Genomic DNA, 281,403 nt, shown 5'->3' on the forward strand with positions numbered 1-281,403 from the left:
GACCAAGACAGAAAAGATCTAATAAAGAATTCAAATGCCATAATCACATAATCCAATAAGCTACAGTTACACCAAAACACCTTTTAGCAAACATCTGTAAATGGGACAGGAAAGGCTCCAAAATGCTCGGCATGGATGTCTCCTTTCACTTCTTCCTGTTAACGCATCACCTCCTGTCAGTGAGGCAGATGTGAAAGGTTCATTCTTGGTTTCAAATTCCCACACAGGAAAATAGGAAAAGGGAGAAGAGCATCTCAACAAAATCAGCCAGCACAGATCCACCAGTCACTGAGAGCTGAGCAGTACAGAATGTGTGCTGGACTGACTTGCCATGGTGAAAGATGGTTAAGATATCTGTGTGGGAAAGATGAGAAAGGGTAGAGGTTGAGACAGACAAAGAGAAAAAACCCTCATCCTCTCCAGATTGCTGCCAAGGTAAGTCCCTTTCTCTATACTCCAACAATATTCCACTCCTTGTTTTTATTTTATTCTGGATATGTTCCTTCCTCTCTTCCAGTCCCACATGGTATTTTCTTCCTTGTAATCTCTGAATCTCTCCCTCTTGTATTATCTAGGACTCCATCAGTCATTCAACCCAAGTACCTGCTTCCCTAAGTGCATCTCTTCCATCACCTCCCTGCCACGTCTGCCAAACGGGAATGACTCACTTTGCCATTGTAGAGCAGTGGCAGCTGCTCTGATTATTGTGACTCTGATGCTGTCATACAGCAATCACATGTCACAGAAAGAACCTTTCCATTCCACACTGGCATCAATTGGGGACTTCGTCCCTCCTCTGATATGCTGGGTAGGACTATCTCCTTCTCTTTCCATGCTCAGACATGTGGACAGGAGCAGACTCAGGGGACCATTCTGATCTCATCTGAATAAGCAGATCCAGACTTACAAACCTTCCTTCAACAGAAAGGCCATCCATGGCCTAACTGGAGTCATCAGGAAGAACAAGTTTTGCTGACGAATGCATCCCTTAGGTATTTGCTTTTATACCAGCTCCCGAGTACAGTCGGTGAGCAGAGAGCAGTAAATCTCTCTGAAACACAGCAGGGGATGGCAGCACCAGAAAGGGTCATTTCCTCTTGCAGAGACTAGAGCAGGCAAGAGCTGTTCAGTGGGTACAAAGGCAAAGGAAAAGGGGCCCCCGGCTCCTCTGATATGCTTGTATGTACTTGCAGATGCTTCTGCAGAATCCTAATATTGTCCAGTGAATCTGTATTTAAGTAGTAGAACTAACATTTGCAAATACATCAACCTTGTACTGGAAGAATTCCACTCTTAGGACTTCCCTTCCCGTGCAGCCTCCTGTCATTAGCCTCTCTTCTACTGCACAAGCCATGTGCTAATCCCTGTTTTTCTGAGTACAATATTCCTATAAGATACCTTACAAAGTGCATTGCTGAAATCTAGCTAGATGATGTCTGCTGATAAATCAAGACATTTAAGCTTTCTTATTAAAGAAATAAATTAAATCAATTTTAGACATGAGAACAGTATAGAACTGGTGAACTCAAATGTTGCTGCAGTCTTAGAACACAATATGTATGCTCATGCCAGCAGCAGTTCTGGTATGATGCGTCTGTTTTCACAGCAAGTATAAAGTGTAGGCTCCTACACAAAATTCTGGCAAGGCATGAGGAGGAATGCTGGAGTTCAATGAAAAATCACTTTTTCTTTTCTATAAGTAATCATTATGGAGAGGAGCACAACTCAATGCAGCCATTACAATTCTAAGAGTGGGAATTAACTTACTGGAAAAGGTAGGGCAGTAACCCAGACACGACTCCCATCTGGAACTAGGCCAAAAAGGGTCATCAGCTCTTTTAAACTCCTTGCTTTATGTTATATGAAATCACTTTTTGTTGATGCAAAACATGACAGTACTTGCTAGGGTATTCAAGAAAAATCCATTACCTTGATATGGCACATATACATCTCTGCAACAGAGCAGAATGCGTGAGCATGCTCACACCAATCGTACAGTGAATTTCAGAAAGAGGGTTACAGCAGAAATGGGAGGGAAGTGCTGAATTGTTGTATATGATCTTTTACATTGTGAGTTATCAGTTGATTTATGTAGCAAGTCCCACAGAGTTAGTTCATGATAAATTCATGAGGCATGTGCTTTTGATCGCGCCGTGCTCTTCTCATGTCTTGCCATTTTCCGCTCCCTCTTTATCCACCTTCTGGAGACATTATTCTACCTCCTGTAGTAAACTGGTGCTATAGACAATAAGGACTTGTCTGCACTGGTTGCCTCTGCTGAAATGCCACATTCTGGAGAGGAAGAGCTACTTTAAGAAGTCAGAAATCCAGGAGATGTAAGTGCAAGCAGGTTGCTTGGAGGGGCTAACATATCCGAGCATGTATTTCCATATGAGGAAAAGAAAGCTGATAGGGACCAGTTTTCAATCAGCTGGCTTTAGTAAAGGTGCTCTGTACTGTACATGCACAAAAGTACTCCCAGCTTCACAAGGCACATAGTGGACTTTCCCTGCTAAACTGGGAGAGATTAACTCTTTCTTGAAAGAGAGAAGCAGTCTATAGATTCAAAAGGTGTATCAGCTCATGTTTAAGCCTCAGATGTCATAAATTCTTCAGTCTACACTCATTCTCAGTTCATAATTACTCTGCATAAGTATGGCTACACCTAAGGAGTCCCAGAGGCATTGCAGCCATGGAGCCTTGCACAGGTGAGCCACCAGATACCAACCAGACTTTTGGAAAGGTTGTGCAGCCCATACTAGTACTGTACTGCTTTGAATAGGCATCTTTTGGATCAGCATTAAAGATGAACTGGAGCACACTGCGGCATTCCCCCATTCTCAGCCTTAGATCTGCTCCCACTGAAGCCAGCAGTAATCCTGGTGAGCACTGCTTGTGAGCCCATGGATGTAGGGAAGATAACTCTATTCAAGCCCCATACTGTTTTATAGTTTGCAATTGCTCAGTATCCAGAAATAGTGTTCCGTAGCTGGTTTTAGGGCACAAACACATCCTTGGGTTATTTTACTAGGACAACTGCACGGTAGGAATAGTCAGGATGGCATTACTACAGTGGCATGACAGTAACAGTTGCATGACAAAGTGATGCAACCTAGAGAGCAGCCCAAACCAACATACCTACAAATCACAATCTGCTTCATCATCTCAGCAAATAGAGACCTGTGGGAAGATTGCTGCTTTTCAACACAAACAGAACTTGATGGGAAGAACAGAGTCATGGGAAGATCTCCGGCATCTGAACCAACTGCTGTGGTCTGAAGAACTGTCATGAAAGCACGTTTCAGAGTCAAAAGGCTGTGTCCACTATGGGGTAAGGAGCACTGGCTTGGAGCAAGCAACCACACTGGATCATGCATGCTTTAGTGAGAGCATACTCAGATCTGATATGTCACAGAAAGATCTATGTCTCATTTTCCGCATCTGTAAGACCAAGCAGCTGAGACACGTAGTCAGGCAAGGAACTGTATGAGCTAAGGATTGTGTGTTAAGCTTGCACATTCTTGCTGGAAGGGATATGTCAACCAGGAGGTATTTCCTGACATCAAATACCCAGTACACCTCCATTTGGTGAGTTCAGGTACTCAGGTCTGATTTAGTGTGTATTGTATAAGATTCCCTATCCTTTTAAATATCTTCAGTAACATGGCATTTTGGAAGACACAATAATTAGCACAATTGTCAATTCAGACCCTAATAATGTACAATGCGCTCATTAACCCAATTAACCCCACACTGCACAATAACCATCACAAACAACACAACTGATGTGGTGAAGGGGAATGGATGCTTGACAGCCCTGCCACATCCCAGCATGATGACATGACACTGGCAAGGGATGAAGGCAACTCCCAGAGGCAGGACCCCCACCCAGCTCAGAGATGGGGCACGCTGCCACCTGAGCTGGTGCATCAGCCGTGTGCTCAGCTCCCTTTATCCCTGTCTCAGGAAAATAGAGGAGTTTCTCCTCCCACAAGGTTTTTCCTGGTACATTTAATTAAGCACTATGTATCAACACCCACATATCCACACCCCACTTCTCGACCCCCCCCCTCCCCTTGCTGAAAGAGTCTCAGGTGGGATTCACTTGCCTGCTTTTGCTGCTGCTTAATTCAGGCAGGCTGGTAAATAATTCAGCAAGCACTCAGCCAACAAACAAACAGGCAGGCAGCACAAATGGCCAGACAGGGAGAAAGAAGAATAAGAGAGAGAAAGAAAAACCAAATGGGAGAGTGACAGCTTTTGCTGGAGCTCCTTTTCTACAGGCAGTACTTCAAGCTGTGCCTACTTCTTTCCCTGTGGTTACACTCTTATCCCATAAAGAAGAAGGGAAGTTTGTCCAACTGACATTGCCATGACCTACTGACAGCTCACGGGTTGGGGCCCCACTGAATGGCCATATAACCTTTTGATTGAAGTTCAGGAAAAGCTTCAGTACCTTGCTTATGATCTTCAGTTTTGAAACCCTTCAAGATGGAGACCAGCAGCTCTTGGGCTACAGCTGGGCATGGGAGTCTGCATCATTGACTCAAGTCTTTTTAGGCCTCTGTTTTCCCAGCTGTAGAAGAAAAGATGAAAATCCTTCCCTATTGGCATCCCAGCAGGCCCAACAAACAGAAGCAATGCTAGGGGCCTGAGAGTCCTTCAGATGAAATGCCAAGGCTTGGCAAAACCTTTAGAATCCTGACTGCATCAGTGAATATAGAAAAAGATGGTATCATCAAGCACCAAAAATATTAATTCCAGCCATCCATAAAAACTGATAACCATAAAAAATACATCCCAATCACAGCAAAGGTTTGGGATGATACAAGGTAAACACTCCACTATGCTATCTATAAAAACAGAGTAAACCAAAACATTTGGAGTAGAATTTTCTGTGATGCTTAACCTTACAATAATAATAAAGCTTTAACAAACAATATTTTGAAAATGTTTCCTACACACATAATAAATTAGCATAAGACAGCCTTATTAACACAGCTAGTTTGTTTGAGCTAGCTATGTGAGCATCCTAAGAGAAAATCATTTAATGAAGTGAATAAGGAAACGTCTATGCACCACAAGTTTAGTAAAACAGAATCCAAATCAGCAAGCACTATCAGGAGCCACAGTGATAACAAGACAAGATAACAAGATCTCAAACTGCTGGGACCCCTCTAGGCCAGGACTAGTGAGGGACACAATGAAAACCAGCATTTAGGGGTAGCTTGCACACAATGTGCTCATTACATAAATGCTCTTAATCTTGCTGACTCCTTGCTATAAGGTATTTAACAAGTTTGCATATGAAGATTGCTGTGAAGTGGTAGTGGAAAGACATGAATTTCAAAGGAGGTGACAAAGCATTGTACAACCATCTCTTAGATTATCAATTATCCTTGGAGCCACATAATTACATGATAGTTGCCAAATTTCAGTATGCAGAAATACCCTTTGCAAGAGCGTAAGACAAGCAGGACCAACATGCTTCATGTGAACATACTCTGAATCTCATGGAAAAGGCTAAAAAAGAGCAATGGAAGGATAACTTGAGTAGATGTACACAGAAAATAACTACAGCAGAATGAAGATTTTTCAGGCTGTGGAATAACAAAGCATTTCCTCTGCCAAAATATAGAATGAGGTAACAAGCAAGAGCCACAGCTCAATGACTGGCTGCAGACCCTGTGCAATTTAGGGTGAGAGCCCAGAAAGACACCCCAGAGAGAAACAGATCCCTTCTGCTGGTGGGTCAGTCAGATGCTCCTGGGAAGAAGGCTGTCCAAATAGTGGCTGAGCCACCATTACACTGTGGTGACTGTTAAGCCAGGTATGGCAGCAGCATGGCAATGTGTACAGGCCAACTCCTTGGCAGCTCTTAAGTTACCTATTAGCCACAGAGAAAATGGGTTAAAAGAGAAGTAGGGCTTCCACTTGGGGTAAGCAGTGAAGTCACGTGAAACCCTTCTTATTGCAGTTCTATGCAGGGTTGGGCAAACCCCTTCTGGTTTTGGCTCGAGGTGGCACCTATTGCCCAAACCTTGCTCTGAGATTTTGTTTCAAATACACACAGGTCCTCTAAGCATAATTATGGCCAAGATCAGCCTGGTTGCAAGTCAAAGGTTCAGATGATATCCACCCCAAATCATAAATCCCACCCCATCACCTAGACCTGAGCCCATTCTGCTCAAACCTCAGCTTGCATTTGGGGGAAACTCGACTCCAGTTCACTGAAAGGCTCGCAAATCCAGCCCGTGTTCTAGGTTTGTAACAAACCCTCTGAAACAGGCAAAATGGCCTTGGCTTTAGGGTTCATCTGGACACTGTTGCCAGAGTCATGGTGTCATCTAGTGGTGACAGCTTGTACGGGCACACACATGGTACCCACTTCCACTTCATAAACATCCCCACACAATTGCAGGTTCGGTAAATGTCTTCCCAAGTACATTACCTTTTTCAAAGGCAGAACAGCTCCACCATTTCAGTAAAAGCCATTCACACCTCGAGGAGAGCCTTTTGCAAAGGCTCCCAAATAAAGTGAAGGACAAACTTAATCCGCTATCACTTCTACACAACTAGAAGACAATCTCCTGGGGAAAGAGCAAGCCACAGTAACTTTGAGGGATAGCAGTCAGCAGCAAACTCAGCTGTGAACGTTTTAAATATGACAGTAATTTTCAGTATAGAAGATGGATCTCTTGACATGTTCCTTTTACCTATGCTGCAATAATGCTCAAAAATCATAGTAATAGATACAAGTGGAAAAAGGGCTCAAATTTCTTTGAGAGCTCTCTTGCACCGGCACACATGCCCAGGCCTCAAGAAAGGGCAGCTGATTTATGGATTCCCAGTTTATATCATACTGGGGGAAAACTCAAGAACAGTGCAGCTCCCAAAGTCACAGAACATCTTTTGCAAGAGATCAAGGCCTTTAGGTCTCACTTCAAGCATATCTAAAGGGATTTGACCCACCATATATTCTGTGTGACAGTTCTGGCATCATGAATTCCTTCTCCTTGGTGAAGCTAAGAACTAATGTATCTGCTCTTAAACCTAGTCTTGTTTTAATTCAATGAAATTAAGCTTATGAGTTTTACCTTTCAGCTAAGACAAAGCAGGGACACTACTAACATGATTGGTTTTCCAGGCTCAGCTGATGAGCAGAAAGAGTCACCATCAGCCCTGTTCCCATAACCTCAGGCACTGCACTGAGTCACTTGTCCCACAAACTGATTAGAGCTGCATCTCAAAGGAAAGAAAACTCTTCTCAAATTGGAAGAAGGATCACAGTGTCAGGAGAGAGGAAAGAAAAAATTGCCAATTTCAGCACTGTCCTGGAAATGAAGTGGGTTTTCAGGTTCCTGAGGTCTATCATCATGGATCCAGCTCAAATGTTTCCTTGGAAGGTTTGTCTAGAGCTTAATCCTTCCCTCTCATCTAGTCTGTCTGCAAGCTAATGAGCTTGAAATTACTCTATATTTATGTGTCCCTCTGAGCTCTGATCTGTGACAACGACAGCTACAGCTGGACTTGCATCTTTCTTTATTGTCTAGAGTTGCAGCCTAAAGGCCAGGCTTGATGCTAAAAACAGTGAAATTCAAATCCCAGTTTACATGTGGGGTAAGAGGGAGAAAGCACTTTTCAGAACCCTGGCTTCTTTTGGGATCTTTCCTGAGACACTGAATTTTAAGCCTGGTAACACACAGAGCAGGGCTGTCTTCATGGCAGAGGATTCCACACACAAGGATTCCACCTTGGTCACAGACAGCACAGGGAAGACTTTTAACTATGACTTGCCTGGAGTCAAATTGACCAAGGAATTATCCAAAATCAAGAAACTCTTTATAGCTGCATCAAAGTGTTTTCTTTTCTTGCATCTGTTTTCTTCCCCCATCCTATCACCTGAGTTCCACTTATTCTATGAAGCTTAAAGACTTCATTGTGCCATCTACCCACTAGGCCTGCCACGAAAGTGAAGCCCAAGGCAAGTTACTCAAAGGTAAGAGAGAATGCTCAGCTACTGTTATGTGGGGCAGGCTTTAATTTTTACAAAGTACACAATCTTAAAAATAGCAGATAACTTACATCAGAACCTGCATATAGAGTACCTTTCACCCCAAACAAGCTTTCCAAAAATATTCATGCACAGCAACACAAATGTAGCCACCTCTGGAGCCGATTACAGCTGCTGTTCATCCAATACAGTGTGATAACAACAAGGAGAGCTACCACAATAAACCTCTGGGTTTTTGGTAAATGCATCATGGATTTCTGCACGCTTGCTATATCAGAGGACACTCATATATTTAAAGGCTTCACCTGACACAACAATGCAGAGCCAGCAAAATGCATTTCCTTTTTGTCCCTTGGAAGGTCAAAAAGCTCCCCAGCACAATATGCTGGAATACAAACGGCCAGGCTCTTGAGCAATTTCAGATCTGATATTCAGGTAGTCGTTAGCTCTAGCACTCAGTGCGTGCCGTGACAGATGTCACAAGTAAAGGTCACGGCAAGGTTTTCCCTGCCAGATTTGCCCGCTTTACAGGAACGGCAGATTTGTGTCTGCTCAGTTGCTCTGTCCTGTGTCCCAGGCACGGTGGCTTGTTTTGGAGTGCCCTCTGCCGCCCAGCCCACAGACCTGCGAGCCTGCAGGGAACGAGGCCGGGACCCTGAGCTGGATCTCGGTTAAGGACGGCCCCCAGTCAGCGCCTTTCAGCTTCAGGAGCAGGTCAGAGCCCCTCGCTAGAGCCGAGCCCCGAGTTCAGCATCTTGAACTGACTGCCTGAGCTTTAAAGGTTTGCAAAGCCTCACCACCCACCAGAACTGCAGAGACAAGTGATTCTCAAGTCTGTTTTCTGGGCCAACTCTACCTCAGCTCACCTCCCACACCTCAGAAACTCTTACCCAGCTCTTCTCATCTGGGATCTGAGGCAGAAAAAGCAGCATATGCCCCTTGCAGTGGCACTGCTGGGATTCTTCCTTTGCAGCCATGGGAGGCAGCTTTACTCTTCCACCCAGCCCACCTTGGGTAACTCCTGTCTCCAAAGTAAAATAAGAAAGCTGACACGTCCAAGATGTGGAGCCAGGAATCCCTTTGGGGGTCAGCAGGCCACCGAAAACTGCACAGAAATAGTTCCTATCTAGGTGGTAAGAGATTGGAGATTCTAGAAGGTTCTATTAACCTGCAACCTATAATACCAGGCAAAATTCTTTAGTCACTCCATCATCCAGACACCTCAAAAAATTCTGACCCTACCCTTACCCCTTTCTGTTCAAGCTGGTGGCAGCTAAGCCTGACACCAAGACTGAAGTTTCTGACTCCCAGTGCCAGAACATAATGTGATTTTTTTACTTACCTAGGTTAATATAGTTCTTTCAATAAAGTTCTTCTAAGCACAACACCGTTGAGTATCTTTATTAGATCACCCACTCATGTCCAATCAGCTACTACACAGGCTCACCACAATCCTGCACAAGAAGTAACTTTGCAGTATGTACAGGATTGTCTGTGCAGTGAGGTCAGGCACTGCAAAGCTGTTTGGTCTACGCTCCAAAGTCCTGTGAAGTTCTCAGCAGGAGAATGGTTTGCAGGAGTGCATGCCAGGATGCACACATACAGCCTTCACATGTGAGCTAACAGCAAGCATCTTAAAAAATTTGAGATGTGGCAGTCAAAATGTAGCTTGCACTGGGGAAGACAACTACATGAGAGTAATACATGATTTTATCTCTTTTATTTTTGTTATCCAGAGTTATAGCCTTCTGTGAAATACTGCTCCTATAGCTCTACAAGGATAGAATTCCATGACTCTTCCCTTCTTACATCTGGATAGAAGTTACCAACCCACATGTTCACTCCTAATCAATACATGCAGCTAGAATTGTCTCTTAGACTTGCTACAATTCAGACATTTTCTCCTCCCTGACAGCAAAGCACAATTTATTTTGTCAGGAATGTCACTGCAAAGCTGGGACTACTTGCCTAAGAACAGACTAAGACACAATCCTAGCTCTGCCTGTTGAAGGGTTTTTAATTCCAAAAGGTGTATGTAGCAGTCTTTGTGTGAGCACTTACAATAACAACTTACAATTCCCTTCCCATTTTGGCTGCCGTGCTTTCCTTGGGAAGAGATACCTGAATGCAGTCAGGTAGGTAGCCTCTCCCTTCAGTGAACTGCCAGCCTTTGTTGTTTGCCTGTGTGATTACTTACCTGTGTCACTGTGTCATCCTCTTGTTCTGCTCTCCCTCAGCAGAGCCACCTGGAACATTCATAAAACTTAACACAAGCCTGGTCACAGTTTCTCACTGCCACAGTAAGCACTAAGGCTCCCCAAGGCTGTGCTGCCCCTGGAGAGGACTGTGTTAGAGCAACGTGATTCACAGCAACATATCACTGCTATTAGGCCATTGACATTGTACCAGAAATAAACACAAAGGTGTCACCTATAACTACAAAGCTTTAGACACAGGGCTGCTGCAGTGGCAAGGGCCCAGCTGAAACCCACTCCTTCTGTGGAGGCTGTGCTAGTTAGTAAACCAGCTGGTGCCAGGGCTGCACCTTACCAGGGTTCATCTGCTCCTGCCAGCTAAGTAGCTTATCTAATAATTACACCATGTCACCTTAGAAATCTTGTTTCTTCAGGAGTGTAACCCCTGTGGCCTCCCAAATGCAGAATCCTTACAGAAACAGATGAGGCACCAAACAAACCAGCCCACAAGCTGTAGGTAACTGTGTGAGGCAGAGGTCCTTTGCACGTCAATAAAAAAGCTCTATCAGAGAGCCTTTATCTAGAAAGGATCCCTTGTGCATGCTGTCTTTTGAGCAGATTTTAGTCCTTGTTATATGGAACAAGCAAAACTGACAGGTCTTAACACCAAATAGCACAGGTGCAATATTTTTCAGTAAGTCAAAGAATGAGGTGTGCTTAAAGCTGTATGTACATTCAGGACAAAATCTTGTTTACTACCCTTTTTTTTTTTTTTTTTTTTTTTTTTAATAGCATTCATGTGTAAGCAAAGGGAAAGGATGGACATATTTATGATACAAAGGAAAAAAAAAAGAGAAGTCTCATCCAAACCATTCCGTTGGCCACAATCCCTTCCCCCCTCTTCAGCATTTTTCCAAAGAGAAGTCTAGCTCCTCTTCCCTTGTTGACTCATTCCCTTGGCTTCTCCACCGAGCTGCCATTCCCTGGCCACATCAGCCCCGATGTTCTGCAGCATGTGCTGGGTACCTGCAGGGGGTACCGCGACCCTGCGTACCAGCCAGCACATCACACAGGCCCGTTGTGCTAACGGAGGTGGATTGCTGAGCTTCAGTCTCTAACACACATAATGAGATTAGCATTTGAATAGTGCTGATCAAGTTACCAGCAGCTCTGAACCCTGGGTCCATCAAATGCAAATGAAGCACTATAAATTTTGCACCTTTCTTAAATGCTCTTTATATCCATGGCCAATGCAGAAAGAGCTGCAGTGGGTATTGGCCCAGGAGGTCTGTCTCTCATCATTGACTGGGCATTTCTGAGAGTGGATAAACATAGGAGTATCTTTTCTTAGATTTTAATTTTTTTTTTAAATGAGCAGTTTTTCCCATTATTTTTTTATGTGTCTTTTCTCCCAAGGCTGCACAGGCACCACAATATATTTTAACATAAAGTTCTGAGACAAAATCCTTCACAATACCTTCATGTAGGTCTTAATTCTATCTGTTTTAATTACCTGAGTAACTTCTGAAAGGCCTGCCAGCCTCCTTGTGTCAAAGACATATCCTTCCCTGGTGGGAGGATGAAGGTGAGAGAAGTCTGTGGTGTCTCCAGCTGCACTGATGCAGTATCTCGGAAGCACCTGCAGTATTGTGGGGCATCTCAGTATTCTTGCCTCCTCAATCTCTCTGCAAGAAGACAGAGTACACAACACATTTAGGAGGAATCTTCAGGGTACTGCCTTGCATGATTAAATGTAAACAGCCTGATCTCCTCCGTATCTCAGTGGACACTCAATTACAGGGGAGTTTTGTCCTACATCTGTGCTGCAGGAAGGAACCCTGAGGGGAGGGGAAGGGAAGAAGGCACAGCCAACTTGAGAATATAAAATCTACGGATGTCAGGCGAGCTCTGGCACACACCAGAGCTCACCTGACACTGCAGTGAGAACAGAAGTTACAAAAGCATAATTTCTACTAACATGGAGATTTAACACACAACATTCTGCAAGATACGTAGCAGTACAAAATTATGCATCCATGATATCTCAAACGCAGCCATTTGAGTTTTTAGGAGCATACTGCAAGAAAGATTGTTCTTACAGTAGCTACACGCAATCGACTTCAGTTGCTTTAATTTCTCTGAACAAACTTGAGAGAAGAAACTAAGACCACATCAGCTCTCCAGACAGCCTGACTTGAAGCAAGCACTGTGAAGAGCACTCAAACTCATTCACTTCCCAATACAAAACCCTGGACGGCCTTAATTGCATTCCAGCAAATTCTGGGCATCCTATGCTAGAATACACACAAATTACTGCGTGGTTTGAGATTTGCAGCTAGGAGTGACTTTCTGATTACCAGAGCTTCATTTATTATTTCTAATATTATTATTCACCAGATAATTCCTCACTTCTAGCCCTAGATATTTTTAACATGGTACATTTATTTTGAGGTGCAGGAAAGTACATGTACACAAGCATTAACTTGAATTAACAAAATATTAGAACTCCTCACCACCTTCCCTGAGAAGACGGGGAGCTTCACATCTCTTCACTCCACCTGCTCCTCGTTAAAGGAAAGGTGTGAGGAAGTTTACCATATTTGTAGTGTCAATCAGCTCCTTTCCTATGGAGTCTAAATAGGTTCAACTAGCCACAGGCATAGAGCACTAAAATTACTCTATGTCCCAGTTGGTTATACAATAAATCTGAATTAAATCAATAATTAAAGCAGTTCTTGCATGCTACTTCTCCCAGATGAGCCTCCAAATCTTTTTAGAAAGCCAGTGGCACCTCTCCATAATGAGAAAAAGGGCTCAGAATCCACTTCACTGAGACATCCACTGAACAGGCAAGAGACTTTTAACACCCATGGCAAAAGCAGGTGTAAATTCTGAATGTTACCCACACTGAAAAAAGAACAGGCTTTCCACTGCACCATGAAGGCAGAACCAAAACACGCTGCCCTGGCTGCCCCCTCTCAGGCTCCCTGAGCTGTGAGCTCAGTGCAGCTCCCTCCTCTGCAGGGACCTTCTCAGTCACCCTGGCTTCGGAGGTCCCCCTGAGCAGCTCCTGCTGCCTGGGCTCCAGGGACACACCAGGAGACTTAGCTGACTCAGAGGTGCTCAGAAATGCACACTGCCAAGGGGCACAGTCATATCATCGGCCTACCATCCCCTCAGACAGACACCACCCTGACCTGCCGCAGGCTTCTGAGGAAGCCCCCGGCCTGGTCAGCTACAGCCCCAAACCATGCCCCTCGGGGTCACAGCTGCCTCGCAGAAGGCACGGCCCTCGGGTGGAGGCAGCTGGGCGCACCTCACACCACAGAACCGCACCTCACGGCTGCGCCCACCCCATGAAAGAGCCCCCTCCTCAGGGCCGGGCCGAGCTCACGGCAAGGCCCTGCCCCAGGGCTGGGTCTCCCTCACGACACCTCCGCTCCTCAGCGCTGAGCCCTCCTCGAGGCACTGCCCCGTGTTCCACTCATTTGTTGTGCTTCGGGATGGTGTGTCCTCTTCAGCGCTCAGGGCTGGCTCTCCCTCACGACGCCTCCACCCTTTGTCCTGTGACACCCGCGTCCCCTCGCCCCTCAGGGCCGCGTGTCCCTCAGGGTGAGGCCGAGCTCCGCCCCTCACGCCAGGGCGCGCGCTCGCCGCGGCGCGGGGGAACCGCCAGGGGGCGCCCCGGGGCCCTGCCCAGGCCTGCCCCCCCCCCCCCCCCCCCCTTCCGTCCCTGAGGGCACGACCCGGACACTCGGGAATAGCTCCCAAAAAGGGAAAAATCCCCCTAAAAAGGGGAAAAAAATCCCCTAAAGACGGGACAGCCCATGTGTTGAACAGCCCATGTTGAAGGACAAGCATGTAAAAGGGGAAAAAAAAACCCCAAAAGGCCTATGTTCCAGCCCAGGACAGAGGTCCTTAGTCAGCAACACTGGGGAGCTTTACCTTGGTCCTAAATTCCAGTTCTTGCCCTAAACATTTATTTTACGAATAAAAAATGTCACTTGAGATGGACAAGCATCTGAAGAAGAAATTAGATTTCTCTATTAGAAAGGGCATAATAAAATGAACAGTACACAAATGTACAGTGATGTATATACACTAAAAACAGAGCAGGGCAAAACATTTGCAACAGACACGAAGTCTAAGGTCTTTTATTACATTTTATAGATTAAATATATCTTCAGTAGAGTCTCTTTTTAAAACACCCAAAAGGAAAAAATACATTCTTCATGTACATATGAAATACCATGTAGCAGGGACCATGTACAGTGCAAAATATGAACACAGCTACACAGACATCACCACCTTGGATGATTATCAAGCTTTTTCTACAGTAAAATTGGAACAAGTTAACATTTCGGTTTCCAAAGAAAGATCCATACCCTTCCCTTCCATGGCATTTTGTGTGATTGTACAGGAAAGGGTTTAATTTACTTTTTAAAGATATTATAAAATCCTTGCATTGCATGAAAAATTGTTGAACTCCTCAAGCTTTACCACTTTCACACATTTATAATCATAACACATTTTTTTATTGTGATTGCAACCCAACTCCAAGAATCCAGGGAAAAACAGTGATATATATAACCTGGTATAGAGGAAGGAATGAATCAGAACAATGTCCAGGAAACATGTACCCAACATGTACACACACATACACAGAGGGTAGAAGGTAGCAAGGTGTGACAGCGCATCTCCTGTTTGTCACAAGTTTGGAGTGAGGGCATGGGGTTGCACATTTCACTTCGGCAGTAGATCTCTAGCATCTAGTAGGGGATGTCATTCTGGTAGTACTGGATCATGTCATATGTTCTACTCCTAGAGAAGAAAATCGAAACCAGAGGTAAGTAAAAGTTTAAAAAAACACTGCACTCATTGTCAAGAAACATTCATCAAGATCCCACAGAGACAAAACAATGGGTGAAGGAAATCAGCTGCTAATTAAAGCTAGCCCTCCATTCTTTGAAGGCATTGTGAAGGTCCAGTTACTGTTATGGACAGCACAAAACATCCTGCTCTTGTTTAAACTAGTTTTAAAAAGTATTTCCACACTTCTCAGTGTGGCAACAGCATCAGCAGCTTGGATCCTATGTTTGGATAAGCCACAAGCATATCACGTGGCATTTGCAGTTTGTTTTAGGAGAAGGAAATGCATAATGGATGAATCAAGATCAGCAGGGCTGCATGGAGACAGGATTATGTGGAAATAAAAGTCATCTTAATTAAGGAGAATGCTAATAATGAAAATAAAAGTGCAGGGGAAATAACAGCATTAACAGCAGCATGTCTGATGAGTGACTGAACAAACAAATCTTAGCTTGTTACAGATAACTCAATTATATATGGGCAGAACCTTTTCAGGTCACAGATTAACCATGCCATAGGTAGAAAAACTCAAGCTTGTCAGAACTAAGCTGGTTCTGGACATTCACACAGCAGTGTCACTGCCTTCAATCCCCCATTATTAATCCCAGATTCTGAGAAGGTGTACTAGCAAGCACTGAACACCCATTCTAGTGGGGCTGTATCTGAGCCAGTGAGTGGTAATGGTCTCAAGCTGACCCCAAGCACAGAAGGTTGTACTAGACTCTCCAACATATCCACAAAGTCTGTATTATCTAGCATAATAAAACATAACGATTATATTCATTCTTTAGGCTAACCAGCCTTGCTATTTGACCATCTTGGACATACATCTTCCTTCCCGGCACAAAATGGAGGAGATGCAGCACATTCAGAAACAAAGCTGCTATCCTGCACTATCAGAGTATCAACGACTTAAAAATTTTTGGGAACTGACTGATAAAACTCTACTTTTCAGCTCTGCTCAAAGCCTGATGACCTCCCTTTAGCCACAGGGAGAAGACATGCATAGAAGCCAAACCTGTTGCTGAGGAAACAATTCTGGATGATCTTGATGATGAAAGTCGCAGCCTCCCTTTCAGTCATGTTGGGGCTGAACCTGTGTCTATATGCAGAAAATCACAATCAAATAAGAGAAAATTAGTGAGGTTTCTTTTGAACGTGATACAAATATGTCTTTGCACAAGCTCAGCCAGGTATGATTTCACTTGCTGCAAGTACCTACTTCTTGTGAAACCACTTGGTATAAATGACATAACATTTTAATAAAAAACATTTTCCAGTTCACACTTATTGCTAACTTACTTCAACAGCTTGATTGTCTGTCCTCGGAAACAGGGCAGCCCTGTATCCAACATCAGGGTAACCAGTGAGACCACAGCATCCATGTAAGGCCTAGAGAAAAACAGGACAAAAACATTGTAACACTCAAACTCCTGCAGCCTTAGCAGGTAAAGCAGACAAAATGAGGAGTTCAATGAGCTGGATCCCACCTTTTTCTTTAATTAAATCAACACAGATAATCCTCTTACATTTGCTGGTGAAGCTACACCATTGCTTGCATTGGTTAATGCATTAATTAAATGTCACCCCTTTATGCTGGACTGTCATCTGACTCAGAATGCTGCAAGATCAAGTCTCAAGAAGGATTGTGCAAGGTAATGCTTTAGCAAACAACACTTCTTTGGCATCAGAAAGGTGAAGCAGTGCACCAAAACAGTATAGAAGGCTGAAACCAGCAATACCACAGGAACGTATTATCTTTTAATCTTAATTACTCTGTGTAATTCTTTGCTACATCAGCCCAGCTTCCCTTTTCCTTCCTGTCCTCTTGCTCAGTACATTTATTATCTACCAGGCTATTACTCTGCTACTTGAGTGACACATCTGCTTTGCCACAAGAACTTTGTCCAGACTATTTCCCCCCTCAAGGAAACAAAATGATCTTGACAACAAGACAGTAGTTTCTTATTGTATTAACAGTGCACTAAATTGTGTGAGGAAATGTGTGAAATGTCATATTTATAACTTGAATATATAAAATTTAACATAAAGTCAGAAAAAATAGCACAAAGTAAAGCTGTAAAATAGCAGGATTATTACAGTGTTTCAAAGTTTGCAAGATATACCAGGACTATCAACAGGCTCAGACTCCCAACAAATCAACATTTCTTATTATTTATCCTCTCCTCTGGCTTTGGGCATGCAAGAATTCTCACTGTGAGCAGCTAAGAACAACTTACCTGACTGCCAGATAGCCTCTGACACACATCTCCATAAACCATTTGAATGGTGTTGCCTCCATTTTCCCTCCCATTATCATCACCATTTCATCAGTCAGTTTAATGTCAGGCTCCCAGCCCAGGTTTCCACCAGGTGAGCTTTCAAACATGAATCCAAAATCTGTGCACAAAAGGTAAAATGCTTCATAAACTTTGTTGGTTAATTATGTGCTGTTAAAGCTGACAGAAGCAAGAGAGGTAGATTTCATGTATTAATTATAACCATTTTAACTTCAACTGGAAAAAAGCTTTAGTGAAGTGTAAGAATAGTGACAAAAGCATCATCACCATGACATAAGAATAGATGTAATAATGGTGATATCAAATAAACTGCTGAAATATTTGTGCAGTTCCAGAAAAGAAAAGCTAAAGCAGAGATTACAGCCTCACACAATTATATAAATTTACTTGTCAAGTTCAATTCACACCCTTGCAGTGATGAAAAGAATGCAAAGACATATTTCTATAATTACACACATACACACATGTATCCATGCATGAGTACATAAACATGTGTCATCCATACATATATGTGCATGTACTTCCTGAACCTGACAGGACTTTGCAGAGTTAATTTACACAGAAGCAGCCAACACACAACACTTAAAGGGCACAAAAACCTTCCATGTGTGTTTATGAACAGTGAAATCAGTATACAGATGGATCTCAAAGGGGAAATGGCTTATTGTCTGTTATCAGCAATACTTAAGAGCACAAAGCAAAGGCAATAACTGACATTCAGAGGTGCATATGACTGACCAATATGAATGATGTGTCCCTGTTTGTCCAGCATGATGTTGCCATTGTGCCTGTCTTTAATCTGGAGCAGGAACAGCAGCAGACTATAGGCAGCCATACTGCGGATGAAATTATAGCGAGCCTGTACAAACAACAAGTTAAAACAAATCAGAACAACTTACAGAATTTATTAACTCTCCATCAGGAGATGAGACAGATGAACAAAGCTTTTTTCTTTTTTCCATTCATGATTAGTTTGAAGCGATGTCCAATGACATTCTCCATGCATCTATAGCTGCAATTACTTTAGCTAACTCACTAATAGCTTAAAATGGATTATCAGCATCAGGAACTAGATACAGCATTATAGTAGTCATTATGCAATTATTTGTCATTATTTCTTATAGGTAGAATATTTTTCAGCTGATATTTTGCTGTGTTTGCCCACTGATATTTTACCTTCTGGAATGCAAGGGTAGACTCGTCTCCGTATTGCCTTGTAAAATAATCATACATCCCAAAGTCTGTCTGCCTGCCCAGCTGGTCACGGGATGTGCAGTCAGGAATGCACTCAATAACACCACACTGGAGGGGAAGAAGAGGAACAGATTTGTAAAGCATGTTCCCAAATATATTTTGTTCATGGCTCTTGGCCATCATACAGGTTCTCTGGGTAATGTGGGGAAGCCTATAGATCACCAAATACAGAATTTCTCGTTTATTCATTAAAAAAGTATATCCTCTCTTTTAGGATTTCCATGCAACTAAGATAAGCTCTGTGACTTTCCACTGCTTTGTACAATATAGTCCCAGAAATAAAAAACCAAACATTTGCAAGCAGTAAAATTTCAGAGCCAAAAGCTTTAGAAAAGCAGGAAGCAGGAGAGGAAAGAGACATCTTCTATTGCTGGTAAACCAACTATTTGGCATAAGTGATGTGGGCAGTACTTCCTTGTAGCATGTGACTTTTATGTGTGCTGGAAGAAAGTATTTTTGAATTAGGAATTATTTTCTACAGCACTACAGTTAATTGCCCACTTACCCCCGGAGCTGTGGCCACCACTCTATATGGAAACACAAAAAGATCCAGGCCTACCAGCTGAAATATGTTCTTGAAGAGATCAATGATTTGTAAAGCTAACATGTCCTGTCAGACAAGAAAAAAATTGCACAAACATTACAAGGGTTACAGATCATAAACTGCAACATAAACTTGCTCTGAAGAACTCAGAAGTGCACATTAAGTTAAGCAGGTGTGCAGATGTCAAAAAGGGAACTGATAAATGCTGTGTGAGTGGGCAGCAAGCAATACCGATGATTTAACTGCTGACCTAAGAATGAACTGCCTATCAACCTTTCATAAAAGGACTACTAAAAACTCCAGGGATAATAACCAGCATTCCCTCTTAATCAATCAAACTTAAATGTACACTATCCCACCTCAGGAACAACCATGATATTACCAATAGATCAATTGAAAAAGAAAGTCTGTAAAAAAATTTTTAAGGCTTGGTAAACCTGTCTTGACAGAATGGCCTTTACTTCCAAACCAGAATTTCTCTAGGGGTGCAACACAGTTCTCCCTCTCAGTCCATAACTAGCAGAGATTACCAAAGTTCCAAAGAAAAATATTTTTATACTAAAATGATTTTCTTCTTATGTATTATCACGTACAAATCTGTCTCTTCTAAGTGCAAAGCCCAACAGCTTTGTACCTGTCTGCAGTCATCGCCCACTTTAAAGATCGCTGCCTGCCAGCAGATTTTCTCACTATCCTCATCCTCTTCTGCACTTTCATCGATGGAGTCAGAGCGACAACGCAGACCTGCAACAAGAGAACCAACCAAAACCCAGACATGGGCTTTAATTAGTAACTTTCTATCATGACAAGCCCTCTGCACTCAAACCCACAGCATTTTACTGCAGGTGCAGCACAGATATTTCTGCCTTACAAGGTAATTATCATAAGACAGTTCCCTTTGTCTACTGGAATTAGAATATCTCAAATCAGTGATGGTGATTTACCTGATAAATGCCTGCACTGCATTGAGCTAGTCAGCTGGAGACTCCCACGAAATGTCTTGTGAGAGAAAAACTGCCAAAACCTGGATTTTGCTACTATCTAAAAACCCAGAAAAGGCCAGTGATTTATATTTTAGTCTAAAGCAACTGGTATAATTTCTTCAAGAGCCCTATGTGGCATTCTACTTGGGACTTTAAAAAAGATTTAAGTTTTCAGAATTTTCTTCTCTCTTCCTTTGATCCAGTTTACATTCTCAGCTGAACTATGGCAGATAAAGTTCAACATGGAAATAATTTTTCTGCAATGGTACAGGTAACTAAAAGTGGGCAGTTTTAATGGAATTGCTGACTATTAATTGAGTAGTATCAATGATTAAATTGAAGTTACTAACCTTCTTTTTCAAGCTCACTGACTCCACATCGTTTCACTTTAAATTTGGCCAGATAAGGTGCTTTTGCTGCACTAAATTACAATAGAAACAAAGAGGATGATAAGTGTAATTAGCCAAACAAAAATTATAGAAAAATACTTGAATATCATTAATTAACAAGCATATATATATATAAAACAAGAGCATGGTACCTCTGCATGGGAGTTCCTGACTTGTAGTCAATATCCAGAACAATTGCTTCAGGATTACTGGGCAAGTAACAGCCTGCAAAACAAAGCAGACAGCTGAGAACAAATCCACTGGCCAGTGAGACAATGCAAGCTGGACAATAACTGATGTCAATGTCTACAACATCAGTACATAGTTTTGAATTAATGCTAGAGAGAAACTGGAGATTGCAGTCTGTGAGCCACGAAGGATGTGGCATGCTTTGCATTAATGAGAGATTCCCAGAAACTAATAAAATACAATTTTGAGCTAATACTGCAGAACCTGTACCACAGAAAGGTACAGAGAAGATATCTCTTTAGAACAGTCCCGAATTAGATGTGGCAGCAGCCCCAGTGCACTGGGCAGTGCCCTCAGCCACCAACACATGGTAGAAGGTTTGAGACCTGTTGGAGGTCAGGAAAACCATTCATCAAACTCCATTTTGAAGAGAAGATTCAGGTTGGGAAAACACATATTCAAGATTTGAACAGACTCTCAGATATTTCAAGGGGATGCCTGATGGGAGAAAGGGGAGAATTAAAGGAACTGGACATGCTTCATTCCTGAGATAACAAAACTTCTCAAAAACACCACATCTGCTTAAAAACTAAGGTGGTAGAAAGCAAAAGAGTTTATTTATCTTTCCTCTTCAGACATACAATGCTATTTTATCCATGATATCCATTATCTAACTTGCTTTTGGATAAGTTTTAATGCACCATATAGAAATTATTGGATGGGCAAAAATATTTGAATTTTTTTCAAGAGAGAAACAACCAAACAAGAACAGCCACCAGCACCGAAACTGAAATCTCGACAAGCTGCCACTTCTAGGGATTCCAAGATTTGCTTGCAGAAAATAAATAATCATGTTGAATGCAAAAGCCCACAATTTTATGTGACTAAATCACATCTTACCAGGCTGCACTTTCACCTCAGACAGAGCACTCAAACAAGCTTTTTTTCTTTCATCTCCTTTAGGGAATGGCCTAGAAAGATGAATTATCTTTTAATTATCTGCATATTATATATTACTCTACACACTAGCCTCAAATTTGTTTCAAACTGATACAAACAGAGCACAGTTTCTGAAGTACAATACTTACTTGATAATGGCTGAGACATTGGTTATTTTATTAAAGAAATCAAACTCCCGTTGGTAGAACTCCTTGGCTGGGCCAGACAATGAGCCAGTTATCTCCTCCACTAACTGCTCCAGAAGTTCTCCAATGTCAGCTGCATGTGAAAAAAAAGGAAGCATCTGTGTCAGAAGCTTATTTCAGAAAGTAAAATGATATGGGTGATGGAAATAAGAGCCTTTGGACAGTATTCAGAAAAAGGTACTGAGGGAACCAGCACCCTGTCTCTCTTGAAAGACTCAGATCAGGCACTGATGCAGAATGGGCCCTACCTCTATAAATAAAAGAGAATTTCCCAGCTAAAAGGATTCTTCCTGCCAAGCAAGAAGCAGGAACAAGATTTAGTCTGGACTGGGAAAAGGAAAGGAGTCAAGTCAGATTATAAAGTACTCACGATCTTTTTGATGTCCTTCTTCATCCAGGTAGATATTAGTTTTCATGTTCCAGATGAATTGGTGAGCCAAGAGCTGAGATTTGGCAGCTGCCCACAGGATGTATTCCCTAACGTAACCCATCTGCAACCATACGCACACCAATAAGGATCAAAGTTCATTACAACTCTCAGACTCGATATTATTGCTTCTAACAGCTATTCTTCAAACCCAGAAAGTGTTAAATGGATGGACAGAAGACCTCTGCATTCTCAAAAAGACCTGACAGTGTATTTTAAAAGGTAGTGAAGTGAAAACTGTTTTCAGCTTTGTTACTGACCTATTCTGTTATTCTCATCAGCCTTTCCCTACCTCTAGGCCATTTTCCATCTGATCTTTTTGGATTTCAAATATCTTTGAGCTCAGAGCATCTTCTAGTATGTGTACAAAGCACAGTGTAACAGGGACACTGATCTTCCCTAGCATCACTACGTGTTCCTGTAATACCAGAAATCTACACAGTGTCATAGGGACTGTACAGTTAGGTGGCAAGAACTGCATCTGCTGGCACAGTTTCACTGAAATTCTGGAAACTAAGAAGACACTTAAAAAGTTGAAGTGTCCAAGAAAATCATATTCCTGCCAGCAGCCATACTCCCCTTCCTCTACCTGCAACTACTTTTGTAGTCTATAGGTGTTCCCAGAAGTGTTTGACTGATATTAACAGACAGGTGTCTGATGTTCGTGCTCTGCACTGCAGAGTTCTCAAATAACTACAGTCACCCACACTATGGGATGGGAATATGTTCACCTGAAAATAAAGCACTGACCAGAGTTCACTGCCTCACTGGCAGTTCAAATGATCTCACATTAATGAACTCTGAACTTGGTCGTCAAGCTTTGCTTCAGCTTCTGCAAGATAAGGCTGAGATTTGATTTCATATATGTGATGGAGCACAAGACACTCCTGGGTGTCTTCTCTGCCTAACTCCACAGCAAAATTATTAAGGGTAATGATTTAATTTCATTATTGGTTGTCTCATGCAGACCTCCAAAAGCTTTATTCAAACAGAATCCTCACCTGGGGCTTCCCATAACAAAATCTCTTTCCTGACAGATGAGCTACATAGCCTTTCTCAAGTTTATCTGTTCATAAAAGAGGCATATTCAAATCCAGCCAGCTTCTAGAGACAGTAAGTTTTCTACAATTATTATCCTAGACGTAGGATAATAATAAGCAGCATTAGATGATACTTAATTTTGCTTTTATTTACTGCTTTCAATCTAAAAGCTGCATTAAAAATCTGTTTTCTTCACATGCAGCTGATTCATAATCTCACCTTGTCATACCGCAGTGCCTGAACAATCTGTGGAATGTAGAATAAAATGGCATCCTGAAAGAGAAGGGATGGCAGGGTTTTACTGTTCTGTTTTAGTAGTCAGAAGGGAAGATACATACACAGAGGAAAGCTCTTTTCAGTTAGATGATAAACAAAATCCCACTCCCTCTTTATTTTAAACTATGCATGCAACTCTCTCAAATCAAAGTATTCTGTTTAGTTACTCCCTTCAAAAATATAATTAATAATCACGTACTTCACAGTCCCAATAGAAATCTGGGAAGAGCTAAAAAACAGCTTAGAAGAAACAACTTTGTCATTGAGAGAAGAGGCAAAAGAGACAATTTGAGAAGGGCAGTCTGAAGAATTCAGCTTAGTGTATTTGCAAGCTGCAAATAACGTCAGCCAGTTTTACACGGGACATCCCACTCCGCACACGTTCTGCAGCGTGCTGTGCCTGTTTAGTACATGTCTCTCCATGGCATTCAAATGAAACTTGTAGCCACAATGACCAGGGCTGTAACTTCCCCTGGAGTGCTAAGGCTTTCTTGGAGCTCTTCTTACCGGAGGGAAAGATCTCAGGACTTTAACTCCGTACTGGGCTGTCAGAGGGTGAGGTGGATACATGCTGGAGAAGTAGGACAGGCCAGTTGGTGGATCTGTGGGTGCCCAGCACAGAACATGGCTGAGCTCAGGTGCATCAGCATCAATTGTGTGCCAGGTAACCAGGTACTGAAAAAGCAGGTCAGACACATTAGGGGTTTGTAGCACTCGCTGATGTATAGGTACTACACATCAGACAGTAATGCTGTCATCTAGCTCCCTTCCAGCAAGGCAAGTGAAATATGGAACTTTTTTTTTTACAAAACTATGGCTGTTTTATCTACTGCATTTTTTCCATGGAAACCTAGCTGTTGGAATCACCTCACCGCCCAAAACACCAAATGAAGTTACTAAAAGCAAAATCCAGAAGTTCTTGCACGGGGAGAAAGAAGAAAGGATGAGTCATTTTGAAAGGGTCAAAAAAGGTTCAATTTTCCTGTCATCTATTTTACAGGTGATGTACAGAAAGCAGCTCTGACAAGACGGTCCCTCACAGGACTAAAGTGCCTCTCTGCAGATGATCCCTCCTCACTCCCAGGCCTTGGCCTCTGGCTACACAGAAAAGGTTATGCTTGAAATAACTTCAGCAGCAGCATTCATCATGGCTTGGTCCCATGATCTTTTCACTTATTATGCCAAAGGAACAGAAATGCTGGCTGTACTGCAAGTGATGAATTTTGAGCCATTTTGTGTACAGTGAGAATACCCAGAAGCAAAATGTACCATTAGCTAACTGGCTACCTCCTCTTACTGCTGTGATTCTCCCCTCAGCACCCTATTGCTATTCTGTCATTCTCTCCTACCAGAGATATGGGTAGCACTAGAACATACCCTGTGGTAAGTCAAGACTGTATTTTCCAATATATCTGAATGAAATGTGCCTCCTGGGGCCCTGTAACAGTAAAAATATTCACAGGTACCTTTATAGCCTCAGGAACATCACTAACAGCTCCTGGGTCCAACCGGACCAGACGGGTCACTTCTGTTCCAATAGCTTCAGTGTTCTTAAACCTAAGTATAACCAGAAACACAATAACATTATTAGAAAATTTTGATGGTTTCTTCTACTTCTGTGAAGATGAGGATAGCAGAAGGCAGAAAACTATATGCTCGATAAACAAATAGTCCAACTACAAAATAAGGCACATCAAATATGCTGTGGAAAGAGAGTTCTGAAATCCAGTCCTCATCCAGCTGTATTTCAGCCCACTTCCACTAGGTGGATTCTTGGCTGAAGTATTCTGTCTGGGATTCTACAGCAACCAGTGTACAGGACCCTACTTGGCAAAAACTATCACTGTTGTAAGGGGGAAAGAATTTCCTTTCCCTTCCAGAGCCAACTATGCTAATTCTCCTGTTACACTGAAGTGCAAGCCAGTATCTAGCTAAAACACTGCATTCCAAGATACTTCTAGCACTGCTTGAATGTTATGCTTGCTAATGGCCTGAATGCTATTAAAAAACAAACCTGATTTCTTCTGAATCAAACACTGTCTAAGTGCTGGCAAAGAGCAGATGGTAGGAAAGGCTTCATTAGTGACTGAGACAAATGAGTCTATTAAGTAATGTAGTTCTTTTCAAAGGTCTCAAACAGTTGTGACAGTATGTGAGAAGCTGCAACCAGCAGCAAGTGCTATCAGTACTTACTGTAAATACTCACTCAACTTCTAAGGCAGCAGTAATTGCATCAGTTGTTTCTTTTGATGTATCTCACCTGGTAGGCAGCTGCACAGCAAGATGAGGAGAAATGCTCCAAGCCAGATTCACATTATCCTTCCACTGCTTCTCACTAAGACTGATGTATTTAGACCTCCAGTTTGCTACACTACTCTCTCCAGTTTGATCCAACTCTAGCTCAGGGGAAGACAGTGGATTGTACCATGTGATCAAGCGTTCAATCTCAGTAGCCTGAGGGAAAAAGGAAAGAAAAGGGTTTTCTGGAAGAAGCAAAACACTCCCAATCACATATCAGTTTATATATCCTGCAACAATAAGAGGGTCTTAGAAATTCATGCAGTTTGCCCATCCTGATGACTCACCAGCAATGACAGCAGTAACGTCCTGCGCTTCATGTAGTACTTGTGCAGCTGTGTCCCCCTGTTTGTCTTCTTGGACATTCCTGGAGAAAAGGATTAAAAAGATTTCAGTGGATTTTGTTCAGTAGGTTAAACTGTACTTTCAGACTGTCCACACCTGGAAACATGAACACAGAACTGAATAACCCCAGGACACCTGTAACTTAGAGTGGCAGCAGGGAGTCTGCTCTGCAGCCACTCATTATGCAGGTGTTCTTTGAATCTATGGAGTACAACAGGCTACAGAGGTATCACTGTAGCCAGCAGCGCATTCACTTCAGGAACACGACAGCCTACTAAAAAGAAAGAGTATGTAGCTTTAGATTTGTACAAAAACACAGTCCATGATCTAATGTCACTCTGCTGTCCCCAAAAAGCACGAGGGGCATGTATCCACAAAGCAAAAATTTCATTACAGGATTTCAGTATGTCTTGACCTCTTCCAGTCTTATTTCTCCTGCATAACAGAATTGAACATCCTATCAGAAAACTCAGGTGATTTCAGGTTACACTCAAAAAAATACCTGATTTTTTAGATATGGTTGACATGCCACTGGACAAAGGATAAGTATTTATCCATCCTTGTGTAGCCTGCTGCCGAGATCCAACATTGATATCCAGGTTGCTCCTGGTGTCTTGATTATCTAAGAACAGAGCACAGATCTGGTGTGGAATCCAATCAAAGAAACCAGACATTTTTAAAACAGTACTTAAAGGAACTCACCAGGTGGCACAAGTTGGCTGGCAGTCAGATACTTCTTGTCTGAGAACATTGCTGTCCAAAACTTGATCAATATGCTGATATCCTCACGGAGCCTCTTTTCCCCTTGTGTAGGGAACTTTGAAGGACAACTTGAAGAAATCACACAAATAATTTGATGTTGAATGCATTAGGCGGAAAAAAACTCTCAGCAGTCAAAAACCCTCACCAACCTAATCAAGTAGTATTTCTTATTCTGACTGAAATCTACAAGGATGAGACCACACATCACTACATTTTATCCTCATGGATTTATTATATCTGACTGAAGAGCACAAACTTCCAATTTTAACTGAAAATTAAGGCAGCAGTCTGTCAGCATCCTGGATTCATTTGAAAGTTAATATTAGGACTGACTGACCTCCTCACATTCAGACATTGCTATCAATTAAATTTTCTTTTGTGCCTGTGTCAAATGTTGGAAGAATCAGATTCTGTGTGGCTGTATTTTAAAACAATGAAACTGTATTTCAGCCACACAAACTCTAACAGCAGTTCTTTAACCAGTATAAATCTAGATATAATTTTGAGCACTGAATAAACTTCAAAATAAGGAAAAAAGGGAAAATAACAGAAACATTCCTGCTTTTTAAATCACACATAAAATCTGAAACTAATATCTAAGCTATCTGTGAGATAATTTATGAACCATACCAAAGCACAAGACAAGTTTCTGTTAAAGTGTTTAAAAAAGGAAAGGAAGAAAAAATCACTAGAAGAGAAAGACAGCTGCTGCTTTGAAGTATCACTGAAGGTTCAGGAAAAACACAAACACATTTTCAGTGAGTTGTTTCAAATAAAAGAGTACCTGAAATAATCAAAGGCAGTTGAATAAATCTTTTCTCTCAAAACGTTTCGGATAGTTGCATTTGGAACCACATCAGCATGCAGCAAAGACAAACCCAGGGTCAGCAACCTAATGAGCAAAATAGAGAATGGAAATATTGGCTCTTCCAAAATGGTGACCAATGTACCACCAAGTAAACCACAACTACAACTGTAACTGTAGCCTCACAAGTGTCTGTTTCAGAGCTCTTGGCAACCTGTTCACATTATCATCAATGTGTTTTAAAGCTGTAACTGCTGAATCACAGAAAGTGAGAGCCTTCAAGTCACAGAAAGTGAAAATAACTGATGAAGCAAAGACTAGATTCATTACTAGATCCATGATGTAGGCAATTCCCTATATGAAATCATCCCATGAAATTTCCTGAAACACCAAAAAATTACTTTCAAGCTGAAGCGATCAACTTCTGCTTTGAAAACAGAGCTTAGACTGCATCACTGCAGGCTTTTAAAGCAATCCTCAGCACTTGAAGCCAAGGACAAGTTAAACACATAATGTTTAGTTGCTTTCTCCATCTCTCTATAATCTTATTTCTTCTCCCTATAATCTTATTTCTTCTTTCTGTTTATTCTTCTTCTTTCCAAAAGGAAAAACCCAAAAGCACTCACTTAAATCGGGGCCCAATGGCTGCCACGTGCCGGTTCAAGCTGCCTTTTGCTCCCCCGATGTTCAGGGACAGGGACCGCTGCAGCAGGCTGGAGAAGATCTCGATTTGGTCAGAACTGCAGTATTTGGCTATTTCAAACCTCTGCACCAAAAACTGAGAAGAAGAGACAGATATACTATGTCTCCTTTGACCTTTTTGAATTTCAAACCCCATCCCCAGACTTCTCTGTTTTGAACACCCTTCTCCCCCTCAATGATTATGCTCATCTAAACAGAATGTCTCTCCTGGCTGTTAGCAAGACTCCAGTCCTTTCCCAAATCACAGCAACAGGAAATACAGACTGCCCACAGGTGGGACATTCAGAAGAAAAACACACCTCTATCCAGATGTAATGTGGGGTCACCTCTGGTGGACAAGGCCTTGGCTGGCTCTCCTCTGAGGCTGCTAATGGATCTGCTTCTTTCTGCTCTGCAGAAAACAGCCCAACTTTCTGCTCCACTGTCATTTGCCAGGCTCCTGCCATTTCCCGCATGAACTGCAGAAAGGAAGGTGACAGTGCTTCCTGTTTCAAGAGCATCCTCTTATGTGGAAAGCACAATCTTTCCCCACAGCACACACAAGAACCTGCTGCATCAATTAAACTTCACTGCAGTGCTGATGGAGAGGCAGAGACAAGTCTATACATCCAATCTAAAATAAAATGTTTCTTTCATAGAAGGAAGAGAGGACTCCCCCAGAATCTCAGCTAGTAACAGAAAGACTAAAGGCAGCAGCAACCAGGCACTGTATTTGTTGAGGAGACTGAACTGTTAGATCAGCCCATGCTGTCCATCCTCCTGCTCTACTAAAGGTTGTGAGCCCAGCAGACACAAGTACATGCCAGGTTCCTGTGACCTGCAGGACATGGTTTGGCCCCTGAGCACACTGAACACACTCTGGTTGACCAAGCACAACATAAAGATGGCACATCATTCAGTTTTGCTGATCCTGCTCTCAGAAGGAGTAAGGGGGCTAAACAACCGAGGGTGCTTCTCTGTTCTCTTCAACCAGATACAAAGACATTTCCCCAAATGTCCAATCGAAAAAAAATGAAACTGATGCTTAAGAAGTTAACCACTGAAACATGCACATAAACTCAACTAAGTAAATTCAGATGGATGATTATCTCCAGCAAGTGAAATTTACTTGGTGCTCTCTAAGCAAAGCAATTACCAGCTTTCTCAGCTGTGTGGACTGTCACTACACCATGCTGAGTTACTTTATTAGTATTACAATGATCCCCATCTCACAAAACACAACTGGTTTAGCCTGTTACAGGATTAGGACATTTGCAAGCCCATGTTTTTATGTAATGGTGCAATACCAGACACCAGAGGCTGATTAATGAACAGGGACACTGGTTTCTCTTTGTTTTAAAACACCATTCTATAGTTTGTGATTAACAGCTCAGGCATCAGGCATCCCATCAGCAAAGTAAAATCTACAGCTGGAATTCTAACAGGTTTCTTTTGCTGTAACATCCATGCTGTTGAGAAAGGTCTGTTTCCCACCATTTACCTCATGGGGGTGCTCTGACTTCCAGTAATACTGGAACAGAGTATTCCTAGCAGGCTAAAGTGATTAACAGTGCATTTAAACATCCTTGACACAGATTCAAAATATCTGTGAATCTCTCAAAATCTTCTCTCTTCCCTCTCGAAGAGACAGAGAATGAGTAGTTATATCGCTTCCTACCGGCACTTCTATTCCATTCTTGGCAGCAAGCAGCCACTCCCAGCAAGCAATTGCTGTTTCCATGCCATGTTCATTGAACATTCGAAGGGGTCCCCAACACAGATGATGAAGGAGCTGGGGATCACAGTCTGAAAACAAACATTCATTCAGATTTCTCCAACAAAACAACTACTTTCCATATCAGCATGAAACTGGTGTGCATCATAGGTAATAATCAGTTCCGAATATAAATAGCTTCTGGTTTAATGAAGGAGGCTTTTCCCCAATATAAGCTTAATTGAAAAAATTCAAACACAGTTTTGCTGCAAGTTGATGCAAACTGGGATGGTATATGGATAGTTTTTGTAGTTTATTATTCTTGGCATTCACTGTCAGAAAGCAGAACTCCATTTGGTTTTCATTACCTTTGCTGCTTATTAGCAGTGCAGTCAACTTAAACATGGCCTGGGTGTAGAATTCAGTATTGCTTGACTCAAGAGCAGCATTCAGCTCTTTGACCATCATTTTATTCAGGTCAGATGTTCGTCCTGTGGCATTTGAGAACTGAATCATTCCAGAAACCTGTAAAATTTAGGGGGGTTTTCAACAGAGAACAGTATTTTTAGGAATCCAGTTAAGTATTGGTCATGTGCTGATTAGGGAGCTCCACAAACACAGGCATCTTTTGTTATTACTTTACCAAATCTTAGCTTCATCTGCAATCTAATCTTTAGCTTTATCTAACCTTTAGCTTTATCAGCAAGACCAACAGTGAAATGATCTGTTTAATAACTTAGGAAAATTATACTCTTTATCCTGAAGGAATTTAGAGGCTATGTTTCATTTAACATAGACCCATACACCAGTAAAGGTTGGAAGGACATCATCCCCTGAGAAGTGATACCAGAGCTTCTGGACACCCCACATTCATGAGAAATCCTGTACTTACCTCCCCTGCATAACGGTTGCGCAAGTTAAGAGAAGCCATGAAATTGGAGTAGTCCTTCTTCACACAAGTTGGTCTTTCAGTTAGCTGGGTTGCCTATGGCCAGACCACAACAAGGTGTTTATACTGTTCAAATCAGATCAAACATGTATCAACATATCAAACCATTTGTCTCTTTATCTTTGTATTCCTTCACATATGTTTTAAATTTCCTTATGCTCGTAATCAGAATAGTATCTGAGAGTAGGACTGTTATGTACAACGGTACCAGGACTGATCAAAAGCAAATAAGGAGTATGTGTATTTTTTCCATGGACACAGGATCACAGAATATCCTGAGCTGGGAGGGACCAACAGGGATCATTGAGGCCCTGCACAGGACAAACCCAGCAGTCACACCACACCATTGGGATCGCTATCCAAACACTTCAAGAACTCTGTCAGTCTTGGTGCTGTGACCATTTCCCTGGGGAGCCATGCCCAACCACCCTCGGAATGAAGAATCTTTTCCTAACACCCAGCCTTAAACCTCCCCTGACACAGCTTCATGACATTGCCTCGGGTCCTGTCACTGGTCAGCAGAGAGGAGATCAGCGCCTGCCCCTCTGCTGCCCCTTGTGAGGAAGTTTTAGGCAGCAATGAGGTCTCTCTTTAGCCCTCTCATTTGTCAAGGTCTCTCTGCAGGTGCACAAAGGAACAAACAATACTCACGCCCAGAGTGGTGTTCTGCCTGTTGTAGCCTGCAAAGTGCAAAACACTTTCTGTAGCCATGGCCAGTCCAGTGTGCTGGGACAACCCTGATACCCAGTTCTGATGTTTGTTTAGGTACTCCTGGAAAAAAACCAAACTCCATAATGACTTTTGATTATCTTCAAAACAAGGCAGCTCATAAGCAAGTGCTGTATCACTGCAAACTACAGGAAACTTAATTATACACGATTGTGACAAAAGACTGTTTCTACTCATCCCTTCCAGGCATTGTTCCCCTGGCAATAAGATTTTCTGAATGTCCTCCTAAACACAGAAAGAGTAAGACTCTTTCTGTATTCAAAATTAATAAAGTTGTCAAAATAAATGCTTGAAGGCTGCAATCTTCTCTTAAAAGAATCACTTCTGACAAAAAAACCCTTATGAGATGAAGTGTTTTGGACTACAAGGAAGAAGAGAATGTAATTGTCCTTTCACACACAGAATCCCTTGAGGCTCCTTTCTTTAGGGGAGGAAATATAAACTTCAGGTAGATTTGCAGTGTTCAAGATCTACAAAAATCAAATTTTCACATCAGCAGGCCCATTACCTGTAGATGAGATTTTGTAACAGAGGGAGCCCATTTCATTGCCTCTTGCAGAATCATCCCACAGCGTGCAGCAAAGTCCTTGACTATACTCTAGAATAAAAAGCATCAACACAATCAGTAAAATACAGGACATTTAACATGAGGCACTGGTTCTAATGGTGTAATAAATAACATAGGGAGCAAGACAGTTGCAACAACATGACAAAGTTAAAATTTCTGTAACAGATAAATATGCCCTTGATTAGAAAAGAACTGTCACACTTTAGGTCAAGTAAAATAGTAAAATTAAGAAAAACATAAATATTGAGTGTCATATCCTATTAGAAAAATCTTACCTAGGGAAGTACTTTTAAAAAATGACCATTCAGAGTAGCTCACTAATTTATCTCAAGCTACAAAATGAGGTATTATTTCATTCTTTGATAACTCAAGGAGAGCCACCCACCTCTCTGGCTTCATGTGTGTCAGGGACCGTTATTCTGTAGGGAGCATCAGGAATGTCATAGTATGGTTGGTCCTTGTGAATGTCCTAAACAGAAACAATTATCAACTCTCAGTAAGAAAAACATCATCATCACTTGACATTAACACTACAGGTAGCAAACAAGAAGCCTGATTACCAAACCTTTTCTGCTAACATTTGCTCTCAATTTAAATAGCTCTAAAAGCAACAGTTGCAGTTTGATTTCTGGAATAAATAATTTGAAAAATCCAAAGCACTCTTCTCAACATTTAGTATAAAAATAAAATTCTATAAAGCATTTCCATCTTCAAAAATTCTAGCATGTAACAGAGTCAGGAAATATGGACACACATACACAGACTGGAGAGAATACCATCTGCAAACCTTAATTCATAGAAGACCAAACTAACCACAAACCAGAAAAACACCACTGAATCTTTATTTCGAATGATACATTTCAACAACTATAAACCACATCTGACAATAACTTTTAAGCACTAGTTTTACTACTTATTTAATAGGATTGTGAAGATATTTCTTACTTCACAGAATTTAAAATTAAGATTTTATCAATCTTAGTAAAAGGAAAGCCAAATTACAAACTCAATTAAATATCAAATAAATGCAGAACAAATAATAAAAAAAAAAGTTCTAGGAAAGAAGAGCACTTACTGCACTAAGGGACAGAGACAATGTCTGCAGAATATCTAGCATAGTCTTCAGCACGGTTCCACTCCACAGCAAATGAGGAAATCTACAGCAAGACAGAATTAAGAAACACAGTAAACATGGAGAGCTGAGGAAGGCCATTATTTTATCAAGGGAGCTGCTCAAAGAGCCAGCTTTATACATCCCTAGGTATGCTCATGCTCAACAGAAGCCACAAAGACTGCCATGATTCACAACAGCCTGGCTTTATCCAGAGCTAAAAGCTGAGGAGAGCTATTGCACAGCAGTTGAGATTGCATTTCTATCATGGGCACTTTGCTTTGCTCCACCCATGTATCCCCACCATGGGAATACTAAACAGACACACATTTTAACCAGGGGTTTCAGAGCTCAGGCTAGAGATACCATTGAATGTAATTTTTCAAGGAGACGTTTCAGCATTAGTAGCAGCCAAGAAATCCACTTGAGCAGTGCCACCAAGTGCCTAAGCAACCACTAAACAGGCACTGTGAAAAGAGAAACATGGCATCTACACTCACTTGTCTACCAGTCCAGATAAGTATTTGTCTGCAACTCTCCTGATCCTCTTGTGAATGTGGTTGAAATTCACCAGCAAGAACTGTGCATGTCTCTCCAGCTCCTCTTCATTCTCCTTAGTTTTAGGCTAAAAACATGCCAAAGAGAAGTATGAAGCTCTTAAAGGAACAGACAAACTCACTTTCATAAACTGAAATGAGAACATTCATACAAATTCAAAATTCTAGTATCCAGGTAACCTACTTTATCAGCCATCATTGTCAGGAAAGCTTCAAACACCTTATCAGCAACAGCTATCACACACTGCATCATGCCTAAGGAGTGGAGAGAAGTGACAGATTTCATTGTCAAAATTACATTTGTTTTATAAACCAGACTTAACAGTTAAAAAAGTGTTTATGTTTACTCAGCCAATATTGAACTTGTTTCAAAACAAAACCAGTGCTCTTGGCAAGAATAAAGCAGCAGCAATCTGGTGAACATGATTCACTTTGTTATATAGCTGCTTAATTTGTTTCTGCTTTGCAGGCCTGGAGGTAATTTCCTTATACCACAAGTTGAGAGGAAATCTAGACAGGTAAATCTTACCAGACTTGTCTTTCTGAATTGCTTTATCTTCAAAATAGCAAAACATGACTTGGAAGCGATCTTGGTCAGTTGAACGCAGCACCCTAGGGAAGGAGAGTTTTTTACATTGGCATGGTTGGGGTTTTATTTTATTTTTTGTTTCAGGTTTTGTTTATTTCAGATTGTTCTTGTTTGTTTCAGGATTTACTAATTGTTTTGTTTTAGGGTTTTTTTTTTGCTGTTTCATCAGTGAAAAAACTAAATATAGATAAACATATACCTCATATACTCTAGGCGGTAAACAGAAAGGAGATAGGTAGACATAGCAAAGTCCAACTTATTGATCAACGCTGACACTTCTGGAGGAGGATCCAAGAGATTGATTATGGTACTCCGTAATTCATTTAATTCAGCCTAGAGATGAATACATGAAGTTATCTCAAGTGGGAATCCTGTATTATTTTGTTTCCTCAAACATGCATTCAGCTATTTGTTAACATTTCAACCTTCCCAAACAATATGTCAGGATGCTTCTGCCTGCAGACTCAGAACAACCTCCCCTGACCCATCAAATCACAATGCTTCAAATACAGAACAGAATTAAATCTGGAATCAAGCTTCTGGCAGAAATAACTGCTAATTCCCATGCAGTTATACCAATGAAGAAATACAAGTCCTACACTAAATGCATGCAAGTTCAACCAACATCAGCACTGTCCAGCTCCTGAAACTTCATGGACTTGTGCCAGTCTTTGGTGTCACAGAACTATGTATCCAGGTACAATAAAGATTTCTGTCTTATTTGGGAGACAAAGAGATTTCATAAGCCAAAAAGCCCTTAGGCAAAATCTGTCCTGCATAATCTATCCTACAAATGCTAGGGTGAGACAAGAATACCAGTATCCAGCCAGAGCACACTTAACCTTTCTTTGAAAGCCTGAATGTACTGTTTTCTTTCAAACTTGGTTGATTTTTCTTTCTTTAATCAGTGCAAGTTTTGTCAGGTACAAAATGGATGCAAAAGCACTAAGAGGCTTCCATCTCCTCAAAGACTTGGTTTCTATACCTAATCAAGGTGGTGTAGCAACCCCACTAAACACTTGTATTAACACTGCATAAAACTGACCCCAAGTTACTTATGCAGTCTGATGTCAGAAGAATAGTGTAAAATAGCTGCTTTTCACTAATAGGAGGCAGGTTGAAGAGGTTGTGCTATTTCAATATATCACAGGGACCATGTCATTTAACAATGGCAGACACTATAGAAGGAGGTAATAGAAGAAATTAATTCCTACAGAAGTCACGGTGTCATTCTTCATGGCAGAATTGTACTGCAGAACAGATCGGAGGGGCTCTTTGCTGGGAAATGTAAGTAATGGAGACTTGGTGGCAATTTCACACACACCTTCATACCATTCTTCTGGCCAAAGACCTGGAACAGAAGTAGGAAGGTGGAATGAGGGATTAAAAAAAAAATCAAATTTCACAAATTTACTTGCATTACCAAGCTTTGCACTACCTCTAGGGCAGATTTTTCATGCTCTTAAGCACAGATACTAACACACATGATCCATGTTCCAAACTTAGCAAGTATGTTTAGGTGAAGTTTCTACTTAATTATCATTGTACCCCATGAGTCATATCTTCCATTTCAGGAATCTGGCTATCAAAACTCATAATTAAGGCTATTAACTTAGTTAATAAAACTAAGTACAAGTTGTACCGTGCTGAATCTGATAACAAAACTGCAAAGATTTAAAGAAATCCCACCAGAGAACTGTCATGTAAGCTGTTTGCTTTGAAGTGTCTTTATGCCTGTAATTTTTCTCCCAGCTGCTGTGAATGGTTTGCACAGAGTTGCATTTAGATTCATCAAAAGTCTAAATGTGAGCAGCAATGCTGTTCTCTTAGATGCAGAGTACCTGATCCTTCCACAGCAAATCCCATCAGCACCGAATACAACCAGAAATCACGGAACAGCTTCTGTAACCTGGGCTTGGCTTCCTTGATGGGAGGCAAGCGCCTAGTGAGCTATCAAAGAAATAAAAATTAACATTAGAAAATGGTGGGAATTAGAATAACTTAATTCCACACTAAGGAATCAATTTGTGTACTTTCTTTACTATGATTTACAAAGGTAATATTCTTTGTCACCTATGAAAACTAGTATTGTACTGCTATTGTTATATTGAAGGAATTAGGTTATATTTGGAGAGCTGAAAGGCTAACTTTGAGATGTCTGAAGTAAGAATTTCCTTTGTTTTACACAGGAATAACACCATGCTGATACAGTAACCTCTGAGGAGAATACATAATATTGGTATACTATACACTGCAGGGAGGAAGAGACCACACAATCCTTTAAACTGTGCTGAAGACAATGCCATGCAGCTTTGCTTCAGTGTAAAGGAACTCCAAACTAAATAAATATTAGTAAAAAACACTTCTGGTTGCTATTGTTTATCAGCTTTGTGGAAATACATTGAGGCACCAGTTGGGGATCTTTCATTGTTTGCACCCACGCACAGAATGACATCAGTTCTGAAGAATTTACTATCTAAACAAGCAAGTAAAAAAGCATTATCTTCAACACATTTATTAAAATTCTCTGATACTTTTTGCACAAATAGCTGCTACCACCAAAGGAACAGTATATCCTCTCAGCCAATATGATATACAATTTTAGATAAATTTATAAAACAAAGATCACATGTGTTATCCTAAAAAGAGTTAAAGCACAGGCAGTGTATAAAAAGCAGAAGAAACTGTCCATTAAACTGCAAGCTTTATTCAATATGACTGTTTATTACTACCGCAAACTGTATTAACAAAATGTTACATTCTAATCTAGCTTGAAGAAGTTTTCTCTAACCACAATAATTCTCTCTAGGTATGAGAGCCAGCAGTATTTCAGTGAAACCTTACATAAAGCCAACTTCAGATGCATTTGTAAGTCATGAGGGAGATTAGTCATTTAAAAAGGAAAAGCATGAAAAAATCTCTCTATTATAATAAAATCAGTCTGTGTTTTAGCTCTTGAACAACACTATGGTAAAAAAGCTGTTTGTGCAACAGAAATCTTTGCACCAATACAACATCAACTGAAGAAACCCCATCACAACCACAGAGGCCTCAAACACATTTTCACTAAGATGCTCCCCCGTCCCCCACCTCAGCAGAAAACAGCAGCTACATGGATTTTCCTGTCATTAACAGTCAAGTTTATGTGCGTGCTTGACTTTGAGACTTTACATACCCACCGATTTTTGCTCAAAGACCTTCCTCAAAAGGGAACAAGTACCTGCAAAGCTATAAAAGTAGTTCAACAAACAAGAGAGAATTCAGCAGAGATTACTAGGCAAGGGAGGGATTTTGGCTGACGAAGTAAGTTTAGCAGTGTTTGGTTTACAGAATGTTTACTTTGGGAGATACACAAAAAACCAGCGTCAAAGTTCAGATTTAAACACAGCAGTTCCCTTTACTTGAGCTTTTCAACACATCCTTCCCGTACAGTGGCTTAAAGGTAAGCTTCATTTACCTCTCCTGTTATTTTGGGTTGATCTCACCAAAGACATAGGTATTGCAGAGAAGGGGGATGTTTTGCCTGTGTAAGTGCAGCTGAGCAATAACTGAACTTTGATGAAGATGAGAATGTAAAGTTGGGAATACAGACAGCAAATTCTGCTGTGCCAAGAGCAGAAAATGTTTATCAATGGATACTGGACAGAGTATCTCAGCCCTAAGGGCCTGACTTCTGGGGGCGGGGAAAAACTAATGAATTTATGGAGAAACAATAAGAAAAAGACTGACTCGAGATGTTCAGTCACAGTGTAAAACAATTTCATAAGCATCTTATTAGTATCCTTCATTTTTGCAAAACAATGTATTATTTTATATGGGAGGATCACCTTAAATGGTTTTAGGGTTTAAAGCAAATTAGTCTGGGGGATAGTTTCAAAAATTTATCTGTCAGCTCAGTTATTTCAATCCTGTTACAACATGTTTGAAAATATTTTCCTTCAAGGTTTTATTCACTGATATACAGGTCAGTGAACAGGTACAGGTATGTAAACCTTTATACTTTACAGAATAGCTCTCTTTCCTAATCTAAAAAGCATTTTAATCAACATCATACTAAGACTTTTGTTTTAACTGTATTCAATATTTTGTCCTGTATTATATTGTAAATAACTGTCTTTTTCCTCAAGAGAGGGTATCAATTGAAATTAACTTTATAAATGTGTGAAATAACTTTATAGTTAAGTTTGAGCAAAAGCCAAGGCCTGGCATTCAGACATCCATTCAGTTTCAACTCACAGATCTATTGAACATTTTGATCTCTGACTGTCACAGGAGGGAATGACACTTTTTTGTATCTTTTTAAGATCACTTTAATTACTGCACCCAATATTATGGTGAAAAGTCTCTCAGACCTGCTTCTTGGTAGAGGGTTTTAGAGCTGAGTAAGTTTGACAGATTCTCTTCAAATATATACTGAAGAAAATTCTTGAGTTTAAAAATAATTTTAAAATGCAACAATCCCAATACTCAGTAGATTAAGAGATTGATTAAATTTCCCTTAGAAAAATGAAGGTTCTACTTAAATGCATTCTCAAACAAAAGAGGTGAGGTTACGAATCTAGAACTGGGATCAGCTTAGAGAAACAAAGTTCTGAAGGGAGCTCACAGAGACTTCACATCACAAAGAAAACAGAGAGCACTACGAGTTCTGCAGTGCTACATAAAAGTGAAACAAAACATAACTAAGCCAAAATCAGAATCGAGCCAATGCATTACAAAAGTGGCAGATGAGGACAGAGAGCTGCAGAAAGGGTGCACAGACATTGAGTAACACACCCGAGTAAGGCTGTGAGCAGGCCAAGACAGACATTCATGTCCAACACTTCCCCCACTGCAGTCCCACTAATGGTACTTGGTGCAAATACACGTCTTTCTGCATGTCTAGATCGCCTTTAGTCACCAGATTGCTGCCTTGCTTTTCCAAAACACTCCCACAAAACTTCCATTTGTGTTGCAGCTACGGGATGTTTGTTTTTCAAAATTTTCTGTACATCTCAGCCTTCTGGTACACTCCTGCAGGGGACTGGATCAGGAGTCCCCCTTAACAAGCTCCAATCTTCAAGCTTAACTTCACACTGTATTTTCAACACACACTAGTTGCACAGTTAGTGCATGGTTTAAATGTAAAAGTTTAAAATAAAGAGTCCCACTTACTCTGGGTAATGAGTTTGTAACTGCTGAAATATGCCAGTAATGACTATGTGTATGGGAGGAGGCCAACCAACTCTTTGGCAGGCTGGAGGCATTGTGTAAGCAAAACCAATTACCAGTAAAACAGACTTATCCATCTAATTGACATATGTTCCACCAAAAACAGTGCTGTTGAAAAAGGTAACTATAGATCTGCTGCTGCAACAGAAATCAGCATGGACCTTAAATTTAGGGAATAGGTAACTAAAATTCAACTAGCCTTAACTCTCTCAACTGTGTTATGTTGTCTTCCAGGCTTTCACCTGTCAGAATGAAGCTCCTATTTCAATTGCTTGCCCTTGCTCTCATGATAACCTCCACATTTTGTGGAGTCAAGGATGTCACTGAGCATTTTGAAAGCCTTAAAGGTGCACAGCCACATGAAAACGGGACTTATATGCCAAACCTACCACTCGAGTTCCATAGAGAAAACACCATCACTAATGACTTGATTCCTGAAGAGGAGGAGGAAGAGGACTATCTAGACCTCGACCAGATACTGGGTGAAGATGATTACAGTGATATTATTGATGCTGCCCCACAAATGGTTTCTGAAGTTCAGCAAGGAAATATTCTTGAACTATTCCATGGCAAAACCAGAATCCAGCGCCTCAATATCCTCAATGCAAACTTTGGCTTTAACCTTTACCGCAGTGTGGCAGACAAGGCCAGCTCCTCAGACAATATTATCATGGCTCCTGTTGGTATTTCCACTGCAATGGCTATGATCTCCCTGGGTCTGAAGGATCAAACCCAGCAGGAAGTGTTATCTGTTCTTGGCTTTCAAGACTTCATTAATGCCAGCAGCAAATACGAGCTCATGACTGTTCACAACCTCTTCCGCAAACTCACCCATCGGCTCTTCAGGCGCAACTTTGGCTACACACTGAGGTCTGTCAATGACCTTTATATTCATAAAGACTTTTCTATTCTCAATGACTTCAAAAACAATATGAAAACATACTACTTTGCTGATGCCCAACCAGCTGATTTCTCAGATCCCAGCTTCATAGCCAAAACCAATGAACGCATCTTGAAGTTGACCAAGGGATTAATAAAGGAAGCTCTTGTGAATATAAACCCTACAACACTGATGATGATTCTTAATTGTCTTTACTTTAAAGGTAAGACTCTGTTATTTCAATCTTGGTGATGGATTTTCTCAGTTTGCAATGCACTGCCATATGTCATGAGAAATCCCAGACAGAACTTAAGTCTAACATACACTACAAAAAACCTACTGACCCCCTCTTTAGGAATCTGTATTATTAGCCCATTTTTTGCCGCTTTCTGTAGCACAACAATGCTCTGAAGTTAGTGGGTATTGTATACATAGAGCAACTGCTTACTACTTCCAAAACCTCAATGACTCACAGTGAAACAGAGAAACAACATGTGAATGCAGAATAGCCTCAGAAAGCAAAAGCTTTGTAGAAGTATCAGATGGGGAGGTATAGATGTATATGCAAGTCATCAGTCACATTCAGTCCTGGTGTCACCAAAATGGTACAGGTTGACTTCAGTTAAAGCACTTAACATCTCTGAAGTACTCAGGACTCACACAAACGACTACAAAGAATTTCAGCTTGAAGGAGGCAATTTTTTAATATGATCAGAGCATGATCCTTATAAACAAGTCCATACATGGGACCTAAGAGAATAACCAAAACACTGTTCTTCTACAACTAAAACCAAACACATTCACTACATGGAATATTTTAGTTATTTCAGCATGAATGGTCTGCTGAAACGGGCTTCTTCATGTATTAGTAAAGGCTGAACAGCAAAGAGGCTTGCAATAAAGACTCTACAATATATTCTTATTATAAACCCTTATTTTCAACATCTTTACATTTAAACTAAGAGCCTGTGGTGAGACTTTCAAGATGTGTTATCTGCCTCAGGTTGAAAGTTTGTTAGTTTTTCAACAAACTTTTAAAACTATATTAAATGAGCAAGAGGTGAGAGGTGCCTATGGAAGAACTGAGGATAAAAGGAAATCTGTTACTGACTGTTTAAGATGAAAATCAGATGAAGGTGACTTAAAACACAGATAAGGAAAGACAGATTAGCCCAAAAGGGTAACAATGTTTAGTACAACACACTCCTTTCCGTAATTCATAAACGAGTTTCTTTTTCCGCAGTTATGTCCCTGCTTCCAGGAAACAAAGGCCTCTCTTACACCTGCCATCCCAGCAACTTATAGAAGCAACATTCCTATAAATGTATCTTTTCCCACTTACTTACAGGGAATTACTTCCTTGAATAATGCCATTTATCCCTAAAAGAATCTGAAGCAATCATTAGCATAAAATCCAGATAATCTCCTGTTCTCAGGTACCATCCAACAGGCACTTACTTGTATCCTTGACTATACATCCCTGATGATCATGTACTAAATGCAAGGCTTTACTGCCTGTTAAACCATCCAAAGAAAAGGACTATACAAAGTGAAACAGATACTTTTTTTTTCATGATTTGGTGAAATTTAAATACCCTTGCTTTTCATGCTGCAATTATTCAATACCTATGCTATCTCACAATAACAAAACCACCATAAAAACAGACAGCTGTGGTATTGGAACTCTTGAGTCATCAAGACCAAAAAGGCTTTAGGTTTTCTCTTTTGCCCATGAAGTCCTGTTAGTCCAAATTGCTTTCTGTGCCATCTGCTGAAGACTGGAATTTCTAACCCTCAAAACAAAGATCAATTCTCTACTGCTCTCATTCTTTTGTCTTAGAGTGACAGTCTCCTGGGAATTCTCCTTTGAGTGGAACTAAACTTTTTAAAAGCAAGTTCTGCTCCTATGTTTCTTAGTTTCCCCACTACTCCTTCTAACATGCCAAATTTTGTCGACATCTTTCCATTTGCACTGTTTATACCACTGCAGAAAAGCTCCACTAAGCCCTCAGAACCAAGAAACCTATAAGCATTTTCAGATATACAGAGATGCTCAGTACAAGTGAGACTGAGTAGTGGGATACTTGACAAACACTGTGAGGTTTCAAGCTCCTTTTATATTAAAGACCATCAAGAAACTATTGGAAACTATTTATGTTGGTAAGAAGCACATTATTTCTTGTTTAGATGTCCAGCCCACCCTCCATTCTGCAGAACTCTGAGTAATCATTTATGAGCTTCCTATCAAGTAGGAGCTGATTATTTTAGCCATCTCAGTTTTGGTAACTGACAAATGTTTACAGGTCCAAAATGTCCTGATTTTTTCTGAGATTCCAGTCACAAATGCAAAAGAGGAGTCACTCAATGGAGACATCTGCCACCACAGATGGATGCAAAAGACACCTTGGGGGAAGATTCAAAACAGAAAGTCACAAAAGTCATCAAGTGCCACCTGGTTTCAGGTGGCCACACAGCTCCTGCTGGGGATCAGTATTCGACCCCAAGACAAACACATTTGCAAAACTGAATCCAATAAAAATGTTCCCCAGCTCCTCTCTTCCACTAGGAAGAGCTGATTATGCCTCCCATCCCCCAGTGGATGGCAGAGCTGCTGAAGCTCCCCTGGCCCACAGCAGCCCCATGTCATTGGCCAGCTGAGGTCCTATATCTGTCAATTCTGCTCCCTGAAAAACAGCCAGATACTGGGTTTTCCTTGGAAGTGAGATTATTTGTTTGAGAACAGCATAATCCATTTTATACCCCATACCTTTCAGACTATTAACCACAGTCTGATCGCTTCTCAAACTGATCTCCATCGGCCTGACATGTGCAGGAACTATTAGAATGAAAGTTGGACTTAAAGCTTTTCTTTCCTTATTCACAGTCAATTTGGCAAAGTCACACCAAGGAACCAATAAAGGTTATACTCTAGGCACTCCACAGTCAGTCACATTCCTCACATACTTGCTTGCCAACAATGACCTGAATTCCTGAGTTTTTACAGGAAATACTGGCAATGCTATTTCTACTATAATCTTCTACCTTTGTCTGCCCCTTAAGAAATGATCTTTATTCCAGAGCCACAGTTCTATAAAAAGACCAGTAGAACACTGCATTTAAAAATCTTTCTTTCAAACAGTTAATAAATATTTCTGGTATCCAGATTATCTACACATAGAAAGCTTTAAACCCTGATGGAAAAACTTCCCGGGCTGCAAAATGTGTTGGACTGCATTATTTGGCCATAAACCTGTAAGATTTCAGCACAGCTACAGGAACCTGTTATCACATCAAACTGGATCATAGAATTAAGCAGTCAACACCCCAACTCTTCAGGTTAAGGTGGAAAATGAACCATTCTGAATGGACTAAGGTAACATAATGCCTTCAGCATAGCATCTTTCACAACCTTATGCAAAATGAATCCAGCCCTTGCTTAGCTTGATACACCACTAAAGTTCTCCAAAGAGGTGCTTTCAAAACTGGATTCAAGCATCACATCTCTCAGAAAATACAGCTGGGTCAGGTGTTCTGCTAGAGGCAAACCCTAAAAAATATTTTACATCTGTTTAAATTTCTTGGCTCCCCATAGAGAAGAACAATACACACACCAACCACATTCTTATTTCTGGTTTGTATTCACCTGCTTTTGTAATTCAGAACACTCAAATCAGACAAATGTTAAGTTATAAAGCCAGGAATTTTGAAGTAACTTTAAAACTCATCTTCTAATTCAGGCTTCACTGAAATCAACAATCTCCTGCAGTAACTCCCAGTCCACTTGACTTAAAGCTTAGTGTAAACCTATTCTGGGAACATTTCATTAAACAGCCACCTTGGGGTTTTATCTGTCTTCTGCATTGTATGAACAGGAACTTGGGAGAATAAGTTTCCAGTGGAAATGACCATGAAGCGAAGTTTCCGGCTGAACGAGAAGCAGACGGTGAAGGTGCCGATGATGCAGACCAAGGGCACCTTCCTGGCAGCTGCTGACCCTGAGCTGGACTGCAGCATCATCCAGCTCCCCTTCGTGGGCAACATCAGCATGCTCGTGGTGCTCCCACACAAACTGGCCAGCATGAAAGCCCTCGAAAAGCAGCTCACACCTCAAGTGGTAGAAAAGTGGCAGAAAAGCATGACAAACAGGTACCTGCTGAAAAGCACTTCTTGGTAAAATCTCAATGTATTTTCTCACTGAGACTGATGAAGGTAAGTAAAGCATGCAGAGGATAGTATCTTTTGATAAAAAAATACAAAACCTAAACAAAACCTCCAAAAAATGGATTTATTGAATTAGAAATCAGGACCGGTGATCTCTCAAAATTTAAATACCATCAAGGATGATCGAGGTAGAAAATTGTAATGAAGTTTCAAAATTCTTTCTATTGGGTAATTAACGATGTCAATTTAAAGAAAACATTCTTACTGATGAAGTTTACAATAAGAAGGAAAAACAGGACTGTGAAAATAACAGATTATTCTGCACCAATAATCTTGGTCACATCAGCCTATCAGCTCAGCACTGAGCATTTCAACAGAGCTGTGTGTAAAGGAACACATTCCATAGTCAACAAAGGACATCACAATTATGGGAGAGGAAAAATAAAGCCTCCCTTGAGGAAGATGACAGGTTAGGTGTATCTGTCTTCAGACTTGATAAAAAGAGAAAATTTGATGTGATATCCAGGAATTCAGCCTACTTCTGTTGTACACAATATGTGACAAATCTCCAGTTTAGTACTTCAGAAATTCTGACACATCGACACTTATTACAAGCATGCACTGAACTGCTCAGTCACATACCTTATACACATAAATAATGCAAATCACTATAAATGAAATATCAAATTGACAAATTAAGTTTTCACAGGGGAATTAATTTTTAAAGCAATTTTAAAAGTCATGATGCTCAAGTTTTGAAAAAAGTACAGTCCTGTATCTGTGTCCTGCTTGCTGAAGACAGCAAAAAAATCCAATCCACAACAGGTCTGTAAAGCAAAGGAGTTGTACACATACATATCTGCTCAATGATTTTTCCTTTTTGTGTTTATTCTTATTAGAACAAGAGAAGTGGTTCTGCCTAAATTTAAGCTGGAGAAGACTTACAACTTGATTGATTATCTGAGATCCATGGGAATAGAAGAACTGTTCAATGGAAAAGGCAACTACTCTGGTATATCAGATGAAAAGATCACCATTGACAGGGTATTTACTCCTCATTTCACCTTCTCTCTGATTAAACTCTATCACCCAGTATCATGGCAGCTCAGTAATAATATTGCACAGTAAGCTAAAACAATATTTTTTCCTCATTTTTCTGGAGGACGTTAAGAGGGAGGGGTTGTGGGTTTGCCCTTGTCTATTCACATGACAAAGCAGACGTTTAATCAGATGTCAAAGGCACTAAGAGTGCTGTGGTCAGTCAGGAACAGGCTTCTCCACAGAACAAACCCCAAAGGTTTTTGGTGCTGCGCAGGATGAGCAGCAAGGGTGTGGGACATGGAGCAGGGAAGGCTGTGAGCGCATCATTCGTGTACTTAGGAGTGCCTCACTGTCTCCCATTTGTTTTCCTGTTTTGTTTGACTGAACAGTTCAATCACCAAGGCACAATCACAGTGAATGAGGAGGGCACAGAGGCTGCAGCAATAACCACCGTGGGGTTCATGCCTCTCTCCACTCAGATCCGCTTTGTCGTCGACCGCCCCTTTTTGTTCCTGATCTATGAGCACCGCACCAGCTGCCTTCTGTTCATGGGCAGAGTTGCCAACCCAGCCACATCTTAAAAGCAGAGAAGACCTTCCAACACTCTGTTACACGTGGGCTGTATAATTACATGTTAAAATACCAGTATCATAAAGGAAAATTTATTGTTGTACTAGTCAATACAGAAGTCACTGGTATAAAAACAAAACGTATTATCTACAGGTAGTTTCTCCTGAATGGACTCACAGCAGAAGGTAATTTGACTGCAATTTAAAATGGTTAGTGACATGTATTGATGTAAGTGTATTACTAGCAAAAAAAAAAAAAAAAAAAAAAAAAAAAAATCACAAAGTAACTTACACTTTGTGTTTTGCAACAGTGTATAAAATGTAATCAATAAAGTATTTAGACTATCTGGAATCCTGAAATTTAGCTCTAAATTTGCGCTAGGATGTCTGTTTATGATAAATAGGACTAGGGAAATCCTGAATACCTGACCAGCCGTAGACACCTAAGTCTCTCCTGGGCATTTTACATAATCTAACTTGAAAAAGATCAAGTGTCTCCATTCTTTCTTTTGCTTGCATCATTTAATGTTCAGTGAATATACACAATGTGTATTAAACATTCAGACTGATGCACACAATGAGCCTCATGGACCAGTGTATCAAGCAAGAGGCAACAGAAGTGTCTTGGAGGAATGAAATACTAAGGGAGCCACTACTTTTCCCTGATCTAATGTGTATTGCTTCAATACTTCCTCTCATTGGTACAAGAGGTATCAGAGCTAGGCCAGCTTGGTAAATGACAAATATCCTCAGAATACCCTTCAGAGGGAAATCAGTCAGCAAAATGCTCTTTTCACTGGCTCAGTATCAACTAATCCTCTCTAGAAAAAAGGCCATTTATAGCAATCACTCTATTAATATTCCAGTGCACTCTCCATACTTGATTTAATGGACAAAACCTTTCAAGTCACTGCAAACTTTCTGAATTGTTCTGGTAACAACACAAATTCTGTTCAAATGTGTCACATTTGAAAAGGAGGAAATTTACCCACACTCTGTAGAATATCACTGGCTACCTGGTAGAAGGAACAGACCTGCACCATACATTCAAATTATTAAAGCCAAGGAACATACTCACCTCTGCATACCTTACTTTACATCATACCTTCTTAAAAAAATGTGCCTCATAATCCAGTGAGAGTAATTTTATTACTTTTTACAGTAATCAGTATCAAATACTGTATCAATCTATTTATATATATTATAAATTTGTCTTATGTTAGCAAAACCACACAAATAACCTTTAAACCAACCCATTAATTTAAGAATTAAGAACTTTCTTAAAATAGTGTTTTTCCGATAATAAATTTAACTTGTTGATTTAATTTTGCTTTTATATACTGCTGTTTGTAATTTGGCATCTGCTCCAATTGTATGCTCCATACTCAAACCTTTTCAACCTGTAAACCAGTGAGACACTGGTATTACATGATGATGAATGATGAAGAGCTGATACTGAATAGAAACTCAGATGTTCCCCCTTATTCTGTCCTTTAAGTCCATAAAGTGATAGATAGTTTTCAGTACTGGAAGTGCACAACAGAAATCATTAACACATTTTATTGTTTTATCCGTATTCAAAAACAAAAGCATATACAAGAAAGAAAAGCATATGCAAAAGCTTAAATATTCATGCCCTAGGTTTAATTAGTTTATCAATGATTGAATGAGCTGGAGCATCTGCAGTATGGGATTTTGGGGACTTAAGTAAAGATAATTATTCAAGGCAAAGAGGTCAAACAGAAAAGCAAATCAGCTACTGCTCGAAACTCATGATCTTCATACATTGTGCAAGAAAGTCAAATATTTGCTTCAACAACCATAATGTAACCATTAACTCTTGCTTCAGATTCTGGCACTATCTGACTGCATTTAAAGGTCACACTGGTTAAGAAAAATGCAGTTATCCCCAGCTATTCAGAACAAATGTATCATCAATACAAATTTGAAACAGAAAAGTACTTCCGTAACTTTTACATTAAGTCTCTAATAAGCATTAATCTTATCTCAATATGCAAGGAATAGTCCTGCTTTCACTGAAATCAGCATCACTGACAGCTGAAAAATGCCACCCACTAGAACATCTCAATGCAGGACTAGCTGGCTCATGCCAAAACTGAGCAACTATTGAATAACAGTGATCCAAGACATTTATAAACACCTTTCTTTAAAGTTAGAAATGGGTCTTTGTGATCACTGCTGAATTTGGGGAGGGCTGATGTACAAAACCAGTGGAAGAGACATGGGAAGAAAAGGAACAGCCCTCAGATCTTTAGTGTTAATTTAAACTCTTCTCTTTGACACACTTCAGTGGTTTGAGGGGGCAGAGCATGAAATGAATGGGTTTTTTTCCTGCCTGTTAATGTATGTGCAGTAGGAACAAGTTACAAGCAGACATCCCTACTGGAAGCATGGGATACGTTTTTCACTTTTGTCCCACCAGCTGTGCAGGAAAAGCTCTACAGAATAATTCAACTTCAGGAGGGAAACAAGCAGCATGATGCCTTTTGTCCTTCAGGAAGTTTGTCTATGGATTTTTTTAGATGTGACTTTTTTTTCCTAAAAGCTACAGCAGTTAGGCAAATAGTCCCTATTGACCTGGTAACACATCTTGGACATATCAAATTTTCCATTGCAGATCCAGATCTACAATTTTTTCCTGAATTAGCACTTGTACTTTGTTAAAAGAAATGTTTTTTCCCCAGAAAAAGATTACATCCAAGAGTGAACTCAGATATGCTTCAGAATAAATGAGTCTGGCAGGGACATCGGTGTCCTTGCATGTTTCCTAAAATGCTTTCAGCCTGAAAGTCAATTCTCATTTCAGAAGACATGGGACACTTACCCCCTTCTTTATCAGTGATTTTTTTTTTTCCTTTTAAGAATTCACTTTGCTGCCAAACTAAGATTTATTTTTCACTCTGTTTCTATTAACTTTTGTTTTTCACTTCTCCTCAGGCCACAGATATGCGCTGTTTATTACACTGCATGCCAAACACTATTCAAAGTCATATTCCCTACAGTGTTATTTAGCTCCAACAATCTCCTGAATTCATGGCTTGAAACAATCTAATCCTGAATCACAAAAGATTCTTTATTTTCAAGAGATTTTTCCTTATTAAACAAATGTTTCCCACCCTTAGAGCAAGGTGTATTATTTTACATTATGTAGTAGTACTACATTTCTCTTGGATGGTAACCTCTGCACTATCAGTCAATCAAACTATTTTGCTTGAAATAGCACCAGTATTTGATAAATATGAGAAGAATTATTGTTTACAACACATCATCCACTGGTTACTCACCACAGCAATGACAGGAATAAGCACACCGAGGTTCCCTGCACTACTGGAGGCCTGGAGAAGAAAAAGGAAATGCTCAGAACATCTACAAAAGCATTTCGAAAGTATTTGCTATAGGACAGATTTCAAGCATCAAACGTTACAAGTACAACTCTGTATCTTGCAAAGAGACATGCACAAGGTGGCCAAGAGAGCACCCATGAAATCTACAGGACTGAACACACCCCGGAATCGTTTAACAAAGCTTTTCAGGTTTTCCTCATGGACTACAGATGGGATTTTTTCCCCTGTCAGCACACAATCTGTAGATATTAAATAACTCTTAGAAAAATTATCATATTAAATGGGTGGTCACAGATAAGTATGAAATGTTTACCAGAACTTTCATTTTACTATCAAAATGAAGCCAAAAATAACAAGCCTGTAAAAAGATAGCATTTTCAAGAATTTATTTAAGCAGGAGGAGCAGCCTTTTCCATTGAAATAGAAGAAGCTAAGGAAAATACGTATTTCCTTTGACTTTTTTGGACTTTTTAAATTGCAGCTATATATGTGTGTTTGCTCTTGGCCAAGCAGAGTATTTAAGAACTGAAAACATTCACTGAGCACAGCACATCATTTCTCACCTTTTCTGATCAGGCAAACAGCAATGGCACAGACACCACTTTAAAGTCTTTCCCAACCTCTCATATCCCTCCAACTGGATTTGGGAAAGAGGGAATGCTCCAGCTCCCTCCTTGCAAGAGAGAGACTGCTGCCCCCACACAGATGAGGCAGGGAAGATGTGCTAATCGGTTACAGCTTTGCTTGAAGTGGAATTAAACCAAAAGGAAGCAATTGAAAAAAGCAAAAACAAAGAAGGAAAGAAGAGGGCAACAGAGAAACAAAGCCGAATAGTCTTCAGATGAAACAGTAATGGCGAAACCCAACTAAAACAAACTTCAGTTATCTTTCCTGGAGAGTCAAGATAAAGCAAAACAAAAGCTGGGTCTTAAAATATTTTTGAAGGGAATAAAATAATAGCACAGAAGACACTCTGAGGGGTGGGGACAATTGGAAAAAGTCACCATGGGTTTTTTGTTAACTTCAGGACAATTCACTGCATGTGATTCACTGCTTCAGAGTCAGCAGAGATGCAAACTAACTGCAATAGCCAGAACCCAGCAGAACTACAGAGTTTCTGTAGAAAACCCACTTTTCTAGTAGCATTTTTTTGTTAAAAGAAAATGAAATATCAGCCTTTTCATGATAATATATGGCACTGATGGTGAAGAATATGGAATGACTTCCATTCCTGGGCATATTCAGGGGACATCCCCTATCTATCTATCTATCTATCTATCTATCTATCTATCTATCTATCTATCTATCTATCTATCTATCTATCCCTAACTATCAGCAATACCAAAAGAAAAATAAGACTTTTTTCTTCTCCTCACAGAAAACACTCTTGAATGGTTGAAAATAGAACAAAAAAAATCAGAATAAAAAACCAGAATAAATCACTGAACCTTTTAATGGTTATCAAGCAAATTTTAATGTGCTGAGAAGAAGAGGAACAGGCAAACTAACAAAGAAAAACTTGCTTTTATTTGGGGAGTGCAGCATATATAGTGTTTTACCCTCTTTATCTCTTCTTGAAAATGAAGTAACTCCATCTTCAGAATACCTTTCATAACTAATGCTCTGCATTGAAGAGAATGTTTTAGTGAGAACTGCTCTCAGGATCTTCACACTAAAGAAACACTGCCTCCTAGCTCAATCCATCTGAAATCTGTCATTTCTCCATCTGCAGAACTGCACAGCTTTCAGTCAGCACGGCAGTTTATCTCCCATACTGATTTCCAGAGCATCCCGCATTTCCCTTTGCAGCTCTGCCTCTGATACTCCAGCTCAGGCAGTCTCAGCTGAACTGCAGCTATTCCATTCTATCTGGACACTCCACATGAATCAGTCAGACATCCTAGACCTGCACTCACACTCCACAATCAGAACACACTCTCAGGCTTAGCACAGTGGGAGTTTTCCCTGTGTGTTCAGCAGTGCCACCCACATAAAGCACAGCTGTACACCATTAAAAACCAGTGCATATCTGACCTTCAGTGCTGGTCCTTTTTCACTTGCTCTCTCACTAGCTCTCTTTCCTTCCAGCCCAAGCTGAACAAACAGCTCCAGCAAGTTCATCAGCAGCTCATCCACAAGGTGCTCTACCTGGATGTTGGCAGCAATGTTGGCCAGGGCATTAATAACTGCCAAGGAGCAGTGCCTGTGGGCAAAGAACAGTTATGAACAAGCAATTCCTTGGGTTTTATATTTTCAGTGTTTTCTTCATAATGCTGATAGTAACTCTTGTAACAAGGCTACTAACATATTTTCACCCAGATTCTTCCTTGCTGTTTTTATGAGCAGCACATCATTTTACTGATAATTGAAGCCATTGGTATTGAAGGGAAAAACTATTTTTAAGTTGTGCCTTTGGAGAATGTTCCATTTATGATGCAGTCATGGCCACAAGGAAAGTACTTCCATCTAGCAGACCAAAAGCAGCCAAGGGCAGTGTTTCTGTTTTGGGAAAGCTCTTGGAGCAGAAGAATCAGAACCCACATCAGTTGTTGAAGCTGAGATTGCATTGTTAAAACACTTAAAACATGTTCCTGTCAGTACAGGAATAGGCCTCTCAGCTATTCCCATTCTGCACTGAAAGGTATCCAGCCTACCCCAACTACCCACAGAGTCAGTGACAATCTTTATTTCTACTGGGACAACAATGCATAACTTACAAAGAATTAAACAGTTAATGGCTGGCATTTGATCCAAGTACCAGGAGCACATTAAAAACAAAACAAACCACACTCTCAGTTTTTCTGGGCTAAGAGATTCAGTAATTAATTACTGCAATTTACTAATTAATTACTGTAATTACAGATAACACAAGTCATCAACTAATTATCTTTCACAAATACTGACTCCTTACAGAGGTAAAAGTTATCAGTGCTACCTGTAGTGAAAATAATTTTCAGGAATCTCTGCATTTTGAAGTGCTATTATTTTTAAATTAACATATTTCTTTTCAACATCGAAGAACAGTACAATTTACAACCTTGTAATAAAATTTGATGGGGGAAAAAGTGAAAAACCCCCAAAGCAGCACAAAAGATACTTGACATAGTTTTCACATGTTTAAGGGACACAGTTAAGTGTTACCTGTATCCATGGTCCTTGTAGTCCTTTGTGGCAGAGTAAACACATGAGCTTGCTTTAACACTGATTTGCTGAAACAGATTCCACACCTCACCATAAATGTATTGCTGCAAAAAACCAAAACCAAATTCCTAAGTAAAGCTTATTGAATACAATCTGTCTAAAGGAGAGCCCTGTAAAATACTGTAAGTATTACCAAGTTTTTCAGATGGGTGTGTAGCCACAGTCTGAGCAATGGTTTCAGCTTCCACGAAACAAACAGTGCAAGTGCTTTTGTGAATTTTGTGAATGTTTTTAATTGATCAAATATTTAAAAATTTATTATGTTCTTTAATTCTGCCTTCCCAATGGAAACAATTTTTTCAGACTTTTGAGTTCTGGCAATTAATTGCTTGTTCAGAGGCACAAATAACATTTGGAAAAAGTTAGTTAATCTTTGTATGACTGAAGACAATCTTCTGTATTTTTAAATGTATGAATCTACAAGACTTTGAAAGTTAATTACTGACACAAAAAGAAAATACTCTCCACTTATTTGTGATAGGCCAAGTTTAAAAACTTAGTAACTTTTGAAAATATTGAGTTTTGTAGGGTTTATAGTATTTTCTTTAAGAGACTCATATTTTCTATGGGGTTTTATCCTCTTGACAGGGACAGCACTTTACAATTATCACAGCTTTTGTTTTCTGATATCACAAAGATTGTACAAATGTCTACCTGTAGTGAAGAGAAGCCTTAAAAGCCTTCTGCAAATGCACTTTCTAAAGTGTATTTCCATTTAACTAAAGGAAAGGGATCATGAACTGGCATTCTCTTGGCCAATTCTTTTCTTACATTTCCAGTGATGACCAAACAGCCAAGCTGATCAATGATGAGTACATCAAGATGAGAAGGTGGCTGGCAAAACTTCTGCTGTAAGATCTGCAGGATGGGTTCCATAACTTTTGGGGTGTCCCTCAGTGCCACTGCAATGTGCCCTAGAGCACGAATTGTATGGTCAGGAATCAAATGAGCTTCCCTGTAAGAAAAACAAACAAAACCCACAAGGTGATAAATGTAACTGTCCAACAGTTACCAAAACCTTAGTTACATTTCACGTAAGTAACAAATCCTATCCTAACATCACTAACAGCTTTAATACTATTAATACTACTATTTAATACTTTAATATAAGAGGATATACTTGCACAAATTGATTTTCAAAATAAAAAATAACCTCTCCCAGACTAATTATTGAAGAAATCTACAATAACCCATGAACAAACTGTTCTAAAAACAACAGTGAAAAGAGGCAAAAATGATGGGTAAAATACTAAGTCAGACCAGCTACTACCATACCTCCACCATGAGACTTCTTGGTTGGTGAGTCTCTTAAAAACAGAGCAAAATGGCACAAGTGACAAGATGTGTCTAGCAAAAAAAAGGACAGCTAAAGCTTAAAGAGAAAGCATCACTCAGCTGAGGACTCAAAACTGGCTAATATTCACCAAAGAACTTCTGATTCAATCAGCTAAAACTGAATCCATACCTCTCAGTATGGAAAGGGGGTCAGCTCTGCAAAGACTTGGCATGGGAAGATCTTGACCCCATGCACAAGCCCATTAATCTCAGAGACATTTAATTCTAAAATAGTGCTGCCAGTACTTGTATCTTAGAATAAGTCTCAGATTCACTGAGTGAAGGAAATTTGGTTTTATGATTGACTGACAACTTACTTATCATTCTCCTGAGAGATGTACAGACGGTTGGATAAACTGGCAAGAAAGGCCTCAACAATCACCGAATCGATAGTCAAACCAGCTTTCAAGCATCTGGAGTAACAATGGACAGAAAAAACACAATGCATCAATAAAACATATCACTTTTAACTACTGTAAATGCATGCCATTTATATATAAGGGAAGCAGGTTTATACTGGAGAGTAAGAACTGATTGCCAAGGAATGCTGCACATTAATTTCAAAAAATGAGCCGAGTTTCTACTTCTGCTTCCTCCAGAAACAACAGTGATGAGAATATGCAATAAGGTAAATCCAGAATCCACTGGTTTGAAACTTTAATTCCTTGTCTCTAGTCACCAACTATGTCGTCCTCTAGCTCTCTGTAGCTGTCTAAAGGGAAGGATAATCAGTGCCCACACACGTGTGACAATCCTTCTGTTACAGGAGACTCATTCATGTGATAACCTAAGCTGAAAACAAAAAAAACCAAACTACTGAATACCTACAAAAACACCTACCTACTGAAAATGGTGACTAGCAGATGTGGGAAGCAAAACAGTAAGACCGAATTATCATTTTACAGTTAGGATATAAACAGAACCAAGAGATGCCTGAAGGAAAATGAAGTCATGACCAAACAAGGCACAAAGACTTCACTGGCAGCACAGAGCAGAACCTTCTAAATGGGCACAGTACTTTTCTGCAAGGGAAATAGCATGTATTCAGCATGGTGCCAGGGAAATAGCACATGTCCAGCATGGTGCCAGCCCCCCTCTTACCTGCAGATGTTGTCTATGGCAATGTCACGCAGCTGCTCATACATGGATGGCTGACCTTTCTTGCCAGGCATTACATTTAGAGTGGATTCGGAATGCTCATTGGTAACACTAATCTTGATGTCATTCCCACCTACTAAGAACACAGGAGTACAGAAATCAACACCACTTGATGAGCTATATAAGCCATTACAGTATTTGACTATTCCTATATTATTATTCCTAAATATAGCCAGTTACTTACTACTTTACGGTTTTGCTCTAGCCTTACAATTCTGCTTTTGCACCAGCGATTCAAATTTTTCTTCTGGAAATCATACCTCGGTATTAAAATTTAAAAACAACAACAAAATCCTGCCAAATGCCAAGACAGTCACACGGCTGGAGCAGAGGATGTGTATGGGGAGTGTGAAGAACGTGACCTAGTTCACTCTGGAGAAGCAGTAGCTTTGGACAGACCCAGTGGCTGCCTCCCAAACTGCAAAGTAGGCTACAGGGCAGACAGAAGCAGCCTTTGTAGGAGAATTAGACACAACAGCCTCAAAGGGAGGTTCCAACTGGGTATGTGATTTCTTTTCCCTCACTATGAGGATAATTATGCACTGGCTCTGGCTGCAGAGTTCCACTCAAGACAGAAGCGCTCAGTGTCAGCAGAAGAGGCACAGCAGTTCTACTGCTTACCCCTAGATATGCTTCTACCAGAATTTCATTTGCTTCCCTTCTCCCCACCTCCGAAAAAAAATTGCACAATTCCATTTCCACCCATTTCCACCTACAGCTGCATCACCACTAAATACCAAAACGTATGAAAAAGCCACACAAGTTGAAAATCAATCACTCAGGAGCACAGGCTTATTTCCTTTACCTGTGTGATACTGGCTGTGATATTTGTAAAGCTTCACAAGCACTGGGGAAGGTATCACAAGAAAGTCTCTCAATGATGGATTGACAGAATGAACTACAACAGGGAACCTCTCACACAAACGACCCAAACCCTAAAAAGGAAAAAAAAACAAACAAAAAAACCAAGACAAAACCAACAAAACATAGTTTTAGAATAAAACAGCACTGTTTTTATTTCAGCTGCAAGCTTGCAACTTCAGCTCAATACAAACAAACAGAAAACAAAATAAATCCTACATAGTTTTGAGATTCAATTTTTAGCAGAAGATTTAGACATTTTAAGCCTCTAACAGGTTTAGGTTATTCTAGGGTGTGTCATATACCACTCAAGCCTTGCTGCTCTCTTCCTGGGTGTTTTCACAGGAGTTACATGACATTAACTGCACTCACCAAAAATAAAGTTACTGTACAAGCTCCGACATCTAGAGAAATCTGATAACTTACAACTTATGTGGAAGAAAACACCACATTTGTAAGACTAGGTAAGTGCCCAATAAGCAAACAAAAATTAGAATAACCAAGGCTTATTCTAAAACCTCAGTGACCTGCCAGTCCCAATATTTTAACTATCTGTGTAATGGACTAAGAAGCTAAATAGTTCAGAAATTAAATACTGGTTAAAAAACCCTCATGAATATTACTGTTCAAGAAGTAGTCAAGTTAAGAAAGTTCTAAAAGCACTTCCTAGTTTTCACACCTGACCTCTAAAATCCAAATGTAGAACACAATGATGGAAAATAATAAAAATAGCAGATAAACTATTCTAGCAATCTGTAAAACCCCCCACACTCTCACTCACTGATACAGTGAGTAATTACAGTAACTAATGACAAATGCTGTAATGACAGACCTGCAAACAGCAAATTAGCAGTGGCAAATGAGCAATTATGACTTTGCTTGAGGTTTTTGACTGCAGTTTCTCTGATAACTTGATGCACAGGTTCTCTGCACCTTAAATCAAAAAATCCAACACAAAAGGTTATTTTCGATTTGTTATTAGGCCACACACAACCCAATGCTTACTGGAATTTCTAAAATAATGGAGAGAATTTATAAGCTTAAAGCTTCTAGTATAAGATTCAGTGCTTCTTCTGCAAAAATAGTTTTAGAAACTTAGCACCTGCACCAAACAGCTCTAACACTGCGTCTGAAAGAATGACAATACTTAAAGCTGATTTTGAGCATACTTCATACTGAACAGAAATCAAATATTGCAATGTCCAAAATGAAAATATCCTTCACATATTCAGCAGATGTAAAATCTATACAACAAGAAAGAAAACAGAGAAAAAGTAAGAAAGTTTCCCAAAATAAATAGCTGCATGCAATTCAGCATCTATAACATCCCCTGGAGATAATTAATAGAAGTTTCTGTTTCCATTTCTATAAAGAGATGTCTAACTACTCAGTCAACTAATCTGACAACCTTTTGATGGTAGTTTTACTCTCGTATTCTAAAAGAAGTATTCTACTGAAATTTAGTATTTCTCTGAGCATCATCTACTCTGTACATATTTCTTACTTAGAACACAACACATAGACACTGTAGAGACCAAAGAACATTTTTTTTTACCTTGCTCATCTTTCACAGCCCACACCATGAGATCCACACAGGCAGCATTGGCCTGACAACGCAGTTTTAAAGGGCTCAGTTCATTGTGCAGTCGATCCACATCGTGGAGGATTTTCTGAAGTTCTGACTGGCTGCTGTTGAATTGCTCCAGCACAAAATCATGGATTTCCTTCACAAATGAGTTGGGAAGGTCTAAAGAAAAAAAAGGAGACAACATTATACTGGAAGGATTGAAGTCAGTGTATCAGGATAACAGCACATATATAAAAGCCATTGCTACATTATAAATTATATTATTTAATCAGGTTTATATCCTGTCTAAAAGACAAATATCATAACAAAGTCCACCAGTGAACAGACAATTCAAATGCTATCTATTAATCCTTTTAAAGCTGGTCCAAATATTTTTTTCTACTTCCACAGCACCTTTTTAATATGGAAACATTTCAAAATACAAATTTAATACCATAAGTAGAGTTCCCAGGAAACTCAAATCCAATGTTCAAGCACTCAATACAAAGCAGATGATGCTTGAGATCCTAAACATAATGAAAGATAAATAAAAAAAAAATACTATACCTTTCATATAGTATAGTGTGTCTCTCAGCATTTTAAACTGAGCAAGATAAAGAGGGTCACTGAAGGTTTTGTAATAGAGATCTGTACTAGAACCCATCTGAAAGAGAAAATCTTTCATTAGATTCAAAAGGAAGATCTTAGATTCAAAAGGAAGTATCTTATATTATACACATAAATATATCTCAGTCCACCTCCACAATGTAAACAAGTATATAAAACAGGTACAAGAAGTACTTTCACAGCTTTTCCCCCTCTGCTGCTAATGAAAGAAAAAGTACAGCCATTCAATGCATTAAACAAGATTCAGTCACTGATTGGAAGAGCACATCTATTTCTCTAATAATGGGGCTAAAAACAAAAAAGAAAAATAAAGGCAGGGCTCAAAGCTCTGATTTTACTGAGATGGAAAAAAGAGAGGCTGAAGTTGTCTCCACTCAGGCCTACATTTTGAACATGGCAGTGCTCAATGGGAGGCTGAGAGCAAAGCAGAGTCATTTCTGCACACATTTCAGCACACACCCCTTTCAGCACAGCTTTATGCCCTGAGGAAATGAGGCAAACTCCATAAAATGTGGTGGAGGCTGTGACAGAACTGCACCCAGGGGAGAGGAGAACAAGAAACAAGTTCTTATTCTGAAATGAGGACTCACAGACCTAAAGAACCAAGTTCGCCACCTCTGAAAGTGCATGAGCTGAAACACTGACAAACTCATAGAAAGGCACCTAAGACAGCAGCAGTGATTTCCAAGCCACAAACTGACAACAACCAACACATTTCATATATGTGAAGAAAAGACAATGTTACTGCAATATGCAAGAAAGACCTCAGTCTACAGTAAACCAGTTTGGGGCAATCAATGCTGTAATTTATTAGGACAACATAGCTAATGTAGGAAAATAACTATTTCCTCCTATGTTAGTGAAAAACATCAACCCCCATCACCATTTTCACACAGTCTAAGGCTGGATTTAAATCACTGAAAGAGCTGTTCAAAAAGGAAATTAGTATCATTTTGCAAAGAGAAAGCATACCTTATATCGGTAAAATACTGATTTTGTAAGTAATAAGGCAAAAAATGAAATATTAAAGTCATTAAAGAAGGAAGGTAAAACCATACCTCTGCAACTTCTGCTATAACTCCATCTAAGGTCTTCAGAAGAGAATCCTCAACAATCTGCTTTACCTATGGAGGAAAACAACCCAAACTGAAACAGGATGTTTCCTGTCAGTGACTCTAGATAGGAGGAGAATATCATTTAGTAATTCTGCTAATGCACAGAAAACTCAAGTCACTTCACTACAAAGTCTCAGATGAAATTAAGGCTGCAACAAGAACTTTTGAGCCTCTCTGCTGCTCCAGAATAGCTGATACCAGAAGCAGACAGGGCCTGCAGCTTCTGTCACTCATGCAAATTGCCAGCAAACAAATCCTTTAGGAAGTCTCACTCTCTCAGCAAACCCCAATCTTCTATTTCAGCAGCTAGCAGTATGCAGGTTACACCAGAACTAGTGGTCTGCAAGACTCAAGCAGGAAGCAGTTGACATAAACTTACTGAATTTTCCAAATTCTGCATGGTTTATATGAGAGTTTTTCAGGATCACTACTGAAGTGTGACATTAAATGATATAAAAACAAAATCACACAAAGCTTGAGAGACAAAGTTGGTTTACTTCCAATTCTAAATGTTTAAACTTAAACTGTGTCTATTTCTAGCAAATATCTTGAACACAGTGACACTGCAGTCTTCATAAGGAGCCATCTCGTACCATGTTCAACAGCTGTCGGAGCATTTCCAGTGGGATGTTAAACTCTTTATTGTTAATACCATTGAAGAGAGGAGAAACTGAAAAGCTGGAGCTGATTGTGGAGAAGTAATAATCAGGATCCAGTGCACTGCCATCAGGAAGATATGAACCTGATCAGAAAAAAATGGAAATACAAGTTTGAGAGAAAGGATATTAACTTTCTTTAATGGAAACATTTAGCCAGTACAAAAGAGTTCTTTCTAACACAGTCTTTAACCTGCCAGAGGTTTCAGCTCATCTACTGGTAAATTAAGACAGAAAGCTATGATAGAATTATCATTAGAAATTCAGTATCACAACAGAGAATTCATTACAATAACTTGTGTCCAAGCCAGAGATACTTCTGACAAGCCTTTCCAGATGAATGATGTGTATTTACCTGAAAACATCTGTAAATGTCCTTTAGATGAGAAGCACAGAGATGCAAAGAACGGGTTAAGTCAAAACAATCTTGCAAGGTTTTCCCCTGTATTAGATTAAAATGAACACATGGCACAGTGTCCATCGTAGAAGAGGCACCAATTCACCACAGCAATTTGAAGAGAATCAAATTATTTTTCAGATTCAAGTACTCTATTAAGCAAACAACTTGCTCAGCAAACTGCTCTTGGCTCTGTTTCCTTTTGAGAAATTACATCTCATGCCTTACTGAAGTGCACAGCTGGCTCTGCTAGAGTAATGTTCTCATGATTAACAGGCTTTCAAGCAAGACTATTTATTGACAACAACAAAAAAAGTCCTCAGTTCTTTTTTTTTCAAAACCAAGGTCACTATTCATCTTCTTTAGAAGGCATGGCTATATCAACAGAAGTAATACAAGGATTGACTGTAGCTGAAATATTTGATAGAAGTTAGTACTGAAAATAAAATCCTGACTGGAATAATCGTAACTCTACCAGAGAGACAACTAAAATAATTTAAAAAAAATATACAAAGATGTCCACTATTCACCTATAAATTTAAGATTATTTCTGTTCTACTACAGTAGTATCTCTCTAACCTGCAGCCTTTGGGTTTTGTCTATTTTTTTAAATTCAAACCACGAAGACCACAACATTGAAGAAAAATACATTGGTTCAACACAATAGACAGATAAACAGGTCTGTTCCTATTTGGCAATTTCAGAACTACCCTCCAATCCCATTATATGACTGAGGAAAAGATGCCTCTAGAAATAGCAATGTAAAGGAAAAAGAAAAGCAATGTGGAAGAAATTAATTTAAGCCAGGGCTTGAGAGAGAAGAATGACCCAGAAACAGAGAAAGCCCAAACTGTTAAAAACCTGAAAGGGCCAGACAAAACCAGAGACACCAAAACAGCTCAGATGCAGAGCTAGTCCTCCACATGATTCATGAAGAAGAGTTTATTTTTAAGCCCTGCGTCAACTTGGAACTCACAGATGGAGCTCTACTGCAACTCACTATTAAGAGTTTGAGTGTTAATTCCTGAAACTTTCTCAGGTTTTGGCCTTCTATGATACAGTAACTAATGCACATTACTGAACACTCCACTGCACTGTCTCCTTTAGTATTTCTTGCTTCAGCAAATTACTGGGTCTTCCACAATGACTCACATCACACTCACTCCAAATGGAGCAGTTGTTTTGGATTTATATAATGTGCCACAAGTCGCAAAATTCCAGACCCCAGTTCAACAATGTTGTTGTCTACTGAAGCACAATATTAACTCTTGTTTCTCAAAGTTACTCAGCCTAATCTCCTGAAATCCTTTTGGCCTAGTTGAATTAAGCTCCTCAGTACTAGGCACTGCCTATCAGGAAGAGAATCAAGAAACAAGTGAAAAATAACAGAGCCTAGAAATTACTGGTGTTAATAATTACTTCCTACTGTCCTTAAACCAGAGTTTTTTAAAAAATCCTAGCCAGCATGTGCTAAGAATTCCTATAATAATTCTAAAAGGGAGGGAAAGGGATCAAAAGTTTTTTTGTTTAAAATTTTCTATAAATAGCAACAAAACCCCAAATCACAGACTGCTCCTTAAGGTAATCTACCTTCAAAGTAATGAATTGCAGCAGGTCCTCCAGGAGAGCTGGGAGGGGGAAGCCCACGTTCAGGACTAACCTGAAACATTGCACAGAAGCCGTATTTTAGAAAATATTTATAAAACGTTTAAAAACCTGTCAAGGAGTAGATTGCACACTTTAAAATGAAACACAGCTTCAAGCAAAACTAACAGGAACTACATATTGTTTGGTCTAACAGCACTGTTCAGCCAAAAATGGGAAGTTAAAATATGCCAGTTCAGTGCTTTTGACTAAAGCGAAGAGATCAGAATGATAACTCCTCCACAGTATGAAACTATGCCAGTAACAATCTGTAGTTTCAAACCACCATCTGAATCCAGTCTTCCCCTAAGACAATGAACATCCACAGCCTCTGGTGAAACCAGGAAGAGCTCCTGTATCCTCTTGTGAAAACTTCACCCATTAAGTGCCAGCATCCTGATTTTACGGCTATACATTACAATGCCTTTTCATGACAATAACACAAGGAATGGGATTTGCCAAATGCTCCATGTAAAGACTTATTAGTACAGTTGCTACTTTAACTGTCACTGCTTGTTCTGTGATTCAGAAACTACAAAACTATTTTGAAACTCAGTTGTGGAACCACAATAAAGATATTTGTATTTGGTCAAACAATGTGTTAAGAGACTCTCTGTATATTCAGGCTTAAGTCTTAACTCCACTGAGATCAAGAAATCATCTCAGTGCTGACTCCGACACAGAGCAGGGCATACAAACCTGTGTGATGCTGGATACACTGCTAGTCTTTCTCTTCAGCGTTCCTTCCTGGCAAACAGTGAGCAGAGAACTGGGAAGAATTGATCTGAAATCATTAAAGGATCGCCTGCGAATTCCTTCGAGCTCTTCTGGAACTCTCAGGGAATGTGGGGGAATTTTAGGAAAAAGCTTTGAAAGGAGAGCCTCCTCTGAATTGCTGTAGCGACCAAAGGCCCGAGAAATTCCAATCAGGCAGGGCACTGCATACTTGCATAAATATTCTGGAAAAGAAAAATACATGTAACAGCACATTAACAGTAACTTAGAACTTCCTCTTCATGGTTTTGCTACCACTTCACGATTAAAGTATTACAAATTACTACAATTCTGCTTCCGTATTTTCTAGTCAGCGACAAACAGAATAGAGAAGTGTTACAGGAAGCTGGAAGACAAAATTCACTTTTCAGGATTGATCCTGATAACCAGCAAACAAAAGAGAATTTCAGAGGAGAGGAGTTACAAATACAGTAACAATTTTATCACTACCTTTATCGTGCATTTGTGGTGTCTGGCACATTCCCAACAGGAACTGCATTACTTGTAGGACTGCATCCAAAATCTAAAGTCATCAAGACAGACAAAAACATCTTTTGGTAAAGAGATATCATTATCTCACACCAGATCATTATAACAAATGAAACTTGTAAATATTAATGTAAGCACCTCTGTGAAATTTCTTAATACTGTGTGACTAAAAGATTACATTGCCCTCCATAAGGTTACAGAGCTTCTCTTGTAAAGTCTGCAGTGAGCTGCAAGTACTACCCGATAAAACAGCAGCACTCCCAACCTCACCATCAAAACTGGAATTTTAAAACTGGGCTCAGCAACTGACACCCAAAAGTAACTGCAGACCTATGAATATCCTCTAAGTACTTGACTATCAAGACAAGCAATTAATGCATCAGCACACACACTAAAGCAATCAGCCCCTTGCTGACAGGGAGCAGCTGTGCTCTTCTCCAGACATTTGTCAGGATTGCAGAATTGGAGAACTGGGTAAGACAACAGCACAAACTTAAACTCCACCTGCTCTCGGAGAGATGCATCCCTGTAAGCCACGTCAGACAACAGTGTCACTAAGCAGAAGCTGAAGTTTTCTGCCACTGGAAGCAAACCTGCAAAGTAATGGAGAGAAAACCAAGCACGTAAACCCTGCTAGAGAAAACCAACATGCAGAGAGCAAACTGTAATAAAGCAAGAAGACACAAGTGACTCCCATGTCATAAAGTTCTGAGAAAACTGTAGACAAAAATAGTATTACATACAAAATTTAGAAATACTCTAACCATCATAATTTCAGCACAAATGTTTAAAGAAAAATCAGAATTAAAAACCTTCCCAGGCTTTCATCTAATTAGAAATAAACCTTAATTATATAATACTGTATAAAAGTATTCATTCATTAAGGGAGCAAAAAATGAAGCGGTTGAAACAGCAACTAAGCATCAAAGCTAAAAGTAGAGCATACAAATCTCATGTTCCACTCTCCCACCCTAGCTACTACACAATCTTCTCCAGTTTAGTAACAAAACATATTGAACACAGAACTATTTGGAAAGTGCAATTCATCTAAAAGCAGCCAGGCAGGAAAACAGGGATCTATTCAACTTCCTTTGGCTTCTAAAGAAAATCAATATTAAAGGCTGTCAAGCCAGGAGCTAAGTAAGAACACAGCAGGACTTCTCCCCTCCCCTTGAACCGTGTCCCAAACAACCTTTGCTATTTCTATTTCCTGGCTGGCATTCCATGACAAAGATCAAAAAACCCAAATATCACCTTTGCCTTTCCGTGCATTGCTTTCTTCTATCCACTGGACTTTGGGAAGGCCCTTCAGGAGCCGCAGAAGGTAAGGAACCAAAGTATCCTTGTGCTAAAGAAGAAAATATTTTATTTAAAATGGAGGAGAAAAGCTGAACCATATAATCTTAAGATATTTTAGAGATATGGTAAAATTACTTTAGCTCACACAGAACTTGCTTCTAATGATTACTCCACAGGCTTCTTGACTATTGCAAAACTGATTTCAAAACAAGCAAATGAAAGTAACCCAATTCAGTGCCTTAAATCCAAGCCTTTCACTTGAGGCAACAGATCATTCTCTGTAAAAGCTGAAGAAAAAAGTTCCAGAACAGTAGCTAACCCCAAACACTTTATTAATTGACAGCAAGCTCCCAAAATAATTTTAAGACAGCTAGAAATTCAGAGCGCCAGTGCCAATTCAGTACACGTGATGCATCCCATGGCCTTACGCAAGTCACTTAACACATCTATGTAACACTTCAGCTCCCTCACCTGCAAATCAAAGCACAGCACAGCTGCCTTATAAAAAAACCCCAAACAAACACAAAGAAAGAAAAAAAGAACAAGGTCAATAATACCCATGCAAGCTCTGCATGCAATATGAAAGAATTCAAGGTGAGGTCTAATAGCATAGGACCTGGGACTCTGTCCATGCTTCCTTTCCTCTACACAGAACAATACCAGACCCAGCAGTCAAAGGGAAGAGAACCAGCTTGTGCTGGCCCTGCTGGCAGACACAGAAGGGATGCTTGTGTACAATGCAGCCTGTGTGCCCTGCCTGTCTGTTTATCCTGGCATGAAAGGGCCCATTGCAAACCTGGCCTTCAGGAGTGCACTGGAGCATCCCTGTCAGTCAGGAGCATGGGGGGAAGAACATGCAGTGACAAATCTAGTTTGAGTAAATCCTCCTGAATACTCTTTCCTTTCTCTGCTTAAGCCATCATGACCAGAAAACACAGCAGCAATTTGGCTGTGGCAGTGCCATGGCTACTGCCTATCGCACTTACCAGTATTCCCCTGCCCTCTTGACTGCATCCATCCCTTATCTCTGGCCTTTTAAATTACTTTTATGAAGAACAAATACCAACTTCTCATTCATTGAACAACAAAACTTGAATTAATCCAAGATCTTTGAAGGTAAATAGGTAGCCTAAGTGAGAAAAATACCTGAAGGTCAGATTCAATAAGGAAGATTCCTAAAGCAATAACAGCATCCCTACGACGTTCATCCAACTGGAAAATCCCGTGGAAATCCACTGGGCACATACAGAGCAGCTTTTGTACCTGAAAAACAGCAGAAGGAAAAAGATTGAAAAACAAATTGGAGCTTGTCTGACACACACGGTAGTCTCTCCATCTTCTGGAATACATCTGGCCACATTACCCTCCTTCCATCATCAATCTTAGTGAGAACATTCAAGGGCAAGGAAGAGTGATGACAGAAACCAGAAAAAGACAGAAAAATCTCAAGTGGATGTCAAACATTTTTTCTACGACATGGGTCAATTTAAAGGTTTTCTTCAACACTTGATCAAAGTGCTGAAGTATGATAAAGCCTTTGTTCCACTATTTCACTGTTAAATGTGCAGGAAATTTGCAGCAGTCACTTTCATTATATTACTCAATTCCTGTAAACAAAAAAAAATAGGTGGATGTAGCTTCAGTTACAGCTGCACCAATGCCTTCTACATATACAGCACTAAACAATTAACTGTTACCAACTGCTCAAATCCTTTCAACACAACAGATTAAGTTTTCAGAACAATGACTATCTCACTACTTACCTATTACTTCTCTCCATACTTAATAAATACATGTTTAAAGAATACATCAAACCTCCCAAATACTTTGTCCTTCTATGGAATGGTTAATAAATGGGAAAATGCAACAAGCATGTTGCCTTTTTATAAATTTCCTTTATGTTAGCAAATACTATCTAAAAACAGCCCTCATAATAAATAACTGTTTGACTTACCAATGTTTGAATGTCAAGACACTTCCTGTTTAGGTAACTCTGAACATCCCACCTTGAAATTTCTAAAGCAAGACACAACCTCCCTAGAGGATTAGAAGAATTGACTGGATGCTCAGTGCAATTCAAGATTCTGGTCCTTCAGCTGCCAGACCTCCTAATTACAAGACCTGTAGTATAACACAGATAATCCTCTTGCTCAACATAAAATGCAGTAGACGAAATATGAACTTTGGAAAATGACTGCTGATATGTGTGTTCCACGTCAGGTTACATTTGCAATAATATGAGTGAGCAAGTTTAGCTAGATACAAACTGTTACTATCATTGAACTGCTGTATTCTGTCAAACTGCAAAAAAAAAAAAAGAAAATCCCTGGTTATTTATGAACCAACAAGCAGGGCATAAAAAAATTATGCACCGTTGGCTGTCACACCAACGGTGCATTTCGAGAATAAGAAATAAGAAAAGAAGGCTGCAACAGCTGGCCCAGAACAAGCCCGATAGTTTTCATCAGCAGAGAGAGGTGATTTTTTCAGCTATTTAGTCACGATTATTGCCCGATGCAATTGGGACGCGCTGTCACTTGGTGGCCAGTCCGGGCGCAGCAGTCTGTGCATCCCTGCTGCGGGCAGCAGCACACGCACCTGCCCGGGAGCGGGACAGCCCCTCGGGGCACTGCCCAGACACGGATCCCGGCCTTCTCCCTTCAGCACGGCTTTATCTCACCACATTTCACCGGCAATGATTGCGTCGCCTGGATTTAACCAGATACGTGGAAGAAAGCAACCAGCCCTAATTAGGTTGAGACTAATTACTCCCACACGACCATGTTCTACAGACTTGGGGGACATGCAGCAAGATCCAGTTCCTCGCCCCGAGGGTGCGCTGCTGACCAGAATTTTTGGGTCAAGCTGGCCCACACGAGCATCCCTGAGGCCCAGCTGCCCCGAACGCAGGGACGGGCGAAGCCGGGGTGACAGAACCCCTCCAGAGCCCACAGACAGCCCCGCCCAGGCAGAGCCGCGTCCTCCGGGGCATCTCCCGGTCCGCGGGCACGCTCGCTGCCCCTAACCCGCTTCCCACGCGTGGCACTGCCCAGGGCTCGGCCGGACACCCCGACACGGCACAAACAGCGCACAGAAGGGGCCACGAGCGGCGCTGACCGGGCTGCTGGCGAGTCCCGTGCACACAGGGGCCACCCCTGCCGCGGCACGGCCCCCCTGCCACACGCGGCTTCCACGCGTGACAACCCCGCAGTCTGCACACACGCAGCGCCCCTCACGCAGCCTCACGCGTGTCGGCCGCCCCCCACAAACGCCCTCACCTTCTCCAGGGGCGCCGGGTTCTGCACCGCTAGCGACCGCGCCAGCGACAGCACCGTGTTGAAGTAAAAGCCGCGCGCGGTGGCCGCGCTGCTCCCGCGGCCCGCAGAGCCCGCGGAGGGAGCCGCGGCGGTCCCGGCCGTGGCGGCCGCCGTCCCGGCCGCCGCCGCCGTGGCCGCCGTGGCCGCAGCCGCCGCTGCCGCCGCCACCGCCGCGGCCGCCATGTTGCGGGGGAACGGCGCCGGGCAGCCCGTCCCGCCCCCGCCCGCGAGATCAACGCCTCCCGCGGGAGCACGGCGCACCAATCGCGCCGCAAAGATGGCAGCGCCCAGTGAGGCTTCACTTCCGCCCGGTGACGCGCCTTCGCTGCGCAGCCGTCCCTTCACATCTTCCCCCCCTGCCGCAGTGGTCCCGCCCGGCAGCCGCCTATCCACCAGCGGCGCTGCGGTGCGCCCACCCCGCCTCGCGGGGGGGAAGGCGGCCGGTGGCTGCTCACGGCGCTTCCGCCCGGCGCTCGGTGCCGTGGGTGGAAGCAGCGGAGCGGCCGCGGCCCGAGGCGGGGGCTAGGGCGGTTGTGTGAGGGGGGAGGCCTCCTCGGGGACATTCTCGCGGTCGGCGGTGCCATGTCGGCGCTTCCGAGGAGCTACAACCCGTTCGCGGAGGACGAGGAGGAGGATGTGGCGCCGGCGGCTCCCGGCGGGGCGGGCGGCACGGACCGGCAGCGGTACCTGCAGCAGGAGGTGCTGCGCCGCTCCGCCGCCACCGCCGACAGCACCACCCGCTCCCTGTCGCTTCTCTACGAGTCCGAGCGCATCGGCGTGGCCGCCTCCGAGGTGGGTCAGGGCCGGGAGCGGAGCCTTCGCCCCTGGGCCGCTGGGGAGGAGCGGCCGCAGGCCCCGAGCGCTCCCCCTTCGCTCACACCTCCGAGAGGGAAGTCTTGTGCTCCTTGTTCCCCCGGACAGTCTCCTGAAAAGTCCCTCTTTACTCGATGTTTTCCAGTCAGTCTGTCTCTGTGTTTTCTGGGTGGTGGCGTTTGGGTTTTAAGGGAAAAATCCCAGTTATAGCCTATGTGTCTGAATAGTACTGAGGCTGAGACTCGGCCGTGTTTTCAGCCGATTTCAACAGTTCTTACTAATTTTTAGCTGACTAAAAAGTTTTTAGCAGTGGTTAGATGAAGGGCCTTCCCTGTTAGTTGTTTGTGATGTGCTTCGGTTCACCCTGATTAATCATTTCCTTCATTCCTTAGGCTCTGTTTCAGCACTTAGTACTCGGGCTCATAAAGGTCTTGTCCATTGTGTCACCAGCTATACTGGGATGCTCCTTGGGTGATGTAGCCTAAATTAACCCCAGGCCATCCCCAAGCTGCAGCCAGTCCTTATGCTCAGAAGGTTCTTAGAGGGACTTCTGTGAACTTCCAGACTTGTGATTTGTTTGTCCAGGAAATCACAAGTGATGAATCAAGAATTCAGGCTTGATGCAGAGCCTGTGGTAAAACTTGAAGGCTGTGTGTTTGTGCTTTATTGAGAGGGGGAAAAACATATTTCCCAGAGTTTAACAAGAACATGAACATAAGTTCTTCGTTTTGCACTGGTGGTAGCTGTAGGCAACTTTCCTGCCAGCATTAATCTTTGGATTACTCTGGAACAGTGGTTGTGCTGCTGAATTAGAAAATAATGTACTTCTATATATAAAAATTCCTAAATCCTGCACTTCTAAAATTAACTAAAATATTCCTGAAGTCTGAAGAAATTCTGTTTGTGTTTATTTCTTTTGGTTATTCTACTTGTAAATTATCAAAAACCTCCCGGTAAGGTGGAAATAGATTCCCTTCCCAATGAAGGTGCCACTCATAACTAGAAATTGTCCTGCTTGCTCATTCGCCTGCCATAAACCTGTGCATTTCCACCACATCAGCCATCTGGTGGTCAGCCATAGAGGCAAATGTCAGCTTGACAAAAGGCTAGTACAGGAAACTCCTGGATGTTTATTGTGGTAGGTGCCAGGAACCCAACAAGTCTCAGGGATGAGGATTTTGCAGCTTGTTAATGCAGTGGCTGACAAGCAACTACTGATTGAAATGCCCTGGAGGAAGGGGAGCAAGGGAAAAAGCTGTTTGCCCTCAGAAATAATCTGCACAGGTGAAGGAGTGCTGTTAATTTTTCTTTAGAGTGTCACCTTTAGTGTTAATTATTTGATGGCTCAGTTTATCCTGGCTTTATGATCTGCTTTTCTCTGTCAATGCCTGTTAGGAGCTCATCCGTCAGGGAGAGGCTCTGAAGCGCACAGAGCAGATGGTGGATAAAATGGACCAGGACTTGAAAACGAGTCAAAGGCACATAAACAGCATCAAGAGTGTTTGGGGGGGCTTGGTAAACTACTTCAAAGCCAAACCTCCAGAGAGCAAGCCAGAGCAGAATGGAGCCTCTGAATATTATGCTAACAGCAGGTAAGTAACATTAACTTTTTATTTAGGACTTGTTTCCCACAGCATCTCTGAAATGTCACCAGAAAATGAGAAAGTAAAACATCTGTTGGTTCTCTCAAACTCTTGTAAACTCCTGAGATGGTCTAGCTACCTTTTTTCTTAAATGCTGAATTTTAATTAATTAAATTAATTAATTTCATTAAAACAATGCTTTCTTTAATTTTTTTTTTCTTTTTTTAAACTAGGTTAAAAGAAGCAATGATGTCTAGTAAAGAACAAGAGTCAAAATACCAGGAAAGCCATCCAAATTTAAGGAAGCTAGATGATTCAGGTTTGTTAACTTTATTTTACACTGAATGCCTGTCATCCATGTGGGGCAAACTTCCAGAGTGATGAAGGCAGAGACCCTTCAGCCTGCCCAACCGCTGACTTGCCTTGCTGCCTGACATTTGCAGATTGGTATCCCAGATGCTTCATGTTTGAATTCGAAGGAATTGTTTCCATTAAACTCTCATATCCATAGGGAAGATGTTATACCAACTAAAGACTGAAAGCACCCAGTGCTCCTATTTGTATAGAGAATGCACAGTGTGTAGACAGGGTTTCCCTAAGTTTGCCAAAATGTTACATGTTCAGAGGTTCTCCTTTTAACCATTGTTTGTCATAGTTTTTAGATACTGTCCTTGTTATTTCAAACATGGATTCTAGCCCTCCATACTGATGGAATTTCTTGATTCTCAGAAGGTGGTGTATGGAGTTTGGCCTCATTCCTCCTTCTCTCAATCTGATAACTTCTGTGAGGGCTTTTTCGTACTACATGCCTGTTTCTTTATAAAGTGAGCCTCGGTTATTTAACACAGTAAGAGTGGGAAAGCAGCAGGACATCGATGGTGTTGTAGGAGAGTTGTATGAGGCTTTTGGGGGCTTGGATCCCATCGCACTCCGTGTAGTGCCGAGCTCCGTCCAGCAGAGGGCAGAGCGGCTCCGGCGGCCCCAGCTGCGGCCGCTCGCTGCGGGTCCCGGTGACCGTCCCAGCTTTTTGTCCCCCTGGATGTGCGCTGCAGGCTCCGTTTGCTTTTCTCTCCCAACTCACTAATAGAACTGCAATTAACAGCCCAAAAGAGAATAATTGTAGCTTAAGTGTTCATCTTGAGAGCTGGTCTTGGACTACTGATACTCTGGTTACATGATTACCTGGCAGCTGTGTTCAAGCTAATTTTTAATAGCCTTGCTGAAACTTCAGAACCTCTTCTCACAAGCTTTTTCATTATATAATATTCTTTACTCTATACTCTTAACAGACAATGATTTCAACAAAGCAGATTTAGTTTCTTCAGTGCAAAGAGATGCCTATCCAAAGAACCAACAACTGCGAGCTTACCATCAGAAAATTGATACCAACTTAGGTGAGTGAGAAACTGAAGCTGTGTGATGTTATACAGTTGTGAAATTTTGATTCCTAAACCAGATAAAATTATTATGTGATATATTTATATATGTGACACTTTTTTTAGTTAACATGCAAAATTTAATAATTTTAAAAATAGTTCACTGGAATTTTCATTTCAAAACTATCTACGTGGTACATCAGTTTAGACCCAAATAATTTAAAGCAGTGCACAGCTTTTGAAATACATGTTTTGCAAAATAATTTAATTTGTGGAATTTCTGCATTTCTTTTATTACTTCTCAAAACCGTTCAGTTGAGTTTGCCTTCCTTTGTTCTGTCGCATACAGACAAAGTTCCTGTTTGCGTACATGTGTCACTGTGTAGCTGACCTAGAAAGAAGAGATTGGGAAAAAATCAGAAAGGAATAAATCAAAGATAAATAGTCAGTCATAAGAGCTAGTGGAAGCCCATTTGTTCTGTTCAAAAGGTGTGGAAAACTTACTAACCTCAAGAAGCATTTATACCAATCAATCATGCAATGAAATTGTCACCTTTTGGTCAATTAGAAAATCTAGAAATGGGAGTTTCTCATCCATGATAAATATCTGCTTACATCTTCAGCTCACTGGTATCATTTGTACAAAAAGCAAAACAACTGAGGTAGTAAGCACGCTGTATGCTGAGCAGAGAAAACATGTACCAAATTTTCTATGAGGTACATTTTTTAAAAAAAAGGTAAAAACTACATTACAGGGTATGTAATTTGATAAAGATCCAATTTGGTGTTAAGCATTTGCTTAACAGCAAATGTAAAATGTAAAAAAGGAGGAAGTGACCATTTCTGGTAGTAACAGTACAACAATGAAAATTCCAGTGCTTCCTCTATTTCAGAGGAATGCTCAGACTTGAGGAATTTTACCTAACATTTTCTAACCCAGGGTTTTGGAGAAGGAATCCTGAGTGTCCATTTAGATAATATGTGTTACAGCACTTTGATTCCTTATGATCCCTCTCTACCCTGACAGATGAGATGTCTTCTGGGCTGAGTCGCCTGAAAAGCCTCGCTCTTGGCCTGCAGACTGAAATAGAAGAGCAGGATGATATGTTGGATCGGCTCACAAAGAAAGTAGAGACTCTGGATGTCAACATTAAAAACACTGATAGGAAAGTCCGACAACTATAAAGGATTTTTAGAATTTCTTTTGCCTGGTATTGGTTCATCCTGAATGCCTCATCTCAACCAATCTCTTAAAAAATATCTTGGGCAGTATCTGTTTCTCTTTTTTTTTCTGCTGTGTTACTGGTTTTGTTGTCATTAAAATTATGTAGTCTTAAGTCAGCACAATACTTTACATTTCCTCTTGGTCTACATGGGAAAAGTGCATGTGGAGTAAAATCTCTCAGCATCGGGTCAGGATGCCCCACTCAGTTGTGTAACTGCGTCATGTGCATGGAGGAATTTGCACTCCACAAAGCTGCAGTGTCCTTGGCCTGGGAGCTCTGATGAGAAAAGGAACTGCATTTTTGCCTCTGTTTTGGGGAGGGGGCAGGGGGAATATAATGTGATGCTTTGTTCAGAACAAATGTTGCTAATTCTGTTTACCTACAGATACGTTAAATTCAGAAAAAAATGCTGATTTCCGGCTGTAAACATATTTTTAAGTGACTGTTCTCCAGCATTTCTGGGGCTTAAGGAATGAGCTGTTCTGTGGAAGTTGTAAAATATCAAGGGTGTCTTGTATTAATGTAATATCCTGTGTTGTGTTCCCTTTCCTAAGATGACTTTGCCCAAATGGTGCATCCACAAATTGTGGTTTTTATGTTTAGGTAGCTAAATACACTTGCCTTTACAGTCTTGTCAGTAAAGATCTCTAAGGGTATCTCATGGTCTGAAAGAAATGTTCCTTGACAGTGACCCAAAAAGTTTGGGTAACAAAATCAGGACTTAAATGTATGTGCTCTTAAAGATTCTTTTTGCAGAAATGGTCACCATCTGTTTTTAATTTTCTGCTTTTTCTCAGCTTATTCTTTTAGGTGGTTATTTGAAAAAACAGCTTCCATTTTAGAAATGGAGAGTAGGTCTGATAGTGCACAAGCAGATTACAGAAGATTGTTCTTTAGCATTTATTTCAGATGTGATTACAGATGGAGTGCTTTGCTAAGTAATGTGACTGTTAAGAAACTCCACTATGGTTCACATGCATCTGCATTGGCTTAGCAGGTATAAAAAATTCCTGCAAATAAAGAAAAGCCCAAAACCATTTCTGAGTCTTCCAGATAGAATTTGGGCCTTTCACTTTGTTTTGTTCTTTTGTAAGGATGACTGTAGAACAAAATAATCACAATTCTGCTCCAGCCTGAAACAAGACATTCAGAACTTGCTGTCTGTCTTGAAAACAAGCAAGGTCCTCCTGTTTGAAGAGGCAAAGGGACCTGTGTCAGTATTGGAGCATCACAAGTGACAGTGTGTGGCTAGGAAGAGATTGTTACTTATTTTGAACTAATGCCACATTGCCTTATGAATTAAAGGTGTTCTGAGCTATCAAGCTTGTCCCCTTCACGGATGTCACATTCACACCACTCTTGTTCCTTTTTCAAGGGATTTGTTACCTTGAGCTCACTTGCCACAAGGTGCATCCAAATTGTTAAGGAGATAAGAGAAACTGAGCCTTTCTTATTTTACTGTGTCTCCAGAAAGTTCACTTGTAGAAAAATAAATCACTAAAAAAGCTACACTTATTGGACATAGTATTATGGAAAAAATACTATTTCTGGGATACTGGCAGGGTTGAGTTGTGAATTAGATTTAAGGTCAGCCTCTTTTTCCTTTATTACTGGTGGCATTGATTTCAGTCCCCCCCAAAAAAATCTCTTTTGGAGGGAAATAAAACGTCAAGAGCAATTGAGTACCTTTAATTGCTTTTTAATTTTCAGTTTATCTCATTTATGCACATTAAGAATTATAAATAACCTATTAATATATAATTATACTATTTGGGTTTATACCATGATTACTTATTTCACTCTGTTAGAATATTTATTAATTATATTATTTGATATCTCAAGACAGTTGATACATTTATTTAGTAAATTATAGAGTTTATGTGAAGGAAGATCAAAATTTTGATTATATCTTTAGTTTCTTACTTGTTTTAATAACACTCCTTTTAGTGTGAAATCTGCCTGCAACTGTCACAACTCAGTGTTTACTAAAGTAAGACTGATAACAAGGATGGACTCTGAGACTTTCTTGACTAAGTTATGGCAAATGGAGGAAAAATGTCACTGGAGGATCTGGTTGTGTTATGTGAAGTAAGAAATCTGGAGCTTGAATCCAAGCAAAAATCTTTGATTTAAGGGTGAAGTGTGCTGTCATTCTGATGCCATTCCATTTTTAGTCTAAATTATTTCAAAAATTAACTCAAGTTTTTGAGCAAATGTTTAGTTGTATTGGCCTTATGAAATATTCAATGCATCCTGGATGTCTTTGATGCCTTTAAAAACACAGGGAGGGAAGGGGAATAAAAAATAAATCCCTATTTCTGCTTTGTGAATAAAAAATAAATTTCTATTTGTGCTTTGAGAATGCCCTAATCCAAGCAGAGTAAAAACCCAGGATCTCAGCCATGTGGAATCTATACAGATGTCTAACTCCTCATGTCTTCTAACAATCCCATTCACTGCCTCAGTAATGTATGTCTGCCTTTGCTTAGGTTTTCTTGCTCTATTTATTATTTTTGTTTGGTTTTAATGGCCTTGTTTTAAAGGATCATTTACCACACTGGGTTTCTTTTGCAGGGGGGAAAAGATGGTGCATGGATATAAAAGAATTTCTGCTACAAACTGAATTGCTTGTCTCTGCTTTCATATTGATTTTTGCTGATAACAAACTTAAGTCTAACTGACATGAGGAGACACCACTATTTTATAATAGTGATGATGTTTTTTATCTCTTGGGCTAACTTTCTATCCTAGAGGAAAAGGAAATTTAAAGGAAAATAACCACATGATTTTTGCTTTTCCAGGAAATGCCATTTTGAATGTATAATGAAGGATTTAACTTCAGTAGCTTTTCTTACTGTTTCCTGAGATGGAGTTTTATTTCTTCTTGGATACTGTTGAAAAACTTTAACTGTGTAGTGTCCAGGACTTTCAGAAGAAGTTTAATTTGCACTCGTGCTAATTTTTGATAAAATAAATGTTGTTGCCTGTATATTCATGTTGGCATATAAGCTGGTGTTCTTGCAGCAAAATAGCTCTGGTTAATTTTATTGGCTTGGGTAGAAGTTTAATAATGTCAGAAGAAGGTGGCAAAAAAAAAAACATATTAAGTGTTCTCTATAAAAGGCAATTTGCCAGTTTCTCAAGAAGTTGGCTAATCAATTTTGAAAAGATCTTAAACACTGGGAAGTAGCATATACCCTTCATAACACAGACATAAAATTCTAAAAGCAACAAGGAAAAAGAATGGGAATTACCAGTATCTGATGACTAGATTCCTAGGTGTATTTGATTTTTAATTTTCCTGAGCATTGAATTAAATCTTGTAACAAATTATATGTAGCTGAATTTTAGTCTGTACTACACATATTTCTTTGCTGTGCTGAGCTATATTGGCCCTACTGAAATCGTTGGGACACGATGATGTCAGGGGTTCTTTTAATGTGTGAAATTCACCTGAAATATTTTGCTGCCTAGTGTTTTTGTGATGTCATTTGTTAAGTGTTGAAACAGAAAATACCTTCTGCCTTCTGAACAAACATTTTTGTAGGCATTTGTAACATCACATGGAGGATATGTGTTAATTTTTACTTTGAAATACTTAGGACTTAATTTCAAATCACAGGTAGTGATTATTTCTATCTGACTTTTTTAAACAGAACTTTAATTCTGTGCCACCGAGGTATAACATTTTTTGTATAAGTCAAATTGCGTTCTTTCATTTAAATGCTAAACTGGACTGTAGTTCAGCAGTTTAAGAGATTGAATGGAATGAGTGTTGAATGGTAAGACAGTCAATAAAAGGTGCTTATTGTTAATGAAGAGTTGTTGCACTTATTTCCCAAAATTTTTTTATTACAACTTCATTGATACTTTTCCCCCATAATATCTGTTAAAATGCAGAACCTACTCTATCATGTTTGTTTCAGCATGGACATGCAGCTGGTGGATTTTTTTTTCTTAGAATAAAAGAGAGTATGACATTTCTGTGTTTTTCTTGAGTAGATTCTCTTAGATGCTGAGAGAGGAATGTAAACCATTACTACATGTAAACCATTGTTTTTGCAAAAGAATTTATTTGTGATGATAAAATAATTCCAGATGTTGCTTAAAAAGTAACTTTGCCACAGTGTTTGGTATTACCAGGAATATAAATAACTGGATGTGTGCATGAACAGGGGGCAGGTGAAATAGGAGTATGGCAAAAAAAGATACAAACCTTTTTGACCCTCACCACACCACCTTTTTGAAAACCTTCTTGTGGTATTTGTGTGGTCACAAATTTGGTGATGGTAGAAAACTTGTGAATGTCTTGACCTTCAGGTAGGTTCTTGTATGTGAAGGGAGGAACTTGGCTTCTGATTTTTTTTTTTAATAGAGATTAATTTTGTTTAATTCTATAAAGAGAGATTAAGAAGTGCGATTTATTACAAAAGCTCTGACAAAGGAAAATTTAAGAGAGAGACTGACAGATTTTTAAAAAATTCAGATAACTTTGATTTGCTGCCTTTTTACTGAGAGTTCTTCAACAAATGGGAATTGAGAGCACTTCCATCTCTGCACTTAATTGTTGCACACAGAAAAATCAAAATAGTACAAAGAGCAGAGTAGGAGATGATAGAGAATGGAGCAGCACAGTGGATTCTTGATCTCTGCTAGGAATATTAATAGTTTGCTTGCTCTGCTGGCATGAGAATCAGTTTCAGAGTCTTAAGGGTATTTTTCACATAGCTGTTTGTTTATGGCTGGTCAGGCATTTCAACCCTTAGTGTTTTCTCAAGAACTTTCCTTTTTTTGTGCACACCTCCTCTTAATGCTCACTTGTATTAATCTGAAGAATATCCTCCCATACCAGTACTATTTTCAGAAGTCCATATGAGTTGTAGTCCTGCTTATCTATCCAATCTTTCATCGCTGCCTTTGGAAAGTTATTTTTCTTAGCCATACCCCTCAGCAATTTCCCATGCCATCCAAGCAATACATTCATTACTGAAACTTGTGTGATTTAATAATTTCCTGGCACAATAATTCCAAAACATGTGGGAGGAAAAACGGAGAAAGATTTTTCCATCTCCAGGTATTTATTTTACTGCATGAATCCTTGCTCCTGACCCTTTTGAATGGCTTTCTGTTAAGCTGGATTTCAACTGCTTGTCGAGCACTTGTCTGAGAAAGACCTTCATCCTTGCAGCCGAAGGAGGGAGGGAAGTTCATTCAGAGGAATCTGATGTACCCAACTGCTGTAGCACTTCCAGCTTTGGATTTATGCAGCTCTTTTTCACAGTCTCCATAAGCTCAACAAGCATCTTTTTTTTTCAATCACTCGCTTTGCTAATCAGTGTCTGAAATGCAAGCTTGAGGCCTTACTCTCCACTCACACCAGCTGTGCTGGGTTTACAGCAGCAGCCTGCCAGGAGCCCAAGGGCTTCACCTGTGCCCAAGTGAGGCAGGATGAAGAGCACAACCAAAAGCAGCTCTTCTGTGAGACACAGCCCCACGTCACTCTTTTCCATGTGTTACTGGACAGCAGCAGCTCCTGGCAATGACAGCAGTGGGGTCCGGGTGCATTAAATAGCAAGACACTGGAGCCTTAAATAAGGAATGTACTTATTTAGGAAATGGGTGTGTATTTATGTTGAGCACCACATTAAAGCCATTAAACTTCCTTATATCTTTGCAGCTGGGCACATGCAGATGTACTGCTGAGTCAGCCTGGCTGTGTTAATAACCCCAGTAGATCTACAGGGAATGTCTCTGCTTCCCCACGTGTCTCAAGTGTCAGGGTATGAAGCTGATTCCTGTGAGAACAACTTTCGTTTGTTATTTGAGAGAATCATTAATTCCAATATACTCTTCCCTGGAGTAGTGATAAATAAAGGTATTAGATAACATTTCAAGATACATTTGTTAAGCCTCTACCACCTTTTTTTTGTACCTGTCCAAAACTATAAAATGAACAGTCAAGAGAAGGAAGCGAGCTACTGATGAGTCTCAGATGCTGTGTTGTCCAATTGCTCAGTCATCTGTAGGCCATGCAGTACAACATAATGTAGTTTTATTTTAACTCTCATCAACTGCTCTGCTGTTTTAGTACCTCTGTAGTACGGAATGACTGGAAAATTGCCAAGTAAGGGGAAATCTGTGTGTGAACAGCCGGGAGGGATAATATGTAAATCTGCTGGAAAGAGGCAAATAAAGGCAGCATTGAGATATAATGAAAAATAGACAATATTGAGCCTCACCAAGAATAGCAACATAAACAGCAGCTACTGTACTGTGAACTTTGCTGTAAATAACTGCATTTCACAAAAAACAGATGGATTATGAAGTCTGTGAGCAGACTTACAGAAAGCAGCTTGGTCTTCAGGAACACATCCACGTTGATGTTTGGCATGTTGTCCTGGCCCAAAGGGACAAAAGGTGGATTCTTCCTGCTGTTGTGTTAACAGAGTCCAGGGGGGAGCTGCAAAATTGGATTACATGCAAGCCAAGTAGAGCTGAAAATAATTCTGCATGTCATATGTAACTATGAATGGAGATGACAGAGGAAGTGGTATCTGAGATCAGCAGTGTAATAGATGTAACCCAGCAGCTGAGGAGGTAACGCACCAGTCAATGCATCAGGAAATCCTGCCTAACCCCCTAACCACAGACCATGCCCACAGCTTACCATGACCTTGGCATCACCAGCAAATTCAACCACATCATTTTTTGACATGAGTGGGTGTACTGGGAAAGGAAAGACCATTCCAAAATGTTTATATCACAAATGGAGTGGATTCAGGCTCTGTTTTAATCCCATGGCCTAGCTTTGACTACCCTTGTTTTGGAATAATTGATCAAAAAGCTCAAGAGTGCCCTGTATTCTACCATTTATTCTGCTATTTTGCTGCTTTCATGAAGGAGTATGGCCAGCCACAGCCCAGATATAGCAAATCAAACTCCCGTCTGCAGACACAAACTTGGCAATATGCATTAACTGAACATAGTTCTTGCATCAGGCAACACATCATGTGCTTTCTCAGTGACATTCTGAGCTAGAAGAGAAATATGCACACATTTTAAAGGTCTTTGGGGCCCATCAAAATGCTTATTTCTTAACATTAAACTTGTTTCTTTTAATTCTTTTGTTTACCTCTTCCAGCATGACCAAAGAAACAAAAAAGAGCTGCTTATTATTAACATGTTTCAGTCTTCATAAAATGAGTAGAAACACACAGATGACTCACTTTTGGTGTGGCATAGCTTGAGCCTTACTCCATCCAGAATTTAAGCACTGGACTCCAGTTGAGTTGGAGGAAATGACTTGTGGAGAGCTGAAAGAGGGAAAATTCTCACATGGGGGATAGAAATCATCCCTTTGCTTCCTGGATGCAGTATGGCTTGGTGCAGAAAGAAGGAGGAAACTAAAAGCTACTCCATAACAAACTTCATATATTCTTTTTGATATTAGTACTTTATTAGACCACATTTTTTCCATGATAAGGACCAAAAAAGCATGCAAAGAAACATGACAACAAAATGCTAAATAAATGGTTTGTTTAGCTAGCTCTTTGTATGCTTCCCCTTTCATTTTTTGTGTTTGCTCAAGATACATTACATATCTGGAACAGCACAGTTTGCCAAAAGGGTGATGTAACATTTTATGTTTCAGGGCATCCCTCGGGCCTTTAGAAAAGCAGAAAGTACCAAATACTCTTTAAATCCAGAAAGATCTTTCTAAAAAGATTAATTATACCCTAAAAAGACAGCATTGTAAATTCCCTCTGGTGCTTGTTAAGGCCTCTGCACAGGTTTTCTCCCTTTTTTCAACATCCCTCACACAAGTAGCATCAGTTACACTGAAAGCTCTGGCATAAAGGGGCACGGCTGTCCTCATCTTGTGTCATCTAAATTCATTCTAGTGACAAGGTTGCAAAGTGCTTATGTATTGCCTCTGCCCAGTAGGCACTGAGCACTAGTAGGAATTTTTTTCTTTAGCTAGACATTTCATTATGAGGACTTTCAGCTTGTAAGCCTGTGCTTGCCTACATTTTTTTCCAGCTCAGCCATCTTGCTTGTTGTCAATCATCTAAAAGGTAGTAAATGGATGACTGTCAAATCTCTCTGGGAAACATCTTTGTGTTGTGTTTGTACCTTGAATATCCTAGTTAAGACTGAAGTTCCAGAAAAGCCAGTCTGTTACATTCAGGTTGTATATGTCATTAAGAAGCAAGAAATGCAGAGAATGTCCAGTAAAACCTGTTCCACAAACAATTCCAGAAAGAGAAAGCCAGGAGTGAAAAAGAAAATGAGAGTGACTTTTATCTTCCACGTCCTGAAGTCCTACAAGCTGATAGAAAAAAAACTCAGGGCCTTTGTGTTACATAAAACAGCATTACATGGTCTAACAAAAACCTGGTTTTGAAAGGGAGAACACAGTTCATAAAATAATGGTGGTTTTGGGAGAGGATTTCTGAACCTATATTTAAAGCTAATGCAGACAAAGGTACAGATTCATATAAAAGCAGGAATTTGGGCATAAGGAAAGGGAACAAAAATATTTCATGAACAATAAAACTAATTCAAGAAGGTACTGACCTTGGTCAAAGATTTTTATTTTTTTCATTATTTGCACTGACTGCTTCACAGATTTGCCAATAAAAGCTGAACTCCCACTTCAGCCATTCCTTCTAAATAAAAGTCTCTCCATTCTGGCTGCCTGTTTTGATGAAACTTGCTGGAATCCAGTATCTTTGAGCTTATTCCTCTCCATCACATATGGTTGAATTTGGCCAATGGTCTCAAAACTGACTGTCGTGGGGAAAAGGAAACAGGCAAACATAGTGAAAGCACACTCATAAAGTCTTGCTTCCTTCTGAGGATGGGGGAATTCATAGATGGTGAATTTAGAGAGTACTTCTTTACAGGAGTAGGAGAAGGGGAAACATATTGTAAATACCCTTTAGAACAAAAAAAGTCTGTTTACCATCCCTATGGTTTACCACTATACCCTAAAATGTAACTCAGTTTCTGCTTTTCTTGGCTTCATTCTCTTTCCTGGATAATATAATAATGTTAAGAAAATGAACACTGAGGTTTTCCCTCTCAAGGGTCTATTTCAAAGGAAAGAGCTAAAAGGCCCTAACAGTCAATATATTCAGCATTTGTCAAATCACCCTATTAATCTGCAATTGGACAACACTGGCCTTGCTGTAGGACACTCATGATAACCAGCAGACCCCTCCAGGTCCCCTCCAGCCCCTTCTCATTCCCTGTTCATGCACACTGACTAGTTCTGCTCCTAAATGGTAATTGAGAATCAGATCCTTTAGGCTAAAATTTTACTTGGTCTATATATACATAGCTTGGTTTCTGTCATTTTTTTTTTTTTTGCAAGAGATGCACACTGGATTTATATGGGCTACCTCATCTCTTGCTATTGCTGGAATTTTCAAAGAACATTTTCACTCGCTATCTGCTTGATGAATGAGCTGCCAGAGAAAACACTCTGGAGAAATTCACCTTCTAAAAAGGTTGCTGTAGGATGCAGCCCCGATGCACCTGTCAGGATTTTGAAGACAGATGTTGACTCCCCTGCCCTTTATCTGGCTTTGTGTCACTGACCACTACCCCGCTATTTTTACAAGGCTGGGCTGGAGGAGTTGAAATTTCAGCTCAGAAACTGCCATGCAAGGAATTCAGCACCTGTGTTACAAAGCCTGAAGAACACCAGTGTCCAGGGAGGAGCAAACGACTCTATGAATGCTCAGAGAGCATTGATGCTTGCGTTCTGCTCATGGACAGAAATGGCTCCTTCAAATGGAAATGTTCCTGGGAGGCAAGACAAGCATATTATTTGCACATTGCAGGTAAATTGTCTATCACCATGGCTGTAGCATCGGGCTCTGGAGCCTCCACACAAGGCATTCTCTGTGGGGAACCTAAAGACCTGCACTGCTACTGCCTCTAGACACTCCTGTTCATTTTGACATTAAATGCTATCAGAATCTGCTGATGGAGATGACGGAGAGATGGAGATGATAATCTCCAGATAATTCCAGGAGGGAATACAGGAGTTCACATACTGAACTAAATTCATAAAGTGACCTTTGTCAAGAACCTGTCAAGAGTAAAATCCACCATAACAGGACTGTCTTGAAATGCTATGTATGACACCATTCTCCTGTCAAAGAGTTAATTACACATTTAACAATTACATATTAAATAAATCTGTAACATAATTCTTATATTTCAAATAACTTCCTCAAAAACAGTACAATTTTTACCAGCCTGCTCTCAGGAGCTTGCGCAATGACTTACAAAAACCACAGAAGAAACTCATCCAGAGCCTCAGAGTGCTTTATATGACCCAGAGTTATGCATTCAGCAAGAACAGATGGAAAAGAATAATTGAATTCCAGGCAAAAAGAACATTATTTAAATGGAGCTTTGCAGTAAAATGGACTGCAGGATATGTACAAGAAGTCAGTTCTGGATGGGAGACAGTGATAGAAGACAGTTCTTGTCTCAGCAGCAAGGAGTTTGTTGGAAGGAGAGAGAGACAGAGCAAAGGAAAGGGGCAGACTCCACCGTTTCCAGGAGACAAGCTGGAAAGAAGTCCAAGGAGCGAGGGTGTGGTTTGAAAAACAAGGAGTACAATTTTAAACTGGATCCTGAAGCAAACAGGGCAGTCAGTGAGGGCCTTGAGATGCATGAAATGCAAATTTTCTCCACAAGAGACCGAATCAGAACTTTGGGAGTTGTTGTGACACTCTGTTATTGCGGCACCAAAACATCTTTTTGCTGTGACTGCTGATCCATCATTCCTAAGGTTTGCATTTATCTGTTAGGCAAAACATTGATGCTCTGACAGCGCCAGGCAGCATTCAGCTGAGAACAGATGTGGATCAACATCCTGCATTCAGTGCTTTGCCACATGCAGCAGCTCTCCAGCAGTTTGCAGTGATCACGCACAAGGATGTGCAATTCCAACCCACAGACTCCTTGTTTCTTGGAGCTGCACTTTGAGGAGCACTCCAAGTGTTTGGGTGCTGTCACTCAAGCAGGTCTCCTGCGGTGGATGCTTTCTCATACAGGCCAGATGATGTGCCAGTGACTTTTTTACCTACTTGTATCAAAAGAGGGAAGTGGCCAAACAGTTGGAAATTGAACACTTGTATAGTTAACCAGTAATTTGAACGGATGTTGTTGAGCAAGAATCTGAGAGAAACATTTAAGAGAAATGCACATTGCTTTATCAATGAGACTTCCTTGCTGATTCTGTGGGAAGAAGACTGTGAACATATATACAACATTTTTCCATGTAAATAACAGCCCCTCCAAGACAAAAATGTAGGTCTTCTCAAACATTGAAAAAAGACCATCAGGCTGCCATCCATAGGATGAGCCAGAAACCCAAATATTTGGATGAGAGCAACTTCTGGAAAAAATAGAGAAACATTTACCAGGAGCTTTACCATTTACATTGTTAAGGGATTGCTAGGGATTACACCCTTCTCAGCTGCTGAGTGCTGTGGCTCTGCTTTGTGTAAAGGAGCAGGGGAGCAGCAGTCAGCTAATCTCAGGGGCACTAACACAGCAAACCATTAGAGACCTTTTACATTCCCTTTTAACAGACTATAGACTGTAGGAAAAATACCTTAAATAAGGCCAGTAGTGCCTTTTCATTGAGAGACCCCAACAAAATAAATATAGAAAACAAGGTTAAAAGACTCAGTTAAAACATCAGTGCATACAGCTGACAGTATAGTGGTCAGTTTCCTTAGCTGTGGAAGCTCAGGAGGCTGCAGAGTGGAGAAAAGATGGCAAAATACTTTTCCTATTTTTTTCATTTGTGCCAAAATGTCCAAAACTCTCAGCTCACTCTTCAGAGCTGATCACACTTGCAAAGAATTCAACCCTTGGGATCAGCAAAGCCAAGTCTTATAAAGGACAGATATTTAAACGTAGAGCAGTGCAAAGAAGGTACAAATGAGAAAGACATCAGCAGACAGAAGTGTGGCAAAGCTCTTTTATAAAAAGTGAGAAACTTTTTTTACTATAGAAATTATGAGATGTTGTAATTAGGATTTGGCCAGCTGGGAGTGGGCAAGAAGGACTATATTATTAAAATTGGAGTGAAGAAATGTAACAGATCTTTAATTTTAATTATACTTTAAAAGAACCTCGGTTTCCTTAGCCAGTGATCTTTCTAGTTCATGGCAGCAGCTTAGTGCCAGACTAGTAAAGTTGCGCACAATGCACAGTGACTTTTATGCATTTGTAATTTCTAATAATAAAAATATCTCAGAGACAAATCTGTTGCTTCTTTGTCAGAATTTTCTTTAAAATATCAATGATATAAAAATATATAACTATGTACACTACTTAGGAGGTACTACTTAATTTGTACAGTAAGTGATGAAAGTATGTAGCTTTTTTTTTTAAGAAATAGCTATAAATTAGCAAAAATAGGAGCTCAAGATGTAATTAATTAGCATCCATAAAGTGAATGCGAGGGAGGGAGGTTAACAGAAAACAATCTTACTGAGCCAAAATGGGCTGGTGACAGATATGTCCTGATGTCCCACTGGTAGTCTGTCTCTGCAGTACTGCTGACTTGCCCTCATTTAGAAACTCATAACCCACCAAATTAAACTGCAACTAATAAACCTACAGAGCAGATGCTACTCAAACCTCTTTGGACCACATAAAAAAAGTTGTCTCCACTTTACCTCCAGTTTTCCTTCTTTCTTTTGAGAGACCAGACTTTGGTACATAACCCCACTCCTGAGTCTCTGAGGAGAGCTACAGATCCCAGATTCCTGCAGCGATGGGGCTTTAGCAGCATCTCCTTCCTAGCTAGCAGTGTTTACTCAGTCCCACTGTAGACCATTCTTCATCAAGGGATCCCCAAGGCTGCAGCCCGTGACTGTGTGTGCCAGTAGAAACCCAGGTGTCTCAGCAAGCCATGCTTATGATTCCCGCAGAAACTTAACCCAGTTTTGGTAATTCCCAACTTCATGTGTTAAATATTAATGAGGTTAAGTGAAAATAATGAGGTTTTAAACTGTAATGTATATGAAATTGTTTTAATCTGCCTTCTGGTTTTGAGGCTTCAGGGGTCTCTTGTTCAGCTTTGTATTAGAGACTCTCCTATAATCTTGTGTTTCCCAGAGCTGAGCTCTCTGGGAAAATTTGAACACAATGCTCTGGATAAAACTGCTGGAGCTAGCACCACTGCAGCCATTTCCACCTCAAAGGATTACTGTAATTTAGGAGAAGTATAATAGCACTAACATTAACTTCATCTCCCTCATCTAATGTTAATGGGCTGACTAGGCGTGAGAGTAAAAAAAACAAAACATTGATGCATCTCTTGCATGTTGGACCCTTCACTTCTTGGTTCCAACTCACAACGTCAACTCTTGGGGAAGGAGCCCTATTTCTATTTAAAAATTGAACAGGGCAGAACAGTTTGTTTTCATAGTTGGTAACTAGCCATAAACCCCCTCACCTACCTTCGGGCATGACTGGAGGGAGCACAGCCCACACGGTGCTAGGGGTAAGTTGATGGGTGGTGGGCCAAGAGCAACCGTCTGACGCAGCCAGACCCCAGGGCCTTTCGGGGTTCTGGGGCTGCCAAGGAGGAGAAGGAGGAGAAGGGTCGCACTTTGGCACAGCCAGCCACCACAGCAGGTGCCAGGCAGGCGGCTCCCGGCTTCCAGTGCCCACCAGGCAGCGGTGTTCCCTGCCTTACTCCTCACCTCCGGCGGGAGTCCCGGGGCGCTGAATGGAGCATTGCCCCAGCACCACCGCGCGGCTGTGGGGCAGGGAGAAGCCCTGAGGGTCGGTGTGAGGGTGGGCAGGGGACAGTGCTGCGAGCCGGTGTGAGGGTGGGCCGGGAGGAGCCCCGGGGCCCGGAGTGAGGGTGGGCCGGGGGCAGCGCCGGAGGGAACCGGGGAGGGGGCCGGCTCACGTGAGCGTGTGTGGCAGCAGCGGAAGGATACCTGCACTCCGACCACCCCTCCCGCCCCTCTCCGCTGGCCGTAGCCGCGGAGGGGACCACCTGCTCCTCAGAGCCCCGTCCCCAGCCCGTACCCTCAGCAGGAGTGAAGGATAGAGGGGCAGAGAAAGGCGGGAGGGTGAGGGCGGGCGAGAGGCGGCGGCGATGGGCGGAGGAAGAAGTACTGCAGGGAGGGACTATTTGAGGAGACCCTGGCAGGCTGGCGAGGTGCGGAGTGATCCCGGAGAGTGAGCGGCCCCGCGCTGAGGCCGAGGAGGGCGGCGGGCGCGCCGGGCGCCATCCCAGCGAGGGCTCCGCGCCTGCGCCGCTCCTGCCGCCGTGAGGGGAGCACCGGCGGCCGCCCCGCTTCACCGCCCGCCCCTGCCCCGCGCCCCTGCCCCGGGGAGCTCACTCCCAGCCATGGCCCAGATACTGCCCATTCGCTTCCAGGAGCACTTCCAGGTGAGCGCAGGGAGTCAGCGGAGAAGGCGCGGGGTCGGGGTCCCCCTCTTTGCCTCACCCTGTCTCTAAGAGAGTGGGGGCCGAGGCCTAGGCGGGCCGGGGGAGCGCTGAGGGCGGGGAGAGGGGGCCAGGCCGCGGGGGGACCTGCTCCGTCCCCTCCTTCCTTTTCCCCGGAGCGCGGCCGCCGTCCCGCTGGGCGCCGCGGGAAGGCGCGCGGGACCGAGCCCGCGCCCGGTGCGGACTCCGGGCTGCCGCTTCTGTTCATCCATCCGTCTGTCCATCCTTCCGTCTGTCCATCCTTCCATCCCTGGAGCTGTGTCCCCGCGGCGTGCGGAGCGGCCGCGATTTGTGCAGAGTCACTCGTCGCCTGAGGGACCTCCCGCTCCGGGGAGGGGGCGGCGCCGCGCCGGAGCCGCGCTGCTCGCCCCGGGCACCGCGGGCGCTCCCCCGCCTCAGTTCGGGCGGACGCCGCAGTTTTGCGGGCAGATTGTGGTTTTTCCTTTTTGCCTAAACGACCATCAGCCTCTGGATCGCGAAGGTTCCTGGAAACCTCTTTTTGTGCAGCTGTGAGGAAACTGGTGAGATGAGGTGCAAGAAACCATTTGGACTTGGAAGCTGCACGGCCACTGTCCCTTCTTCCAAACATAACAATATAAAAAAATCCTCCCCCAAAATGACATGGATCTGTTCTTAATATCCTATGAAAACTATAATGCCAGCATTGGAAAAGATCCATGGCTAATGGATGCAGCACAGACGAACCGGCTTATATGTTTCCTTGTGACCTGGTGGTGAGGGAGGGTTGTAAATGGAGTGAGAGAATAGCATTCTCTGAACGTGCAGTTTGAGGCAGGAATTAAAGGAATTTGCTAAATGAATGAGAGAACAGGAAGTGGACTTGGCAAGTCATCCTTCTGTCGCTGTACCGCCCCTTTCTGTCAAATCAGGCATCCATTTCAAAATACGAACTGGGTATCATCCACCAGTGTACTAAATGCCACTCTGGGCATTTCAGCTTGGGAAATGGTTACGGCCACTTCCAGCTCCCTTTGGGAAGTATTTTTTTGCTTAATTGAAAGAACTGTCCCCGTGACCCTAGAAGGAACTCTAGTCTGAAAAAAACAGTAATTAGAGTGAATTCCAGAAATATCTAATCTCTCTGTCCTAGGGAGGAGACACACCTGTGTCCTTTTGAGTTTCCATGCATTCTGATTCTGAGTTTAACATGGTGAAGAATTCTACGGTCACTCCACCTCCTCCCTGCCAGTGTCCACTATAGCAGTGATTCTGGTAATCTCAAATAGCTTTATGAGAGCTGCGGAACTCAAGAGCTGTCTTGAGTAAGAAACTTGGGATCAAAGTGATTTTGATGTCAGACTCTTCTTAGAGAGCCTGTAGTTCTTACCATTTAAAACTAGCAAGCATAACCAATCCTGCTGATTGTGTTTGATCTATACAGTAGTGATGTGAGGACATCACACTTAATATGCAAGAGGTGTCCTGTGCTGCTTTGCATATTAAATGACTGTTTCTGTGATTACCAGTGTTGAGCGTCGTGCAACACTGCCAATATCAGCATTGTGCTACCTCAGGTTTGGGTGGGGGGCTGCCCACCCGCTTTTCAAGGGATTTGTACTGAAGTCATACTCTATTTTTTGCTCTTAAGCAATTTGATCGTATTGAAAAGGATAAGCCTGTGCTTGAGTTACTTTTGCTCGGCATGAAAGCTGCATGGAGGAGCAGGGAAAAAACTGGGATGTCTGTTGCTAACATGTAGGAATAGACTTCAGCATTCACTCTTTCCTACTTCTCCCCCAGGTTGAGTGCAGAAGCCCTAAAGCAGTACTCTGCTAAAGAGATCAAGATCAGTAGTAACTGGGAGTAGGCATGCAGTAGCCTCCTCATGCTGCTTCTGCGGTTGTCCCTACATGGTGGGATAAATGGGGAGCAGAAAACAGAAGGAATGTAGGAACTCATAGTGTTTGCTCTGGCTGGATGTCTGCAGTACAGTTATATCAGCTCTAACTTACTGTATGTTGTAAATTAGAATCAAGAGTCATGAATTAATGTTGCATGGTGCCTGTTGTTGACTGGTAAAGAATTTCTGAAAGCATTAGGCCTTCTCTTTACAATACTATACTGCCACACATATTTTGCCTTATCAGATTAATCTCTCTCTCCCACTCACATTCCTTCCAAGTAATTGTCTTGACTGGTTAAATTATCATATTTAAAATTAATACGGTAAATCTACTATGCTGTTTTATGATAAAGCAAATAAAGTTACAATTCCATGTAATTGTGTGTTTCAGTGATCCTAAGTTTAATCTTTCTGTGCCTTAATTCAATCTGTATGCTGTTTCTACCTGTAGCCTTTTTAATTAATACAGCTTTAAGTGATTAGAATATCAGTTAGTGCTATAATTAATTCTAAGTTCAGCCTGTTGCTGATGAAACATTATTTCCCTTAAGTTCAGTGTCTTCCTGAGGTAGGTGTATGTACTTCAGTAAAAGAAGAGCTGAACCGTGCTGTAAGTGCTCTCCAGAGAAGCTAAACATAAGTTGCAGCGCTAAATACTGAACTCTTCTCTCCCACTCTCTGTTGCTGGAAGTGGATAAATGGTAGTGTGAAGTGAAACAGTGATCTTGGTCCGTGTAGAATTGGAGGAGTGCTAGGGATCCAGCAGACTTGTTTGTTTACATTCTTTGTGCAGCTCATTTTGTCTTACGTTGATCATTCTTCTGACTTTAGTAGCTCCAAGCCTGTGCAGGAGGAGTGACTGCCAGTCGCAGGGCACGATCACTTGTTAAATTTGAAGTTGTTACAGCTTGGGTGTTAAAGTCCTGTGTGAGCTGAAGGACAGAGAATAGTTGCAGTGCAAAAAAGTTATCCAGGTCTTGATGTGGTAGAAGGAACTTAAAATCTGTTTAGCTCCATTTAATGCAATTGAACAGTTATTTTTAGATATGAACTCTGTCACAATGAGTCTTCATAAAGAACTTTCATCTTGCGAATTTTTTCCCCAGAAGATATTAGAGTTTATGTTCCACAGCAAGGGAGGGGAATAAGACAAGGACTTAGTTTTTATCTGTCTGGTGACTGCCCAGCTGCAGCAGTGCAAACTATGCCAAGTCCTGCTGCAGTGAATTACTCGTGCATACTACTTAAGCTAATGTGATTTAATTAGGTTCTTAACTCCAGCGTTTCTATTGGTGCAGTGAATTATAAATTATTTACCAGATTGAACTCTTCCAAAGGAATTGTAGTTTACAATGGAAGTGCAGTAGAAGACCAGTATACTGGTAGATAGACTGGAAGCAATACTACTGGAATCCAGTGTACAAAGTGTTCCTGATCTAAAATTAAACTTCTCCTTCACTTAGTCATTGCTTTAGTCTTAAAAGCATCTCTTTGTGCCTCTGAGCTTTTTGCAGTTCTCACTAGCAAAAATCTTTGCTTGTCTATGAGGAAAACTGCTGCTTAAGTAAGATCTCAGGTTCCAAGATTGGATCCATCATCCCTTCGATGCACAGACACACAGTTCTGCTTTCTGTTCAGTAACTGATACAGGCTCTTGAGCACAGCCAACTACTGTGGGAAAACTTGTGTGTATGGCATGCTCTCAGTACATAAGTGTGGCACTGACAAGCTGAAGATCCTGGTTTTAAGCATAAAGGATGAAGATTGACTTTCATTATTTTTAGACAAAACCACTTACTGTTTGGATAGTCTGACTTGTCTTGTTAAGAATTACTATCTGTTGTGTAATAGGCATGACTGAGCTGGATGGCTTTCATAAGTTTGCTTTGGCTGGACATGTGGACTTAAGTAGTACTCAGGATATTTGCAAGTTGTAAGTGAATTTATTTAGATTGGTATTCAAAAGGTAGGGCTAAATATTATGGCTTGATTCAGCTATTCAGTGATGAAAAGCCCAGATATGCTCATTGGATTCAGAAGTGCCCTGCATATGTTAGTGATAACTCATTCAGTAGATAATCCAATCCTCATCACAGACATACAGAAATAGATTTTTGTCTAAGGAGTAGCTGACCCTTGAGATGAAAGCCTAATTGCCACTGCAGCTCAGACCAGTGTTTTTGCATGTTTTGGGTCTTACATACTTCCTTGGTGTCCCTCAGCTGTTAAAATGGGAACTGTAGCAGAAGGTGAAGTGAGGGTGAGCAGTTGAGCAGGAATTACATGCACATCCTTACTGAGCATGATTAGAGCTTTATGTAGCCACATGAGAAAGAGTTAAGGGAAACTATTTTTGCGTTCTTGGTTTGTATAATGTTTAAAAAGATAAGTGCTTACAGAGCTTTTAGCAGGCAGATTTATTTGGGTACGTACAGCCTCTGACTAAGCCTTACTCTTTTCTAATGGCCTTAGAAACAATAGTTGATCACCTCTAACAAGTATTTATACTAGAATTATGTGGAATAAAGCTGAAATTGGATATTTACTAAACTCTGGACAGATACTAAATTCAGAGTTCTGACTCCAGCATTTTAGTGATGGTAGGTCCCAATTACTGGTGTGTCAGTATTAGACAGAAAGGCTTAGTTATTTCACATTAGAGAAACAGACTTTTTGACAGACTCTAGTTTGAAGGCTAGAGTATCAGTATCTGAGTTGGTCTGTGCTGGCTCAGTCTATATCACTGCACTCCACAGTAAGAGAAATACATTAGAAAGCTCAGTGTTTAGTAGAGCTCTTGTGTAAAAGACACATCTTGACTTTATTTCTTAGAAAATGGAACAATGCTGGTAAAGAAGGGGGAAAGACTAAACAGTAGATCAATAATGGTCTTCTTGAATGTCTTTGTGACTTAATTCATGTTGAGAAACAAATAATGCATCTTGGTTTAATCTTTACCATTTCAGTAGGTTCTCAATATCTGTAAAATGCTTAAACGTCTTGTGGTATCTAATCCACTCTGTAGTAGTACTAGATATCTGTGAAGCAAAAATCTTTGTTTATCTGGTTCATTCAGCCCAATAGTGAAAATGGTTCTACACTGTGTGTGTAGCTAATGGGTGTTAGGGCAGGAGAGGCTTTAGGCTGTTACTTGTAGAACAGAATGTTGTTACCCTTTCTCCTACAGCAGGGCTTGCTGTAACCGACATGGGGGTGCTTGGTAGGGCTTAACTGGATTACTCAGAAGTAGAGTGTGGGTGAAATCATGGAAATGATGGTAAATGGAATAATGGAAATCGTAGTAAATCATACCTCTGTAATGACTAATGCTGAATCTTTCTTTCCAGAAGAAAACAACCTTAGTTTGAGAGAGCGTACTGCTTGCCTAAGAAGCATAATAAAAAAAGAAAATTCACTAATAGCTGAGAGGCCTGTTCACTCCTTTATAAAAATAAACTGAAAAATCACTAGTTAATATATAATAACCTCAGTAATGACCTGTAGCATCTTCACCTGAGGCCTTTTAAGATACATAGCTAAGTGTTTGCTACCTCCTGTAATAAAGTTCTGCTAATTTTCTGCTTGAGGAAGGAGATGAAGGTGCTTTAGAACAACACTGTTCAGATCATTGTGGAAGATTTGTCCCATCCGGGGTAAAAGTGATGGCTGATGTCCTTTATTTGATGGTAGAGGGATTCTGCTCATATTCTTCTGTATAGTCAGTAAGGAATATGCCTATTACAGTGCCTCACTTATCTCAGGAGGATACCTACCGCTCTACCTAAGAACAGTCTTCAGTGTTTTCAGACTGCTGAACTGTGAACTGTGAACATTGACTGAGGCTTGCAGTATTCACATGACCATCCTTTAGGGAGTACTGGCATTTAGCCTTTAAAAGATGTGACGGGTTTCCCTAATAATAACAATGGCAGTAATACAAGGAGAATTTAGCATTACCTTTTCTGAAGCCTTTGCTAGATTTTATGATAGTTTAAAGCAGGAAATTTTAAAACCCAGAGCATGATGCCAAATCATACTTGTCTTTGTGACGATACCCTAAAATGTTTTCTTGCACAGGGACGAGGCTTTGAAGTGAATATTGGTGGGCTTAAAGCTGAACTTCAAGGAAATGCCTCAAGGTTTTCACTTTGCAAAATGAGTGGCCAGGGGCTGTGTCTTGAAGAGTAGGTCAAACTGAAGCACACTAATTGAAAAGAGACCTTGAAAAAAGCTGTGTTTCTGCTTCAATACTCTGGAAATACATCTGAATTTGGATTGATTAAATCAATTTAGGAACTTAGCTGTGCTGCAGTTAAATCTCTTGACTACTCCTGTGGCAATCAGTCTCTTATCATGGACTGTACTCTGTTGGCAGATGGACTCGGAACATACTCAACATCAAAGTGCTTAAGTGTCAACTGCGTAAACATGTAATTTGTGACAATATGTGGACATTATCTGGTGTAGAGCAATCGAGCAAGAACAGTGGAATTAAGAGCCTGTTGTTTATTTCTCTGTTATTCAAAGTCACAGAAGTTGATGGATGATAAACTTGCATGTTTATTGGGTGCTAAAACATTGTGTATTACATATGAAAGGTATACAAGTTGTCTTGATAAGAAAACTTCTTTCCTTACTGACACAAAAGCCTGTAATAGCCACCTACCTCATAGATTTTTTTTGAAAACTCTGGGTGCAAGCATGACCTTGTGCCTAAACTTTGATTCTCTTTTGGAATGAATGACACCTGCTGAAGCTTACTGTTGTGTATTAAGTATTTACCCCTAAAGTGAGGTGTTAGCTGAATGACTCTCAGTTCTGCTGAGAAACATTTGTGGGAATGAGTAAGTGACCTTTTACACGTTCGTAGATTTGGTTTATATTACGTTACTGAAACTTGAGTCTGTTGAGATTAGCAGTTACTGGGCTGAATAGCTCTTCATTAGTCAGCTCAACAGAAAACAAACAATTCCTGAGGCATTCTTGGGCACAGTCCCGACACACCACACTTAAAGGTATCTCTGTTACATATCCAGTTTACGATTTAGTGAGCAGCATTACAGAAGCTGTAGCAAGCCATGATCAGCCTGCTCAAACACACTAAAACAGTGTTTGTGATCACGGGACTTACTGCCCAAGGGATTCAGTCTATTGTATGAAGCTCCTGGTGCTGTGTAGCAAAGGAGCGTAATGACTGAGTGATGCTGGTGGTAGATTCTATCCTTTCTCCTTGAGGGCAGTAATTTTTCACTTGCAGTGCACTGAAAAGCAGTATAGGTTAATCCTTTGAGAAGCTTCAGTGAAGCTAATATAGTTCCTTTGCTTGAAAACATTGCTTTGGGCCATAAAGCAGGTGCTCAGGTTTATCACAGTTACATAAAATGCAGTTTACAGATGTACCAAACCAAGGTGTGCTGCATAGGTAAATCTGGTTTACTGTGGACCAATGAAACAGTGATGTTTGTTCACTGCTACCTCCTCCTGTTAACTGAAATTGAGAGTGAATGGAAACGAAGTTAACACAAAAGGATGAAAATGAGATATACCTGTCTTGTAGGGGAGTCTATTTGGCAGCTCAAAATTACTCCAGGTTACATATAGAGTACTTCATTTTTGCTGTTGTGTGGTTGAACACAAATTACATTTTTAGAGCTGGGTATGTGGCTGGAAGAGGCCTGCATTACAATCCCTGCCTTTGTTGTTGAGTCTAATGGCATGACATCTTGGGCAAGGAGAGATGAAATGACTGCTTAACACATCTTTCTTATCTTTCACTGGTAAGCATTAGGTATTCTGTGAAGTAAGATGAAAAAGTTCACTTGTAGGCCAATTGAGACCTGCTGTGTAGACTTCCTTTTACACTTGCCAGGAGTGGGTTGCATAAGGGTAATTGATTCTTTCTGTATTGCCCACTGATGTTGAACATTGTAGTTCTGCCACTTAGGTTTTGAACACTGAATTTACCAGCCTTGCTAAAACTGGGATAGTGATGCTACTGCTGGTATAGTCTTACCAGGTTACTAGAACCAGGTTTAGCAATAAACACATAAGTTAAAATTCCTTTTAATTTGCATCAATAGTATGACTTCAGAATGTCTTTAGGACCTGGATATCAACAACTGTGTAGTTCATTGCCTGTGGAATGAAAAGACTCAGAAGATAAATCATAGTTCAGTAATGTACACTCTAATCAGAGAAGCTTGTCAGTCTTGCATTTCCTTCTGGAGGAGGTTTTAGACATAGAGGCTTGACTTAGACCTTCAGCACAGGAAGGATAATAAAGCACTCTCTTTTTTTGTCTTTCTAGCTCCAAAATTTGGGTATTAATCCAGCAAACATTGGATTCAGCACCCTAACGATGGAATCTGACAAGTTCATCTGCATAAGGGAGAAAGTCGGAGAGCAGGCACAAGTAGTGATAATTGACATGGGTGATCCAACAACACCCATCAGACGTCCAATTTCTGCAGAAAGTGCCATCATGAATCCAGCCTCTAAAGTAATAGCACTAAAAGGTGAGTAACCCTTTATGATTGCAGTATGAAAACTACTGTTAAGCTTTATTACTACTTATTAATGCTTTTAAACTTTATGTAAACTTTCTAAGAAGAATGTATATGAGGATAAGAAAATTCTTGCCTGAACTTGCATGCTGTATTTTTGGCAGTAGATCTTTCAGTAATCTTTGGATGATTTGCCTCCAAGTGGGTGTGAGATGCTTGGACCTGGCACTGCAGCCTCCTATCCTCACTGAGGACCAGGTCAGCATCTGGTGTACTTTCCCTTTAAACAGGTATTGTAAACATAATGGGCACTTGTATAGATGAGTAGTGGTGTAAAGCCATATTTTCTGCCGGGTCCTGGCCCTTTCTTGTAGCTCTGAAGGTTTGACTAGATAGTGACAAAAATGTCGTAAGGGTGGCCAGTAAGTGTAAAAGTCTAAACATAACAAACAAGTTTAACAAGCATGAGGTCTTGAAGCTAGAAGACCTCTGCTTACTGCTACCTTTGGTGTTACTACCTTTAAGCAGCATTCTTGAGCTCAAAGAAGTAATTTTTAATTCATGTCTGGCTCTTTTCTCAAATGACCAACATCTGGTATTTAATCTCAATAACTGTTACTGACTATGTACTTTTCTTCCTGCATCTTATCTAAACAGATGGTGAGTGAACTTTGTCCTGACATTGTATGTTTGGTAGTACAGAATGGTCCAATCTCATAAAAAGTACTGAACTTTAAGGTAGCCATTTGACAGTTCACTTCATGGCCAGGTGGGGGAGTCTTAATCCTCAACTGGTATTACAGTGATCATGTTCTCCATTGGCTCGTTTCTAACCATTTGGCTGTTTTGACTATTGACTGTACCAAGTGAAGGAGGAGAGTGTGCTTTTAATGTTCGTGTGTATATGTGATTGAAGTACAGTTGATAGACAAAATGAAGTTGCAAAATTTTTATGAGAGACCTCTGCTAGCATGTCCTGTGTGCTATTCATTTCTGCCTGAGTGTGTTTTTTATTGTGAAAAATTATGGTGAAATTACTTGGGGGTCCAAGAAACTGTCCTCAGAGCTGGTGCAAAACCTTTAACTTCTTTTCTTTGATCTCAGGCTTATACTGACATCAGGTGAGAACTAAAGTAAATGTTTGACTTCAGCTGAATCTGTGATTCAGCTGAGATAGTTAAGCATCTTGCAAAGGACTGCCTTACCCTGGGTATGGGTAAAGGTAATAATGAAAAAAAGTCAGATCTGTTAAGAGCTTACTGTACTTTATCTTGAACCCCTTTAAACAAGCTGTATTGGCAAGGAAAGTGCCTTCTCTCACTAGCAGAGCTTTGTCCACCTCTTAAAAGGAATCTATGTAACCTGGTTTTAAAACTAATATACTAACTGAACGAATTATCATCAGCTTCAAAGAATATAGCTTTATTCTTTCTAGTTAAGACTAGCTCAAAAGGAGTATTGTTCTGTCTATTCAGAGTGAATAAATCTGTCCTCTGAATCAACAAGGTTGAGTTAATGATGTTGACATGCAAAATTGTGTTGTCAAGTGTTGCAAACTTAATGATCTCTTCTATAAATAATCTAGTGATCAGAGGGTTAATAGAGCTACCTAACCAATATCCATGATGACCTGAAAACATGCTTTAAGACAGTCTGTCACTCCAGACTTTTTCCTGCTGATTGAGTGAGGCTTCAATAGTCAAAATGGTTATGTATTGTGATTCAGTGTGCCATGATGGGGAGTTGCTCGTAATCCCAGGATTATAGAGCAATAAATGTAGAAACCCACCCTCAGAAAAAGAAATGAAATGGTTCCTGATTTTAATTGCTATACAGTATGCACAATTTCATTTCTGGATTGCATGTGGCATTCTCCTGGTGTACTGAGATTTATACATTGTCCTTGTGTTCTTGGTCTTCTTGCACTGCTCTGTACTGGGAGTACTCAGCAGTGGGTGTAACTGGAGAATGCAGCATTTGAGGGTGCTTCCATTCTTTGTGGAATGGAGAAACGTCATGCACCAGTCAACTGAAATGTAAATTCTTGTGCTTTCGATGTTCAAAAGTTGAATCTGCTTACTTGGTTACGCCTGTATAGTCTAAATAGACTCACCAGTTAGGTAGTTTGATCAGAAAAGCCTTAAATCTTTTTGTCTCAAATCTTGGCCTTATAAAGTGTTCAAGTAGACATAAGACTCAGATGCACACTTGCCCTCAGCAGATCCTGCTTTCTCAATCCAAATAACAGATTTTTTTTTGTATTTTAATTACGGTTCAGGGTTGTGAAGTTTGAATATATGTTGTCACACTTAGGGAGTTGTGAAGTGGTAGCTTCTGCAGCTCCCAACATCCAGGGCTAAACTGCCCAGTGAAGCTTGTAGAAGCCATTTCCAACTGTGACACAGCAGTTAAATTTAGTCTAGAAAGAAGACAAGCATGAGCTTTTAGCTGTTTGTCAGTTTCTTCTATGTTCTTAAAACTAGGAAACACATCCTGCTTCCTCTTCAGGAAGACTGTCCTTAAGAGCAGTTTCTGTATGCACATACTGGGATTGTTGTTTAGATGGTGACCAGAGCCCTTCCAGAGCTACTTATCTCCTGGCTGCATGTGAAGCTGCACACTATGGGAGTTTAAAATCCATCTCTTGATAGCACCAGGCCATTGCTGGACAAATTGTTGTCCAATATAGTAAATATGCTGTTTCCAGCTATCACTTTACAGGCCTGGGCTTACTGCATCTGTCTGGTGCAGTAAGTGCATGTGCAGAGCAAAGTATTCATTAGCAGGCTGCTTTTGGTCTAAGGAAAGCCATCAAGCTCTCCTAGGATGTAGTTGATCAGGTTGATAGTTCTCTATGCAGTTAAACCAGGCAGCAAATGCTGCATGCAATAGCTCTTAAGTCTTGCATTGTCTCTTGGCACTGCATTAAACTAACATGATCAATTTATGTATAAATTATGCTAAAACAGAGCAGTTCAAGATACTTATTAATTTGGGATTAGTAACTCTTGAATACTGTTTCTTGGTGGCCAGCAGCCTTTATCCGTGAACATCTCCCAGTTTGGCAGTCACAAGTGTTACTAACAGGAAACACTTCTGAAATGGGGATAGAAATAATGGCATTACAAGCCGGTACTCCAGCAGTCTGAGTGGGTGTCTTGTGAACAGAAAAGAAAATTCCTGGAGCTGAGTTGTCTCATCTGCAGTAAAATAAGACATCACTTTGACTTTATGAAAGGAATTGATTCCTTTATTCTTTATAGTTTGGTTCAATTAGCATTGGTTTTAAGGCTACTTAGCAGGGTAGGGCTTCTGGTTGTTTAAAAGGACTACTAAATCAAGCCTAAACCTGCAAGTATTGTTTCCTAAACCATGAAGAAGTAATCTTAACTGGAACTAAAAGCTCCAAACCTTCCTACAGTCTTTCTGAACTTTTGACTGTCCTCTTCAATAGGCACTTGTTGTACAAAGCCCTCCTAGTTCAGTGTGCAATTCATCCAGCAGGAAAACAAAATGGGAGCTGTGATCTTTGGCTGTCTCAAGCTGTTTCAAGTCTCCTGCTGTTTGACTCGGTCCAGGTCAGCAGCTACTAAATTGACATAAGCTGGAGCCATTCTTTCTATTAGTTATACTGAATGACATCTACTAGACATCTGCAACTTGGCGTACCAGTACTGCCAACTAAACAAGAGTTTACACAAGCTCTGTAGCTTAGACTGTCTTTTTACAACAGCTTATAGTTAAAGTGTCTGTGCTTGTCAGTTGTTGGAATGTCTGTGTGAGTGTCTATAAGGAGATTTTTTTGTTTTTGGGTTGGTACAAGTGTTGGGGGTGGAGAGGGGATTCTGTTAAGAGTCAAGTGTCAAAGGAGACTGAGATGTGACAGGACAATAACCCTGTCTGTAACACCACTGGAACAGAGGGTTAAACTGGGTGATGTAAATGGGCAAACCATAGGATGGCCATTATGGTGATTGATCTGTGATGTTTCTTGGATTTTGTCATAATAGCCGGGAAAACACTTCAGATCTTTAACATTGAGATGAAAAGTAAAATGAAAGCCCACACAATGGCAGAGGAAGTGATCTTCTGGAAATGGATATCTGTGAATACAGTTGCCTTGGTGACAGAGACAGCAGTGTACCACTGGAGCATGGAGGGAGAATCACAACCCCAAAAGATGTTTGATAGACATGCTAGTCTTGCAGGCTGCCAAATCATCAATTACAGAACAGATGAACACCAAAAATGGCTGCTGCTGATAGGAATTTCAGCACAGGTAGGTTCCCTGGCAGCAACATATTATGAAGATAATTGGGGAAGCCCTGGCCCCACTTCACTTAATAGCTGCTGTAGTTTAACTTTGGTTTCTATAAACAGAAAATTGAAATCTATCTTTTATGTAGGAATAGCCTGACTTTTAGTTCAGTTTAGGTGTTGGAGGAGGGGATGAGAGGCATTTGCTGCTTTTTAGTTCACTGTCCCAGGGGTCTTGCTACAAACATTTGAAATCTTATCTCTAAAAGCTGACCTTTCTTTTTTCTAGCAAAATCGCGTGGTTGGTGCAATGCAGCTGTATTCAGTTGACAGAAAAGTCTCCCAGCCTATAGAAGGCCATGCCGCAGCTTTTGCAGAATTCAAAATAGAGGGAAATGCCAAACCTTCTACCCTCTTCTGTTTTGCTGTGAGGAGTCCTGCAGGAGGCAAGGTAAAGTCTGCAGCTATGTTCCTGTAGTGCCATAGGAAGGTTGTTTGCATCAAACTGAATGTGGAATTCAGTAGCATTGAATATGCTACAACTGCTGAGCAGTCTGTGCAGGGCTAAGGTAACACCACAGTAAATGCCTTGGCCTTTCTAGTCTTTCCCTGCAAAACCGATGAATTGACAAGTGTGACTCAAAATGTCTTGAACAGGCTGTCTTGAATAGGAATAGTCGACTTTCATAGAAAGCATGGTTGTTTTGGTTTTTTATTCTTCTCCCAGGTTTTAATTTATCAAGTTCTAGAAAACTTAATATTCTGAATATGTGGAGCACAGCTCCCCAGACTGTGTTGGCCAAATGTGGCAGATGACTTCAGCAGCACATCTGAGGAAAGGAACTTCTTTCATGTGGCTGTACTTGCAGGCAATCTTGTGACATGAACTTTTTTCTTCCTAGCTGCACATAATCGAAGTAGGTCAGCCAGCTACTGGAAATCAGCCATTTGTTAAGAAAGCTGTTGATGTGTTTTTCCCACCTGAGGCACAAACAGACTTTCCTGTGGCAATGCAGGTAAATGTTTGACCCCCAAAAAAATGAGCTTTATAGCCTGGCAAGGAGCTGACATCTGTTGTCAAGACTGCTTTCTATAGTGCTTTGCTGTCATTCTTCCTTGTTCTGGGAGGGGTGGTTAATAGGTTAATAGGGGTGTTAAGGGGTAGGAGGTAGCATGGACATTAAAACAGTAATTTAAATGTATAGACTGTTCCTGTATTTTAAAAAATAATAAACAAAAAGGCCCAACAAAACTTCTACAAAAAAAGAACCCAAACCAATGGAACAGACCCCCAAAAAAAAAGCCCTTGAGAATGTCTTCAGGGAGAGTGTATCCATCACTTTGGCTATTCAACTTCCTGCTAATGTTCCAAGTTCTAGATAAGAATATTAGCATACCTCCTGTAGTAGCTGCACAGAAAAGGCACTTTGGGGCATTAGTGGGAGGTTCTTTAGGGAAGAGCAGAGCTGGTTGCTATCACAAACCAAATTTCACTTAGCATGTTTCTAGGACTGGAAATTGTGTCATAAAATCAGACTATCTTGGAACGTAAGACTGCTGACAAATCGAATAGATCAGCTTCGTATATAGACCAAGAGATGCCCATAACTAAGGTGCATGCATGGCAGGATTCATGTGGCTCTATACTTCAGCTTAAGGCTTAATTAACAAAACATCCAAAGACTGTTCCAAGGGGAGAGTACTTTTATATCTTAAGACTGTTTTGGCTTGACAGATAAACTGGAGTACTCAGTAGATGAGCTTGGTTTAGATTCTGCTGGTGCTTTAGGTAGGCTTTGTTGGAAGACAATGGGATAGTTTCATTAGTATTTCTGAACAGAAACTTGTACTGACATACCTAGTCTAGAATGCTAATTATGCCCAAACTTTTTTCCTCGGCTTATTAGGATGAGGAGTACGTTCTTTGCTGCAGATGAATTTTGATTTCCCTTCAACCTCTCTATTCACTAGAACTACGCCTGCAAATGGCCAGCAAAGCTGATCATTGCTTTTGAGTCTGAGAGGAAGAAGCCCGAAGCTATATTTGTTCTTAGTGTCAGTACAAAGGCATGTCACTGCAGTACTTTTCCTGTGACTAGGCTAAAGGCAGCTGTCTGAAGTGTTACAATCTTATTAGTTTTGACTAATAAAAACCTGTCTTTTGGCAGATTGGAATTAAGCATGGTGTTATTTATCTGATCACGAAATATGGATATATCCACATGTATGATTTGGAGTCTGGAGTGTGCATCTACATGAACCGTATCAGTGCTGATACTATCTTTGTCACAGCTCCTCATGAACCTACCTCAGGCATTATCGGTGTGAATAAAAAAGGACAGGTAACACAGCCACCATTCCGTTTCTGAGCCTTCTAAAGTTCAAATAGAATGTAACAAACCTGATGAGGGACTCGATGCAACAAATGCTATGGAAGGGAGCAAGTGACTATTTGATTAATCATTTTTTATCTCTCCTAGTACAGAGAGAAGAATTTGGTTTTTTAGTAATCTGCTCCTTCACTGATAAGCTGCATAGCCATTTTGTTGTTGTATTTCATAGTAGTTGTGGAAAGGCCAGTACTCCTCAATATGCCTCTTGTCCTTTCCAGGTGCTTTCTGTATGTGTTGAGGAAGACAACATAGTGAACTATGCTACAAATGTTCTCCAGAATCCTGACTTGGGACTGCGAATGGCTATACGTAGTAATCTCGCTGGGGCAGAGGAGTTATTTGCCAGAAAATTTAACACACTGTTTGCTCAAGGAAACTATGCAGATGCTGCTAAAGTAGCTGCATCTGCACCAAAGGTAAGTAACTCCAAAGGTAAAGCTTAGAAGTCATGGAAATTTGCCTAAGCTTATTGGATTTCTTAGCTCACTTGTATCTCAGAGCTTCACATTCAAAACATAAATGCAGTGTTAGTTCTCTGCAGTCTGGTAGTGGTTCTGACTAATACATTCCCCTGTATCCTGTAAAGGAGCATCTGCTATCCATTTCTAACCAGACTGGACTTTCTGTGGCCACTGACTTCTTGCTGGAAAGTCACTGTTTTGATGGTCTCTATCATGAAGGTTTAACCATAGATGCTTCAGTTTATCCTTAAAACCCACTTTTTTTACTAGTGCTATTCAGTCTTCACTAATTAAACACTGCTTCTCTCTCTATCTTGTGCCTGTTCAGGGAATTCTACGTACCAGTGATACAATTAGGAAGTTCCAGAGTGTACCGGCTCAGCCTGGGCAGGCCTCTCCCCTGCTCCAATACTTTGGAATATTGCTTGACCAGGGACAGCTGAACAAATTTGAATCTCTGGAGCTCTGTCGCCCCGTCCTGCAGCAGGGCCGGAAACAGCTTCTGGAGAAGTGGCTGAAGGAAGACAAGGTAGGCTCAACCATGACAGTAGCCTCCTTCTGTTGCCTTGTAGCAATTGAGTGTGAACAATGTTGATGCTACATCTCTGAATTCTTCTGCTTGACAAAATACTACTTCTGACTTCAGCTGGAGTGCTCTGAGGAGCTGGGAGACTTGGTGAAGACGGCTGACCCAACCCTTGCACTCAGTGTCTACCTTCGAGCTAATGTGCCAAACAAAGTGATTCAGTGCTTTGCTGAAACTGGTCAATTCCAGAAAATAGTGCTGTATGCTAAGAAGGTAAATAATTTACCACAAACTACAGGCTCTGCCTTATGTGTAATGTGTCCATTGTGCAAATCATAGTGTATTGCTACAGTCTAAAAAGTCTGCAAAAAATAAGCTTCAAAACATCCAGAATTTTATGAAGTATTAATTTAACGTACTGGCTTAAGCTTATTCTATGGAATAAAGATATGATTCTTCCTAAATTTCTTAGACTTTGTTTTGTAATGCATAAAGAAAGAAAAATTGCCTAATGTCCACTTTTAAGTTTAGGACTTGATAAATAGGGCTTTAGCACTGTTGAAAAAAATTATTCCAAGCAGTTTCTTAAATAGCCAGAAAATTGCCCTGGCACAAGTTCAGTTACTAAGTAAGTGAATACTGAATTTCTGTGTCAACAGACAAGAAATGCTTTTGTCTGAGAATTCCTGGAAGATGGGGGATGGGCACTATGAGCTCCTAACAGTTTATAGTCCCTGTGCTAAAGAACCTGAAGGCTTAACAGAAGTATGAAGCTTCCTAAATACACATGACTGTTTCTGAAATATCTAGGTTGGCTATACCCCAGACTGGATCTTCCTACTGAGAAGTGTGATGAGAGTCAGTCCAGAACAAGGCCTGCAGTTCTCTCAGATGCTGGTACAGGACGAGGAGCCACTGGCTAACATTAACCAGGTGAGGCCTACAACAAGAGTACTGGTCTCTTGCTACACAGAGGGAATAGTGCAGTACCATTCTGGGGACTGGTCAGCCTGGTTCACATCTCTTGTCATCTTGAATTACTAAATAGTCTAGTCAGGTTTGGTTATCATCGAGTCTTTAGAGGCAAGTGCATTCTCAAGTTCTTGTCAAAGCTTTCTGGTTTATTGATAGTAAACCTGCCACAATCTCAGTCTAAGCAATAGTGTTATTATCCTGCTGTTAGCTTTAATGGAGCATGCATCTCCCCACGCAGAGAATTTACAGGAAGATTAACAAATTATCCTAACTTCAGTTCTGGCTGCCATTGGCCACTTCTTGTTAAATGGATGGAGAAATAAAGGGAACATTTTGTATCATTAAGTAACTGAAGCTACTTGGAAAAAGTCTTGGCTTTTCTTCTAGCAACTATCCCAACAAGAGAGAAGGGATGACTTTGCATGCTGTGTTAGAACTAAGAGTGGATAGTAAAGTCTGGCATAATAGCTCAGAGTAATGCACTTCTTCCATTCTAGAGAAGAAGGAAATCTGTGAAACTTGTCTCTCTATTACCATGATAGTAATACTATGAAAACAAGGCAATGCAGCATGCTAGGTGCTGTGATAGCCTGGTGTCTAGGTTTGAGACAAGTTAAGATCTTGGCATAAAGCAGACAATAGGGGATACAGTATCATAACATCACCCCAGGACACCTATGTAGCCAGGTTTTTTGTATACACAGAAAAATGTACATGTGTGTACATAGACCTCTCTTCTCTAACTTAACTGATCTCAACAGATTGTGGATGTGTTCATGGAGCACAGTCTTCTGCAGCAGTGCACATCCTTTTTGTTGGATGCCCTGAAAAACAACCGCCCTGCAGAAGGCCACCTTCAGACCCGTCTCCTGGAAATGAATTTGATTCATGCCCCGCAGGTATGACCCACTTCCTCCAAAAAGGGAGAGACAATACTGGATTTGCACAAAATAGGATGTCTGATACAGTTATCTATAAGTTGTTTAGTAACGTGAAAATCTTCTAAGTAAGTCACTGCTGTGACTTCTCAACAACTTGTAGGCTAAGCTGCTGTGATTCTCTTGACAGTCTGAATATGAAATGTAACCTCCTAGGTTGCAGATGCCATTCTCGGAAACCAAATGTTTACACACTATGATCGTGCTCACGTTGCCCAGCTGTGTGAAAAGGCAGGCTTGCTCCAGCGAGCTTTGGAACACTACACAGATCTCTATGATATTAAACGAGCAGTTGTTCATACTCACCTCTTGAATCCTGAGGTAAGTGTTGTCCAGAGTAAGAAAGTGATGTGAACAGTCTTTAGCACTTCGGCAGCTGCCATAAGATGGGTTGTAGGTACTGAAGTAGCTGTGATTCAAGAACATTTGTCCAGTTAACAATTAAGTTGTGTCAGTGGCTTAAATCTGACCTCAGTTTCCCAAGTGGGTGTTTCAAATATTATTTCCAAGCTGCACTTTTGTAATTGTAAATACAGTGAGTGTTTCTTATTATGTCTTTGGTCTTAGTTCATGGAAGACTTCTCTCTAGTAGCTGGGGTAGAAACTGTCTAGTTGGCACATCTTGGAAATCAGCCAAATCCTGTGTGAGTTACTGAGTAAAATTTCTGTCTCTTTGCAGTGGCTTGTGAACTTCTTTGGCTCTCTCTCCGTTGAAGACTCCGTGGAGTGTTTGCGTGCCATGCTGTCAGCCAACATTAGACAAAACCTACAGCTGTGTGTGCAAGTTGCTTCTAAATACCATGAACAGCTTGGCACCCAGTCTCTTGTGGAGCTTTTTGAATCTTTCAAAAGCTATGAAGGTACAGTATTAGAGGGAAGCAGCTTACTTGGAAGCACTGACTGATTGAAGCTAACAGTAAGGATTGTAGCTTTTATGGGAGAGGTACTGGTCACATGGCTGGATCTTAGGATACAGTTATGAAAGTGAGCTCATCACAGTGAGTTCTAGGGGTAGTTTTGTTCTAGATAGTTTCTTAACTCTCTTGAGTAAAGATCAGAAAGAAAGATGAAACCTGAAAGAAGTTTCTGATTCTCCCTGCAGTTGACTGAAAGCTACTCTCTCAGCAAGGCTGAACTAAGTCACAAGCTGAAGCCCATGCAGCCTTCACTTGCTTCACTTCTAACAATGTTAAACACATGTGACTCTTTCCAGGACTGTTCTATTTCTTGGGTTCCATTGTAAACTTTAGCCAGGATCCAGATGTTCACTTCAAGTACATCCAGGCAGCTTGCAAGACTGGTCAGATAAAGGAAGTGGAAAGGATCTGCCGTGAAAGTAACTGCTATAACCCAGAACGAGTGAAGAACTTTCTGAAGGTAAATACTTTGCCCAGGGGATTGAAGGGTCCTTCTGTATGTTTTGCTTAGCAGCAGAACTACAGCTTTCTAATGGAGGGAAACACCAAAAAGGTTTAGTTGGCAAGGCTATGAATAATTTGTTGCTTTTTCCTCTTTCACACAAAATACAGGAGGCAAAGCTCACAGATCAGCTTCCTCTGATCATTGTCTGCGATCGGTTTGACTTTGTTCATGACCTGGTGCTCTATTTATATCGCAATAATCTGCAGAAGTATATCGAGATCTACGTACAGAAGGTAAGGACTTGCTCTTTACTTCATTATAAGGAGCTTAACAGACTGCAGTATAATCTGCTGTCTCTTTTTGCTTACTCTCCCAGTGCAGAGGCACTTCATTAAGCCTTTTGTCTGTCTCAAAAACATTATTCCTGGAATGTGTATACAAATGTTAGTTACTCAAAGTTCTCTGCTCTGAAGCATAATTGAAACGGTGAACTAGAACTTCCCCATGTGGAAGGCTGGGGGTGCATTATTAGTAATGCTAATAACTAATTTTAATGATGGTGGTGATTCTAGGTGAATCCTAGCCGTATACCAGCAGTGGTTGGAGGGCTTCTTGATGTAGATTGTTCTGAAGATATCATCAAGAACTTGATCATGGTGGTGAGAGGGCAGTTCTCCACAGATGAGCTAGTGGCTGAAGTGGAAAAAAGAAATCGGTAATGAAAATGCATCTGTAGGCACCAGTGTTGGGCTTCCTTGACCCTGCTATACACAGATTGAATTGCATGCAGTTTTGTTAAATGACAAAGTACTAATGTTGTTATGTTTCTTTATAGAAAAGCAGTTCAAATTTGCTAGTCAGTCTTTCCATTGTTTGTGTCGTGTAGGAATGCCTGACAGCACTGTATGATGTATAACATGGCTTTTGAACTCTCTCATACAGCCAGCCATGGGATGTGCCTTTGGAGTAAATTTGGATCAAACTGTCTTGACAGTCTAGCTGCAGGCACACAGCAGCTTCTGTTATTAGTGTCTAATAGTGCCTGTAAAATGAACAAATGGCTTTAAGCATGAACTGCCAGCTAATACAACAGGAGTTGAGAGATTGTAAAACTAGGGGTATCGGCAGCCTTCCCTGATTGATGTTAAACTGCACATCTCATTAAAAAATAACTGGCTGGTCTGTGTTTGCTTTTAAGTTTGACCAGAAGACTTGCTTGAAGGGAAGGCCAGGTACTGAGTGGTAGCTGTCAAGCATGCCTCAGTCTGACTTAAAACCAGAAATGTTTGTTTCTTCAAAGGCTTAAGTTGCTGTTGCCATGGCTTGAATCAAGGATTCATGAAGGCTGTGAAGAACCTGCGACACATAATGCTTTGGCCAAAATCTACATTGACAGTAATAATAATCCAGAACGCTTCCTTCGTGAGAATCCTTACTATGACAGCCGTGTAGTTGGCAAATATTGTGAAAAGAGGGACCCTCATCTGGCCTGCGTTGCTTATGAGAGGGGACAGTGTGATCTGGAACTCATAAAGGTTAGCAAAACTACGTTTATAAACATGCTTAAAAGAACTACTTGCTGCCTGAAGTGGGAGACTGTCTGGCTATTAGTGTAACACTTGAAGAATCCTGTCTTGCAGTCTCACTCAGAAGTTGAGGCAGGTGGGATTCTTCTATGTGGAGACAGTAATTTTTATGCTGATGAGAAGAACTTATACTATATGTCCAAGCTGGAATTGTATAAGTGGAACTTTGAATGGATCCATGTCTTTCATCCACTGATTCTGCTTGAAATTAATTTGTTTATTAGGCCCAGGTAATGAATATGCCTACCATTAAAGCTTTGTTAATTTGATTTTTTTTGAACCTTGAAGGCTTAACAGGTTGAACAGGCTGGCATCTAGCCCTACAGTGAAAAAAAAGTTTCCCTGAGAAACTAAAACAGGGCTTGTAATTTTCCTTTTTTTTCCTTTTTTTTTTTTTGACCCATAGACTTGCTCTAGTACTTAACCAGAAATGAGGAAAATAAATGTTTACAGTCTAACTACAAGGACTTACTTCAATAGCATTCCTTTCCTTTCTTTAAGCTTGTTCTTAGAACATCCCTCAGAATTTCAAGGGCAAGTGAAATTCTCAGGGTTCTCTTAACACTTTCTAGTCTCAATATGAACACCAGAGCTTAATGTCAGATTAAGCCAGTAGTGCTTGTGGCTGCTGAGAAAAGCATTCTTCTCCTACTTGCACTTCCATACTGGTATATGCAGAGAATATCAGCTGTGAGCATTAGAATGGTTGTACAATCCAGGCTTGCTGCTGAAAGTGGATAACTTTCCAGCCTGAAGGGGTTAATTTTTAAGTAATAGTTCCACTGTAGCTGTTAAAAAAGGGCTGGCTGCATTTGTCTCCTTTATTTCAGGATATGAAGGTGGCTTTGAATTGTTGTTTGCTAGGAGACTGCTAGGATAAACTTTACCATTCTGGTTAACCATTAAAGGCTGTCTGTACCAGTTTCTTTCTGGAACTGATGTTCTGAGGTTTTTCTGGTTATGGAGAAATGTTCTTCCTGTAAGAATTATTCTTGAGACTTATTATTGTTGTCTCCTAGAAGAAGGATCAACTCCTGCAACTGATAAATGTAAAGCATAAAACAAAATTGTACTAGTACTGATTTCCTTACAGCACAGTAATTGAGATTCCACGGGTTTATTTGGATACCAGCAACGTGAGCTGTTGCTATTAAGATGACTTAGGCCTTCAGATTTCTATTCTTCTAGCTGGAAGTTGAAGCTAGTAGTATGAATAGGATCATGACTTGTAACTCTTCCATGGTGCACTTCTATAAGGAATTTCACATTTATACTGTACCCTTAACACCTTAACAAGAGAATCCAAGCCACTTGCTATTCTGAACACTTGTAAACACATGTAAAGCTAATGACACCAAATACATAACCTACTTCTACTTTTAAACACCTGCGCTATTCCTCAGTTCGCTACTTAGCACTGCCCAGGCAAGTGGCTCCCCTTTCTAGATTTAAAACTCAAGTTCTTCAGGCTTCTGCAGGTCTTCACTTCAACCAGAAGCAAATAGTTACTGTGAAGCCACAGTCAGAGTGTTTGTGTGTTGGGCAAAATCAAGAGAAGCTGTAGAAATTCTGCTGCAGACCTTCTCCATGAGCCTTCCAGATCAGAGGTTGGGTAAGAACTTGTCTGTGGCATTTAGCATTGGTCAGAAATTAGTTCTAGTCAGTCTTCTAGACGGTCTGGTTCATAGCTAGCTAAACCTGTCTTGCGGTACTGACCCTTAATAATAATTCCTATAATTGTAACTTCTCCTTCAGGTGTGCAATGAGAACTCCCTGTTTAAGAGCGAGGCTCGTTATCTGGTGCGCAGGAAGGACCCTGAGCTCTGGGCAAATGTACTGGAAGAAAACAACCCATTCAGGCGGCAGCTTATTGACCAGGTACAGGAAACGGGTTAAACTTCTAGTGTGTGGAGACCTCAGGATGTCTCAGAAACATTATGGAGCATTAAAGTAGCATTCTTCCCCCACAAGGCCCCTTAAAACCCCATCTCACCATATAGAAGTTTGTAAGAGTTAGAGTGGCAGGTATTAATTCTGACCTTCATGGTAACCACTAAGCTACCAGTAAGATGCTTTTTCTGTCCTGGAGAATGACCTTCCTCTAGTGAATTTGTTTCCCATACAGATGTAAATGGGGCTTTACTTCTCTGTAAAGTACAGGTAGTAGCTGTTTCTTGCTGTCTTTATCAAAATACTCTCAAAATTCTGAAGCTTTAATTTATAGTTCACTGGACAGATAACTTAACAAATGGACAAATATTTCATTTAGGAAAAACACTTAATAGTTTTTTGCCTTTGAATCTAGGTTGTCCAAACAGCTTTATCAGAGACACAGGATCCAGAGGAAGTTTCTGTAACTGTGAAAGCTTTCATGACTGCTGATCTGCCAAATGAACTGATTGAGTTATTGGAAAAAATTGTCTTGGATAATTCTGTATTCAGTGAACACAGGTAAGAGGAGAGCTTTGCCCTCAAGTTTTGCCTATTCAGTGCCTTTGTTTAGGTTGTGAATGGTCCAGGTTATCATGGGCCTCTTGGTTGCAAGACCTAAGCACTCTTCAGTGTTTACTATAAGGCGAAAAGCTAGAATTTCGAGTGCTTTGTGCTTGAAGAACAGAGCTAGTTCACACTGTGCAATTTGCAGTGATGTGTTGAGAACAGGGAACACTAATATTGCTAAGCAATTTCTTTTTGAAGGTAAATGTCAGTGGTTCTCAATCTGGGGATGAAATATTGTTTCTAGTGACAGTAAGTGGGTTTATTTTTTCACATGTACAATCCATGTCACTTAAGCAGGTGTTGCTGTGCACTGCTTATAGCCTATGCCTTCTGTTAACCAAAGGAATCTCCAGAACCTGCTGATCCTGACTGCCATTAAGGCTGACCGCACGCGAGTGATGGAATACATCAATCGGCTGGATAACTATGATGCCCCAGATATTGCAAACATTGCCATCAGTAATGAGCTATATGAGGAAGCCTTTGCTATATTCAGAAAATTCGATGTCAATACTTCAGCAATTCAGGTGAGGTGTGGTTCCTGTATGATGCTGTAGAATGCTTCCCTGGACAGAAATGGCTGTTGTAAGAGCAGTTAGCTTAATATTGCTTACACAGAGCAGTGTATACACTTGAAGAAAGGCTTCTGTTAGAATGGACAGTGTTACAAAACAGTTTTTAACTTGGAACTTCAATTTCAAACAGGTGCTGATTGAGCACATTGGCAATTTAGACCGTGCTTATGAATTTGCAGAGAGATGTAATGAACCAGCAGTGTGGAGCCAGCTGGCCAGAGCACAGCTCCAGAAGGACTTGGTGAAGGAAGCCATTGACTCCTATATAAAGGCAGATGATCCATCTGCCTACATGGAAGTTGTTCAGGCAGCTAATAGAAATGGTAAGGCAAAGCATCTTCAAATTGCTTGGATGTGAGCTAGGTTATTGCATTTATATTTAGCAGCAGAGGCTATTGAGACTTAGGAATTCTGTTTCAGAGGAAGTTGGAAGTCGGTACATGGAACGGATCAGTCAACGTTAAGTGAGATTCCTGTCAATAAGGTTGTCTGTCTTGCTACACCAGACATATACCTGTCTGTGGAGATAATTTGGACTGTTACCTATAATGTCACTAAGTATAATGTATTTATTTAGTTGTATATGGCACAATTGCTTGCCAATTGGATTGAAGATGAGTAGCAAGAAGTCCAGTCACCTGAAGGTGACTTTGTGTTGTCCATAGCTGAAGTTACGGAATTGGCTTACTATCGTGGTAGAGGAGAGCCTTGAGCCTGCTAGTGCAAACTGTCCCTAAGGTGGCCAAGGTAAACAATGCAAAATGACTGAACACAGGACCTTAGATATCTCTGCTCTCTTCCAGATAATTGGGAGGACCTAGTCAAGTTCTTACAGATGGCCAGGAAGAAGGCGAGAGAGTCTTATGTAGAGACAGAACTTATTTTTGCTTTGGCAAAAACAAATCGTCTGTCAGAACTGGAGGAGTTTATTAGTGGCCCTAATAATGCCCATATACAGCAGGTATGTCTTGATCCAGTTTCCAAGTGTGACTTGCTGCTTAGCTGACCCCTCATTCTTGCTGCTGCCCTTGTTTACCTTGGACTCCTCATTCAGGTCGGTGATCGCTGTTACGAAGAGGGGATGTATGAAGCAGCAAAACTTCTCTACAACAACGTATCCAACTTTGCTCGCCTGGCATCTACCTTGGTGCACCTTGGGGAGTATCAGGCAGCTGTGGACAGTGGCCGCAAAGCCAATAGCACAAGGACTTGGAAGGAGGTAACTTAAACTTGTGGGTAGTAGATTTTAATTCTAGAGCAAGTATTATGGAAACACCTATTTGGAACCGTTAGTAAATCTCCAATTTGGTGATTTGTCCTGTTAAAAGCTTTGTCCTGTTAACTATTTGCTTGTTGACACTTTACCATTCCTAATACAGTCCTAATACATTTGCTGTCATGACAGGTCTGCTTTGCCTGTGTGGATGGAAAAGAATTCCGCTTGGCACAGATCTGTGGCTTACACATTGTTATCCATGCCGATGAACTTGAGGAGCTGATCAGTTACTATCAGGTAACTGTTAATATGCTAGAAGACTTACACAGCATACTTGTATCTGCTAATAAAGTGCTCAGAGAAGAAAAAAAAAGATACACTGGAGGCTATTATCTAAATTAATTTCAATTAATTTGTCCTCCATCTTTATCTATATATTTATTATACTATTATTATATTGCTTATTTTATATATATATATAATATTATTTATTTATAGTTCTCCATATTTCTTAGTGGCAACATGCATTTTTTTGTAGTCAATGGAGAGGTAATAGTTTTCCATTGTGCCTTCTTTTATAATTCTCTAACCTCATTGGAATCAAAAATCTAAGCACTTTCAATGGAGAGGAAATCAAAGCATGTTGTGTTTAAGTAAATACACATTTTAGCAAGCTTAATTAATCCTTATTTTCCTAACATCCAGGATCGTGGCTACTTTGAAGAACTGATTGCCCTTTTGGAAGCTGCTTTGGGCCTAGAGCGTGCGCATATGGGGATGTTTACTGAACTTGCCATCTTATACTCCAAATTCAAGCCTCAAAAAATGAGGGAACATCTGGAGCTTTTCTGGTCTAGAGTTAATATTCCAAAGGTATGCAGTAAGGTAGCTGCAAGTGAAGGTGGGAAGCTGCCAGTGAATAAAACCTGGTGCATTTTTTTGTTTGTTTTATTAGGTGCTCAGAGCTGCAGAACAGGCTCATCTCTGGGCAGAACTTGTATTCCTCTATGACAAGTACGAGGAGTATGACAATGCAATAATTACTATGATGAATCATCCCACTGATGCCTGGAAAGAAGGCCAGTTTAAAGATATAATTGCCAAGGTAAGTAACTTGGTAACTGAAGAAAAGTGCTGAAAGCTTCTTTCAGGAAAAAAAAAATGTACAACAGAATTGCCATTTAGAAAACAGTTTGCTTAAGCTACTACTCAGTTTTTCTGCTGTACTTCCAATCAGTTTAACACAGTTTCTTTTCTGCTGTGCAGCACATTCTGTTGAGTGGCTGCAGCTAACAGAGAATGTTTTCAGAGACTGCACAGGATCATAGGTCACAAGCAAGAGGCCTAACCTCCTTAATACTTTTGAGCTGACTGCTGTTTTAGTCTGTGGCTGTAACTGTTCTTGGAAGACTTCTGCATATGTTACCAGCTGTTTCAGTGTGAGAAATGGTGTGGGAAGTCCCATGAGAACAGCAGAGAATAGTGAATCGAGAAATAGTTTAAACAAGATTTAAGACTGAGTACACTCTTACTGCTCTGGGGGCTTCAAGGAAACAATTTAAAGACCTTTTAAGGCTGCAGTCTTCACTGGCTTCAGAAGTCAGCAAATGGTCATATTAACTGTAGTGGGCTGCCTGTGCCAGGACCTCTTCAGTGGATAGATTAGAATTGGTTTGTAATGCCCCTGGTAGCCTGTGATTTCACTGTCTGGAAGAAGTTGGTACAAGAAGCAGTCATAGGATTGAATAAGAATTCTGCATAAGTGTAGAACTTCTGACCTCTAGAAGGAAGCTTAAGCTGTTGTTTAGTAAGAGTCACATAAACTTTGTGGTGAGTTAAGTGGTCCAAACTAAGCACCTTAGGCTTACCTTCTGTTTGAAGTACTAACTAGTGTCTGATCATGCAGGTGGCCAATGTGGAGCTGTACTACAAAGCCTTGCAATTCTACTTAGACTACAAACCTCTGCTGATCAATGATCTCCTACTTGTATTATCTCCACGACTGGATCACACCAGGACAGTCAATTTTTTCTCAAAGGTGAGCTTGGGAGAGCATAGGTCAACACAAAGTCCTCTTGCTGAAGTTAAGATACTCCAGGCTCTGGCTGGAAAACAAGAGTTGGCATCTGCTGAGTAGCTTTGCCTGGAGTATAAAGGACTGAGAAGCAGCCCAGTCCTGGCTTGATATGGGAAATGCAGGAAGAGTTACGTAACTGGCCTTGGAGACTTTTACTTTACTCCTGGCAATACAAGACACCTTGTCTGAAGGGTTTTAACAATGAGCACAAGCTCTTGTAATAACAAATGGGAACCTGTTTCAGGAGAAGGCAGTGTCAGGATTGCTGTATTTAATCTTGTATTGGAAACATCTTCTTTCCAGGTTAATCAGCTACTTCTAGTAAAGCCTTATCTGCGTTCAGTCCAGAACCACAACAACAAAGGAGTTAATGAAGCTCTAAACAACCTTTTAACAGAAGAGGAAGATTTCCAGGTGAGCCCCAAAAAACAGATTGCTAAGCCTGAGGGATGGTCCTCTGACAAAAATACACAGTAGTGTCCTTGAGTAGAAGATAACACTTCTCCAAAGCAAGAGAGAAGGCGTGCGGTCAGGCCCTTAGCGGTCAGGAGTCTTGAGACATCAATGATTTGCAGAAAAGTGGGTGCCACAGATGTTTTTCTCAGAGCAGACCTCAAAAAGGTCAGTATCAGGTGTGTACTCAGTGGGCAACACTTCTGTAAATAAATTCGCTTTTGGCCCCAATGGCTGCTATTTGAAGACAAGCTTTGTCTCTTAATGTAACTAGCTCTTCTCTCTGGACCCACTATGACCAAGTTAATGTCTTTCTTTGTTAGAAAATATCCTTTGGAGAGGTGCTTGAAACACTTAGGTAAATAAGTTGTAACCATAGCAGCTGGCAGAACTGAAACACTTGTGCACTATGATTAGATGCTTCTCTACTCTAGTTCTCACCTACTGCCATCTGGAAGCACGTGTAACAACTCTCTCTGAAACAGGGTTTGAGAGCTTCCATTGATGCCTATGACAACTTTGATAACATAACGTTGGCTCAGCGTCTGGAAAAGCATGAACTAATTGAATTTAGGCGTATTGCAGCATACTTGTACAAGGGTAACAACCGCTGGAAACAGAGTGTGGAGCTGTGCAAGAAAGACCGTCTATATAAGGTGAGTTAGTGACACTGCATAAATCTGGATACTGAATGTTTGTTAGTTTCAAATCTGGAGTTTTAGTTAGTAGTTCTTGACTTGAAGGAAAGACTTTTAAAGCAGAAGTGGTTGCAGTTTCAAATGCATGTCTTAAATCTAGTTTCATAATGTTGTCCTGTATCTGAGGATCTGTCTGTCAATCAGTGGCATCTGTATAATTACCTGGATCAGTATGGAACATTCTCTGTAGAACTCAAGTCACAGGCTCTTGTAAGGGTACAGATGGAATGTGATTACACTGGTATGCTCTTCAAGCCTGTAGTGAATTCTTACAAGACAATTTGTGAAATAGTCTGTAGGAAAACTGTTGGATGGATGTTATTAAAGTATCTGGCTTGCCTCAGAGTTGTGTGTGTGGTATCTTGCCTTCTACAGAGCATGCCTGGTGTTGTTAAAGACTAACTTCATGGTATGCCAAATACCTGGCTTATCTAGCTAGTAATAACTGGGATGTAAGATGTAGAGCAAGATGTTGACAGGCAAGGGTCAAGCTTTAATGTTGTTCTTTTCTGTAGGATGCTATGCAGTATGCTGCAGAGTCCAAAGATGCAGAGCTGGCTGAGAAGCTGCTCCAGTGGTTCTTGGAAGAAGGCAAGCAGGAGTGCTTTGCAGCCTGCCTTTTCACATGCTATGACTTACTGCACCCAGATGTAGTCCTTGAGTTGGCATGGAGACATAACATAATGGACTTTGCAATGCCTTACTTCATCCAAGTGATCAGAGAGTACCTTACCAAAGTGAGTATTGCATAGGCTAAAGAGCTGGGACTTGAGTCTGCTATATGATTAGCATTATGTAAACCAGAGCTCTTTGCATATATTTGGAATATTACCATTCCTCATAGAGGAAGTCTTCTGGAAGTTCTGTAGGTTTCATCACTCCAGGCTAGCTAGCAAAGTCTGTAAATAAATGCCTTGGCACTTGAAGAGGTCTGGTTAAACTGCTTTTAGGAGCAGATAGAAGCAATTGTACTTCTTAGCTCCATAGCTGATGAACTGAAAACGTGGTGAAGGCAACACATAACACTTTTATCTTTGTGTAACTATGAAAGTAAAGTCACTTTATTTCCTAGAGTAAAAAGGGCTTTTGAGTAGCTAATTGTATACATATATTCTATATCAGCCATAGGAGTAGACTGCTGAAGGTGTTTTGTGTTTTAAATGGAAGACAGAACTTTAGATGCATAGTCTGGTTGTATAATACTGATACCAAGAACTGGCCCTCAACTGAGGGAAGAGAGATTCTCATCATGTGTGGTCCTGAAATGCTTGTCTCAAACAGCTCCAAGATCCTAAGCTAAGATTTTGCCTTGGAAAGCTATGGGATTGCACAGGACATCACAGTAAAGAACTTCATTAAAATTAGCAATGTAAAAGTGACTGCTTCAGGTTGCTTCTAATAACTCATGTTAAGTATTCCCCTCTGAATTTTCTTGCAGGTTGATGGACTGTTCTATAAGGTGACACTCTGATTTCAAACTCTGTGTTCATTTGTGTCCCTCAATATCCTAGGTTTCTTTTACAGGAATCTAGCTGTAGCTTCTGCCAGAAGAGCAGTGTAATCTAGCTCTAACTCATTTCCTGTTCACTTTCTAATGCTAAAAGGATAACTATTCACAAGCAACTTGAAAATCCAACCAGACTCTTCTCCTCTTCATGGGAAACGAAAACAAGTGCTTGAGGAGGGCTTTACTTTGAGCTGCTTTTCACTGAATGCTGTTCATAAACAAAGAAAAGGAGTTGCCATGTAACAGGATATGTTCTAAGGGCAAATTGCTTTTTACACTGTAAATTACCAAAGTGTGCAATAACTCAGGCATGATGGTGAATTTGAATAGTGCCATGAAACTTCTGTAAACTTCTTGCCTGTTGGTATGATGAAAGTACTTGCACAGATCTTAAACATCTCCTACTCCTCATATTTCAGAAGAAACTTGCCACACAAGTTTACCTGAACTCTTCCATGTGAGGTTTAGGTCTAAAATAATTTATTTTAAACTGCTGGTTGGATTTACAAGTAATCATGTGTACTAAATATGGGATAACTTGCCAGAAGGAAAATCTGCATGGTGAAAGTGGTTTACAGTGAAACTAATTTAGTTTGTTGAATTAACTGCAAAACATGAAATTGGAGAATGGGCTTTATAAATGTGGTATGTCTAAAATTGTCATGTAACTAACTTGAAAAGCACAAAACAATAGACTAGTTTCAGTGGGGTCTGTAAATCTTCCCGAATTTCTGTCTTTTCTGCATAAAAAAAAAAGTTAAAGCACAGAATAGCCTTTGTCCCAGAAGGGGTCAGGCATACAGAATATAGTGACACCTGGAAGCCTTTCAAACGAGTTCTAGGCAGTAGAGCAGATGTGATCCGGCTTTCCCAGAGCTGCTCATCCCTTGATGGCTGCTCTCAGCATTCCTGCTTTTTGCCCAGCTGAGGGCAGGACTGCGCTGCTGGCCAGAGCCACTGTAGGACAGCACCAGGGAAAGGCAAACACGAGAGAGCAGAGTCCAAGGATAAATAGAGCAGGACAGGTAGTTGGAAATGTGTAGCTGTCAATTGCTTTGATCCATAGTAATTTGGATAGCATTTTTAACACAAATATTTAGTGTTATGCTGGAGAGCTCTTAGACTGATAGCTATAAAAGAACCAGTAAAAGACCTGCTGCCCCTCAAGTTGTCAGTTTGAGTTGCAAACTTCAAAATGTTGAGGAAGCTGTTAAACACCATATCTGGATAGCATCTCTAAAGTGTAACAGAGACCCCACTTCAAGCAGTTCTCAGACCAGATGTGATTCTTGCAGTGGGAAAGGAGGACGAGGAATAGCTGAAGTACAGCACTGGGCTAAATGTAGGTTTGCCCAGGATACCAGTAGGTACTGCCTGTACCAGCATGTGAAGCTGTGTGACTTTGATGCCTTGTAGTCTTCAGTCTCAGTGGTTCTCTTCTGGAAGATATAACTTGTTAAACCTGAAAAGGAAGGTACTGTTGCTCTTTAGATTGCTCTCCCACACCCACAATCTAAAGTTGTGTTTAGGGCTCCTGCATTACTGTAGCACTTCCAAAAATTTGTTCAGCATGAACAGAGCTTTATGTGGCACAGCACTGAGATCTGTATAAAGCTGGTACTACTAGACCACTTCCCATGATAGTTCTAGAGTCTCCCCTAGAAGTCTCTGTGAATACCAATATGTACCTTGCAGCCAGGTTAGGCTGTAGTCCTAGACAAGATTAAACTTCACAGGCCTGGAATATTTGCAAATATCTGTGAGGTGTCACTGAAGGGGATAAGAACTGCAGGTTAATAGATAAATGTAGATTAGGCCCATTTGAGATGATGGTTGCTCTGTTGGGTTTGAGTTCTGGGTCATACTTAGCAGTCACTAGAATAGGGCCCCAAAAAATGCTTCCTTTGAAGATAATGAGTACCTCATCTGCATTGGAGAGCTGTTGCTTATTGCAATACGCCTAAAAGAATTGGGAGGTCAGTTTTACAACAAAGCTTGCTAGGAATAGGCAGACTTCAGTAGACTCTAACTTGGAGTAAAAAAGAGCACTTGATAGCTGAAGTACCAGGCATGAAAAGCTTCACACAATGGTGCAATTCATAAACAAGGCCTTCATAAATCTCCTGTTCACTTCAATGTAGGTGGATAAACTTGATGCTTCTGAAAGCCTAAGAAAAGAAGAGGAACAAGTAACTGAACCCACTCCAATAGTATTTGGTAGGTTTTAATTGATTACCTGTTGTCACTCTGGTCTCTCTTTGTGGAGGCAGATTACATGATTATGTTGTATCCGAGAAAACTGGTTTCAACTAGATAGTAATTGAAGTGGTTGTTTCTGGTCAATGAACTGTGTAAGTTGTTGAAGTGACATCTTGCTCTTACAGTACTTCTTCAGATTAAAGCATTGCTCCTCTTACATCGCTCAGATCTCTACTTTAGGAATTGTGTTTCAGTGTGATAATAGGACAGGGGGTTACCAGGGTGTTGCCAACCCCAGGAATAATTTAGCATGAAAATTCCTCTTCTTATTCCTGTCTGAGGAATGTGTCTGCTTTCTGCTCTTCCAAGTAGAAAAGCAGACTGGCTTTCTAGCTCACGCATTATAAGACATGTGCAGCCAAAACACCATGGCTGTCTTGAAGTGTGATGCTATTTTAGAAGCCCTTCTGAAGAGGCATTCAAGCACCTAGAAGTGGCTGGTAAGGGAAGGATGTGACTGGTTCACTGTCTGATATAAATGTTAACATGAATTTAACAGATGCATGAGGCATGTGCAGTCCTAGTGGTAAAAACAAATCTGTCAAGGTGTGTTCAGACCTTTTGCAGCACCCTCCAGACTGTGAGACCTAACAGACCTAACTATTTGCTTGAATTGCTTTATTCTTTAGATCTGACCATGCATGTGTTAAATAATACCAGTTTGGCTTTCAGTATGGTCTCTTCAAAATAAGCCATATTTATTTTGACATCGAGATGAATATCCATTGATCTTCCCTCTGAGTTCTGCCTTGCTCTTCTGTAGCTTCCTGGTAGCAAGAGCAGATGGCATGGGTGCCCACTCCATGGCACACATTGGGGAAAGTGGGACTTGCTGGTGTGTGCTTGCAAAGGGGCTGATTTTTAGCTAAAGCCTAATAGTCACGTCACACAGTACAGCTAGCATTAGGTAAGCTTGGGACGTTAAACTAACTTTCTTTTTGTCTCATGCTTTTCCTAGGCCAGCAGTTGATGTTAACAGCGGGCCCCAGTGCAGTACCTCCCCAGGCAAACTTCCCATACGGATACACAGCACCAGGATTCACCCAGCCGCCTGTTTATGGTTTCAATATGTAACTAGCTCTCTGACAGACCTTCACTGTCTCTGTTCTCTTCCTTCCCGTCCCTTTTTAACTTCTCCAAGAAGTGTACAAGGCACAGATGACCTTCTGTTGGCTGAACACACTTGCAGCCTAGCTCAGTGAGGAGACTTCAGCAGGATGCCTGTTACTGTTATTTATTGATTATTGTCCGGTTACATTTCGACCTCTGAAAGGCAGCTTTTGTTAATGACATTGTGAGACTCTTGTCTGAAGTTAAGGCACTATTTCACTAACTCATATAGCAATAACTACTTGAGGCCAGGGGGAAGAGAGCATAATTTTCTTTGTTTTGAAAAGCCCGTTGAAGGCAGCTGGGAAATTGCCTGGCACCAAGTTGTTAAAGCTTTAGCTGAAGCTACTGAAGTAGCAGGGTTGTTAACAATTCAATGAAACATCTCTTTAATAATGAATTGTTGAAAGCTTGTGTACATCTGATCACCCCATTTTATTTGCATTCTTATGTGCAAAAGAAAATGGGCCTTTCTAATACTTGTGCTCTGAATGTTTAGAGGAATATTGGGAAAGTTTCCTTTTATGGACAGTAATGCTGTTGGAGTTCAATGCTGTTGGGGTTCAATACTGTTGGAGTCTGTTCTCTATTTTCTGGAGTAGATCTGAGACTTGAAGAAAATAAATCTCATGCCAGAGAGCAAACACTTCCCAGATCCTTTTTGTTTAACAAGAAGAGAGCATGTTACTTATTGACATTAAATGGTACTAAACAAACCTCAGCTGTGTGTGGCAAGAGAACATAGGAGTGTGCATGGGCTGCCAAAGCACTGGAGATGCAAGAGCACAGCGTCAGGGTTGGGGAGGGGGACACACTGCTACCGTATTGAGGCAGTAGGGAGGGCCATAATCCTGACTTTTTATTTGCACCTTTAACTGATTCTGGCATTGGCTTCCTGCCACACCGTGTTCTGACCCTGTCTGGTGGGCAGTCAGCACCACCCAAGTGACCAGGGTGCACTGACTCAGTTCTGCTGTGCTGCAGTAGCATCAACAGCTTGTCCATCACCCACCTCTTCCTTTGAGAATGCCAACAGGGATGTATTATTACTTTGTGCCACTTCAAATACATGTATCATTAACGTTTTATGTACTTAGATAACAATGTATAATTTATGGTTATGAATCTTGTGCTAATCTTGAATATTATAAAAGTCCAATTATAAATGTAAAACTGCAGTATCCACTGTGTGGCTCTAGTCTTACTGTCTTGGGTATGGGGACTGGCTGGTAGCAATGTACTACCACTCATAGCATCAGGTTTCTTAATCTGATAACTGAGGATGCCAGGCAGGAAGAGGGACACTTGTGCCAAGGCACATAACAGGGCAGGCCTAGGAAATAACTTAAAGGGAATTGTGGCCTCTTCACCAGACACATCAGCACACGCTGTCATGTGGGGAGGGTGTGCAGCAGGAGGCAGTCACATGTTTTCATGCTTTCATTCACGGGGCTGGGAGAGCTTCAGTCCTGTGCTGGAGGGAGGTGCTACAAGGAGAGAGCGTCTTCTCTGCTGAGATACATCAGTATAGCAGTGGTTTGGGTAAGCTGCACTCTTTCATACTGAGTCCCTCTTGGAACAGGGCAAAACACCTTTAAATGCAAACCAGTGGAGACTGTCAGGGTTGTAGAATGGGTTGTAGAATCAGTAACAGCAGACTGTGCTTTGGCACAATTGTAATGAGTGTGTTGTCTCCTTGGTCACCACACCACGACAGTAGTGGCATGCAGTTCCTCCTTCCTGATGGATGCCAGAATACCCCAAGTGTTGTTGCAGCGTACTAACCTCAGCTTTGTACTGGTCAGCACTCACAGCTCAGCTTGAACTGCTGAGCACTGATGAGTTCAGGCAAATCTCCGCTCTGTCCAGACCTACTCATTGCAGGAATTAGCCAGGTAGCTTGCCATTTTCCAAGAAAATAGAACTTCTACTTTGTAACCAGTTCTTTGACAGTTGAAATAAACTGGGGTAAGTCAGCTGGAACTGAAGACGAGCTCTAGGATTCGTATGACTGTAGGACTTTCCATCCTGTCAACTTAAAAATGGGCTCTGACTTTATAGCAGCAAGTGCAAGCTGATGGTGCAACACAGTGAAGTGCTAGATCAAATACTGGAACAGCTCCTGACTGCAGAGAATTGAGGTAGCCTGGGGATCCTTAATAGCCTCAGTCTAGAAATCTAATTACAGGAGTGACTGAGTTCTCAAGGAAAGCAAAGCTGCCAGCTCTGATCAACAGTCTTGCTTTAGTTGCTCTCCTGGTATTTCAGCTCTTGCTAAGTAAAATGGCTTTTATAAATTTTGTGATCTTGCATTCTAATATGCATTCAAAACAGATTCCCTGCCAATACAGTGCAGCTGTACCTAAAAAGTGGAACAACCTCTTGTATACCAAGGTACTTCACTACTTCTCTGAAAGTGAAGTCATTCACAGTAGGAGGTAACCCCTCTTTTAGGGGTTAGGTGAAGGATTTACTGCATTTCATGAATTTGTAACATCCAAGTTTTTGAAAACGTGGATAAGATTGTTTTGCAGAGAATCTGCTTTATAACTAAGCTTCTTGCTAATTCCCATCCCAGTGACACAGGGCTGGTGCTGTCCTGTTGAATCATCTGCTCATACAGAACCTGTTGCAGCGTGCAGCATCTGGAGACCAACTGCTAGGCTTATGTCAGAGGGTAACTTGCTTGAGACTACATTGCCTCATGCTGTCCCAGTGAGAAACAGAGTATGGATCTCCTTCTGTGTAATGGGTCTTGCTATTTGTCAGACCTTAGGGGAATCTTCCCCTGTCTGTCAGACTTTGGGCACAGACAGATCTGGCATCAGAGAAGACAAGCTATTCACACGGGGAATTCAGGAGGAATACATCACTGGGGTAAGTCCTGTTTCTTATTTCACATAATGGTGTGGTATTTTATAAGACTTCTCTTTCCCCTTTTTAGGACTCTATAATTAAATGGTAGTGTAGCAGAAGGAAATTATCTGAAGTAACTTGGCTCATTAAAAAATAAAAATTCTAGGCAGATGAAGTCTGTTGAAGCTTGTGCAAATAGTAGGCATGATACAGTAAAGACAGTAGTAACTGTAGGGTCAAAAACCTAATTCTGATTTAATAGTCTTAGCTGCAGTGCTGAGAACTGGCACTTAGAGCACAACATAGATCCTTAATTGGGCTGTGGGAAACAAGGAACAACTATTTTTTTTTTCCTCTAGCAAATCCAGCAGCAGTTACTCAGAAGCCTAAGAGATTTCCTTGGTTTTTGAACTGTAAAACTGACAAACAAACCTTGTCAGATGCCCACTCAAATGAGTGTGAGTAACTTCAGTACTTTGGCAAAGCTGACTGTCAACTGCTTGTAACTAATGCTTATGCTTGGATGTGTGATATCCTAATTGGCAGGCTAGGACTTGGCCTCTGAGAAATTGATAGTGTGACTGAATCAGCATGACAGTTTTTCAATCTGATGAAAAAAATATGAGGCGAGAGCTCTTGCAAATCTTGGGACAGGTAACACTATGTGCCAGGTTCTCATAACAAGCATTTTATCAAGTGTATGTATTACCTTATGACAGTGTTATTTCTCACTGTAAAGCTTGCAGTCTTTCTGTGTCCCTTCTGTTCTGCTGTAAATGGTTTGGCTTTGTACTTGGTTCCAAGCTGACTGTATTTCCTTTTTTGCTTTACAGAGTACCCCAAGACTGCTTCAATCTCATTTGTTTCCAGATAAGGACATAAGGCTGGAAAATGCTTGACGACATCAGAGTACTTTGTGACAATCGTGTGTAATTAGGTTGTGGTTTGCCAAGTCAATGAGCCTTGCTATAGCAACCTGCAGGTGCACCAGTCCAGTTTAATGGATCTGGAGTCATTATTGTGCACTGTCTCCTACTTCAGCAGGTCTCCAGCCCCCAGAGAGAAAGCTAGTCTAGTTTTCTCATTTTTCAATACTGTGCATTTTCTGTGGGTACCTTTCCAAAGGTACCCACAGATCCTGCCTCATGTTTTATACTAATAAAATACTTCAAAATTCTTAGGGATAGGTATGTGTTTCAGTTTGTGTGGAGCCTTTGCAATCTTTCAAAAAGGCAACAACATTCATCTGTTTTCTTCCAAGCTAATATAAAGTTGACAGCTTTCAAGCTTAAGATTAATTTGAAATGCAGTCAGTGAAGTCCTGTCTTTTATATGTCAGAATTTAAAAATCCTGAGTCAGATTCTGAGCTTATTCAGTTATGCATTTCCTGCGGGATTCAATGACTCAGGATTTTTTTTTGTTTTTTTATCTGTTCTGTTTTTAATCAAGATTGTAAAATTTGTTTGCCTAAAAATCTCCATTTCTCCTTTCCCCCCAGTGGTTATGAAAGGAAGGGATTACAAAGTCTTCTGGTATGTTGTTTTCCACAGCACTAAGTTCTCCAATATTATGCAGAGTACAGATTCCCCAAGCATTGGTTATCCAGATGGGGAGCTAGGAGTGAGTTTGGGTGAGAAACAGTGTTTAATAAATCTTTAAATTGCTCTCCTTTTGTAAAGTACTTTTTTTTTTTTTTTCCACTTAGGGGGTGGGGAAATGGCCTCATCAACTGCTAACAGAGTTTGTCAACTGGAGTTGCTTTGTTGAGTAATAGATCCTGCTGTGAGGGATTCACAACCATGGCCTGGTAGCAGAATGATAATTGGTACATGCTGTACATGGGCTTCACTCTTCTGAGATGAGTCAGGCCCACGCAGATGTGAACAAAACAGGGACTTTATGAGAGGCTCAGTCCTGGTAATCTCAGTGAATAATCTTGAGTAGCAACAGGAGCTCTTTCTGCGTGTGTGCTCAAGTGGGAATCGTGTTCGTTGTTTGGAATCATCTTTCTTACAGGAGCTCCTGCTGCACACACTTCAAAGCTGGGGAAATGTTGACTCATCTGCAGTATTTTCACTTCTTGAAGCTAGATATGTGCAGGATCTGTTTTGCATAAAGGAATTCTTTGGTCCCGATAGGGAACTTGAAAGAAAATGAGTTTTCTTATAATAAGACCGCAAGTGATGGGGATTAATAATGCATGGAAAGGTTTGTAGTAGTTGATGAGTTTTAACAATTGTGCTAATACATCTATTAATTCAGTGAAATGAAGAGGTTCTCTGATCCCAGGATATATAATAGGAAACTATATGCCCCATACTTGACAGCTTATGGTCTCTGAAACCATTGTGTGCTGTTTAGTGCCAATTAAATAAAAATAATAATAATAATTTCAGGGAGAGGCAAGAGAGGAGTAAGTTGGAGCCAAGTGTCATGTAAGCATGTGCTTCCAAGGATCCAGAAAACTGTCTGCAATTGCTGTCTGTGTTTGAAAAAATAAATTGTGAAAGTTGCTTTCATTTTCAGTAGCTCTTTTTAATTCTGATTATTAGGGCCTGGAGAGGTGCCATGAAGCATACAGGCTGCAGTACCACCTGACCAGCTATTTCACAATTCTTGTGTCTTTGTATGCCAGCAGAAACAAGCACCAGCCACCAGCAAGGGAAATGAGTTCAGATTGTCAGAGGGTTGTTTCCACGACAATTCCTGAAGCAAGAGCAGTAACATAGTGGGTTTGATGTTGTGTCTGATGTAGTTGCTCTTTTATGCTTTGACCATGCATTCCTTAGCAGATGCTCTTGACCATGTGAGCCTGATGAAGTATTTACTTTCACATAAGTAAAGGGATATAAAACATCCTCTTGCAGGCCCTGGTATTTCAGGGATTGCTTATCTTGTTTCACTGTTTACCCTTCAGGCTTTCTGCTGACAAGTGGTGTTAGCAGCTTCTTGGAGGTCAGGTCCTTGCAGAAGATGGCTTGCAGTCTGCATGTGATTAAATATGAATAATCCTTTCCCTGTTCAGCAAGGTAAGCACTGCTGTGAATCCCATTGAGGCTGATGCGAATTAAGCATGTGGTGTGGTATTTTCTTGGACAGGATGAGGTTGTGCACAGGCCTTGATGATTCAGGAATCTGTAAGAGCCAGTGTTTATTGTGAAGGTAATCATGGCCTCACAGCACAGGGTGTACATGTCTGCAGGCAGATACAAAAGCCGTGATAACTTGATGGAAAGGTATGAGGAGTTGCAGAGGTTAATCAGAAATCAAATGCATTTGTTTGTTTGTCATGTTTGAAGGAATTTATCTTTAACATTCTAATAATGCTAACCTGAACATGAGTAGCTGCTCTGCATTTGTGACTGGGACTGTGCCTGTTCCTTCCTTCCCTTCACATGTTAATTCCTCCCCCTCCTTTAATTCCCTGTGTTAAGAAGAGGGGGGCCTTAGACTTGGCATGAGACCACTCTCTGCCTATTGTAACTGTTGTGAAACCACATACAGTTCTGATCTCACCTGTGGGCGAGTTCTGCAATGCAAGTATATTTGCTTTTAACCCTGGCATAATAAAGGTGCTTCAGTTTCCCAAAGGGTTTTTCTGCTGGCGGTTCAGCCACAAAGCCAGGGCTGTGTAGCTGCAGAGTGAGCTTTTGGATGGGGCTGGCAGCTGCTGGATTGCTGAATCTCGTTAAGCAAAAACCATGTCACAAAGCACACAGAGAGCAAGTCTGGACAGGAGAATGTTTTATGCATAGCTGGGGGTGACTTCTTGCACAAAATGTTCATTCTTTTGAGTAATGTGGCTGCTTCAGGTGTAGAGGAGAGCACAGTGCTGGAGTACATCTTGTGTTCCCTGGTTTCTGCAAAATCCTGGATGGAAATGAAACCAGTGTTGGTTTCTTTCCCCATATCTTGTAAATATAGCTTTTGGATGTAAAGTAGAGCAGAGCAGTCTTCCTCTGAAGATAAAGCAAAAACACATCCTCGTGCAATACGCACAACCCAACTATTGAGGAGCAATAGATAATAAACCCACCCCCCCAAAAAAATCAAACAATAAACAAAACAAAAAAACAGCAACAAACCCACACAAGCACCAACCAACCCCTGCTGAGCCTGGAGTGTCATTGCACTCACAGCAGCCTTTTAATTTGAGAATGTTTTTTTTTCTCTTCCGCCTGCACTGGGCGTTCACATGCGCTTCCTACCCCACGAGTTCCTGCTCTCCGTTCCTCACTGAAACAGAAAGGATTCAAGCCAAGGGCCTGAGATGACCAAACCCTCCCTTTCCCTCCCCTCGGACCGTCAGCACCGCGCAGGAGCGCTCTGTTGTGTATCCTCGCTGACCGAAGGGTTTGGGGCGGTTCAGAGCTAGTCCTGGCCTAGGCGTGCCCGGAGGTGCGGATGCTGCTCAGGGGAGGAGGCGCTGCTGTCCACATGCCTCCGGCCGGGCCGGCATCTCTCCGTGTCCACGCGGAGGCTTTTCCCGTGGATTCCTGGGAGCGGGCTGAGCCACCCCCGTTCCCGCAGCACCGAAGGCCAGGCTGGGTCACGCTGCTGCTCCGCTGCGGTTCCCCCGCTCCCCTCAGAGCCGCTCCCCCGGTCCCCACGGGCCGCCCTGCCCCGCCCCACGAGGATGTGACGCCGCCGGGGCCGCCCCTCGCGGGCGCGGCACTGAAATAGGGCTCGGCCGCCGCCGCCGGGCAGCCGGAGCCGCGGAGCAGCGCGGCCATGCCCGTCCCCGCCGCGCCCCGCAGCCTGGCCGCCGCCGCCCCCGCCGGCAAAGCCAAGCTCACGCACCCCGGCAAGGCCATCCTGGCAGGTAAGGGGCTCCCGGGGCTCTCCTGGGGACGGGGCTCGCCCCGCCGCTGCCAGCGTGGGCATCCGGCTGGGCGGGGGCGACCGGACCCGCCCCGGGGCGGTGGCGCTCCGCAGGTGATGCTCCATCCCGGGACCGCCGCCCCTCTCCCGCTGCCCGCGGAAGGCGACCCCGCTGGATCGAGGTTTCCTTTCGGGCACCGCCAAAGAGCACCCGCAGCTGCATCCCGAGCCTGGCCGCTGGCTCCGGGGCTCCCGCTATCCGCGGAAACCCCAGCGTCTTGCCAGGCTGTTTCTGTGCCCAGTGATCCAGCCGGGAAGGTGCTGGTGGACTCGGACACGACGCGGGGCGAGCGCTCCCGGCTTCAGCGGGGTTCAGCAGGCGGGAGCGGAACTGATGGGAGACGCTGCTGGCAGCAAGGGCCCCAGATGCTCCCCTGAGGGTGTTACGGGACAGGGCTGAAGCAGCAGCAGTCGGGTATCCCTGCCCCAGCTGTGTCCCACAGGACATACGTGCGCTGATACAGCTCCTCTAAAGGCTGCTTGGTCCCTCCTTTGTGCCTGAGCATCAGTCCCTATGGATCAGGGCGTGTTTTCCCGTCCGGTTGTGACCACTTCCATGGGATCAAGCCAGGCTCCGAGTGCAGCAGTAACGGCAGAGTTAACGCTCTGCCTCTCGCTTGTGGCCGTTCCCAGCTCTGAGCTGAACGGAGTCCAAGACAGTCGCAGGCTTGTTAAACTCCTTTGTAGCTGTTCATTAGCTCCCTGGCTTCTCCTGCCAGTCGCAGGACAATTCCCAGAGTGGAGATTAGCGTCTTTGTTTTGAAATGAGCTATCGCAGCCTCGACATGATTGGCATGTTTAGAGCTTTTGTGTTTTCCAGCCAATTCCCCCTCCTATGATTGTGCCTTTGTTTGTCTGTCCAACTCCCTGCTCCCCTCCAAGGGCAGAACTCCAGCCTCCAGTAGCGGGACCGGGTTGCAGCGGGGCTGTGCCCGCACGGGGAGCGGAGCCGCGGCCGCTCCGGCTCTGCCCACCGGCCCTGCCCCCGCCCCGGCGGGCAGCCTCCCTCGCAGCGCCGGGAGAACTGCCGGAGGTGGATGCGGCCGCTGGAGCGTGCAAAGGGTGCCCAGGCCTCCCAGGGTCACGTCTCCGGGAGGGGACTGTGCCGTCACTCGGCTGCCTGGCCAAAGGGCTGGGGCACAAGGAGGAGGCAGCCTCCAACGAGAGGGTGCCTTCCTGCTCAAGGGAGCCCTTTGTAACACCAGGCTCCTCCTGAGCTCTCTGCCTCTCTCTGCTGCCCCACCTCAAAATGGGTTGATTTTTTCAGGCCTCTTGACTTAAAGGTCTTTTAAATGGGATTTATTCCAGTTTTAGGATGGGAAGGACAGGATGATTCCTTCTTGCCCACCCTTCCTAGTCTTTCCCAACTTGCTGTCCATGTGCAATGAATGCATCAGGTTGTCACTGCCTGGACCAATGTACCAGGTTACTTTCGTAGATCTTGTGTAGAACTCTAATCAGGATCATCAGCTTACCAGAATCAGCCTTCTGTAAGAGAGGTTGCAGCAGACTCCCTCTGCTCTCCCCTGCCATAAGAGTTGCTGTGGGTATGCCTGGAAGCTGTCCCTGTGTAAAGGAAGGGAATGGTGCTTGTGACCTTTGCCAGGTACCAGGTTGGGCAATACAGCACAAAGCTGTGTGTGCACCTGCGTGGTGGGGGCCTTCTGGGCTTATGTGAAGCTGCAGAGGTAGAAGAAGGACCCTATTGAGATGCTGGTCTTCTCCTCACAGGCCATAATCAGAGTAATTGGTTAATGGGCAGAAGTCCAGCCAAGCCTCTGTGGCATCTAATTGTATTAGAGAACCACAGAAATGGGAGAAAGCTGCTGTTAATTCCCTGTGCCCTGGTCTGCTCAGCCCTCCAGCCCCTTGCTGGGGGATGCAGTGCTGTTTGTGGCTGTCTCTGCTGACAATAAGGGGTTTGCTGATGCTGTCAGAGTTTCTCATCTTACATCTGTCTGCACAACAGGGGTATGTACTTCAAAGCTCCACGTTCTGGAGAGCTGGAGATGTTAAGATGGAACATCCCTGCTGTGCTTCATCAGCCTGTGCTGGTGGAGTTAAATAAGCCATCATCCCAGCCTGGGTGTCTATCTGCTCCCAGACCCTGTGTGTAAATGGGATCCTCTGGCACAGCTCCCTTGGCTGGGGTTGGCTCTTTTCTGAGAGATGCAAGTAAAGCTCTGTCTGCCAAGAGCTCTTCTCCTTCAGTTGTCGCAACAGACAAAACGCAAGGTTAAAAATTAATTTGCTAATGGGCTCTCCTTTGTCCAAGCAGCTGTTGTGTGCCAAGGCAGCACTTCACCTTGCAGGGACAATGCTGCTGGTGCTGCTGTGGCCATGTGTGGCCTGAGCACATGAAGGCAGCTCGGCCTCTTCTGCTGTGTAACAACCTGTTAGCAGGCAGGCCAGGAACCCAGCCCTGTCTTTGGCCTCCCACAGCCAGCTTTCCCTTTTTGTGCTGTGGTTTCCAAACAGGCCACCAGACTTCTGTTCCTCCCACCAGCATTCTGAAGGTCTGGGTGCTGCTGGTCTACTATGCTCCCAGCACAGGGCCACACTACAGTGGGGAGCTTGAAATAAAGGCAATTAAGTGGTGAGACAGGAATGCTGGTGGCAGAGCTGGTAGGACAGTCATCAGTCACCTCTGGGATTCCTGAGAGTTCTCCTTCGCTGGGTTTTTGGATGCCACGTTGGGTCAGCTTGTTTTGGTGCTGTTGGGTCCGTTCAAGTCAGCCTGCAGTGTAGGTTATTTCCAGCCCAGCACAAATGATCTTTGCCATTTGCAGGCAAACCCTTGGACTTCTGCCCTCCTCTTGAGAACTTTGCTTGTGGTTAGCAGTACTCATTTGATGAAAGTCTCTGCCTGCCCTTGCCAGAGTTAAGTACAGCCTTATTCTGTTTTTAGCCAGCTTTGAAGCCTGGGGTCTGCTCCCTCCCACGGAGAAGCTCTCAGCTGCCTTGCTCTCTGCATGGTATCTCTGCTCACCCGGGGGCTGTTGCACAGTTGCTGCTTCTACCTACACCTAATCCTGCCTGGCCAGGGAGGCAGGATGCCTGGACGTTGTTCTGCACAGTGCAGGATTTGGAAAGAGCTCACAGGGGTTGTGGCTGCTGCCCAGGTGTGGGGTACCAGAGGCAAATAGTGATGTGTACCAGGGTCCTAGGGGGAGCACAGACAGGGGAGAGGGACTGCAGGGAGAGAGAAGGGCCTGAAGAGAGGGTAGGGTATGAAGCAGAGTTCAGCAAGGGAGCCCAGGTTCGGGAACAAAGCAGTAATTGGAGCTTCAGTTTCCTCTTCTTTGTTAATCCTTGATATTATCTTTCTTGGGAAATGCTGTACCTGCAGAGGAGAGGAGTCGGGGACTGGGTGTGAAAGCTGAGACTTGACTCTTGCACAGTAGGTCTCCTTTCCCAAAAGTCCCAAGTCCATCTGGATTTCCAGTGCTGTTGGTCTCAGGAGAGGGTGTGAGGGAGGTTGTGCTGCTGTGAATTGCTGTGGCCCAGCACACACCCTGGTTTTGAGATAGATGCCTGGTGCTCACAGCAGATTCTCCCTTCATGCTGAGCCAGGTGGAGGCTAAGCACAGTCAGGGGGAAAGATTGGTGAGCACACAGGGAACCAACCAGTCCTGCCAGGTCTGCTGGCCCTCAGTACATCACTCCTGGCTGTGATTTCTCCTGCAGCTGCCTCCTGTGGCTGTCATCTGTTTGGGGAGTGAGTCCCTGGCTGCCTGGGAGCCCTCATGGGCTGCAGTGGAAACCTGTAAGAGCCTCAAGCCTCCTATGGGAGGAGGATGTCAGCCCCAGGGCCAGGAAACCACACTGGGGTGTCCCTTCAATCTGAGTGGATTCTGTATGAGCTGAGGTTAACCCTGGGCTCTGAAATGTGAGTTTCTGAGCTTTTCACATGCCTGATGCTCTGCTTGACATTCTGCAGGCAACCGTTTTCTCTGGGTTGATGTAAATGATTGGAAGGAGTCGTCCGTCTTCCCAAGACGATGAGCACCATGATCTGACAGCCTGGGGATGTTGCAGCATCTCTCAGCTCTGACGGCCCTGTGTGGTGCATGCCAATGCAGCCTTCCTGCTCCTGCTTGTGCCCTGAGGCCTCAGGTCATCTCTTGACAGCAGGGATTGATTTTTTTGGCCATCTCTTCTCTCTCCCTGTGCTCCAGTGCTTGGTACAGCGGTCACTCCCCTCTGCTGGGGGCTGGGAGATCAGAGCCTGTCCCCAGTGAAGTCTCAGTCCTGGAAGTGGCTCCTTCATCCAGCTACGGGGCTGTGCTGGGGGAGTCACCCAACAGCCCTGGGCTTTAATATCGGCTCCCTGTTGCATGTCTTAAGAGAGTTTTTGACAATTGAAAAGTTTGTGTCTGAATTTAAGTGGTGGGGTGGCCAGGAAGCAACTCATGGTGATAAACCTGGGGCCTTGAGGTGTGCAGGGCAATGGGGAGAAGGTGACTTGAGCAGAACAAAGAACCTGGCAGTCCCCAAGGGTGGAATCAGCACCAAAGACAGAAGATGCTGTAACTGCGAGCACGGGGAAATGGCCATTATACTCACAGCCGAGAAGTTTCAAATGTAATAATGATTAATTGTCATATTGAGAAGTAAATGCAAAGAGGTGATGAATAAGTGAGTTGTGAAAGGACAGCCTGTTCAAACAGGACAGTTCCAGTAAGATTCAGGACAAATGATTTCATCCCATCCGTAGAGTTATCTGCAGCGCTGTTTGCACGGAGCTGTTTACCCGCAGTGGCGCAGGGTACAGAGGGGCACCTCTCTCATGTTTGCCATTCTGTATCTCTGGGGGGGTCAGACTGTCACCAGCCTGCCTGTAGCACACTCCCATCACCAAACCAGCTGTGTGTATTTACTGCTGGCCATGCTGAACCCCTGTGCTCCCCACTGGCCTTGCCCCTGTCCGGTGGGAGACTTTCCTAACCCCACATGCAGACAGACACTCTCTGAGCCTGCTGATTTGTTGCAGGACATATTTTCTTCCCTTTTAACCAAAACACAGGTAAACTTCGGGCAGTCTTGTTTGGGGAAGCAGCCTTGCCCATCTCAGCACTGAGTCAGACTTTTGGTGGCAGAGCTGCCCCCGCGGTGGTTTTCCACAAGGATGTGGCTGCGGATGGTGGTGAAGCCTGTCCGTGGCCGGAGGAGGTGTCCGGGTGAGGACGGCAGTGCTGGAGCTCTGCCGAGAGCCAGCTGTCCTGGAGAGCTGCAGCCCCAGCGAGGCTCCTGCCCGCTCCTGAGCCCCGAGTTTCACAAGACTGCCCGTGGTGGGAAGTGCCGGGAGGGTGGAGCTGTAAAACCCGTTTCACTGCTGCAGGCAGGGCAGGATTGCTCCACGGCGATGGATGATGGGTGAAGAGCAGCCTGGATGGCTGCCAGGGGGGTTTGTTCCTCGTTGTGGGGAGCAGTCTGGGCTGCAAAGACCTGTCACAGGCTGCTGGTGGGTGTTCCTGCCTTCCTGGTTTGTAGCAGCCTGATGGTCTTTTGTTCTTGGGATTTTTTTTTCCTTATCTCCCCAGCTCCAAAAGCCATGTTGGCTAATGAGAAAGGGGACCAAGTCCCCTTGTGAGAGTGCTGCATACTGTAAGTGCAGCATCCAGGAGCTGAGCAGGATTGCACCCTGTGCCCATAGTGTGTGCTCCGTGTCAGCTGCTCAGCTCATCACCTTCTGCACATGGGCTGGGAGCCCCCAAAATGGGGAACTCAGGGCTCAGCTTCCGCTGAGAACCTGTTTGTGCCTTCCCACCATCCTGAGCCACCCGGCTGACAGGGCATGGGCCCTGAGAGAGCTCTGCTGCTTTGCTTCTAGATCCTTAGGAATAATTCCCTCTGGCCTGAAAGGATCCTAACGAATCTGAAATTAAAGGGTGCTTTTTATATGGAAATCAGGTGCTGCTATGTCAGCTTGTGAAATTACTCTTAAAATGGAGAGACTGAAATTGCTCCCCAGGTGCTCACTTCTCATCAGAGCTGCACAGAGACCTGCTGCTCCATCACTCTGCAGGAGCAGGATGCTGTAGCAGGCACAGCCACTTGTAGGAGTGGCAGAGGGTCCAGTGCCACTCTGTGGCTCCCAGACAGGGCAGTGGGTGTTCACTTGCCTCTGGGTAGGAGTTTGCAGAGGCTGAAGCCAGTCCTGGCTGCACAGCCTTGGTTTGTGTTGGTCCTGGGACTCCGCTTGTCTTCCCCATTGCAGCTGCGTCCTCCCATCTCCAGCGCTGCCCTGGGTCTGGAGCTGGGGTCCCGGGGTCAGGGTGGTCAGTGGTGTCCCAGGAGCTGCTCATGGACGGTGTGTGAAGCTGAACCTGCGTGTGCTGATGCCATCACACGTTGTGTGAGCATTGCAGGGGCAGCACCCTCGCACTGTATCCAAAACCCCCTTTTCTCTCTCCTGCTAGGCTCTCCCCAGCCGTGCCCAAGGGCTGCAGGCGTGTCCTCAAAGGACGGCCTCCTCGGGCCTCTCTGCTGGGGAGAGCTAAACTTTCTCTGGGAAAACTATGCCGGAGTATTTTTCCCTTCTCTCCCTTCCCGCTGAGCCTGCAGTGTCAGGATAGCTGGCAGCTGAAGCGCTTGCAGGCTTGCTGCGGGCAGGGAGCCATTCCTGGTGCTGGGAGTGGGATCCCCCCGCCGGGGGCACCTTCCCTGGGGCCGGGCAGAGTGACCTTCCCTGAAGGACGTTCCCTCTCCTCTGGCTCTGCTGCATCCAGCGAACAGCCAGAGCCTTGGCCCGGCATCCCAGCTGCCCTGCGTGCTCTTTCACCTCCTGAGTGCTGCTGTTCCTGCTGACTCCGCGCTGTTGCAAGAGCTGGAGCTGCTGTTTAAAGTCGGGGTAAACAGGTTGCAAAGTCCCTGCAGCCCTGGAGAAGGAGGGGATTGAACAAAGCTGCTGCTCATGGGCAGTGGAGTGATTTATTTGCATAGAGTGAGGTTTCTGCTGGGGTAAAACTGTGTGGGGAGAGGAGATGACAGCAGAGCAGGACCTCTGGTGGGTCTTGCTTCCAGGGGGCTGCAGGGCAGGTGGCCTGTGCCACCCTGTGGGCAAAAGAAATTAAAATTGCCACAAGTCATGGAGTATGTCCAGGGTCCCTGCTCTGTGCACCCTCCCATGGGATTTGAGGCCAGAACAACACTGGGGAACAGGGAGGGGACCTGGCAGCATGGGTGCTCTGTTCCTTCATCCTTGGCTAGGGCAACCTCATTGCCCCAGAGGCTGCCAGTTCCCAGGAGCAGCATGCAGTTCCTTTGCTGGGCTCCTGGGCTTTGCCCGTGGGATGCTGGGCAGAGCCTCTGCCTCCCCTGCATGCAAATGTGCCTGCTGAGGCTGAGAGCAGGTTGCAGGAGGCGCAGCATCTCTCCCTGTAGCATTTGGTGTGGTTGCCCCTGGACTGCTGCTCATCCTGGGTGTTTCCCTGCTGTCTGGCTCCTGGATGTGCTGGAGCTGGTGCTGGGGGACCGAGAGAGAACAAATATTTATGGTGATTAAACTGTCCAGCACTTCAGTTCTGCAGTGTAGGAGGGAGGGAAGTGGCCTTGGCAGCACCTGTGGTGTTGTGTGGCTGAGGTGGCGTGAGGCTGGTGGCGCGGTGGTGTGTGGCGGTGTGGACAGGTGCCAGCTGGTGCTCAGCTTTTTGGGGACTGTTGCACCCAGCTGGAGGCCACTGCTCCTCATCGAGCTGCTCTCTGGGGCCTGCCAGCTGCTCTTGCAGGAGCTGTTTGTCTTTGCAGGAGAAATTAGTGTTCGGCCAGCCCCCCTGCCATGGGACCGGCAGTGTCTGCCACTCTGAGGGACAGCAAGGGCGGGAGAGGCTTGAGGGGACAGCAGGAGTGCTCTGGGGACCCTGGGGGTGCTGGCTGTCCTCCTGGGGAGCTGTTGGCTGTCTGCAGGGCCGTGAGCTGGCCCCGTGTATTCCTGCCATGCCCCCAGAGCAGCGGGTGCCGCGGGGGTGTCAGGGCTGGCAGAGGTCACCGAGAAACCCTGCCCGGGCTGGGCTGGGCTGGGCTGAGCAGCTCCAGCCCCCCTGGGAACACAGTGGGGAACAAGGAGCCTTTGTTTGCTGTGGCAGAGCTGGGCTGGCCTCACGCCCCGTCCCCACGGGCCGGGGAGCTGCCCGGCTGGGCTGGCGTGTCCTGCCCTGGGTACTCAGTGCCACGGTGTCCCCATCCCTGCCTGCCGGAGGAGTGGGATGCTCTTTGAGCACGAAGCTGATCTTTGCCCCAGCTGTGTCGAGGCTGGCCTGGCTTCTTGGCTCCCTGGGTAAGACGGTGCAGCCTGGTGCTTTTTGTGTCTGGAGGGAAAAACCAGCATAAGGCTGTTTTAAGATGGGTGCTGCTCGGCTGCTGGAAGGAATGTGGGGAAGCTGCTTTTCCCTTCCCTCTGGAAGGACTGGGCTGAGTGCAGGCAGCAGTGCTCCCCAGGATGCCAGTGGCACCAACAGAGAGATCTTTTGCATATGTGGAGGTCATGCAGAAGAAATGATTTTGTGAGAAAGTCTGCTGGTCCAAGGAGTTGGTGCTGCCTGCTGTTGTCACAGGGAGCTGCCATGGGCTGTGATGTCCCCTATCAGCATCCCGTCATGGGGGTACTTTGTGGGGTGCTGATAAGCAGAGCTGTGCCATGTGGCAGCAGCCTGTGCTTCACTGCAGAGCGGGATAACAACCACTGCACCCAGTCCAGCCTCTCCTGCAGAGGCAGTGTGTTCCCTGCTGGGGTGTCCTCTGGGCTGTGGTGGGGCTGCAAACCTGGCAGTGGGGGCCACAGACCTGCTGAGTCACTTGGAGGACGTGGCCAGGCTGGAGGAACCACTGGAGGCTGTGCAGGAGACTGGGAGCTGGCAGCCCACTGACCGCACACTGTGCCCCAGCCCGTGGGCTGGAGCGTGATTCACCTTCCCTGGGCAAGGAGCAGGGAGATCCTCGGGGCTGCTCAGGTTGACCCCAGTGTCAGTGCCCTGTCCTGGGCTGAGCAGGGGTGGCCCTGTGAGACCTGAGGGAGCTCAGCCCTGTGCTTCCTCCTGGTGCCGGTTCAAAGGGCTCCTGCCACTCGGCAGGACCCGGCCACACTTTGATGTGAGGAAGCGCTCTGTGATCCATCGTGACCGGATGGGCTGAGCCCAGCTCCCCCAGCACAGCTGGGTCCAGCTGCAAGGGCTCCAGCCATGCTGAGGGCCAGCATCCCTTGCTGCCCAGGCTGTCAGGAAAGGCTGCAGCCAGTGTAATCAGTGCCCAGCAGCTGCTGCTGCAGGAGCCTGGGGCAGCCAGACAGGCTTGATGATAATTGTGCTTCCTGCTGGCACAGCCAGGCCTGCAGGTGGGCTCCTGCTGGGGTGGGGAGTGGTGCTGGGCCTGCCGCAGCACCACTGGGCTTATCCATCCCAGTGCTGGCAGCTCACCTGGAGGTGTGAGGCTGCAGAGGGGGAGAGGTGCCTTTGAGGGGCAGCACACCAAATAGGCAGCCTTGGGTGTGCTGTTTTGCCCTGTTTTCCCACCCCTTTACCCAGCCTCCTCGACAGCTTTTGTCACGGCAGCGCAGTGGTGCCCATGCAAGGCACCGGGTTGGCACAGGGCCCTGCTGCTGTGTGGAGTCCTCGGGGATTTTGGTGAGGACAGGGATATCATGTCCCAGCCCAGACCTCACTGCCAGAGGTGCCAGGCTCAGCTGTCGTGGAGCTGGGAGCAGCCATACAGCACTGAACAGGCACAGTGCTGCTCCTGCCTCAGTGTCCCTTCCTCTGCCGTGCAGGTGGCCTGGCTGGAGGGATCGAGATCTGCATCACATTCCCTACCGAGTATGTAAAGACACAGCTGCAGCTGGATGAGAAGGCAAACCCTCCCCGCTACAAGGGCATTGGTGAGCAGCCCCTCTCTGGGTCTGGGGCTCTGGGGGAGTCTGGCTGGTGCTGGGGGGATTTGGCAGGGCGGTGGCAGGTGGTCCTCGGCGTGGCGGGTGACAGCGGCACCGCTGTGCTCTGCCGCAGGGGACTGTGTGAAGCAGACTGTCCGTGACCATGGCATCCGGGGGCTGTACCGGGGGCTCAGCTCGCTGCTGTACGGCTCCATCCCCAAGGCTGCCGTCAGGTAAGGGCTGAGTGGGGGGGGATCCCCAAACAGCAGCACACGAGGGGGTGGCTTTGCCCTCAGTGTCTCCATTGGCGTTTTACCAAAGCCAGGTGGTTTCCCAGGCAGGGAGGGTCCTCTCACAGGGTGTGCAGCTGTTCCTGGAGACAGACCCCGAGCAGGGGGGTGCAGACCCCCGTCCGGGTGCCCAGGGGTTGGCACAGTGGCTCCTTTGCAGGTTTGGGATGTTCGAGTTCCTCAGCAACCAGATGAGAGACGAGCAGGGGCGGCTGGACAGCACGAGGGGCCTCATCTGCGGGCTGGGGGCTGGTGTGGCTGAGGCTGTGGCCGTGGTCTGCCCCATGGAGACTGTGAAGGTGGGTGGGTGTGACTGCCACTGTCCCTTGCCTTGGCACCCCTCACTGGGCTGGGCTGGGAGGGGGCAAAACCCGGGGATGCCCAACTTTTGGGGACCTGAGGGCTGCATGCTTTTGCCCAAGACAGTTTTGTAGGGGAGGATCTGATGCTGGGAAGCCCTGTGGAGATCAAGTCAGGTAGCACTGGCCCCTTCCCCATTCCAGGGAGGAGCCCCACAGCCAGGAGCCATCATTTGATGAGTCTAAGCCCCACATGGCTGCTTGCAGTGGCAGTTTCCCAGGTTTTCGTCTGCAAAATGCACTGCTGGCCACAGGCACAGGCTTCCCCCGTGATCTGTCCCAGAGCTGCCTGGCTGCATGGGTCAGCTCTGGTCTTGGGACCATCCCTGGAACAAGGCAGGAGGTGGCTGACAGCCCTTGGGGCCATCACGTCTGTGTTACCTCAGCCAGGACAAGTGCATTGTCTCCTTGTAGGTGAAGTTTATCCATGACCAGACCTCTCCCAACCCCAAATACCGTGGTTTCTTCCATGGCGTCCGGGAGATTGTTCGGGAACAGGGTGAGTCCCAGGAAAGTGGCTCCCTGAGTCCCCATGCTGTGGGGACAGGATGGGAGGTGGTGGATGGGCACAGGCCGGGGCAGGTGGCCTGGGGAGATTTTTCTCTGCCACTTGTGGCTGGTCTCCCCTCTAACACCCTCTTTTACAGGACTGAAGGGGACTTACCAAGGTTTAACAGCGACCATTCTCAAGCAAGGATCAAACCAAGCCATCCGCTTCTTTGTCATGACCTCCCTCAAGAACTGGTACAAAGGTATGGTACCCTGGGCTCCCCAGGCCACCCTGCCTGTGCCACCGGCTCCCCAGCCACCCCTGGGAGCTGGGGTGGTTATTCCACCCACACATACCCTATTTCTCATGGCTCAGTCACTTGGAACTGAGGAAATGATGAGGTGGCACCAGTTGGTGGGGCTGACAGGTCCTAGTGCTGGAGCATCACTTTCACACCCACCCTGAGCCCCACGGTGTAGCATGGGCTCTGTGGGGCAGGTGCTGCTGGACAGTTCCCAGCTCAGCACTGCACCCTGACCACAAGCAGCCAGACCTGGGACCTTCCTTGCAGGCTCCTTCAGAAATGTAGACGGGAATCCCACCACTCTGCCCTCAACCTCTCTTCCTTCCCAGGGGACAATCCCAACAAGGCCATGAACCCCTTCGTAACAGGGGTGTTTGGAGCCCTTGCTGGAGCTGCGAGTGTCTTCGGCAACACCCCCTTGGATGTGGTGAAGACCAGAATGCAGGTACGGTGCCAGGGCCTGGTGTGGGACTGCTGTGCCTACAGGAGTCCCCCACTGCCTGGGAGCTGTTTCGTGCAGCCCCTGGGGCAGGCACACGATGCCAGCGAGGTTTGGTTTGGGAGATGTCTGTGACTGCTCCTGAGCCATGGGGAATGTTTGCATGGAGGTGGGGACATCCCTGTGGGTTCTGATGTCCTGCAGCAGTGGAAAGAGATCAGTTCCTCATGGCACACCCCCAGCTTTCTGCCTCCCCCTGAAATCCCCCAGGTGCAACCCTGGCTCTGGCCTCTGATCCTGCTTTTCCCTTCCCACAGGGGCTGGAAGCGCACAAGTACAAGAACACCTGGGACTGCGCCTACCAGATCATGAAACATGAAGGGCCCCTGGCGTAAGCTCTGCAGTGGGGGTGGCCGGTGGGGAGGATGGGCAGGGAAGGGGCTGTGAGGACACCCAGCCCCATGGCCCCCCTCTCTATCCCTGGCAGGTTTTACAAGGGTACAGTGCCTCGCTTGGGCCGTGTGTGTCTTGACGTGGCTATCGTCTTCATCATCTACGATGAAGTGGTCAAATTCCTCAACAAGGTGTGGAAAACGGACTGAGGGGCCGGGCCAGGCAGCCCCCGCCTCCTGTGCCCCGCAGGGCTTCAGCTGGAGAGCAGAGACCAAACCCACACCCACCTGCGGCACTGCTTGGGCCAGGTCTGCCCTGCACACCCCAAACCTGGCCACCTTTATCTTTAGGAGCAGTCCCTGGAGCAGGTTAAATTACTAGTTGTGTGCTGAAAGGAGCAGGGAGGGAGCTGCATCCCACCATCCCATCCCCCAGCATCCCGGTCGTGCCCACCCCAATCTCCTGGTGATGCTTTCTGCCAGCCCCACATCAGCTGTGTCTGCTGGTTAACCAGGCTGAGATGTCCCTTGGATAGTGGCCTTGGGGCTTCCAGCAGCCAGGAGCTCCTGACTGCCAGGGGAGCAGCTCCTTTGGGGGTGCTGAGAGTCCCCTTGAGCCACGTGGATGCAATGCCAAGCTGTACATCACAAGCTGACAATGGGGCTGATGCCACTGGCAGGGTCACAGCAGCTCTTGGAGGGGGCCCAACAGCCCTGCACCCCCTGGGAAGGGAGGGCAGTGACCTCCTGGTGTGACCCCAAGCTCCCTCCTCCCTCCCTGCCAGCACCAAGACCCCTGGTGTGCAACATCCCATCCCATCCCATCCCATCCCATCTCATCCCATCCCATCCCAGGGATCCTGCTCAGTCCCGGGCTGCTGAGCAGCAGTTGCCCAGAATTGCACATACAGCCAGGCCTTTAGTTCTGCTCACTGTGGGCTGGGGTTGGGGTGAGCCGGGTGCCCCCTCACCCGCCGTTTACAGCCGAGATGTGTGTGCGAGCCAGGGCGAGGTGCAGCCCCACGCCGCAGGCTTGGCCTCTCGGCCAGGGGTGCAAACCCCTTTCTTCTGCCACATTCCCCACATCTGCCCTCCCGCCGCCTGTCTGTGGTGCCGTAGGTGATCCCGTAGCTTTTGGAGCTTCACGCTGACTCACTAACACCCGTGGCCGTGGGGCTGGAGCCCTGCCCTGCCCGTGCCAGGCTGGCCCCACAGGATTTGTGCCAAATTTCTCCCTGAGGGAGCTGGGGGTGCAGGAGCCAGGGCTCAACCCATCCCTCCCTCTTGTAGCCAGCGATGAGCTCAGCCTTAACACAGGAGGGTGAAGGAGGAAAGCCTGGGCACGGTTTACCTGCGGCTTTCGGCTCTGAAGCCAGTGAGGGTTGCATTAGTTTTTTTTTAATTATTCTGTTTTACATTTGCAATTTGAATAAAATCAGTCTGGCTTTAGCAGCTGCGTTTGCGTCCGGGCTGTGCTGAGTGGGCGGCGAGTGGCTCCTGCCCTGTGGGTGGGGGACGGGGCTCCCCATCTTGCCAGGATGGTGCTCCCAGGCAGGTTTGTGTTGTCTCATGCACAGTGCTTTATTAATAACCCTGGTTAATTGTATGAAGTCCTTGCCCTGCCGTGGAGCCGAGGGGCGGTGGAGCAGAAGGGAACGGGTTTTGTACCCCCGCCCAGCCCGGGGGCGGTGCGGCACGGCCGGAGCTGCCACCGGCACAGCCCTCGCTCCTCATCCGGTGCCGGTGCGAGGCAGAGCCAGCATCCCGCGGGCTCGCAGGCTCCCGCTGCCATGCGGGGCCCGCTGCTCTGGGCGGGCTGGCTGCTGGCCACCGGCTGCCTGGTGGGTGCCACGGGCAGCTGCCGGCAGCGGTGCTGCCCCGGCAGGAACAACGCCTGCTGGGCCCCCGGTGCCCGCCGCGCTCGCTGCTACTGCGACTCGTACTGCCAGAGGACGGGGGACTGCTGCCAGGACTACCTGGCCATGTGCCGCCGTGCCGGTGAGTGGCGATGGGGATGGCACTGGCCGGACCGCGGCTGGGGACACCAGCCTGTGCTGCTGTGCTCGGTGGCGAGTGTTTGCTGTTACCTGTTAGCCCTGTGCTTCGGGTGATGGCAGGATGTGTCAGGGGATGCCGGCTGGGCTGGGTTTGTAGCAGTGTCCCAGTTGTCCCCTTTTCTCCATGCCGAATGTCTGGCTGGCCCCGGTGCAATGAGGGAGCCCGTGGCCTCTGGTCTGCAGGTGATGGTAGCGCAGTCACTGCAAGCCTGAGTGCTCAGTGTGGGACCCAGCAGCACAAGCCCCGTTGTCACAGGCGGTGCCTTGTGCAGGGACGGGGAGCCAGGGGCTGCTCTGAGGGTGCCAAACAGGACTCATGGGCTCGGGGAGTGCAGAGCCAGCCTGCCCTGGGGACCCAGATCTGGTGAGGCGCCGGCCACGGCCCCCTGGACAATTGCAGCAGTCAGCTCTTCCTAATCTCCGGGGAGATTAGCAGGGTCCCAGCTCAGCGCGATGCACACAGGGATGAAGTCCTGCGGAAGCAGCTCACAATGCCCCTGCACTGGCAGGGGTCAGGGGAGAGGGGCTGCTGGGGTCACTCTGCCCTTGCCCTTCCTCCCCTCTCCCGTCCCCCGTGCTGCATCTCCCGTGTTCGTGACACTGAAACTCTTTCTTTTCCCTCTCCTCCCTCCCTGGCAGCAGTGGGCTGTGCTGTGGGGCCCTGGGGGCCGTGGAGCGGGTGCAGCTCCCCGTGCGGGGTTGGCAGCAGGGCCCGCAGCCGCCAGGTCACTGTGCCGCCCCGGCACGGAGGGGATCCCTGTCCTGACCTCAAGCAGCGCCGCGGCTGCCTGGGGCAGCACCCGGCCTGCGGCACGGCCAAAGGTAACGTGGGCTGCCTGCTGCCCTCCTGCGTGGTCATCCCCGTGTGCTGCCGTCCCGGGGTGTCTTTAATCATCCCCGTGCCCCTCACAGCTGCTCTTCTGCCAGAGGTAGCCAAGATACTCCCCAGCTCCTTCAGCCAGGACTTCAGAGATCCCTGGCGAAGAGCTGGGCTGCCACTGCCGGAGGAGCCCTCTGGGTACGTGCGGAGTCGGGGCCCCTCTGTAACCACGAACAACCCCAGCTCTGTCCCCAAAGCCGGGACCCCTCCTGCACCCCCGCTGCAGTCATGGCCCCTCTGCACCCCCCAGACCCAGGGCCTTTTTGCTTTCCCCAGCCATTATTTTTCTCCCTGTCCCAAACCATGGCCCCCATACATAACCATGGCCCTTCTTATGTCCCACAGAGCATCATCCTTCCCACCCTCCAAACCAGGAACCTCTGCACCCCCCAGAGCCATTACCCTTCTCACCTCCCCAACCGAGTCCTTTCTACCTCTAGCCCCCAAACCCACATCCCCTTTATACACAAATCCATCAAAAAACCCACCACAACCTCTGCCCTACTGCCTGTCCACCATTTTCCGTCTTTTCTCCTCCCATTTTCCCCCCCTCCCCAGCTCCCCCCTCCCCAGCTACTGCGGCTATTTCCGCCTGACACAGGTGGGACCCCCGTGCCGCGGGCGAGCCTGGAGCCGCCGGCTGCACCGGGACAAGCAGGTGTGTGTGGAATGCCGGGGGAATCTGCCTCACCACTGCACTGGACACGGGCTGCAAGGAGCCAGGTAGGTGCTAATTTGTGGCATCCCCACCATGGGATCTCTCCTAAGGAGCATCACTCCCTGCCTCTAAGGCATTCTCCTTTTATATTCTAATTATAATATTTGTAGACAAAGCTGTAATTATGGTAAAATATGCCACAATATCATAGTATACCATCATATTATTAAATGAATTAATGTCATATAAATCAAGATTATAATATAAAAACAAACATATTTAAGTAGGATATGTCTGTTGAAAGGGACATACAATGATCATCTAGTCTGACTGCTATTATTATATATATAACATAAACTCATATATAAAACTATATTTGATTTTGAAAAAATTACTTATTAATGGCACATCCCAGTTCTCACTGATTTTCCCTTCCAGGTCATTTTGGGTGGCCGCTTCTGTGGTGGGGTGCCAGGGCTCGTGGGTGCAGGAGGGCCTGCAGGAGGGCTGTGTCTGCTCCCCACCAGCTCTCATGTTCGTGTAGGATCCCCCTGGGAAGGTGAGCTGGGCTTCCCCACTCCTTGCTGGGGAGGTGGGGAATGAAATAAAAATGTGGTCTCCTTCATAATTTCACCCTCCTGCAGGTTTGCTGCTCACCCTTGGTGCCAGCTCCCTCTATTTTCCATTAAATATTTTGCTGAAGAATGGAAAAACCCTCGTTATAAAGACTGAAAATAAGGGAATTGTTAAAGTGTGGTGATTAATGGTAGAAGAACAACATGATGAGATTAAGTCTGGGTGAGAAGATGATGTGGCAGTGACATGGTGTGATGATGTCACACTCAGCCTTGACATCATACTTTCAACGAGCTGCAACTGGCAAGCAACGTGAGGATGGAAGCATCCTTCCTCTTGTCTGAGCTCGCTCACTGCAGTATCAGGTGAGCCATGCAGGGCAGTTCAGGCCTGCTGGGCTTTGCAGAGAGCAAAGTCTGCACGTGGGCGATGGTGCTGGTGTCCAGTTCCAGCCGTGGGGCTCGGCCGCCTGCACTGGAAGGAATGAGGCTGGGCTGGGCGGTGCTGCTGCCCTTCCCCACTCCTCGCCCAGCAGGACATGACCTTGCTGGTGGGGTCCCAGCTTTGGGTGGTGGTACCACAGCCTGTGGTGGGAGCACGTGCCATGCCAGGGCTGGATCTTGCTCCACTGCAATCAGTGGCTGTTGCCTGTTTGCTGCCCCAGGACACCTTTGGCTCCTGGAGCCTGCTCTCACACCACCCTCCTAGGCAGGAGAATTAAAAGGCTTCAACACTGGGAGTATTCTTGGCCTCTTTATTTGGGATAAAAGCCCAGGTTGGCCAAGGACCAAAGTGCTGGTTAAAAAAACAGGTGGTGGGAGTTGAGCATGAGAGGGTATGAGAGTTCTGGAGCACAAGTTCCCTCCTGCCAGCCAGAGTTTGAGGACAAGGAAGTCATGGCCAAGGCAATGCTGCACTGGAGTCCTCAGCTGGAGAGTTAGAAACTGGGAACAGAAGTGAGTGTGTCCCACACTGTGAGTGGGGTTCCCCTGAGTTATACCACCAAACCTGAAGGCCTGGCTGCTGGTCAGAGGGAGCATCCAGGAAACGGAGGAAGATGGCTGCAGGATTTCATGTCACACTGCTGCATGTCTGGAGCTGTCAGTCCCCCACAGTAGTCCCAGCTTTCCTGGTGCATTGTCCTGATTTGGCACAGGGGCCAGCCCGTGCTGCACCAGCAGCCCCTGTACCAGCTCCAGCTCCTGCTCCAGCTCCTGGGTGCCACAGCCCAGGCCTGGCATGGTGGTGGCACCTTCCCCCAGCACCTGTAGCACCTGTGCCACCAGCTGGGCCCTCACCAGCAGCACAGCCAGGGCTGTGTGGAGCTTGGCACAGCCCAGTGCTTTCATCCCCCAGCAGACAGCAGTCCCTGTGGAGAGAGCAGGTGAAGGAGCCGTGAGTGTGGCAGGGTTTCCCTGGGCAGAGCTGGCCTGGGGAACAAGGACACTGATTGTCCCAGGCACTCCACACTCGCCATACCTTGGCTCCAGCAGTGTTTGCAGTACTGGAGGTCCCTCAGCACACTGGGGCCTGTGCTTTCCAACCACTGCAGAGCCGAGGCATGGAGTGGGCTGCCAGTGGGAGCCTTCTCCAGGAGCTGCACCAGGACAGGGAGCAGCTGCCGTGCCAGGACAGCTGGCTCTGCAAAAACGTTGGGTTCATCCTCCTTGTACAGGCTGGCAGCTCTGGGGGGAAAGCCGAGGTGTGAGTGAAGATGCAGGCTGGCCCCATGGTACCCCACACTCCCTTACGCCATTCCACAGGTCCAGCAACTCACTTGTTGGCCTCTAGCTCCTCCACGACACTCCTGAGATCTAAAATGGGGAGGTGCTGAAGTAGTGAGTTGAAGGTCTCAGGGTGCTCCCCGAACTCTCTCAGAAGGAGCTCTAGCAGGCTCTGGAGCCCCACATTGTCCTGCACAAAGATGCAGCCATCTCGGAGCAGCTCCCCTGGGCTCTGCTGCAGGAGGCTGGCGAAACCCGAGGCCTCGTGCCGGACCTCCCGCTCCTCATCTTGCAGAAGGTGAATGGCCATGTTTATCAGCCTGAGGAAAGGGAAAAGAAGTGAAAGGAAGCATACTGCTCACCCCAAAGCATCCCAGCCTGCTTGGAGGGGAGGAAAGGGTGAGACCTCAGAAAAATGCTTCTCAGGGAATTTTCTCCTGGACTGTGAAAGACACAGCCACCACCCAAGAGCTTACAGCTTGGGAGGACAGGGGCTGTGCCAGAGATTGAGGGACCCAGCAATGCCATCTGCTGCTCATAAGGCACTGGCAGCTTGTATTAAACTGCCACCCACACATTGTTTTGTAGGCTGCGAGCTCAAGTGCCAGTGACTTTTGAATGAGTGGGGGTTTCTTCAATACCCTTGAGTTTTTGCAGGGAACACCTTTTGCAGAGTCCATTAACCTGGAGCAGGCTGGGGCTGTAGGGAGCAGTGCTGCTGGGAACTGGCTGCAAGCAGAGCCATCCGCAGAGATGGGCTCAGTGACCTACCGCAGAGCCACAGGGACGAGCGAGGGACAGGCAGCACGCAGGGATCTCCACACCACATCAGCCCCTGCCATCTGCAGGGAGCGGCCAGCCGCCAGCCGCAGCACCTCGGACCAAGTGGACTGGCTGCACTCCTCCAGCGCCGCACACCAGCGCTCCACCTGCGCGCCATCCTCGTCCCCAAACCTGCCGGAGGCCAGGGAAGGAGAGCAAATTCAAGCACACCTTTCTGCTCCAGTAGGGGACCAAAGGCCACCGGCTGCCCTGAGATCACAGGAGCCAGGTGCAATGCTGTGACTTATGGGAGAGAAGTCATGGCTCTGTTTCTAGTAAGGACTAAGGAAGAATCTGCTGGAAGAGTTGGGCAGCCCCCAGCAGCAGTGGGGACCTACTGGTGGGCGAGCAGCAGGCTGGCAGCACACAGCGCCTGGAAGAGGAGATCAGGCCCAGGACACTCAGCCTCCACCATGTGCAGCAGCATCTCCAGGCATGATGCTGAGGAGCCCTGGAGCTTACTGGAAGCTTCCTGGGACCATGCCGAAGGATCTCTGTAAAGATGCAGCAAAGCTTCAAGGTACAATCTCAGGAACTCTTTGTCCCTTCTCTCTTGCAGCACAGACCCCAAGCTCTCCTAGTTGACAATGGGAAAGAAGGGACATGGTTAGTGGTCCTAGTACTGCAGGACTGGGCAAGTGCTCTACACCCATGTACCCTCAGCCTGGGGAGCACCAAGCTTCTCAGCAATGGGATCTCAGGGGTCCCATCTGTGCGGTGCATTGGAGCCCCCTGCTTTACTTGGTGACTTTTGAGCCCCATCATACCAGCAATGTCAGCCCAAGAGCATTCTCCACTTCCTTGCACGTTCCTCCCTCCCCAGCAATCACCCAGCTCAGGATGGCAAGCTGGATGTCAGGGTTGGGCTGCTGGAGAAGTGAGCAGACAGCAGCAATCCGCTCGCTGTCCGCCAGCCGGGCTGCCTCGCTGCACATGAAGTGGGCCATGGTTTGGTGGAGGACGGCTGAGCCCACCTGCAGGAAAAAACAGGATTCCCCTTCCAGTGCTCAGCCTGGAGTGATGGGTCCCCCTGTCCCTGCCCAGGCTCACTGCCAGTCAGGCATGGCCATGATTTTCCTGGCAGGAAGCGGTACCTGTGGCTCAGCACAGCCTGACTCTCCCCCCTGGGCGAGGCTGCCCAGCTTGGTGCTGATGGTGTCATGGATGTACTGGGCAAAGCCAGGGCTGAAGGACGTGGGCAGGAGGGTGAGCACCTGGAGGAACGTGGCGCGGACGAGGGGGCAGCGCTGGGCAGGGCTGAGCAGCCAGCCCCGCGCCTCCAGCTGCAGAGCCACGGGGTGCAGCGCCTCGACTGACAGCCTGCGTGGAGACACAGCCTTACCATGGGGCACAGTGCTGAGATAGGCACCCTTCTGTGGCCAAAAGGCTGCGTTTGGAACAGAGTGACCCGAGCTGGAGAGACAGAATGGCAACACCCACCTCCCAGTGCCTGTGGCAGAGGCCAGCAGTGCCCGCATCTGCAGCAGGTGCCCGTGGACAGCGTTGTGTGAGCGGATCTGTCCGGGTGCTGCAGGCAGCTGCTGGGCCAGCTGCAGGAGCAGCCTGCAGCGCTGGGGAGGGGGGACAACGGGCACCAGAGCCTTGGCAGCCATCGCTCGTACGGCGTAGATGGGGCTCTCTGCCAACCCCAGCAGTGGCTCCAGGAAGGGAGCAGAGGGACTGTGGAGCAAAAAGGGCACCACGTGGTGACGTTCTGGCTGGAGTAAAATCTCAGAAGAGCCAGGGCCAGCCTCAGCACCATAGGAGCAGCCCTTTCCACTGCAGGAGCCCTTAGCTGAGGCACAGGCATCCCCACTGACCCCATACCTGCTGGGACTGTCAGCACCAGGCTGCAGCTGGGCCAAGAGGGTGAGGATGGCGTGGAGTGCAGGGTGCAGGAGGGGCCCCCCTGATGTGGGTGCTGTGGCCACCTTGAGCTCTCCGAGCAGCACAGCGCCCAGCTTTGGGTGCTGCCCAAGGAAGGCATGCAGGCTCAGCCCCTCTGATGGGCAGCCATCCCTGTGGCTCCACGGCTGTCCCAGCAGCCGGGTCGTGAGGGCACCTGCAGGGACAGAGAAGGTAGTGTAAGGTCCCATCCAACCCTGCCAAGCCCCTGCACTTCACCCCACACAGGCTCCAAACCCCGGGGGCTGTGGGATCTCTGTACTCACTGAAGAGCTGGATGGCTGCATTCCTCATGGCCCAGCAAGGTGAGCCCAGGCCCTGCAGTGCCAGGGCCATCATGGGGGTGGCATGGCACAGCACTGCCCCGCCCAGCCCTGCTCCACGGACCAGCGTCTGCAGCACGTGGAGGGCACACACCTGGGGAGAGCACACGGGGGTCAGTGGCACCATGTCAGGACAGGGCTCGTGCTACCATGTCAAGGGAAGAGGGTGGGAAAAGACAGGGGAGCCAAGAGGCCATCGGCTCCCAGGCTGCTGGGCTGGAGAGCATGACCAGGCTCTGGGTTTTTGCTCACTGAGTTCTCACAGTCTCACACTGGATACCTGGCACAGATCACCCTGTTCCCAAAGGGGCTCCAGCAGCCAGGAGCTCCTCCAGGTGCACCACACTCACCTGTGGGAGGTCAAGAGTCTGGTCCCAGTCCTGTGGCAGTGCTGTGGTGGCCAAGGTCAGCAGTGTCTGGATGCAGTGGGTCAGGAGTGGCCGTGCCTGCACTGGGGCCTCCCCACTGACAATGCAGAGGAAGAGCATGGGGAAGCCAGCAGCACGACGCGTGATCGAGCTGCTCCGGGGCCCACTCAGCGCTTCCAAGCCCTGACAGAGAAACAAAATCCACCTGAGATGTGCCTGGAAATTCTGTGCTTTGTCACTTGGAATCTGCAGCTGCCCTGCCAGGAGGGCACCAGCTGCACTAGCCCTGCACCAGTATCTCAGCTGCCAGAGGGTGCTTGCCTCAGGGAGTGGGGACACTGAGAAACAGCCCTGGTGCTCCCTGGGGTGCAAGGGAAACAAGGGGCACAATGAGTACTGTACCTGCTCCAGCACAGCCCGTGGGATGGCCTGCAGCTCCGGATCTGGGTAGTTCAGCAGAGCAGCACAGAATTTGGTGAAGCCCATGCTGCAGCCCTCCACTGCTCCCTGGGCAGAGCAGTGTCAGGCTCAGCACCCCTAACGCTGGACCCACCAGCCCTCCATGGCCCCAGAAAACTCATTGCAAAAGGGAAGATCAAGTGAGAAGACATGATGGTGTGGGGATGTGATAGGGCCTGGCACTGGGATCCCAGCCAGGGGACTTCCAGCCATCCCCACATCCTGCCCCAGAGCAGACCCTGCTCCACTGCACCCCTCCACCCCAGTATGCCAGGGCAGGGACAGGGCTGGGGGGATGGCTAAGGGCTCAGATACACTCTTACCCAGTGCCGGCACCGTAGTAGGATTTCCTGGAACACTCTGGTGGCCATCTGCAGGGTGGGGAGCGGCAGGAGGGGCCCCAATTCAGCAGCAGACAGTGCTGGGGATAGCAGCAGCTCAGCCAGGCCCCCCAGGAGCAGCCCAATCTCCTGGGAAGAAGAGGAAGGTCAGCCAGACTGGCAGAGAGGACAAGAAGCTGGGATGGGTGGCAGCAGGACCTCAAGTCAGGCAGCCTGGCTCTGCCACAGCAGGGGACTATCAGTGTCTGGGAAGGAGTGGGTTCTTTAAGGGCAGGCAGGGAGGGGGCAGCTTTTGGGGAGCCTGGTAGTTGCATCCTTTCTCGAAGGAGGTGAGGACATGTGTGAGAACACTGAAGTAAGGACAGAAATTCCCAGAAAGGATGAATGACCCAAGGGGAGGTGAAGCAGTAGCTGGGATGGGCTGGATGATGGGTGCCATGCTGGGCTGCCCCTCTCCCAGTGCCATGAGGAGGGTTCCCCACCTTCACTGACACCCAGCAGCATGTCAGGATCAGGTTGTGCTCCTCTGACAGCAGGACTGAGTCACCCTCCTCTTCCTCTCGCCCCCGGCCCTTCCCCAGCATGATGAGGGAGCCAATGGCATTCCCCATCTCTGCAAATGATGGGGCAGCAGCTGCAAAAGGAAAAGCCAGGTCTGAGCAGGGTGGTGTGGTGCAGTGGGAGGGGGATGCTGCTTTGGAGAACCTGCAGTCCCCTGTCAGAATGCAGACAAACGGCAATGGCTCCTGCCTTGCCTTGTGTCCCACTCAGGATTGCAGCTACATTTTGCCCACTGCTCTTTCCAAGCCATTGCTGTAAGGGCTCTGCCAGCCCCTCCTGATTCAACTGTTTTCATCTGGCAGGTGCCTCACTACTTCTGGAAGGCTTTTGCCTCTAGTGTTCCTGTTCTCCCATGGAGTTGCGTAGGGAACCCAAAGCCAGGCCTAGCTGCACCGCGGTCTCCTGCTAGAAGCACTGAGCACAAAGCAAGTGCATTCCCCTTGGGCTGGAGGACTGCTGGGCCAGGAATGACTGTGATGGAGCTGTCAGTGGTTCCCAGGGCTGGTTCTGCCCCCCTGGGGACACACTTACCTTGTTCATCAGCACCGGGGCCTTGCTGGCTCTGGAGAGCACCCAGGAGCAGGGAGGTAATGTCTCTCACTGTGGTCACGAGGCAGGTGAGGAGCTCCTGCCAGCTCTGCACCAACTCTGCTGCCTGCATGGAGACGGCCACCTCTGGCACCTGGAGCAGGCACCTGCGCAGGGCTGCGATGGCTCCTGCAGAACACACCACCTCTGCTCACTGTGGTGTCAGCACAGCCCCGGCTCTCCTGCCTGAGACCATGGCTGATGTGGCTCAGGGGCAGGGGAGTGAACAGGGCCCTGGGTAACACAGCAACAGGCTGTGGCCTGAGTCCTGCCATGATTCTGGCCCGCTCCAGTTCCCAGGCAGCTGCTGCAGGAACTGCTCCCTGCCCTGCCCTGCCGTACCGTGCATTGGTGTGGTGGCTGCTGCCCGCAGCAGGTCCTGGCATGCCACCTTGTACTGGGCTTGCAGCACGTGGAGAAGGTGCTGGGCGAAGCACAGCCCTCGGCTGGGCACTGTCAGGGCTGCCTCAGCCTGCAGGGACAGGCTCTTCATTGTGCCACTGTCTGACCTGGGGCAACAGGCAGATCCCTCTGTGAGCACCAGGGAACTTCCTGCCCATCTTGTGCTACACAGCTCCTTCCTCCCCTGGTGCAGACTCCTCAACCCTCCCCAGCTTCCCACTGCAAGGCTATTGCAAACCCCATCTCTGACCACAGACCGGTGAGGCAACACCAGTGCTGCCAACACACTCTTGGAGGGTCCTGTGCCACCGCAAGGAGAGGGAGGGGGATGCCAGGAGCTCATACTTCTGCAGGATGGTCTTCATCAGCACAGCTCCAGCTTCAGCCTCCTGCACTCGGGGGCTCCCCAGGGTGTCCTGGGCCAACTGGAAGAGGGCCAGGGCAATAGGCTCGGGGAATGTGGCAGGGAAGTAGCGGACAAGCAGCTCCGAGGCCAAGTCTCTGATCTGCCAGGACAGAGAAGACATGGGGAAAAGCAGGACACGGGAAAATGGGAAGCATGGTGGGCTTCCCTGCTGAGCCTGCTTGGGGCCAAAGCAGGCATCTTTATGACCTCCCCTTGGCTTTACAAAGCTCACCTCGTTAGTGCTGTCCTGCAGGCAGCTCAGCAGTGCCAACAAATTGGGCTGGGAGAAGAAGTCCCAGCAGCCGCTCTGCCTGGCATAGCTCAGCAGTGTGGCCATGGTCCCTGTGATGGGGACATGGGGCGGTGGGATGGGATTGGTTGAGTATCCCCATAGCTGTGGGTGATTCTCCAGGTAGCTTGCCTGTACTCACGTGGGGGCTGGCCTTTCTTCCTGTCAGGGCTCCAGGTGTCTGTGCAGGTCTCCAAAACAGCTGCCAGAAGGAGCAGAGCTGTCTTCTTCCTCTGGTAGTTGGAGCCTGGGCTGAGTGAGGCGATGCTGAGCTGCAGCAGCCATTCCACAAAGCCTGTGGGCAGACAGCAGGGCAGCAAGGGATGCTGAGCACACGAGAATCTCCCAGGGCTGTGGTGAAGGTGCTGAGTGGCCGCCTCACCTACTGCCTGGGTGAGCTGCTCAGCTCCCCCAGCCAGCCCGGAGCGTCGCGGTGCCTTCCCCCGCAGCTGGGCCAGCGAGCTGTCCCGCAGCCGGACCAGCGCCTTCCTCACCGCTGCCTGCAGCAGCTGCCGGAACGAGGAGGAGTCGCAGTTGAGGTTGAGGGGCAAAAACTCCTGCAGCAGCTGCATCTCGGTGCCTGAGAGGGGCTGGTTGGTGTTGGGGCTGCAGCAGAGCAGACCCAGCGCTGCCAGCCGGACGCCCTCCTCGTGGGTGCCCAGGCAGTGGGAGAGCCGCTCCAGCGCCTCATCCCCCAGCGGCAGGGCCCCTGCCACACTCTTCTGTGCCTTCAGCAGTGACACCCAAGCCCGGAGTGACATCGTGTCCTGGCCACCAAACTGGGCCGCCAGCAGCGCCTGGGTGGCCGGGAGCTGCCGCAGGGTCCAGGTAAGGAGGTGGTTGGCAGTGTTGCTCTGCAGGATGGGCAGGGGAGAGCAGAGGGCCTGGGAGAGCAGGGGAAGCCAGCGCTGTGCCCACTGCTCTGCCAGGGCCACCTCTGTGCCCTGCTGCCCACCCCGCCACTCACTGCACTGCTGCTGCACCAGGACCTTGTAGACCTCGGCAGCAGCGGGACACAGGTGGTTGGTGGAGAGGCAGCTCAGGAGATGCTGTGGCAGGTCTGGGTAGGCATCCAGCACCTGGGGGAAAGGCAGGAGACCCTCATCACCCTGTCTGAAAGCTGCATTTGGGGGAAAGACAGATGGGTACAGGCCACACTGCAGTCATTGCTAGCACTGAACATCTCTGGTACCTCAAAGCTGCTTTTGGTGGGCAAAGCTTCCCTTCCCACTGGCACTCCCCAGGGATGCACTGCTGAAGCACACTACACCAGGGATGCTAAAACAGCCCCTCTGGGTGGGAAGGCTCCCTACCCACACAGCTAAGCTGGGTAGAAGGTGACAGACAGTGCACAGAGGCTGTGCCACCACAGCAGCAGAGCCAGCTGACACCAAGGCTCTCCATACCCCTGCCTTCCCTACCTGCTGGCTGCCCATGTAGGGGACGATGGTACACAGGGGCACATATCTTGCTTTGATCTGCCATGGCATTGAGACCACCCTCTGCAGCATCTGTTGGTAGAGGGGTCTCTCCTGGTCCTGGAAGTGCTGGCACTCCAGGTGGTAGATCTCCAGGAGCAATCGGAAGGAGCTGTGGATGAACTCAGACACACCCTCCACCTATGCAAGAAGGACAGCAAACAGAGGGGTTAGGGTGAGCTCCCTCTTGTGTCTTGCTGTCCCGTGGCAGGTGAAGCACGAGGGCCCTTTAGAGCCTGTGTGTGACAAATGCCACAACCTCAGCAGTGTGACTGCCCCTGCCCTGGTAGCTACAGGCAAGGGAGTGTGTTTGACTGATGGAGCTGAAGCAGGCAGGGATGTGTTATGGGCTGGGGACAGCAGCTGAGCCAGGTGAAGGAAGAGCTGTTCCTGGCTGCCACACTACAGCCCTTTGGCACCGTGTCCTTACCGGGGTCTCTGCGTTGTTCCACAGCAGCTGGCTGACCTCCTGGAGGAGCTTGGTGTCCTGGGCCAGGATGTGGGTCCCTGTCAGGTGCCAGAGAGCAGCCAGGCCCTCCCGCAGGCGCTGCAGCCACAGTGCACAGGCTGCCAAAACAGAGAGCTCTGCTGCAGCCTTCACCCCAGACTCACCTGCACCAGATCCAGCACAGACTGTGGGCTTAAAAGACTCTCTGTGCAGGGGCAGCAGTTCCCCCTTTAGGTACACAAGACCCCAGGAGGGTAAGTGTCCATTGGGCTGGAAGAGAAATTAATAACAGTTTCCAAAACAGCTACCAAGAGCCAGAAAAGTGTCTTCCCTGGGAGAAGATGAAGCACACAGGGACTCCGTGCATCACAAGCACAGTGAACCTTTCAAACCTCCCCACCATGGCAGCGTCACCAAATCCTACCTTGGAAGCAGTAGTAGTGGCAGTCCTTCTGCTCCCTGATCAGGGCACACACAGCAGGAAAGACCATGTCCAGCAGCAGGCAGGCCTGCAGGGGCACAGTGGCTCAGGGAGTGGGCAGGCAAAGGATTTCCAGGGAGAAAACTCTGCTGTGAGACAGGCAAGGAGAATGCTGCCTGGTTCTCCTGCTCTTACAAAGCTCACCACTGCTCCCTGCCTGGAAGTCCTCAGCTTGTGAGGACTTGGGACAGGCTAGAGATGGGCAGAGCTGAGGCTGTGCTCTGCAGGTTCATGCCATGGGAACACAGGGTGAATATTGCTTTGCTTGTGTAGGGGCTTTTGGCACCACTTTGTTTCCCAGCCCCCCCACAAAGCGAAATCCCTGCTTGGATGTCTTTGGAAAAAGCAGGCTCCTTGGCTAACTGGCTGTGCTCAGCAGGATTCATGGAGCTGCAGAGGGGTGCAGCCTGGCTTCATCCCCCATGGATCCGCAGGCACCACAGGCAACTGCCAGTTCTCTCCAAGGGCTCCCTCAAGCCCTGTCCACTGGGTTTGAGCTCTCCTACCTTGTGGGGGAAGCCCTCCAGTTGGCAGCTGAGGATGTCCATCTTGCAGCACGTCAGCAAACCTCTGGTGAGCACCAGCTTCTCCAGCCCATCTGGTTCCAGGACAGGGGGCACTTCCACCACCAGCTCCCCAAACTTCAGCTCCCCAGTGCCTGCTGGAAAATGGCTGCACTGGATGGAAGGAAGATGGCAAACCCCAATGCTACTCTGAGAGCAACTGCCACGGCTCATTCCAGAGCATCCATGGGAGGTAGCCAGACAGCTGGAGCTCCCAGACCCCGAGAGACAGGCACAGCAGCAGAGTCCAGCTTGGCACCAGCCTCTGTCCCCTCACACCCAAAGACCCTTTGCCAGAGGCCGTCCCCAGCTCAGGATGGAGCACGCACCTTGGCTGGGGAGCTGGAACAGGGTCAGCACAGCACTGGCCCCATACTGGGGCTGGGGAGCCGTGTTCACCAACATGCTCAGGGCTGTGCCTGCCAGCAGCCTCGTGTCCTTGTTCAGGGCCTGGACTCATAGGGAGGCAAAGGCACAACTCAAGACACCATTTAAACCCCAACCACATTTAACTGCCCCTGCAAGCAGCTACGTGGGGTCTCACAGACATGCCACACACTGGGCTGTCTCTGCAGGCTTGCCTTGGGGAATGGGGAAAGCACCCAGGAAGGACAGCGTTGCTCTGCTCCTTGGGACAGGCAGCTCCATCCTTCCCAGGGCTGTACGCACCTTCCCCCAAACCACCTCCAGCAGCAGTCCCAAGAGGCTCTGCAGGGTCTCACTCTTTCCTGTTGTGCTCCACACCAGGGGGGCCACGTCCTTTGGCAGTGCCTGGAAGACCTGGAGGCAGGCCTGGAGGAGCAGGAGGTGCCACAGGGATAATCAGTATTCCTTACCTCTGGAAACGCAGCAATCCCTCAGGAATGGCCGTTCAAAGCAGCTCGATGAGTTACATCCCTCTGGACATTGCTGCTGCTGCCCCGTCAGTCCTTGCAGGTACTGATCTTTCCCCTGCTCCCCAGTCTGGCTCCTACCTTGATGACCAGGTAGCCCCACGTGCTGCCAGGTGTGGGCTGGCCCTGCAGCACCCAGTGCAGGGTGGTGGCCAGGCACTGCAGCAGCGAGGCCAGGTTCTGCCGCCAGTGCTGCCGGCCCAGGCTGCTCTCCTCCAAGAACATGGACACTGCGGGCAAGGGGACAGCATCAGCCCCTGGCCCTCCTGCAGCCAGCCCTGCTCCCAGTTCAGCCAAGGGCTGCGCTGTTGGTAAATGAGGTAAGAACAGGGCTGGGATGCAGGGGATGCTTTGGCTTGTCTGGTTTCCAGCTGTGGGTGGGCAGAGCTGGATGCTGCTGGGATCTCTGTAGTGATCACATGCATCTGGCTGATCCCCGCTCCCATCCCATGAGCACAGAGGACCCAGTTTGGGTTGGCAGGAAGTGTTCTGTGCACTGGTGGTGTGAGCTGGGACAAAACCCCGGAAGGTAAGGAACAACAACTCACCTGACTGAAGGTCTCCAGGAGAGAGCACCTGTAAGGACAGAAGGATAGTTTATCCTGTGTAACAAAATGCTGGGGCTCGGTGCCTTGGGCAGGAGGATTCTGATAGTGCCAGAAGTTGCCCCAGGGATGAGCAAAGGGCTGGTGTGATAGGCAGACACATGTTGCCAGCTGCAAGCAAGAGCAAGTCCCCAGAATAATGGGAAGTGAAGGACTGGAGGCAGCCCAAAACAGGAGGTCCCTGTGGCACATGGTCTCCAGCCAAGTCCTCGTGAAAGCCAGTGCCACTGCTTCTCTCACCTCTCCCTGCAGTGCCAGGCCAGCCAGCAGCGTGTTCACCTCCTGGGCCAACAGGCCTTCCTTCCCCACTGCCAGTTGGGTCACCATCTGCCAAGAGATACCCCAAGTCAGTTGCTCTGTCCAGAGCCTTGGGAGACACCAGCTACCAAGAGCTATCGGGGGAGCCTGTGGCACCTCTGAGCCCCTTTGCTGGTAAGGATGCCAGAAAACTCCAGAGCTGTGCCAGGACTGGGCAAAGCCAGCCCAGCTGATTGCCTTACAGACCTGTTCCAGTTTCTGGAAGGAGCTGGAGCTGCTGGTTGCCTCCATCTGGAAAGCCAGGACACAGCGGAGCAGGGGCCGTGCCTCTGCCTCACCCAGTGCCTGCAGACCCTCGCTCAGCACCCGTGTCAGCTGGAGAGCCTCCTCCAGGTGCTTCTCTCTACATCTCTTGGCAGTACTCCTGGAACAGGACAAGGACAGGGGTGAGGATACCCTGGCTCGGTGAAGTTTTTAGTGGGGGAATACCCCGACTCAGTGGGGTCTGGGATTGGGATGCCCCAGTCTGAGATGCTCCTCTCTCCCAGCTGCACCGAGCATTGCACTGGAGCGAGGACGGAGGGACGGCGGCGGCGGTGGGAGCGGAGCTACACGAAATCCTCAAAGCTCAGCGCATGCAAGCCCTTGCTGGGGCAGAACGGCTCGAAAATCCTAAAACCTGGGGGCCTGATGTTGCTGAGTGAGCTGGAAGGGCACCTGAGCGTGGCACGAACCCCTTGCTGGGCATCGATCCTCTCTCGTTCCCTCCCTTCCTCCCTCCCGACCCGCGCCCGGGAGAGGCACGGGCGCTCCACACCGAGGGTTTCCCAACGCACCCGCCACCGGGGAGATACCGGGAGCTCCTCTCTGGGGCCCGCCCTCTTACCCCGCGAAGTGCCGCAGGCAGCGCAGGCAGGAGAGCACTGTGGGGGCGAGGTCCCGTGTGCCGTAGAAGGCGGCGCAGGCCCTCGCCTCCCGTTCGGCGCCCATGGCGGCAGCACCACAGAGCTGGGCCCGCTGCGCCCCGCAGCGCCCCCTGGCGGCGCCCCGGCCCAGCACCGCCCACAGCGGCGCCGCCCGGGAGCGCTGGGCGGGATCGCGACTGCAGGCCTGCCTCCCTCCCTCCCTTCATCCCGGCCGGGACTGCGGCCCTCCCTCCCTCCCTTCATCCCGCCGGGAACGGGGGTCTTCATCCCGGCCGGGACTGCGGCCCTCCCTCCCTTCATCCCGCCGGGACTGCGGCCCTCCCTCCCTCCCTTCATCCCGCCGGGAACCGGGGCCTCCCTCCCTTCATCCCGCCGGGAACGGGGGTCTTCATCCCGGCCGGGACTGCGGGCCTCCCTCCCTTCATCCCGGCCGGGACTGCGGCCCTCCCTCCCTTCATCCCGCCGGGAACGGGGGCCTTCATCCCGGCCGGGACTGCGGGCCTCCCTCCCTTCATCCCGGCCGGGACTGCGGGCCTCCCTCCCTTCATCCCGCCGGGAACCGGGGCCTTCTTTCACCCCGGCCAGGGACCCGTGCTGGCTGTAAGGCAGGGATTAAAAAGCATCATCATCCCAAACTGTTTCCGTAGTCGAGGAAAAGCGAGGTAACCCAGAACTTCTGAAAACCGGATGCTGCCTGCCGAGCACAGAGGGATTTGTACAGCATGAGGCGGTGTAAGATCTCCGAAATGCCAGCTGGAATGCTTCAGGGTGAAGCAGTTGTCAGGTTGCATGGTGGTTCATTGTGGAAGAGGAGGTTTGGTACCCCACAGTCCTCCTGCTACACCACGAACACCATCTCTGATAGTGTTCAATAGTCAGCACCACTATTGGTAGCATCATTACTAGTTGTATCACCAATAACGCTACGACCCGTTCCATTCTTCCTATGGAATGAATTGGCTTTTGGGGAGAGAGACAGATTTAGTGTAATTATCGTCAAATCAAAATGAGTTTATCACAGTTCTTATTGTTAGTTGGCACAGTGTTGAACAATTTTAATAGGCACAATTTTAAGATCATCTTTAAAGGTCCCTTTCAATCCAAACCATTCAATGATTTTACAGTTTCTGGTTTTTTTATTAAACATAGTTTTAACACCTGCCTAGCACATCCCACTGAATTTCAGCCACACAGAAAATGCTTCTTGGTTTTGATCTTGAAGGATTGTTTTTAGCCTGGATTGTTTCTCACTGTGGCTCTGGAGCAAAAGTGATGGGCATCCACTGCTTGGATGAGTCATGGCATGGGAAGCCCAGGAAAACACAGCTGGAATGCACCAGTGGCTGCACTGCGTGGCCAGGAGGATGCTGAGATATGGATCCCAGGCTGAGCACTTCCCTTGGGGATGGAAATCCCCCAGACTGTAGTTTTTGGCAACATTTGTCAGCAGCCTCCATCTTTGTTCTGCTTTAGAAATCAGCCTGGAAGCCCAAATGCAGCCAGGGTCCAGGTTTGTCCTGACTGCTGTCAATATCAATGAGTGAAAGAGCCCAGGATTTGTTCCATGTAAGGCAGAGGAGTACAGGAGGATGTGTACATCCCTCAGATCTGATCCTCCATCACAGCCACCCCACACAGGTGATAGGGAGTGGGGAGAAGCACTGCCAAACGAGAGCTCCCACAGGTGCCAGCACACAGGCAGGGGCAAGGCAGAGGAGGCTGCTGCCATGCTGTCAGTGTTCGTGTTCCCATCACCTTGTGCTGCCTGCAGAAGGGAGGGGCAGAGGAGGGAAAGGGGGATTTTTTTCTTGTTTCACCATAGGAAGGATTTTCAAACCCTATAAATTCACTTTTGACAAGTGAACAGCTAAAGCAGATTAACCTTTTTGCTAATCTTCTATAATGGCTTTGGAATCTCCTTAACCAATAAGAAAATGATAAGAGCCTGTTTCTTTTCTTTTTATCTATATCTATATTGTCCTCTCTTGTCTGCATGTTTTTTCTTTCTTGTTTTATTTTCCTTTCCTTTTCTAATATGAAATAGCTCAGTGATCCTATCTCTCAGAGGCTCAGTAAACAGAACATCAGAAATCCCTTTCCTTTATTCCTCTCTGGTAACAGGGTGCAGAGAAGTGTCTGCCGATTGGGATTTGATTACCAGCAGCTATCAAAAGTCTCTTTGTACAATCTGGGTCCTAAATCCCATAATTCTTTGATAAAAGAAGTATTACCAGTCCATTTTCTGTAGTGAAAGGTATGGGAGGAATGAAAGAAAGCAATCAGCAGAGATCCTAATAGGCTAAGTGCATGTGTGGTGGGAAGGCAGGGCTGGGACAGGATGCCCAGGGAAGGGTGTCCTTTGTTGAGGATGGGGAAGGAGAATTAATCCGCTTCAGGCAAATGAACAGAACTCAGATCCTGCACCTGCCCATGGCACGTCCCAGCTCACCAGCCCTATGGTCCCTCTGGACCAGCACAGTTTTGGGGAGCAGAACCTGGCCCCACATCCACCATTGTGTCAGTGTTTGGGTTCATGTATAAAAGTTGGGAGCAGTTTTCAATGATCTCTGGAATTAAGGCATCCCCAGTGCCTCTCTGGAGCACTGACACCTTGGCAGGGCAGCAGTGAACATGTCCAGACTGTGCAGCTAAGAGGTGTCTTCGTCTCAAAAGGTAAAGGTTCACAGAGCTCAGTTATAAACCATGTTACAACACTGGAACAGCTGAAGGAGAGGCAGATAAAGGGATGGAAGGAAAAACAGCAGTTTGGGTTTAAGTGAGTCACAAGTAGAATGGCTATGGGGCATCTCTTCCCAGCACTGAGGGACCCGCAGGTGAGGAAAGGCAGGCAGTGAGCAGGGACAAGGAGGGAAGAAGAAGGCTGAGAGAGGGCTCTCCTGGGGGCTGGCTGTGAGTTTTACAGAATGCTGGAGGCATTGCTGGGCTGTCCAGCACGTGGATCTTTGGTGTGCAGTGGTTTCACAGCACCCACCTGTGTGTCTCCGTGGTGTACTGTGAGTGGGACTGGAATCTTCACTCCCCTGCAAGGAAACTCCAGGTGTGAGAGTGTTCCCTACATCAGCTCCTGAGACCTTGCTACTCACCTTGGCTTAAACTGCACTGAGGGCAAGAGAACTTGAGTTTAAACTTTGCTAAGTAACCTGATCTCAACCACACCTTCTCTATTTTATTCCCAGCTACTAATGTCAATTAAAAACACAGGATCCGAGATGTTCTCTCTCCTCCTGTGGATAACAGCTGCCAGGCCTTGCTGTTTGCCCTTGGCAGGGGCAGAGCCAGGCTTTTCTTCCTGTCCTGAATCTTGGCCATGGCCTCTCCCCTGTTTCTCCAGCTGGGAAGGAGTTGAGAATTGGGAAAGCCTGGCTGTGGCACTGAGTCCACACTCCTGCCTGGATGGCTGCGGGACCTCACTGAGAGCACATAGAGGCAGCAGCAGCAACAATCCTCCCCTTCCCTTCCCCACATGGCTCAGCTGCATGGGAGGTGGTTACATGCCACTAAGCTGTGGTGTAGAGCTCCTGCAAGCAGCCAGTAATCTAATTTATTAAGGGCTTTGAATCCTTACAAAGAGTATGTTGGATACATGCAAAGCATCTGCATTATTACAGTGATTAGGATAGCAGAGATGGGGGAAAGGGGAAGGAGGGAAAATACAATTTCTCTGCTTTCAGCAGAAAATAAATCAACTTTTACAGAGAATTCTGGCAAAGGCTGGGCTGTCATTAAAAATGACCTTTTATTAAGCTGAACTCTCTTCTCTTATATTGTATGATATGACAGCTTTCTTTTGATGGGAAATCTTTCATTTGGCCAGAGAAAGGGATAATTTGCTTCTTTTAAGGAGTTAATCCTCTGGTCCATTTCCGGGCTGGGAACAGCTATCCTCCCCCTTCCTTGGATAGGAGGCTGCAGCACAATGGAGATCATAACCACCTCAAATCTACACCCAAGATGGAGAAATCAGATTTCCTTCTCCAGTCATTTTTGTGGGATTAGCTAAATCTTAGATCCACACTAACCCTTCACAAAGCTGCCAAGATTAGTTAGAATTTATTTTATTTGCAGGGGGTTTACGGTTTTCTTTCCAAAGGAATTATATCTTTCTCTATATATATATTTAGAGTGGCTTCAGTAATAAAGCAGCTAGGTCAGAGGGACGAAAAGAGTGTGTGTGTATAAAATAAAAACTCAGCTGTGAGAATGACAGTCACTTGAAATGCCAAGACAAAGCAGTGGTTCTGCATGGCTTTGCCAGTCCATTTTAAAAGCCACATAAGCTGTCCTTTCTCTAGCAAAACCCTGCTAGGGAGCCAGTGCACGGAGAGCAAAGCCCCTCAGCTGGGCTGCCTGTTTCCCCAGCTGCTGCTGCTGCTGGCACAGGATGTCTTCAGAGCCAGTGTCAGGTGCTGACCCCAGCAGGAGAGGCCTGAAGAAGCCACGTCCGTTCAGCATCGAGGACATCCTCTCCAGCCCTGCGAAGAAGAACCCCCAGGTCTTGGTGCCACTGTACCTACAGAACATGTTGGACTACACACCCAAGCAGCTGTGTGAGCTGGAGACCATCCCAGCCAGCTCCCTGCAGGAGGAGGAGGAGGAGGAGGAAGAGGAGGAAGAGCTGGAAGGGGCAGGCTGCAACTGCTGCTGCTGCTCTCACACGAGCGCCCGTTCCCTGCAGGACCTGCCGGGCTGGCTGGGTGAGTGTTGGGCTGGGTGAGTGTTTGGGTTTGATTTAGGTGTGGGGCTTGCAGAGGGGCTGGTGCAAGTGCTGTGGGCAGGGGAAAACCTGGGTGTTAAGTGACAATATGGCATCTGGCCATGGTAGTCTTGGGCCTCAGGCCCAAGCTGTTCTCAGCAGGGGCCCTAGAGTAGGCACTTTCATCTGCAATGTACTGGGTTTGAAAAGCAGAGGGTGCAATTACCAGATATTACTGGTTTAGTGTGAAACTCTTGAGAGAATGATGCTTCTAGGGGTGCAAGCTCTCTGTGGAGTGCACACTGCCCATGTGCAGAGCTGTGCCTGTGCTTCCTGACAACACCAGCCGTGGAGAACCTCATTTAACTTTTAAGGAAAAGAGTTTTGGCTACTATAGCAAAATTACTGTGGGAAAAAGATGTAGCAAACCCTTAAAAATGCAGTTCAAGAGCATCCTGAAAGTTCAGAATTCTCTTGTATCAGGACTGAAACCAGATCTTTGCTGGGCTGTGAGTTTGCAGTTATTTTCTGGAGCAACTGGTAAGTGAAAGAAGTGCTCACCACCTGCATCCTTGTCCCGGAGTCATGCCCCAAACTCTTCTCCTACTTGCATAGTGACCACTCAGCTTGCTACCCACTCCAGGTGACTGGCTGCCTCCTTCCAAACTGTAGCAGGGATGCAACTCATGCCTGAGCTACTCATGCCTGAGCATGACGAGTATTTCAGCCCCACACCTCTAACACTGCTGCTGTCCTTGTCCCCTTGCAGATGCCCGGTTCCCCTGGCCCATGCAGCTCTTCCACCCGGCAGTCAGGGTCTGTAAGAGTTCCCAGAAGTCAAGCGAGCTGCAGACCTTCCAGCAGATGCAGCGCCGCACACGCCGGCACCGCACCATATTCACCGAGGAGCAGCTGCAGGCCCTGGAGACGCTTTTCCACCAGAACCAGTACCCGGACGTCGTCACCCGCGAGCACCTGGCAAACCGCATTCACCTGAAGGAGGAGAGGGTAGAGGTGAGATTCTGCCACTTGGTGAGGGGCTGCTGGCTGCAGTCCCCCAGGAACACAGACTGGGGCATTGTGCTGTCTTTTTTGGGGGGCCTGCAGATCCACGGTCTCATTTTAAAATCCATCCTTGTGCATTTGACAAAAGAGAGTTTAAGTCTGGCAAGCAGTGGAAGAATACAAACCATTTCAGCTGGGCTAATTTGTACTGGCATCCAGTCCCACAGACTCACACGATCCCTCCCTCCCAGAATCACCTGTCACACACAGACATGGCCAGCTCTGCTGCTCATCCCCTGCTCCCAAGTGTGTATTCCTTACCTGAGTGATCTGTGTGACTTCTGAATTTGTCATTGGGGGATTTCCAACTCCCTTGTGCCCTTCTCATGTATCTGAGCAAGACTGCAGTGGAGGGGCTGATTACATTTTGTATCACGCCTTCATATTACAGTATCTCACTGCCCACATAGTATAGCCCAGGAGGGTCACTGCCAGTCCCCCTCCCAGTAACATGTGACATGCAAAAGTCCTTTTCTTGTTTTGCACTTTCTAGGTTTGGTTTAAAAATCGTCGGGCGAAGTGGCGGCATCAGAAGAGGGTGACTGCTTCAGCACTGCTCCTCCAGGCCAAGCAGCCCCCCAAGGAGAGCTGTTAGTGCTCACAGGCTGCAGAGGAACACCAGCAGCACCCACTGCCCACAGCTGACAGGCTCAGGGGGGTAACCTGAGGGGGCTAATGCAGCAAAAGGGAATCTCTGTGATTCACACAGGAGGAGGATGGGTAAAAGCAGACATACCTCCTCCAAATCTAGTTCACGTGGCATATAACTTGGCAGGCAGGATGTGCAGGGGACAGAGCTGTACAGGTGTTAAATGTATGTGCTTTAAGAGAAGGGGAGACTCCCCTTCTTGTCTTTGCTCTGTGCACATAGTATTTGTGCTTGTTTTATTGATGTAGATTTGCAAAATATCCTACAAATGAATGGTTCCTGTTTGCAGCACCTCAGTGGCATCTAGAGTCGCTTTTGGGGTTGAACTTGCTGGACAAGCAATTTATTTAATAACAAAGAAACACGGTTTTCTCCCCATCGCCCTGGGGAGAGGTGATGACCCTGCTGTGGTGAGAGGGTTGGCACAGACACCTTCACCCTGCTGCCAGCCGGTCCGTGTCACAGCGAGCCGTGCCCGTGTTCCCGGCGGGGCCAAGGAGAGCCCACGAGCTGGAAAGCAGCGACATCAATAAAACTGCCCTGCAGCCAGCCGGGGGTCCCGCTCCCCGGGAAACCCGGGGTGGTTCTGAATTGGTCTGAAGAGACGGTGGGGGTGTTGGGGGGATCCGCCCGGCGCCCATCCCGTGTCCCATCCCGTGTGTATCCCGGATCCCACCCTGGCGCCCACCCCGGTTCCCATCCCGGTTCTCACCCCGGTTCTCACCCCGGTTCCCATCCCGGTTCTCACCCCGGTTCTCACCCCGGTTCCCATCCCGGTTCTCACCCCGGTTCTCACCCCGGTTCCCATCCCGGTTCTCACCCCGGTTCTCACCCCGGTTCCCACCCCGGTTCCCATCCCGGTTCCCACCCCGGTTCTCACCCCGGTTCCCACCCCGGTTCCCATCCCGGTTCTCACCCCGGTTCCCACCCCGGTTCCCATCCCGGTTCCCATCCCGGTTCCCACCCCGGTTCCCATCCCGGTTCCCATCCCGGTTCTCACCCCGGTTCTCACCCCGGTTCCCATCCCGGTTCCCATCCCGACCCTCGGTCGGTGTCGCCGCTGTCACGGCGCGGGTCCGGCCGGGTCCTCCGGGCCGGCAGGGGGCGCACGCGGCCCCGCGCGCCTCTCGGGGCGGGGCGGGCATTCCGATCCCCGCGGCGCGGCCGTGTGACGTCACGGGCCGTGGCGTTCCCGGCGGAGGAGGAAGCGGAGGGGAGCGGTTCTGACGCGATGGAGGCGATACCGGCACCCCCGGCCTCTCCCGCCGCACTGGTGCCGGCTACCGCCGCGGGGCCCGTCGCCGTGACGGGGAAGGAAGTGGTGTCGCCGGCCCCGAGGCACCCGAAGAAGATCCTGGATGAGGAGGCTTATATCGAGGTAAGGCGGCGGGCCTGGGCCTAGTGGTGCTTGGGCCGAGCGCTTCCAGCGCGGCGGGGCTCGCCTGGGATCCGCCCGGCGGGGTCGGCCCGGGCCGCTGCCCGCTGCAACCGCGGCTGCGGCCCGAAGTAGCGCTGGGGCCGCCCCTCGGGCTCCCGCCCCGCCTGCGGGGAGAGCTGTCAGCGCTCTGCCGCCGGCCCTGCCCGGCCTGCCCCTGCCTTTGCACTGCTGGCCCCGAGCTGAGCCGGCTCTCCGGGTGCCCCAGCGGAGCACTGCAGTTGTCTCTCTCTTTGTAGAGCTTAGAGAAAATCATCCAGCGAGACTTTTTTCCTGATGTGGAGAAGTTGCGAGCACAGAAGGACTATCTGGAGGCTGAGGAAAATGGCGACTTGGAGAAAATGAGACAAATTGCTATCAAGTTTGGCTCTTCCTTGAGCAAATCGTTGAGGGACACACCTGCACCCTGTAAGAACTGACTCTGTGGGGCATGAGGGGTTTGTATCTCATATTCCATCTCTGCTTTATCTAACTTGGTGCAGGCAATGCTTTTCTTAAAGATTCAAGGCTGATGTTGCATGACAGCTAAGTGTACCAGTTTGAGCAGTAGCCAGTGTCAGGTGCCTCATGCTGAATTTCTCTTTGATGGTATCTAATAACTTCTTGAGGGAAGGGTTTTGAAAAAAGCAGCCTTTTAATAACCATTCCTTATGGGCATCTTCTGCTAAGTTCCTGCTCCATGGGGAATGTTATGTGCTCTTTACTGTGAGAAATTCTAAGTTACATGTTGAATCCTTATTTTAGTTTGTAGCTTTAGGGGTTCTTGTTGCATCTACAGACATTTGAGATATTCATGTACTGGGGACAGAAAGTGTGGGAAGCTTGTGGTTATCAGAGGTTCCTACAGCAGCTATGCCGTATTCTGCTTTATGTCTTCTTTCACTTCCAGTTCAGGTGTTTTTTAAAGCCCAGCCTCTGCAGTGGAGTTTGGGTAAGGGGCTTGTGACAAAGGGCACATGTCACCAGGTGCTGTCCCTTCCTCCCCTGTTGCAGGTGCTGGCCCTGGCCTGGACTCAGTTTGATCTGCTGCTGCTTTTGCTGGCAAAAGCAGGGTGTAGGGTGACAAATATATTGGGCTGTGGTTCTCCTGGGATCTCTCCCAGCAGGAGAAAAACATCTTAGACGGGGCCAAAACCTTGTCTGAAGGTTGAAACAGAATTGAATAGAACATTTTGGAGTTTTTTTCACAAGTTTTAATGTAATTGTTGTTCTCTTGATATGCCTTCTGTGGCTTGCTTGGTACATGATCCTTACAGCACATCCTATTGTGTGCTCCAGTAACCAAGTGAATCTTTTTTTTGGGAGCAGATGTTACCCCAGCCACGTTTGAAACCCCAGAAGTGCATCCAGGTAGCCTTCCAGCGGGAAATAAATCTAAAGTTGGCATCAAGACTGCAGAAGAAGGTAAGAGAATTATGTTTCTTCAGCTGAATTCCTCCAAAAATAAATTCTCTGCCAGCAGCTGGCCACTTGTACATTTCACCTTTAAAATAAATGGCTACAAATGCCTTAAAAGGGTTTATTGAAAGTTGGTTATATGTGTTCCAAACCTGATTTATTATTGCACCACTCTGTGTGGATCTGTTTCTTTGACCAAGCTTAGTGTTGGTTGCTGGTGTGTCTGTGGAAGGCTTGCTGCCAGGAGGGTTAAGAGGTAGATACACTGCTCTTATAGAAAGGGAGGCATTAACCTTCCTCAGGCTTCTTCCCTTCTCTTGTCAGGAGAAGCAGAGAAAGATGATAAAGATGCTCTTCCCAGCCTGGACACCTTCTTGGCAAAGCACACGAGTGAGGATAATGCTTCCTTTGAGCAGATCATGGAAGTGGCCAAAGAGAAGGAGAAAGTCAAGCACGCCTGGCTGTACAGCGCAGAGGAGGAGTACACCCGGGTAGGGAATTGCCTCAGCTCTGTCTGTGCTCCTCCAGAGGGACACTGCAGGGAAATACCATTTCACTGTGTTTCTGCTATGGCTCACTTTACTGGGTCTTGTGACTGCTATTTGCTTCATTGTGCATTCCTGGTTTTTCCCCATTCTGTCAACAGTGCTGACTTAGTTGCTGAGGCTTTGTCTCTTCTGCAAGCTTTGAGACTGCAAAACACTGCACAGAGTGCAGGTATTGCTGTCCTTGGTAGCCTCTTCTGTAAGAAGCAACACCAGGGAGAGCAGCTGAGCACAGCTCCTGTTGTTTGTCCATCATTATTTGCAGTCTGATTGTCTGTCTTATTTCAGTTTCTGTTATCAGTAATAACCCACTCAGCTGCTGAAGCACAGAACTGCATGAGCGTGGCTGGCTGTGCTGCCTTCCTCAGCTACCTGCAGGGGAGGTCCAAGAGCTGTTCTGGGCCTGCCTTGTCAGTCTTTAACCATCAGCAGTGAGCAGCTGGCACAGATGTGTCATGGATGGCTGTGGATGCAGTGCCTTTTAATGAAGTTTGGCACTGACGTGGGTGTTTGCTGCTGTTGTTTTGAGGGAGTGTTATTTTTTATCTCAGCTATCCCTCAGAGTCTGTTACATACGTTATGCAAAGTTTTCTAGGGCAGGTGGTTGAGCTTGTGACTGAGCTCTCCAAGTTGTGTCTGCCTGAATAAAAGATTGCAGGAGGCTGCTTCAGACTCCTTTTTTTTCACCTTTTAAAATTTTTTTCCATTGCCCTTTCAGCGACAGAATGAAAACCTGGCACTTCCTTCAGCTGAGCAGCAAGCTCTGGAGAACGTGAAAGCTGGACTGGATACCTGGGAATACACAGCTCGAAACACCCTCATGTATTATCCAACAGGTGAGGCACTGGTTCTAGGTGGGTTGGCTCTAAACAGTGCTTACAGCATTTCTCTATAGGACTGGGCAGCTCCTACAGGTAATGCTGTGCTTTTTCTTCTGTAAGGTTGTTTTTAAAAAGTGGGGTTTTTCCTTTTTTCCTTGGCCTCTGATTCTAAAGTTTGATCATGTTCTATTTGCCATTGAAAAGCTCATCTGTACTATAAAAGTACTTGTTTTCAGCAGCCAAAGCTCTTTCCTGGTGCGCCTTCTTTATGAGCACTTGTCATCGTCATTCATTGTTTTCTTCTGCTCAAAGAATCCTCCTTGGACTTGTTAGTCTGTTTATTGCTGTAGAAAAATATATATTTTTGTAAATGTAGTTTTCTTTTTTGGCTATAAATGTACAATTGCTAATTTCTGTGAACCAGTGAAGCAAAGAGCCCTTTTGTAAAAGCTGTTTGGCTTTTCAAGGTGTACCTGATGAGAGTGATGTCTTTAAGAAGCCCAGGGAAGTCGTGCATCGAAACACCCGTTTTGTGAAGGACCCTTTTAGCCAAGCTGTGAGCAAATCACAGCTCCAACAAGCTGCAGCCCTCAATGCTCAGGTTGGATAATTTTACTTTTTACTCAGACCTAGTTAGGCTTTGGCCTCTGGTGTGGTTCATCCCCCCAGAGAGCGCTGTGTGTGTGCTGGATACAGCTGACTCACCGTTCTCCATAAGAATGGCGTTTTCTTTTTTATTTCAGTACAAACAGGGCAAAGTGGGACCTGATGGGAAAGAACTGATACCCCAAGACTCTTCAAAAGTGAATGGGTATGGATTCGTGGCTACCCCCTCTCCAGCCCCAGGTAAGAGGGTTTTCTTACTTCTCCTGCTTTAAGAGGACTATTACTGCACTTACTTTGGTGCTCTGTTTAGCACTTGGGTGTCATTACAGGGTTAGATGAGGAGGTAAAACTTCATGCCACGTATGCCAGCTGCATTCAGGGTTTAAATCCTAGTCCAGTACACTGGTAGGAGAAGTCACACTGCACAAGAGGCTCTGAGCAAATTGCTGTGCCATTGCTCAGGCATCATCTAACTGTGGGATATTTTGTTAGAGCAAACTGATTATTTTTTTCCAGTTGAAAAGTTGTATCTGAATTTGTAGCTGTTCTGCACCAGCCATGCTGTTTCCCTGTGCTTTTTCTGGTTATGCCAACACCTGAATATAGTGGGGCTTTCCCTCTGCAAAACCTGTAGATGGCGTTTGGAGCACCTCCTTTTGCCATCATGAATGCCTTTTCCAAACCCTGGACAGCGGGATTTTCCAGCCTAATCGGGCTCTTAAAATCCTCTCTACACCTGTTAGACAAGGTGCAATCACTGTTTGGTACAGGCTGTCCCTGAGGTGATTGGAGGGTACATTTGGCTTTACATGTTTCTGTAAGTCCTCTGCCTCTTTTCTTATTTTAAAGAGTTGCCCATGTTGAAGGAGTTCTCATACAGCGGCCAAGGGGAGGACTAGTACTGTAGAGGGAAAAATGAAAGTGTCACTAATCAAAAGCTTAGCAAATGGAAAAATAAAGACATGGAAAGGGTGGTGCTAAAGAGGGAAAGGTTGTTGTAAACGAGAGGGTGACACAGCTACAGGCAATCCCTTTTAATGGGAACCACGTGTCACTATCCACACTGGCTGTGATTTCCTCTGTAGTAGAGGGCCTCCTTTGTTGATGAATTTCCTGCTTTTCCTAACTTGCTTTTCTCTTTTTTTTGTGGTGAATGAATAGTCAAATTAGTCAAACATCTTGCATAGACATAACTTGTTGGATTTGTTTTTAGGTGTGAATGAGTCGCCTTTTATGACATGGGGTGAAATTGAAAGCACCCCATTGCGTCTGGAAGGGTCAGAAAGACCATATGTGGATAGAACACCTGGACCAGCTTTCAAGGTATTTCATGTCAGCAAATCAGCATGAGATTCTTTTCTGGGGGGGAGAACTAAGAAGGGAAAGGCAAGTGAGTAAGTAATAGATTAACGTGGTGTGTGACACATCTCTGGGTGGTGTTCCCCGTCCTTGAAACTAATAACCTAGTTTGTGCTTGGAGGGTGGAGGTGAGCATGGATCCACATGAAATCTTGGTGGAGCTACCTGAGGTGGCATACACACTGCTGGCAGGAGAATGAGATTCTGCATTTGGTGGTGGGCCCAGACAGAGGGGTTTTCAGAGGAAGCTGAAAACACAGCTCAAATTTTCTGGTTTTAATGTGTGAATAGGTAGAAATTATAGCATCTTCCTCTGTCTTTATCTTCTGGCTGTCGCAGCCTGAGGCAGGTGTATCAGTTGAGAGTAGAAAAGACACTCTGGCTTTGCTAATGGCACCTAACCCTGCATGCTACTTGTCTCCTGCTGGTGTCTTTGAATGTGAGCTGTCTGAGACTCTTAGTTTAAGAAAGGTGTAATTTACTGTATGTGCTTCTGTTTTGTCAGTCTCCAAAGGCTTTGACTGGTTCTCCTGCTGTTTAGCAATGTCTGTGTATGCCTGAGAGCTGGCTGGCTACAGGCCAGGCAAGACACAGGTGACATTGTTTGTCTAGGAGAAACAGCAGGAGGAAATGCCAGAGGTAATGGCTGCTTCCTTTACTGGACTGGTTTTACAATTTTTGCTACTTGCTAAGGCAGGTTGAAGGTCTCTGTGTCCTCTCTGGCTTTAATGCAGCAGCAGAGAGGTTCAGGCTGACCCCACTTCTCCCTGCTTTAGATCCCTGTACATTGGAATCCAGCTTTGAAGGTGCTTTGACTCATTTTTTGCAGCACTCTTGAGTGCCTTGGTAAGTGAACTGTGTGATGCATTTATAGATCCTGGAGCCTGGGCGCCGTGAGAGATTAGGACTCAAGATGGCCAATGAAGTGGCAGCTAAAAACCGAGCAAAGAAGCAGGAGGCACTTCGAAAAGTGACAGAAAACTTGGCCAGGTGAGACTTCTGTTTTGACAGCAGAACTGGGGGTGGGTATTATCTGATGAGATGTAAATCAGCATATGTAGAAAGGGAGAAATGATGGTAAGGAAGGACCCTGGAAGCAGGAGGAGGTACATTTGGACTGAAAGTTTTTAGAAATTAAAAATTTAGAAATTAAAAAAAAACTTAATTCCTGAGGGAAAGTGGCTGGTGGCTCTCCCTGACACTCCTTGTCAGGATCAGTGCTCTGCCCTACAGCCACCCAGCAATACCTCTGGATCAGTGTCTTGCTCGTTGCAAAGAGGAGACATGATGAGAGTTGCTTGGGGGGGATCACAGGAAGAGCAGAATGGGCTCAAAGGAAAAGCCACGCAGTGCCACTCAGGTTTTTCTGTCAGTTGTTTCTCTAGAGAGACAGGCTGCATTTACCTGCAGGCAGAATGACTTCTGCAGGCAGTGGGTCTGCTCTGTGGGGGGAACTGATGTAGGGAGGCAGTATTGCTTTTCCTGATGAAGGCAGATCTTTTTACTGTAAAATCTCTTAAAACTGTTTATTCTATTTCAGCCTTACTCCAAAAGGACTAAGCCCAGCAATGTCACCAGCTTTGCAAAGACTTGTAAACAGGACTGCAAGTAAATACACCGACAAAGCCCTGCGAGCCAGCTACACTCCTTCCCCAGCCCACACAGGAACTCCTGGTTACAAGACCCCGGCCAGTGGGCCTCAAACGCCCCAGAGCACCCCACAGTCTAGGACGGTATCTCAGACACCAATATCTCAGGATACTACATCCATCACGGACAATTTACTGCAGCTTCCCAAAAGAAGAAAGGCATCTGATTTCTGCTAAGCATTCCAATCACCACCAAGGTGATAGGGATCTGGCTGTGCTCAGTGAACTGCGGACTGGTTACTGGAAACTGGGAAAATGGCGATACTTTCTTAAAGATACATTTCTGTTTTTAAGAGAGCCATGCATTTAAGTTAGTTTCTGTACAGCTACGTCTGTTTCTTAAGTGGGGTAAGCCTTTCTAAAAGGCTAAACTGGACCTGGCTCCAGCTTGTCAAACTTGAGTTTGTAGTTTGCAGAAGAGGGGTCTCAACCATGTGTATACTGAGGTGTGACACAGAATTTTAGAGGGGTTCTCTTTAACTTGAATTTAAACTGATGCAGTTAACAAGGTTGACTAACTTTGTCATGTTGTTAAAACCAGCGTTCCTTAAGAGGACCCCATTTCCTCCTTCACTCTTTACACTTTGCAGAATGGGATTTGCCTTGCTGCTTTTGCTCAGGCTTTTCTTCTGCAGGTTTTGGGCTTCTTGGCCTGTTCTGCAGCTGGCACAGGGAAGGGGTCAGATTTGTTTTATAGCTGCTCTGTGTGTGACTCCATAGAGTTGCTGATCACGATGCAGGGACGAGACTGTCCTGTGTCATCCACCAAGATGACAGTGCCATCCTGAAGGACAGAAGTGGTACCTCTGATAGCCACACTGGGGCTTTTGTTTGCCGTTGTCCTCCAATTCTTTGAAAATTTTGGCTTTGGTCTTATAATTGGCCAAAAAAAGGAAAAGCAATTTTAGCCATACATAGCCTGCACTCAGTACTGTGGTTGCTGCATATGAGCTGACCTTTGTGTATGGGATCAGCCCTTGTGGTGTGATCCAGCCTGGAGAAGCACTATTACCCTTCTGGATTAAGCAGGTGTGGCCAGATGTTTTCACTTCTTGCAGCACACCTGAGTACAAGACACTACAGTTGGCAGTATTGGCATTTGCTATAGTCAAGTGATGTTTTACTGAGGGAACATCCAAGGAAAGTCTTACCCAGCAGCTTGAGTATCTGCAGCCTTCTCTAAGATGTGGGGTGTTGGGTGCTGTGTTTGTCTTGGTGGAGAGCTTCCTTTTGTGTGGTTTCCTCTGCCACTTCCAAAACTCGTGTCCCTGACTGTGAAAAACCCTTCCAAGGGACTCAGTTTTTATAGTGCACCTTGTAAAAATAAATTGATCAACATGGCATAGCTAGGAATCATGACTCAAAATTTAGTAATTTTTACCTTTTTTTTTACCTTGAAAGCTATGTTTTTTTCTTTAAGCAAAAAAATTATTCTCAGGTACTCATGAATTAATGTAAAAGGACTGCATTTACTAAGCTTTTCATGCTTTAAGGACTGAACTGTCTAAATATGAACCAAGTTCTTACGTAATTTAAAGTACTAATTATTTATTTCATAGTGAAATGCTTGTCTCCATTAAGCACAGGACCTCTCCGTTAGGTACACGGGCAGATGGTCAGACCCTGGCCTGCAGTTTGGGTCACTGGGGACACCAGGAGCAAGGAGTGGATGTGGAATTCCTGCTCATTTGTAGGTGCAGAAGCTGCTCTGAGTGTGGGATGCACAGAAAGGCTGAGCAGCATTCGAGGGACTGCAGATGGGGTGTACACATGGATCAGGAGTGGGATGTGACACCTCTCTGCCACAGCATTCTGAACTGGCTGTGCTCATACCAAGGTGTAGCTGGAATATAGGGGGAATGTGATATCTGAGGGCGGTTAGTTCCACATTGTGCAATTCATGCTTAAAAGCAGACTGCATTAAATATCCTGTGGATGATGTTGGTTTTGTGTTTGCCCTCAAGTGAGTTAACCTAGACAGCCACACTAAAATCACAGTCTTGATTCTGCCACACTGACGGGCCTTCACATGTTTTTGGAAATGGAACTTATTTTCAGTTACATGCTGTAAAACTGGATCTGTTGAAAGGGCTGTAGTGCTCTTCAGATTGGCTGTTCCTGTAATGCCTGCTGTAATGTCTGTTCTCTGCTTCCTGCTGCAGTTCAGCCCCTGCTATCTCTAATTAGTGAATCAGTAAATTCTTCACTGCCAGATATTTTTGCTGCTGTAGCAGTGGCAGATAATGTGCCTTACAGGGCCAAATCCAGTGTGAAAAAACATCTTGGTTTTTGATGACTGGTGATTTTCTTTCCCTTCGCATTTTCAGCAGATTATTTTTCTTTTGCTGTTGCAATATATCTGCATTTTCCTATGTGCAAGGCCCGAGCACACTTGCTCCCTCAGCCATACCAGCACCTGGAGCTCTCCTGATGCTGCAGAGGTGGCTGGCAGTGAGCAGTGGTGGCCCCAGGCCTCTCCTGGGTGGCCAGGCTGGCTCTGGTGTGTTACTGGATGCTTGGGAGCCACGGTGGACCTATGTCCACATGGTGTGAACACCATCACAGCCAGAGGTTGTGTGGGCTTGCTATGTGCAGCCTGGGCCTTGGCTCCTTGGCCCAGGCAGGAAGGAAAATGGGAAACCACGGGAGATTCTTGTTCTTTTAAGTCTAATCAAGCTGGTTCTCTGAGCCCTTCACCTTCAGGGCCAGGAGCCTCTCCCTGGCCCTGGGGGTAACCATCTCTGCTGTGGTGCAGGGTCTGCAGCTTTTCACCCATCCAAAAGCAGGTTCCGGTAAGGGAACTGATTATTTAGGTCAAAAGGGAAGCTGTGGTTGGAGTTACTTTGTTGTTTTGGAGGATTGGGCTATTTCTCTGCAAAAATAAAGGAAATGGGTCTACTTTCTTCAGGGGAGAGGGAAATGGAGCAATTCTCACTTCCTCATATTTGCACGTTTTGCCTCAATCCCAGCTTAAGGCTGCTGGCCTAACAGCAGCTGGCTCCAAGCCCCAGCTCAGGGTCAGGCCAGGGCCAGAGATGGGTTCAGCCACGCTCACCACAAGCCCCTTCCCCCACTTCTCCTGGCCCCAGCAGCTGACCTGGCACAATCTGGGGCAATGGGTGCCTCTCACCCTTCACTTTGCTGCTGCTGGGCCGTTCATTGCCCCTTTGCTCAGGGGTGCTGAGGGGCGGCCGGGCACATGGGTGTGCTTCAGACCTCCCTCTCTGGAGCTGCTGCAGGACATGGCATGGGGTAAACAAGGCCTTCCTTGCCTTGTGCCAAAAGCCAGGGATAAGCAGCCTGTGTGCCCTGCTCTCGCAGTGGAGGCATCATAGGATATTTGTTTATGCATCACCCTGTATGGTGTAATGCCCAGGCCCTGGGGTGGATAAGGATACCCTGGATCAGTCTGGGGTTGGCCTATGAGGCTGTGCTGCAGGAAGGCAGGCTCAGAACAGTCTGTCCCCACAGCATCCCATGGGAGGAGCGAAGCTGGGGAGTTTAGTGCTCACTCTTTGTGCTGGAGGATGTTGTCATACTTCAGGTCCCCACAGGCTCTTGGATCGTGACAGTATTTGGCAGCACATGAGAGCTGGGAAAGTGGGTTTTGGCCTAAATCTAGAGCCAGTGCCCTGCTGCTTGTGACACACTCCAGCGGGTCCCCAAGCACATTCCTGGCCACCCAGTGCTCCTGAGGCCCCCAGGGCTCACAGCTCCAAACTCACACTTGCTGCAACCCCAGCTCCAGGGAGCTCTTGGTAGGCACCAATTTGCCCTCCCATGTTAAACTGCACATTTGGGTTTGGAAGAAGCACCTCCCTGGAGCCACTGACCTGAGCAGTGCAACAGCTCCTGGGGGGACGGAGGCAGTGAGTGCTCAGGAAATCCTGCAGAAGCCCTGATCCCTGCCGACAGGTTGGCAGCTGACCTGTGGGGCAGTCAGTGACTGATGGGGAGCAGGAGCCATGAGAGAGCAGAAGTAGCTGCACATCCATCAGGAAAGCCCTTGAGAAAAGTTTGCAACTAGGTATACTGAGTAATTTGTATTAACTGGGAAACAGTGGGTAAAATTAGGTCAAAATGGTCCTTACTGGCATTGCAATGTTTTATTTGAGAACTACAAGTTGTAGCAAAAGAATACAGAACATCTCACTGTAAATATTAAAAATATATAAACATTTCCAAGGCACCTTCCCAGGCTTTTACTTTGACTAGGTTGTATTAAAAAGCTGGAATTCCCTGCAGAGGAAAGTGACAGCTCTCTGTTGACCGTGGGTCAGCCATTGTGTCCGGCCCCTGGCTGAGCCCATGTCCTGGTGCTGCCCAAACACCCCCTTGTGAGTGAGAACTCCGGAAGAATTTGGGAAGTGAGTGTTGATGCTGAAACTGCCTTTTGATCCCAAATGCTACCCGGGATGACCTCCATCCAGCACCAGGAGAGTTGTGGCACTGGGCCGCTGTCTCCAGCCAGGGACAGCCACCACCCTGCCCAGCTGAGAGTGCAGCAACACCCAGGGTCAAATTCCTACAGGCACCTGTCACTTGCAGGGCCACTAACAATGACCTGAGCCACATAATTAATTTTCTTTATTCATTTCCTCTCTGTCTGGGCCTGGGAACTGGGAACGCAGCGTTTCCAGGAGCTATGGAAACACCTGGCTGGCTCTGGCACTGCGGGGTGCTGGCTGTGGGAATGTCCCAGCCCCAGGCGCGGCTTGTCGGTGTGCCAACCTACAGACATGAGAACGGGGACTGTCTCATCCTGCTACGGCCCACAGTAGTGAAGAAGCAAAAGATGGGAGATGGTTGGGGCTGGGAAAGTCCAGAGCTTTGTGCCTCTGGTGCAGGATAGGCAAGGCGGTGGCACTGGGAAGTCCCGGCAGAGGCAGAGAAAGACGGTCTCAGCAGAGATGGAGGGGACCTGGAAAGGCTGTCCCGGGGTACAGAGGGAGCCGATTGGATCTGTCCCAGCGGGAATGGGAAAGGCTGTCAGGGAGTGATGGATGTGAGCAGGAAAGGACACTCCAGCTGGGGACAGGGAAATGCTGCTCTGGGCGAAGAGGGGACTGGTAGAGGCTGTCCTAGGGAGGTGGAGCGAACTGAGCAAGACTATCCTGGGGGGAATGGGGCTTCCACTGTGGTGAGGACAGAGGGGGCTGACAGAGGCCGTCCTGGGGGCTGTGGTGGCCATCACTGGCCATCCCGCGGGCTGTGGTGGCCATCACTGGCCATCCCGCGGGCTGTGGTGGCCATCACTGGCCATCCCGCGGGCTGTGGTGGCCATCACTGGCCATCCCGCGGGCTGTGGTGGCCATCACTGGCCATCCCGCGGGCTGTGGTGGGCATCACTGGCCATCCCGCGGGCTGTGGTGGCCATCACTGGCCATCCCGCGGGCTGTGGTGGCCATCACTGGCCATCCCGCGGGGGGCCAAGGGGCCGCTGTGGGGTCCCGGGGAGCGCGAGGCCTCCCCGCCACCGCCCCCTGCCGGCGGCCCCGCCCCGCCCGGCCCCGCTTGTCCCCGCCCACCGCCGTAAGTGGGCGGGGCGTGCGCTGATCCTGGCGCTCGGCCCCGCCCCCCGAGTGCCGATTGGGCGGGCGGTGCGCGGCGGGAGGGGGCGTGGCGGCGCGGGCACGGCGGCGGGGAGGCGCGGCCGCCATCTTGTGCGCCGGCGGAGCCCTGCGAGCCGCCCCAGCGCGGCCGCCCGACCCGCGCCGCTCCCGCCGCTCCCGCCGCAGCCAGGGCCGCCGGCTCCGCCCGGGGCGGCGGCGAACGGCGGAGGGAGGGCAAGGGAAAAGCTCGGTGCGGACCGGGGCCCCCCGCGGGCCCGGCGGCGGCCCCTCCTCCCGCCGCTCCGCGCGTCCCTCCCCGCGGGTTTGTGGCGCTGTGCCGGGGGAGGATGAACGGAGGATAAATGGTGCCCAAGGCGGACAGCGGCACCTTCCTCCTCCTCTTCCTCCTGGTGCTGAGCATCACCGAGCCGCTGCGGCCAGGTAGGGGTGGCGGCGGGGCCGGGGGTGCCGGGCCCGGGCGGCCCAGGGTGAGCCCCCGGGGTCGCTGGGGACAGCCCGGCTCGGGGGGCGGAGTGGCCGGAGCCGGCCCCTCCGGGCAGCTTTGGGCTTTGCTGCTGCTTTGTGTGTTTAAACGGAGCCGGGACGCGGCCGAGCATCGGTCTCCTGTGCCGGCTGCCTGGATCCAAGAGAGCCTGGATTTACCCTGGGAGTCCGGGTAAAATGTTCGTGTCAAAGTGTGAAATCTTGTGTAGAAATCTACATAACCCTGACGGTAATGAGCGCAGAAAATGTGGTGACTAAGTTTTCAGGTGCTTGTTACTTGCCTGCTTTTATGTTGTGGGCCTTGGGTGCCTACATGGCCAGGCAAAATGCTTACTTTCGAAGTGCCATTTAATCCTGCCAGAAAGAGGAAAAAAAACTGCACCTGGTTCGTCTTTCTGGCTCTGTTTGTGCTTCTTTTAGGGAAATAATTTAGCGATGAAGTTTGTGTGCTAGCTGCTAGGCATGGTGCTTAAAATCTTAAGATGATTAACTTAGGAGAAATGGTTGGTGTTTGCCGGTGGAAAACTACGGTTTTTCTAGGTATATCGCTCAGCTGGGGTTTCTTTTTGGGTGTTGAACTCTGTTGGAGCTTGGCAAAGCCCTCGGGTATCATGGGCAGCTCTTGCCAAAGCGTGAGGCTGCCTGGGGTGGCTTTGCAGGTTTGGAAATCGCCCTCCCATCGCACCAAGCGACTGTTCTGGGTGATATGTGCTCCTAGTAAATAGGAGACTAAGTACCGTGGTGTACTTTGAAACCCCCTTGCTCTTTCTCTTCGAAATAAATTTTATGACCCAGACTAATAAAATATAACAGTATTAATGAACTGAAAAGTATTAATGAGCTCACTCTAAGTGAGTTCCCGGCAGAGCTGAAAAACAATTGGGTCAGTGTAGGCAGAGTTATTGAAATAACTAACTTGGGTGTTGAAACATTTCTGTGTCTGCCTTGTTTTGTTTTAGCTTGTTTTTTTGGCAGTGCAGTGTATATACAGGGTTTATGATATGCACTTAAGTAGCCAAAAAAACCCTGTTGTGTTGGTAGCCTAGTATTATTGCAGCTAGAGGCTTTCATGGCTGAGAAGGTACTATGTAAAACTGATTTCAAGCAGCTCCTTTTTGCTAGCACAAAGTGCCACAAGCTGCTGGATTGCTGGGTGAAAAGGTTCAGCTTATTCAGAGCTGTCTCTGCTTTTACAGGTAGGTAGGCCTGACCCCGAACTCTGTTGGTGTTAAGCATTGTTGCCTCCGAGAAATTCAAAAATGGCATTTTTCATATTGTGTCACGTTTGTCACTCCAGTTTGATATTGTACCTCTGTCAGCAGCTGATGCTTGATGGATGAGCACAAATTTTTCACTTGGATTTACTTTGTTAAGATGAATTATGTTTTTCCACTGGTGCTCTAATGTACCTGCTTTAGAGATTGGCGGTGCTGTAGCCTTGCTGGCAGAAGTGTCCTTGTGAACAAACCTTAACTCATCTGCTCTGGTTCTACACCACTGGCTTTGAAACTTGTAGTGTTAGAATTGCCCTGTGGCAACTCCATAAGCATTCCATGAATTTTGCTCAAACCATATGTATTCCTGAACCTAAGGTGAAGTACTGCAGCTGGATGTGGTGCTGCAGCTGGAATTCCTTGCTGTATGAGGAGTTCCTGAGTTCCATTTGGAATATACTCATCCATCCTGTTTACGTGGTTGAGCGTGGTGGTTGAGCTGTCCATGGTGATGCCTCTCCCTCCTCCTCAGAGGAGAGCCCATCTCTTCTGGGTGGCATCACAGCTCTTTGCTGATGTCATCTGGATTTTTTTGGTGTGCTTCATTTAGTATCTTGAATCTGCTGTCTCAAACAAATCACCCATTTGATAGATTAATAGCACACGGTTTTATCCTGAAGCAGGAAGTGCAAGTAGGGAAAACCTTGCTCATGCAAGTACAGAGGAAATACAGAACCAAATTTACCACTTTAATCAGTGTTGAAGAAGTCTGCCATGCCATCTCTGGGGAGAGACAGCAGAAAAAGAGGAGTACTTGGACTTAGAATTTATTTTCCGGGTGATATTTGCTTTACTTTTACTTCTTTAATCCTGGGTGTTGTAGCAACTTTCTTTTTGGTTTAGGAAGGATGCCTGCAGCTTGCTTAGCTTAAATCTGCACTTGGAACTATCAGATGAGTGCTGCAGAGCGCTGGGAGGTTTTATGTACTCGGAGATGAATGTGTAGTCCCTTCACAATTCAGTCCCGGCAGATCAGGCATCTCTTTGTATTTCCATGTTAATTTGACACTAGCTTTGTATCCGTGTTCTTGCTGTGCTCTTCAGAAAAATAAAACCTTCTTTTAAGCCTCATCAACTGTAGTATCTTTTCATGCAATCTGAAAGGCAGTGATTTTACATGGGCCTATTTTTTCCTGCATTTAGGCTGAGGTGGGCTTTAGTAAATTAGGGAGAAATTAATTAAAATTTCTTTATTTTTCCTCTGTTTTTTTCTTTCTCTTGGTTACATGAGTCTGTTTTTGTGCTATTGCCATCACTAACAGCACAAGGTACTTTCAACATACCATGACATTGGCCCCAGCTCTGCAGACTTGGGTTCCTGAAGGTGCTGTGGGCAGCTGGATTTTCTGAGCCTGTGGACTTGTAATGGTAATTTTGAACCTTTGAGATTGCCACTTGGATTTCTTTTTTTTTGTCCCAGTGTTTCCATCTTTCCCGTTCTGTTTTGACCATATCCTTCGTATTTTGCCTAGTTGTCTGCTTTATAGCACATTTTTGAAAGTGTTCCATTTTTTCAAAGTAGGGCATTTCTCCTCGAGTTGTGTTACTCATTGTTTTTGGAATATGCTAGTGTGAATTGAAGCTGAATGTATCAAACTCTTCCAACTATATGGGTGTAGAGTGAAGGACTAACTTAATATTTCCTTTAAACACTTGCTGATTTTACTCTGTCTGTTGGGGGATATCTTTTTGGGGATATTTACCACAGTAGGCTTTAATTTAATAAAATCTTTTCCAGGACAACTCAAACCCATCTGCTTCAGGTTATCTGACTAGTTGGCTGAGAGAGCCAATGTCTTTGTGTAAGGAAATATTTCAGTGGTGTGTTGAGTTGCAATAAGCTGTTCTGGTGCTAGCTTAGCTTTTTCCCCGAGTTTCTGAACCAGTGCATTTCTGTCAATTGTTGGAAGAGCATCAGAGATGTAAATTGTTATGAATTCAGTTTTTCACGGTTTGAGAATATTTAGGAAGTTTCTTTTTCTGTTAACAACCCAACGCATACCGCTGAGAAGCGGAGGTTTTGGTGTCTTTGTGTCGTGTTGGGAGCTTAAGCAGTCTGGAATGACCACGCTGACATGTTTCAGAATAGTGTTTAGAGGATTAATTAAGATCATCATCACTAAAGACAATAACATGTTTTCATATTTCTCTAACAAGATACTGCTGCTTGCTAATGGAGAACACTTAAACATGGTCAGGCTTTATATTGGATTTTGTAATAATGGTTTAGTACAGAGCCTTGTGAATGTAGGTCATCGGGCTTTCTTATTAGAGCATTTGCCAGGCAGCTAAAAGCCAATTGAGTTCTTGTTCTTGCAGCGTTTTTTCTCCACTTCAAAGCCAGCTAGAGGAAGTAATTTTATTACCCAAGTTCTGTTTCAAAAAAATATTGCACAATGTACTTAATCTGCAATGCTTAGAAAGACTTGCCAGTGCAAGTGGTCTGGTTAAAACCCCACACTCCAGCTCACAGTTGGAACTTCCCGTATGCTTTGGAGCTTGCTGGCAGCTGCGGTTATGCTCTTACAGGTGGGGTGTTGGTGTTTTGACATGATACAACTGACAAGTGTGTTCAGATTGCTAACTTGTTCTTGTCTTTTAGTCAAGAGGTGTTGGTATTATGTGCAAGGCAGAACTCATCAGAGTAGAGGTCTAAGCAAACCCATGATCAGCATAGCTTCAAGGTGATCCGCTGGTGTGCTGTGACTGGATGGGTCTGGTTTTGTCCAGTTGAAGTGTACGGATTAATTCAAATGGAGACCCAAATTTATTGGTCATAAAATTTGCAGTGTTCCTCTGCTCTGGAGAGACTTTGCTGGTAGGCAAATACAAACCCTTATTTTGCTCTTTGTTGACTGTCTCCACCTTAGTGAGAGCTGTGGTGTATTATATTTATTCAGGTTCATGTTGTTGCTAGCTGCAGTTCCTGTCTGTGTATTTAGGTGAATTCCCAAGTGGAAAGTTCTAGGAGTGAGGGGTAGAAGGGTTTTTATTACACCTCCTCTGTTAATTTTGCTGAAAGTAGGTCTTGGCCTGTCTTTTAGTCTGGTGTTTTTCCTCCTCATCCCTTTGCTTCTTAATCTACTGGTTTTAAGTTTTATTTTTCTTCCTAGTGTCGCCTGTTGCTGAGTTCTTGTCCTGATGTTTCTTGCTGTGCTGGTTGCTGTTTTTACAGCTGCAGAGTGAGGATGATGGATACTAAAAAGCTTTTTTGTGGCTGGTCTCAGTGTAGCAGAGACAAAGCAGAAGGTATCAGACCTTATTAGCAGGTCTGATACTTTAAGACTGGTAATTCCTGATGTTAATTATAAAGCAAAATTTTTGAGGTGCAAGTGGATTTGCTGCTACCTGTGGCTACAAAGTAAAGGAGGAAAAAGGAGTCAGTAGTGTTGCTTGCATTGCTTTGGCTCTGAGAAGTAATAAACCTGAGGGGCACCTTGGGGGTTTGCAAACACATGACTTCTATATCCCTGCAGTAGGTTCGAGGGCAGGAGAAGGTTGGTCTAAAACAGCAGAAGTGATGGAGAATAGAGCACTGCCGCAGCCTCTCTGCAGCAGGAGGAGGCAGCTGTGCTTCTTTCTTGGTATTTGAGGGGAAAGCACAGCTAGACTGAAGAGAGAGAAATTTTAGATACTAAGTATGAAAGATGTAAAATCCCCTGGTGAACGTCAGAAAACCAGTCAAGACTTCAATGAATCATTCTGTCCCCTGGCATTACCTTTGTTAGGGCTGGTGTTGATGTTAAATTGTAATGCAGGAGTAGTAGCTACCTCTGTGGTCCATCATTGAGTAATGCCTGCGTCTCTGGGTTTTTACGTGGTGATTTCTTGGAACTTTTATAAGTTCTTGTTTGATGCTGGGAGGTGCATATGAATAATTTATTTTGTGATTAGCAGAACTTCCCATTGTGCAGTGCAGACCTGTGTACCCTGAGTGGAGCTTCTGATACCTGAAAGTTCTGTCTGGAGAAGAGCCTAGAAGGAATTGAGTAGAATCACAGCTCCTGCCCTTCAGGGCTTAATGTGCATTCTCAGGTTATTTTGTATTTTGAAGTGGACATGTGCATTGGGTTCTTGCAGTGATAGCCTGGACAAGGAAGGGCTTAGATAAAAAGGGAACAGAGCACAGCTAATGGCAGGCTCAATGAGAAGCTCTGCAGATCTTTGTTTGTGCAATCTGAAGGGTTATGCTGTGATGGAAAGAATCTTGCTAATCTTTTATTCTGTGTAGGCTGATAGAAAGTTATGGCTAGAGGTATAAGAGATGAGGTTGTCCGTCTTCCTATCCCAAAAGAAAATCTGGCAAACCCAAGCAGTTCCTGAAGGTGTTAAGCAGATTGTTAATGGTTTCCTGTGATAGACTCCAAACACCAGATTATTTTTGTAACTCTAGTTGCCAGTCTGTTTCTTCTGCAGTTACAGCTTATTATTTGTATAAATGCAATGTAATGCACAGGTCTCTCATAAGCTGCAGCTTTAAAGAACAGAGTCACAGTTTTCCAGAGCAGTTCAGGTGCCAGTTTTTCTGTAGCACTGAGTGTGGTGTGTGCTTTCCAGTGCCCAATCCTTCCTGGCTTTCCATTCTCTGGAAGGGTTTCTGTTTCATGCTGGATCCTTGCATGGCAGGCTCACATGTTCTCACTGCAGTTCAGTGGTGGTTTTGTAGAGGAACCTGAGTCCAGGAGGAATCATGGATCAGTTGGTGAAGTCATTGATTTGCTGTAGCAGGACTTGAGCAATTTAGTTGCTTAAAAACATGAGTTTGGGATTAACCTTTAATCCATATTCCCCGAACTGTAAAATCCTCTGGCATCTTGTGGTTTCCTGTGAAACTTTAAGTTTTTCTTTGTTTTAAAGGGTCAGCCTGGTAATTCTGGGTTTTATGAACAGCATTTTAATGATATTTGCTATATGGAACTCCTAAGGAAGTTATCAGTAGTATTTGCCTGCCATTCAGATAATTTAGTAATATGGTTTTAAGTTTAATGGCAGTTGATAGTTACTGCATTATCTATAGCTAAACTAAATTACATTCAACTTCCAACTTAATTAAAATTAAAATTGGTTGGTCTAATATTATGTTTAGCTTCTGTTCTGTTTATTGATTATTGTGCTTGAGAATTGTCAGCCAGCTGAGGGAGTGGAAATGTAGGAGTAGCTTTTGCTGGCTGCTCTTGTGCTATTCCCTGCTCTTTTGTCCTTTAACTGATTTTAATTTGTCATATTTTCATTTGTGTAACTTTTTTCCTGTGTTGTCTTCTCTTTCATATGCCGCCTCTGTTGTGCTTCCTTATACCTTTCCCACTATAGGGCCAGTTACTTGGGGTGCCCAGTGGAATTATTTGAAAGTCAAAGTTAGTAGAAAAATGGGATTAACTGCCATTTCTAGTAGAATGATGCTGAGTGTTCTGGGCTGGCTGCAAAACTGAGTAGTATTATTTCTTAGTATTTCTATGTTTGGTCTGTTTTAATATTTCTTTAGCAATGTAAATAAAAAGATTTCTTCTGACTTAAAAGTAGCTTGTCATCTTTTACACAATTTATTAAAATGAAACAAATAACCCTGCTTCTAACACCTGCTGGGTTTGAGTTTGTGCACAAGTATCATTTTGCCTTGTATGTTTGTATGTTAAAGCTCTAAAACTTACTGCAGCTTGTTTTAATGTAGGGATGGTCAAAACTGCATTTGTGTTTTCTCTGTTGAATTTGTGGAATAATTTGATACACTATAATTACTCTTCACTGATTAAAATCAGAGGTATAAGAGTACTCTGTAAAGGAGATCTGGGAAAATCTTCATGAAATGTTGGGAATCTTGCAGGAAGGAGATCAGAGACTTATGTAGAAGCATCTTGCCTCCTCAATCTGGCAGTAAGCAGGTTGGAGGAAATGATTCAAGAATGCTGTAGTGCCCATCTTTGTCTTTCTGAGCAGTAATGGAATTGAATGTAGTTTATTGATGTTAAAATGGCAAAGATCAAGTTTTGTGACATAGTACCTGACACATGGGCACAATAGATGCTGAAGAGTGCTGGCAGTAGTGCTTGATTTTTTAGAAAGTGTGGAGGATGAGAAAGCTATTCTCACAAGGTTACACGTCTTTTTAATTTGGGTTGGATCTGTATTTTCTGACTTCTAGTAGAACTATTAAACTTAGGAGTCTGATATGTGGAGTTTCTCCTCAGGTATTTGATTTGCTGGGGAAGAGGGAAGCACAGGATCTCCTGCAGTGTGGACAGACGTAGCGGTGGCTGACATTGGCCACATTCCTGCTGTGTTCGGCTTCAGTGGAGCAGGGGAATGCTATTCAAAGCATGAGCCATTTGCTCCAGGACACGACAGCCACTGCGCCAGCTCCTGTGCAAAGGGTAAAACTGGGGTTCCCTATTTGAGGTCATAATATTTCTGTGTATTTAATTTTTGTTCTTACGTGTTCTAGGTGCTTGCTCATCAAGTCTTGCACAAGATGTGAAGAACAAAAGTGAAACAGGAGCAAAAGCTTTTTTTAGTGTGACCTGCATTTGAATAGTGCTCAGGCACAGTTTTCCTGTCTCCCTGATTTGTTAGATTCTTGTTTAGGACCTTGAACTTCCTTAGGGCCCTGTAGAGAACTTCTTCCATGTTAATTTGGTTTAAAAATTAAAAAAAAAAAAAGATGTTAGTTTTTGGAGAGTGGTGTAGTTGAACAATACCTGGTTTCATAGATAGAACTTTGTCACCTATTTGCTTTAAAGACTACTGCAATTCCTCATGTTTTAGTTCAGCAAAGTTTTAAAGCACATACTTAGCTTTGAATTGTATATTTTCATTAGATTTGTTAGGATTGCTCATGTCCTGAAAGTTTAAGGAATATGCATAAATACTGCTGAGTCGTGTACTAAAACAACAACAACAAAAGACAGGCACTTTTCTGTTTTCCTACAGAGAAGGAACATGTGTTGTCTTGCTGAAAGTAAATGGGCTTGCTAAGTAATACTGCTGAAATCTGGCAATTCCTACTTTTAATTTAATGGTGGCTACAAATTAGCCTTGATTGCTCTGACAGTTCTTGAATTGCTGTTATTGTGTTTCATCTGGGTACTCTTCTTGTTGAAACGTGATCTAAAAGAAAATACTAATTAAGTTCATGTAAAATTTTGGATTTGAATTTTTCCTGTGAGGAAAATGAGTTTCTGTAGAGTATCTTTTAGATTTTAGTTGTTTGGTTAGAGGTTTTTTGTGGTCTTGGGGTTTCTGTTGGTTTTGATTATTTATTTGGGGTTTTTTGTTTGTTTGTACTCCTGTAGTTTATTTGGTCAAAGGGAATACAGCCTCTTCCTCTGCTGATTCTTAGTGAAACTGTTTTGTATATGAACAAAAACTGATTCAACTGACTTGGTAGGATGTAGTAATCTTGAGAATACAGGAGTGTATGCCTAGATTTTTTGGGAGTAGTTCTGTGTGGGCAGCTACCACGTAATAGCTTTAGATATAGAGTACTTCAAGCTGTGGTACCCAGGTAGTTGAAGGATTTGTGTGTGTGGGGGGCAATCCATCTACCCTGACCTGGATTTTAGGGAGAAAGGATTGTTGTTGAGGCTGCCCTTTTCTGGACACAATTGATGACTTGCTGAGTATATCACTGCTGATGTTGTTCTTAATGGACTTTTTCCTCTGTTGCTTCGTTTCTTGGGAGAAGTAGTATGTTTTGTGTGTGGCTGTATTTAAGTTCTGTGTGAGGAATAGTGCTGTTTACTTAGCACTGCTGTTTCCTGTGAGCATGTTTCATAAGCAGTGGGCCTTAATGAAACCTGGACTCCAGTGGGCTTGTCTATGTCCCTGTACCTCCTCTGCTGTAGTAGCCTTGCCTGACACTGATTTAATAAGGCCATATCTTGCCTGTGTCCCTCAGCCTATCCACAGCACATCCTCTGGCATGAAAAAGCTGGGAGTCCTGCAGGGTCTCTTGCAAAGGTTTGGTTACCCCAGCTCACCACTTCCCTCCACTGCCAGCTGGGAAGCCAGGCCGGTGGTGCCAGAGTGCAACCAGGTGTGCTGGCAGGCTGGCATCTGCTGCACACTGCAAGCCATGTGTGGCTTTCCTGCCCTCTGAAGCTCAAGGAGGTCATCATTTCCTTACCTTACCTTACCAGTGCAAGCTGTGGAAAGACATATGCTGTCTTTTCCTGGTCTTGGCTTTTCCCAAGCTTGCTTGAAATTGTTTAGTGAATTTGTGAGGTGTGATTGGCACTTTTCACTGATCAGCTTTCTTTAGGGAAAGGGTTAAACATTTGGTGCTGCACAGGTTTAAATCACTTGTCAGTGTTGTACTAAAACATTGGAATCCTCCCTAAGGCTGTACAGAACACTTGAAGTCCTGAGCAAGGTTGTTAGTGTGGAGAAACAGTAGCCTTTAATTTTGAGCCATATTAGAGGCTTATTAAGTACCCATGGCTTTGGTTTTGTTTGTATTGACTGCTCTTTGTGCCTATGCTGTATTTGGTTTTTCCTTTCTGCATCTTTACTTATTATCATAATATAACAGGTTCTTGACTGGGGAGAAGCTCAAGACTGTTGCTTAGCTGGTATTCTCACTATGAAAATAAACTGGTTTTCAGTCTGGAATGATGCATTGCCTAATTCACAGTATTCTTTCAGCTTAGTTGAAGTAGCAAGTTTTGTTTTCTCTTTGGTTTTGGCAGTGCTGGAGAACTGGGAAATACATTTTTTCTGTTTTAGGAATAACTGCCCACTTTCATGAAGCTCAAAGTCTGTATTTTCTGAGCCTTAAAAAATTATAGCCAGGATTCCCATTCGAAAAGCTCTGATGTTGTTGCTTTGGCTGAATGCCATGTCTCTTGCCTGCCTTTGCTTTTTTATTTTTTGAAGTTATTTTGATTTCTCTTTCTCTTTTCCATCCTTCCTGGCCTTGAGTTTGCCCTCCAGACAAAGAGCAGACAATGAATTGCAGTGAATGACACTTGTGAGCAAGGAAAAACTGGGTCATTTCCAGGCCTGTGCAGGGTGTAGGTATAATAAATATAGAATCATAGGATCATTTCAGTTGGAAAAGACCTTTGAGACTATCTAGTCCAACCATTAACCCTGCACTGCCAAGTCCACCAGTAAAACATATCCTGAAGTGCTGTATCTACACCTCTTTTACGTACATCTAGGGATCATGACTCCATTTCTCTAGGCAGCCTTTTCCAATGCTCAACAACCTTCCTGGTGAAGAAATTTTTCCTAATGTCCAATTGAAACCTCCTCTGATGCAATCTAAGGGAAATTCCTCTTGTCCTGTTGCTTGTTACTTGGGAGAAGAGGCTGACCCCCACCATGCTACCACTTGCTCCCAGATAGTTGTAGAGGGTGGTAAGGTCTGTCCTGGGCCCTGCAATCTGGAGAGTGTTTTACTGGGTGAAGAGCGTGCTCTCTGAACCATGAGCAGCCAATTTATCCACGAGAACACTGTAGCAAGTCATGTCCAAGATTTACTAAAATCTACCAGGTAAATGACATCTACAGCCTTTCCCTGGACCACTAAATGGGTCACCTTGTCTTAGGAGGAGATCAGGTTAGTCAAGCAGGACCTGCCTTTCTTAAACCCACGCTGGCTGGGCCCGATCACCTGCTTGTCCTGTGTGTGCCATTCGTGAGGGATGATCTGCTCCATAACCTTCCCTGGCACTGAGGTCAGACTGATGGGCATGAAGTTCCCCAGATCCACCTTATCACCCTTCTAATAGCAGCTGGCTGTCATACTTGCTGATTTTGAGTCAGCTGGGACCATCTGAGTTAGCCAGGACTGCTGGTCAGTGATAGAAAGTGGTTCAGTGAGCACTTCCACCAGCTCCCTCTGTATCCTTGGGTGGATCTCATCCAGCCCCACAGACTTGTGCATGTCTAAGTGGCCATAGCAGGTCACTTAACATCTCCCTTTGGATTATGGGGGCTTCGTTCTGCTCCCTGTCTTCCAGCTCTGTTCTTCTGGAGAGCAAATATGAGGGAGTGAGAGGAAGGAGGCTGCTACCATTCCTTACTGTGCTGTAAAATCTTTTGATGGATGTTGAGGTGATCTAGCATAACTTACAGTGACAGAGCACTGAGTAATACTGACTGTTGATGAGTGTTATTCATTAAGGATTTACAGTTTTCAGCTGGAATGTTGTCACAATTTTAATTGCTTCATGAAACAGCATGCTGAGGTCATGCAGAAAGTGCCAATGCCTCTAACATGTATTATTTATTTATTTTTGGAACTGATGCATTCCTATTAAATGGGATTATAACTTCAGAATCTCTAATTTTCAGGAGCTGGAATTAGACTTGAGAATTGGTGTGGGCTGTGTTTTGGCTATGAGAGTATCATGTGGCCTTTTTTCCCCCCCAGGCTCTGTGCTATTAGGTGCTGTTATGCTTTCATACTCTGCTGCACATACTCAGGTCATGATGAACCAAAGCTACGTGATCTAAGGGTATTTCCTAAGCATGTTTTCAGTATCACGGGTAAATGGCCAAGCATTTTATCTTCTGTGGAACTGGACATGAAAATGGAGTGCTCTATTTTTCTCTTTTATTTCTTCTGAAAGGTTTTAAATTTAATTATTCTCTAGGCTTTTAATTTGAAGAATAGTAAATAGAACCAGTTTTATTGAGAAACTTTAATAAACTTTCTATGAAATGGATAACTGATGGTCACACATGAGCTTCACAAATAGTTTTCTTGTCTGGAAGAAGTTGGTGTTAAAGTCTGCTTTCCTCCTACTGTGACTTTGTAATAAAGTACTGTATGTATTTATTCTGCTACACTGAATGCAGCAGTTGGTGGTATAATGATAAACTCAAAAATACGTAATGGACATCAGATTCACCAAGTGACACAAAAACCTGCTGGGAAATGAATGGTTAGTGAAAACTTCTCTGAGATCTGGAACTGAGGGAAATACCATTTACGTATGGCTTCTCTTCCCTGAGAGCAGAGGCCTTGTATGGGATTGGGGGTACCTCAAAGACAGGTTAAAAATGAGAAAACTGTTTGAAGACTGAGTCAGAGCATCCTCAGGCACAGTTCATAGTGAGCTTCTCTGTCCCTGAGAACTGTTCAGCAGCTGGTGCTGGCCCCTGTGAGCAGAGGTGGCCCTGCTCCTTACAGGCTGGCAGATTTTCAGGAATTTCGTGAGAGATACACTGTACCTGCGCCAGTGAACTTCACCTGTGGACTTGGGAGACATCCAAGTTACGGAAACTGCTTTTGAAGTACAGAGGATTACCTTAAGGAGAGTTTTTTTCACCTTTCTGCTGAGGACTACATTATGATAACCATCATGATATTGTTGTGTTGGAAGTATTAAGAGTGTTTTAAAGTTCATGTTACTGCAGTAAATACCAGTCTAGAGCAATATTGATTGTGTTATGCTTCCGCTTGAGCATAAATATTAGATCTAGAGCTGTGTGGATGTGTTTGTTTGATGGCAGTGGGTGTGGTGTTCCTTCTGTTGTTTTGTTTCTGGTGCTTGTTTGCAGGCATTTGGTGAGCACTGGTGTTCAGCAGAATCTCCAGGAGTGAAGGACTTGGGGAGTTGGGCTTCTTGCTGCCATGGACTGGGATCTGATCATACTCAAGCAGTGTAGTATGGCTCAGGTTATAAAGAAACAGTGATTTAAGAAAAAAATAATTTTCAATTTTAGTAAACTTATTCCTAAATGTGTTAAAATATGAAAGGATAGTGCAACATGTAGGTACAGGTCTTAAGTATGTAGGTTGAGTATTATAAAACATAGGAAAGACCTGTTGGACAAGTTAAAATCTGAATAAGAAGAGTTACTGGTCTAAGCACTTGTAGTTAAGAGTTTTTGTTAATGCTTAATCAGCTTTTGATGACTGTAATTGCCTCTTGAAATCTGAACAGAATATTCCTTTGCAGGTTGGTTCATCTGGTCTGGGACAATGAGTGATTTTTACACTGAGAAAGGAGGAAGTATTTTTGTCTTTTGTTTTCCTTTGGTCTGTAAATAAAAATGGTGCCAGAGGATCTACCATGTCCAACCTTGAGAAATGTTACCAAAATAAGCAAAGTAAGTTTGATGTACACACAAACCTGCCATTGTTCATTAAAAGCTTATGTATAAAACCAAACCATGTACTTCAAGATTATCTCTTCCAGTACATGAATTTCAGAGTAATAACTTATAATTGAAATAACATTAAATGCTGGGTGTACATTTAATCAAATCTCAATTTCCATACAAATGAAGCTCAACAGACAAGAGCAATTAGTGTAGCAAATAAAAAATGACATTTCTTTGTGTTTAAAACTGAAATAGATTCAAATCCATACTTGCTGTGTAAACACTGACATCTAGTGCATCTGTAGGCTTAGCTACTAAAAGACTATCTTAATGTATCAAACTTTACTAACTGGTGAATCCTTTAATCAAGAAAAGTTCAGTAATTGCAGCCAGAAGAACACAAACTTTCATAATCAGTGATTGTAGTCACTGAGTTTAATTTCTGTGTCAAAGCACTTTGCTGAATTGAGTTTTATATTTTGGAGGCTTTAGTTTCAGCCTCTGGTTCCTCATCTGTACCTCTGAATTTTTGAATTGCTGTGATAAGGTTTTTGTACTGCTGGAGGTTTATAGGCCTAGGAACATACATGAGGGGAATGTTCTGTTTGTCAGGGTTTCTGCTTTAGGGTCTAGTGCTCATTTTCCCACACGTTTCAGTAGGGTTAATGTTTGGTGTCTTGAAAATATAAGGTTGAAATTTAGATTTTGAGAACTTTGATGTGTTCACCTAATGCTTTAGAGTAGATGTTTATTACATGTGCCTGAGACATGGCCTCTGTCATTTTTATTGGACGTAACATTTCCTCCAGCTGAATTTCTTTTGTATCTCTGTCTTCAACTGAAGGAGGATAGATAATCCTGCTAGAATAGTATCAAAGTTTTCTCATTTACCCAGCAGCTTATCTTTGCAGGAAATATTTACAGCTGCTGGCTGTTGCCCATTGCCACGAGCTGTTTCCACCCCTGCTCCTTCTCTCAGCCCAGTGGTGTGTGACCTAGCACCCGCCTTTCATGCCTCAAAGCTGCCACCCTGCTCCTCACTCGAGGATTTTCTGATGCTGTCCTGACTGTTCAAATGTTTTCTGTTAGAGCAAATATTTAAAACTATAGAAACATTAGTAGATGTTCTGTCTTTGGTGGCAGGCAACTATTATGATACCCCAATTCCACATTAATGGATATTGGATTTGTACAGCTAATTCTGCTGAATTAGCTGGAGCATGCAATCTTTCTGGTTGCAAGGGGACAAACCAGAGCTGATCTGACTTAATGTGGACAGACAGTAGCTAATTTGATCTAAAGCTTGCTGTTTCAAGGCCAACTGATCACATTCATTTTGGAAACTGAACCAGCAAGGTGAACTTGTTTTGAATAAACACTTTGTCTCATGTGTCTGTTACAGCCTTACTTTGGTATTGAAATCTCTAAAGTGAGATATACTGTGTTCAAAAAATAGTTTCACATACTGGATATGGATCCTCCCTACCTTTCTTTAAAGTAAAACAGTTGTTTTGAGTAACCATTTATCCCTTATGTCTTGGATAAAAAGGGGAAAATTAATAAAAAATTAGTTGCTTTTTATATTTGTGCAGAAGGTGTCTTAATCTAAATGAATCTCAAAAGTTTTAAAAAAATTTTTTATTATGCAGAAAATAATGGCTTTCAGGTAGTGTAATGCTCAGGGCAGCTCATTGGACAGTGCTGCAGGAAGGATGCACTGCAGCTTCTCAGCACTTGGGCTCCAGGAGGAAAACGTTCTCAATTACACACAGAGAATACATGAGGTTGTTAAACCTGAAAGGACTTCCTGGATCATTTTATAGTGGCCAAAATCTGTTTGTTTTGTGAAACACATGAAGCTGGCTGGAAATTAGAGGGAGTATGTGTGTGTGTTTTATTCATCTATCATGATGTCCTTCCTATGGATAATGCATCTTGTAAATGTTTGGTTTTTTTTTTTTTTTGAGTACTTAGCAGAAAATCAGAAAATTATCCTGCTGTAAAGAAAATTCAAAAAGCTAGTTGACCTGTGATGAAATACACGATGAGTTCTGTGAAACACCTGGCATTCAACATGCAGTGGGCAAAATCTTCAGAACAAAAGCTCCCTGTGAGCGTGTAAGCAACCACCTTGAAACATTAGGTTTTTCCTGTATGAAACCCCAGATTTTCTGTTAGTCAAAAATCTTGTTGGCTTTGCTGCTGGCTAACTTAGAAAAATACATGCCAGCTAAAGCAGATGAAGGTCTCTTGTTTGTATGGCACTGTTTAAATTGATTTATAATCTTGTAATTTCTGGTTTGATGAAGTAAATTTCCAACTGTTTTGTAAGTTTTCTTTAAATTTTGAATTACAAGTCCACAACTAGCCTTGGTAAAACTTCTTTCAGATGAATGACTTGTGGACAGGTTATATTATCTAATAATGTGTCCCAGCAAGTTGATATTGGGTTTTTTTTGGTTTTTTTTGCCTTCACTTGACAGTAAGTTTTATCTTGGGTTATGTATTTAGCTTGTAGAATTGTTGGTCTGAATTTGATTTCGGTTTTTCTGCTCTTTTTATATCAAGTTAAGGAATGTCTTGTTTTCTGTTTCCAATTTATAGTAGAGAAACAGGTGAAGTGTTACCAGAGAACTTGCTGTTGTTACTTGGTATTTCTGACAGACATTTGTTCAGGTACAGGTGTGCTGGTGAATGAGCAGGTTGCTTGGGGTCTAGGGAATAAACACAGTGCCATCATGAAAGCATAGAACCTGCAGTCAGGACAGCTGGCTCCCTGCAGGTTCATCTTGCCCTTGGCAAACTCTGGAATTTTTCTGTACTTCATTGTAACTGTGGCAGAGGATGCATTGGTTGGTAAGATTGTTGAGGGTTAATGTTGTAGAAGTGCTTTGAGATGGTGAAATGAAGAGACCATCTAGACACCTCACTGCTTCAAGTGTTTTCATGTTCTCACATTGCCTGAACTTTGTGATGTTTTGTAGGTTTATACTCTGTATAGTGCAAAAACTACAATTGCTGCTATTTTCAGTGTTTTAGTTGTCTCCTTTCTTAACAGCAAGTGCCAGATGAATTTAATTGCTCTGCAATAAGATTTCAGTGCACTAAATTTCATCCTGTAGCATAGCAAAGACTGCATCTGATCTCTAAAAGAAAAAGAAGCCTTTTATGTTAGAATTGCCCATGTGAATCATAATACTGCTGATGACACTTATCACACTGTACGTGAACACTGGGGGAGGTTGCATTTCCACATTTTCACTTTGACGCAATTGTTGATGCCCTTGGCTTAATGTCTTGTACTTTTGCCCCAGCAGCTGCTTGCTCTTAGCTGAACTTGTGCCATTTTGTGTTTACTAATTTGAATATTTGAAAATATGTTTCTGCATTTAATATCTGGTGGAAAGTATGGATTTAGTGCTGTGAAGAGGCGATAGTTTAAGTTCCTTTCTTGATCCTTTCTTACTGTGAGTTACCGTCAACATCTGTGAACTGTGAGGGATATCTGGCTTTAAAGACAGAAGCGGACTGATATTTTTGAAATCTTTGCAATTCTTCAAAAGAACTGAAAATATATGGGTGAAGAAATAGTTTTTATTTACCACACTCCTGGAAAGTACAAAGTCTGGCCATGTGTTAAGTGATTACTTGCATTCCAGGAAAGATGGATGGTCACATAATGTACTTTTCAGTACTGCTCATACATCTTCCTGACTCTTGCCCTGCTGCTGGCAGTGTGACTTGCCTTTTCTGTGGTAGAGATGGGCTTGATATGTTTTAATTTATTTGCTGTTTTAACTTAAAAATGGGCTACTGATGTGAGATGTTTTGCAGGGTTCTTGACCAGCACATACCCTCTGCACCCTTGCCTCTACCAAATATCTCCATTCTTTTGTTAATATCTTACAGCTTTGTTATAGACTTCCATCTGTTTTTATGTCTGTAACTTACTGCTGATGGCTCTGGGTTGGGATAGCTCAGGAGGGCTTATTGACAGAGATTCTAATTTCACAGTATTTCTTTGTGTCACATTTCTGCCTTCCGCAGCAGTTCATGTTCCTTGGTCTGAAATCATTAGTGCATCTGACAGCATGATCTCCATTGGGAACAATGGTACAGCTGCTCTGAAAGGTGTTTTAATATAAATGTTTTGTACTCTTCATGTATCCACATTCTTCAGAGAGGAGTGTCTCTAATACAGGAAGTAATGACATTACAGCATGTAGCTGGCATTTTTTTAATGCCCATAATACTGAGATGGAGTCATCCTTTTATCTGAACCAGTCATATATAATTGTACATAAAATAGTAATAGCATATATGAAATTGCAGACAGACAAAAGTATTCTTGACTGTTTTTCCCATGTGCAGGTTGGCATTCCTGGTGAATGCTGCCTGTGAAGCCAGAAGGCTGCAGGATAACATTGTTCACAAAGTGTATCTGTGAATTCCATTGAAGTCAAGCAGTAAAAGAAAAAAACAAGTTTATTTTAAAGTATTGAATTTTGCCATAACTACAGGTGGATGCAGTTGAAACCTGGAGATGGACTGAGAATAGTCTTTGATGTGTTAAAAGATCTGCCACAGGCTCCAGTGTAAATTCTGTATTTGAAACTGGAGTAGCAAGACTTTCTAAGGAACCTCCCACTGCGTCCTGAGCTTGTGCAAAAGTGGCGAAAGAAGCTGCAATGATTTCTAAAATGCTGCTTTTCTGTGGACTTGAAATCTGAATGCTTTTCATTTCAGCTTGAGGTTTTGTATTTGTTTGATTTGGTGGTTTGTGTGTTGTTGCGTTTTTTCCTCTAAGTTAGAAGGAGATTTAATTAACTCATAGATATTACTTTTGAAATTATTTAGCTTAAAGATAGATTTTTAAATTTTCTCTCACTATATTGGGCAAGCGAAGCTTTTCCTCCATTTTTTTAACACCCCCTCCCAACTGTTTAATTCCCCTTTCCCACTTCAGGCTAAATAAATTATTTCATATTTTTTTTTTCTGAGGGGGATGGCATTATGACTGGTAATTTCTATTTTTTTCCCATTTCCCCTGTGCTCACTCTCTGTTAGCTGTTTGGGCTGAATAAATCTCTGAATGGGTGAGAACACTCTTGTTCTGTCAGGTCTGTTGTTGCCGTCAGTAGTCTGGCAGGTCTGTGTGAGTTCTTAGCATCTTGTGACCTGAATGTTTGCTCTGAGTAGGTGGTTGCTAAGAGGATGTGCCTGCTTTTATTCTTCTAGAAGAGCAGGTCTGTGCTTTATAGAGGAACCAGTAGTAGGACTGGATTTTAGTCTAACATCAAATTAGAAGCCTGTTATCAATATGTTATACCAATTACTAGGTGTATGTGTACAGCTTTTATTGAGAGTGCCCTGATGACTGGGTTTATTATGCCCAGTCATGTTGTTTGAACACTTAAATGTGACCTCCGTCTTGATTTAGCTTAGACATGTGTTTCAAGAAGTAACAATTGCAATTACAGTCTGCTCTTACTTTGTAAACTGTGGATGAGAGAATGCATACCTGTATTTTAAATTCTCTTTTAGTGATTTCTTTCTGCAAGATAGTTGCCGACTGGATCTATTCAAAATCAGTATGTTTTACATATAAACATTTTTTTTTCTTCTATTTAAAAAGGTGCTCATTCTGTAGACATAAATTGCCTGGGATTAGTGCAGCTCACTGAGAGGAAAATGTGCTGAATTGTTCAAAACAATGGTTGGAAAATTGACAACCTCTGTCAAGAAGAAAGATGGACAGTGATGGTCAGGTGCAAAAGTGAGCCTGTGGATAGTGTTGGCATTGGCAGACCAGCTGTGAACAAGCTTAAAATTGTTCAGTTTTGTAGACAGACCTTTTTCTTCCCTGCAAAATGTTTTGAGGGACAGAAAATGAAGCTGAGTTACTAGGTTCTGACATCTGATAGATGGAATTGAAAAAAAATGGTTTTTAGAAAGTTGTACTTTTTGTAATGCTAATTAGGTGTGACAGTGTAATGATGGCAAGTAGGCAGTGAACTCACAGAAGCAGGAGCTACATGTTTGCAGATAGTGACAGTTTCTAGTAAAGGATATGTTCACATGGAGAAATTCTACAAAACAGCTGAAGCTAGAAAGTGAAAACAGCTTCATGGATATAGATACCATTTTACAAGTAGTTCTGTGAAATGTCTGTAAATCAGACTGGACATTTGTGCAAGTCTAGTGGGTTCTGGCATACACAGTGATTAGAATGGAAATAAGATTCTGAAACTGTTGCATAATGTAGCACTTAACTATCAAAACATATTTTTGTTGAACTTAAGCTCTGAGAAAATGGAACAAGCACTCCTCAGTGCCCCACAAGAAGTAAATGGGTAATGCTGTGGTAATAGCTGCTCACAGGCTATCTTTATCAGGAGGGTTTTTACCTTAGATGTCTTGAGAGAATTATTTTCCATACCCTCCTGTCTGTTAAAACCACAAACATGCAGTTTAGGACATGAAGTGATCTGAAGGAGTTTTTAACAGGCTGAGTTAATCAGAGATTTTGTCCATTAAGCTTCAGTGATCCATTGCACGACAGATGATTAATATATTGTGTCTAGATTTGCAAGAGTAAATAACATTTCAAACAAAGCACAATTGTTTTTCTTCTTTTCCCAGAGCTCCGCTGCACCCCAGGGCAGTTTGCGTGTCGGAGTGGAACCATTCAGTGCATCCCTTCAAACTGGCAGTGTGATGGATGGCCCACCTGCGAGGACGAGAGCGATGAAGTTGACTGTCCGGGTAAGCAAATCTAAGAGAGTGCTCAGCCCTGTGCCAGCTTACTTTGCAGCAGTACTTTGACTCCTCCAGGTTGTTTGGTTATTTTTATTTGAAATTGGTGATCGATTGGTGGAACTGTACCCATTATTAACAAGTACTGTTGGCTTCTCTTCGTTTTTAGCAACTAATGCCACAAACAGTTTTTTGCTTGTCAGAATTATCCTTCCATTCTTACTGTCAGAGCGGGTATCCTGAAGACCAGGAGAGTTTGTGGTCTAAAAAGAGACTTCTGCCAAGGAAACAATGTTGCAGTTAAACTGAAATGACACATAAGCCTGTGGTTAAATTTGGAGTTACTGATTAGGTTGTATATCAGTCAGACAGTGCTGGGTGACATTGCTGGACTTGGGTAGAGAGTTTGTTTTATTGCTCCCTGTTCTGATTATGCTTCTTGTGCTTAAGTAGAGAACTTTGTTCTGCCAGACAAGCTGATGTATTTGCACTTCATAAGGTCCTATGACCATATGCTTTGAGGAGCCTGTCACCAGCAGGGGATCTCTGCTAAAGCTACTGGATACTGAACTGTGCTTAAAAACAAGCAAGGAAATATTGTGATTGTACAATCACAATTTTGAACATTTTCAATTGTTCAGGCTAGTACATGTCTTTCAGTGTATCTTAAGAGTGAAGTGGCCTGTAATTTTTTTTTTCTGTTGAGAGCAATGAGACAGGTATCTGAAAGCATGAATTCAACTGTGACACAATTCAAAGCTATCTTTACAGAATTACTAAATTACATTAAAAAACTGTTTTAAGAAGTTCTTTGCCAGTGAACTACTTAATTTTCTTGGCAGAGAATCATGTGAACTCTGTGTCATTGCCTTAACAGCATTCAGTCTGTCATCCTTCTGAGTCCCTAGCTATTTTAGAGGTGCTACAAAATAATATTGATGTTTTATGGCAACAAACTTTTAGATATTCATATTATCTAAAGGAATTAGAGAAATAAATCTAACACACAAGCTTTGAAGCTGCTAGAGTTAGCCTTCTCCCCAGTGTGTGCTATGGAAAAATAATTAAAAGAATGTCAGTGCTCTTTTAAGAAAATTTTTTGTTAGTTTGTGTGTGTGAATGTGCAGCAAAAGGGAAAAACAGTCAGTAGGTTTTTCTGACACTGAAAATTAAGCTGTGCCACTGATAGTCTGTTTAAGGATATTCTTTACAATGTGGATATCCTAAAGTAAATTGCTTTTATATCTGTGCTGTTATTCTTCCTTTTTAGCTAACTTTGGCCAAATGTGAAAAAAGCTATGGACTTAATAAAATTCTGGGGTATAATGGAATTCAGTGTCTGGGGGAAGGCAGAGTTGTGTTCTTATTCAGATTTACTCAAAAAGCACTGAAGACTTTGCTTGTGGGAACATTTGAACTTCCACTTCAGTAGAAAACTATTTTTATCTTCTGTTCCTGGTGTATTAGTCAGCAACTTGAGTTGTTGTCTGGAATATGCACCAGGATGGTGTTGACTAAGGACTGGAGTTCCAAAGAATGTGTGGTATATGGATAGGAGGAGGATTATATGGGAGTAACATTTCTCAATACATAGGTTCTGGTGTTGTGTTTGGGGTGCAGGTCTCACTGGACTGTCTAGCCTGACATGATGAAGAACTTGAAGGTTAAAGAAAAGAAATGTGGGAGAGACTTGATTCACCACCATGTCTGTGTGCAGGAAGAGAAGAATAACATCTGTAAATACCAAAGGGAAAAATGCTGGACAGCAGAGAGAAGGAAAGTATTCCACTTGATGAGAGGAGTAATTAGATAAGTAATTGGTGAAAAGGCTGTGCTCAGTAAAACAGCCAGAGAGGAGGTGTGGTGTTTGTGAAAGAACTGAGATATTTGCACAGTAATGCGAGGAGTGCAGCCAGCAAACCAGAGGAACAAGAACTACTGGTGTAGGATGTAAAAACTCTTCTACTTGTAACAAAAAACTTGGTGGGATTGCATCGTGACCTGCAATGGGTGTTGAAGGGCAGGTGTTATTCAGAGCTGTCAAGAATAAGGAGAGGTTGGTGTGCACAGGAATGCTGTGCTGGAGCATAAAGAGGAGTAGCATCAATGAAAGTAAACCTGAGGGCAGAATCCGTTTGGATGAGCACAGTGTGCTTGTGTTGAGGAAAGCAGTACATACGTGACGAGTCACAGGAGAGACTGTCTTGGGACACTGATTGTGGAGCTAATGCTACTAATAATAGTAACATAGTCATATTCAGGAGTGGCAACTTTCTTCTTTGGCCACTGAATTAACAAGAAATGATGCAGCTTTAAATTTAGAAAATACCTTTGGATTAGATGAGCAGTTGTGTGATGATTCAGCTAAATGTAAATACTTTAATTAAAAGTTCTTCCCTTCAATAAAGGCAAGGCTGAACACTAAAAGAGCTAGTTAGTGAAGCCACCTGGACTTGTGAAACTTGGAGAATTACAGTATCTTTAAATTAAAAGGCATGAAAACTCTCTGAAGCATGAAAAGAAAACTTGCAAGAAAGGGCCCTGAATCTAGTTGGGAAGCTTGTTAATCTTCAGCCTTTGAGCCACTAATGGCACACTCCAAACGAGCAACTGGAAGAGACCAGTGCAGTGAATTAGGGTTTTGTGGTGCTGTTAAGTGTGTTTCAGTGACTACTTAGTCATGTTGGTGTTTCAAAAGGTTTATTACAAAGCCATTGTAAGTTGTTTGCCACTGTTGGTTCACCTTTTTAGGCTTAACTTCATTTGTGTTAATAACAAAGGTCCTATAAAAACAAGAGGATCCATAATTAATAAATTAGTTTGGTAATCATGTATTGGCTGAAGTACAAGAAACATTACAAATTGTTAGGCTTTTTGTTTGAATTTCTTCTGGCATTTTTTTTTCAGAACACAATTAAATAAGACATTTCATTGATTGACAATCTGAATAAGTGTGCGAGATGCCTATTTTTTGCTTTATTTCTCTGAAGATTGTCACTATAGTTGTTTTTATTCTTACTGTCTCTTGTCACAATGACCATTTTCCTTTAAAACATGGAATTCCTTTCAGTCCCAAATTTGTCATGTGTAAAGTACTGTTCCCCTGCCCTTCCCATTAAGCACCCGTGTGTCAGTGGAATCTGCAGCAGTGATTACCCTCAATTCATCTTTCTGATAGACTAAAAGCAGTGGCTGCTTGCTTTTGTGAGCAATACTAAAAGTTCTGGGAGGGTTTGTTATGTAGCATGTGCCTGTGACTTAAGCAGTGGAGCTTAAAGAAATTTGTGGACTCTTCCATGTCAACAGTAATTGATCTGAAAAATAGGATTTAGAGTACGTAGAATAGACCAAAGTGGTCAATACTGAGAATACACCAAAATAGTGTATTCTGTGAACTGGTAGAAACAGGCATTAATATCTTAAACAAGGACTTTTATAAATGGGAATTTATTATTTCTAGTCACTTGCTCTCATGTTTCTACACAAGCGAAGTACAAACAATTTTTTCACCTTTATCAAAGTTCTGTATTTAAACCTGTAAGAGGGAAGGGATATGCAGTTTACCTTTTACTGCTTATTGGATTTCCAGCTTTGCTTCTACCGGAATATCAGATCAGCTTCTGTAGATATCCTACCTTCTTTGCAGACCTTCTGGTCTAACTCACTGTCAGGAGGCTGAGCAGAGCAGGGTTTAGTATAGCTCTGGCTGTGTTTTTCTCCCAAACTGCAGGCTTGATATTTTTTTTTTTTTTCCTGTTGACTATGAATGAAAATGGATGTCTTCAATTTGAGTGCCCTTCATAAATCCTATCCATATCAGTTTTACATCTTTCCCTTCTGATGAAGCAGCAGCTGCAGCAACCTGTGATCAAAAACAGCTTTGTGTTTTGTTTCACCAAGGATATTTTGTGTGGTTGAAGTGACTCTTGACATTTGTGCACTTCTTAGTACATCTCCTTTTTAAAAGCTGGGTATTAATGATAAAAACCTCTAAGCATTTCCACACCTTTCCTGAGCCCTTCCTGAACTCCTATTTTTTTTACCTTCCCTTGTGATGTTTAAATTATAAGCTGTTTTCTGCCAGTCCATTACCTTGAATAGCACTCAGCACAGCAGGATGCTGTTCTTGCTTGGCACTGATATTCTAGCACAATACAGCTGATAACACACAGCATGGAGCTGCTTGATCTGAGAAGAGTCATTCCTCTCTAGGAGCTTCTGAACTATATTTCCAAATACCGAGGGACAAAACTGGACTTAATCTTGAAGTTCTCTCACCTCTCAAATTACCAGATGGAATTAGAAGCTTTCTAAGCTTTCAGTAGGTAATGTGCTGGACAGAAAATTTGATGCTTAGGAGACAAGGCAGCTTCTATGTAAATGTTGAGAATCTGTGTGTTTAAACAGGAGCAACTCAAATCTTGATACTAATAAGATATGGCAAGATCTGGTCACTTCACGAGCAGTTTAATTTTGACATCATTTGACATAGTACATCCATGCTTGTGAAGGATTTTGCTTGAGTGACTTGACATGTATGACACAGAAGTTTTCCAAAAGGTAGAAGGAGCCGTCAGCATGGCAAACTTCCATTCTGAATTGGTTGCTCCAAGTTTTAAATAACTGAAAATAGCCACAGAATCACCACTGTTGGACAACTTTCTCTTGATGTATAGCCCTATAGTTAGACTATAATTGTGCTGGAGTGAATTAGATAGCAACTCTAAATTGGAAGGAGCTGGGTGAATACTAATCGTGACTGGATCCATTGGGAAACAGATTGGAGTTCACCACACTAATATTCGAAGGGTGAAAAAAAATAGTGCCCCATGAGTTCATTTTCTGCACCAACTAGCCAGCAAATGACATTTCTGGAGTAATTATATAAAGTCAAAGAAACAGATCTCTGTCTTTCTTGGCTAGTGAAAATACCACTGTTGCTGTTATTGCCTGTGGTTGTAGTATTTAGAAGAATAAAGATCTTGGAATATAACTGATTTTCTGAAATGACATCGCTTTCAGTATATGAAGTGTGCATGTAAGCACTGGAAATGATGGCCTTTTCTTTGTGAAACACTCAAAACATGGTTAGGTTCTGATCTTCTGAGTTGTTATCTAAAGATGAGTCCATGGCACTCTATTTTTAAAGATAAAATTATTTGTAAAAAGGAAGTAGGGACAGCAAAGTACATGGAAAATTCTTCCGCAGAGTATTGTAAAAGTTAAATAGGAAACCAGTCCAATTACACCTTTGCCACTAGAGTCTGCAACAGCTTTTCATGGCAGTCAAGTGACTTAGAGGCTTGTTAGCATCTCTTTATTGCCCTGGAAAAAGTTTTCATCGTTGCTTTTCTTGGGAGACAGATATTCAAGTCAAATAGAAGCAATTTAATATTTGAAGAGCTCCCAGTTTATTAAGCAGCTGACAGCATTGGACTTGAAGAAGTGACTTGTGGTGGCTGCTTTGTGCCACTTCAGTCCTGGTTTCAGCAGCGAATCTGCTGACAAGGGCAGATGCTGATGAAGGAATGAGTTCTGCTTCCTGGGTGCGGACTGATGGAACTCTCTTTGTGTGGGATCTGTGTAGCTATTTTTCAAAGCATCTGACATAAATTCTGTTAATTTACGATGTTAACCTGCGTAACCCTTCCTTAACCTTGCATGTTAAAACCTGTGAACTTTTGTTTTATTCCTGTGGGAGATAAATTGTTAAGTCCTCGTGGGCGTTCTGTTTAGCTGTGGAGGGTCAGCCATATGGTGCTGCATCTGCTCTCACTTCTGAAAGGGAATTGATTCTTCATGTGTTTGGTTCTGACTGGTTCTTTAGGTTTAGCTGTTACCACTTAATGCCATGGGAAAATAGAGCTCCCCGTGCTGAGCTCAGTAGAATTTGATAAAGCATTCCACATTAGTTAGTGTTATTTTTAAAGTCTTGCTATAATTGAAGATTTGATTTTTTAGTGTCTCAGTATCACTGTGAAAATCACAGTGTAAATAGTGCTACTGAACCATTAGGATTAAAAACAGATTCTAAAACTAAAAATAGATTAGCCTTTAAAGTAATAAAAAATCAGTAATCTTCACTGTCAAATTATTTTACCATTTTGTTTCCTTTGAAATGAACACTGTCTGAATTTCTTGGCACTGACTTCTTGCCTGTGATAGATAGCATATTCTTAGATAGCTGCTTTATTCCTGTAAGGCCATGCGAGTGTATTATGCACAGCCATTCCTTAATGGGTGATCTCTGTAGACATGTAATTCCTAGGATAACGTGATAATTAAATAGTCCTTGCTTATCCCATTAACCCAGGGCAAACTCAGTATGCTAGAGCCAGATGAATGCAAAGTGACTCTGCTGTTCCTGAGCTCCAGCTAGGGATTTTTTTTTTTGCTCATCAGTGCCTACATTTGTTCCAAGGAGTGTACTGTTTGATGTTGGGTCTTGTGGAGGTCTTTCTCCCAGGTAATGCACTGAACATCCTGCAACTGTTAAATTACCATGAAATTGCCGTGGACCTCTTGCTTTCCAAAGATAGTCCGAAAAGAGAAGATTTTATTGACGTGGTTTTGTATATATTTCAAACACACGTAGTTAGAGAAGACTGTTGGGGAAGACTGTGTAGCTTCTCTTTATTTGGGATCATGACTTTGTTTGGTTTAGGAAGGCTAAATGGACCTAATCAGCTTTAAAGGAAAATAAGCAGATTTTTTATATAGAAAGGAATATATACATAAGTTCTGTGCTGGTTAAACCCTATTACCTTCTATAACATCTAGTAGTAGTAACATACAAGTAGGTGCTTACAACACTTTCACTCTTGGGTTTTTAGTTTTTCTCTTTTTAAGGTTAATCCGTTGTTTCCACAATAATCTTTCTTGGTGCCCATCTCCTTTCTTCTCTATGGTTTCTCTCCACTACTGTGCCAGCCTTCCTGCTTAGGAACCTGCCAGTTTTGCTGGCTATGGCCCACCCTGCATTGCCTCCACCTGAATTAGGTGTTCCTTATTTACTCCTGGTAGGCACATGGAGCCCTCCAGTCCCTTTTCTTGAATAACACCTTACACTGTGTTCTTCCTAACTTACTGAATCCAGTTGTCATGTACACCTGTTAACCCTGACGCTGAGATGAGGGGGTGTGGGGGTTTATTTCAGAAGTCATCAACTAACTTTTCCTTTAGAAGCTTGAGAGTGAATAAAAAAGCTTCGTTCTTCTGGCTGAAGCTGTGTCTCCTTTCCTGGTTTTAATTACATCCTACATCTCAGAGCATGTGTTGGAAAATGTATTGGAGGAGTTGTCTTATGTCCTTGAGCACAGCTGAGGAACAAAGCAGCTGGAGAGTGGGTAGTTCTGTAAACAGGAGCAGATACAATGTGCTGGGGATGATGCATTTGCTGCAGCAGTTGAAATGATGAGCAGCAGGTCCTGTGTACAATGGCAGGCTGGTGAGAATCTCCCAAAATACTTAGTTTACCCTGCACGACTCATGTAATGGCTTGTTGGTTCTTTTCAGTTGAAGGTATTTCAGTTACCTGCTGAGTAAAATGGCCAAGCTGTTATTGCAGGAACCTGCCACCTTTGCTTACCCGAGTCATGTATCACATATGTCTTGAATTAAAACCCAGAGAAAGTTTAATAAAATGAAATCTGCCTTTGCGTGCATCTTTCACCACTACTAACTATTCCTCCTGGTCCCCAGGCTTGACAGGGGACCAGCGAACTTACCATGGGAAGGAGAATGTGGACTCGAGGCACAATCGAGGGAGAGGAGGAGAGACCACCCGCTTCCACACCGTCAACGTGGCACAGCCTGTCCGCTTTAGCAGTAAGTTGCAGACTGGAAAATCTGGGCCATCTTTCTGCTAATTAACTTAGAAATTTAGGATATTTTTAAATGAAAAAGCTCTTACATAGCTTTTTGACCAAACTTTGACATGTGGTGCTATTTCAGGTGTTTGTGCGTTTCTTTTACATTTGTCCTGCATGGTTTATATAGTAGACCAGGACATGCAAAGAATGCTATGTCCCTATTAATCCTCTTTTTGTGAAAACAGAGTTGCAATTTTCTGTTACAACTCATTGCAGTTACATAAAACAGAATAAAGAGGCTTGAGATCAGAACTGTGAATTGCAATGAACAGAAAACAGTTTCTGAATTTTAAATTTTTTAGGTAATACAAAATTAGTAGTGCAGATGCAGGTGCTAAAATCATATTTCACATCTATTTTAAATGTCATCCTCCTGTCCTATGATTCTCTGTTAATAACCCATCACCTCCAGGAATGTCAGTCAAAAGTGCATGGGCCTGTTTCATCCAGAAATGCCTCAAGGCTTTTATTTCAAGTTCCCTCAGTTGAGCTGAGAGAAAGCAGAAAGAGCAGCCATCACCTTCTTACTTCCTAAAGATCTGCTTTACAGTGATGCTTTTTCCAAAGCAATCAAGAACTTCCCCAGAACTTCTGTCATCTTCAGTGATTGACTCTGGCAGCAGGATTATGTGAATACTGTTGAGACTGTTCGAGTAGCTTGAAAACTTCACAAGAAGTTGTATGTATTGCTAATTACCTAATAGAAAGACACAGTCATTAAATTAGCTACCTCTGGGGTTTTTGTACTGCTTGTTTTTGCTTGGATTGATCAAATTTGTTTTATACAGATATGCAGGGAAATGTCTCCCGCAGTAGATGGTCAGTCTTAATTTAAAATTTTGAAGGCTGTGACAATGTGATGGAACTTTAGTAGGAGCTTCATCTTTTTAAAAACATGTAAAAAAAAAAAAATCAACATTTATCAGAAACTAGTAAAGTAAGTCTTTAGGGATCTGTAATATGTGCACCTTCTCCTCCAGAGGTCAAGTGTACACACTGTTGTGTGTATGCATCCCAGTGATTATTGGTTAGGATGCATTATCTTAAAGATCCTAATTTGGGGGGAATGGTTTCCCTTCTATTCTTCATGTTTCCTAGGAAAGTGCCCAACAGGATGGCACCACTATGAGGGCACAGCCAGCTGTTACAAGGTGTATTTAAATGGGGAGAACTACTGGGACGCTGTGCAGACATGTCAGCGGGTGAACGGATCCCTCGCCACCTTCACTGCAGACCAGGAGCTGAGGTTCATCCTGGCACAGGAGTGGGACTTGGAAGAAAAAACATTTGTAAGGAAGGACCAGCGTAGGTGAGTAGGAAGAAAAGGACAAAGATCTCACATTACAGAGAATGGTTTCTGTGTGGTACAAATAATGGTTCAGTTTGTGTAGAAAATCTAATGGTAGAATTGACATCAGGTGAATAACCCAGTATGAATGTGCTGGTTGGCTGATTGGTAATGCACCATCTCCAGTTTGTTTTAATTAATATTAGCAGATAATTTAATTCAGCAGAGTCTCTTTATCAGCAGTCTTCTTGTCTTCAGCTTATCTTAGCAATGTACAGGTATTCTTGAACTGTGTCAGAGAAGGTGGATTTAACAATGACTGCTGCTGCACTACATTGTACAGAAATAATTATTTAAATTTTTCAACACGATTTTGATTTCCATTAAGTTCCTGTAGCTCTAACAAAGAGCAACTTTAGATAGGAATAAAGTAAAAAGGCATTTTGAGTTGCACCTACTGTGTTTGGGTGGCTTTAGACATTTCAGTCTGTTAGTTCACAACAAACAATTCCTTCTTTTTCTACGTGTAGGATTTTTGTCACGCACGGACTGCCATGACAGGTCACCAGGAGTGGCTGAGTAATGGTGTATTTCTGTCTCTGGAGAGAAATGGTTTGATCCAGAACAGTCTGACCTAAGTTGTTTATGTTCAGAGATACTTGACTTCTGGATGCTGCTTGTGTGATTTTTGGGTTTGAGATACTGATGTGCTGCCATGACAACGAGTAAGGTGCTGCTTATGAGTAGAAATAAAAGACACAGTCAGTTATAATTTGTAAACCTAGAAAATCACCAAATGTTTTATCAAGTATTTTCCTCTGTTCCTCAGCTGCAGTCTCTCTACATGGCCAATGTGTGGGCCAGAAAGATAAGGAAAAAAGTCATCAGAATGTTTTGAAAATTAGCTTTTACATATGAAGACATTAGAAAGTTGTGTAATTTAATTTACTGTGTAATTTAAGTTACTGTGGTTTTGGCCTGTATCTTTAGAATGTAATTTAATTTTTTGTTTTGCAGGTTCTGGGTGGGATATCAGTATGTGATCACCAATCGAAATCACTCTCTGGAAGGTCACTGGGAAGTAGCTTATAAAGGTGAGTTTCTCAAATTACTGCTTAGTTCAGTGCCCATGGAAACTGTATTAAAGCATGAATATGATTTGCAAGAACAACATATTAAAGCATGAATATGATTTGCAAGAAGAATATGAATTCTTTCACTGATAGTATTGAAATAGTATAGGTGAACTGCTTCTCTTTATAGGGCAGAAGTGGAAGAGTTTAATACTAAACACACAAATTTAAAGTTTAAGAAGTTTTATGGGTTTTCACGCTGGCATGGGAAGAACATGTGTCAGTTTATTTGGGCTTTCCCCTTGATTAAGTTGAGAGGTGGGAAACTACTCTGTAATTTCTCCTTCTTTGTGGTGAGTGTTTAGATGAACTGCTGATTCCTGGTTCTAGTATTTGCAGACTAGTGAGACATGTCTGGAAGTTTTAGCTTTTTAGAAATTGGTAGAATTTTATATACTAAAACAGCACACTTGAATTTTGCAGAATTTACACAGATTTTTTTCTTTTTAAAGTATTTCAGATAGTTTACTAAAATCATGTCAGAATTTGCATAATCCCAGGAATATATTTCATTTTATATGAAAAACTGAAGATTAATTTGATGGGCATCATTGGCTAAACCTTTTCAATTGCAAAACAAGCAGCTCCCTCTGCTGAAAATACAGAGTTATGCTTCTACACCTTTTATTTTTAGCTAATTCAGTTGAGAGTTTAATTAAAGTCATCATATGAACTCTTATGTGTACAGTTGCCTGTCTAATTCCTACACTGGTTTAGGTAATGGAAAGTTTGTAACAGAGGTGTTGTTTTTTTAAGCATCTGCACTGTGAGTTCCAGTGTAGCATTTGAAAACTAATCTGAATAGTTTTTTTCTCATGCATAGTTTGCAGTATCCATGGAAAATCTATAAGGAAAACAAGGAAAACTTTCCTTTAGGTACAGACACATAATTATGATCAGAATTTATAAACAGTTTGGTCTTGAAAAATACTTCCTTTGACACATGAATACAAAGATTCTCCTTAAAAGGACCTTTCTTTGCTTTTTAGAGAGCTGACTGCACTGCCATCTGCTGACAGAGTGGTCGCAACAGGGAGGCATGAATTGCAGAAAAATCATCATAACTTTCTCATTAGTTTTATTTAATTTGATGCGTTATATAAATTTAAGCCTTCTCAATACTAAATAATCTTCTGTTTTCAAGCTTTGTATTTAATAAAGAGATGCCTCTATGAAATAAAGTACATAGTAACATTCAGTAGTTTGTGAAAATTTCTTTTTAGGCTTGTATCGAGGCAGACTGAATTTCTAATACCTGTTTGAAAAGTGATTTAGGGTTCTATAGCTTGAAAATTTGAATTTATTGTTGTGACATGTGGAACATAAGCCCTCCAGAAAATGCCCTCAACACCTTTTGCACTGTTTGGAGATCATCAGGATGCTGTTTCATGAGTTGAAAGGACCAAACTGTGGATGCCTTAGTGCATCCCCCCCAAGCATGGAAGGGCTCTGCGTGGGCTGCACAGGTGGATACACATCTTTGGAAGCACTTTGGAGGAGTGTCAGGCACAAGATTGCTGTGTGGGTTCTTGCTCCACTGGTAGCAACTGTGACCAAACTCAGCGTGGTTTGAGGAGGTGTGTAGCTATTGTCAGGCAAACCCCCTGGGGCTGTGTGAAGCAGCACTGGTGATGTTGGAGTACCACTTCTCCTGGTTCAGACTGACAGAATTACCCAGTACTTTGAAAACAGCAGCCTCTTTTCTGTGTGAGTCACCCCTTCCCTCCCAGCTGTTTGCCTTCCCCCAGAGCAGTGTTGCTAATGGGAGCTGAAGCTGGAGGACTCTTTGTATTGGAGTTGGTGTGCATGGAATGAGTGATGTTACAGAGCCTCTCTAGAGCTTTGCATACCCATAGGCTGCTTATGCCAATGTATCTCATTCCAGGCTCTTCAGAAGTGTTTTTACCCCCTGACCCTATCTTTGGTACGGCTATGTCTGAAAAGGAAAACGTTCTTTGTGCCCAGCTCCAGTGTTTCCATTTTCCTACCCTCCGGCACCACGGTTTACACAGCTGGTATGCTGAAAACTGCTATGAGAAATCTTCATTCCTCTGCAAAAGGAGTAAGTGTTAAATGTGTTGTGTGTTTAAATATGCATATAATAAGTAGCTGGAAATTTTTTCATTACCCTTTCTAATTTTTGCCCAGTGAATTAGAAAAAAAAAAGGGTGGAGTTATATTTCTGCTTGATTTTAATGAAGAAGAGCATCATAATGTGTGGCTGTCACACAGTACAGAGTTTTATGAAAAAATCATTAGGCAGCAGTATCAGCCCCAAAATAAACTTGGGGCAAAAAAGTTTTTTGTTGGTTTGTTTTTAAAATACCTTATTAGTAAACATTGCTCTGAAGTTATTAATTTTACATTAAAGTGAGGAAACACTTATTTCTGGTTTATTTAGAGTATAGCAAATTCTACTAAATTCTTTCCAGTCAACTTTTAGAACTAGAAGGTGAAGATAAGTGGAGGTCACTGACTTAAAGGTGGGAAAAAAAGGCTTTTGTTCTGTATCTTGCATTCTTGTACTCCAAAAACCCTTGATACCAACAGAGGTATTTGCAGTATTATCAGGTAATCTTAAACATTCCCTGATCTAGATGGTGCTTCATTGCACGGAGAAAAGGTGTTTAACTTGAGGGTCATAAAGGGTGCAACTGAGTGCCAGGGAAGTTGTGCAGCCTCTGTCCTCAGAGGTTTCTATGACCAGGTTAGATAAAACCCTGAGCAACCCATTGGGATGTCATGGCTGACCCTGCTTTGGTCAGAGGTGGAGCTGGAGACCTCCTCAGCTCTCTTGCAGTCTTACCTTCCCTGTGGACCGTGCCAGCTGACCTGTGCAAAGGGTGGAGGGGACAGGCCATCCTCCCTGAGCAGTTGTTCCCTCTGCCACGTCCCAGCACTGTTTTCTCTCTCTGGTTTTGGCACCTGCCTTTAGGTCAGTGGGCAAAATGCAGCTAAGCTTCCCTTGCTGGGCAGGGATCAGGATGCTGCCAGGACAGTGGAAGTACTATTGCCTGGCTTTCTTTTTAAGTCCTGGCCCATTCAAAGGCCTTCAGATTTGGTCTAGAAAAGACCCAGCTTTTCCTAATACCAGGAAGAGGAAGGGAGCTGCAGCAGACTTTGGCAGTGAAGGTTAAGCTTCTCAGACCATTTGCCTTCCTCTGTCTCGGAGAGGATGCTTGGAAGTGTGTCAGTTCCATTAAATACCTAAAACTCACCTTGTCAATGAGCTGAAAATCGTTTCTGTGTCCCTGGAGACCATCCATTATCTTTCCCACTCCCTGGAGATCCCTTTTCCAAGTCCTTTAATGTGAAGGCCTGGATTTTAACTGGTGGTCTGCTTATGTTTACAAGTCACTTAATGCAACAAATTAATCTGAATTCTGTGGATATTGATGTGCTTTTCTTTCCTAGGCCAGACTTGTGTTGATATCAAAGACAACATTGTTGATGAAGGCTACTATTTCACTCCCAAAGGGAATGATCCCTGTTTGAGCTGCACGTGTCACAACGGTGAACCTGAGATGTGTGTGGCTGCTCTGTGTGAGCGGCCCCAGGGCTGTCAGCAGTATCGCAAGGACCCCAAGGAGTGCTGCAAATTTACCTGCTTAGACCCAGGTAAGACTCTATTGTTACAGTTTTGTCAGTAAAAAGTAGTTAAGTGCTCAACTTGGGTATCTTTGGGTATAGCTTTGTTTGAAACAGCACAAGTGCCTCTACATTGCTGGGTACAACCACCCTGTGGGGAAATGTCTCAAATCATGGGAAAGGAAACACTTCAGGCTGTGGCTGGTAAAAATGAGTTATCCCTGATGCTACTTAGAAAGGAGAAGCAGTAGTTTATTTTCAGTTTGGAGAGAGATAATGGTGTGGGTTTTTAGTAGAGCATCTGGTACATTTCCTTTGTCATGTTTAGTTGTCATGAAAACAAAGCACTTTTCTCTTGAGCATTAATTAAGCATCTTTTTCTGGTGATGAGCATATTTATGTGTGTGGAAGTTTTCATGCAGGGATCCATGTGGGAAGCAGAGTTTTAAAATTATATAGAGTTTCAATAATAATCAGGACCTGCAATCTTGGTTATTTGATTTGGCATATCAGTGCAAGTTTTTGTTTTAGATCAATAAAGTCAATGAAGTTGACTTTGAACTGTTTGTCAGTCACTGTTTTGGGGTGCAGATTTTGGGGAAGTTATTTTCCTGTACAGAAAGGAAATGTAGCTTACTTGGAGTTTATTGTGAGGGTGGTCAGATACTGGAGCAGATTGATTGTGGAATCACCTTCTGTGCAGATATTCCGTGCCTTATTGGACTCTGTCCTGCACAACCTGCTCTAGCTGATGCTGCTTGAACAGGGGTTGGACTAGGTGATCTCAGGATGTTCCCTTTAACCATTTTGTGATACTGGGTTTTTTGATATTTGAAAAGAACCTAATCTTATCTGAGTGCATTAAGAAGCTGTTGTTCTGAACTCCTCCAGAAAGCAGAGAAGGTCAGCTCTTCCTATCAGATGCTTCTATTTCAATCTGTTACAAATAAAGGGGTGCTTATTGTCTTCCAAATTTGCAGTCTTACTTTTCCTAACAAGAGAAATTAATCATTAAAGGCCACTGGCTCTCCTTGTGTCACGTTTGTTCTGATGGTTAAGCTTAACAGATGTTTGCAGCAAGTGTGGCAGGTCTGTCAGTGGAAGAGTGGGGAAAAGCAGGAGTCTTCCTCCCACTCTTATCAGCTGAGTTAAGACTTAGGCTTCACTTTTTTTATCTTCAGGAACAGTGTCAGCAAAGCATCATCCAGCAGACAGGATAAGATGACCTGGGATAACCTCGTGTCGTGTTCTTTAATCCTTGCTTATTGCTATGGATCTTAACTATTTCATGAATACTGATTTGAAGAGTGTATTTTACCACATCCTTTCTCATCCTTAAGCTTTTTTTCTGTATTGATGCTAAATGAGACTGTTTCATTATACTCTTGCTTGAAGTGTTCTGGTGGATTTTTCAGTAACTTAATTTTTTAGAGAGGAATTATCAAGCAGTCATCCAACTTCTTTCATCATTCAGTTACTTTAGCTAGTGATAAACACTGAAAATTTTAAATTAAACATTTCAGTTTTCCTTCTGGGTGGTTATAAATGACTATTCCAGATGACAAAAATTAATTAATTACTTTCTTCAATCAGCATATATTTATCTCCATCCAATTCTTTCATGTATCTTCCCTAAGTTCTGTTGCAAAGGAAAGAAAACAGTTTACTAATCAAGAGTAAGTAAATTAATCACCCAAGGAGAGACCTGGGGGAAATAAATCCTGCTGTTGGGTTTGGCAGGTAATCAGCTCTTGCAGAGTGAGTGGGTGAGCAATGATTACAAGTGGTAACAAATATTACTCAAGGACTTGTTAGTAGGGGGATTTTTCAGTGGTAGGAGTAAGCTGAGCAGTCAAAGCTATAGTAGTTTCAAAGATGCTTCTTCTCACTTAGCCAAAGATAAATAGCAGAGGAATATTTTGAAACCAAGGTAGTCTGTATATTGCTGCTCTGTGTTGTGGTAGAAAATAATTTTTCTGTTGTGACTCTTGTTTAGACAGACCTACAACTGTGAAAAAATAGTAGAAGAAATAGAATACTTGGAAAGAGCTAATGTGCCAAAGCTTTTCTAGTGACTGAACTGGTGCAGTTACAGGGCACTACTATACTGAGGGTAAAAACAAGTTTTCTGAAATAATTTGTTTTGTATTTATGTGGGCTTCAGGTGTCTTTGCTGGTCTCAATCCCTCCCTAGAGTCCATGCCCACTTCCTGCCTCTCATTCTTACACCTGCACTGTACTGTGATGTGGTTTTTCCTCACAGAAGAGTGCTGCCCTATCTCCACCTGACCCCCTTTCTCCAGACAAATCTTGTTCTTTCTCATGGCATGTTAATACCAGTAGTCCTTGGTTATTAACAACAATTCTCCTCTGTTATTACTAACAGTCCTTGGTTGGCTCCACAGCCACCTGTTGTTGGTGTTTGAGACATACACGTGAGTGTATCCCCTTATCTGGGAACTGAGAGATGAAAAGGATCTCACTCTGGACTCCTGTTTATAGGGTCACGAGGGAATGGGCTCTAGTTGTAGTAATTTTCCATCCTGGCTACAGCTGGAGTCACTAAGTTTCTTTGAAGGTGCAATAACAAAAATACCACTCCAAGTAGATTGTTATTCAGGCAAGAAAAAATAGTTTCCAAGGCTGTTTGTTAAAAGAAAGGTGTTCATTAGACACCTGTTAGTTCCTGGGAGCAGACAGTGTTTCTGGTAAGCTCTGGAGGGTTGAGTCCAAGTGCAGCTCATCAAGGCTGAAGTCTAATGAGCATTTCTCAGACCATAGGGCAGCCTGCAGAGGGGGGATGCACCATCAGAATCCATCCCACAACTAAAGTCAGCTTCTCTGGCCCTCTGCACCTACATGCATATTTTACTAAAGGCATTTCAGTGTTACTGACAGCCTTGACTGTTCTGCAGTGATCATGGAGTCAGCATTGCCATAAGATGGAGGAGAGCAGGTCTGTGGTGTTCAGGAGGCTGTGCTGGTTGGGAGGTGTGTGACTGCAGCACTTGAAGCTCTGTCAGCGATAGTTGCTAAAGGGTTTGACAGCACCCAGGCTTTTGTGCCGCACAGCCGGATCTGAGAGGGTGTAATGTTCGAGCTTTATGCGTAGTGCACTATTAAATGAATTCCTTGTTGCCAAGAAGGCGTTACATAATAAATGCCAGCCTGTTAGCCATGTACTGGAACGATGTAAATTAGGTGGATTCTTCTGTTACTAGCATGTGTAGCAACTAATACTTAATTTTTTTGTGAGGCTTTTAGCCTTCTTTTATAAGGAAACTTTGATAAAGCTTCAGTTGCTGTTAGTGGAAGGGAGAGTATGGAGGGAGCTCTTGCAACTGGAGTGGGTGTAGGAAAGAGGTGGCCAGGATCTGGCTGGTTCCTCTGGGAAGTGGCCCTGCAGTGACTGGGAAAAGGGGTCATCCCTGCTAGTGCTTGTGTCCTGCAGCAGCAGGTGACCACGTTCTGAGGCCACCCCATCTGTTTCTTACTCACCCCTAACCTGGGTGTGTTTCTCATTCAGAACTCTTTAATGGGAAATGGGTGCAAAGAACACAGTACATCATCTTTAGGTCATTTTTCTGTGTGTAGAGTACCTGTGTGTGCTTGTGTTGCTTAAGCATAACCAAGTGTGATTAGTTGAATTGTGAAAAATGAATGTCTCTTGTGCCTGGTGCACAAGGAGTACAGTGGTAGTTTGTTCACAGCAGCCTTCCCAGTGTGGATCTGGTTAGCAATGGGATAGAGCTCTTCAAGTTCTGAGCTCCTGGGTCTGTTTCTTGTTCTGCCACTTGCTTTTGGTATGACTCTAGGAAAAGGTTTCTCATTCACCTTAATCTCTTCAGTTCCTGAGTGATAATTACCATGTTCCTATCACTTAGTGGTGCTAACCGGTGTACTGGTGTCATGTGGAATTTAGATTGTCATGGTCACCCAGATGTGACTATGTTCAGAGATCTTTTTAGTGGAAATGGAAGTGTTAGGCTATTCAGAAGTTATGTAGTGTATAGATATGCCAGTTCTCAAGCCTTTTCCTCTTTAGTATAATATCATCAGCCATGCAAGGGAAAGAAGTGGATGTGCAAAATGACATTAATCTTTCTTTTTTCCAATTTTTGGAGGCCTGAAGCCTTCAATGTTTTTCCCCTTTGCCTGAGGAAGATATTCTTAGAAACTTTCAGGTCTTCTTGCAGTAAAAAGATAAATCACCTGATGATTCATGACTTTCTTATAAATTTGAAACATGGAGAAGTGTTAAACCAGGCTAATGAATCTCCACTCTACGTTTATCTCCGTTACTGACAGAAGAACATCAAGAAAAGTGAATCTTGAACAAAAATAACAGGCTGTTTTTATGTGTTTTATGTAACAGATGGCAACAGCCTGTTTGACTCAATGGCCGGTGGAATGCGCCTGATTGTGAGCTGCATCTCCTCCTTCCTCATCCTCTCTCTGCTGCTCTTCATGGTCCATCGGCTGCGCCAGAGGCGGAGAGAGCGCATAGAGTCTTTGATTGGAGCAAATTGTGAGTATCAGCTCTCACCTTGTGCCTATTATTGACACATTGGTGCATGTAAAAGGGAGAAATGTCACTGTCTTGCTTGACTGTGCCTGTGTCTTGGTGGGCTCTTCAAACTTGAACTTTTCTAGTGGATAATGGAAAAATATTTGTGTTTGTATGTCGTCCAAATCTGAGATATCTTCTGTGGGAACACTAGTCTGTAGTTTGAAGAGGTTAGAGTCAAATTTAGATGTGATGCAGGACAAATAGACTGGGAGCAGGTGGGCCTGGGTATTGTGTAATTGCAGCAAGTTGACTTGGATGGGTTATGTAGACTTTTCTAGGTCTCCAGGAGACATGAGTTCCTGAGGTGTGAAAAGTGGAAAACAGTGCTGAGATCTGACTTAAACTGAAGAAGACAGCACGAGATAAAGTCACTTACTCCTTGCCCTTCTCTTGAAATAGTGCACCATTTCAACTTGGGCCGCAGGATGCCTGGATTTGATTATGGTCCCGATGGTTTTGGAACTGGCCTTACTCCACTGCATCTTTCAGACGATGGGGAAGGTGGAGCATTTCATTTTCACGATCCCCCTCCACCCTATACTGCTTACAAGTACCCAGATATTCAACATCCTGATGACCCACCTCCTCCTTACGAGGCTTCTGTCAATCCAGACAGCATCCTTTGTTCCACTCCAGGTACGCAGGCAATAACTTCTCTTTTCTCTCACTTTTTCATTTTGGCTACAGGATAGATATATATATATTTTAAAGCTATAATCATGTGTTTTAACAATTGTGATGAGCAAAGACATTTTACCAAAAAAAATCTCCAATTTCTGTGATGGAAAAGTCTTTTGTTAAAATGTATCATTAAGCTTGTTTTTTCTCAAAGGTTCTTTGAATCACCTAATTTAGCAGTGGAATCCAATCTGTAAGCAGTTTACCTCTTAAACCTTACCTATTTTTGAGTCTTACCTCGGATGGATTAGCTGGTTACCTTTTTCCTACCATGCTGATACAATTTTTGGCCTTTTGAAGATAGGTTGATTGAGTTTGGTCTTAAAAAGTAGAACAAATGTCAAGAGATTTTGGATAAAATGTATCCAGCCTCTTCTCTCCTCCCTTCTTCCCCCACCCACATCCCCCAAAAATTGACCAAAAATACCACTTTCTAATGATTCACCCAGTGCTCTTCAGTTTTGCAGCTGTGATATTCACATACTGTAGAAATCATTCCAATTTGGGATTTTATAGCAGCATATTTCACAAGATAAGTGAGCCTGATTAGTGCAAGCATCTTATTTATATGTCAAAGTTTTATTTTTGTTACACAATTTTCCTCTTTTGCAGTCTCATCTTGTTGTGCATTAGCACAAAACCAGGAAAAACTCAGAGCTTCCAGAAATACAGATCATAAACCTGTTTGGGAACGTGAAATGATAAACTTTACGTTCTGATTCTGCTTGTTTTTTCATCCTTTGCAGATGGAGTTCTTTCTCAGGCTGTGCAAAGCAGTCCTCCATCACTAGGAAACTGTGATGTATCCCCACAGCTTACAGAGGGATCGCTTCCTCCCTCAGTTGGTCCCTCTCCAGTGGAGCTGGAAGACTCTGCTGACAGCAGCACCTTTCTTGTCCCTCCTGACACACCCATAAATGAAAACACCCCAGCAGAAACTTTGACAGGCAGCCGTCACAGTCACTGTTCCCTCAACACCATTGTATAGAGGAGTGAATCGCCCAGCACCGCTCAGAGTTCTAGCAGCTGTTTGCACAGACAAACACTAATCCGTGGCTTGAACTTCAGAAGGAATCTCCACTTTGTTTTTCAAACACTGCTTTTATGTTCTAGATTAGGATCGTGCCTCTCGTTTTTTGGCTGTCGTTATTCATTCACTAATCAATTTGTCCTGTAAATATGGATTGTACAACTGCTCTTTTTTTCCATTGGCTATGGAAAGGAGAGCAGAGAATTCCTTTGACTTCTGAGGAGGTGAGAAGTATGGGTAGTTTGGGTTGTTTTTTTTTTTTTCCTTAACCTGAGAGGAATCAAAATCTACATCAGAAAAAAGCTGCTTGGATTTGGCTGGATACCACTGGACCCAGGAAACAGACAGCGGAAAAGAAGGGTGGGGAAATCCTTGTTCAAGCAGAGAAGATGGAGCTGCAGGGGAGAGGGGCTGGGGGCCTGTTTTATGGAGTGGGACACATCCATCAAGAGTTACACTGTGTAAAACACTTGGGGTTTTGATCTGCCTTGATCAGAGCACCAGAGGAACTGGAATGTTTACGCAAATGCGTGGCAAGTGGGTACTGAGAAAATCAGGATTTGGAATTACAGTTATTTGTTGTTGGTAACTGCAAAACCTCATATTGTTGGATAAACTTCTGGCCCATGAAGAAAACTGGGTCTGTGTGATGTCCCTTTGGTAGAACCTTCACATATGTTAGGAAGTACTTTAGGGAAGAGATGAGGAGCTTTGTTGCAGCCTGAGTTCACTGTATGAAGCCCCTGTTTGTTCCAATCCCATAAGGAAGATTGAAGTATTTTCTTTCTAGTTCAACTTCTTTACAGTGAATGGTTGCACAAAACTGGCCTGGATAAAAGACCACTGTTCTTGCTTTTCTTATTGCATGCTATATTTAGCATGTGTGTTCCCTCCCCTTCATTTCACTTCCTTACAGTTCTACAAATACCACTTAAAAATGGTGATCAACATGTACTGTAGGTGATGTTTGATTCTAATTGGACACCTGTTTCTTATCTCAGTCCCATAAATAGCCAACCCTGTTCTAGAGATTTCCCCCGTGCCCCCCACACCATTTATCCAGGTCCCACAAGGGGTTATAATGAGGTTAGTGTACTTAAATCAATAAAGCAGTTTGCTGCAGTCTGATATGTCATCTTAAATTTCCCCCTCGTATTGAACTCTTTAAGCTAAGTTAATTTACAGATGGCAAAGATTCATTCAATCCCTCATGAAACCCAAAGTCAAACACTGTTGGTTTTGATAATGAGTACAAAATAATCTTTACAGGCAATTTTAAATTTAAGTTTCAGTGTACAAATAATTTACCCTTTTCTCCCATCCTCCCATTGCCTCTGCTTCTCCTTGACTTACTGTAACAGTCAGCAGATGAGATGAATTTTAAGGAATTTGTAAAGAATGCCTCTTGTGAGTGGTCTCCTGTTACCTTATGAAGGGTACAAGCCTAGAGGGACAGGAAGAAAACACTGCATGGGGGTGTGTATGTGATCTATTTTTCTAGTAATGATGAGAAATCATACTTGTATGACAAATCCTAACCCACTGTTGTGCTTTCCCAGTGCAGCTGACTCTTTCCCCATGGAATATGCTGCTACTTTCTATTCCCTGTCTTGCCTATAGGCTTATACTGTACTTGGGGATTGGTCATGACAATTCAACTCGTTTTGCACAGAAAACTGTGAGTTTTGTTATTGAGGTCATGTCTGGTGTCTCGACATGCAGACACTTGCAAACAGCCCTGACTCCATCGGAGAGCGTGAATCACAGTTCTGGGGAGCGCTGCTGGCACACGAGTGGGAGGAAGCACTGGTAGGAAGCCTCTCCTGGAGCCGTTCCACCGCCCCATCCTGCTCTCTGCTGTGCCTGGCTCCAGCAGCAGTGGTATGAAACGAGAGGAGCAGTTCTCCACCCTGTGGCATCTCTGACCGAGTCCTCCTCCGAGTTCCAAGTCCTGGTCTAATGAAGTGGATGGATAGCAGTAGTCAGAACCATGCATACAAATTATTGAGCATTTCTGAAGTATGAAAATAAAGCGGGTTTTGTGCGTTTTTGAGCACATTCATACGTTTTATACATTGTATGTACTGATTTTTCTTTAGTTTTATAGGTACGAATGCGTGTGTGCGTGTGTGTGTTTCTGAGTGGTGATATATATATACACACACATATATATATCTCTATACATACTGTAGGCAGTAACCTTTGTGCTGCGTCCAGCTAGGTGAAGCTAAGCACTGAGATAGAAATTAGGCTCTAGGGTTAATACTTCTCTCGAGCTGGCTACACTCTTGTAGCACAGGCTGTGATAGTGTACACTTAAATAGGATGCAAAGTCTATGCTACTACAATCTGTTCCTGAAAAATACTTTGTTAGCAGCGCAAAATAGAAAGTTTCCAATTTCTTTTGAAGCCAGATGGAATATTTGTTCTTTGTAGTATCTTAACGCAATAACAAAAAGCCTTTTGGCTTGGTTCAGTCTCTGAAGCTGTCTTTTGTGGCTGAGGTGAACAGATACCTTACCTCACACTTCTCCTAATACTGCGGGAATCTGTTCAATATTTTTGTATTTTACTTTTGGTTCTGTGGTGAATTTTATTTGCAAATAAGCTCTGTTACAACTGGCAACTTCATTGTGGCTCCTGGTTGTAGCTATTCCAAATGGAGGCTTCTTTATAGAAGCCTCAGTGTGATATTTTCCCCATTGCTTCTGAGCCTTTCCCACTTGTATATTGGCAGGAGGCTGCTATTTTCTCTGTTTTCCCCTATCCTTCTTCATCTTAACTGTAAACAAGGGAAATTCTGCCTTGAATGGAGCAGCTCACTAAGTATAGCTCATTTACCTCTTGGTGAGCTTTTAATTGGCAATAAAATTGTCATTTCCCCCCCCTTTTTAATGTAGCTTTTTCACATTGAGTACTTTCTCTTGAAGTAAGAGCCTTTGTAGCAGAAAATGTCCCAGCTACTCAGACTGCTGGACCTGCTGGGGAAGAGTTAAGTTTTCTTGACAACAGTAGAGTCCTCAGCAAACCTTCCTTGCCCTTGGCCAGGGGACTGGTGGGCAGTTTGTCCCGAGTGCCGATGACAGAGGGTTGGTGCTTGCCCAAGGAAAACCTCTCTGGTTTGATTGCCACTAGACTGATGAGATCTTTGGAGTTACTTTCTGCATTGATTTTTTTTTCCCCACTGCCATTCACATTTCTGGATGTTTTTCTTAACAACTGGTGCATCCTAAATGTCCCTGCAGCCCCAGCAGGGAGATGGCATTGCCACATGGTTTCCAGCAGCCCAGGCTGTATTTTTCTTGGGATGCCCTTGACCGCAGTCATTGCAAATTCCCAGCACTTGGTTCCGTGCCGGGCTGCTCTTGTCCCACTGTGGCCTCGGACAGAGCTGCTCCTCAGCTTCCCCCGTACTGTGGTACCATATCGAGGTCTCTGCTGTTCCCTGAGAGCAGCCCCAGACACTCTGGTTTGTCAGTGATGCCCATCCACAGTCTCACAGCAGCCTCTGGCTCTGTGCTGGGTGAGTTTAAAGTGTTACAGGGGCAGTGGGTTCTGTTGTGCAGGATCAGCACCATCATTCACGTGTGCAAGGAGCTTGTCTGTGTCATGTTCAGTCCTGTTTAGTTTGAGCTTCAGACTCTTCCTGTAGCTGTGCACAGCAGGACACTGATCTAGATGAAAATGAAGTAGCTGGACATTTTTTTTCTGAAGGCTGAGCCTTCGAGTCGGTGGCTGCTCTGCCTCCACAGGTGTCGTGGGGTGCTGGCCTGTTTGAGTACTTGGGAAGAAAATGTTTTTTGTGACCAGTAATTATGACCATTCTTTCCCATCTCATGTTAAATAAATTTGAACCTGATACTTAAAGATGGTTTTATCTTTCAGATGTGACTTCTCAGTGGCAAAACACTGATGTTTTAATGTTGCCTCGTACAATCCATAATGTGCGTCTCCTTTTTTCAGTTGCTGAAACGTATTTTTTCTCCCTAGCTAAGGAACATGTAATAAGCAGAAATTTCTTTTAAATTCCCCTTGCAAGCTGGGAGCTGGACTGTAAAATTAGAGTAGTTGAGTGTAGAGGAGGTGAATCAAAGTTCATGTTTGTTTCTCATGTTCCCCAGTCCCAAGTGAAATAGGTGTTTCCTTGGAATAGATGCTTTCAGTGATGAAGATGCTCTTTCCCCTAACAAGAGTCAGCATTGCCTGCCTGCTACGGTACCACATAGCTTTAATTTTCTAGTATGTGCCCCTCGAGTGTTGAGTGGGTCAGGGTTGATGGCAGCAGAGGTGGCTGTGCTGCACCGTCCCTGTGTGTTGGGCTGAGGGCGCCTGGGAGGCTGTGAGAGAATGAGACACTGCTTTTTACCTTCCTCTGGAAAATAATTTTAGCCAGCGCTGCACTTGCAGGCTTCTCCTGTGTAGTTGGTTTGTGACTGGACTTAACTGTGGCAGTGTATAAAAGATTTTGATATTCTGTGAAATACCATGTAGAATTTAAATTTGATACTATAATAATTGAGTCCCTGTGACACTGGTTTTTGTTTTAACTTCTTTGGGGTTGGCACTAATCTCTTTTTTTTTTTTTCTTTTTCAAGATGCTGTGAGAAACATTTCATCTAAATGCCAAATAAATTGTGTTCTGTAAGAGAAATGTTGTGCTCCAATGTCTCCTGATTTCTGCGTCGATGTGATCCTCCAGCCCTGTGAAGGAGGGTTTTGTTAAATCACGCTTCTGAGCTGTGATCTTGCAAGAAGATCGATAGATGCATTTAACTTTGAGCAGGTAGTCTGCCAGGGTTCCTGTGTGTACAGGTTCCAGTGGGATTCACCTGTATTAGTCCAATTTTAGGAAAGTCTTGGGTTTATACCCAAGAAAATGAAGTGCAGCGTATTCCTGGTGCCCTCCCCAAAGCCATGGGAAGCTGCTGATGGCAGGGGCAGGGGGTTCTGCAGAATGGAGAGGCTGGTCCAGACTCGCAGCTCCCCGTTTCGGGCTCTCAGTGTGTGCTGCGGGGCTGGGCAGTGCCCGCGGGCGGCCCCGGGTTCATCGCCGTGGGGCCAGGGAGGGCTCTGCTCCCCCATCCCTGCGCCTGCAGAGGGCACCGCAGCCGCTCCGTGGAGCTGAGCAGAACAGCTGCAGAGCTCCGGCTCGGCTCCAGCCGGGGCCGGGGGGACTCTCATCTCTCCGGAGCGGCTGCCGGATGTCCCGAGCTCTTGGAGGGGCTCAGTCTGGTCTGGAACCCCGTGGAGCTGTGCTGCTGCTGGGAGATCTCGGGCAGATACAACTTGCCCTTGTGTCCTGCCCCTCGCCTGGGGACAGGACAGTTCCTGTAGGGAGCAGCATGGATTGTCTGAAGCGCAGCCCCAGCTCTCGGGGCTCCCCACCCTGCCCCGGGACACGCGTGTCCAGAGGCGGCTGTCGCTGTTGACCCCCGGGTGCTGTGGCAGGGCACTGCTGGGCAGCCTCCCGCTGTAAGCTCTTAGCAGCTTAAAATGCGTTTTTCTGAGAGGGTGATGAGCAGCTGTGCTCAGCACGGCGTGTCCGGGACGCTCGGGCCCGGGGGGAGCGTGTCAGAGCCGGGCGGGGCCGAGCGCTGGCAGCTCCCGGGGGCGGAGATGTCGCTGTCCCCGGCGGCGGTGGCAGCGTGCGATGAATGGAGGGGCTGTGCAGCGGAGAGCGGCCGGAGCGCATCTGCCGGCCACAGTGCCTCCTTTGTGCCTCTCCTGCTGCCCTCCCCGCCCCGCTCCCGGCTTTCTTCTGGGCTTGCACCGGCTTATTATGGGGATCAAAGATCAGGGTATTTACTGCCTGTGAACTTCGCCTCTCTGAATGCCCGCCTCTCTTCATGCACCCATCCCTGTGTGATTCGAACCACACTCTGGAGGTTCAAGTCTTGTTCTTGTCACTGTCCCTGTCAGCCTGGGTCCCTGGCCAGGCTCCCGGGCAGTGCAGGATTTACCTCCGGGAGCTGCTGGCACCTCTGCTGTGTGCTGGCACAGGGCTTGCTGACGGTGCACGTGGTGGGGGTTCCCTCCAGGGTGGCACACGACCAATCGATGGCTGCAGCTTAAGTAACTATTTTTACCTTTCAATGATATTTTCCCATTATCATGGCTCTTGGAGCTGTGACTACGCGTGTCTGCGGGGACCTCGCCACCTCCTGGATCGGTGGCAGCAGGCTGATGGACGTGGTGTTGCCCTATGAGGACGATAAAAGCTGCAGGATCAGCTGTGAGCTCACCACCAGCAGCAGCACGTCAGCAAGGCCGGCAATTTCAAGGCTTAATCTGGTTCCTATAGAAACTGGAGGTTGCTCCTGCCTGGCACGGGTGGCAGCAGCCCGCCGTGCACCCTAGGGAGCAGCGGGGATGGGTGGGAGCAGGGTATGGCACAGGTGCTGCCACTGCCTTTCCACACGCCCTGTAGATCCCACTGCTTCCTCACTCTGCTCCCGCTTCTGGTCGGTGTGCTGAGCCCCACACACCGCTCTTGCCCCTCTTGCTAAAAATCACCACTAGAGAAGCCTGGAAACCTAAAAACATGTCCGTGGGGCAATGAGTGTCATCTTCCGACCCCAAGAGCCTTGGGCTTCTCCCCCACTCCTGGCAATATGGGCCGTCCCTCTGTGGGAAGAGGAATTGCTTGGTGGGCTCATGTTTCCAAGGGAGGTTTCCATACCATGGGTGGCCGAACAGCTCCTCTGTTTCCCGGCAGCAATCGGCCGCAGGCTGCAGAGCTGGTGCGACCCCTCTGCCGCACCTGCCCGCCCTTTGCGGCTCTCTCCGGAAGGATGAGCGCAGTTCTCTGCAGACTACCTCATCCCTGGAGCAGGGGCCAAGTGTCAGCCACGGCACAGATCCAGCCCAGGGGACACCTGTGCTGCCGCCCTCCTTCTGTACCCTGCGCCGGGGCCCAAACGCGGCTCGGTGCTGCCCAGGCACTGCCTGGGGCTGCTGCTGCCTGGGGGGAAGAAGGTGCCCCAAAGAATCCCTGCTGAGGATGAGCCCGTTGCAGCACCTGGCAGCCCAGCAGCTCTGCTGAGGCAGAGCCCGTCCCTGGCCAAGCCGGCAGCAGGAGGCTGATTCCCGCTGCCCGAGCGCTGCTGCCGGCTTTCTTCATCCTGCCAGTGACTCGCGGCCAGGGCCAAGCGCCGGTGAGGGGAGCTGCGGGCTGGGCCCCTTGGCCTCCTTTCCTCTGCTGAGTGAGGATGGCAGGGATATTTAAGGGAAATGTGATAACACCACTCTCCTGTGTTCTCACCCCCTTCCTACCTGCCTGCTTGCTGAGCTCCTGTGGGACCTGCCTGGACAGGTGCAATGGGATGGCGTATGTGCTGAGGAGCCGAACAGCTGCCTCCACCAGCACGGGATGCCTGCACCGGGCTCCGCTGCTGCTCGGATGGGTGCGCAAGGCTTGTGCCCCAGCACTGCCCCCCTGCACTGGCCAGCCCGTGGCTGTGAGAGTGTGAGCCAGGGCAGCCTTGTGCCCGCTGGAGAGGAAAGGGCTGGATCCTGCTCCAGCACTGCGTGGCTGTGAAGGCCGCCTGGGCTTCCAGAGGTGCTCGCTGGGCTTTGTGCAGAGAGGGGCCTGTGCTTGCAGGCGTGAGTTGGGTTTGCTCTGCGGGACCCCATGGCACCGCCTGGCCCATCAGGTGGGAACCTCCACGCTAGGACAGGGGAGATGCGGGACCCGCTGCTGGCTGGGGACTTCCCAAAGCTGGGGGAGGCTATGTCCCACAACCTGTGTCTGCAAGGAATGGGGAGGGGATGGGCCAAAGCCGCTGTCCCCAGCCCGTTCCTCCTCCTGGCAGGCCCCTGAAGTCCATCTGTAGTCCCACGCACTGTGCGGGGGCGGGATGGGGCACAGCGGGGATGCTGCCCACCTCCAGCTTTGGGCATGGAGAGCGGGACGGTACCGGGGGGGGAGCGGGGCGGGGAGCGCAGCACCCGTGGGCTCCGCCAGCCCCCGCTCCCCGCCTGTCCCTGTCACCGCGGGCAGGGACCCGGTGGGCGCGGGGGGCTGGCCGGGGGCCGGGCTCTCCCCGCTCCCTCCTAGCAGCCGAGGAGTTAAAAACTCAGCTCGGGTGATGAATATGTAAGAGCAGAGCCCAGGCTGGAGCCGAGCATCTCCCGGGCTGTGGGCGCTGCCAGCGCTGCCGCCCGCCCCAGCCGAGCACCGGGCGCACTGCGGAGGGACGGGACGGGACGGGACGGGACGGGGAGGTGCGGGGGTCTCTCCGCTGCCCCTCGCCGCCATGGGCCCCACCGGGCTCGGCATAACTTTCCTGACACTGCCCCTCGTCGTGCGAGCGGCCGCGGGAGGTGAGCTGTGCCCGGGCGGCGGGGTCGGGGGTCCCGCGGGTGGAGAGAAGGGGGGCTCGGGGTTGGGGGGCTTGGGGGACGCCCCTTATTCCATTCCCTTCCCACGTGTCATGGGGTGATGCGGGCTCAGGGGTTGGCAACAGGCACTGGGGGACCTAGTCTGTCCCAGGAGCCCTCTCCTGCCCTCCCACCACACCGAGTGCAGCCGGCTCTGGGGGGTCTCAGCCCTCCTGAGGCTCTGTGCTGGCAGGAGGTGGTGGGGCCAGGGCCCCCTTGGCAAGTGGGGTCTTGGGCTTCAGCCCATCCGCCCCACAGACCTGCACCACCGGGAAACATCAAGGAGGACGAAACCTCTGAGCGAATGGGCGCTGCCGTCCCGGGCCGGGGCGCAAGGTGCTCACCTGCATCCGGGCCAGGCTGGGGGTGCGCAGCGCTACCTTGGCTCCTGCCGGAGGATGCTCGAGAGCTGGTGCGTGCAGCTCTGAGGATTTTCCAGGAGCTCTGCTTGCTCCCGGACCCCAAGATCCCTGCTCTGGGCACCGTCGGAGCCCTGCCTGCGCCGTTCCGCTCCCAGTTCTCTGGGGCTGGTTTCTCCTGTACCATTGTAGTGAGACTTTGGATACAGTGCCGCAGGCTGGGGCTTTGAGCAGCACAGGTGGAGACTGGCAGGGCTGCCTTTGTCCTGCTGCTCCGAGCGGCTGTGGCTGGCAGAGAGAGTGGCTCGGCCCCTCGGCCACCAGCGGGGACCCTTCACGTGGGCTGAGCCCGGGCAGCACCGGGCTGCTCTGCGCCTCCTGCCAGGAGCAGAATGGGACTGAGGAGGGAAGGGGGGCACCCCTCTGCAGAGCTGATGGCCCCGGGTGGATGTACAGGCAGCAGAGCAGGGCACCGGCTTTCTCGGCATCCCCTCGGTGTCCCCGCACCTGCTGCGCCACCTCTCGTCACGGAGCCCGTGGTACCCACAGCCACCCAGAGCTGCTGGGAGCTCGGCAGCCCCGGCTGAGGTGGCCCTGAGGGACGGGACCGACCAGCACCGCCACAGCCTGGGCTCGGCCTGCCCTGCTGCCGCTGCCAGCCCAGCCGCGGGGACAGCGGGACAGCGGGACAGCGGGACAGCGGGACAGGGGGACAGCGGGACAGGGGGACAGGGGGACAGCGGGACAGGGGGACAGGGGGACAGGGGGACAGAGAGACAGGGGGACAGTGGGACAGGGGGACAGGGGGACACGGGGACAGGGGGACAGGGGGACAGAGAGACAGGGGGACAGTGGGACAGGGGGACAGGGGGACAAGGGGACAGGGGGACAGGGGGACAGTGGGACAGGGGGACTGGGGGACAGGGGGGACACGGGGACAGGGGGACAGGGGGACAGAGAGACAGGGGGACAGTGGGACAGGGGGACAGGGGGACAGTGGGACAGGGGGACTGGGGGACTGGGGGACAGGGGGACAGTGGGACAGGGAGACAGGGGGACAGGGGGACAGGGGGACAGGGGGACAGCGGGACAGGGAGACAGGGGGACAGGGGGACAGATGGCAGGGCTGCAGCAGCTCCCCTCGGGCCCCGCTCCCCCGGGCTGCCTTGGCTCCCCAGGACGGGTAAGGGGGGTGGCCCCACAAGAGTTGGGGAAGGAGCACAGTGAGCAGATACTGAGGGAGGTTTCCCTGTGAAGCGTCTGGGGGAGGCAGGGAGGGTGTGAAAACACTAACGCCAAAAATAACCGTGATGAACACAAGTGTTGGCGGGACCCCGGGCTGCACTGGGGGATGTCCTCCCTGTCAGGGGGTTGGGCACGGCTGTGGGTGGGTTTGGGGAAGGGTGCCCGTCTTCATCACCCGCCCTGAGCTCTCCTTTCTCCCGCAGGGCAGTGGTGTTACGACTCACAGGACCCCCAATGCGGTGAGTGGTGCCAAGTGTGGGTGTGATGGGGCGGTGCAGGGCCCAGAGCCTCGTGTCTCCCCACAGTTCCCAGCTGAGAGCAGCCTGGGCAGCATCAGCAAGGCCCAGTGGGGAGCGTGACGTGGAAAAGGGCAAATCCCCCCGTGCCACACAAACGTGGGAATGGTTAGAGGAGCCTCATATTTGGGGGTGTTGCTGTAGAGACTTGACAAACCCCTGAGCCCCTTGGAGCTACTCAGCCCCACCCCTCACCTCAGCCAGGTCTGGGTGCTCCTGGGACAGCACCAGCGTTCCCCTTCCACCTGAAACAAGCCCAGGTTTTAAAATACTCTATTAAAAACCCAGTGCAGTCCAGGCAGCAGGGGGGACTGGGTGTCCAGGGGCCTGACTGAGGAGGGCCAACTCCTTTGAGCAGGCAGCAGCCCTGCCTGGATGGGGAGGGAAGCATGGCTGGGGGCACTTTGTCTCAAAACACACAAATACAAATTACAAATAGCTTGTAAAAGGTTAATTAAAGATCATCAAGCATTTAATCAGCTGTTACGGCCCAACTGTTTTATAGCTCTTGGGTTTACATGCCCTGTGGCTTGTGAGTGTGGATTGCTGGGCTCTGCTCATCCCTGTCGGAGTGAGGCTCGGTCTTACCCGGTTTAACATCGGGCTGGCAGCGAGGGCAGGTTTTGGCAGGGCAGAGGGGCCGGTGAGAAGCGGCTGGAGCAGCATGGAGCCGGCTGTGTGCCTGCAGCAGAGCCATGTGGAATGGCCCCTTACTGAAGGCACCTGTGGGGCCACCCAGTTACACCGAGCCAGGAAGCCGCTGGGATGATGGCACGGCCAGGCTGCAGCTCCCAGGGCTTCCAGGCAAAAAAAACGCCTGGAGTAATGAGAGGAGAACATAAAGGATAAGGGCTGAGCCCAAGGGGGCAGGAGATTGGATACAGCCCACAAGTGTCTGTGGTTTTGTCTGCCCAAGAGGAAGGTAAACGTCAGAGCTGAACCGTGGGGCACTGCTGGGGGAACAGTTCCCCAAACCCTGGCTGCAGGCAAAGGTGGCCCATGTGTGTGTGAGAAGAGCCAACAGCACCTGCTGGGATGTGCTGAGCTCCCCTGGAAAAGGAGATGTCCCAGGAGCACAGGGTGGAAACACTGAGGGAGCTCCTGTTCCCTGGCTGGGACTGAGCACAGATACTGGTGGTGCCCAGTGCTGACACCTCTATCCTGGGCTGCACCAGGAGGAGGAGTGGGGTGCTGTGACAGCCACGCTGGAGCAGTGACAGCAGGGAGGCTGCCTGGCTGCATCCTACAGCTGTGGGTTGCCACGAGTGTTGCAAGAGATGATGCTGGGGTGATGGGGACAAGCCATGTATATGGGTTGGACATCGTGTGGTCACTCTGGAACACGTGTAGGATTTGCCCCAGGATGAGTTGTGTGGCTAGGTTGCACTGTCACCTGTCACAGCTGGACAGAACCAGCGTGAGTAGGTTAAACATACTAAAACCTGGGAACGGGCAGAAGGGGCAGGCAGAAAAGCCTGCCCTTCACCAGCCTCAATGTGGACACTGATGTCAGGCTAAATATAGCCCCCAGCCCCTCGAGGAATTCCTGCTGAATTATGGATGAGGCTGCAATAAGCCCCTGCTCATCAATAGGAAGGAAACTTAGCCGGGCAGGAGAGCAGTTCCCATGGGATGCAAGAGAGCACGGCCGGGCTGGCAGGGACAGCAGGGCTGGTTGGGGACACAGCCACCCATGGCCTTGTGTCCCCCTCTGGGGGCAGCAGTGGTTCGGTGGCTGCCCGTGGTGCCCCTGCTCCTCCTCTGCAGGGCCCAGCCACTGGAAGGAGCTGAAAGCCACATGCGGTGGTGACAAGCAGTCCCCTGTGAACATCGACAGGCGCCGGCTGCAGCGGGATGGTGGCCTTGGGGACATCCTCTTCGAGGGTTACGACCAGGCTCCCCCTGGCAAGTGGAGGCTGACAAACAATGGGCACACAGGTGCGTGCTGAAGCTGGGCACCTTCCCTGTCCCAGTTCCCCAGTCACCATCCTGACTGGGGCTTGGCTCTGGTGCGGGTGCTGCAGGATCCCATGCAGAAGTGCTGGGTTAGTGCTGGGATGAAGCTGGGGGAGAAGGAGCTGTTCCAGGGCTGTTCCCCATCCTAAGCCTCCCCTCACCCTGTCCTGCTGCCCTTGCAGTGATGCTGAGCCTGGCGAGTGAGTCGGCCTCTGAGCACATCACCATCAGCGGCGGGGGCCTCCCCGGCAGGTACCGCGCGCTCCAGCTCCACTTCCACTGGGGCAGCCCGGCCGGGAATGGTTCTGAGCACACCCTTGATGGGCGCCAGCTCCCCATGGAGGTACATGAGAAAAAGCCCTGTCACGTTCTGGGTTGCCCAAGCCCTTGGTGTGGTGGGAAGGGGTGGTGCTGGGGCACCCCAAGGCTGTCATACAGCAGGTGACTGGGCACTGCAACTCTGCACTGGGGGGTTCAACCGTGCTCCTGCACAGGCACCCAGGTGGTGGAAAAGCAGCTGACGTGAGACTTGAGGTGTTTCTTACCGTGCATGGGCCAAGCTGCTTCATCCAAGGCACTCAGTGGGGTTTGTGGGGCTCTGTGCCCTGCTGGGACCACACACTGAGCTAGTGAATGCAAGTGAGAGCAAGCAGGAGCGTGCTGTGCCAAGCACATTGGGATCTTTCTGGATGAAAGAGGCTCTGCACCTCTAAAATATTCATTATCTGCCAGAGGAAAGCAGAATTTATGTTCTGTGTCTGGCGAGCACCCCGGGACTGCTGCCCCCCTTTTGCACACCCTTCAAAGGATGCTTGCTTCATTGGGGTGCTTTGATCCTCTGAGCACCCACCCCACAAAAGTGCCAATAGGACCAGAAGGGCTTTACTGGGAGAGGTTGACTCAGGGTCTGGCCATCCCAAGCTGGCTGGAAGGGTCCATAGCAGAATGTCCTGCTTCCAGGGTGTTGGCTGGGGGCAGCTGTGCATGCCTGACTCCTCTGTGCTTTCCTCAGATGCACATCGTCCACATGAATGCCAAGTACCAGACACTGGCAGAGGCCAAGGGGCATCCCAATGGGCTGGCTGTCCTTGGCTTCTTCTTCCAGGTGGGTCTGCAAGGGCACCCAGAAACCCGGTGCTGCTGGTGCAGCCGGGCGAGCGTTGTGTGGGTGTCCTGAAGGAGTGGGAAGGGGCAGGGAGGCTGGCTCAAGGCCGGGAGGGGCTGGGGGACCCACTGACTGTGCAAGAGAGGGCTGGCTGGGAACCCTTCCCCACGGCTCTGCAACAGCGTGAGACAGGGCTGGCTCTGCCTGTGGTTGTTTGGCAGGACAGGATGTCCCAGCTCTGCCCTGCTCAGGCTCTGCCTGACTTCAAGCACTTGTTCTCCCTGTACACAGGTCTCTGAAACCACTAACACCAACTACAACACCATGGTGGCGGGGCTGAGGAATGTCTCCCGCGCTGGTGAGTCACCTCCTCATTGGGGCAGGGCAGGAAAGGGGAGACCCCACTGTGGGAGGGCAGGGATGCACCCCAGTGGGTTGGGTGGGGAAACCTGCCAGTCTCTGGGTTCATCTGCTGAGGGGAAATTGATGGGGGTGGCCCTGCTGTCCCCACCACATCCCTGGCAGGGGACAGGCTGAGTGCCCCTGTGTTGCCCCGCAGGTGACTCTGTGGATTTGGCCTCCACCTTCCGCCTGAGCACGCTGCTGCCGCGTGCCGGCCGGCTCTCGGGCTACTACCGCTACCAGGGCTCCCTCACCACCCCCGACTGCAGCGAGGCCGTCATCTGGACGGTTTTTGAGGAGCCAGTGGAGATTGGCCGGGAGCAGGTACTGGCATGAACAGCCCCATGTGCCAGCACCCGAAAGGCTGGATCCCCAGGGTGACCTCTCTCCTTGTCCTTCCTGACCCTTGAGCAAGAGCACAGGGAAAGTCATCTCTACAATAATGCTCCTGGCAACTTGGCAATTCATTTATTTTATGAAGGTTAAGTAATGGAGATGTGGCCACCTGCCAATGGGGAGAAATCCCATCCGTATTGCTCTCCTGCCCAGCCTTGGCATTCAGAGAGAGAAATGGGAATGAAGCCATTGAAGCTCAGTAGAGACTCCAAGGAGACAGATGGATGGATGGATGGATGGATGGATGGATGGATGGATGGATGGATGGATGGACGGATGGAAGGAAGGAAGGGATTTTTCTCTGCTGCTCAAGCATCTTAGTAGATGTGTTTTCTTGAGGGAGTCATGGGCCAGCCACTCTCTGAGTGCTCACTGTCAGCACCAAAACACAATTAGCTCCTTTAAAACTCAAGACCTGATCCTTGTAAGGACCTGCCTCTGTGCTTACCTATGGCTCTGGCTTCAGGAGAGCAGTGGGGGTGGTGGTGTGGGGCACTGGGGCCGTGCCATGGGTCCTGTGCCATTGGCAGTGGGGCAGTATGGGGTGGGCTGGCAGTGGGCAGGGGCTTGGGGTGCCTGGCAGTGCAGCTGCCCACCCTCCTCTCTCCCTGCACAGCTGAAGGCATTCGTCACCACCCTCCACTTCCCACTCGAGGGATCCGTGCTCCTAAAAATGATCAACAACTTCCGCCCACCGCAGCCTCTCCACAGCCGGAAGATCTTTGCCTCCCGGGGGGCCACAGCCAGCGGTGGGTCCCTGCACAGGGGCCACCAGCAGCTCCTCTCGCCCCTGCTCCTCCTGACCCTGCTCAGCCTCTTCTCACCAGCCCCATAGGGTCTGGCCCTGCTGCAGTGGAGGTGAAGGCAATGCATCTTGTTCATGGGAAATGGGAAACAATGAAAAAAAAGCACGTTGAAGCCTTGGCTGGGTGAAGATTTTGTGAACCTGCATCTCCGCAGAGGTGAATCTCTGCAAGCTGGAGCTGCCCTGGGATGCCCCTGTAGATGGGCAGTGGGAGCTGCTGGCAGGGGGATGATGCATTGAAGGGAATAAAGCCAAGGTCCTCGCTAGTGCGTTGCTGCCTCTTTTTTGCCGGCTGTGTCCCTTTCCCATCTGGGGCAGGTGCTCGGCACGGCACTGTGGGGTCACTGGGGAGGGAGCTGGGGGTGGTGTCTGGGTGGCATTCAGGGATATCCCCTGTGTGGTGGTGCAGACAGGCAGGAAGGAGCCAAATCCCAGCCCTGGCACAGGATCCATGCGGTTCCTGTGCTGCAAACCCTGCCTGGTCGCTTTCCCCAGGGTTGGGGCTGGCACTGGAGGGATGGGGTGTCCCTGGGAACACAGCACCTGCAGTGCCCTTGTGCAGGACACAGGGATCTTTCTACGGAGCTCATTTTGTGCTGGCAGGAATAACTGCAGCTGCCGGGGCAGGGCTGTGTGAGCGGGGTGGTTCATAATTAATGTGCTGGAGCTCCAGGCATGTTCCCATCTTCTCCTGAATTATGGGTGAAGAGCACAGGCCGTTATCTGGGAGAAGAACGGGGAAAGCTGAGGTTTGTCATCATTTCTGGAGGGAACCATTGCCAGTGCCGGGTTCCAGCCCCAGCCGTGGCCGCACCAGCCGTGGGTCCTGATCATCCCCCTGCGCGATCCTCCTGGGGTGAAGACCTCGCTGCAAGGGGCTCTGTGTGGGGCGAAGGGCCCCGTCGCAGGCCCCCGATGCCCTCACCGGGGGAATGTGGCTCTGTGATCCCCCCGGAGCTCAGGGCTGGAGCGGCGGGACACGGGGACATGGGGACACGGGGACATGGGGACATAGAGACACGGGGACATAGGGACACGGGGACATGGGGACATAGGGACACGGGGACATGGGGACATAGGGACACGGGAACATGGGGACATAGAGACACGGGGACATGGGGACATAGGGACACGGGGACATGGGGACATAGGGACACGGGGACACGCCGGACACGCGGGGGCGCCGCGGGCACGCGCACGGAGAGGCGCCCGCAGCGGCTTGGCCGCCGCCAGGGGGCGCCCTCCGCGCTGCTGCGGGCACCCGCACGGCCCCGCCAATGTCACTGTGACCCATCACTGTCACTGTGACCCATCACTGTCACTGTGACCTGACACTGTCACTGTGACCCGACACTGTCACTGTGACCCGACACTGTCACTGTGACACACCAATGTCACTGTGACCCATCACTGTCACTGTGACACACCAATGTCACTGTGACCCGACACTGTCACTGTGACCTGACACTGTCACTGTGACCCATCACTGTCACTGTGACCCGACACTGTCACTGTGACCCGACACTGTCACTGTGACCTGACACTGTCACTGTGACCCATCACTGTCACTGTGACCCGGCACTGTCACTGTGACCCATCACTGTCACTGTGACCCATCACTGTCACTGTGACCCGGCACTGTCACTGTGCCCCGCCAATGTCACTGTGCCCCATCACTGTCACTGTGACCCGGCACTGTCACTGTGACCTGACACTATCACTGTGACCCGGCACTGTCACTGTGACCCATCACTGTCACTGTGACCCGCCAATGTCACTGTGACCCGACAATGTCACTGTGACCCATCACTGTCACTGTGACCCGACACTGTCACTGTGACCCATCACTGTCACTGTGACTCGACACTGTCACTGTGACCTGACACTGTCACTGTGACCTGACATTGTCACTGTGACCCATCACTGTCACTGTGACCTGACACTGTCACTGTGACCCATCACTGTCACTGTGACCCATCACTGTCACTGTGACCTGACACTGTCACTGTGACCCATCACTGTCACTGTGACCCATCACTGTCACTGTGACCTGACACTGTCACTGTGACCCATCACTGTCACTGTGACCCATCACTGTCACTGGGACCCGCCAATGTCACTGTGACCCATCACTGTCACTGTGACCCATCACTGTCACTGTGACCTGACACTGTCACTGTGACCCGACACTGTCACTGTGACCCGACACTGTCACTGTGACACACCAATGTCACTGTGACCCATCACTGTCACTGTGACACACCAATGTCACTGTGACCCGACACTGTCACTGTGACCTGACACTGTCACTGTGACCCATCACTGTCACTGTGACCCGACACTGTCACTGTGACCCGACACTGTCACTGTGACCTGACACTGTCACTGTGACCCATCACTGTCACTGTGACCCGGCACTGTCACTGTGACCCATCACTGTCACTGTGACCCATCACTGTCACTGTGACCCGGCACTGTCACTGTGCCCCGCCAATGTCACTGTGCCCCATCACTGTCACTGTGACCCGGCACTGTCACTGTGACCTGACACTATCACTGTGACCCGGCACTGTCACTGTGACCCATCACTGTCACTGTGACCCGCCAATGTCACTGTGACCCGACAATGTCACTGTGACCCATCACTGTCACTGTGACCCGACACTGTCACTGTGACCCATCACTGTCACTGTGACTCGACACTGTCACTGTGACCTGACACTGTCACTGTGACCTGACATTGTCACTGTGACCCATCACTGTCACTGTGACCTGACACTGTCACTGTGACCCATCACTGTCACTGTGACCCATCACTGTCACTGTGACCTGTCACTGTCACTGTGACCCATCACTGTCACTGTGACCCATCACTGTCACTGTGACCTGACACTGTCACTGTGACCCATCACTGTCACTGTGACCCATCACTGTCACTGGGACCCGCCAATGTCACTGTGACCCATCACTGTCACTGTGACCCATCACTGTCACTGTGACCCGCCACTGTCACTGTGACCCGGCACTGTCACTGTGACCCATCACTGTCACTGTGACCCATCACTGTCACTGTGACCCGACACTGTCACTGTGACCCATCACTGTCACTGTGACCCGACACTGTCACTGTGACCTGACACTGTCACTGTGACCTGACACTGTCACTGTGACCCATCACTGTCACTGTGACCCGTCACTGTCACTGTGACCCGTTACTGTCACTGTGACCCATCACTGTCACTGTGACCCATCACTGTCACTGTGACCCGGCACTGTCACTGTGCCCCGCCAATGTCACTGTGACCTGACACTGTCACTGTGACCCATCACTGTCACTGTGACCCGGCACTGTCACTGTGACCTGACACTATCACTGTGACCCGGCACTGTCACTGTGACCCGCCAATGTCACTGTGACCCGACAATGTCACTGTGACCCGACACTGTCACTGTGCCCTGCCAATGTCACTGTGCCCCATCACTGTCACTGTGACCCGTCACTGTCACTGTGCCCTGCCAATGTCACTGTGCCCCATCACTGTCACTGTGCCCCATCACTGTCATTGTGCCCCACCACTGTCACTGGGACCTGCCACTGTCACTGTGACCTGACACTGTCACTGTGTCCCGCCACTGTCACTGTCACTGTGCCCTGCCAATGTCACTGTGCCCCATCACTGTCACTGTGCCCCATCACTGTCACTGTGACCTGACACTGTCACTGTGTCTCGCCACTGTCACTGTCACTGTGCCCTGCCAATGTCACTGTGCCCTGCCACTGTCACTGTGCCCTGCCAATGTCACTGTGCCCTGCCACTGTCACTGTGACCTGACACTGTCACTGTGCCCTGCCACTGTCACTGTGCCCTGCCACTGTCACTGTGCAACCATCACCATGTGCTTGCCCCCATCCCCACCACCGTCACCTGTGCTCCATGTGCCTGTGCCTCAAGTGCCTGTGTCCCTTGTTCTTGTGTCCCCGTCTCTGCCACTGCCACCTGCATCACGTGTCCGTGTGCCTGTGTCCCTGTGTCCTGCCATCACCACCTGTATCCTCCTGTCCCTGTTCCCCATGTCCTTGGGGCCCTTTCCTTTGTGTCCCTGTGCCCCTGTCCCCCAAGTCCTGTGCCCCTACCCCTTCATGTCCTCATTCACTCTTCCCCTCTGCCCCTGTTCCAAATGTTCTTGTCCCCTGTGTCCTCATGCCTCTGTGCTCCACGTTCTCCTGCTGCTGTCCCTTAAAACTGTTCCTTGTGTCTCCATGCCCCTGGCCCCTGTGTCCCCTGTACCACTGGCTCCCATGGCCCCTCGCCACGTCCAGATGCCACATGTCCAGATGCCACGGTGCCCCGTGTCTTCATGTCCCTGTCCTCAGTGTTCCTATGCTCCCTCTGCTCTGCCACCTCCCTGCTGTACCCTCTCTTCTTCCCATGTCCCATCATGTCCCCCGCCGTGTTACCCACCCCTCCATGTTCCCATGTCCTCCATTCTGTCTGTTCCCTCATGTCCATCCACATCCCACCATTCCCAGCTCCAGCCCCTTGTGCCCAAAGACCAGAGGGCAGCTGCCCTATGGACATGACCAGGTTCAGCCCAGGGTGGGCCCAGCCCCAGCTGGCAAGAATGGGGGCCCAGTTGGCCATGGTGAGCCCCAAGTGACTGCAGCCCCCCAGTCCACTCCAGTACCAGGCCAGGGTGTGAGGGGCACCCAGGCAGTGGGACCAGGAGCCTGCCCAGGGGGACCAGGCTGTGGCTCCCAAAGGCATTGGGGACCAAAATGTTGGGCAGTAGCTCCGGGAGCAGGCGCTCCACAGGGGCCCCATCACCTGGGGGTCCTGTCCTGGCTGGCTGTGGTGTCCCCAGCAGGGGACAGTAGTGACACCAGGCAGGGTCTGGCAGCAGAGACCCCCTGTACTGCTGCTCACCAGAACCACCCCAAAGGCTCAGCACACACTGGGCAGCCCTGCTGGGACCCAAACCCTGGGGAGGTGCTGTGCCTCTGCAGGGAATGCTGCGCTGCCCAGGGAAGAACGTGGCAATGCACCCCCTCCCATGAGCCATTGCTGATTTGGGGCCAAACCCCAGCTTTTCCCGCTTTTGCCCTGGTGGGCAGCAGTGCTCGGGGTGCCACGTGCTGGAAAGTTTGTGCCAAGGCAGCCGAGTGTGGCAAGGCCAGGGCTATTCCTGGCCCCCAGCTGGTGTTTGGCTGAAGAGGGCTCTTGGTTTTGGCGGGCTCTTGGTTTTGGCGGGCTGTAATTTTAGCAAGGGCTATTTCCAAGCCACGGGGCTGCGGTCGAAACAGCTGCCTGTGAGTGTGCCTGGTTCAGCTGGGGGGCTGTGATGTGCATCAGCACCCCCTGCCCACAGCCAGCCTGGGGAGGTCTGGCCAAAAGTGCCCAAAACAAGGCAGAAATGTTTAAACCTGGTGTTTTTCCCCTGCAGTGGCTGCAGAGGAAGGGGAAAGGGCTCTGGCTGCGGCGTGGGGCTGGCAGCATGTGCACAGGGTGGGGAGCTGTCGGTGAAGGTGTCACTGGCTGGGGTAGGAACCCAGAAGCTTTATGGGTGGAAAAGCTGTCTAAGATCATACTGCCAGGTCCAGCCATGTCCCTGAGCACCACACCTACAGGATGTCCAGCCCTGCAGTGCACCCAGTGCTCTCCTCCACTCCCCCTCACATTGTCTGCTCTGCCCACCCTGGCTGTGGAGAGGGAAAAAGGCAAATTTGGATAAAAGTCCTCCCTAACTGGGTGAGCCTAATGCTTCTGCTCCCTTCTGAGGGCCTGATGAAGACCCTGGAAGCCATCCCCATCACACCCCTTAGCCACCACTGCCACCACCTTCTTGTCACCATGCCACCAATGTTCCCTACCTAGAAAATTCTTAACATTAAACTAAAAATTCCCACCTAGGGAGTAATAACAAGGTCTGCAATTCAATGACCACATTCCTCAAGACAGGGAGCACCGGTCCTGTGATCAAATCTTTCTCCATCAGCACACCTGACTGGGGATCAGCACCTGTTTACCTCAAATATGAGAGAAAACAAGGGTTTGCTGAGTCCCCAGACCAGGCTGAGGCTCTCCTGGGAATGACATTTTACTATGACAATAGAATTGAAATAATAAATATTTTGAAGCTGCTGAAAGGTGTTTATTTTTGAGTCGGTTCAGCTTGTTTACAATCTGCTTACAAGCCTGGGCACTTATCTTTGGGGCTGTTTACTGGGCTCTGCCCCAGGCTCTGGTGTGGTTTCGTACACATCTAAATAACCCCCAGCAAGGGGGCACCTTCCTGCCAGCTGCGTGCCCTGGCAGTTGCTGTTTTGACACGGTTATGCAAATGATTTCTCTTGTCTTCACAAATGGGCTTGAATGCTCAGATCGTGTTTTCAACCACACCAGCCTGAAACATTTACTTATTTCATTTAATTGTTTTTCAATTGCAGGGCAATAAAACTTGTGCAACTCGCTTGGTCTTGCGTTCTCTGGCTGTCTCCAGCTGGGGTTTTGACCCAGGGCTGCCCAGGGGTGTTTGATACTATTTTGTCATTCATGACTTGTATTTTATAATTTATATCTGGTATTTTATTAATTTATAACATGTATTTTATTAATTTATAACCCATATTTTATTTCCCAGATTTGGGGAAACCTGACCCATATTTTGTGAACCTGGAGGCTGCCCCTGCCCCTGTAAGAGGATGGGATGGGGGATGACCCCAGAGAAGGGGCTGCCTTGGCAGCAGGCAGGGACTGATTAGTTCAATTCAGTAAATGAGTGAGTAAATTCAGGGTGGCCTGACAGCAGGGTAGCAGCAGGAAGCTGTTCAGGCTGATCCCCCTGTGGTGGTGGCACAAGGAGACAAGGCTACAATGTGAGCAGTGGCAGGATCTTCCCTGGCCTCAAAGCCCACAGGTGTGGGGTCAGTGGTGCCCAGTGGTGCCCAGTGGTGCCTGGTGATCCATGCACTGGGATCACTGCAGGGGCAGTGTGTGTGCACACGTCTGCACAGACATGTGGAATATGCTGGGACATCCCACAGCAGGGCAGGGACCACCCTGCCAGGTAAGACCCCACTGGGTGCCCTGTCAGGGACCGTCCAGGGGACAGGAGGGGTGACCCTGGCCTGGGGACACATAGCCTGCTATGGCACAGAGTCCTGGCACAGCCTTGGCTCCAGCCCCCCAGCAGGTCCCCGGTCCAGCACCACCCATGCTGCCAATTTTGGGCAGCATCATGCCACCCCAAGACCTTTCCCCCATCTCAGGGCTGATGTCCCCCACAAGGTGATGACACCCCAAGGTCAGGAGAGCCCAGTGAGGCAGGGACACAGAGCTGGCCACGTCTCAGGGCTGAGCCGACTCAGGCTCGGCCGCGTGGCGCTCACTCGCCTTCACACGTCAGCACCCACTGGAGACAGTTTCGCTTCCTTTTTTGGGGCGCCCTTTTGAATTTCTGGTTGGGGACTGTAGTGGGTGAGGAGTAAATTTAGCCAGGGGATGCCCCACTGCCGCACAGCTGCACGCTGGGGCTGGCTGGGGGAAAACAGGAGGCCAGTGCTGGCGTGGCACAATCTGGGCTCTGCACAGCCTCTCCCCAAGTCCTCCAGAGAAGAGGGCTGTGTGAGCTGAGGGTGTGCCAGCATGGGGTGCAGGAACCAGCAGCACCCTCTGGTTGCTCGGGGGCTGCATCTCCCTGGCTCAGGCGAGGCAGAGGCCATGGGAGTCACCCAGGCTTGGCACCACTGTAGCACCAAAGCGAGGGGACTTGTGCCATCCTCCCACTGCTGTCCCTGTGGGTCTGGCTCTGCCCCGCTCCCCCCAGCCCGGGCTGGGGCTATTCTGGGACCATGTTCTTGCTTTCGAGTTTCAGCCCTGCTGCCTCCAGGAACGCGCTGTTTGTGTGGCTGCAGCTGCGCTGGGGGCAGGGGGCACCCATCCCCTCCTCTTCAGCTGTGCCACGCCGCCCCTGGCTCTCCACACGAGGTGTTTCATCAGCTCCAGGTGCACTCTCTCTGCTCCTGCCACGTCCCCACAAAAAGAGACCCCACCTCCTCCCGATATGAGACCTTGGGACTTGCCTGGCCTGGGTGATGTACAGTAAAAAACAAAAAAAACCCAAAACCAACTTAAAATAAATTAAAAATAAAAATATTGTAGCCAGTGATGTACAATAAGAAAACAGGTCAGGGCTGTTTTTTGGGGCACAAATGTGGCCAGAGGTGGTTGTCACAGAGGGGAGCCAGGAAGGATTTGGGGACCAGAGCAGAGCTTTGCTCTTGAGGTTTGTGGCAGTGGGTTAGGAGTGAGGGGTTGTGAGAGCTCCTATGGTCCCACACTGCTTTGCCTACATTTCTGCATCCCTCACTCTGTTCTCAGCTGTGGGACCCCTCCAATCCCAAGGTGTCCAAACCCCCAGGGTATATGAAATGGCCCCTGAAAGCCTTGTTAAGCCCTCACTTGGGAGCCTCAGCCTGGGAGAGCAGTTCTTACCAAGCCCCAACTCTTCATGGGATCCACTGCTTCTCTTTGCAGCTAATTAAAGCCTTCCTGAAGCATCTCATTTACTAAATTAGATCCCCCTCATTTTAAAATTACTGGCAAGCTGGGAAAATGAGAAAATAAATGACTGTTAAAATTGCAGTGCAGGAGCCGGCAGAGTGAGAGCGGGAGCTGCAGCTGGGGAGGGGAGGGGAGGGAGGTTTTGGTTCTGCTCAGCACATTTGCTCACCAGACACCCCCAGCGAGGGCGGCGCAGGAGTGGATCCAGATTGCTCTTCCCAGGCACTGCTTTCCTCCCTGCCAGGGGATGGATCAGGCCCTGCATCCCGCTGTGATTCCCAGCCAGGGCTCTCTGGCCCTGTTGAAGGATTGTTAAGGGTAAAACTGGCTGGGAGTTTGCCAAGTTGCAGGCAGCAGGGGAGGATGGGAGCCCTGGAGGGACCAGGGCCACTGATCTATAATTAATTAGGCTTTTTTTTTGACAGTTGTTGCTTATGGGAAAGATTTAGCAAAATCTTTTAATCAATAATTAGTGAGGTTTCCTCCCCCCTGAGTCAGAGATGTGCCTGTGTTCTGCCCACACAGATCTGAGGTAAAGCAAGACCCCCACTCGTGCCCCAAATTGAGCTCACAAAAGATGGGGCTGGTGTCCTGTGACCAAGGAATGGGCTTTACTCAGGAAATGTCAAGATGAATCTCAGGACCTGGGGAAAGCCTTGCCCTGCCACCCTCCTCCAATGCCCCTCCCCAGAAATATGACATTTTTCAGGGTAAAACCTGGCAGCACAGCTGGGATGGGGGGCTCCTGTGTTACCTGTCATTCACTGCAGCCTCAAACACTAAGGTGATTCAACAGCTGCTGGAATTTGTAATTATTGAGGCTTGATCTTTGCAGTGGAAAAGAAATGAACATTCTTTCTGGTAGCAGGTCTCAGTCACTGGGGCATTTCTGGCTGGCAGAGTCTCAGGCAGCAGCTCTCCTGGCAGCCCCACAAGGCTGGGGATGAGATGCCAAAGGCAGGGGTTTGCCAGGAAATAACCTTGCTTGAGCGAGGAAGGGGATCAGTGGCAGTGTGGAGGAGCTGCTGCCATGTCTGGGCTCACATTCCCCAGCAGTGAGCTGGAATGGATGCATGCATGCATGGATGTGGCCGTGCTGCAGGGATCCTCACCTTCAGGACCACCTGCCATAGCCCAGCAGCCCCCCAGGAGCCGGCCCTGCACCTCTGCTGCAGTGGGCACTCTCTGCTCAGGAAGCTGTGTTAAAGAAACTGATCTTGAAACACAGTGGGACAGAACTCTCCATCATCTGCCCTTCCTGCCTTTCCCTGGCTCCGATGCAGGCTCAGCATCCTGCTGCTGGCTCCTTCCTTGAGGACAGCAGCAGCCATGGGGTTTGGCCTGCACATGGGTTTGCTCTGTAGAGATGGGATTTGGGATTTCCTGGAAAAACCATGAGCTTGTCACCCCACACCTAGGAAGGGACATTGTGACCCTGAGCAGGGTGATGGGAAGGGGGGTTTGCCCCAGGCATGGGGATGTTCCATGGCAAGGCCTCCCCTGCCCAGCTGAGGAGGAGGATAAAGCAGGATTAAAGCCAATGAAGGTGTTTTGGAGCATGAGGTGTCTTTTGGCAGCACAGGTGGGGTTAGGGCCTGCTGCCAGCTCCCTGACAAAAAGCAGGAGGGACCTGTAGTGTATATGTGCTCTCATATACACTCTGGGGCACGAGGGAATTGATAATGGTCCTGCTGCAAATGATTTGAGACAATCGGTGGATAATGACCTGGAAATGTGCACCTGCAGCCCAAAAAGCCAGACATATCCTGGGCTGCATCAAAAGCAGCGAGGGCAGTGGTTTGAGAGAGGGGATTCTCCCCCTGTACTCTGCTCTGGTGAGACCCCACCTGCAGTGCAGTGTCCAGTTCTGGATCCCATGACATAAAAAGGACATGAACCTCTTTGGGCTAGTCTAGAGGAGGCCAGAAAGATCTCAGAGCACTGGAGCACCTCTGCTGTGAGGAAAAGATGGTCTCCCATCATCCCAGGTTGGGGCTGTTCAGCCTGGAGAGGAGAAGGTTCTGGCAAGACCTCATAGCAACCTTTCAGTACTTGAAAGGGGCTTATAGGAAAGATGAAGACAGCAGGCCCTGATGAAATAGGACAAGAGATAATGTTTCTTAACTAAAGAAGGGACACTTTTTAGGCTAGATAAAATTAAGATATTTTTTACTGTGAGAGTGGTGGGGTGTTGAAACAGCTGAGGGAAGCTGTGGATGTCCCATCCCTGGCTGAAAGGGGCTCTGAACAACCTGATCTGGTTGATGTCCCTGATCATTCCAGGGAGCTTGAACTGGATGACTTTTAAAGGTCCCTTCCAACTCAACCTATTTTAGGGTTCTATGATTCTGTGTCCCCAGAAGACACTTGCAGGGACATGTGGCAATCCAAAGCCTGGTGGAGCAAGGCACTCCACTGGCACAGCCTGGGAAAGGGGAGGTGGTGGGGCCATCCCCCCTTTCCCAAGAGGCTGGTGAGGGACACCTCTCCCAGAACCGTCCCTGGTGTGGCTCCTGGCTACCCTGATGGTGTGACAACAGCAGAGCACTGCTGCTTTCAGCATAGCCATGGCTGTCAGCCCTTCCATTGGCAGGGATGCAGGGAACCTTCCCCAGGGCTGTGCTGGGGATGGGGCATATGGCATGCAGGTGTCCAGGTTGTAGTGGCACAGGGTGCTTGTGCTTAACTGGCAGCTGCACCAGGAAGCATGGGGGTGACAATGAAAAGGGGACAGAGCCTGGTGGCAAAGGGACATGGCTGGCCATGCCTCCACCACAGGCCACATGTGCCTGCATGGCACCTGGCACTCAGAGGCCAATGAGCAAGGGTCGAGGATGGCACAGCTGGGGCATGTGTTCGATGAGTGTGTGGGCTTAGTGCAGGCTGTGCCCCAGGCTGCTCATTCCCTGGTCTTGGCAGTGCCAGGGGGTTTCACTGGGGTCCCCAGGGTTGAGCAAAAGCTTCACAGAGCCCCTGCTATATTAGTGTGTGTGTACACGTGTGTGTTCCCATCCCACCGCCCATACTGGTGCCACTGGGCTGTCGCCAGGCAGGATGTGGGGAGCGAGCGCATTGGAAGGACACAGAGACAGGGATGCTGAGCCAGCACTAGTTCAGTGTCGGTGTTTATTTGTGTGACACTCAGAAGGGGGGACAGGCGCGGGGGATATGGGCAGAGACATCTGCGGCGGGGGGAGCCGCTGTTCCCAGAAGTGGGGAGGAGGGAGGGAGCCAGCAAAGGGCCGGCGGGGTGGGTTAGAAGCACTCGGATCTGTTCACGGTCTTCTCCACATTTCCAGCCTCGTGCCTGACCTTGCACGAGACAGAATTGTAACTCTGCCACTTGCTGGCATCCATGGACAGGTAGCTGCTGGCCATGTACTGGTTGTTGCTCTGCCGCTGGGGCTGGCTGGTCTCCACACCAGTGCTGATGGTGTTGCCATCAGCCACCCATTGCACCGACACAGGGCTGGGGTAGAAGTTCTCCATCAGACACACCAGGGTGGCTTTGCCCGTTGACGACAACTCCTGGGAGGATGGCGCGAAGAGGTGGACGGTGGGAGAGGTCTTGGGCTGACCTGAGAGGGACGAGAGGGGTGTGGGGTCAGAGAGGGCCCTGTCCCCCACCACAGCCCCTGCCTGCCCTGCTGGAACTACCCAGAAACTCCCCACTTTCCCCACAGCCAGAGCTTATCACTTCTAACTGTAATGTGTTTAAATTTGGGAGATACATATATATATATATATATATACATATATATATACATATATATATATATATACACACACATATATATATATATAATAAGTTCATATATGTGTGTGTTATACACATACATCTCATATATGCTTGTATATATGTTTTATATACACTATATCTACATATACGTGCATATATATGTATTATATATGGTAGATATATACAGCTAATATACATAATATATGTAAAGTATACAACATACATATGTATGTAATCCATATCATATGAATAGCTGTATAAATTTATAAAATGCATTTAATATTAATATTTCAACATTTATGTATCTCAAATCTATCTAAAAATACGTACTATATATATTTATATATATAGACATATATATATGCATACATACATACATTTATAGATACATATCTATATTTAACTATACATATATATCTCTATATTTAACAAAATCCTGATTTCTTTGCCATAAAGTAATTTCTTTCCTTTTAAAAGGCATCTTTAAAAAAAAAAAAAAATCCAAAATTTCACAGAAAAACAGTCCTGTTTTCTCCCCAGTTCTGCTTTCAGATATTTTCTTGTCTCTGGAAAACTACTACTAAAAATCACCCAAAGGAAGATGGAAAAAAGATGTTTGGTCTTTTTGGTGTGGTTCTGCTGCCTCCTCCAATGTGCAGTGTTTCTATTTCTATTTTCACCTCTATTTCTATCTCTATCTCCACTTGAAAACCAGGATGACTCCACCATTAAATACTTTTTGATGAAGAAATGGTCAAAGAACATTTTTCTTGATCTTAGCCCCAAGAAATCTGGTTCAAATTGGGATTTTTCACCAAATTCTTTTAAAAATTACAGACAAAGACAGACAAACCACACTTCCGGCATCATTTTCAGCGCAATAATCTCCATTTTTGACATGTCTTACCTGGACAATGGGCTCTTTAAGATATCCCTGGAATCTTTTGTCTAAGATTCCAGGGATGTGCTGTTTTAACACGAAGTCAGGATGACTGTGGGCTCCTCACAGCCGAACACAGGCTGTCCTTTCACAACACCTTCACCCTTGGCCATGGGACTCCATGGAAGAGCCCCTGCCCCTCACCAGGGATGGCAGACTTTGTCCTCAGGACTAAGACTTGAGGATTTAGACTTTAGACTGACAAATTTCTTTGACAAAGACAGAAATCACCTCTTTTAGAGACCTAAACGTGAGTTTCCTTCCCCCTGAGACCTCAGACACATTTCCTGGACAAATTTTAAGACTTTTCGACTGAGAAAATACTCCCCGATTCTCTGCGGCGCGCACAGAGTCGTCAGAGTCTGAAGGGACGAGACAGAGTCTCCAACACCGGGCTTAGTGCCTGGCCCCAAACGGGTGACAGACCCCAGCCTGGCGCCAAGTCCGAGAAAAAACCCCAAATCATCAAAAATCGACAAAATGACAAAATTCCACGGTGGGAAAGGAAAGACCGAGGGGAAGTCGGCGACTCACCTAGGACCGTCAACATCGTCCCTTCCCCGAATACACCACACAGTGACACAGGGCCATACAAAAACCTCCTGCCTCATGGCAGAACAGTCCTGGACCCCATGGATGTGGGAGGATGGTCTGGAAATATTCCAGTGGATGCAGTGGAAGGAAGGTGATAGGATGGAGATGCCCCAATGGACACAGCAGGATGAAGGTGTGGGCACAGCTGTACCTCTGCAGTTTCGGTCCTGGCTGGGCTCTTTCAGTGCAGCTCCCACCACCAGCAATCGAGCTGAAGGTCTCTGCAGGCAACTTATTTTTATTAATATTTACCCTAAAAATATGAAAAGGCAAGAGGTGGAGATGCCTACATAAAGCTGCAGTAGCCAAGGAAGGGGTGAGCCAGAATGGGTTTCAGCTAAAGCAAATTAACTTCAAAATTCCCTGTAAAGGCTTGGCTGCTTCTTTGACAAGTGTTTTCCCAGTGTGGTGCCAGTCCCACAGATTGGCAGATTTAGTGTTCAGCTTGGACCACTGAATGCCAACAGCACCAATGTAAATTGAACCCGCAGATTTTCAGATGATGTGGTTTGTGCAAGAGGTTATAGAAAGAGGCAGAGTCAGTGAACTTCCTGAGTCACAGGAACCATATAAATAGTTCACTATGAAACAGGTAACACTTCGAAGATTTTGTGGTTTGAGACACTTTCTCTTTCAGAGGTTTGCTTTGCCTTTGGGAAAGTTTATGCTTTTGTGCAAAGCCTGAAACTATCCGCCCCACCGCCCCCAAAAAAATCACTGAAATTGTCTATGCAAAGCATTTAGCTGAAGCCACTGCCCTGTGTTGTGGATGATCATTTTCTGAGCATTTCTCAGGCTTCCGTGGGGTTTCAGTTTCATTTTGTGAACAACAAAAGCAGGGGAGAGTGTTCAGCTCTTCAGTCCTGTTCTTCTCCTTGGACAGAGGCATGGAGGAGGACAGAGGCTGTACTGGTTGCAGCAGGGTGTTGCTGAAGTAGCTTTTGGCATTGCCACCAGAGCAGGAGATATTGCAAGTCCCTCCCATGTTGGCTGACACCTCGGATGGCTGACTCAGAGATGCTGCCTGGACTAGGGAATAATGGAGAGGGAGAGGCAGAAGAGGGCTGTCAGTCAGTGCCCCAGGACAGCTCTCTCTGACTTGCAGGACAGGGCTCCTGTGCCAAAAGGTCCTGATGAACAGAGGGGTCCCTGCCTCAGACAGAGCCCAAGGCCTGAGCCCAAGGCCATGGCCCCATGAAGAGACGTGACAGAGCAAGAGGACATGGCTGTCAGCAGAATGAGGTGGTGGGGCTGACAGCACAGCAATGCCAGGCACTGCACTGCCCCAAGGTCTCTTCCTGCACAGCATGGGGCAAGGAGGAGGCTGTTCACAGCCAATGGTCATGGAGGGGGACATGAAACGGCATCAAGCCCACAGCTCTGCTCAGCCCTGAGAGACAGGGCAGAGAAGCTCCATCTTTAACTCCTGTTTCCAGAGGGCTACGTAGTGATAATCCAGAGGCTCCTGGCACAGCTGGCCTGGGAGCTGGGCTGGGAGACACGAGCAGGACCCTGGGCACCAGCCAGGGAGATCAAGAATAGCTTGGCTCAGGAGCACAGGGCAGGCACAAGAGGTCATCCCAGCATTTATTTTTTGAGAGTGTAGGCAAACACTGGACAGGCTTTCTAGAGAGCTGGATGACATCCCAGGCCTGCAAGCGTTATACAATTTGACAATGTGACAATGCCCTAAATTTTCATCATCCCTGAAGAGGCCACACAGTTAGACTGGTGATCATTGAAGGCCTCTTCCATCTGAAATGGTCTATTCAGTTCTATCCTATCCACTCTCATCCACAAATGACAAGGAAAGGGCTGTAAGGATGGAGTTGTATCACTGGAATTCAGGAATAGCCACATTCACCACAGGGCAGAAAAAGGCAGGGTTGTGCCAGGGACCTGCCCCAGCAAACAGAGACAGCAGAGACTCCCAACAGGCCCCTGCTATGGCAGGAAGACTTTGTATCCCTTCCCCATTGCTCTGTTTAACCATGGCAACATCATCACTGCCATTTTGGTAGTTACCACATTAACAGACAGCCTTGTTCTGGGCTTGGACGCCAGAGATGGTTACGGTGCTCATGGAGCTGGACTGGGATCTGGAGAATTGCAAAGGGGTGTCTGGTGGTCCCAAGCCATTGCAGGAGATCCCAGTGACAGGGGAACAGACAGGAAACTTAGGCTGGTACCAGTCACAGCTGCTGCCATCCCTGGAACAGATGACTTTGATGGCTTGTCCCACAGTGCTGACACTGAGAAGAGCTGACAGAGCACTTCCTGGACCAGGGAAAATGGAGAGGGAGAGGAAGGAGAAAAGCAGATGGGGGTCAGCCAGTGACCAGGAATATGGCCCTCTCTGGTTAAGGGAACAGTGAAAGGACAAATCTGCCTGCAGGCACATACATGGGACACCCTGGGCCATGACAGTGTTGCTGGGAGGTCACAGCTTCCTCAAATGACAGGGGATGGGCACAGTCTTGGGGCTCCAAGGGATAGCTGAAGCAGGAGGTTTTTGTACGACTTCCCCATTGTTGTTTGTCACAGTGCAGCAGTACTGCTGCTGTCATAGCTACCACAGAAATAGACAGCCTCGTCCTCGGCTTGGACCCCAGTGATGGTTAATGTGGCTGAGGAGCCGGACTTGGATCCGGAGAATCGCGAAGGGATGCCCGAGGGTCTCCTGTCATTGTAGTAGATCACAGTGACAGGGCCAGTGCCAGGGACCTTCTGCTGGTACCAGCCATAGCTGTAGCTGCTACCAGTGCAGGTGATCCTGACCGTGTCTCCCACGTTGGCTGACAGCGAGGATGGCTGACTCAGCGCTGCCTGGACCAGGGAACCTGGAGAGGGAGAGAAGAGAGGGGAGAAGACGGGGATCAGTCAGTGTCCCAGGGGCACAGACCTGCCGGGGCAGCAGGACAGGGCCCCTGTGCCCGAAGGCCCCATCCAGGCTCAGCGAGTCTGGCCATGGCACCTGTGCTGTGGGCGAGCACCACGAGGAGAAGAGGGGCCCAGGCCATGGTTCAATCCCACCAGCTCAGCGTCCCCAGAATGATGGGGCTGTGCTCTGGACCCTGACTCCCTTTTAAGCCCCTGCCTGCCCAGGACACGTCCCCTCCATGCAAATCCGACCCTGCGGTTACGGCCGGATACTGCCCGCGCCTCTCTCTGCGCATCCCTCCCTGCTCCACACCCAGCCCCTCCACCCCAGATGCATCAGAGCTTGTCCCCAGACACAAAGCAGAGACACCTCCCAGCTCTGAGCCTGAAACCCACCAGCACTGACCCCCCTGTCCCCACACCAGGCTGAGTGGCCGCAGTGCCGAAAGATAAGGGAGAGTTGGGCGCTTTGGGCATACAGGAGCACCTGCAGCTCCCAGTGATGGGACTGGAATGATGCCAAGCTCCACTATTCCCTAACTCATTTTTGGCATTTTTCTCTCCCACAGGTGTTCCAGGCCCATAAAGTATCCCCTTGCTCTCCTGCTTTTGTGCCCTGGCTCTTCCTCTGACAGCTGAGATGACCACAAGACCAACACCTTTGCTCTTTCCAGGCATTCACACCCCAGAACAATGGGAGTGGGCCAGCACTGAGCCTCGGGGTCCAGCAATGCCTCCCCATTAGCTGATCATGAGCCCAGTGTGTCAGTGCTCAGCAGCCAGAGCTGGGGCAGCTCCTGGTCAGTCCTGCTCCGACTCAGAGCACAGGGATCACGTCTGTCTTTGGCAGTCCCAGCCCAGACAAAGAGTGGCTGCACCACAAGAAATTCCCTCTCCCCCAGGACCCTCCCTGTCCCTGACTATGCTGTCCCCAGGGTGCCCAGGGCACCAGGAGCCTGGCTGGCATGGGCAGGGCTGGGCTGCAGGGCTGCCTCCGGGTGAGCAGCATGGAGGGAACCTGCTGGAGCAGAGCATAAGTTCCAGAGCAGGAACTGCCACACAGCCAAAGATACTGCTCCACGTTGCACCTCGGCAGCTGCAGGCAGCACCCGAGGGTGCCCCACTGGGGCAAAAGTGGGCTTGTGTCTCCCTTTTCCCATGGTGGGAGTTACCATGACCCTGATCACCACTGGTGTCCCAGCCAGAAGAGTGAGAGCCTCCTCCTGCTTCTCCTTCTCCTCTGCTTGGACCTAGCAGTGGGTAATGGGGCCATGGAGGTGTGCTCCCAATTGCTGTAATGCCAGGGAACAGGCAGGGACCTGTGGCTCTAAGGGAGTGCCAGGCTGAGACACCAGGCACAGCCACATCCAGTACAGGGCAAGCAAGGGCAGGGCCATGGTGGGGACCTGAGCCCCCATCAAACAGGCACAGTAGAGACTCCTGACTGATATCTGCAATAGCAGGAGGTTTTTGCATCACTTCCCCAGTTGCTGCATGCCACTGTGGAAGCACTGCTGCTGCTGTCCTCACCACCACAGAAATAGACAGCCTCGTCCTCGGCTTGGACCCCAGTGATGGTTAATGTGCCTGTGGAGCCGGACCTGGATCCGGAGAATCGCGAAGGGTCTCCTGTTATCCCAGTAGATCACAGTGACAGGGCCAGTGCCAGGGACCTTCTGCTGGTACCAGCCATAAGCATTGTTGCTGCCCCTGCAGCAGATCAAGGTGCTTTCCTGCAGAGACATGGACACTGGGGACAGCTAAGCCAGAGCCATGTGAGAGCCATGGGCTGCAGCAGAAGCTCTCCAGGCCTCCTGTGTCCTGGCAAACACCCACACACCCAGCCCTGAGCTGCCAGGGTGGCTGCAATGCTGCTGGACCCTGGGCAGGACCCAGACTATGGAGCAGATATGTGGCAGATATGGCAGCTCCATGTCTGCAGCTCCTAACGTCCCAGGCTCCTCTGCCCCTCACATAGATATTGGGCAGTGAGGATGAGGCCAGGTCAGGGATTCTGCAACACCAAGGCCCAGTCACTGGGAACATAGTCATTGAATCATGGAATGGTTTGAGTTGGAAGGGACATTAATCGCCATCAACACCTCTGCCATGGGCAGGGACACCTTTCACTAGACCAGGCTGCTCCAAGCCTCATCCAGCCTTGCATTGAACCCTTGCAGGGATGGGTCATTCACAGGTTCTCTGGGAAACATGCTCCAGTGCCACATCATGCTCAGACTCACAGTCCTGAGACATGGAACACACAGGGAAGGGAACCAGGAAGGGAAAAGAAAAGTCCCAAAGCTGGAGAGGTGGTCATGCCTGGCAGAGTGGAATGAGGAACCAAAACCAGCCTTTTTGACACTCAAGGTCTTGCTTGCCTGTGGCTCAGTGTCACCATGAGATCAGCACTGCTGATCTCACAGTAATAGACAGCCTTGCCCTCAGCTTGAACACCACTGACCCTCTGGAGCCAGACATAAAAACAGAATCGTGAAAGAATGTCCAAGGGTCTTCTGTCATTCCAGTAGATCACAGTGACAGGGGCACTGCCAGGGACCTTCTGCTGGTACCAGCCATACTCATTGCTGCTCCCAGAGCATGTAGGCCAGAGTGTCTGTCCCAGGTTGGCTGGCACTGAGGATGACTGACTGGACCAGGGAGCCTGGAGAGGGAGAGGTGAAAGGCAATAAAATGGGGGTGAACCATTGCCTCAGGAGCACATCTCTGCCCCGGCAGTGCAACAGGGCTCCTCTGCCCATGGTCCTCGTGCCACAGTGGGACACACAGCCTCAAGACAGAGAGGAGGATTAGAGGCCTATGGCCCTGGAAGGAGATCTGGCAGCAGCAGAGCAGTAGAACATCACCCTCTGAGGGAAAGGGACCTGGTCACGTCTGCAGAAACATGGGGGAATCAGATGCCAGCCTGGCCCAGGGCAAGGCAGCAGAGGCAGCTTCAGCAGCAGCAGCAGCGGGAAGGGGCAGCATGAAGCAAATGGCAACAGGGCTGGGGATGAGGCCGTGCCATTCCTATGATGGGGACAGGGGAAAGAGTCACCTCCTGTGCCTTGTCATGCACATTCATGTCCTTAGACAGGGGACAGGAACCTGCCTCAATTCCAAATTCCATTATCACATGGATAATTGACCAGGAGAAAAAATGGCTCAAAACCTCCCTCTCTTGACCCTGGGTTCTGTGTCTCACTTCCCCATTACTCACTGGCTTCATTGCTCTCATCAGCACTGCTGCTGTCCCAGCTACCACAGAAATAGACAGCCTCGTCCTCGGCTTGGACCCCAGTGATGGTTAACGTGCCCGTGGTGCCGGACTTGGATCCGGAGAACCGTGAAGGGATGCCCGAGGGTCTGCTGCTGCTGCCATAGATCAGTGACACAGCCCAAGGCACCACAGCAGAGGTAGCAGGAGGAGGACATGGTCATCAGTAGCAAGATGTGATGGGTTGGGGGACAAAGCCACGCTGATCATTGTAGAGACAAGGACAATGACCTTCAGACATGGCAGAGAACAAGAGATCCTCCAGTTCTGTGGGACAACAAAAGAAGAACATTTGTAGCCATTGCTGTACAGAAGGGATAGGAACCTATGCCACGGACAGCCAAGAGGGAGGAGGACTGAAATATTTGCTTTAGTTTTGGAGTCTGGAAATCCTTAGAGTTATCACTTCCTACTTCTTGTTGTCACTATACACCATAGCCACCACTGCTGCTGTCCCAGTTACCACAGAAAGACAGCCTCATCCTCAGCTTGGACCCCAGTGATGGTTAATGTGCCTGTGGAGCCGGACTTGGATCCAGAGAATCGCGAAGGGATGCCCGAGGGTCTCTTGGTGCTTTCATAGATCACAGTGACCGGAGCAGTGCCAGGAACCTTCTGCTGATGCCAGCCATACCAGTAGCTGTTACCCCCAGAGCAGGTGATCCTGACCGTCTCTCCCACGTTGGCTGACAGCGAGGATGGCTGACTCACTGCTGCTGCCTGGACCAGGGAACCTGGAGAGGGAGAGGAAAGAGGGGAGAAGGGACAGTCAGTTATTGGCCCAGGAGCACAGCCCTCCCCATGCAGGGGAACAGTAATGGGAGAATTCTGCCTTCAGGCACATGTGGGACACCCTGGGTGCAACCTCCAACCAGGCACTCCTGAAAGAATGCTGTAGCTAGAGCCTGAACCTTCTCCCTGGCCACTGCCCCTCAGGGCACTCCTCCTCCCAGGCATTGAGGCTGGACAGCCTGGGGCATGACCTGCTGCAGACACCCAGATTCTGGGGCAGTTGGAGACCCCCCTGCCCATGGACCACCAGGAACCACGTCTAGGCCAGCAGCCAGTGACAGCAAAGCAGAGAGTCCCCAGGAAGTGAGAAGCTCTGTGTGGTTATACTGCATGACAAAGCAATGGGGACATCTTCAACACACTATGGCCATCAGATGGGCTGTGGCATGAGGACAGAATTGCAGACAAGACCTGGTAAAGCAAGAGCAAAAATAGCTGCAGGCACCAAGGGTAGGAACCACCTATGCTCTGAACCTCTTCCCTACAGACAAAAAGGTTCAGCAGTCAAGAGGAGTGAAAAAATTACCCCACCACCACCAAGACCCTGAGCAGCACTGCTGTCCCAGCCACCACAGAAATAGACAGCCTCGTCCTCGGCTTGGACCCCAGTGATGGTTAATGTGGCTGTGGAGCCGGACTTGGATCCGGAGAATCGCGAAGGGATGCCCGAGGGTCTGTTGGTGTTGTCGTAGATCACAGTGACAGGGCCAGTGCCAGGAACCTTCTGCTGGAACCAGCCATAATAGCTGTTGCTACTCCCGGAGCAGGTGATCCTGACCTTGCCTGTCATGTTGGCTGACAGTGAGGATGGCTGACTCAGCAATGCTGCCTGGACCAGGGAACCTGGAGAGGGAGAGAAGAGAGTCAAGAAGAAGGAGATCAATCTGTGCCCCAGGAACACAGCTTTCCCAGAGCAGCATGATGTGGCCCTGTGTGCAGAAGCCCTGTCTAGGCACAGCAAGTCTGGTCATGGCACCTGAACCATAGGTGAACACTGTGATGATGGGAGTGGCCCAGGCTATGGTCCAATTCCACCAGCTCCATGTTCTCATACTTGGTGGGACTGTGCTGTGGACCTTGTCTGGCTTTTAAGCCACCACATGCCTGGGCTGTGGCTCCTCTAGGAAATTCAGACTCCATTCACAAGGCAGAAACAGCTGTCAGTACATTTTTCCCCAGCTCCCACTCAGCTCCCTCACTAGGGGATACTTCCCACACCACACTTCAGCTGATGAGAAATACTGCCAGATTTATGGTTACACCTGACATGGAGATGGCCAAATGTCCAGATGGCATAACAGGGTGCTGTTCCTGCCAGGGATCCCTAAGCCCAAGGGCCTCTATCTGCAAAACCATTCCTGTAAACTGCAGTTCTCAAACCTCAGTCATTCCTCAGAATGCATGTCCAAGCATCCATGGTCAACAACAACCATCCTGCAGGGTGCCACAATCCTGACCAGCACTGCTGTCCCAGCCACCACAGAAATAGACAGTCTCATCCTTGTCTGGGACCCCAGTGATGGTTAATGTGGCCCCAGAGCTGGAGAATCGCGAAGGGATGCCCGAGGGTGTCTCATCATTGTAGTAGATCACAGTGACAGGGCCAGTGCCAGGGACCTTCTGCTGGAACCAGCCATAGCCATATCCGCTGCTACCCGCAGAGCAGGAGATCCTGACAGTCACTTCCATGCTGGCTGGCAGTGAGGATGGCTGCAGATTCAGCGCTCCCTGGACCAGCGCATGTGGAAAAGTAGAGAAGAGAGGAGACAAGAGGAGCCAGCCAGTCGGAAGGAGCACAGACCTTCCTGGACAAAGTTACAGGGAATGCAACAGTCATGGACAGAACACACAGGGACATGGTCACAGGCACATTCCAGGAGCAGAGCCCAGCCCATTGCAGAAGAGCTGCACAGAAGCAGTTTTGCCAGCACAGGAGGACATGGCCATCTGTAGCAAGAGGTTGTGAGGGACACAGATACACAAAGAGCTGCCAGGAAGGAGAAGGGCCAAAATCTTTCCTCTGCATTTTGAGTCTCTGTCACTTTCTCTTACTCAAGGTTACAACACACCATAGCTGCTGCCACTGCTGCTGTCCCAGCCACCACAGAAATAGACAGCCTCGTCCTCGGCTTGGACCCCAGTGATGGTTAACGTGGCCGAGGAGCCGGACTGGGATCCGGAGAATCGCGAAGGGATGCCCGAGGGTCTGTTGTTATTGAGGTAGATCACAGTGACAGGGACACTGCTGGAACCAGCCATAGTTGCTGCTGCTACCAGTGCAGGTGATCCTGACCGTGTCTCCCACGTTGGCTGACAGCGAGGATGGCTGCTGAGTCACTGCTGCCTGGACCAGGGAACCTGGAGAGGGAGAGAAGAGAGGGGAGACGACAGCTTCAGTCAGTGTCCCAGGAGCACACACCTGCCATGGCAGTGGGATGGGGCCCTTGTGCCCAAAGGCCCCATCCAGGCACAGCGAGTCTGGCCATGGCACCTGTGCTGTGGGTGAGCACTGAGAGGAGGAGAAGGGCCCAGGCCATGGCGCAATCCCACCAGCTCCATGTCCTCACACTGATGGCTCTGTGCTGTGGGCCTTGACCTGCTTTTAAGCCCCTACTTGCTCGGGCACAGGCCCTCCATGGATATGTGGCACCCAATGTTCCCTGGAGCTCCTGTGCCAGTGCTCCCTTTGCCCAGTGCAGGCACCTCCATCCCACCAAATGGCAGCAAGATTGGTCTGGGTTGCTTCCTCCTTCGACAGCATGACTGCTGAGCTCTCAGATCAGCTGGGGAACAACCCAAACCTGTTCCTGCCCAGTAGGACCATGGCCTTCCTGCACATGTCCTGCTTCAATTGAGAGTGCCACCCTGGGCCTCTCTGAATTGCCACAAGGGAAGAGCAGAACAGAGAAATGGAGCTTTGAAAGGGAACGGGAACCACACCAAGAGCAGGAACTTAAAGGCTCAACAACACTAAGGAAAATCAAGGCTCCAGTTCCTCCAAACTGAAAATGAGCTGAGGGTCTCCAGCAGCTTTGCAGCAGCTGTGGGTAGAGCTGGGCTGGTGTTTGTAGCAATCATGAGCACGTAGCACCTGCACTCTTGTCCGGCCAGGGAGAGCCCCTCTGCCTCCTGCGCCCAGCACAGCCCAGGGCGGCCGCCGCAGGAGCCCGCGGGGCTGCTCTGAACCTCGCTGGCACAGGCTGGCACCCGGCTGGCCACAGCCCCTCTGCCTCCTGCCCGCCCCGTGAGCCCCAGGACTGTGCAGTGGAGCCACACTGACACCGTGTGGGGACAAGGGCCTCAGGGACAGCACTGCAGGAGCTGAGAGCAGAGCCCGGCACAGGGCTCTGCCCTTGCTGCCTCTCACCTCTGCCACGGCTTCCACGAGGTCCAGAGATTCCTCCGGGCCTGGCCACAAGCATCAGGGTTTCTGTATGGCACCCTGCCCGCGGCAGCTTGTGCTCACAGAGGAGAGCCTCTCACACAGACACAGGGTCCTTTGGCACAGTTGCTGTCACCAGAGATGAGTTGGCATCAGCCCTACACTGGCAGGGGCCAGCACTACTGTCTCTGTGGTATCATAGATCACAGAGACATGGACTTCTGCTGGGACCAGGAATAGCCACTGCTACTGATCTTGAAATTTTCTCCCAGGTTGGCTGACACCTCGGATGGCTGACTCAGAGATGCTGCCTGGACTAGGGAATAATGGAGAGGGAGAGGCAGAAGAGGGCTGTCAGTCAGTGCCCCAGGACAGCCCTCTCTGACTTACAGGACAGGGCTCCTGTGCCAGAAGGTCCTGATGAACAGAGGGGTCCCTGCCTCAGACAGAGCCCAAGGCCTGAGCCCAAGGCCATGGCCCCATGAAGAGACGTGACAGAGCAAGAGGACATGGCTGTCAGCAGAATGAGGTGGTGGGGCTGACAACACAGCAATGCCAGGCACTGCACTGCCCCAAGGTCTCTTCCTGCACAGCATGGGGCAAGGAGGAGGCTGTTCACAGCCAATGGTCATGGAGGGGGACATGAAACTGCATCAAGCCCACAGCTCTGCTCAGCCCTGAGAGACAGGGCAGAGAAGCTCCATCTTTAAATCCTCTGTTCCCTCATTTCCACATCTCTCTGTATTATTATACCAGCTGCCACTGCTGCTGTCCCAGGCACCACAGAAATAGACAGCCTTGTCCTCTTAGACATAGACAGCTTGGACCCCAGTGATGGTTAACGTGTTCGTGGAGCTGGAATTTGGCCTGGGGAATATTGTTATTGCTGTAGATCACAGTGACAGGGGCAGTACCAGGGACCTTCTGCTGGAACCAGCCATACCAGTTGCTGCTACCCCCTGAGCAGGTGATCCTGACCGCGTCTCCCACATTAGCAGACAGTGAGGATGGTTGACTCACTGCTGCTGCCTGGACCAGGGAACCTGGAGAGGGAGAGAAGAGAAGGGAGAAGAGGGGGGTCAGTCAGTGTCCCAGGAGAACTTGCCTGGGGAGCAAGGTTTCAGGGAATGGCACAGTCAGAGGAGATTGGACCCAAACACAGTCACCAGTATATTTGAGGAGTAGAGCCCTGGCCAAAACATTTCAGCAGAGAGGCAGCTCTGGCAGCTGCTGGAGGACATGGTCATCAGTAGCAAGAGGCAGTGAGGTGTGGGACACAGCTATACCATGAGTTTTGTAGGGACAAGGACAATGGTCCCCAGCCACAAAGTGACCTCCTGTTTTCTAGGAGAAAAAAGGGAATTTATAGCCATGGTTGTACAGAGGAGACATAAACCTGCTCCAGTCCCACATCCACAACTCTGCTTGGCTGAGAGAAGGACTGAAAAATCTATGTTTTTAATTCCTCTTTGTCCCTTCAACACCAGTACTGCTGCTGTCCTGGCCACCACAGAAATAGACAGCCTCATCCTCGGCTTGGACCCCAGTGATGGTTAACGTGGCTGTGGAGCCGGATGCAGAACCGGAGAATCGCGAAGGGATGCCTGAGGGTCTCCTGTTATCGTTATAGATCACAGTGACAGGGGCAATGCCAGGAACCTTCTGCTGGAACCAGGCAAAGTATCTTTTGGGATTGCCTTCAGAGCAGTTTATCTGAACAGTCTCTCCCACGTTGGCTGACAGCGAGGATGGCTGACTCAGCGATGCTGCCTGGACCAGGGAACCTGGAGAGGGAGAGAAGAGAGGGGAGAAGAGGAGCTCAGTCACTGTCTCAGGTACACACACCTGCCTGGACAAGGTTACAGGGAATACACCAGTCAGATATGGACATGGTCAAAGGCACATCTGAGGAACAGAGCCCAGCCTATTGCAGAACTACTGCACAGAAGCAGCTTTGGCAGCACAGGAAGACGCCGTCAGTAGCAAGAGGCTGTGGGGAACACAGTTATACCAAGCACTGCCAGGAAGGAGAAGGGTCAAAACCCTTTTTGAGCCTGTCACTTTCTGTTACTCATTGTTACCACACACCATAGCTGCTGCTGCTGCTGCCTTCATAGCTACCACAGAAATAGACAGCCTCGTCCTCGGCTTGGACCCCAGTGATGGTTAATGTGGCTGTGGAGCCGGACTTGGATCCGGAGAATCGCGAAGGGATGCTCGAGGGTCTCTCATCATTGAAGTAGATCACAGTGACAGGGCCAGTGCCAGGAACCTTCTGCTGGAACCAGCCATAGTTGTCGCTGCTCCCAGAGCAGATGATCTTGACAATTTCACCCATGGTTAATGACACAGATGAGGGCTGACTGAGTGATCCTGCCTAGGCCAGGGAGCCTGGAGAGGGTGGGGGGTAACACCAGAAGGGTCAGTTATTTCCCCGGGAGTACAGCCCTGCCCAGGCAGTGTGACAATCCCCTGTGCCTGATAGTTCTAGTGCTTTGTGTGTGGGACACACAGCCTCAAGACAGAGAGGAGGATTAGAGGCCTATGGCCCTGGAAGGAGATCTGGCAGCAGCAGAACAGTAGAACATCACCCTCTGAGGGAAAGGGACCTGGTCATGTCTACAGAAACATGGGGGAATCAGATGCCAGCCTGGCCCAGGGCAAGGCAGCAGAGGCAGCTTCAGCAGCAGCAGCAGCAGGAAGGGGCAGCATGAAGCAAATGGCAACAGGGCTGGGGATGAGGCCGTGCCATTCCTATGATGGGGACAGGGGAAAGAGTCACCTCCTGTGCTTTGTCATGCACATTCATGTCCTTAGACAGGGGACAGGAACCTGCCTCAATTCCATTATCACATGGATAATTGACCAGGAGAAAAAATGGCTCAAAACCTCCCTCTTTTGACCCTGGGTTCTGTGTCTCACTTCCCCATTATTCACTGGCTTCATTGCCCTCATCAGCACTGCTGCTGTCACCACCACCACAGAAATAGACAGCCTCATCCTCGGCTTGGACCCCAGTGATGGTTAACGTGCCCGTGGTGCCGGACAAGGATCCGGAGAATCGCGAAGGGATGCCCGAGGGTCTGTTGTTATTAGCATAGATCACAGTGACAGGGCCAGTGCCAGGGACCTTCTGCTGATACCAGCCAGCATAAGCATAGCTGCTGCTAAGTCCAGAGCAGGTGATCCTGACCGTGTCTCCCACGTTGGCTGACAGTGAGGATGGCTGCTGAGTCACTGCTGCCTGGACCAGGGAACCTGGAGAGGGAGAGAAGAGAGGGGAGATGACAGCTTCAGTCAGTGTCCCAGGAGCACACACCTGCCACGGCAGCAGGACAGGGCTCCTGTGCCCAAAGGCCCCATCCAGGCTCAGCGAGTCTGGCCATGGCACCTGAGTTGTGGGCGAGTATTGCGAGGAAAGGAGGGGCCCAGGCCACAGAGTGATCCCATGAGCTTCATGACCTCACATGGATGGGGATGTGCTGTGGCATCCAACACCCTCTTATGTCCCTGCCTACCTGGGAGAGACTCTTCATGGAAATGTGGCCCTCAACACTGCTCCTGTCCCTCTTCTCACACTTTCTTCCCCACCAATACAGGAAGATCACTCCAGTCTATTTCGGCCCTTGGGCACTCAGCTGGGAAAAACATGTCCTGCTGCAAGCCCGAGTACCACAAGGTGGGCTATCTCAGGAGCCACAGCAATATGCTCAGATGGATCGAGGTGTGTGGTCAAAGACCCCTCAATCTTTGCAGAGATCAGCTCCTCCAGCTGTTTCCTTCCCACACAGGGGCTTCTGCACAGGGGTCTGCACCTGCAGCTGCCCCAACCAAGCTCATGGCCCCCCACCAGTGCTGAGGTGCCACAACACCCCCATTGCAAGCATTGCCTCAGCACCAGTGACTCTCTCCCTTGCCAGCAGCACCAAAGGGAACAGAAGGGCTCTGCATCCTGAAGCCTCTGGAGCATGAGGGCAAGTTCCCAGCCTGGCCAGCCCCACACACCTGCATACTACCCTTCCCAGACCTGCCTCTACCTTTCCAAATTCTGCTCCTTTGGCCGTGGAGGCAGACCAGGAAAATTGCAGAGGAATTCTCAAGGGTATGCTGTTGTTCAGGGGACCTCCCAGGGACCCTCTGCCTTGACCAGCCAGCATAAGTCTAGCTACTGCTAAGCCCAGAGCAGCTGATCTTTGTGGTTTCTCTGAGGTTAGCTGATAATAAGGATGGCTGACTTGGCAATACTGCCTGGACTAGGGGAGCTGGAAAAGGAGACGGGAAAAGACAGGGTTCAGTAAGGCAGGCAGCTCTATGCTGATGCTTGATACTGGAATGTAGGGACTCCTCACAGAACTCTGCCATGGTAGTTTTTTGTATCATGTCAACAATCCTCTGTGCCACTGTGGCAGCATCACTGCTGCTGTCATGGCTACCATAGACAGCCTCATCCTTGGCTTGGACCCCAGTGATGGTTAATATGTTCGTGGAACCGGACCCGGATCCAGAGAATCGCGAAGGGATGCCCGAGGGTCTCCTGTCATTGTAGTAGATCACAGTGACAGGGCCAGTGCCAGGGACCTTCTGCTGGAACCAGGCATACCAGCTGCTAGTCCTGGAGCAGGTGATCCTGACAGTCTCTCACATGCTTACTGACATTGAAGATGGCTGATCCATTGCTGCTGCCTGGACCAGAGAACCTGGAGAGGGAGAGAAGAGAGGGGAGAAGACAGGGGTCAGTGTTCCAGAAGCACATATATCCTTATCCACATGCCTGGATAAGGATATAGGGAATGCAACAGTCAGAGGAGAAGAGACATGGAAAATGGCCACAGGCACAACTGGGGAGCAGAGCCCAGCCCCAGGTACCCCTGCACAGAGGCACCAGCAGGAGGACATGGTCATTAGTAGTAGGTCAGAGAACAGTGGGAGACAAGGCCATGCTATGGGCTTTGTAGGGAGCAGAACAATCATCTTCAGCCACAAAGTCACTTTGCACTCTCTAGGACACAAAATGGGAAAAATTCAGGATCTTGTGGAGGAGAGAAAAACTTGCTCGTGTCCCACATCCACAACTCTGGTTGTGCGAATGACAAAAAAAAAAATCTCCATTTTTAATTCCTCTGTACCTCAGTTGAAAATCTGTCCTTGTCATTATACCAGCACCACTGCTGTCCCTGCCACCACAGAAATAGACAGCCTCGTCCTCGGCTTGGACCCCAGTGATGGTTAATGTGGCTGTGGAGCCGGACTTGGATCCGGAGAATCGCGAAGGGATACCCGAGGGTCTCCTGTCATTGTAGTAGATCACGGTGACAGGGCCAGTGCCAGGGACCTTCTGCTGGAACCAGCCATAGTCGCTGTAGCTACTCCCAGAGCAGGTGATTTTGGTGGTCTCTCCCACATTGGCTGACAGTGAGGATGGCTGCTGAGTCACTGCTGCCTGGACCAGGGAACCTGGAGAGGGAGAGAAGAGAGGGGAGAAGAGGAGAAGGGGTGAGTAACTGACCTGGTAACACAGATCTCCCCAGGCAGTGGGACAGGGATAGCACCTCTGTGCTGAAAGTCCCCAGCTGCTCATACAGGGTCTGGCCAGGACATCTGCACCAGGGATGAATAACTGGGCGAGGAGGGAGACAAGGCCAGCCAGGTGCCAGCTGCTCAGACAAAAGAGGATGATGATGGTTTCAGGCTCCTTGCTGTTGTGGGGTCATAGCAGGATATTGTCCAGGGCCAGGTGCTTCCCTGAGGGCCAGAGGTGCTTGAGAGCTCCTACACAGGCTGAATGTGAGCCCAGTGGGCCTGCACTGAGTAAATACAGTCAGTGCAGCCTTAGCCTGGCAGCTCCTCTTGCAGCACAACAGAGCATCCCCTGACTAGCCCTGATCTGTCCCAGCAGCCTCATGCATGACCCCAGAGCTGCTGTGTCCTTGGGAAGCCTTCCCAGGTTTTGAAGACAAAGCTTTGGCCCTGCTCCCTAGCCCATGATATGTCCCCAGCTCTCAGGGCTGGGTCCACAAGACTAAACCCCCTTGTGTGAAATCCAGGGGGTCCTGGCACAGCTGGGCTAGGAGGTAGCCAGCAGGGCCCTGGACACAAACTGAGGAGCACAGGGGGACATTGGCCCTGGAACAGTGTGCAGGGACAGGGCTGCTGGGGGGTCACCCCTTACCCAAATGACAGGGCATAAGGATTGGACAGTAAGAGACAGCTGAGCTGGGAAGGTTTTGGACCACTTCCCAATTGTTCTGTGTCACTGTGCAGCATCACTGCTGCTGTCAGCACCACCACAGAAATAGACAGCCTCATCCTCGGCTTGGACCCCAGTGATGGTTAATGTGGCTGTGGAGCCGGATGTGGATCCGGAGAATCGCGAAGGGATGCCCGAGGGTCTGTTGTTGCTGTTGTAGATCACAGTGACAGGGCCAGTGCCAGGAACCTTCTGCTGGTACCAGCCAGCAGCATAGCTCCAGCTGCTAATCCCGGAGCAGGTGATCCTGACTGTGTCTCCCACGTTGGCTGACAGTGAGGATGGCTGACTCACTGCTGCTGCCTGGACCAGGGAACCTGGAGAGGGAAAGAAGAGAGGGGAGAAGACGGGGATCAGTCAGTGTCCCAGGAGCACAGACCTCCCCAAGGAAGTGGATGGGGTTCCTGTGCCCAGAAGCCCTGTCCAGGCACAGCAAGTCTGGCCATGGCACCTGAGTTGCGGGCAAGTTCTGTGAGGAGAAGGGCCCAGGCCATGGTTCAATCCCACCAGCTCCATGCCCTCACACTGATGGCTCCGTGCTGTGGGCCATGACCTGCTTTTAAGCTCCTACCTTCTCAGGCACAGGCCCTCCATGGATATGTGGTGCTCAGTGTTCCCTGGAGGTCCTGTCTCAGTGCTGCTCTTGCATGCTGCAGCACCTCTGTCCCACCAAAGATTGCTCTTGGTTGCCTGCTCCTTCCCCAGTATGGCTGATGCACTCTCAGTCCAGCTGGGCACCACCCAAACCAGTTCCTGCCCAGTAAGACCACGGCCTTACTGCACTGGGAGTTCTGTGCACAGAGCAAGGACAGCACCACCTCGCCATGGGGACACATCCACCTACCCTGGAGCACCCAAGGCTGGTTGGTACCTCCTGGTCCCAGGGCACTGCAAAGAATGGGCAAGGAGATGTGCTCCTTTTTTAATGCCTTTATTGAGGTCAGCTCGAGGGGTGGGGGGGGGGGTGTGTGTGGGGGTGCACGGGGTCGTGCACACCACTGCTGCTCCCAATGGACAACACAGAGGAGGAAGCATTCTGCTTTGCTGCACAGCAGAGCTAGGGCTTCCACATCCTCACAAGAATCCCTGGGAAGACCACAACTCATTGAAAATCTAGCGTAGTCATGCAGAATGAGTGTTGCTTAATTATGGAGATGAGGCCTGGAGCATCAGTAAGTAGCTCAACGTTCTTCCTTGCTCCTGTTTGTAGTTTGGAGTCCTGTTTGAACAATGGCTTGCTGGTTCCAGGGGTCTTTAGATGTTAATTCCAGTTCTGCTGGGTGCTAACCCCCATGGGAGTTCTCTCATTTGTGTGCTGGGTGGTGTCATCGGTCGCCATTAGAGGTGTGCAGGGAGCAGCGCAGGCAATGCAGGTACTGCAAAGGGCACAGGTACAAAGCAGGGTGGCATTTAACAAAGAAGGCTGTCACAACAACATCAGGCATAAGGTATTCAACAATGAAGGCACTTTATGGTGACAACATTCAACTGAGTTAACATCTTTGTATAATGATCAGGAGGTCGCATTTTACTCTTTACATGCACTGTGCTCCCTGTGTGCTGATCGGCAGCAGGGACAGAGCAGCTGGGAAAAACCACATCCTGCTTCAATCGAGAGTGCCACCCTGGGCCTCTCTGAATTGCCACAAGGGAAGAGCAGAACAGAGAAATGGAGCTTTGAAAGGGAATGGGAACCACACCAAGAGCAGGAACTTCAAGCTCCACAACACTAAGGAAAATCAAGGCTCCAGAGCCTCCAAACTGAAAATGAGCTGAGGGTCTCCAGCAGCTTTGCAGCAGCTGTGGGTAGAGCTGGGCTGGTGTTTGTAGCAATCATGAGCACGTAGCACCTGCACTCTTGTCCGGCCAGGGAGAGCCCCTCTGCCTCCTGCGCCCAGCACAGCCCAGGGCGGCCGCCGCAGGAGCCCGCGGGGCTGCTCTGAACCTCGCTGGCACAGGCTGGCACCCGGCTGGCCACAGCCCCTCTGCCTCCTGCCCGCCCCGTGAGCCCCAGGACTGTGCAGTGGAGCCACACTGACACCGTGTGGGGACAAGAAGGGCCTCAGGGACAGCACTGCAGGAGCTGAGAGCAGAGTCCGGCACAGGGCCCTGCCCTTGCTGCCTCTCACCTCTGCCACGGCTTCCACGAGGTCCAGAGATTCCTCCGGGCCTGGCCACAAGCATCAGGGTTTCTGTATGGCACCCTGCCCGCGGCAGCTTGTGCTCACAGAGGAGAGCCTCTCACACAGACACAGGGTCCTTTGGCACAGTTGCTGTCACCAGAGATGAGTTGGCATCAGCCCTACACTGGCAGAGACCAGAATGTCCAGAGACCATGACAAGGAGTGTCCCAGCTGCTCTGAGTAACCATAGGACAGGACATTTTGAGGGCAGGAACAAGTAGGCCCACTACACGTCTTCACTTCCAGGATCCATGTCATTTCAATGTCCTCCAGCACCGCTGAGGGTGTCTTTGCACTATCACAGATCACAGGGGCACTGTCTGGGACCTTCTGCTGGAACCCCCTATCCTCAGTGCAGGAGATCTTGATGGTTTCTCCCAGACTGGCTGACACCTTGGATGGTTGACTCAGAGATGCTGCTTGGGCCAGGGACTGTGGAGAAGGATAAGAGAGGGGAGAACAGGAGTTTCACCCAGTATTCCAGGAGTATGGCCATCTCCTGGGCAGGGGGATCAGGAATTTCACACTCAGAGGAGAATGGGTGCAACCACAGCCACTAGTGAATTTTGGGAGCAGAGGCAAGCCAAATGTACCCCAAGGCATCCCAGCACAGAGGCACCTCTGCCAGCAGGAGGAGAATGTGGTCAGTAGCATCATCAGTAGCAAAAGGCAGTGGGATGGGGAACAGACAAAGCCACACCGTGAGTTTTGTAGGGACCAAGACAATGATCCCCAGTCCCAAGTTCATCTCCAGTGCTCTAGGACACAAAAGTGGGGACATTTGTAGTCATGGTCATGCAGGGGAGACAGAAGTCTGCCCCAGGCTCACATCTACCACTGTTCTTGGCGATGAGAAGCACAGTAAAATGCCATTTTTATTTCCTCTATGTATCCTTTGAAAATCTGTCATTTTCATTACACTAACATAGCTGCTGCTGCTGTCATAGCCACCACAGAAATAGACAGCCTCGTCCTCGGCTTGGACCCCAGTGATGGTTAATGTGCCCCCAGAGCCGGAGAATCGCGAAGGGATGCCCGAGGGTCTCCTGTCATTGTAGTAGATCACAGTGACAGGGCCAGTGCCAGGGACCTTCTGCTGGAACCAGCCATAGCTGCTGCTGCTACCGGAGCAGGTGATCCTGACTGTGTCTCCCACGTTGGCTGACAGTGAGGATGGCTGACTCAGCGATGCTGCCTGGACCAGGGAACCTGGAGAGGGAGAGAAGAGAGGGGAGATGACAGCTTCAGTCAGTGTCCCAGGAGCACAGACCTGCCATGGCAGCAGCATGGGGCCCCTGTTCCCAAAGGCCCCAAGATGCAATGGAGTGGCCCGGCAATGCACACAAAACACGGCATGAGAGTGCCTCCACTGTGCTGACCAGCATTGCTGCCGTCATTGTTACCACAGAAATAAACAGCCTCACCCTTGGCTTGGACCCCAGTGATGGTTAACGTGTTTGTGGAGCCAGATGTGGATCCAGAGAATCGCGAAGGGATGCCTGAGGGTCTCTTGTTATCGTTATAGATCACAGTGACAGGGCCACTGCCAGGAACCTTCTGCTGGAATCAACCAAAGCCAAAGATGCTGTTACCCCCAGAGCAGGTGATCCTGACCGTGTCTCCCACGTTGGCTGACAGCGAAGATGGCTGAGTCAGCGATGCTGCCTGGACCAGGGAACCTGGAGAGGGAGAGAAGAGAGGGGAGAAGAGGGAGGTCAGTCAGTGCCCCAGGGGCACAGACCTGCTATGGTAGCAGGACTGGGCTCCTGTCCCCAAAGACCCCAAGATGCAATGGAGGGGCTCAGAGCCACAGACAGAACCCAAGGCATGAGGGTCCTGTAGGGAGAAATGGCAGCAGCAGGAGGAGAGAGAGAATGCTGGAGTCAGTGCCTCCGCTATGCTGACCAGCACTGCTGCTGTCATAGCCACAGAAATAGACAGCCTCGTCCTCGGCTTGGACCCCAGTGATGGTTAATGTGCCTGTGGAGCCGGACTTGGATCCGGAGAATCGCGAAGGGATGCCCGAGGGTCTCCTGTCATTCCAGTAGATCACAGTGACAGGAGCAGTGCCAGGGACCTTCTGCTGGTACCAGCCATAGGTGCCATAGCTAACCCCTGAGCAGGTGATCCTGACCGTGTCTCCCACATTGGCTGACATTGACGATTGCTGACTTAGCGATGCTGCCTGGACCGGGGAACCTGGAGAGGAGAGAAAGAAGGGAGAAGAGGGAAGTCAGTCAGACTCTCAGGAGCACAGACTTCCTTAGAAAAGATGAAAGGAACTGCAACAGTCACGGTCAGAACAGACAGGGACAAGATCACAGGCACATTTGAGGAGAAGAGCCCAGCCCATTGCAGAATATCTGCACAGAAGGACATGGTCATCAATATCAAGAGGCTGTGGGGGACACAGCTACACCAAGATCTTTGTAGGGAACAGGACATGAATGTGCCCCAGCTGCACAGTCACCTCCTGATCTCTGCAACGTCAAAGAGAGGACATTCCATGCTGTAGACATGAAGAAGGGACAGGAATATGCCTCAGCAACATATCCAGCCAGGAGGGAGAAGAGCCAAAATCTTTCCTCTGGTTTTGGAGTCTGTCTCACTTCCTGGTACTCATTGTCACCACACACCATAGCTGCCACTGCTGTCCCAGCTACCACAGAAATAGACAGCCTCGTCCTCGGCTTGGACCCCAGTGATGGTTAATGTGCCCGTGGTGCCGGATGTGGATCCGGAGAATCGCGAAGGGATGCCCGAGGGTCTGTTGTTATTAGTATAGATCACAGTGACAGGGCCAGTGCCAGGGACCTTCTGCTGATACCAGCCAGCATAAGCATAGCTGCTGCTAAGTCCAGAGCAGGTGATCCTGACCGTGTCTCCCACGTTGGCTGACAGCGAGGATGGCTGCTGAGTCACTGCTGCCTGGACCAGGGAACCTGGAGAGGGAGAGAAGAGAGGGGAGATGACAGCTTCAGTCAGTGTCCCAGGGGCACAGACCTGCCATGGCAGCAGGACAGGGCCCCTGTGCCCAAAGGCCCCATCCAGGCTCAGCGAGTCTGGCCATGGCACCTGTGCTGTGGGCGAGCACTGCAAGGAGAGGAGGAGCTCAGGCCACAGAGTGATCCCACGAGCTTCATGACCTCACATGGATGGGGATGTGCTGTGGCATCCAACTCCCTCTTATGTGCCTGACTGTCACAGGCCCTCCATATGAATGTGTCCTCCAACATTTCCTGACAGTTCCTATCCCATGCTCCCTCTCTTTCTTGCCCACCAATGCAGCAAGATCACTCCAGGCCATCTTCTCCCTTGGACACTGAGCTGGGAAAAACCTGTCCTGCTGCAAGCCAGGACACCAGAAGCCGGTGTCCCTCAGGAACCACAGGACTATGCTCAGATGGATTGAGGTGTATGGGCAAAGGCCCCTCAGCCTTAGCCAAGATCCATGTCAAGGGACGGCAGGAACATTTTCTACCCTGCCTTGCCATTGCATCCTCTGCTGCCACTTTCACCAAGCCTGTGACCCTGGTGTCATCCACCCACCGTGCATTCCCTGAGGCAGCTCAGCTCTTCCAGTCACTTCCTTCCCACACAGGGGCTTCTGCACAGGGGTCTGCACCTGCAGCTGCCCCAACCAAGCTCATGGCCCCCCACCAGTGCTGAGGTGCCACAACACCCCCATTGCAAGCATTGCCCCAGCACCAGTGACTGTCCCCCTTGTCAGCAGCACTAAAGGGAACAGAAGGGCTCTGAACCCTGAAGCTTCTGGATCATGAGGGCAAGTTCCCAGCCTGGCCAGCCCCACACACCAGTTTAACAATATCCTTGTGCATGAAGTAATTACAACATCAGAATATCAGACCATGGTGCAGGCCCTCTTTTGAGGACAGCTGTGTTACATGAGCTCAGCTTAATTCAGGATGCTTTTGATTTGCTGTTGGACAGACTTGACATAATCTGGAATTGTCGCCTCATCAGAATGACACTACAACCACCTTGGTTCTCCCACAGTTGCTCCTAGCTCTCTAAACTGCAGTTTCAACTCTCTCCCTCTAAAGACCACACAAGACAGAAAAGGTGGGTAGAGAACCTGTAAAATGCTGAGTAAATTTCTGCTCCTCCTGCAAAGTCCAAGTGCCAGACTAAACTGGGCTGTTCCTGTCTATATACAGAGCCTCATTTCTCTTGTTTTTATCCCATTCATTTCCCCACAGTTTTGACTTCGTGTATGCTTGTTTAAACTGCAGAAAATAAAAATTAAATAAAAATAGAGATGAAAATCTACAGAGATGTTGAAGATAAAAACCACAAAAAACAAACAGTGGTGGAGTATCCTGCTGCAAAAGATCTGTAGAATGCCATTACGATCACAAATAGTATAAACAAGAAGTACTACCAGTCATCAGATAAAATCCATTTGCATTTTTTTTGTTCTTTCCCAGAAGTCATCAAGTGAAATAATGGTTCCATAAGCAGATTGTCTTGAGATCTTTAGCATTAGCAGTTTATCCAACTGAAAATCTATCTCCCCTTTGCTGCCATCCTGTGGCAACTTGCTGCAGCAGCGTGGGGCTGCAGTATGAAATGCTGTCTTCAGAGGGTAGCAGAGGTTGCTTCTCTTTTCAGTGTTAAACAGATTCTTCACCCCTTTCCAGCACTTCATAATAATTTTCCCTAGGGAAGACCATCAGCTTGGTCTATCATATCATTCCTGCTGAGACATATTCCAGCACTTCATGTGTTTGCACCACAGCTGATGAGGTCAAGATGCTGATGGCTTGGTCTTGCTTTCTTTTCCAACCCGGTATTAATTCCTTATCAGGTAATACCACTGTGTGAAGCAGTAATTTTAAGAAGTCATAAGAACCAATGTGATTTGGAGAACTTTATGGGAATTCCTGGCCCTTTTCTCTCCTAGAAAAACAGGATGTGATCAGAAGTGCATTGTGACCTTTGCCCATTCAATGGGACAGAAACTGCATCCTCCTTCCTTGGTAGTGCTGTTCAACTAGTGTCTGTACTACACGTTAAATCATTAAAAATTTGTGTTCCAAAAGATTGCCTCTTCTCATGTCTTTGAACTACAAAGCAACTGTACCAAAATGTAAGTTTGAAGAATGCAGTGGGTCAGAGAAGGACTTGAATATAAAAGGCAAGCAAGTAAAGGCAAACAGAAAATTTCTTTCATTTTAATCTAAGACAAGAGCATGCTTCTATCAATGATTAACAGGAAAATCAGGCCCTTTGCAAAAGTGGATCGAGCAGGGGAAGGAATGCAAATGATTGCTTCATGTTGGGAAGATATGATAAGAAATGCCAAAATCTGTGCTTCCTGATAATACTACTATGTGGTTTAAGTGATGTCCATCCCTATTGCAAAAAAGCCTGGTGATTCTGGTGTGTCTGACATCTCTTTTTTATTTGTCAGCTGAGAGACTGGGCTGGTTGATGTGTGTTTGGCAGCAGATTTAATGAGAGCACCTGATGGAGAAGAAACTCTTCTTATCTGCACTGAGGTCAGTGCTGGGGATAATTGGATGGGTTCTATACTGCCTGATTTCTGTAGTTTACAAGAATATTAATGTTAGTGAAAAATGGTAGCAGCTGACATGTAATGAGGAACAGGTATAGAATTTAGCTGTATCAATTTGGAAACAGCAATCTGTGGCAGAAAGGGAAGGTTCTAACTGCCAGCTTTGCTGAATTTTAACTTGAGCCACTGGCCTTGAAAGAACCCACTACTCCTTCACTAGGATGGTACATAGAGAACTGGATAAAAATCCTTCCTGTCAGGGGCTGGAGTGCTGAAATGCAGACCTCTGAGCTGAGGCCACCACTGACGGTTGATGAGTTGGCTTCGTGTTTTCTGCATTCTCAGAATCTCTCTCATTGCAGTGGTAGTTCTTTATCTCCAGGCTCTGATTACTTGGAGAACTTTCTACCAAACAATACTGGGAATCAATTTCCGAATATAAAGCACTAAAGCACAGCAAATCCTTAACATGGGTCTTTGTTTTGATATTCTTTTAAAAAGCAAATTTTTTTAAAATTTCCCTCATAATTTAGCTGGATGGGTTTGAGCTGTAGGATTTGTTCTGTCTTGTGCTAGTCACTTAACTGCAAACACCATTTATTCTTTTACCTAGCACCATAATGTGATATTTGTTCTTCAGTTCAATTCTAGTCAAGGAGGGGTGGGGGAGGAGGTGAAAAAGAATTTTCTAACTCAGCAAGTTCCACAAAAGATGGAGTTCAGCAAATTATCAGTGCTTTAATAACAGCCTTCTGCATTTCTTTACAACCCGAGGCAAACAACTAACTATATGCAGAGGGGAAATGCCAACTTCAAAACCTGCAGGGAATGATGGGAAAGTACTTAGTTCTTAATTTTTGATCCGTGTCTAATTAAACAGGCAGCTCTATCTAATACTTTTGGCCAATTAAGGTCTGACTTGTAGCAACATGCACATTGTCTACATGATGTTTTCCATTTTGAGGTAGTTGTGTGGCTGCAGATTTTTCTTAGAAATTATGGGTTTGATAGACTAGAAGTATATGTCTTAAGAATTCTCAGGACGCCTTCAGACTGAAGCATGTTTGTTTCTGTGGTCTGCTGTTTCAGCTACGGTAAAATAACAGAAACATGCAGAGTAGAGAAAATGAAATGAATTCTGACTGAAATCTTGCCTCGTAGAAGCTTTTCTATGAAGTATTTCAATTAAGGAGATAGAAGACCACAAACTATAGTTGCAAATAGAATGGGAGGCAAGTGTTAGGTTTTCCATGGATGAGATGATCTGTTTCTACTGGTAATAGTTGAAATGAAGACTAGCACTTTACTTCTTGGCAATGTGATGGAAGCTTCCAATAAAACCCAGCTCTCATTTATCCCATACGTATTCCATCTCTCTGCAGGCACCTACAGAGTAAGGCTCACTAATAGGAATCAAAGTAAATGGGAATTCTATATCTATTTCCTGCATTTTGTTCCTGTCCTGCCCAAAATCTGTTTAGATTTTAAACTTCTCAGAGCAAAAAGGCAACATTTGTAGTTCCTACAAATTACGACCATGACCTCACCCGGAGCTTTTAATGTACCTGTTGATATGAATAGTACCTGCCTTACACAGATAAGAAATGTTGCCATTTGAAGAAGTGGGACAAGGTTGGATATAAATCACAAGTGTGACATATTTGTTTAAACACTGAAAAAAAAGTAGCATTATTGACATTATCCTGTGCATAAAGTGCATCATTCAGGTACGTCAGATGACACTTGGTGGTGTATCCACATCTTCAAACAGAAAAGTGTAGATTAGCTGAAAACTACAGTTACAGACCTGTTTGGTAATAAAAGCTGCACTGTCTGAGGAAATAAACATGTTCATACTTGGATGAGCAGAGTCCTAATTTATCTAAATCACTGATGCCTTAAAAATACATATTCAAGTAAAAAATTCCAATCCTCTGTAGTAGCAAATGCATACAAAAGTATGAGTAAGTAAGTATGAGTAAGCAAATGTGAAATACCTCTTCTGATGTCTTTGTGTCTGCTCATCTACAAGCTCACCTCTAATAACATCTTAGCTGGTGTAGCAACCTGGAGCTGCCAGCAGAGGTTACCACAGCCTTTGGAGAAAGGCTGGTCTCCTCCATGGAACTGGGCTGGCACAAGGCTCCTGGAGCTGGATTCTCTTCGGTGAAAGACTACAAGACACGAGTCATTACATTACGTTGCATTGCTTGGAGAATGTCTGGAATTCCTCCTGCACTTTTTCCCTGGCTACCTAAAATGACCTACAAAATATGCTTATCTGTGAGAACTGCCTGGGTTTTAAACCTCTTGGGTAATCCTGTGTGCTAATGTGGGAAAAGAGATGTGACAGAGGGGTAGCCTCATTGATAACTGAGTAATAATAATAATAATAATAATAATAATAATAATAATCTCAGCCCAAGTGAGGCCATATCTGGAGTATTGTGTTCTATTCTGGTCTCTGCAGTTCAAGAAATACTAGGAATTACTGTAGAGGGTCCAGAGCAGGCCACAAAGATGAAGAGGGGTCTGGAGCAACTTACTTATGAGGAGACACTGAGGGAACTGGGCCTTTTTAGTCTGCAGAAGACTGAGAGGGGATCTCATTAATGCATATAAATGTCCCCAGGGGATGTCAGAGGATGGTGCCAGACTCTTTTCAGTGGTGCTTAGTGTTAGGCAAAGAAGCAATGGCCATAAAATACAGCACAAGAGGTTCCATCCCAACATGAGGAAGGAGTTCTTTCCATGGAAAGTGGCAGAGCACTGGAACAGCTGCCCAGGGAGCCTGGAGTCTGCCTCTCTGGAGGCATTCCAAACCCACCTGGACACCTTGTGTCAGCTGCTCCAGGTGACCCTGCCTGGGCAGGGTGGGTTGGACTGGGTGATCTCTTCTCAGCTTTTTATTCAGTGATTCTTTGAACAACAACAATAATACTAATAATAATTATTACAATACCCCTGAACCTCAAAGTAGGGGTAGGAATTAGATAGATTTGCCCAGCAGCTGCTGTCTGGGCTGTGATGGTAGCTCTCCTCACACCTGATGAGGCACTGCAGTGCACTCTGTAGGCACTAGGGGTCCTTCCTGCCTTTTTGCCCCTCATGTACCCCCAGCCCCATTTCCCATCTTTCTTTCTGTCACACATCCTGAATCAAACTAGATTTCTGCCTTTTTCCCCTCATGCACCCCTGGCCCTCATTTCCCACTTTTATCCTCCCATGCATCCCTAGGTCCATTTCCCGCCTTTTTCCCCTCATGCATTCCTGGGTCCATTTCCCGCCTTTTTCCCCTCACGCACCCATAGCCCCCATGACCTGCCTGGTGTGGGGCTGCTGTGATGAACTCATCGTGGGACAAGGCTGTCGGACAGGATGGACCGTGTCACCCTCGGAGTGGTGTCCTGTGGCTCACGGAGTTCCATGGCCATGCCCAGACTGTGGCCAGGGCCTGAAGTGGCCCGTGGCCCATCAGGGATTGCTGAGGTAAGGCTGAGGGAGGCGGCAGCCATGCCATGCTGAGGTGCTGCCTTGTCCCTGTCCCATCTGTAGCTTTGCTTACACTTCCCCTCACTGCCTGCAGCCCAACAAGCCTGCTGTGGGTTCATGTTTGGCAAAAAGGCCGTATTTTAATGTGTATTTAAGTGTTAACCTCCATGTGGGGCTTAGAACCGGCCCTGCTCTGTGGGATGGGCCCAGCCCCTCAGTCTGACTTTACTTTTCCCAGCCCCTCATGGATGCAAATTTGCTATTAAACTTCCTGCCACCCCTAAACCTACTTTCATTTTTGTCCTCTCAGCTTACTGAATGTTTTAGTTTCTCTTTTACTTTTCTTCTTTCCTCAGACCCCTCTTGTCTGTTCTCCCTTCCCCTGCTTTGCCTTTGCTCTGTCTCAGCTGTAGTTACTGAAGGCTGAAACAGGTAGTGGGAATTCTCCCTCCTAGAGATAATGTTGCTTTTTAAAGAAAAGCACTCCTATCAAAAGCTTTTGATAAAAGAGCGCATCTCTCCTTTTTTACCCCCTCCTCAATTTCTCTTCACCCCCACATGAATCTGGTGCTACCTGTGGTTTTCCATTGTCTCAGTCCACCTTTACTTTGTATATTTCTGCATAATTTCATACTGTCACAGTTGCAATCTGTGTTAAAAGCCCACCCATCCAAAATTTCAAGAGAGAAAACTTGTGTTTCTTCACACCCGTGCCATCCACTGGGCTGTGAAACCAGAGTATGAACTTTCCCATTTATATTGCATTTGTCCCTAAAAACTCAGCTCTTGGACCTGGATCCCACTAAGCAAAAGCATCCCAAATATATGGATTTTGCTTTGATAAACATGCATTTACTTTTTCAGCCACAGGAGTTCTAAATCTACTTGAAAGTTACTGAAAACTCCTATGTTGCTAAAGAAAGCATTTGTCCTCATTCCAATACCCCAGCTTGCTGCCAGCAGCAGATGAGGCTTGCTTGCAGGAGATAAATGCTTTATGGAAAGGTGTACACGCTATCTGATCTGAATCTTTACTGTGATAAGTTTATATTTAGAACTTTTTATAATACCAAAATAGCACCAGCATCAGTTAAGCTTTTCTTTTTTTCTTTAGTAGGTACTTAAAATTTTTGTTTTTATCTCTAAATGAGCCCAAGTAAGTTGTGCTCATGAACCTTCATCTTGATGCATGGAAACCCAGCCTTATGCTGAAAAGTAATTATTACACATATATATATATAAACAATGTTCTCCTGCTTTGCTTAATGATGTCTGGGAAGACTAGCTCTCAGTGCTCAACAGGCTTTCTTCCTGCTATTTTTAAAATTCAGGTTGGGTTCTCCCTGTATCTTTTATATTCCTGTGTTTAAAAGCTTGGCAGGTGAAAGTGAAATGATTTACTGCTGATACATTCAACATTGCTCAAACAGCAATGTTGAATGTTCAGAGTTCTAACATTAAGTATTCAGCAATTGCGTGCCAGGTCCTCTCCTAAAATCATATTAAATTTAAAAATAGCTGAGAATGTGCTTGTTTATCATCTGAAGATGGACCAATGAAGTTTCAAAGTCCCAATCTCCCCTTTACAATTGTAGACATTGAATTTTTCTTTCTTGTGTAAAACTACATAACTATCTTATTCCAGCAGCTGCAGAAAAAAAATAAAAAGCCACAAATGTTCTCAGACCCATGAAAACATTGTGGGAGTTGGCGACTGACAGCGACTGCAAGACGAGTGAAATAAAAATCAGACTTCAACCTGTGGTGTCTGAGTTGTTTCTGATTATGAAATGGAAATGCATTCAGGTTTGAGGGTGTTTTTGGTACACAAGTAATACTCAACTACAGGGGATGTATTAAGAAGCTGTAATTTTTTTAAGTCAGTATTTCAGATCCCGAGTCCTGCAACTTAAGAATGGTGCAGTTGGGGTGAGTGGAATTCCTTTGGAATTTATTAAGTTCTGTAAGCTGGGTAAAGACTGAGAGCTTTGGACCGCTCAGGATTCTCCCTGGCTTCCTGCCAGCTGGCTTGCAGGTAAGTTCCATGTAAAGATCTGATATATTCTGTCCTCAAGCCCAGAGTTTGCTGCTGAAATGCTGCAAGAGGCCGGGCTATTACAACAAATTAAGCTATCTATTTGTGAACATTTTGTGATGTTACACTGTATGCACTTGTCACAGTGCTGCCATATCAAGGTTAGAGTGAGAAGGTGACTAGCTGGCAGTCACTTAATCAAAGGGAGCTGTTGATGTCTCAGGTAGCCCAGGCAGGGTGAGGCTTGCATGCTCCGTTGCTTTTAACAGCCAGATAATGAATATGCTTTCCAGAATCTCTGTTTCTCATAGGGGAAGCAGCAGCTGCCTGTGATCTGTGTCGCTGTCAAAGGAAAGTGAGATGTAGTTAATTCAGGGCTACACAACAAAGACATATTGATCAGGGCTCTTCTGTCTCTCGTTGGATTTCTGCAATAACAATGACTAGGACAATGCAGCAAGCCAGGATGGCAAACCCAAATATGCTTTGTCTTACCCAAAAAAGTGTGAGTTCTTACCTCCAAGATCTGCTGCTGGGCATCAGCAGGTTCAGAGAAATTCTGCTCCAGAGGGTCAGTAAGACACTGAAATCAAGTGAAAAGGGCACATCTTGCTCACGTCATTATAAATGCACTTCATTTGTGGCTATAAGTAAAATTCATAGATTCACAACAAATAGCTTGCAGTACATAAGTTCCACATGATTTAAAAAAAACCCAACCCTGTGTTTATGGTATCTGGATAAAGTCATACAGAGCTGCTTACTGAGGTACTGAATGTTACAAGAATTATATAGAGTTAATGTATATATTATGTTTCCTCTGTTCCTGCTCTACTAGTAGGACTTAGATGTGGATGATTATGTGCTATATATTTACTAAAGTATTGCAGCGTATTTTTTATTGCCAAGCTAAAAATCCTTGTGTACTGGTTTTGTAATATAAATATGTAATTACTATTTTTATTTCTGCAGAGTTACCCAACTCATTGTCTGTCTTCCCACTTTTTTTTCCCTGTTACTTCCCCTAATAGCTGTGTCTGCTTTTCTTTTGTTCACGTGTTGTGCAGAAGAAAAATGGGCACTAACAGGTTTGCTAATTACTATAAAAATCTTCCCAGCCTTGTTCAGTTCAGATCATTCTATTAGCTAAAGTAATGGAGTGCAGTGGCACAATGGTCCTCTCACTTTTCATTGTCTGGGGTCTTTCTGGTGCAATATATTACTGGGATTGTATTCTAGAGCTGTCACAATAGCTTTTGATTTCCCATACCTGCTGTTTTGTTTTATCTCAACATTCCTTTTTTTTACTAGTATTTAATTCTCCTTATCCTTCCTAAATGACTTTTAAGGGCACAGGACTGTTTGCCCCCTGCTTCCTCAGTTTTTTCCTGGGAATCAATAAGGCTGAGGATTGCTGTGCTCAGTGCCTTGCAGATGGACCTGTGTCCAGTGTCAGGGTGTTCACATCACTGCAACAGCTCCTGGCAGTTTAGAGCTGTACTATTTTACCTAAAGGCACGGTCTTTACCCTCACCACATCATTTTGCTCCTGACACCTATTTTTCATTACCTCTCAGCATTGTCAATGTCATCTTCCTCACCAGTATTTACAGCAGCAGACTTTTGTCTCATCACTCTGATTATATTAGCTCCAGTGATTGTACTTTCACCTCATTACTGAAATAAAGTTAACATTAATGAGAGTCATGCAGCTAAACCTCTGCTCACCTCTCCGGAAATTTATTCTAATGATGAAAAGAAGATGCATGTGGATCTATTTGAAAGCAAGCCAGCTTTTCTCCCCACCCCCAGCTAGCTACCTACCAAATTCATGTTAGATAAAATTTTTTGTTATTAAGAGCTGATGATGCAAAAGAAGCCAAATACATTATACAACATTAGCAAGGAAAAATGTGATGGATTGAACAGTGATTTATGTACTGGTCTGCTACAGAGTTCCTTTATGACCTAAATTTCTTTGTTCCTGCTGCTTCAGGAAAGGGTTTTCTCATATCTGACTCTCACAGTAAATTAGCCATAAAGCACTTGGAGGTCCTAAGGGGTGTGCTAGGAAAGTTCAAGATATTATCAAGGGTAACAGTAATAGCACTTCTAAACAAGATGAAGCATTGAGAGGTAGAAATTGTCTATTGAAACACAGCAAGGCTTTGAGCCTAAAGAAGAAATATAATTAAGATAAGCAAAGTTCATGAGATAAATGTACATGCTGCATGTGCCAAGCAAGGGGGCTCAAGAGATCTTTTACTGATCAGAATTTGGATTTGCAATAAGACCAGTCCTTTTACCACTAGTCACTGCTAGGGAAGCCATATGAGTAGAGAGAGTTTTTTTGTGTTTTCCTTTGTTTGCTTGTTAGTTAAGGTTAGAGAATAAGAATTCACTTTTTATTGAAAATTTGTTTTTTATTAATCCTTCTTACAAGCAGCTACTGTGACATGGCTTTAGTTCTTTCTGAGGCCACTGCCTGCTCCAGCAACACAGGTTACCTAGAAGGATAGTAATATTGAGTGAAAGGAATGCAGCCTTGGAATCAATCTAATTGAAGTTTTCCTTAAATTTTACCTCTTCATGTATGAAACTAGGCTGAGCCAGCTGTGGTGGAAGAGGTCCAATATTATTCTCGCTGAACATTTACATATCTTTTCCTAAAGATAAAAGAAGGATGTTCACTCTATACAATATTGTGAGCGAACAAACCTTTGTGCTCAAAAGTAAAAGTTATGACTTACTAGAAAATACCACTGGCCTGTACAGTAAGTGTAATATTTTAAGTACTAAGTATTCTAAAATGCTGCCTTAGGCTTTCAAGGAAAAAAATTCAAGAATTACCAAAGCATGGTTGGCTCAGAAAAGGGAGTGAAATATTACTGTACTGATAATCATGCTATGACCTATTTTGGATTCTGGGCTGTAGAAATATTTTCTCTCTTGTGAAGGCTTATGATTTTGACCATGGAGTTTACAAGGAAGAATATCTAGACTTGTCACCAAAAGAAAAGCTTTCTAAGAGGAAGGCTGTTTAAGTTAGCCTTTTCAAATGTCAAAATCCTAAACAAAATAGATTGAGTTAGATAAAGGTAACCCTTTACAAAGGTTGATGAAATAACATTATCGCCCTTTGGCAGAGAGAGAAATTGAAACACGGTGTTTAGGAGACATTGGTCTTGTCAGACGGTGCAGCTGGAGTGGGCTG

At 46.2% G+C, this 281,403-nt stretch overlaps 11 protein-coding genes, 1 long non-coding RNA gene and 2 gene segments (V, D, J or C); 10 read left to right on the forward strand and 4 right to left on the reverse strand.

Moving 5' to 3' along the window:
- Positions 1–14,334: 14,334 nt before the first annotated feature.
- Positions 14,335–68,584, reverse strand: PI4KA (phosphatidylinositol 4-kinase alpha). Of its 2 annotated transcripts, none has more exons than XM_058851221.1 (55): positions 68,363–68,584; positions 66,231–66,347; positions 65,040–65,133; positions 64,290–64,378; positions 63,747–63,819; positions 63,222–63,481; positions 62,469–62,538; positions 60,419–60,567; positions 59,769–59,834; positions 58,651–58,747; positions 58,072–58,263; positions 57,349–57,449; positions 56,461–56,590; positions 55,599–55,731; positions 54,815–54,910; positions 53,934–54,117; positions 53,103–53,206; positions 51,996–52,164; positions 49,902–49,952; positions 36,576–36,684; positions 35,949–36,085; positions 34,934–35,067; positions 34,675–34,757; positions 34,330–34,400; positions 34,089–34,213; positions 33,553–33,634; positions 32,863–32,946; positions 32,418–32,507; positions 31,832–31,951; positions 31,124–31,216; positions 30,600–30,756; positions 30,196–30,323; positions 28,838–28,996; positions 28,463–28,614; positions 27,816–27,923; positions 26,972–27,099; positions 26,772–26,891; positions 26,212–26,291; positions 25,887–26,080; positions 25,093–25,183; positions 24,134–24,301; positions 23,570–23,623; positions 22,253–22,373; positions 21,826–21,955; positions 21,638–21,708; positions 20,701–20,773; positions 20,510–20,580; positions 19,811–19,920; positions 19,138–19,242; positions 18,555–18,680; positions 18,117–18,237; positions 17,319–17,478; positions 16,381–16,470; positions 16,097–16,180; positions 14,335–15,030 (listed from the first exon to the last, which is right to left on the reverse strand). In XM_058851221.1, exons 1-55 carry the CDS (start codon positions 68,582–68,584, stop codon positions 14,979–14,981), a joined length of 6,378 nt encoding a protein of 2,125 aa, XP_058707204.1. In that variant the 3' UTR covers positions 14,335–14,978. The 2 variants fall into 2 exon arrangements, with proteins under 2 accessions (XP_058707204.1, XP_058707205.1); XM_058851222.1 differs by having other exon boundaries at positions 55,599–55,728; positions 68,363–68,568.
- SERPIND1 (serpin family D member 1) lies at positions 38,062–46,879 on the forward strand. Its single transcript, XM_058851224.1, has 5 exons — positions 38,062–38,176; positions 40,180–41,048; positions 44,698–44,971; positions 45,886–46,030; positions 46,417–46,879. The coding sequence occupies exons 2-5, from the start codon at positions 40,196–40,198 to the stop codon at positions 46,606–46,608; spliced, it is 1,464 nt and encodes a 487-aa protein (XP_058707207.1). The 5' UTR covers positions 38,062–38,176; positions 40,180–40,195; the 3' UTR covers positions 46,609–46,879.
- Positions 68,585–68,741: 157 nt separating the features above from the next.
- SNAP29 (synaptosome associated protein 29) lies at positions 68,742–77,218 on the forward strand. Its single transcript, XM_058851587.1, has 5 exons — positions 68,742–69,193; positions 70,610–70,806; positions 71,031–71,116; positions 72,087–72,191; positions 73,201–77,218. The coding sequence occupies exons 1-5, from the start codon at positions 68,984–68,986 to the stop codon at positions 73,356–73,358; spliced, it is 756 nt and encodes a 251-aa protein (XP_058707570.1). The 5' UTR covers positions 68,742–68,983; the 3' UTR covers positions 73,359–77,218.
- Positions 77,219–87,656: 10,438 nt separating this feature from the next.
- Positions 87,657–121,800, forward strand: CLTCL1 (clathrin heavy chain like 1). Of its 5 annotated transcripts, none has more exons than XR_009278930.1 (34): positions 87,657–87,845; positions 96,074–96,281; positions 100,280–100,548; positions 100,816–100,977; positions 101,429–101,542; positions 102,695–102,868; positions 103,138–103,335; positions 103,709–103,909; positions 104,027–104,179; positions 104,717–104,839; positions 105,643–105,780; positions 105,976–106,140; positions 106,499–106,679; positions 107,033–107,196; positions 107,349–107,474; positions 107,754–107,896; positions 108,482–108,716; positions 110,523–110,645; positions 111,073–111,218; positions 111,610–111,793; positions 111,972–112,164; positions 112,645–112,802; positions 112,896–113,060; positions 113,247–113,354; positions 113,763–113,930; positions 114,013–114,162; positions 114,964–115,095; positions 115,438–115,548; positions 116,073–116,243; positions 116,801–117,022; positions 117,724–117,744; positions 119,934–120,009; positions 120,361–120,491; positions 121,010–121,800. XR_009278930.1 is itself a non-coding variant. In XM_058851437.1 (33 exons), the coding sequence occupies exons 1-33, from the start codon at positions 87,804–87,806 to the stop codon at positions 121,123–121,125; spliced, it is 5,040 nt and encodes a 1,679-aa protein (XP_058707420.1). In that variant the 5' UTR covers positions 87,657–87,803; the 3' UTR covers positions 121,126–121,800. The 5 variants fall into 5 exon arrangements, 3 of the variants coding, with proteins under 3 accessions (XP_058707420.1, XP_058707422.1, XP_058707423.1); XR_009278931.1 differs by having other exon boundaries at positions 120,364–120,491; XM_058851437.1 differs by lacking the exon at positions 120,361–120,491.
- A 6,882-nt stretch (positions 121,801–128,682) lies between these two features.
- SLC25A1 (solute carrier family 25 member 1) lies at positions 128,683–142,495 on the forward strand. Of its 2 annotated transcripts, XM_058851064.1 has the most exons (9): positions 128,683–128,840; positions 138,663–138,770; positions 138,898–138,997; positions 139,215–139,353; positions 139,828–139,912; positions 140,061–140,165; positions 140,537–140,652; positions 140,964–141,037; positions 141,134–142,495. In XM_058851064.1, the coding sequence occupies exons 1-9, from the start codon at positions 128,750–128,752 to the stop codon at positions 141,246–141,248; spliced, it is 933 nt and encodes a 310-aa protein (XP_058707047.1). In that variant the 5' UTR covers positions 128,683–128,749; the 3' UTR covers positions 141,249–142,495. The 2 variants fall into 2 exon arrangements, with proteins under 2 accessions (XP_058707047.1, XP_058707048.1); XM_058851065.1 differs by lacking the exons at positions 128,683–128,840; positions 138,898–138,997.
- A 144-nt stretch (positions 142,496–142,639) lies between these two features.
- LOC131585215 (somatomedin-B and thrombospondin type-1 domain-containing protein-like) lies at positions 142,640–145,810 on the forward strand. 8 transcript variants are annotated; one of them, XM_058851074.1, is made up of 5 exons: positions 142,640–143,036; positions 143,735–143,917; positions 144,023–144,113; positions 144,534–144,698; positions 145,072–145,810. In XM_058851074.1, the coding sequence occupies exons 1-5, from the start codon at positions 142,829–142,831 to the stop codon at positions 145,175–145,177; spliced, it is 753 nt and encodes a 250-aa protein (XP_058707057.1). In that variant the 5' UTR covers positions 142,640–142,828; the 3' UTR covers positions 145,178–145,810. The 8 variants fall into 8 exon arrangements, with proteins under 8 accessions (XP_058707057.1, XP_058707054.1, XP_058707055.1 ...); XM_058851071.1 differs by lacking the exon at positions 142,640–143,036 and having other exon boundaries at positions 143,156–143,917; positions 144,008–144,113; positions 144,577–144,698; positions 145,072–145,192; positions 145,278–145,810; XM_058851072.1 differs by lacking the exon at positions 142,640–143,036 and having other exon boundaries at positions 143,156–143,917; positions 144,577–144,698; positions 145,072–145,192; positions 145,278–145,810.
- A 141-nt stretch (positions 145,811–145,951) lies between these two features.
- Positions 145,952–159,141, reverse strand: LOC131585212 (thyroid adenoma-associated protein homolog). Of its 8 annotated transcripts, none has more exons than XM_058851056.1 (31): positions 159,010–159,141; positions 158,370–158,547; positions 158,106–158,192; positions 157,809–157,836; positions 157,342–157,490; positions 157,037–157,159; positions 156,697–156,817; positions 156,311–156,462; positions 155,748–155,832; positions 155,306–155,442; positions 154,819–155,016; positions 153,780–154,476; positions 153,540–153,692; positions 153,341–153,450; positions 153,048–153,208; positions 152,643–152,809; positions 152,244–152,429; positions 151,634–151,785; positions 151,134–151,280; positions 150,754–150,858; positions 150,334–150,534; positions 149,927–150,077; positions 149,583–149,817; positions 149,196–149,435; positions 148,850–149,075; positions 148,523–148,729; positions 148,094–148,332; positions 147,705–147,887; positions 146,987–147,253; positions 146,689–146,894; positions 145,952–146,578 (listed from the first exon to the last, which is right to left on the reverse strand). In XM_058851056.1, exons 1-31 carry the CDS (start codon positions 159,111–159,113, stop codon positions 146,286–146,288), a joined length of 5,688 nt encoding a protein of 1,895 aa, XP_058707039.1. In that variant the 5' UTR covers positions 159,114–159,141; the 3' UTR covers positions 145,952–146,285. The 8 variants fall into 8 exon arrangements, 7 of the variants coding, with proteins under 7 accessions (XP_058707039.1, XP_058707040.1, XP_058707038.1 ...); XM_058851057.1 differs by having other exon boundaries at positions 148,218–148,249; positions 156,311–156,465; XM_058851055.1 differs by having other exon boundaries at positions 156,311–156,465.
- Positions 159,142–162,825: 3,684 nt separating this feature from the next.
- On the forward strand, positions 162,826–165,494 carry GSC2 (goosecoid homeobox 2). Its single transcript, XM_058851075.1, has 3 exons — positions 162,826–163,764; positions 164,533–164,777; positions 165,322–165,494. The coding sequence occupies exons 1-3, from the start codon at positions 163,452–163,454 to the stop codon at positions 165,421–165,423; spliced, it is 660 nt and encodes a 219-aa protein (XP_058707058.1). The 5' UTR covers positions 162,826–163,451; the 3' UTR covers positions 165,424–165,494.
- A 1,140-nt stretch (positions 165,495–166,634) lies between these two features.
- On the forward strand, positions 166,635–177,435 carry ESS2 (ess-2 splicing factor homolog). Its single transcript, XM_058851063.1, has 10 exons — positions 166,635–166,855; positions 167,152–167,320; positions 168,221–168,316; positions 168,635–168,801; positions 169,574–169,691; positions 170,144–170,277; positions 170,420–170,522; positions 171,496–171,605; positions 172,516–172,631; positions 173,182–177,435. The coding sequence occupies exons 1-10, from the start codon at positions 166,709–166,711 to the stop codon at positions 173,465–173,467; spliced, it is 1,446 nt and encodes a 481-aa protein (XP_058707046.1). The 5' UTR covers positions 166,635–166,708; the 3' UTR covers positions 173,468–177,435.
- A 1,470-nt stretch (positions 177,436–178,905) lies between these two features.
- On the forward strand, positions 178,906–224,229 carry DGCR2 (DiGeorge syndrome critical region gene 2). 2 transcript variants are annotated; one of them, XM_058851363.1, is made up of 10 exons: positions 178,906–179,283; positions 199,314–199,436; positions 207,129–207,254; positions 208,397–208,607; positions 209,604–209,680; positions 211,605–211,781; positions 213,134–213,337; positions 217,683–217,835; positions 218,277–218,513; positions 219,302–224,229. In XM_058851363.1, exons 1-10 carry the CDS (start codon positions 179,205–179,207, stop codon positions 219,541–219,543), a joined length of 1,629 nt encoding a protein of 542 aa, XP_058707346.1. In that variant the 5' UTR covers positions 178,906–179,204; the 3' UTR covers positions 219,544–224,229. The 2 variants fall into 2 exon arrangements, with proteins under 2 accessions (XP_058707346.1, XP_058707347.1); XM_058851364.1 differs by lacking the exon at positions 219,302–224,229 and having other exon boundaries at positions 218,146–218,284.
- Positions 224,230–227,680: 3,451 nt separating this feature from the next.
- LOC131585392 (carbonic anhydrase 15-like) lies at positions 227,681–234,788 on the forward strand. The gene is made up of 8 exons (XM_058851529.1): positions 227,681–227,907; positions 229,772–229,807; positions 231,632–231,802; positions 232,003–232,163; positions 232,833–232,925; positions 233,217–233,283; positions 233,485–233,651; positions 234,340–234,788. The coding sequence occupies exons 1-8, from the start codon at positions 227,841–227,843 to the stop codon at positions 234,556–234,558; spliced, it is 981 nt and encodes a 326-aa protein (XP_058707512.1). The 5' UTR covers positions 227,681–227,840; the 3' UTR covers positions 234,559–234,788.
- An 11,402-nt stretch (positions 234,789–246,190) lies between these two features.
- Positions 246,191–251,433, reverse strand: LOC131585578 (immunoglobulin lambda-1 light chain-like). The segment is given in 4 exon segments: positions 246,191–246,667; positions 248,303–248,340; positions 250,911–251,202; positions 251,337–251,433. Coding segments are annotated over 4 exon segments (699 nt in total).
- Positions 251,434–252,766: 1,333 nt separating this feature from the next.
- LOC131585580 (uncharacterized) lies at positions 252,767–255,256 on the forward strand. The gene is made up of 3 exons (XR_009278988.1): positions 252,767–252,866; positions 253,743–253,845; positions 255,178–255,256. It is a non-coding gene; the product is annotated as an uncharacterized LOC131585580 (long non-coding RNA).
- An 865-nt stretch (positions 255,257–256,121) lies between these two features.
- LOC131585579 (Ig lambda chain V-1 region-like) lies at positions 256,122–257,861 on the reverse strand. The segment is given in 3 exon segments: positions 256,122–256,154; positions 257,364–257,669; positions 257,803–257,861. Coding segments are annotated over 2 exon segments (346 nt in total).
- Positions 257,862–281,403: the final 23,542 nt, after the last annotated feature.

This window comes from Poecile atricapillus, chromosome 16, assembly GCF_030490865.1.
Source record: "Poecile atricapillus isolate bPoeAtr1 chromosome 16, bPoeAtr1.hap1, whole genome shotgun sequence".
Taxonomy (NCBI): Eukaryota; Metazoa; Chordata; class Aves; order Passeriformes; family Paridae; genus Poecile; species Poecile atricapillus.

Coding starts and splice junctions, on each gene's coding strand:
- SERPIND1 (XM_058851224.1), top strand. CDS start 40,196: ATGAAGCTCCTATTTCAATTGCTTGCCCTTGCTCTCATGATAACCTCC. Junction 41,049..44,697: donor TAATTGTCTTTACTTTAAAG/GTAAGACTCTGT, acceptor TTGTATGAACAG/GAACTTGGGAGAATAAGTTT. Junction 46,031..46,416: donor AAAAGATCACCATTGACAGG/GTATTTACTCCT, acceptor TTGACTGAACAG/TTCAATCACCAAGGCACAAT.
- PI4KA (XM_058851221.1), bottom strand. CDS start 68,584: ATGGCGGCCGCGGCGGTGGCGGCGGCAGCGGCGGCTGCGGCCACGGCG. Junction 25,184..25,886: donor GCTGTGCAGCTGCCTACCAG/GTGAGATACATC, acceptor GGTTATACTTAG/GTTTAAGAACACTGAAGCTA. Junction 18,681..19,137: donor TGGTGGCCACAGCTCCGGGG/GTAAGTGGGCAA, acceptor CTTCCCCTCCAG/TGTGGTGTTATTGAGTGCAT.
- SNAP29 (XM_058851587.1), top strand. CDS start 68,984: ATGTCGGCGCTTCCGAGGAGCTACAACCCGTTCGCGGAGGACGAGGAG. Junction 69,194..70,609: donor TCGGCGTGGCCGCCTCCGAG/GTGGGTCAGGGC, acceptor AATGCCTGTTAG/GAGCTCATCCGTCAGGGAGA. Junction 70,807..71,030: donor GAATATTATGCTAACAGCAG/GTAAGTAACATT, acceptor TTTTTAAACTAG/GTTAAAAGAAGCAATGATGT.
- CLTCL1 (XM_058851437.1), top strand. CDS start 87,804: ATGGCCCAGATACTGCCCATTCGCTTCCAGGAGCACTTCCAG. Junction 107,475..107,753: donor TCGAGATCTACGTACAGAAG/GTAAGGACTTGC, acceptor TGGTGATTCTAG/GTGAATCCTAGCCGTATACC. Junction 112,803..112,895: donor ATAATGCCCATATACAGCAG/GTATGTCTTGAT, acceptor CTCCTCATTCAG/GTCGGTGATCGCTGTTACGA.
- SLC25A1 (XM_058851064.1), top strand. CDS start 128,750: ATGCCCGTCCCCGCCGCGCCCCGCAGCCTGGCCGCCGCCGCCCCCGCC. Junction 128,841..138,662: donor CGGCAAGGCCATCCTGGCAG/GTAAGGGGCTCC, acceptor TCTGCCGTGCAG/GTGGCCTGGCTGGAGGGATC. Junction 138,771..138,897: donor TCCCCGCTACAAGGGCATTG/GTGAGCAGCCCC, acceptor GCTCTGCCGCAG/GGGACTGTGTGAAGCAGACT.
- LOC131585215 (XM_058851066.1), top strand. CDS start 143,587: ATGCCCCTGCACTGGCAGGGGTCAGGGGAGAGGGGCTGCTGGGGTCAC. Junction 144,114..144,576: donor CTGCCGGAGGAGCCCTCTGG/GTACGTGCGGAG, acceptor CGCCTGACACAG/GTGGGACCCCCGTGCCGCGG. Junction 145,193..145,277: donor TGTAGGATCCCCCTGGGAAG/GTGAGCTGGGCT, acceptor ACCCTCCTGCAG/GTTTGCTGCTCACCCTTGGT.
- LOC131585212 (XM_058851055.1), bottom strand. CDS start 159,113: ATGGGCGCCGAACGGGAGGCGAGGGCCTGCGCCGCCTTCTACGGCACA. Junction 158,193..158,369: donor CCTTCCAGAAACTGGAACAG/GTCTGTAAGGCA, acceptor ATCTCTTGGCAG/ATGGTGACCCAACTGGCAGT. Junction 150,078..150,333: donor AGACTCTTGACCTCCCACAG/GTGAGTGTGGTG, acceptor TGCTCTCCCCAG/GTGTGTGCCCTCCACGTGCT.
- GSC2 (XM_058851075.1), top strand. CDS start 163,452: ATGTCTTCAGAGCCAGTGTCAGGTGCTGACCCCAGCAGGAGAGGCCTG. Junction 163,765..164,532: donor GGACCTGCCGGGCTGGCTGG/GTGAGTGTTGGG, acceptor GTCCCCTTGCAG/ATGCCCGGTTCCCCTGGCCC. Junction 164,778..165,321: donor TGAAGGAGGAGAGGGTAGAG/GTGAGATTCTGC, acceptor TGCACTTTCTAG/GTTTGGTTTAAAAATCGTCG.
- ESS2 (XM_058851063.1), top strand. CDS start 166,709: ATGGAGGCGATACCGGCACCCCCGGCCTCTCCCGCCGCACTGGTGCCG. Junction 168,317..168,634: donor CATCAAGACTGCAGAAGAAG/GTAAGAGAATTA, acceptor TTCTCTTGTCAG/GAGAAGCAGAGAAAGATGAT. Junction 168,802..169,573: donor CAGAGGAGGAGTACACCCGG/GTAGGGAATTGC, acceptor TTGCCCTTTCAG/CGACAGAATGAAAACCTGGC.
- DGCR2 (XM_058851363.1), top strand. CDS start 179,205: ATGGTGCCCAAGGCGGACAGCGGCACCTTCCTCCTCCTCTTCCTCCTG. Junction 217,836..218,276: donor GTCTTTGATTGGAGCAAATT/GTGAGTATCAGC, acceptor CTCTTGAAATAG/TGCACCATTTCAACTTGGGC. Junction 218,514..219,301: donor CATCCTTTGTTCCACTCCAG/GTACGCAGGCAA, acceptor CATCCTTTGCAG/ATGGAGTTCTTTCTCAGGCT.
- LOC131585392 (XM_058851529.1), top strand. CDS start 227,841: ATGGGCCCCACCGGGCTCGGCATAACTTTCCTGACACTGCCCCTCGTC. Junction 232,164..232,832: donor GGCGCCAGCTCCCCATGGAG/GTACATGAGAAA, acceptor TGCTTTCCTCAG/ATGCACATCGTCCACATGAA. Junction 232,926..233,216: donor TCCTTGGCTTCTTCTTCCAG/GTGGGTCTGCAA, acceptor CCCTGTACACAG/GTCTCTGAAACCACTAACAC.